The 254,128-nt window shown below is 45.7% G+C and overlaps 1 protein-coding gene across 5 annotated transcripts; it reads right to left on the bottom strand.

The window, feature by feature from the left end:
• Window positions 1-13,029: 13,029 nt before the first annotated feature.
• LOC311227043 (ATP-dependent 6-phosphofructokinase, platelet type-like) lies at window positions 13,030-247,295 on the bottom strand. 5 transcript variants are annotated; one of them, XM_084312558.1, is made up of 23 exons: window positions 247,077-247,295; window positions 231,364-231,437; window positions 102,965-103,042; window positions 99,726-99,915; window positions 95,833-95,998; window positions 90,330-90,374; window positions 89,605-89,713; window positions 87,462-87,557; window positions 85,313-85,405; window positions 74,582-74,707; window positions 73,640-73,704; window positions 65,341-65,410; window positions 62,233-62,379; window positions 49,501-49,571; window positions 48,523-48,610; window positions 46,653-46,805; window positions 43,986-44,138; window positions 40,974-41,138; window positions 33,989-34,050; window positions 33,244-33,355; window positions 29,986-30,085; window positions 28,555-28,660; window positions 13,030-14,284 (listed from the first exon to the last, which is right to left on the bottom strand). In XM_084312558.1, the coding sequence occupies exons 1-23, from the start codon at window positions 247,174-247,176 to the stop codon at window positions 14,131-14,133; spliced, it is 2,523 nt and encodes an 840-aa protein (XP_084168684.1). In that variant the 5' UTR covers window positions 247,177-247,295; the 3' UTR covers window positions 13,030-14,130. The 5 variants fall into 5 exon arrangements, with proteins under 5 accessions (XP_084168684.1, XP_084168682.1, XP_084168681.1 ...); XM_084312556.1 differs by lacking the exons at window positions 46,653-46,805; window positions 87,462-87,557 and adding an exon at window positions 88,006-88,101; XM_084312555.1 differs by lacking the exon at window positions 43,986-44,138.
• Between the last annotated feature and the right edge of the window lie 6,833 nt (window positions 247,296-254,128).

Raw genomic sequence — 254,128 nt, 5'->3', positions numbered from 1 at the left:
AATAGTTGGGTCAAGAACCAAAATTCCGTGACCATTCTCTGGCTAAGATGTTTTGATGATTGATTTGACTTCTATGGACCTTTTATAAAATATTTAGCCCTGTGTCCCTCCCAAAAATCCCGGAATTTCTTTGTCAGATGGCCAAATCCAAAATACCTGCTGACGCCATCTTGAAAAATTAACTTTTTATCCAGAGCACCTAGAATCATTTATGAATACACTTGTTGTTTAAGTCAACCATGACGATTACAATTCTGACATCAGTTTGACTCTATGACATCAATTTGACATTTGTAAATGTCCTAACGCAACCCCCTCCAATGTACAATAAATGTCCTATTAAACCCAATAATACACAAGACCCTCTTCTTGGGACCAAGTAAGGTTTAGTCGATAATCCAATGTACAGTTACCCCACCCCGCCTACCCAACCCCACCCCACCACCTCCAATGTACAGTTTCACCCCCACCCCACCTACCCAACTCCACCCCTCCTACCAACCTCCTCCAATGTACAGTTTCTTCGTCAAATGTATATACTCTTTTTTTAGACTCTTCTTGTATCAAAAACGACTATTTGTAAATCTGGTATGTCATAAATGTCTAGATGTAGCAGTACTGTCTATCTGTATGTCATATATGTTATGCTGAATTGAAAATGGGGGACCCTGATGTAAACAAGACGAAAGTGTATTGAGCTGTACTGTATTGTACCCATTCTGCAATCTGTTAATAAAGTTTTCAATCAATCAATCTCTATGGGATGGCAAATAGACTAAGGTGGTAGAGGAGCTGTTCGAGTGTACACGACATGTTATTTATGGCGACAAGAAGAGTAGCACCATGGCTGAGGCACATGCCACAAAGTGGAAGAGAATGAAGAACACATTTTCATCCATCTCCCTCCAGATGCAGATAGCCTACGCCTCTGTGCCAACTACTTGGCATATCTAGTGCGCCACCCCTCCCTGAAGCAACACTCTGACATGGCTGGGAGCTGGTGGGTGGTCGCTGTCGCCCTGTCCGCCACACACGACCTGCTCTCCCAACACATCTGCCTGCACCAGGGCCAGCTGAAGAAAGTGAGGAGAGTGAGGAGGATGATGATGAGAAGGGAGATGATAATGTATATGGAGGAGGAGGGGTGATTCATTGGAATCTTGATGATTCAGAATCTAGTGAGGCAGAATGCTCTGATTCGGACTGATCATGACATGTTTAAAGTGGTTTCATTGTTAACCTGTTGAAGTTACAGCTATTTAAGAGCGTATTTTGAAGTATAATTAATTATCTTGTCATACTGTTCATTCATCAATTATTTTGCTGAGATCCTTATGAAGGTAGTTTGTTTAAAGTACAGCAGTACCATGGTAAAATTGGTTTAGACATTTTCGCTCTACTGGATGGTGGCCATCTTGGATTTCTCGGTCAAATTGATGTCATAGAGTCAAACTGATGTCAGAATTGGAATAGTCATGGTTGACTTACACATAAAAAGTGTATTCATACATGATTCTAGGTTCTCTGGATCAAAAGTAAATTTTTCAAGATGGCGTCAGCAGGTATTTTGGATTTGGCCACCTGACAAAAAATGCCGGGATTTTTGGGAGGGACACGGGGGCTAAATATTTTATAAAAGGTCCATAGAAGTCAAATCGATCATCAAAACATCTTAGCCAGAGAATGGTCACGGAATTTTGGTTCTTGACTCAACTAAAATACATTTCATAAATGTACACACACACAAGAAAAAGAAGGGGGAAAGAAATTAAAAACGGGAGCAGCTTGTCTGGAGATGAGTGAATGACTTAAAGCGGAAAAAATAGTCATCAACCAGGTAGGAGACGTCTGGAGGTGATGCTGCTTCAGTCTATAGTGATGCTGCTTCAGTCTAGTCAAGTCAAGAGTTTTATTTGTCACGGCATACAAGTATACAATGAAATGCGGGGGGTATTGCCCGCAACGATTGTGCATAATACAATAATAATGATATAATAAGAATCCAATAGAACGACATTGTGCAATAATACAAGTAATCAAAGTAGGGCATATCGGTATATGTACATGAGTTTTTACAGAGCATGGTAGGACATGCTAGGTCCTGTGATAGTGCAATACACTGTTAGCTACGGATGAGGCACTGGGTCTTTATGTACACTGCTATACAATGCTATATTATACAATCTCAAGTTATACTATACTATTCTTAAAGTGACCTTTCCTTTTGTAAAGTGACCATAAGTGTGAGTGTGTGCAGCATGAGTGTGTGTGTGTGCTCATGTTAAAGTGGCTGCTAGTGTGTGAGCGTGTACAGTGTGTGTGCTCATGTGTGCTTGTGTGTGGAGAGTTCAGTGTTCATGGCTCTGATGGCCTGGGGGAAGAAGCTGAGCCGAAGTCTCTGTCCTAGTTGCTGGTGTTCGCAGGCGTTTGCCTGACCGCAGCAGCTTGAACAGGCTGTTGTTGGGGTGGTGAGGGTCTTTCATTATTCTGCAGGCTCTGGATTTTCCCCTCTTGTTATATAGGACCTGCAGGGGTGGTAGTGCAATACCCGTGGTACGCTCGGCTGTAGGGCCTTCTTGTCCTGTGCCGTGCTGTTTCCATACCAGGCAGTGATGTTTCCAGTCAAGATGCTCTCTACAGCTCCGGAGAAGGACTGGAGTATCTTCCCAGATACTCTGAACTTCCTTAACTGTCTCAGGTGGTAGAGGCGCTGCTTCGCCTTTTTTACGACTGAGTCTATGTGTTGTCCATGTCGGATCCTCTGAGATGTGGACCCCCAGGTACTTGAAGCTGCTCACCCTGTCCACGGTAGCCCCGTTTATCCTCAGTGGTGTGTGTGTCCCCTGCTGTCTTCTCCTAAAATCCACGATCAGCTCCTTGGTTTTACCAATGTTCAAGAGCAGGCTGTTGTCCTGGCACCAGCGTTCCAGTACCTCAACCTCCTCCCGGTAGGCCTTCTCGTCGTTGTCCGAGATCAGCCCCACCACCACTGTGTCGTCCGCAAACTTCACTATGGAGTTGGAGCTGAACTTGGCCACACAGTCATGTGTGTATAGTGAGTACAGCAGGGGGCTCAGAACACAGTCCAGTATACAGGCGCTCAGAGCGGAGCTCAGACCCAGCTCGATCAGCTTGTCCACCAGTCTGGTGGGGACTATGGTGTTGAACGCTGAGCTGTAGTCAATGAACAACAGTCTCACATAGCCCCCCTTCTGGCGGTCTAGGTGAGAGAGGGTGCTGTGCAGTACCTGGGAGACCGCATCATCAGTGGACCTGTTTGGCCTGTATGCAAATTGCATAGGGTCCATATCACTAGGGAGGGAGGCACAAATGTGATCCTTAACCAGCCTCTCAAAACATTTCATGGCCACAGAGGTGAGTGCCACCGGTCTGTAGTCAGGGCCGCCTGGGAGAAATGCGAGGCCCTGTGCGAGATTTAAACGCGAGCCCCCCCCCCCCCCATACAGTCAACATATTCTTAAATAATAGCGCTGCCCGAGGCGGGGCATGATACAGTCAACATATAGCAAGAGAGCGAGAGAGAGCTCCCGTTCTACAGTCAATATACAGTGTACAGAGAGAGAGAGAGACACACATTGGAAAGAAATTGAAATGCTATTTGGCCCTAAACAGAGAGTACACAGTGGCAGAATACCTGAGCACTGTGACTGAAGATCCTTGACTAGGTACAGACTCAGCGAGCACAGCCTAGCCATCGAGAAAGGCCGCCATAGGCAGACTGTGTGTGTTAGAAAGAGAGAGAGCGAGAGCATGTGTGTGTGTGTGTGTTAGAGAGAGAGCATGTATGAGAGATCCAAAAGGACAAAGATCAACACTTAAATCCAAAGAGAAGAGGGTCTATACCAGAGAAACCAAAGCAGCAAGGAGCCAATGGCCGACATCAGCTAAATAGGCTAGCCAGGTACTGTGACACCAGGCCACACACAGCTTTGGCCAATGGCCCAACGCTACCCAAGCTACACAAACGACCAAGACATTCACACACAGCACATGTCGTATCTCCAAATGTTGTGAAGTAGCATATGTTTTGCCTGGAAAAAAACATCGTTATTAACAAAACATTCGGGAGGGGAAGGAAGGAAGAGTGGGGTAATGTCATGACATTTTCATTAATCTTACCTGCACCAAGGAACGCAGGGCGAAAGGCCGCAACACAGGTCTCCACGTTGACGAAAGGCCTCTCGCTGTCGGGACAAAAATAAGCTATGGCCAGAGCCTTGTCATGGTGCAGGCCCGACTACATCTTCTGTCAAAGATGATGTCGTAGTCAGAGTGCCAGAACCCCCTGCTATTCTCACGGCTAATGTCAATGGTCGTAGCACAAGCTAACAGCTAACTCAAGGCTAACTGATAGCATCAAACGAACGTTCCCAAACGAACGTCGAAGCTAAACAGCTAACTGGCTAACAGTTAGCTCAACCAGGCTATCGCTAACCATTAGCTAACGCAGAAGCAAGCTATGCGGCTACATACAGCAGGTGCTGACACCAGGCACACACCGTTAGCTACTAGTAGTACTACAACAGCTAGTCGGCCAGTTTAGCTCCAGAGAGAGAGAGAGAGAGAGCGATGTCCACGGCGGGAATAGAATAGAGTTAATAGAATAGGTTAAAAACTCACCAAACGTCCAAGAGGATGGAGACAACCGCGTGGAGTTGACGAAGTTCATCTGCCAAACGACCATCCTCTTCATCTTGGCTGCATGTCTCTAGGTTAGCTAACGCTAGATAGCCTTTAGCTAAGCTAGCTACTAGCCGACATCATCATGGCTATATCCCGACTGCATCATGACAAGGCTCCGGCCATTTGTCCCGCCTTTCGTCAACGTTCCTTGGTGACCGACCGACTGATAATGACCGACCTCTTCGAGTTGGCTGGCATAACTAAGCATAATAGTCAAAAGCTGCACGCGCGAAATAGTCAAACGCAGCTGACTCACGCCGGTGTACTACACAAGTAAGTAACCACTCCACTCCCTTCGTTGAAACCAATAGTATGTCACTGCAGACCCAGGAACAAGTCAGACACATTCTACAAACGTGTCTAATGTGAAATATATAAGCATATAAGCAAAACTAGATTTTAGGTCTGTGATGAAAAAGGGCCTCGCGGGAATGGGGGCCTCGCAAAAAAAAAATAATAATAATATATATATTTCTTTTTTATTTTTTTTTTTTCCGAGGCCCCCCTTCCCGCGAGGCCCTGTGCGACCGCACTGCTCGCACACCCCCTGAGGCGGCCCTGTCTGTAGTTATTGAGACCTGTTGGGGAGGATTTCTTTGGTACTAGGATAATGGTAGACACCTTGAAGCAGGCAGGTACCACGGATTCCGCCAGGGATAGATTAAATATGGTGGTGAACACAGGGTTGATAGCACAGGACTTAAGTATGCGTCCTGTTATAGCATCTGGGCCAGCAGCCTTCCCGGTGTTCACCCGCATAAATGCTCTTCTCACACTGTGTTCCGTCAATGAGAGAGCGTCCCCGTCCCCGTCCCCCCACGACAGCCGGCACGCCAGTGACGTCACTAGCCGGTGAGCTAGCGTCACCACTTTTTACACCAAACCGTGCGTAGAAGGAGTTGAGCTGGTCCGCGAGAGAGGCGTCGTCGCTCCCCATTGAGGGGGCACTGACTTTGTAGTCAGTTATCATCCGCAGTCCCCGCCATAAGCCTCTTGTGTCATTCTGTGCCATTTGTGCCTCCATCTTGTCAAGTTTAACAGCCTTGCGCAGAGTATAGACTGTAGTCTTGTACTCCTCCATCCAGCATCTATAGGGATGCTGCTTCAGTCTATAGAGGTGATGATGCTTCAGTCTATAGTGATGCTGCTTCAGTCTATAGAGGTGATGCTGCTTCAGTCTATAGTGATGCTGCTTCAGTCTATAGAGGTGATGATCAGGGCCGGATTAACGACCGGGCCGTCCGGGCCGCGGCCCATGGGCCTCTAGTGATGAGGGGCCTCCAAAAAAAAAAAAAAAAAAAAAAAAATTTTTTTGGAGGCCCCTCGTCACTAGAGGCCCCAACATTTTTTTAATTGTTTTTTTACTTAAACTTTAAAAAATGTTGAAGGCCCCTCGTCACTAGAGGTCTTTTGGAGGCCCCTTGTCACAAGAGGCCCCAAATTATTATAATTTTTTTTTTAACTTTAATTTAAATTTTTTTGGAGGCCCCCGTCACTAGAGGCCCCACATTTTTATTTATTTTTTTTCTTATTTTTTAGATCGATGTCATACTGTGACACTGAAATGAATGACTAAAATATTTAGTCAACAAAAATATTTCATCAACTAAAATATACAGTACGTCTGCAAGTGGCTAATCTTGAGTATTTTTTCTCCTCTTCATAAGAGTTTGAGGTTTTCCGTTTGAGGTAAAAACAGCAATAAAAAGTCAAAACTTGCATCTCCACATCCCAGCCCCGACACCTGAATACTTTTACCAACGGATTTCCAGTTCCGCGTTCGCGTTCTGCGCTCTCTTTGGCCACTGACGTTTCTGGTAGCTCCAATCGTGTGACGCCTCTTTCTTTCACCGGTTAAGCTTAGGCACTCTTTCGAAGTTGGTTAAGGTTAGAGTTTGTCTTAGAGCAGGGCGATAGAACACCAGCCCTGATTCCATACTCTAACCTTAACCAACTTCGAAAGAGTCGCCTAAGAAACGTCAGTCAATATTCCGATTGTATTTTTTTTCTTTTATACATACATACATACATACATACATACATACATACATACAGCCCCACCCCCACCTAATAGACAGTCCCCTCCCCACCATATGTAATGTATATATTCTCTCGCCACCGTAAGTATATTTCTCTCCCACCCACCCACCCCCTCCTAATGTACAGTCCCCTCCCCATGATATGTATATACTCTCCGTCAGGATCTATGGGTAACGGTACTGTATATTTGCATATCATATATGTCACAAATGTAACAGTACTATATACCTGTATGTCATGTATGTCCCTATGCCATAAATGTCATGATGTCATATATGTTGTGCATGTCATACATGTCACTATGAATTGAAAATGGGGGACCCTGATGTAAACAAGACAAACGTCTTTCTCTGGTCTGCATCCCCTTAACAATTGTGTGTATTGAGCCGTACTGTATTATTTGTACCCATTCTGCAATCTGTTGCATACAATTTTCATTAATTCATTCATTCACAGACAGTAACACAGGACAACAACACATTTCAACCCCCTCCCTTCCCTAATTATAATTTAAATTGACATTCACGTAAAAGTAAGCTTACTATTCTAATATTATATTCTTGTCTCCAAAGTGTGTGCATGTTTTTTTTCTTCCTGAGGATGGCGCCATCCCCCCCCCATCTAAACATGATGTGTTTCTTTTCTCTTCTTGATTGATTGAAAACTTTATTAACAGATTGTAGAATGGGTACAGTACAGTACAGCTCAATAATTGTTAAGGGGATGCAGACCAGAGAGACTTTTGTCTTGTTTACATCAGGGTCCCCCATTTTCAATCCATCATAACATATATGACATACATGACATACAGATAGACAGTACTGCTACATCTATACATTTATGACATACCAGATTTGCAAATACAGTACTGTTTGTGATAGGAAATGAGTCCAGAAAAGAGAGTATATACATTTGACGTAGAAACTGTACATTGGAGGAGGTTGGGTAGGTGGGGGGGGGGGGGGTGGGGGGGACTGTACATTGGAGGTGGTTCGGTGGGTGGGGGGGGGGGGGGGGGGACACACTGTACAAGCAAAACTGTACATTGGAATATTGACAACCATACTTGGTCATTTACTGTACATTGGAGGGGGTTGTGTTAGGACATTTACAGGGGCCAGTTTCGAATTGCAGTCTCCCGTAGGTGTTCTTTGAGAGTGTTTTTGAAAGTGGGTAGTGATTCACATTCCTTTACAGCTTTGGGTAGGGCGTTCCACATTGATGTGGCATAATTGCGAAACGTGTTTAGTCCCTTGTTTGAGCTGAATCTGGGTTTAACATGATTTGTGGAGCTCCCTCTGGTGTTGTGATCGTGGTATTCACTGACCTTTGGGAAGTATTTTGACATGTACATGGGTACCTTGGTCGTGTAGTGTATCTTGTAGACGAGGCCCATTGCAAGTTGCTGTACTCTGTCGTCTACTCTAAGCCATCCTAGGTTGTCAAAGTGGGCAGGGGTGATCAAAGTCCTTTTAGCTTGGCCCTCAGAGCCCACCACTTCTAAATATTCTATATATTTTTTAAAGTGACATATAAAAACGCCACTGCGTGCACGTGTGTGGGGGGGCCTCCACAAGAATCTGGCCCAGGGGCCTCTGAAGTCTTAATCTGGCCTTGGTGATGATGCTTCAGTCTATAGTGATGCTGCTTCAGTCTATAGAGGTGATTCTGCTTCAGTCTATAGTGATGCTGCTTCAGTCTATAGAGGTGATGATGCTTCAGTCTAGTGATGCTGCTTCAGTCTATGGAGGTGATGCTGCTTCAGTCTATAGTGATGCTGCTTCAGTCTATAGAGGTGATGATGCTTCAGTCTATAGTGATGCTGCTTCAGTCTATAGTGATGATGCTTCAGTCTATAGTGATGCTGCTTCAGTCTATAGTGATGCTGCTTCAGTCTATAGTGATGCTGCTTCATCCTATAGTGATTATGCTGCTTCAGTCTATAGTGATTATGCTGCTTCAGTCTATAGTGATGCTGCTTCAGTCTATAGTGATGATGCTTCAGTCTATAGTGATGATGCTTCAGTCTAGTGATGCTGCTTCAGTCTATAGTGATGATGCTTCAGTCTATAGTGATGCTGCTTCAGTCTATAGTGATGATGCTTCAGTCTATAGTGATGCTGCTTCAGTTTGGGGAGGTTCTCCTGGTTACTGGTCACTTATTTGGGGCCTTAATCTCTAAATGTACTTCAACCTGCACTTTAGAACATCTACCTAAATAATTGTTGAATATTTCTAAACCTTAAATGTCCATAGAGGAACACGCCAACATGTTGGGAAATTAGCTTACTACAAGAAGATAAATGCCAGTTTCCTCTCTGTGTGCTACTGTATATACCTGTATGTCCCTATGTCATAAATGTCATGATGTCATGTATGTTGTGTATGTCATAAATGTCACTATGAATTGAAAATGGGGGACCCTGATGTAAACAAGACAAACGTCTTTCTCTGGTCTGCATCCCCTTAACAATTGTGTGTATTGAGCCGTACTGTATTGTACCCATTCTGCAATCTGTTAAATAAAGTTTTCATTCATTCATTCATTGCGTTCAGTAGAAAGCTATCTGGCTGCATGTTAGCCTAGCTTAGCACAATGAATGGAAGCGGACAGTGACGGGTAGCCTTCGGGAGAGGTGTTAGTTGGACAATGTCTTCTAGGCTACCCGTCACTGTCCGCTTCCATTCATTGTGCTAAGCTAGGCTAACATGCAGCCAGATAGCTTTCTACTGAACGCACAGAGAGGAAACTGATATCTATATTCTTGTCTCTCTCTGAAGCTAATTTCCCAAAATGTTGGCATGTTCCTTTAAGGTTTGTACTCATGGGACCTTTGAACTCATGGGAACATGCTCTGTAATAATTGTTTCTTGTGAACATGGCTCAATAGTCATGGTGCCGATACCTAAACTAAAACTATTTTTTATGTTGCATTACTTTGCTGAGATATTATATATAATATTATAGCATTGCATGTGCTAAATGAGCCAATCGGAGGCATTGTTACATTTGGATTGGTTGAACAGAAGAAACAGCCAATCACCAGCTGTATATCTTGGAACAAACATGCTTATAACGCAACAGTTTTCAATATTCGATAGTATTCAAGAAATTCAATCAATGTCAAAAAAGTATTGGATTTCAATACCCAGCCCTGCTTTATTTCTGACAAGGACATTTGTCTTCTCTTAGGATTCACTTTGCACCTCATACATGCAGTACCTTGGCCATGCCAGCAGGTGGCCTCCAGGGCTGACGTGCACATTAGAGACCTGGATGTCCAGGTTGCGTAAAGATTACCAACCCACTTTCAGTTCCGCGTTCGGGTTCCGCAATCTGATTGGCCACTGACGTTTCTCTCAGCGCCAATCACGTTACGCCTAGTTCTGCCTCTAACAGCCTGCTAGTATACTGGTTAAGCCTGGCGACTCTTTCGAAGTCGCTCTCTTTCGAAGTTGGTTAAGGTTAGAGTTTGTCTTTAGAGCAGGGCGATAGACCACCGACAAACTCTAACCTTAACACTTTGGCTGCCAGGAAACGCTTAAAAGCGTCATTCCCGGCCATGCTCAAGTTGCCGGAGGACGCTTTACAGCATCCTTATATCAATATTTCAAAAATCTGCGATCGGATTCATATGTCCCCTCCGCTGGCCTGAGATCCACTAGGAGGACCCACTGAGCTCTCTGGCGGTTCAGGAGCGCCATCTGGTGGCCGATCGGCGCAATCGCTTAACAGGAAGTGGCATAGAGGTTGTGCTGGACGGCCGTATTACTTTCGGGCACTCGCTATAGGTCCCGGCATTCTAGCTCGTCACAATACACAGTGATCGATTGCCAATAACTCGATAAACAACATGATTTGGACGTATATACCATTATACAAGCTGGAGATGGACCGGGTAAATCTACATCCCATAATGATAAAATGTCTACTCTACGATGATCGCCCAACGGCGCGCGGAGACTGGGGTGAGTTTTAGCGTGTAACGTTACCGTCTTCGATACTAACTGCTATTATCAACATTTGACCCACATTAGATGATTGGTATAACGCTGCCCACGGAATTATAAACGCCCCCTAGCCCATCCGGTCAACATCAGATGACGTGTAGTAACTTCTAGAAGTACGTCTAGTTGGAATTTTTTATATCGCGCTGATTGCCATAAAACTGTATTGCATCATCAATATAATGTATTTGGGGCTATAGATCACGTTCTGGAGAAAGCTGCAGAAAGAGATGAAAGCATACTTATACATTAGACCATACTTTACTATGAATATGTGAATGAAAAAGTTTAACGTTGCTACACAATGAACAATACATATAGGACTTTGAATGGGCCCTAATAATGGCAATGTAGCAATAGAATTTAAAAAGTTATAGCCATGCAAAGAAGGGGTACTTCTCCATAGACAAATAGAGCCGACAACCTATGGTATATCATGAATTTAACCCATGGCAACCAAAGTGTTAACCAACTTTGAAAGAGAGCGACTTCGAAAGAGTCGCCAAGCTTAACCAGTGATCTAGGCGTAACGCGATTGGCGCTGAGAGAAACGTCAGTGGCCAATCAGATTGCGGAACCCAAACACGTAACTGAAAGTGGGTTGGTAAAAATCTACACGCGTCCAGGTTGCGTAAATATTTTTACCAACGCACTTTCAGTTCCGTGTTCGGGTTCCGCGATCTGATTGGCCACTGACGTTTCTCTCAGCGCCAATCGCGTTACGCCTAGTTCTGCCTCTAACAGCCTGCTAGCTAGCTAACGCCTAGTTCTATCACTGGTTAAGCTTGGCGACTCATTCGGAGTTGGTTAAGGTTAGAGTTTGGAATCAGGGCTGGTGGTCTATCGCCCTGCTCTAAAGACGAACTCTAACCATAACCAACTTCAAAAGAGTCGCCAAGCTTAACCAGTGATAGAACTAGGCGTAACTAGGCGCTGAGAGAAACGTCAGTGGCCAATCAGATCGCGGAACGCGGAACTGAAAGTAGGTTGGTAAAAATCGACACGTGTCCAGGTTGGACGGCAAACGAGTAAAACATGAGACGTAGGGAAGAGGAACAATCAGTGATGGAATAAGTACAGTTCCTTTACTTAAGTAAAAGTACTGTAGAAATACTCAGATAAATGAGTACTCTGGTAAAAGTAAGTCCTCCATTCAAATTTTAATTAAGTAAAAGTAGCAAAGTATTTGCTATTGAATGTACTTAGTATCTAAAGTAAAAGTACACATTCTTTTTTTTTTGATCCACTTTTTCTCCCATTTTTCTATATTTTTCTCCCATCCCAATTTCGTATCATCCAATTCAACCCTCCCCTGTCACGAACGCTGTTTCTTGCCTCCCACAAGCCGGCTGCAATGTGGACTAAGTCATACATAGCACAAGTCCCCTCCGGTACTTGAGGTAACAGCAGTCGCATCTTTTCACCTGCGCAGCTCGATCTCTCAGTGTCGAGGAGTAACGCGTGGGAGGCTCACGCTGCCCCCGACACTTCCTGATTCTACTGCGCAGGCGCACCAACCGACTTGTAGGAGTCGCTTGTTCACAACGTTCGATCCCCACCCTTCAGTTTTCCCTCCCCGTAATACGGCCAATGTGTATTACTGCGGACGACCAGCTAAACTGAAAACAATGTGGAGAGCTGGATTCGAACACGCGAATCCTAGCGTCTCCACACTGGTGGCGAGTGCCTTGCCCACTACACCACCTAGCCGCCCCTGTAAAAGTACACATTCTATGTGACGTTTGTGTATCCATTGACCTCTATAGGTTGTTAAAGTGGTATGTGGTCCAGTTATGCTGCTCTGATTACGTCCTCTTGAAGTTGACAGGCTTCAAATGTGTAAGTATATAATCTTCATAAATGTTTAATTTTGTATATTATGTTTTCTATGCAAAATCCTTTTCTTCAAAGTAACTAGTAACTGATGGGTTCAGATACATGTAGTGGAGTAAAAAGTACAATATTTTCCTTGAAATGTTGTGGAGTTGTGAAAATACTCACATAAAGTACAAGTAGCTCGAAAATGTACTTCAGTGCAGTACTTCGACTAAAAATACTTAGTTACTTTCCACCACTGAGAACAATCAATAGTTTTAAATGTCAATACAATGTATCGATTTAATGTTTTTAGAATTCTCAATTCTGTGTTGAGATTGTTACTCTCCTATAGAAGTATAATGTATCCTCCCCTGTTTCAACCCTTTCTCCCTTCATCCCTTCCATAATTATCATGTCACAGGGAATCATCGCAGAGATAAGGACACATAATTTCTCATAACTGTCATCAACGCTTTAATACTTTGATAGGACACTCATCACACCGTCAACACTTTGAAACAAGGTTAATGACACATTGTCTCATATCAGACATCCGCCTCTTCACAGCCAAACTACAGAATACAATGGGACCTACTCGTATGATTTTGGGGGTTAATTACTCCCTTTTTTTAAGATGCCACACATAAAGCCAGTCGTGGACACATAGCAGAGGTGACGACACAACACACCGCACACACTAGCAGGTGACGAGGCCACATGGCCGGGACCCCCTAATGCCTTGAACAAAACAACTTGCAGTTCCAACCTTCTTGCAGTGTGTCGATGGATTCAAGTGTAAGGAAGATTGTAGGCTAGTCGCCTCCCTACACTGCAAAGAAATGTCCATCTTAACCATTCTTTTCTTTTTTAAACAAGCAAAACATTTGGTTTTACGTGTTTAAATGCAATTCAGCTCACTTTTAATTAGAAATTCGAAACACGCTGAACTGTATTTGAGACAAACGTGAAAGTGCACCCTGTTAACGGAGTTTCTTTCACTTGTTTTAAGGAGACTGCTGTTCTAAAGAATCAATATAAGATTGAATTACTATAGAATCAATAGGCTATAAGATTGAACTACTATAAAGACAGTCTATCCAATCCAAGGAACCTCAACTGTCCAGGTTTTCAGCAAAAACAAGGCCTCACATCTATGTAACGGGATCCTTCTGGCTCATGTAGCCTCTATATAAGCAGCTTTTGGGAATAAATTACGGGATTCAAAGTGCTGTTAAAAAATAATATGAGAACTAGACACAAAAGGCTCCATCGCTCAACCCCGTCTCTCTAGAATCACTAGTCTTTCTCCACACGGTGTTCATGTAGCATAAATAAGTTAGCCAGATAGCTTCACTAATAGATCCTATAGCTTGTTATTTTCTAACTTGTCGTTTCTAGTAAATCATCTAGATGATTGTCATCTAGGTAAATTATATCATTATTTGGGTGGGTGCGCTAGAAAATACAAAGTTGTATCAGAATATTTCGCTAAGTTAGCTGGCTAGCTCGGTGACGCCAAGCGACCATTTTGAGTGACGTGGGGCGGCAGCTCGGTGCGACTCAGATGGCTGAGGCGTCGGTGTCTTTGGGTCGGATGCGCGTCACATGCTCCAGCTGACCGGAGTCCGAGATGTCGTAGCTGGTCTTGTACTTGGCCAGGATCTTCATCAGGGGGCGGAGCTTCAGCCACCACTGCTCCTTGGGAATCCTGTGGCTGATGGGAAGGAAGGAAGGAACGAAGTCCAGATCAAGTTAGGATCAAGGATCAAGACCATAGACATATATAAAGGCTAGATGACTCACCCGCGCTGCTGGCCAATGGAGACAGACATTGCCACATGGCGGCCATCTTGCCACCAGCACACCCACTCATAACATGAATGTCTATGGTGCATGTCTGTCTGTCTATCTATCTATCTATCTATCTATCTATCTATCTATCTATCTATCTATCTATCTATCTATCTATCTATCTATCTATCTATCTATCTATCTATCTATCTATCTATCTATCTATCTAGGTCATCCTCGGACGGGCCCTCCATCGGTGCTTCCAGTCATCCCGATCCTCCATGCATCTGGCTAGCTCGCCAGTGCTTTCTGTTCCCTCATCTCTCCTGAGTATGTCCACGTAGGTGAGTGTGGGACGTCCTCGTGATCGATGCCCGTGTGTTGGCTCCCACTAGGGTTGCCACCCGTCCCGTTAAATACGGAATCGTCCCGTAATTGGAAACTAAAAGACTTGTTCCGTATTGAACTGATACGGGATGCACTTTGTCCCGTATTTTAAGGTTGCCAGTATTGTGAGAGAAATGAGCCAGCCGACCTACAAAAACAAGCCAAAAACAAGCAAAATTGTGTCCAAAAGTTGCGGAAAATAAACAGACTTGGCAACTCTGGTATGATGGGCGTGCACTCAGCAGCTCACGACCAATGAGAATTTGCGCTTTCACGTTGCTACAACGTTCTGTGCCGTTGTGCCAATCCTCAAGTTACTTCTGCTCAGCTCAGTCACTGCATCACCGGGCTGTTTGAAAATGTGTACAGCAGACACTCCACCGCATCCTAAAAAGACAAAACACCTCCAGAAGTACAGACCTGAGTGGGAACTGGCAAACCCCTGGCTTGATAGCGTCAGTGGAGATGTTTATAAAGCAAACTGCAAAGTGTGTAGGTGTGTGTTTTCTGTGGCGCATGGTGGACTGACTGACGTCAAACAGCATGCCTCAGGAGAACAAAAATATTCCAGAAATATAAGAACTCAGAGGACCCAAGCACAGGTTTCACAGTTCTTCATGACTGAAACATCTCCTGAGATTGATTCGGTATGGGATATTACATCTTATTTATCTGGTTGTGTTTTTAACTAGATGTCAGTATTTCTATTTACCTGCCCTGGCAGCCAGGAGCCTACATATTGGCTGCTGATGTGGGCATAGTCTAGGCCAGGGGTGGCCAACCCGCGGCTCGCGAGCCGCATGCGGCTCTTTGCCCGTCAATGTGCGGCTCTTCCATCCATAAAAAAAAATCTTTTTTACTTTTTTTTTTATGTCACTCATTCCATAAGGACGTAGAATAAACATTTACAAAAAAAATTAAATGATCCATTTGCATGTTCTTGGTATCTGAATCTAGGGACATATATGGATCAGTGTCAGAAATAGTGTGTCTGTTACTAGGCTTGAGTAAATTGTAATGAACCAAAGGAGAATATCAATTCTATTTAAAAAGTTTTTTATCTTTGACTGTGAATAACACCATGCTAAAATTTACAGACCTGAAAAATCTAAGCAAATTAATAAAGGGAAGATGATTAAACAGAAGGTTTTGTAGATACAGTACTGAATTCTGCCATCTTTTTTATAATGTAAATTTCTCCACCATTTTTTATCATATTGCAACACCGTTTTTTGCAAGACGTTCACAGAAAGATAGAGAAACTAACTGCGTTCTGTTTTATGGCAATAACGTTCAAGTTTGTGGGAGATGATCCCAAAAAATAAGAGAAATAAAAAAGTTAATCCAGAAGTCAGATGATTGACAGGGGCTGGTGTGAGCTGGGTAGGGTAGTTTTTCGAAATTTGAAAGCCCTGAGTCTCTTCCTTCAAAAGACTACACTCACTTTTGGATGTGCCACTTCCACGCCGGTTTCCGACTCAATGCCCTGAGATTTCTATAATCTTATATTTCACTAATAACAGTTAAAATAATTGGTAAACAAACGTAATGCTGAAAATATACACTTTTACTGTATATCTCGGGCTTAAGAGGTTAACCCTGTGAGGCCCGAATTAAAAAGACATTAGCAACTTCAGAGGCCAGAGGGTGGGACATATAAACACATTTACTATCAAATAGCATTGTGAGGCTGAACAACAGGACCAATTGACTATACATGTGCTTAAAGGGGAACTATCTCATAAATGGCCTTTTTCAGTGTTTACCATTGTTTCTTAGCTATGTGGACTTATATTAATAGGATCTATGTCTCTAATTCTCATATTGGCGCATTCTTCCAATTCTCCTCTCACAATATTCACCCTCACTGAACTTAGTCATCTGAAAATGTGCATATCTGTGATGTCAGAGATTTCTCAGCTGCATAATAATGTGGCAGTTGGCACCAGGCCACACAGTGGTTGAAGCCCAGCCTCAAAACGGCTTAAGATCTTGAGGTAGAAAAATGCGGTTTTTGAGTACTTGATTCGAAATATTTTTTTTTTTGAAAAAAACCTAGGTGTTCCATAGACTCACAGGAATTGTGTAAAAGTGCCCAAATAGTGAAAGAAATAGTAAAATAGTTCCCCTTTAACATTTTTTAAATGGCTAAAAGTGATTTTGTAATTTTGCAACCGTGGGTCTCACAGGGTACTTTTAACCCTGTGAGGCCCAAATAAAAAAGACATTAGCAACTTCAGAGGCCAGAGGGTGAGACCTATAAACACATGAAGGGTGCCGTGACTGAAAAAAAAAGGTTGAGAAACGCTGGTATATGGTGTGGCTCTTTGTGGTACCACAGTAATTTTTGTGGCTCTTAGTCTCTGACTGGTTGGCCACCCCTGGTCTAGGCTATTTCAGTTGACTAATATGGTTGATTGTTCATTAATGTTGAGTTTTTAAAGTCTAATAAATAAACATGTATTTATATTAAATTATTATTAATCAATATAATTAAATGGTGTGCCCATTTAAACTTGTATGTTGTTATGCTCATCTGGAAAACGGAATTATTCATAATGGATTAACAGTTAATAAATACATAAATAATAGAATTCATAAATACATAAATGCAAAAATACTTAAATAAATACTTAAACATAAATAAATAAATAGTGTTCAAACAACAATATAAAAGTCATACTGTTCAATTTCATTTCATTTAAATTGTATCATCCCACTCCTCCCCTCTAGTCATAGCTGTCAACATTGGCATTTGAAAAACCGGATATTTCGCCCCGCCCCCTTCCCCCCGGCCCGCCCCCTCCCAATGTAGTCTCCTCCCCCTCGTGTGTATATTATTATATTGTCTGCACTGCGCAGCCGTGGAATCGTGAGGCCATAGATTTAGAATAGATAGAAAGGGCACATTGTGGTGTATCATAATTAATTTGTTGAATACAATAGGATTTTTATAACGTTGACACAAATTAAAGAATATTTACACTAAGTTATTTTTTACCTCTTATTTAATTAATTAATTAATTTAATTGTAGGCACTGTTTATATTGTACATAGTCCTGTGTGTTGTATATTATGTCCTATGTTACTTTTGTGTTTATTGTCTCTTTTTATATACACCGTGGGAAGGGGGGCATGTAATTAAATTTTTCTGTATGTCTTGCACAAATTGGAAAATTACAAAGTTGACTTTTAACATGTGTCTATAGTGTCAGACACTAATTGTAATGTTAAAAACGGATACTGCTGTAATATAAAGTGAAATTCTACCATGCCTCAATGTATCAACTTTAAACATACACTAAATGTTAATGTTAATAATGTTAATTTCCATTATTTCCACCATGTGCAACATTTCCTAAGAACAGCAATGTCCATTCTATCAACTCTCCCGGTGCATGCAGAAGTAGAATTGCTGTCTTGTTTTGTATGAATGAGTAGAAATGAAAAACGGAAATCTTCTTTTATTAAAGTAGTTTTGACATGTGATATAGATAAAGATATTGTTTCATTGTGTATTGATTAACTTTACATTTTGCTCTTCATTCATATTACAAAAGTTATACTGGCACATCTAATACAGCGATGGATTATGGGTAAATGCAAACGTTAAAGCAGTGCCAATGTAAGACTGACTTTACATTAAACAAATGACAATAATATAGTATAAAGTAGGGTATTATTTGGACTAAAGAATGGTGTTGTCTCACCCTACTCGCATGTTGAGGGAGAGCACCATACATTATACACTGAGAAACCACGGCCGAGAGTGAGCTCTCCGGGAACAACCCCACTTTGCCAGTGCAGCGATGAGATGGAGGGTTCCCCCTCTTGGGGGGGCCCTCCAAGAGAGGAGATGATGTTTGTATTGTGATTGTATGACAAGAGGAGCAGAGAAGAAGGAGACAGAGACGATAGAAATGTGTTTTGAAGAAGAGGAGTGTAAACTTTCTCAAGTGTGGGCGAAGCAAGAATTGTGGAGGGCAGTAATACGCCACGATGCGTCTACACTGCCGGAAATTCAAATAAGAAGAAGAAGAAGAAGAAAGGATTGAGTGCAGAAAGGATGAAGAGGGGAGCAGAGAGGGCAGTGACGGAGACGGTAGTGATTAAGTTTGAGGGTGGGGCTGTTCCTAGGGAGGTGTTTGTAGGGCGTAGGATGTATAGGGTTAGGGAATTTGTTCAGGATCCTCTTAGGTGCTATAGGTGCCAGGAGTTTGGCCACATAGCTACCACGTGTAGGAAGGGGCTGAGGTGCGCTAGGTGTGGCGGGGAACATGAATATGGGAAGTGTGGAGAGGGAGTGAAGCCGATGTGCTGTAGTTGTGGTGGGGAGCATAGTGTAGCGTTTAGGGGGTGTGAGGTGATGAAGAAGGAGGTTGCGGATCGGAGAGTGAGAAGGGAGGGTAAGTTGTCGTATGCTGAGGCGGTTAGCAGGGTAGGACAGGGCAGCCAAGAAAGGGTGCAGGGGGTTGAAGGAGGGCATTTGACAGAGAGGGTAGAGCAGGAGGAAAGAGAGAGGGGAAGGGAGGAGAAATTAGGTATTGTGGCCTTCGTGGCAGGGGTAGTTACTGGTATGGCAGAGGCTAAGGGTAGAACAGAGATGGTGAAGATGATTGTTAGGATAGCGGTTCAACATCTGGGAGTGGAAGGTCTGGACTGGGAGGAGGTGGTTAGCGAATTGGCTGAGGGGGCTAAGAGGGATAAAGCAGCCCAGAATAAGATCGCAGGGGGCAAGGAGGGTCCCGCGGAGGGGGGCTCAGACAGGAAGTAGCAGCATTAGCTGCACTCCAATGGACAATGTAGTTGATGACGGGGTCCAGTAGAAGAAGAAGAAGAAGAAGAAGAAGAGCCCATAAAAAGAATTGCGGAGGGCAGTAATACGTCACGATGCGTCTACACTGCCGGAAATTCAAATAAGAAGAAGAAGATGCTTCTCTGAATGAAGCACCTTTGGATTTCAGACGGAAGCAAATAGCATTAATGTATTCTGTAAACTTAAAGGGCCATAAGGATAGTCACCCCACGCAAAAGGTATTATTATCATGTCAAGAAAAAGAAAAGAACGAGTTTAAGAGTTTTGGGTGGACAATAGGGAATGAAAGTAGCGAGATAGGGATAGGGGAGATGGAGATAAGCCCGACGGTACCATTGTCTGATGTTCCACCATGGCTGTTTGAGGAGGTGGAGGTAGATTTTCATTTATTGGAAAGAAGGAGGGAAAGAGGTGAGGAAGTGTTGGATAAGTATGAAGTCAATAGGTATATAGAAATGAAGTATGGAGAGCAGATTAAAGTGTACACAGACTCATCAAAGACAATCAGTAGCAAGGTGGGGGTTGCATTTGTAAGCCCAGAAGTAGATATCATGGTAAAGGAGAGGGTGAGTAATAAATTGTCGGTATACACGGGTGAGTTAATGGCTATTTTGTTAGCTATCAATTGGGTGGAAACAATTAAGCCAAGCAAGGTGTTAATAATACTTGTTAAAGGTGTTAAAAATACTTCCCAAAGGTCAGTGAATACCACGATCACAACACCAGAGGGAGCTCCACAAATCATGTAAAACCCAGATTCGGCTCAAACAAGGGACTAAACACGTTTCGCAATTATGCCACAACAATGTGGAACGCCCTACCCAAAGCTGTAAAGGAATGTGAATCACTACCCACCTTCAAAAACACTCTCAAAGAACACCTACGGGAGACTGCAATTCAAAACTGGCCCCTACAAATGTCCTAACCCAGTTGTACAATAAAGACCAAGCATGGCTTTGTCAGTATTCCAATGTACAGCCCCACCCAACCCCACCCCACCTACCCAACCTCCTCCAATGTACAGTTTCTATGTCAAATGTATGTCAGTATTCCAATGTACAGTGTCGTCCCCCCCCCTACCCAACCCCCCCCCCACCTCCAATGTACAGCCCCACCCCACCTACCCAACCTCCCCCAATGCACAGTTTCTATGTCAAATGTATATACACTATTTTTCTGGATTTTTTTAGTATCACAAACAGTACTGTATTTGAAAATCTGGTATGTCATAAATGTATAGATGTAGCAGTACTGTCTATCTGTATGTCGTGTGTGTCATATGATGAATTGAAAATGGGGGACCCTGATGGAAACAAGACGAAAGTCTCTCAGGTCTGCATCCTCTTAACAATTGTATGTATTGAGCTGTACTGTACTGTACCCATTCTGCAATCTGTTAATAAACTTTTCAATCAATCAATCAATCAAGCGTCAGACTCAAGCAGTGCATTAGTGAGTATAAAGAACACGCAGTCAGAATCAAGGCAGGACATTATTTTAGAAATAGCGCAGGCGATGTTTAGGGTAAGGAGGGTTCAAGTTCAAGTCAAGTTTCTTGAATAGTTGTCATACAGAAGTACAGAATACTTTTATACAAAATGCTTCTTACTGTTACGTTCCAGAGACTGTGCTAGACAAGATAAGTATGAAATAAAATAGTATAGCATGTAAAATAGAAGTAAAAATAGAAGTCAGTGTTCAGTATATACATATGTACAATGTTCGATGCAGAATAGAAGTAACTGAGTTACCATACAATATCCTATGCAATGTACTAATATACAATACTATATAGTGCAAAGCAGAAATGGGATGAGGTACAATTTAGGTACAATTTACATGGGTTGTAGTGCAAATCCTTTACCAATAAATATAAAGTGTGTTTAGGTGTTTTAAAGTGTGGAGAGTGGGTGCTGCAGTGTGTTGTTTGTTTAAAGTGAGTGTGTGCGTGTGGATGTGTGTGCTGTGCATTTGATGGTTGTTGCATAGTGTTATTGTTCGTTGAGCAGCCTGATGGCCTGGGGATAGAAGCTTCTTCTGAGTCTTTCTGTGCTTGCCATGAGACTCCGGTATTGCTTGCCTGACCGCAGCAGTTCAAAGAGGCAGTTGTTTGGGTGGCTGGAGTCCTTGATGATTCTCTTAGCCTTACCCATGCACCGCTTGTTGTAAATGTTCTGGAGGGTGGGAAGCCCCCCTCCACTTGTGCGTTCGGCTGAACGTGTCACTCTCTGTAGTCTGCTTCGGTCTTGTGCGGTGCTATTCCCAAACCAGGAGGTGATATTGCCAGTCAGGATGCTCTCTATTGTACATGAATAGAAGTTCTTAAGGATCTTCTGACTGACTTGGAACTTCCTTAGGCGCCTGAGGAAGTAGAGGCGTTGTCGTGCCTTCTTCACAACACTGTCAATGTGTGTGGTCCATGTCAAGTCCTCGGATATGTGGGCTCCGAGGTACTTAAAACTGTTCACTCTCTCAACCGGTGCCCCGTCGATGCTGAGGGGGCTGTAGTCCCTGACCCCCGACCTCCTAAAGTCCACAATCATCTCCTTTGTTTTGCTGACGTTCAGTGAGAGGCTGTTCTCCTGGCACCATCCCGTCAGGACCTCTTCCAGGTAGGCCCTCTCGTCGTTTGCAGAGATCAGGCCCACCACTACTGTGTCGTCAGCTAATTTGATGATTTTGTTGTTGTTCCGCTGTGCCACACAGTCATGTGTGTACAGGGAGTAGAGGAGGGGACTCAGAACACAGCCCTGGGGGGCCCCTATGTTGAGGGTGATGGATGAGGAGGTGCAGTTGCCTGCTCTCACCACCTGGGGTCTGCCCGTCAGGAAGTCCAAGACCCACTGGCAGAGGTCATAGTTCAAGCCCAGGTCCCTGAGCTTGGTTATGAGTTTGGAGGGGACTATGGTATTGAATGCTGAGCTGTAGTCGATAAATAGCATTCTCACATAGTTCCCCTGCCTCTTGTCCAGGTGTGATGCTGCTGTGTGCAGCACATGGGCTATGGCGTCCTCCGTGGACCAGTTGGTCGGCACAGACTTTTAGGACGCGGCCGGGGATGCCGTCCGGTCCTGCTGCCTTCCTGATTTTTTAAAGGTCCACCTCACCTCATGCTCTGTTACCCTGAACACTGAGTCTCCATCAGCAGACCCCCCCCCCCCCCCCATTTCCGTGGCTTGTAGGCTGGTGTTATTCCCAGCCTCAAACCTTGCATAGAATGTATTGAGATCATTTGCTAAGGAGATGTCACTGTTCAGTTTGAGGGAGGTGCCTTTGTAGTCTGCCATCGTTTTGAGGCCCTGCCACATAGCTCTGGAGTCAGCCTGTTCAAACTGAAGTTCAATTTTATTCCTGTAGCGCCGTTTTGCCTCTATTACTGTCCTCCTTACGTTGTATCGCGCCACCTTGTGGTCATTCATGTTGCCTGGCACCAGCCCGGTGTTGTATGCTGTGGTGCGCGCTTTCAGAGCCTCACGGACGGATTTGTCTACCCAGGGCTTTTGATTTGGGTAAACTAATTATGGTAGTGGGGATTGTTTCTTCCACCAAAGTACGAACAAAGTCCAGCACTGTCTCCGTGTAGTCATCAATGTTATCTGTGTTGTCACGGAACACGCTCCAGTCTGTACACTCAAGTGCAGCCTGTAGCGTCTCCTCTGACTCCACATCCCATTTCTGCACCTCTCGCGAGACTACCGGGGCGCTCTTGATCCTTTGTTTATATTTTGGTGAAAGAAAGATGGCCGCATGATCAGATTTTCCGAAGCCACTAGCAGAATGAGCCTTGTATCCACACTTGAATTGCGAGTAACAGTGGTCTAAAATGTTACCGCCTCTGGTGTTACAAGTCACATGCTGATAGAAGTCCGGCAATACCTTTCTCAGATTGGCGCTATTGAAATCACCCACAACCACAATAGCAGCATCAACGTTAGCTGCCTGGAGTTTGTTTACCTCGTCGTGGAGCTTCGAGAGTGCGTCACCAGTGTTTGCTTGTGGTGGAATATACACTCCGACCAGGATGATCGACGTTAACTCCCTCGGGAGGAAGAAAGGCCGACACTTGATGGATATATATTCCAGGTTGGGGGAGCAGTGGTTCGAAAGTTCCTTCACGTTGGTTGGATCGCTCCAATTGTTGTTCAACATGAAGGCTATTCCACCTCCACGCTGTTTTACGGATTCTGCTGTTCTATCCTTGCGGTGAATGAAGAAGTGATTGGCCGGTTGAATATCGTGGTCTGGGACGTCCGGCGTCAACCACGTCTCGATGAAGCAGAGAATGTTAATGTTCTTTAACGTCTCTTTGGAATTGAATCCTTGCTCTGATGTCATCAAGTTTATTGTCTATTGATTGTACATTGGCTAGCAATATACTGGGTAGTGGCGTTCGGTGTCGCCTGGTTCTCAATCTGTTACGGACACCCGCTCCTTCCTCGACGCCTGGTCCCTTTGTTCCGTGGGTCGAGGTATGGTCCTGATGTTCTCAAGATCTCAACAGGCCATTGTTGTGGTTCAGAGAGCTGATCCAGAGAGTAATCCAGTTGGTAAATTTCCCGTAATCCAATGTCTATGAGTGACTGACGGTCATACACATTAAATGCACCAACAGTTGGTACAAACAAAACTCTTAAAACTATAAATATTAACAAAAGTAAGCACAGTCTCGACGGAGCGCACAGACAGGCAGCCGGTTGTTGCGGCGCCATCTCAGGTAGGCGCAGATGTGTGTTTCATATGGGTGCCAGCACATATAGGGGTGGAGGGGAACGAACTGGCGGATACATTTGCTAAGGAAGCAGCTAGTAGAGTAGAAGTAAGTATGGAAGTGAGGTACAGCAAGGCAGAAGTTAAGAGTGTAGTTAAATATGAAATGAAAAAGAAGTGGCAGGAGGAGTGGGATAGAGGAAGTAAAGGTAGGCAGTTTTATAATATCCAGAGGGCAGTAGGGAAGTTGAGAAGTGGGGGTAGGGGTACGAGGGAAGAAGTGATTGTATCAAGAATGAGATTAGGACACACAGGGCTAAATAGTACACTTAGGATGCTGGATAATGGGCAAGCATGAGACGGGTAGGTGTGAGTATTGCAGTAGGCAGGAAACAGTGGAGCATGTGTTAGTGGAGTGTAGTAAGTATAGGGAAGAGAGACGGATCCTCAAAGAAAGGTTAGAGAGAGACCACATCAAGCTGGAGCTAAGAGAAGTGTTGCGACTGAGTTCAGGGAATGTGGGGTATAGGGCACTTTTTTATTTTCTAAATAGTACAGGTTTGAGTGGTAGGATATAGAGTAGTGTAGAATAGTGATTGTCATGTGCATAATCCATCTAGCTCCAAAATCAATTTCAGTAGGTGGCGGTAATGCACCAACACTTTAGTGCCAACCGCCAATAAGAAGAAGAAGAAGGAGGAGAAGAAGAAGAAGAAGAAGAAGAAGAAGAAGAAGAAGAAGAAGAAGAAGAAGAAGGAGGAGGAGGAGGAGGAGGAGGAGGAGGAGGAGGAGGAGGAGGAGGAGGAGGAGGAGGAGGAGGAGGAGGAGGAGGAGGAGGAGGAGGAGGAGGAGGAGGAGGAGGAGGAGGAGGAGGAGGAGGAGGAGGAGGAGGAGGAGGAGGAGGAGGAGGAGGAGGAGGAGGAGGAGGAGGAGGAGGAGGAGGAGGAGGAGGAGGAGGAGGAGGAGGAGGAGGAGGAGGAGGAGGAGAAACGTTCTAATCTACACTGCTGCCACCTCGTCACGGAGGGGAATTGCAGCTATTTGGTAAAAAGTTTAAAAAAAAAAAAAAAACGGGAACGTGATGACGGCGGGAAGGAAGGTTGAAATATGTGACAATCCCGGGAAAAACGGGTTGGTTGACAGCTATGCTCTAGGTTACTGCAGCTGAGGTGACACAGGCATACCACACGGTTAAACACAACCTCAGCTACAACAGTGCTGACTGTTTGTTTTCTATGCATTTCAGGAGTTTGGGGGGCTGGCTCCCCAAAATAATTAAATAACATAACCCTAACCCTAAAACCGAAATAAAGTAAAAGAAAAAAATAGCGCACGCTCTGTGAAAGGTGTCCCTTATTTCTATTAGTGAAAGGTGGCAACCTAGCTCCTACAGCACAAGTTTGCTGGTTGGCAGCTCATGGTGTCTCTGGCAGTGACCTGCCAGCCTCATTCTCCTGACTGCCACTTTCTCGCTCACCCTTAGCACCAGGGGCGCGGCTAGGGGGTGGCTACCTGGGCTCAAGCCCTGAATGTTTTCTGAAAAGCCCCGAATCTACTTAAAAATAAATAAAAAAATTGACAATTATTCATTGTTACATGAAAATATGTTTGCACCAGATTTAGCAGAAGCTAATTTCCATCTGTAGTCTATCCAGCTGCTAACTGTATTTGAGTGAGTTAAGTCTTGGTGTTATGGTAGACTCAGACCTAAGCTTTAAATCACAATCAACAAGTTGACAAAAACAATTCTTCCACCTTAGAAACATAGCTAAAGTACGGCCATTTATAAATCAAAAGGACGCTGAAAACCAGATCCATGCCTTTATCTCAAGCCGACTTGACTACTGTAATGCACTCCTTACCGGCCTCCCGAAAAAATACGATGATAACTATTTTATTGCAATGCACTATTGCATTATTTTATTCTATTTTACTAACTTTTTTTTGCACTGCACTATTTTACTTTGTATCAGTGATAATCAAACCGTAAACAGACGCCTATTAACACTTTCAGCGCCAGATGGCGGGTTACTGTTACTGTTGAAAGGCCAGCGCCTTTTAACATGGGGATACGTGGCTGTGTTTGCAGGCCTAAAGCTATATTATATATTATAGCTATGGATCTAATAATATAGTCGATTGTCATTGAGTTTCTTCCGGTCAAGATGCAAAAAACAGATAATTTTTCCATCCATACATTTCCGTTTTATACCGTCGTGAATATGAGTGTAGTTTCAGGGTGGTCTGGTGTCATTTCCAAAATGCTTCGTAATGGCCGGCAACGTGTATTCTAGTAAACGCGTTATCGTTTCTTCCCTGGACTAGCTACTGTTCTCAAATCAAATTTAGATTATCGGTATTATGTTTATGCTTTGATCGCCACACATACACCCTGATCAGCAAGAAGGAATTTTTGGATCAACGCAATATTGATACCATATAGTCCTTACCTTGACCAGGATCTGTCCCGAAAAGAATATTCCAATTATCTGATCACCATTCCAAGTATTGATGTCGATCAAGGTGCCAACGTAATCCAGCATTGATCATGAACCCGACCCTCGTCGATGCATGCGTTATAAGCGTTTGGCTTGACCGAGTAGTTAGACCCCGCCTGCAGGCCGCAGCTAGGCCCAGACACCAAGCCACATCGTTTCAAATGGAGTGCAATAGTGGCCGTTAGGCGGCGGTATTGGACTTTTGAGATCTCAGACCCATCCCCAGTGATAACACAGGCTGCCGGCATGTCTTTATGAATGGAAATATCGCATAAAAGAAACAACGATGAAAACCCGACTATACTCTGGTTTTCGGGGGTCCTGGCACTCAACGTTCGGCGAGTTAACCCTAGATCTTAGATCCTAATATGAAAAACGATGTGATTTAATGTTCTATGTCTTACCTTGACTTTGTCTATTTTGCTGCTATCTATTTTATGCTTTATGTCTCTGCACTTTATGCATTGCTCTTGATCTGCCAATGTTGTGCTCATTTTATGCCCGTCTTTTTTTTACTGCTGTGAAGCACTTTGAGCTGCAATTCTTGTATGAAAGGTGCTATACAAATACAGTTTATTATTATTATTATTATTATTATTATTGTTTGCTTCATTAATTAAAGGGTGTGAATTTAAGTGTTCTCTAGTGCCTTTTGTCCGCTTTAAGGTGGTGGTATACGCTAAAGGCTAAGCCCCGGATCTCCTACAATCCTAAATCCGCCCCTGCTTAGCACCCCCCCATACAAGTTTGCATTAGTGACATGCTCATCCCTGTTGATGTTGAGCACCACATGCATCATTCTGGTGTAGCACCCATCCAGGGACTTCTGCAGGGTGGGCTTCAGGGTCCAGCATTCACTGTCATACAAAAGGACAGACTCAACTGTTGCATGAAAGAAATTTAGCTTGATTTGACGGAGAGGTTGGATTTCCACACACTGGTCATGCCGTTCAGAGCCCTCCACGCAAGTGCCTTCCTCACTTTAAGGTCTTGCTCGGACGAGTTGACCCACGAGCCCAGGTATTTGAAATCACCGACTTCCTTTAGAGCAGTGCCTCCTGTTGTCGTTAGAGGTATTACTATTGAGATAACATTTGTAAATGGGTTGAAAATTGAGCAAGCTATGGTTATTTCAATAGTACATGCACCATAGACATTCATGTTATGAGTGGGCATGCTGCCTGTGACAAGATGGCCGCCGGTGAACTATGCTGGAGACTCCGCCTTGCACCATCTAGTTATATATATCTATGATCAAGCCGAGCGGTCAAGGCCGAGCCTCGTTCATAAACCTTTTGACAAATGAATATACAGGACTATGATGTCATACATGTATTGTCTTCTCAATCTATATTCTATTATACAATTTAGTCTATACTTAAACCCAGAATTGAAACGCAACACATGTTTAACTTTTCTCTCACGTAACATTCAATACGATTGAAGGAGCTTGACTAAAAAAATGGATGGAAATGCTATAGGGCTGTCAACCACTAAACAATTAGGTAGAATGACAATTCTGTAGACACATGATTTGCTTGTATTAATCGTGTTAACGCATGTATATATTTTTTTTATATATATACGGTATATATATATATATATAAATAAATACCTAAATCTGTTTAGGGGCTGCAGTCCCGTAATTAATTGCACAAATTGTTCTTAACGCCTTATGGTTTTCAAATGAATCTTAATAAATGTACACATTAATATTGACCGCCCTAAAATGTTATTTTCCCCATACATGTGCAAGCCCAATAGAATATTTTAGGACAGTCTTACACAAAATCAGTCTCGTCTCGCAGCTGCACCACTGGCTGGAAGACCATGGCTCTGCGACGCATTCCCAGCAAACACGCGGAGTCCTCTGTGTTCACAAACACTTTCCCTGTACAGAGGTAAAGGTCAATAGGTCACACACACGCACACTAGCATCCACGACTTACAGCACAGGCAAGACAGCACTCTAAAACAAGCACAGCACCCCCACCCTCATACAACTTCACTGGCTCCCTGTAAAATCTCGTGTCACCTTCAAGATCCTCCTGCTCACATATAAATCCCTACACACCACCGCCCCTCAATACCTATCCGACCTTCTCCACACCTACACCCCCTCCCAGAATCTCTACTCCTCTGACACAGGCTTACTTACCATCCCACAAGCCAGGTTGCGGACCTTCGGGACAGGGCTTATAGTGTGGTTGCCCCCACCCTTTGGAACTCCCTCCCCATGGACATCCGAAATGTCAATTATCTTAAAAACCTGCTGAAGACCTATCTTCACGCAGGCATATGGTCTCTGATGCTCCTGAGCATCCTATTCATTGTTTGTTCTGTTTGCTCTGTTCTGTTTTCGTATTTTGTTTCTTAGTTTAGGTCACCGTTATCCTCTCCCCTCCCCCTTTTTTTGTGTAAAGCGCCTTGGAAATGAAAGGCGCTATATAAATTGTATTCAAGTCATTATTATTATTATGCTAATGCAGTGACAAATAAACACAAACGTATAGAGAAGGTTCAAGGGGGAATAGTGTAATTTCACTATTTCATTCACTAGAGGTTAGGCCCAATGAGAGAATGTGTAAGAGTGACTGCAGTGGTGGAAGAGGTACACAGTTCCTTTACTTAACTAAGTAAAAGTAGAAATACCCAGATAAATGAGTACTCTTGTAAAAGTAAAAGTCCTCCATTCAAATTCTACTTGAGTAAAAGTAGAGATGTATTTGAATGTACTTAAGTATCTAAAGTAAAAGTATGCATTCTACATGATGTTTGTGTATTCCAGTGCTTGGAATTCAAACCTCGATCCATTGACCTCTAAAGGTGATGTTAAAGTGGTATGTGGTCCAGTTATGCTGCTCTGATTAAAGGTGATGGTAAAGTGGTATGTGGTCCAGTTATGCTGCTCTGATTAAAGGTTATCTTAAGTGGTATGTGGTCCAGTTATGCTGCTCTATGTCCTTTTGAAGTTGACAGGTTTCAAATGTGAAAGTATATAATCTTCATACAATCTTCAACTAGTAACTGATGGGTTCAGATAAATGTTGTGGGGTAAAAAGTACAATATTTCCTTTGAAAGTTCCCTAAAATGTAAATACTCAAGTAAAGTACAAGTAGCTCATATTTGTACTTAAGTACAGTACTTGAGAAAAAAACACTTGGTTACTCTCCACCACTGGGAACCTGGTAGTAAAAGCATGGAGAATGGATCACCTTCTTTGTATGACTCTTTGAGCTTGCGGGAAATCCACTGAATGGCTTTAGCAGCGACCTTAGTGCCAAAGTTCCTGTCGAACGGGGAGGGAGCCCCTCCCTGTAACAAGAAGGAGAGAGACATTCATCTTCTACTCATGCTTTCATCTGTTACTTTGAGGAGAAGCTATTAATATCCTTCAATGAATGAGTTAATAATTGTGTGTGTGTGCCAATACCTGAATAAATAAATAGCTTTCTTACTGTCTTTTACTATTATGTACTATTATGTAGAACTATTACCAGTAGATAAAAGAGTGAAACAACTTAAGCTAAACCACATGTATAACATTGTTAACGACAGGGCCCAGGGTAAGAGAGCTACACAATCATAACACTAGAGAGCTAGCATTATGTCTTGCAGTGTTCCTAAAGTTAAAAGTAAGATAGCAAGAAGCTCTTTTTTTTTTTTTTTTTTTTTTTTTTTTTTTTTTAACAAATGTGTTGTACTTTGGAATGAACTACCTCTGCCTACCAAACAAAGTCAAACCAAAAGCATTTTTAAAACAAAGGTAAAGGCTAAATTATGGGAAGAGCAAATATTTCAGCAGCCATAGGGCAGAAAATTACAGATTACAGGGCTAGAGTTGACATGTGTGCTGTGTTTTTATGTTTATATGTTTTTATGTCTTCCATCGAGGACCACCTTGGAACTAAGTGTTTTAATTAATGCTTTTAGGTGATATCCTCAGGAAAACAAAATCGGTCATGATAATTTGTTTTTATGATGTGTTTGTAATTTCCAAATAAAAATCAAATCAAACTAGACAATTCCGCGCGGGGGAAATTGTGAAAATGTGGGTGACGCCTGTGCACCGCCGGCCAACGGGAGAGGGTCTCTCGTGAGTCTCTATGACAAACGGTTCAAAAGATACAAAAGGGGGCGTGGCCTAATGATAGGGGGAGTGGTCAACATAGACCAATGAAAGAGGATATCCCTACTGAGTGCAATGACACAACCCGCAAGTCGCATAGCACACTATTACACTATTACACACTATTACACTATTACACACTTACACTATTACACACTATTAGACTATTACACTATTACACACTATTGCACACTATTACACACTTACACTATTACACACTATAACACTATTACACAATTACACACTATTACACTATTACACAATTACACACTATTACACTATTACACTATTACACACTATTACACTATTACACACTATTACACTATTACACACTATTACACTTACACTATTACACACTATTACACTAGCACACTATTACACTAGCACACTATTATACACTATTACACACTATTACACTAGCACACTTACACTAGCACACTTACACACTATTACACTTTTACACTATTACACTATTACACACTTACACTATTACACTAGCACACTATTACACAATATTACACTATTACACTAGGACACTATTACACACTATTACACTAGCACACTATTACACACTATTACACACTTACACTATTACAATATTACACACTATTACACTATTACACACTATTACACACTATTATGCACTATTACACACTATTACACTATTACACTATTACACACTTACACTATTACACACTATTACACTTACACACTATTACACACTATTACACTATTACACATTATTACACTAGCACACTATTACACACTATTACACTAGCACACTTACACACACTATTGTACTGAGTACAATGGCACAACCCGCAAGTCTCTACGACAAACGGTTCGAGAGATACACTAAGCGGGTGTGGCCTAAGGGGGTGTGGTCTAAGGATTGGGGGAGTGGTCAACATCGACCAATGAAAGAGGATATCCCTACTGAGTCCAATGGCACAACCCGCAAGTCTCTACGACAAGCGGTTCAAGAGATACACTAAGGGGGTGTGGCCTAAGGGGGTGTGGTCTAAGAATCGGGGGAGTGGTCAACGAAAGAGGATATCCCTACCGAGTACAATGGGTCAACATAGACCAATGAAAGAGGACATCCCTACTGAGTACAATGACACAACCCGCAAGACAGAGGGCGCTGTCAATCAATTCAGTACTGCTACACAGAGGGGTGATTAAGGGTTAACTCCATGAGAGGTCATTGGCAGGTCAGCTGTAGCCATGAGCCACACACCTGTTACCACTAATTAGGCACGAATTACTTGGACTTTCGACCCAATGTATTTAAATGAGGGCAGATGCATGACTGCATTCTCACGATGATTAAAAGCAAACGATAAGAGATGAAGCGTTGTGACTTTCAGATGAGCACTTGAAGGGATATGTGAAGGGTTGTGTGCGATATTGTGTCATTCCGTCGACAATTGTGGCCCCGGTGACGATCAGAACACAAGGGGAAAAGCGATAAAATCTGCCTTTTCTTAGAGTGGGAACACATTGGTGTCTATGGGGAGGAGAACCTTCAAACAAATGGTCATCAGTTGAGATAGAAATGTCCAATTCCATTTATTTTTCTTTTGTGAGCGAGGCCACAGCCGTGTCATCGTTTTGATGTGTTTTTCTACGTCCAAAATTGAGATCACTGTCGCAATTTACCCAAGGTGGTGGAAAAAAAATTATTTCACCTCCTCCACTCTAACTTGCCATTCATTCCCAATGGGACCCGAAATTTTCCCGTTTAAAGTCGATTCGTAGCCAAACGGTGCGGTGAAACTGTCCGAAAAGTAATAGACACTCGAGTTGGAGCACGCCGGTTGTTTTGATACCTTTCACATGTATCAATGCGAACGCTCATGGGAGGAGTTTTGTTGGCAAAATCGGCGGAATAAAGAATAAAGAAGAAGAATAAAAAGAGTATAGATTACTATAGTGTGGCAAGTGACCTGGCTAAAGCCAGGTCCCCCACACTAATCATAGTATGCTATTATGCTACTATGTCTATGCTACTATACTATGTCTATGCTACTATCTACTATGCACTATGTCTATGCTACTATCTTATGCTACTATGTCTATACTACTATCTACTATGTCTATATTAATACTTGCCATGCTAATATGTCTATACTACTACTTGCCATGCTACTATGCCTATACTACAGTACTTGCCATGCTAATATGTCTATACTACTACTGTATGCACTCAGAGTGTATCACTCAAGCTCTGCACTGCTAGACAAACAATACCACTGACCCTTAGCTGCCAGAGGTGAACCCCCCCTGCTGACTTGTTGTACACAGTCGCTTTGGATAAATGACACAAATGTAGAAGTCTTACCTGCTGCATGTGTCCCAGGACGTTCTTTCGACAGTCAAACACCCCTTTTCCTTCCTCCGAGTACAGCTGGTAGATGAAGTCGGTGGTGAAGTTTTCATTGCTGTTTTCATTCCTGCAGCACCATCGCGCGCACACACACACACACACCACGTCACCTACAGTATATGTACAGTATGTCCAAAATACTACATTTGTCCTACTTTCACACCGGTCCACTGAGGACGTCTTGAGTACGAAGATGTAAAAATAGCTGCAATGGATGACATTAAAAAGATTCCGTAAAGGTCATTCGGCACCACTGCAAGATGTATTTATAATAATGTAGCGTTTTTTATGGCCCATATGGTGGAACTCGATCACATGCAGTGCCAACACACACACACAAACACACACACACACATACACACACACACACATACACTAGACAGCAGGTAAAAGACATACTGTGCATTGCAAGGTAAGGTCAAGGAACCAGTCTAGGAAAGTACAAGGAAATAACATATTTCTTATACACTATATTCTCAAAGACGTGGTGCAGAATAGACCAGAAAAGACCACAATGAAAGAGACATTATCGTGTCATCCTGACCTTTGCCGTTTTCCTTACTGTATGACACTTTTCTAATAATAATAATAATTCATTACATTTATATAGCGCTTTTCTCATACTCCAAGCGCTTCTCTACTCCAGTTAGTAAAAAAAAAAGGGTAATATCCAAATCAATACAATTAATCAATCTCTCACCTCAGTACCAAGCCTCTCTGAATGCCGGTCTTCATCTTCTCTGTCAAGTGCTCCACGTTAGCCTGAAGCGGAGAGAGAGAGATCACCTTAGTCAGTGGGATGCTTTTTTCCATCTGCCTGTAACCTACATGAAGCTGTCCCAACCGCGAATGAGGCTCCTCGATCACAGGAGTGGAAGGCGTGTAAAAAAAAAAATTTTTAAATGCAATGTGCTGTTTAGGACACAAGGGGACGCCCCTTTCCCTACTTACTACTACTATCACATTGCACATTGGTTCCCACCACTCTAAAACAAGGTCGAGTCACACCGCTCATCAAAAAATAAACTCTGAACCCCACCGTCATAGATTCCTATCGCCATGATTATCTATTACAGAACGACCTAGACCCAAATAAGTCAGGCTTCAGGACTGGTCACTCTACAGAGACCGCCCTAATAGCAGTCACAGAGGCTCTTCAGTTAGCAAGAGCGAAAAAGGCCTCTCCTCTGTCCTGATTCTCAGTCAACCATCAGATCATCCTCGCATCCCTCGCAGGAATGGGAGTGGTAGGCTCTGCGCTGGCATTGATTGATTGAAAACTTTATTAACAGATTGCAGAATGGGTACAGTACAGTACAGCTCAATACATACAATTGTTAAGGGGATGCAGACCAGAGAAAGACTTTCGTCTTGTTTACATCAGGGTCCCCCATTTTCAATTCATCATAACATATATGACACACACGACATACAGATAGACAGGCATGGCTGTCATCCTACCTCGACGACGCTCCTACCAGGTATCATGGAGAGGCACCCTGTTGGCCCCCCACCTCTGGTCAATGGTCTCTAATTACACACCCTCAAGACCCCTACGCTCTGCATTTTCTAACTACACACCCTCAAGACACCTACGCTCTGCATCTTCTAACTACACACCCTCAAGACCCCTACGCTCTGCATCTTCTAACTACACACCCTCAAGACCCCTACGCTCTGCATCTTCTAACTACACACCCTCAAGACACCTACGCTCTGCATCTTCTAACTACACACCCTCAAGACCCCTACACTCTGCATCTTCTAACTACACACCCTCAAGACCCCTACGCTCTGCATCTTCTAACTACACACCCTCAAGTAGGGCTGGGCGATAAAACGATAACGATAACTATCGCGATAAATTATTTCCTTGAAATAAACATGAAACGTGGCCGCAAAGTTTCGATATATCTTAAGCTTGGATAAGCTTGGATATGAGCACACGCACTAACAACCAATCAGTGAAGGAGATGGCCGATAGCGGAAGGAGACCCGCGCTGCACCGCTGGGTAGAGAGGTAGCATTCAAGTAGTAAACAAGGCTGGCTAGGATAATTAGCTTGCACGGCGCTATTTTATAGTTTACGTGCCGAGTGGGTGTGTGGCGTGAATTCTGAGGGCACAGTTATAGTAGTGTGGGGTATAAGGTGGACGTTGTTGCAATGTATTGGGGCGAAAAGAGTATTTTAGGGTTATATTGAGTGCATTGGAAACAAGGCTGGCTAGGATAATTAGCTTGCACGGCGCTATTTTATAGTTTACGTGCCGAGTGGGTGTGTGGCGTGAATTCTGAGGGCACGGTTATAGTAGTGTGGGGTATACGGTGGACGTCGTTGCAATGTATTGGGGCGGAACAGAGTATTTTAGGGTTATATTGAGTGCATTGGAAACAAGGCTGGCTAGGATAATTAGCTTGCACGGCGCTATTTTATAGTTTACGCGCCGAGTGGGTGTGTGGCGTGAATTCTAAGGCCACGGTTATAGTAGTGTGGGGTATACGGTGGACGTTGTTGCAATGTATTGGGGCGAAGCGGAGTATTTTAGGGTCATATTTAGTACATTGTCATGGGATACACGGCTTGCTCTGGCTAACTGCTAACGTGCGTGGACTGATGACGACATCAACTCGAGACATTCGCAGCAGCAAAACAAGTCTATTAATAGCCCGTCCATTGGCGCCGGGCATAAGAAGTTAATTAAACTTGACAGACATTATATCGACGATAATTATCGATATCAAGTTATATGAAAATAATTTTATAATTTTATCGCGATAACGTTTTTGGCCATATCGCCCAGCCCTACCCTCAAGACCCCTATGCTCTGCATCTTCTAACTACACACCCTCAAGACCCCTACGCTCTGCATCTTCTAACTACACACCCTCAAGACCCCTACGCTCTGCACCTTCTAACTACACACCCTCAAGACCCCTACGCTCTGCATCTTCTAACTACACACCCTCAAGACCCCTACGCTCTGCACCTTCTAACTACACACCCTCAAGACCCCTACGCTCTGCATCTTCTAACTACACACCCTCAAGACCCCTACGCTCTGCATCTTCTAACTACACACCCTCAAGACCCCTACGCTCTGCATCTTCTAACTACACACCCTCAAGACCCCTACGCTCTGCATCTTCTAACTACACACCCTCAAGACCCCTACGCTCTGCACCTTCTAACTACACACCCTCAAGACCCCTACGCTCTGCATCTTCTAACTACACACCCTCAAGACCCCTACGCTCTGCATCTTCTAACTACACACCCTCAAGACCCCTACGCTCTGCATCTTATAACTACACACCCTCAAGACCCCTACGCTCTGCATCTTCTAACTACACACCCTCAATACCCCTACGCTCTGCATCTTCTAACTACACACCCTCAATACCCCTACGCTCTGCATCTTCTAACTACACACCCTCAAGACCCCTAGGCTCTGCATCTTCTAACTACACACCCTCAAGACCCCTAAGCTCTGCATCTTCTAACTACACACCCTCAAGACCCCTACGCTCTGCATCTTCTAACTACACACCCTCAAGACCCCTACGCTCTGCATATTCTAACTACACACCCTCAAGACCCCTACGCTCTGCATCTTCTAACTACACACCCTCAAGACCCCTACGCTCTGCATCTTCTAACTACACACCCTCAAGACCCCTACGCTCTGCATCTTCTAACTACACACCCTCAAGACCCCTACGCTCTGCATCTTCTAACTACACACCCTCAAGACCCCTACGCTCTGCATCTTCTAACTACACACCCTCAAGACCCCTACGCTCTGCATCTTCTAACTACACACCCTCAAGACCCCTACGCTCTGCATCTTCTAACTACACACCCTCAAGACCCCTACGCTCTGCATCTTCTAACTACACACCCTCAAGACCCCTACACTCTGCATCTTCTAACTACACACCCTCAAGACCCCTACGCTCTGCATCTTCTAACTATACACCCTCAAGACCCCTACGCTCTGCATCTTCTAACTACACACCCTCAAGACCCCTACGCTCTGCATCTTCTAACTACACACCCTCAAGACCCCTACACTCTGCATCTTCTAACTACACACCCTCAAGACCCCTATGCTCTGCATCTTCTAACTACACACCCTCAAGACCCCTACGCTCTGCATCTTCTAACTACACACCCTCAAGACCCCTACGCTCTGCATCTTCTAACTACACACCCTCAAGACCCCTACGCTCTGCATCTTCTAACTACACACCCTCAAGACCCCTACACTCTGCATCTTCTAACTACACACCCTCAAGACCCCTACGCTCTGCATCTTCTAACTACACACCCTCAAGACCCCTACGCTCTGCATCTTCTAACTACACACCCTCAAGACCCCTACGCTCTGCATCTTCTAACTACACACCCTCAAGACCCCTACACGCTGCATCTTCTAACTACACACCCTCAAGACCCCTACGCTCTGCATCTTCTGGCCGCCTCAGACCCACTCCTATAAAAGCCCCCGGGGGGGGGGGGGGGGGGGGGGCATCAAAGAGAAGCAGGCTATTATCGGTCCTCACTCCACAATGGTGGAACGAACTTCGCACCACAGTCAGGACAGCTGAAACCCGGCCAATCTTTTTTTATTTGTAAGTTGCTTTGGATAAAAACGTCAGCTAATTAACTAAATGTAAACGTAAATGAGTGGTATTCCTCTTTAATTAAGTTGACATTTTGTCTTTGTCTCGTTCATTTCAATCCGTCTGCCACAGTAGTGGATATATACCAACCAAAAAGGTCCTTAGAATGAGGACTGGATAGCTACGGGACCACAAGGCAATACGCTTATCACAGCCACAACCAGCGATTTACCAGCATTAAAGGAACACGCCAACCTTTGGGGAAATTAGCTTACTGTCTTCTCCAGAGATAGACAAAAAGATAGATACCAGTTTTCTCTCTGTGCGTTCAGTAGAAAGCTATCTGGCTGCATGTTAGCCTAGCTTAGCACGCGCCGTTGTACGAGAGGATCTGCGCTAGTAAGACTGGTCAGTCATGGAATGCAGCGCTTGCTGGGGTTCTCAATGGGGTGCTTCATCCTGGGTACATGATTGATTGATTGATTGATTGAAAACTTTAATTAACAGATTGCAGAATGGGTACAGTACAGCTCAATACACACAATTGTTAACACTTTAACTGCCGGAAGACGCTTTTAGGCGTCCTTCCCTGCCATGCTCAAGTTGCCGAAGACGCCGTAACTCGTCTTTGATATCAATATTTCAAAAATCTGTGATCGGAATCATATTTCCTTTCCGGGGCCCTGAGACACAAGTGTGATCTCCTCTCAATCCTCTAGCGGTTCAAGACCGCCATCCGGTGGCCGATCGGCAGATCGAAAAAACGGATGTTACCTTTAACCCGGCAGGACTCACTCCATATGTGGTCCGGGCACTCGCTAATGTTAGAGAGACTCAGTCTTCACACAGTGAACATCGATCGCTGCAAATAACTCGAAAAAACAACATGATTTGGACGTATATATTATTATACAACCTGGAAATGGACCGGATATTTCTATATCCCATAATAGGAAAATGTCTGTTCCACGCTCATCGCCCAACGGCGCGAGGAAGATACGGTAAGATTCAGCGTTATTTTTCAATGTGTACGATACTAACTGCTATGATGAACATTTGACCCACATTAGATGAATGGTATAACGCTGCCCACGGAATTATAAACGCCCCCTCGGCCATCCGGTCAACATCAGATGAGGTGTAGTAACTTCCAGAAGTCCGTCCAGTTGGATTTTTTTATATCGCGCCGATTGCTATCAAACTGTATTTGATCATCAATATAATGCATTTGGGGCTATAAATCACGTTCTGGAGAAAGCTGCAGAAAGAGATGAAAACATACTTATACTTTAGATCATATTTTAGTATGAATATGTGAATGAAAAAGTTTAACGTTCATACACCCTGAACAATACATATAGGACATTGAATGGGCCCTAATAATGGCAATTTAGCAATAGAATTTAAAAAGTTATAGCCCTGCAAAGAAGGGGAACTTCTACATAGACAAATAGAGCTGGCAACCTATGGTATATCATGAATTTAGCCTTAGGCAATCAAAGTGTTAAGGGGATGCAGACCAGAGAAAGACTTTCGTCTTGTTTACATCAGGGTCCCCCATTTTCAATTCATAATGACATTTATGACATACACAACATACAGATATTATACAGATATAAAAATATAATCTAATCATCTAATCTAATCATGACATTTATGACATACAGATATACAGTACTATTACATTTGTGACATACAAGATATGCAAATATACAGTACTGTTAAACAGAGATCCTAACAGTAAATATATACATACGAGGGGGAGGGAAATGTACATCCTACAGTAATCTGGGTCACTTGTGCCGTCCTAAAATAGACACACTGTCCTTTGCTGAGAAAGGCAGCTAGAGGCCACTGAGTCAAAGATAAATCATACTGATATCTGACACGTTCTCATCAGAAAAAAAAGTAAAACTTTTTACACGTCAATCTACCTATTTGTTTTTTGCAAACGTTAACGTTATGCACTGATTAAGAAGATAATTGATGACAACCGTGGTCAAGGAGCTGTGGCCAGGTTGTTTTCTCTAAGACTCATGTTCTGAAAACGAACAAATTTGTAATAAGTACACATTGTACATTGCTGATACAATACACAAATATATAAAATTTGCAAATATATTACTTATGGCTATAACATAACATTATGTACCTTTTTTCCTGTGTTCAATTAGTACTTTATTTACTCATATTTCAAGTGAGATTGGGCTGGTTTGCAACCTGTATTTACACATGTTCATGAGGCCCAAGGGGTGTGATCATCATGTACCAGTGTTAAGTTGCACATTTCACGTCGCATTTGACTGGAACTTGGTGGATAGTTGATAGTCTAGCAACAGTTCCACCGTTGCCTTTATGGAAGACATGGAGAACACCACTTTCCAACAGTGCCTTACCTGGGACCCTACCCATGTATCAATGCTGCTGGATCTTTCCCTGAAGACTGCATCATTCAAATCTCACTTCCTACAGACCCTGCCACAGCTGCCATGTTGACATTAATTATGGTCCTGCATCATTTAGGTATTCCAGAGCCACTCCAGTGAGCCAGCATGCACACAGTTCCAGGGCCCTGGTACACCTAAATGGACCAGAACCACAAGGTTATTAGGAACCGGAGGTTCCCGGTTCGATTCCCGCTCCTTCCGGGCAGTGTCGAAGTGTCCTTGAGCAAGACACTTAACCCCTAATTGCTCCCGATGTGCAGGTTGGCACCTTGCATGGTCGCCTCGGCCGTGAATGTGTGAGTGAATGGGTAAAATGTGAGGAACAAATTGTAAAGTGCTTTGGATAAAAGCACTATATAAATGCAGCCATTTACCATTTAGTTACCTGTGCTTACCGTGCTTTGACACGTCAAAATGACCACTGTTAAAAGGGCCTATACACACTATCATCGCAACACTTCTGCTCCCAGATTGTGATCACCGATGTTACATTGCATCACACCTGCTCACAATCTTTTAACAGGTTCACGTTGTAGCCAATCAGGAGTCGGCATTTGTGTGTGTGTGTGTGTGTGTGCGTGCGTGTGTGTGTGTGTGTGTTTCTCTCTCTCTCACCTGCAGGTCCCTGATGTCAAAGTGCTCCTCGTAGATGTAGACGGCGTCCGCCCCGGCCGCCAGCCCCCCCACGCTGGCCAGGTAGCCGCAGTAGCCCCCCATGGTCTCGATGATGAACACACGGCGCTTGGTGCCGCTGGCTGACTGCTTGATGCGGTCACACGTCTGACACACCGCGCACAGGTGCGCAAGCAAACACACAGCGGTACACACCACACACACATGTACTTTCATTAAACGAGACATTGGCAGGTTTGTACAGTATTCATAGAGTAGAAGGGGTGTAACAATCTCAATACAGAATCGAACGTTTGGGGGAAACCGTGTTCGAGCCAATCAGCGATACCAACTGAGTCACGACTGTCACGTGATTAAGTTGTCCCCTTACCTGCGCAAGCTGCTGCGCTAAAAAAGTAGGACAGGGCTCTATGGAGAAACCATGACACTCCCCTGAAAGTTGTTTCAAAGGAAAACGGCTGGATGTCATTTAGCCAAATGTGTGAGTCTTTCACCTTTTACATATCTAGCTTTGGCATGGATTGATTATATAGCTCGCTAGCATGGCTAACAAATGCAAATATATTGTAGTCTGCCCCGTTCTGACCAGGATTACGTTCCGTGGGAGGGGAGGGGAGGGTACTCCCTATTTTCCTGAGCCGAACCAAGCTGTCTAGTATATATACTGTATATATATATACTGAATATATATATTGAACTCTATAGTATGAATACATTTGAATGTATAAAGAATAGAAAATCGCATCAAAACGTGACCCCAAACTTGAGAATCTGAAAATGTACGTGTTGTTACACCCCTCCTCACGTAGCATGCACAAAGTGCAGAAATAACACTCGTCATTCACAAGTCATCAAGCATGCTGGTCCTCTGAACCATACATGCTCCAAGTCAAAATGGTACAGATACGTTTTCACAGAACATCTGGTTCTAAAATACTGAAGCGGAAAGCCACTAATACAACAACAAATAGCTTGCTGACACTCTGACATGCATGTGCGTAGCGGGCATGTGCGTAGCGGGCATGTGTGCGCGGTGTGTGTGTGTGAGTCATAATATGTACAGTATGTGTGTGCAGGGACATGCACAGACATTTAGGGGCTATTGCTCTAATCTGGAAAAAGGGCATCCCCCCCCTTATATATAAAAGTATATAAGTATTACAAAATAAATTGTGCCACTCAAAAGGGCACTTTAGCGTGAAATTTTCAACTGTGGGGGCACATGGTCAAGTTTAGACCATTGGAAGGGCACCAATGGGGCACGTCCTCTCGTTTTCGCCACTCAAAAGGGCACTTTAGCATGATGTTTTTCAACCGTGGGGCCACCAGGGGGCGCTGTGCCTTCTTGCCCCTCCCTGTATTTACAGCGGAGCTGCTTGTAAATGTTTTATGTAAAAAGGGCAACTCAGCCAATCAGAGTAAACAAGCAGTTGCCCGGGCAACAATAGCCCGTACCTGTGCACATCCCTGTGTGTGTGTGTGTGTGTGTGTGTGTGTGTGTGTGTGTGTGTGTGTGTGTGTGTGTGTGTGTGTGTGACTGTGTGTGTGTGTGTGTGACTGTGTGCATGGGGGAAAGGTGTGCCGTCTGTTGACAGTCAACATCCCTCGTGGCCTCTACTGTCTGAACACATTTATTTTCTACAATGGTTTCTGCAGGTCAACTAGGGGTCGTGCCACTGTGCAAATAGCATTCAAAAGTGCCTTGCTTCCTCATAGTCAGACCCCCCCCCCCATCTAAATACCAAGAGAAAAGACTTAAAAGAAAACATAAACCTTGTTTAAAGGCCAGTTGACTACAGAACACATTCTTAATGTTAATAACCTTTAATAGCCTTTGAGAGAAGGATGGTTTCCAGCAAAGTCTCCTACTGAACAGAATAACGTCTTATGGACGTGTTTCAATAGAACTGTGTTGCTAGAGGAACAGCTTAGGCCCACGTTTCACTGTTCCTACTGTACGTTTTGCACATAACTGCCCAATTGCACAGCCCTGCTAAATATCCCATCCCACTGTATTTTTATTTATTTTATTAGAATTAGTGTCTATACTTGACCACAGTCAAGTATAGACTTTTTTTTTTTTTTTTTTTAACTTATAATCTTCTATTGTGCTCCTAATTTAGTTTATATCCCATTTTATTTTATTCGACCTTTGTGGGGCGCGACCCCTGCGAAAAATGTATGAACTGACTGTCATGTGTTATTCTTTATACAGAGCACATTCAGAAGCCTAAATACGTTTTGCCACAAAAGGTGGGGAATTATTAGGCAAATGATTATTATTTGAATGAAAATAACATTTACATTTACATTTACATTTAGTCATTTAGCTGACGCTTTTATCCAAAGCGACTTACAAGTTCTGTACGACAAGCCATCAGGAAGGGCACAACTCTATCAGCTGAGCAACAATGTTCATCAAAGTGTTGAGTGCTACAGTGTAGGTTAGTTTATTAGGACAAGTGCATGACAGTACGGTTAGTTAGGGTTAGATTTTTTTTTTTTTATAGTTTTTTTTTTTTATTCAGATAATGGTTGAAGAAGTGCGTCTTTAGTCGACGGCGAAAGATTGGACGTGATTCGGCTGTCCTAACTGGGGTGGGTAGTTCATTCCACCATTGTGGGGCAAGGTAAATAAATCTCCTATCCTACTGTAGGCCCACAACTACATGTTTAATTAGGCCTAATTATTTCACAGTGGCACAGGATCATTTGCCAAGCTTTTGTTCATTTTCAAATAAAATATAAAACTATAATTGTGTCTTTGTGTCTTGTTATGTTAATCTTGTCTTGTTAGTAGTAGAGGAAATGGCATGTTTGTAGCCTCAAATTAATTCTAGCCTACATATAGGTGTATTTCCAACTACCCAAGTGGGGCCTGAATGAAAAGGTTTGGGAACCACTGATGTAACGTAACAAAACACTTTCATCACTCTCTTCCTTATTTCTCCCTATACTTCAGTGACGGGACACGTCCCGCGGATTCCACCTTACCTCCACGATGGTATTGAGAGAGGTGTCGGCGCCGATACTGAGGTCGGTGCCCGGCACATTGTTACTAATGGTGGCCGGCAGCATGCACAGCGGGATGCAGAGCTCCGGGTGGCCTGGCCGTGCCTCGTACAGCTGCAGCAGGCTCTCAAACGCCTGGTGGTGGTGGTGGTGGTAGTAATGGGTTAGACCACCAGGGGGCACACTAGATAAAGACCCTCACTTATTACTGTATATACCTGGGTGACGTGTGACTGTGTGTGGGAGACTACATGGTTAATAGCCGGGGCTGCTCCTTCCGAATCCAAAGTGGCGACCTTGACCTCGTCTCCTTGGTTACGGTGGTAATGAGACGGGTTGGATTTCAAAATGTGTTTCCCGTTTGTGTTTTTGTACCTCATTGTTACTTCATTGTACTTAGGTTGTACTTAGGTTGTATATTCTATATTGTATAGTGTTGGGACTTATTCCTCTTGGGAGGGAGGAGATTGGATACAACACAAGGAAGTATAGAAATTAAAGAGAGCACTTAAAGTGGAATGCCACCCATTTTAAGAATTCACATACTGTCTGTTCTTCCTGCGTCACCAGGACAGTGTTTGTGAACAGCTCTCTCCTGGAGCTGGAAGTCAGCGAGAGAACCTTCCGATCAGTGATGTCACAGGGATGTACAGTGGGGTGAGGGTTCTCTCTCTGATTTCGAGTGGTTCACAAATGCTGACTGAACTGTCCTGGTGGCGCAGGAAGAACCTAATGTGAATTCTTAAAATGGGTGGTATTCCCCTTTAAACAACAAGCATCTTCTAAGAGGGGCACTGAAAGATTGATGGATTTATGTCAATCAATATTTTTATATTGCCAAAGTGCATTAGCGTCTTACGAAATGTGTGTCATTAATAAATTACATTAAGTAAGCAAACCGTTGTTTTTTACCATATTTGTGAGTGCTACCTTTTTAAAACATTCTGTTGAATCAAAGAAACAATTTTGAAATCCAAAGCTAGCAGGACAGGAGCGGGCACAAAGACATCCACTAATGTCCCCCTTTTATGTCCTCAGAACCGGTGAGACAGTGCTGACAAAACAAGGGAAAGGACGACACTTTGAAACCAGTGGGATACAGTCCTGGTTACATAGCATGTAGTGTCTGCTGTGTGACTCCTACAGGGCGGCTCTTTCCGTGTGATAGGAGGAGGGGGCGGGGCTTGGCTTCCCATTGGCTGGGAGGAAACAGAAGGGGGCGGCGTGTAACGGCGTCGAGATAAGAAGCGGCAGCGTCGCCAGTAGCCGGAGGAGGAGACTCGTGATGCAGCCCCCCAAGGAGCAGGCTGGGTGAAGGGCCACGCGGCCATCTTTGTCCACGAGGTTGAGAGCATTAAATGTCAGGCACAATGCAGACGGGGTTCAGAAGCAATATGGCGGAGGCCAGGCCTGGGTCAAGACAACTATAATATAACTGCCGACTCTAGACGGTTGTAAAAATAAAATAATAATAATTCCCTTCCACCATGTTACTGATTACTGTTATTACACTTTAAGGAGAACGGGATTTGATTCTCAGGAAGCTCATACAGACTAACTTGGTAAGAATCTAGTCTAATTCCATGCAAAATCACAACAGAATCGCCTTTTGCGTTAAAAAAAAAAAGGATGTTAGTTTGATCAAAAGTGTGTGTGGGGGGGGGGGGGGGGGGGGATGCAGTGTTAGTAAAACCAGATAAGAAAGCATGCAAAAATAGGATAGTTTTCCATGCGGATGAGAGGGAAGGACGTGTGGTGAAAACAGTAATACCATGTTGTGTTGACCCGGACAGTGGCCTCCTCATCTGGTGTTTACCACACAAGCACAGGGCAGCGGGGGTGGGGGGGGGGGGGGGGGCAGGCGGTGTTGGCGCAGACCGAACACATGCCAGAGAACGTCACTGCACCACTGCATGCCTCGCAGCACTTACCTGGGACAGCCTCTGACCGCTTCACCTCTGACATTAACCAACACGTGTAGCATATCATACTGTATGATGCAAGTGTGATGGCCAGGCTCTAGTTAGTATGTACATTATTCATTTCTGGTACTACTGTGAGACACTTTGGATAAAGCATCCACAAAACTGTGAGTGAAAATAACAAATTTAACGTTCAATTCAACGTGTAAAAGTTTGGAGAATGTTTACACCTTTAGGGGTGTTTGTCACCCGCATTTGATGTTTAGTTAATATACGATATAGGTCTTGTCCAGCTGCAATATGTAGCTAGCGTAGTGTAGCATTGACCGGCAAAATGCGAGTCAGTGTATTCAATGTGTGGTTAATCCTTCTGGTGGCCAGTACTCACGATGGCTTGTCACAATTCTCGGGGTTCAATGGCCGCAGTGCTAGTTCTAGCTTACAGTGCATTTACCATCTAGTAATATGGATAATCACCTGCTTATACATTACAATTATTTGGCTATACAAACTGAATTTACTATAGTTTTGTTTACCATCAAGTCATCAATGCCCGCGTTTGCTCTGTTGGTTAATGCCAGGACGCCAGCCCTGATCAGGGATGTCCCCAAATGTCATTGGCCGTTACACACACACACACACACACACACACACACACACACACACACACACACACACACACAAGCACGCGCACACGCTCTGCTCTGCCTATCCCAGCCACACTTACATCAGTAATGGCGTTCAGAGCGGTGTCTGCGCCAATGCTGAGATCTGAGCCTGGTATATTGTTGGAGACGGTGGCGGGGACCATGACCATTGGAATACAGAGTTCACTATACTTCCCCCGCGCCGCGGAAAGTTCCATCAGTCCCAGGTAGGCCTACAGTAGTTAGGGCAAAGCCATGGTCGTAAAAGAGGGGTGTAGGTGTAGGAGTTACATGAATGGGAGGTTTAAATGTACGTGCCACCCTACTAAGGACACAGGGTTATTATGGAGAATACAGACAGAGGACACGGACAGGGAGTAGGGAGGTGTGTGTTAGTAGGAGGAGCCTACTGGAGGGGAGGAGCCATGGGTAGGGAGCTCGGCCTATCACAACGGACGGCGAGACGCACACAGGAACTAGCCACAGTAGTAGAGTTACACACAGAGACAGAGGGAATACACAGTAGGACAGAGCCTAGAGCCCTAGACTAGTATGTGATTTTAAATATGGAGAGAAATGGATACAAGTTTTGACAAAATCACGATGAAGTAATGTATGAAAATGTATACATACACTATTTTAAGTAATGTATACATAAATCATGTTTTGTGAAAGGGATGAGAAATTATTTAATCACAGTGAAAGACAACTACTAAATGATGAAAAAGATAGCACTTGAAGGCGTATTCCACAAAATGTGACTTTTAGGTCACTATTCTGCAAAAATGTAAGCCCAATGGTCCCACAACCCTATGTTCCCACATTTCTACGATTTTTTTTCACTCAAAATTAGGCCCTATATTCCACTAACCATATGTTCCCACATTTCTAAGATTTTTGTTCACTCAAAATTAGGCCCTATGTTCCCACATTTCTATGATTTCTCTCCAAATGAGGCCTTATGTTCCCACAGCCCTATGTTCCCACATTTCTAAGATTCTTCTCAAAATTAGGCCCTAATGTATTTTCCCACAGCCCAATGGTCCTGGACGAACCCTCTACTACCAGAGGACAATTGGATAATAGGTTGGGTGTAATTGGCTACCAAATTAAGAGAAAGGGGGATCAAATCAGATACAAATGTATGAAAAAAGGAAATGTGGGAACTTAGGGCTGTGGGAACATAGGGCTGTGGGAACATAGGGCTGTGGGAACATACAGTAGGGCTGCGGGAACATAAGGCTGTGGGAACATAAGGCACGTGAGAACATAAGGCTGTGGGAACATAAGGCTGTGGGAACATAGGGCTGTGGGAACATAGGCACTCTCCCCTAGCCACTACGCATCCTCTTCCATTAACTAGCTTGCAGCCGGATAGCTTTCTACTGAATGCACAGAGAGAAAATTGGCATCTATCTTCTTGTCTGACTCTGGAGAAGACGAAATGCGCATTTCCTATAATGTTGGCATATTCCCGCATCCGAAAGGGCAAAGGCACACACACCTGAGGCTAACTGCACCTGATTACGACATGCCCCCTTAAGCATAAAACAGTAGTTCTAGAAGGGTTCCCCCTCACATCCATTCATGGCACGCCGAATCTAAGATGCAACGTTCTATCTCTCTGTCTCCCGCCTCATCCCAATACATTGTAGGAAAATGGAGATTTTTGCAGAATAACCTAAAAGCAAATTTTGTTGTGGGAGGTTATAAGGCTGGTACAAAACAAGTAAACACATTTATCTAAAATATATATATATATATTTTCAAATTTACATTTTACAATTTCTCAAGCATTCTTACTGCACACATAACTTTTAAAGGTGATTAGACATGCTCAAAATATGTATTATTGCTGTTTAATATAATTCTGGTATAATACTGTAATTATGGTAAATAATTAGTGTAAGGATTCTGAACTGTATCCTAAACATACTGTACTCTACATACCTCAAATCCACCAATGACCAGTAAAGCATGGATGTTGTGTGTCGTTATCTGCTCAGCGATCTCATCGAGGTGCTTCGCTGGAAGAGTTCTAAAATAGAGAGAGTACATCCAGTCTGTCATTTATCAGTTGTTATTGCAAAAACTACAGTGAACAGAAGAGGGAGAACAAACTGGGATTATAACAGAGAAGGGATAACAACAAACTGGGATTAGAACGGAGGAGGGGGAACAACAAACTGGGATTAGAACGGAGGAGGGAGAACAACAAACTGGGATTAGAACGGAGGAGGGAGAACAACAAACTGAGATTAGAACAGAGGAGGGAGAAGCAACTGGGATTAGAACGGAGGAGGGAGAACAAACTGGGATTAGAACAGATGAGGGAGAACAACAAACTGGGATTAGAAAAGAGGAGGGAGAACAACAAACTGGGATTAGAACAGATGAGGGAGAACAACAAACTGGGATTAGAACAGATGAGGGAGAACAACAAACTGGGATTAGAACAGATGAGGGAGAACAACAAACTGGGATTAGAACAGATGAGGGAGAAGTGGAACAACGGTGTGAGCTGGGATTTGATCACACAGCGTCACACTGACACATATTTGATATCGATTCCTAGAAGTAAACTTTAAATGTATTGGCTAATACTGATTACTATCTGATCTATTATGCTGCTGCAATATAGACTAAGACTATTAGTTTGGGGTCACTGGGAAAAAATCAAATCACTGATCAAATCAACTATCCACACCAACAAAGCAGTCACTTTGCTTTAGTTTCGATATCAACACATATTAGTGTCTAGTCTAGTGTCTATTTTACTCTAGTATCAGCCCAACATCCAGTATTAGTATCCACATCTGTGCATCCCTAGTCACAAAAGGTATTCTCGACTCCTAGTACAAAATACTAGATACTAGAACGCTCAACTGCTAGGACACACAGTACTATGTTTGGGTATGACATACATACCTTTTTGTTCCTAGTAGGGACCCACCCTGGCCAGTCCAGCCACCAACATCTCCCCATTTTATCTCCTTGATCTGTGAAGACACAATGACAAACATACATCTAAAATATATTTCAAGTTCAATTTTTTTTTTTTTTTTTTTTTTAATTTTTTTTATTATTGCAAAACAAAACTTATTAAAAGTCAGTACTCAACACACAATGTATAATGAAACTTTCAGTAAAGGTGGTTAAAATATATGCAAGTACAGAAACAGGATAAAACAAAAATAGTCAATAATAACATTTTAACCGTATACCGTGTATATCCAGCGAAGTTACAATTATATAAATGTTAGTATATAATATACCCCTAATACCTATTTTCTAAAACCCTACACACATATGCTCCAGCTCAAATCCCCCCCTCCCGGACCCCCTCTTGGATAGTACCTCCATTATCCCTCACTCCTAACCAGACATCACCATTATAGGCTAGCTTTTATTCTCTCCACCACTTCTAACCACATTAACATTTTGGATTCATTGAGCCCCAGAATTCTTGCTGTTGATATTTCTTGATATATCACATCAAGATATGTAAGAAACCACACTTTCCGGCACATTTTTTCCGGTTGAAACCAACGTGATGCAATCAGTTTTTTAGCTACTGTGATACCCGATAAAACCAATCTTTTTAGTTGTGGGTTCACTGCAAACTCAAAAACATCATTCAATAGCAATACCGCGGGGTGTACAGGTATATTCCAAAATACGAGTATTGATAATTGTTGGGACACATCTTTCCAGAATGCCTTAACTGGTGGGCAGTCCCAATACATGTGCATAAATGTTCCTTCGTCCCCATTTGTACATTGGGAGCATTTGGAGTCTTGTATAAGCCCCATTTTGCACAGCCTTATAGGAGTCAAGTATGTCCTGTGAATATAGTTCAGATTGATTTGTTGATGATCCGGGTTCCTTGATGTAAGTCGGACATTTGCCCAGGCTCCTTGCCAATCAAAGTCATTTTCCAGGTCTGGTATATCCCTCCTCCAGACATTGTCTAGTTGAAGGGTTTCGTACGAGGACGTTAGTAATTGATAATAAAAACCTGATACAAAACCTCCCAATGTATCTCTTTCATAGAAAAATTTGTGGTATCTGTGGTGTTCAATTGGTATGTGTAATGGAACACCGTGAGATCTCATACAAAGTCGTAACTGTATGTAAAAAAGCCATGTGGACTCGGTGAGGTTAAACTTTATGCATATTTCGACATAACTACAGAGGCCCTTGTTATTAAAAATATCCCCTAATGAGTGTATACCTCTTTCTTCCCATACAGGGAATCTTATAGGTCGTTTTCCCATTAAGAGAGCATTGTTATTGAATATGGGAGTGTGATTATGCCATACTTGATTGTTAGGAAATTTCCTTTGTGTTTCCCGCCATGTCCTGATTGCATGGGTTATTATTGGGCCAAATTCTCGCTCACAATGCTTGATTGAAAGTTTAGTGTATGCTATGTCTTTCAATCTCTGTGGGGCTACTATGTTTTCTTCTAATTTTCTCCAAGATACCAAAGCCTCGGGGTCAAACCATATCTTCTTCAATGGTCTTAATGTGAAGGCATTAAAATATTGTAAAAAATCTGGGACTGCCATGCCACCGTCTGCTTTACTTCTCTGTGCGGTGGATCTTTTTATGCGAGGTGGTTTGTTATTCCAAATAAATTTGTATGTGGAGGTTTGTAATCTTTTCCAGTAGCCCTCTGGAGGAGGTAACGGAAGCATTGAGCTGAAGAAATTGATTCTTGGTAATACATCCATCTTAACTATTGATACCCTTGCCTGTACTGAGTTTTTAAGTTTTGCCCACCTGTCCAGGTCGTCCTTGATTTTGTTCTGTATTTTTGTGTAATTGTGCTTCACCGTTTGTCTTATGGTGGGGAATATTTCCACTCCCAAGCATCTGAAATGTTTTACCATCGGTATCGCACCTGGGAGGGTTATATCTTTTTTTGCAGGGGTGTTAAGTGGAAGGAAAGCCGACTTCGGCCAATTTATCTTAAATCCCGATAAATCACCAAAGTTCTCAATCAACTTGAGCAGATGAGGCAATGTGGTGTTGGGGTTTTGCATGAACAATATTACGTCGTCCGCATATAAACTAATTTTTTGTTGTGTGCCCTTGATTACGATTGGTTCTATGGATTGGGATTGTCTTATATATTGTGCTAAAGGCTCTAATGATAAATTGAATAGTCCGGGACTAAGAGGGCAACCCTGTCTGGCAGAGCGTGATACCGGAAAGATTTTGGAGATGATTGTGCCTGTTGTAATCATGGCCGATGGGTCCTTGTATAGTACTTTAATCATATCAATGAAACCTTTTCCTAACCCCATCCTTTCCAATACTGCCCATAGAAACGACCATTCCAACCTGTCAAATGCTTTCATAGCATCCAGGGATAGTATCGCCTTAGGTGTGATGTCCTCTTTGTCTGTATCTAGTACGTGCAGTATTCGCCTTATGTTATCATTGATCAGGCGACCTTTTATGAAGCCTGTTTGGTCCGTATGAACTAAAGACGTCATATGCTTTTGCAATCTGATGGCTAATATCTTAGAGTACAGTTTGACATCGGTTCCGAGGAGGCTTAAAGGACGGTAACTACCGCATTCAGTGGGGTCTTTGTCTTTTTTGTGAAGAACTGAAATGAGTGCGGTATTTTGGTGTTCAATGAAGCTTCCCTCTTTGACTGAGTATAAGATCATATTTAGTAATAAGGGTCCAAATATGTCCCAGCAAGAAATGTACATTTCTGATGGGATACCGTCAATTCCCGGAGCTTTGCCGTTTTTCATTCCGGATATGGCCTTCTTGAGTTCTTCTAATGTGATCGGTACTTCTAACTGTTTAGCTTCTTCATCCGTAAGTTTAGGGAGAGTAATTTGATTAAGATATGTGTCTAATTTGTCTTGATCAAAGGTCGTTTCTGAGTTATATAAATCGGAGTAGAATTCTTTGAATGTATCGTTTATTATTTTGGGTTCTGTTACTAGAGCTTGTTGTTTCCTAATGGCAGTTATATCTGCAAATTTTGCATTAATTCTTAGTCGCATGGCTAATAGGTGACTAGGTTTAGAACCTTGGAAGTACTGCTGTTGTCTAGTGCTGCGTATTTGCAATTCCGATTTTTGTCTGTACATTGCTTTGATCTCGGTCTTTAGAATGTTAACTTGGTTATCTAGTCTAGTAGAGTTGTTGTATTTTAAAGAATTAAAAAGCGTTGAGTAAAGCGTTTCCATTTCAGACAGTTTTGTGTTTTGATTTTTGCGCAATATGGAGGTAAATCTATCCGAGAAATCCTTGATCATATTCTTTACCGACATCCATAATATTCTGGGATCTTGCACCGAGTTAGCATTATCTTGTAGGAATACTGTGAGAGCTTCTTTAATTTGTGTAATGAATTCCTTGTTGTTAAGCAGCATCGAATTAAAACGCCATCTTGGGGCCCGGGTAGATAGTGTACCAAATGTTGCTTTCAGGATTAAGTAGCAGTGATCTGATAGCGCATTGGGTGTCATTTCCACTTCGTATTTATCAAATATTCTCGGGGATGCAAAGACGTAATCAATTCTGGATAGTGTGTTGTGTCTCGCCGAACGACAGGAGTACTTGCGGGTCATGGGGTTAAGTGAACGCCATAAATCAGTTACTCCTGTTGATTTCGACCAATCTTTTAATGCTTTAGATGAATTCTTTTGTTCGCTGGAGAAGGAAAGGTAAGTTTTGTCCATCCTTGGGTTCCAAATGGCATTAAAATCCGCACCTATTATATATGAGTACTCGGGATGGTTTAACATTTCTCCTGTTAGTGAAGTGAAGAAACCCACTTCATACAAATTCGGGGCATATACCGCTGCCAATGCAATTTTCCTGTTATTGTGTATAATCCTAGCTATAGTTATGCGCCCCTCAGCATCCGACCATACCCCTTTCAATTCGATATTTAATTTGCGTCTGACGACTATGGCTACCCCTCTAGTTCTCGTAGCAAAAGAAGAGTGACCAATATTATGGTATATGTTATCCGCTAACGTATTTATGTCTCCCTCTAAAATGTGCGTTTCGCTTAATAGTGCCACGTCCACATGTTCTTTTTTCATCAGTGTAAGCACGCTTTTGCGCTTGTGTTGTTTGTTTATCCCACCGGTGTTCCATACCATTATATTCAAACTAGCCATAGTCTATGCATGTTTTCGTGTAGTTTTTGGTAATGTTTCTGGAGTATGAAGCTACAATAGATGCACATCCAATTAATGAGGTCCCGTTGAGAGCTGAGCTTAAAAACATATATATATACAAATAAAAATCCCCTATTTTCCCCTCTCCCAGAAAGTCGAACATGCCTGTGTTCCAAGAACACATCCTCCGCGATTGACTTTCTCCCATGGTCCACCGGATTGCCCAACCTGAGCATTGTAATCCTAATTTTCCTATGCTCATTGCCATAGGATCTAACATTTCCATTCTATTGCAATAGAATGTCGCTTTTGGTCTTGCACCTTCCCTTACTGTAATGAAGTATTGTGATAAATAACCTAAAGATAAAAATAAAAATAAAATAAAAAGAGAATAAACCTTTATCGACATATTCCTTTGAACCCTCCACCAACGTGTGGGGGGAAAAAAAAGGAAAAGATTGTAGATCAATATTGACACCTTAATGTGAAGAACATTGGAAAAGTTCAATTTCTTTATTCTTTAAGTCAAATACACAACAATACAGGGGCATAATGAAATAGCTGTGTTTCGAGCTCAGACTCAACAGTGTACAATTAATATGAGAATATTATAGGAATAGGAATGTGAATCACTACCCACTTTCAAAACCACTCTCAAAGAGCACCTACGGGAGACTGCTATTTGAAACTGGCCCCTGTAAATGTCCTAACCCAACCCCCTCCAATGTACAGTTACCCCCCCCCCCCCCGCCTACCCAACAACCCCCCCCCACCCCACCCACCCAACCACCTCCAATGTACAGTCCCCCCCACCCCACCCACCCAACCTCCTCCAATGTACAGTTTATTCCCCCTCAAATGTATATACTCTCTTTTTTAGACCCTTTTTGTATCACAAACAGTACTGTATTTGTAGATCTGGTATGTCATAAATGTCTAGATGTAGCAGTACTGTCTATCTGTATGTCGTGTATGTCATATATGTTATGATGAATTGAAAATGGGGGACCCTGATGTAAACAAGACGGAAGTCTTTCTCTGGTCTGCATCCCCTTAACAATTGTGTGTATTGAGCTGCACTGTATTGTACCCATTCTGAAATCTGTTAATACAATTTTCAATCAATCAATCAATACAAAATTAAAATAAAGTTGTCTTTCTGCTATCTAAAATGATAATACATTTCCTTTTAATTTTCATAATAATCCATTGTTTTCTCTTCTCATATCTACTCTATGAGTTACATCACTTTGGGGCGAACACCAACCTTTTATTATTAAAAGCGCCCTCCAATGCACTTTAGGATGTCAAACGTCAAGACATCCCTGCCTGGTATGTAGAGTACTGGTATGTTAGTTTTAGTGTACTGTATGTAGAGTACTGGGTGTGTTAGTTTTAGTGTACTGGTATGTAGAGTACTGGGTGTGTTCGTTTTAGTGTACTGGTATGTAGAGTACTGGGTGTGTTAGCTTTAGTGTACTGGTATGTAGAATACTGGGTGTGTTAGTTTTAGTGTACTGTATGTAGAGTACTGGGTGTGTTAGTTTTAGTGTACAGGGTGTGTTAGTTTTAGTGTACTGGTATGTAGAGTACTGGGTGTGTTCGTTTTAGTGTACTGGTATGTAGAGTACTGGGTGTGTTAGTTTTAGTGTACTGGTATGTAGAGTACTGGGTGTGTTAGTTTTAGTGTACTGGTATGTAGAGTACTGGGTGTGTTAGTTTTAGTGTACTGGTATGTAGAATACTGGGTGTGTTAGTTTTAGTGTACAGGGTGTGTTAGTTTTAGTGTACTGGTATGTAGAGTACTGGGTGTGTTCGTTTTAGTGTACTGGTATGTAGAGTACTGGGTGTGTTAGTTTTAGTGTACTGGTATGTAGAGTACTGGGTGTGTTAGTTTTAGTGTACTGGTATGTAGAATACAGGGTGTGTTAGTTTTAGTGTACTGGTATGTAGAGTACTGGGTGTGTTAGTTTTAGTGTACTGGTATGTAGAGTACTGGGTGTGTTAGTTTTAGTGTACTGGGTGTGGAGGTAATTGGCTTACAGTAAGCAGGCCTGTTTATCACCCCACACTCAGTGTTATCACTTTAGCACCAGAGCGAGCGCGGCTGAGACCACAGGGCAGAGAGAAAGGTCACTCTACCACTATCCAGCCTTGGTATTCAAGCTATAATAAGGCGCCATCTGACATGCTAGTAAAAAATGTGTTATTCCAGCAATATTGTGCTTCCGTGATTTATATGGGTTTCCAAATCAAACGTAGCTATTGGGGAGGGAGGGGGGGGGGGGTTTGGCGCTAGGAGATTTGATTTGATTTGACTGACCAAAGATAAGGGTGACATTGATGATAACCTTCACTTCAGCAGGCCTGCCGATGGGAAGAACATGTTGCATGATAGGAGGGAAGTGGGGAAGTGTTGTATTTATCCTATTGGTGGAGTAAGCTGAACACAGGCTCTATTTCCATTAAAAAAACACTTGAACAGCAGGAATGCTGTGTCACAGACCAAGAAATAACTTAATTTAAAGGTGGAATCTCTAATGCCATCAAACAGCAACCTCTAGGTAAAAAAACCCGGCTTGGTATTGCACTTTGTTTACATTTCTTGCTTTGGTCAGATTTCTTTTACTTTTGGGTTGGAAATGTACAGTATAATGCGTTACTAAACTATTAAACTAAACACATCAGAATGTAAACGGTATAGAAAGTATAGTACCAAGTAGGGCTCTTTTACCTAGAGGTCGCTGATTGACAGCATTACAGATTCTAACCTTAACGTTAGGTTATGAATATAACCAAGTTCTGTTAATAGTGGTGACGCTCGGCGTCACTCATGCACTGTCCTCGCACACGTGCACGCGCACTGAATAAAATTCCACAATGTACCTTTATCCCAGTATTTGTCTGAACACACCCCTCATTAGCTTACCTTCATAAGCAGGTGTGTGGCCATCTGCTCTCCTCCTTCCCAAGCTTTCACCACAAGGTGAGATCAAGGGCTGCAGCGGCGTCGGACACCGAGCGTCACCACTATTAACAAAACTTGGTTATATTCATAACATAACGTTCTGCATCATAGTGGCTCTCGCTCGGCGTCACTCATGCACAAGGGAGGCCGAGCGAGAGCCATCGGCCGACAAATACACCCCGCTGAAGGCCCCCCACAACCATCAGAACAGGGAGGGCCGAGCCCCCCCGACCCCCCCTAATGGAGGGCACCCCCCCTATTGGAGGTTCCCGGGAGGGCGACAGACCCGACCGTGCGAAGAGGCACTCAAGCAACTCAACGCACAGGGTGAGCAGACCATGGCCTGACCCCACGACTACACACACGCACAACCCGCATGCCACCCGGGAACGAACGGAGGGAACAACCTCGTTACTGCCCCCAGAATCACGGGGTCAAGGGCAAACCCAACCCCGTGGCAAGGCCGTAGCAGCGGAGCGCGAAGGAAGGCCCAGACCCACCAAAGGGACTGGACCCCCTGGAACGGGGGCCCGGAGAAGTCCATGATGCCAGCATCAAGACCCCACCAGGTGGGCACTTAGTGACCCCGCCCCCCACATCGCCAGCGTATTCGGACAAAGGCCCCTCAGCCGAGCGGGCCCTGTCCCCCCAATAGTACACCGCCTGGCACACTGACCCTGCAGTACAGGCAGTCAGCACGGCCGTAATAACAAGGCTTACCACGGAAGCAGGCAGCGCACCGGGGAAAAAACCAGGCAACAGGCTGTTAACCCGAGCCTGGAGACTGCGGACGAGACAGGCGCCAGAGGGGTCAGCTGAACACAGCCGCCCCGGCGGAAGGGGCGTATGCTGGCGTTGTCGTCACCATGACAAACCTCCCTCAAAGCGAAGGCTGACACAATTGGCAGACGTCACGAACGTGCAGGGGCACACTCAACCGGGCAACCCGGGAGTTGACACTGCACCGACTCACCAGAGAACCAACCACCCAGTCATTACCCTATGCGGTGGTCGGTCCCATAACCCCTCAGGAAAAAAACTCCAAAACGTACCTGCGGCAGCACCGCAGTACCCGTGTTTCAGTTTCCAACAGGGTTATCCCGGGCCTACGGGTCAACAAAAACATTACTTCGGACCGGGCCCGGCGATACGGGGAGCACAGGGTCCCCCAAGGAGGTCAAAGACTACCCCAACAGGCCCCTCTTCGCCACGCGTAAGAGAAGAGCGAAAGAAATGGAGAACCAGCCCCAAGCACCCCGTACTTGGTATTCCCAGGAGGTCACCCAACCAAGTACTAACCAAGACCAACCTGCGTGGCGGCCGAGATCTGACGAGATCGGGCGTGTACAGGTTGGCACGGCCGTAAGCCATTACGACAGTGTAGAATACAATGTACCCAACAAGGGCTCCATAGCGCTTAACCCTGTGACACCCAGACTGACCTGGCATTTTTCCCCCTGAAAAAAGCCCAAGTCCCTCAGGGTACCAGAACAGCAGATCTGCATCCCCGGCGGACAACGGATGCAACTGATCCGGACCAGCGTGACCAGAACCAGTCCCGTGCCCTAACCACGCCGACATGCCAACTCCAGGAGAAGGGGCAGACATGCGTGTTGATCTTAAACATGAAAAGAAGGCGCCACCCAGACGTTCGGTGCGAACCGCGCCCGGCGGCCCACCCCCAGGGCGTGAGACCCTTCTACGTATGTTCAGATCCATTCCGTCATCATCCCCCGATATGAACGAGAATCCGTCGACAACCACACAGGTCGTTGGAAGAGGAAAAACCCCCATCCCAGTTGCTTTATAAAAACGCTGTTTTAACCCCAAGCAACCAAGGCGCGCGAGTCAGTTGCTTAATGTCCAACAGAACATCCCGAGCTAGCACTATGTGTGTGTCGGGTATATCCACATCAATAAATAGGCTATTTAGACCTTTCATTGAATCCCCAAGGCGCCCAGGGGAACGACAAGAGGGGTGAGATGCAACCAACTCCAACTCTTTATAATAATAAAGAAGAAGCATCAACAGTATAAACCCAAACTGCACAGCTGGGAGTAAAAACTGTTTACATTTTTACATCCAGTCACTCCTTTAGTCAGAGAGTATAGACCGAACTTTCCCAGAAGCCTTCCCACATGAGTCGTAGTAATGAAAAAGACATGTCAACTGTGAGTCATGTGACCAACCGACTCAAGTTTACACATAAAATCGAGCGTAGCAGACCCGCAAGCCCTACGCTCTAACCCGACACTTTAACACCACAAACCTTACGTAAATCTACGTAGATCTTAACTCACGGAAGCCGTCGCCATAGCAACGTATATGCTATGACGGGGGGAAACCCTGTACACGACTCCTGACTGGCTCAGCAGAATGAGAAAAAATCTCCTAAACCAATCAAGTGGGAAGGAGGGGTTTATTCGGCACCCCCTCACACAAACCCTTTTTTCCCTACACACCAAAAACAACTGTAGCATTTTGAGACCTTCGGTAGAATGCCAATGTATAGCAAAAGCTAATACAATGCCCGCTACCCACAGACTGTGAACAGGATTTATAACAAAACAAGTCATGTGTGTGTGAATCCTACACCCGCTTTCTATGTCGTACATAGCAAAAACACTGACAGAGTAACGGCCAGGCCGTGGAACGTGTGTGTACGAGTATTACTGCAACTAACACAACAGTGTCGTGGATCAACATTACTTTGCTCAAGCAACGGAACATACCACCAGCTTCTACCTGCATGTGGAGCGTCGGGCTAATAGAACCTTTCTATGAATGAGTGTATGCTTGCAGACCTTGCTTAATCTCGTAACACAACATGACTCATCTCCCAATGTAATAATGCAGATTCACATTTCGCAACCCCATCATATGTATTGTTGAAGAAACACAGTTTGTTTGGCCAATAATATAGTCCCCTTTTTAGGGAACTTTTTATTTATTTTTACGGCACAAAATCATGAGGGGGCCGGGGAGGGTGTAGAGGGGACCACAGGAGGAAAAGTCACTTTAGCGGCGTCTGCCGCCTCGAGCCGCTCAAGTTTTGCCACCCCGAGAAGCCCCGGAGGGACGGTAGTGGATCGGCTGCTGGTCACGTCGTTCCCTACCGTCTCCTCCGGTCGTGGATGGGCCGGCGGCAGCAGAATCGCCGTCTCTCCTCCTGGCCTTCTTGGAGGGGCCAGCAGTGGCGGCGGAGGCAGTGGTAGGCACGGCGGAGGGAGCTCGACGTCGTGGAAGCCTTCTGACTCCACCGGCAAGAACGGGAGGCGGAAAATGGGGCTGGAGCACGGACCGCTCCTCTGCCATCTCTCTGCACGTTGAGGTCATCAGCTGCAGGGCCTTCCCGAATAATCCAGCATCGGAGAGGTTGGCCGTCAGAAGAGGGGCTCTCTTCTTCTCTGGCACTCGAGCCTGCTCCAGCCAAAGGTGGCGCTGGGTCAGGGTGGCCAGGGCGCGCATCTTCCCCGAGGCTATGGCCTGCACCTGGGTAAGATGCAGGACAGCTCCTGCCGCCTGGGTGATCTGATCACATTTTACCTCGGTCAGACCCGTGCCGCCCGTCATTATCCCCGATACAAATCTAGCCAGCTGCGCGATGTTAGAAGCCGCAGCCAGCGACTGTGTACCAGCGATAAATGACTGGTCACCCCAATATGCCAATCGCCTAGCCGATCTTCCATGGAGAACCGGCTTGCATAATGGCTCCCACACCACATCCGGACAGAGGAGAGCGGCCATCGGCCTATCAAGCCGTGGCATGCCCTCTCTCATACCTTCGACCAACCCCGACACCCGCGTAACTGGTACGTAGGCGGGAGTAAGTCCCATGATGTGAGACACCGCCTGGCCCCAACGAACATAGGCCCCCATTGAAGGGAAAAATGGGTAGACAACGTCCACCCCTCTCACCGGGCGACGCTGCCAGAGATGACCTATGAGATCATCGGGGGCAGGAGCAGGCAATGGCTGCGGCAGAGGCACGCCGTTTGCAGCGGCAGCTACCGCCATGAGCTCGGGAAACAAAGCCTGCAGTTCCCCCTGCTGACTTTCCTCCACCGAACCCGCATCCCTCACATGCAGCAGGCTTCGACCGGTTGAGGAGCCACAGTCTGATGTGGCTGATAGCAGGGCATCCTGCCGAAGAGGCCGAGGTGGTTCCCCGACATCCTCGAACAAGGCGCCCCAAGGAGACATTTCTCCCCCCTCCGGTGTTTCCTGGACGGGAGGGATACTCGCCTCCACAGGGCCTTCAAACAAGAATCCGTCCGACTCTTCCATGAAATCCTCAGTTTCCATCGGACATGCAGAGACCGACGCATCCTCGCTGGTCTCCAGCAATTCCCCAAACCCAGGCCGTTCGCGTCTGCAGGCCACCATCTTGCGACGTGAGCGGGCAGACGCGAAAAGCTTGCGTCGCAAATCCTCCGGAACCAAAAGAACCGGCCGCTCAACAACGGACGATTCCCTGGAACCAGAGTCGAGATCAGGCCACCGCCGGGGCGACGGCACCGATGCACCGGCTCCTCGGAGAGGCAAACTATCCATCGACTGTCTCCTGGGCTGGGCTGGCAACCACGAAAGTGGCAGCAGCCCCGCACCAGCACGCACGACAGAGGCGGGAATGGAGAACCGCTGGTGAAGAGTGGGTCTACTCTCCGAGGTAGACATTATGACTTAGCTTTTTCTTTTTGAATAGTTATGAGAGAAGAAAAAACTAAGCACAATGTAAACACGTCTCAACTCTTTTCAACTAACAACACGTCAAGTGGGGATCTACCGAAGGCACTCCTTGTGGTGAAAGCGAGAAGGAGGAGAGCAGATGGCCACACACCTGCTTATGAAGGTAAGCTAATGAGGGGTGTGGTCAGACGAATACTAGGATAAAGGTACATTGTGGAATTTTATTCAGTGCGCGTGCACGTGTGCGAGGACAGTGCATGAGTGACGCCGAGCGAGAGCCACTATGATGCAGAACTTGCAGAACAGTGACAAATCAAGAACACAAGAGTCTTAGGCATCCGTTAATATGGTTATGATGGTGATTATCGGTTAAAATTAGGGATGTCCGATATTATCGGCCGACCGATATTATCGGCCGATATCGGCAGTAAAATGTGATATCGGAAAGTATCGGTATCGGTTTAAAAAAAATTAAAAACAATAACAATATTTGTTATATATATATCCAGTGAAATTATTAGTTACCTGAAATTATTCAGTTTTTTGGACGGGGAAACCCTGCATATATCGGTATCGGTTAATATCGGTTGATATCGGTATCGGAAATTAAGAGTTGGACAATATCGGAATATCGGTATCGGTAAAAAAGCCAATATCGAGCATCCCTAGTTAAAATAATATGTTATTCCAGTTAAAACAGTGATGTTTTGGTCACTAGGACCTTTATCGAACATCGATCGACTCTGAATCAAGTAAAAATGTCAACATCGACCAATAGTTAATGCGAAGGCTTTTCTTTCCACACAGCAGGAGAAACATGGACACCCTAGCAACCCCTGTACCTGTCCCTTGTAGAATCCCTCGAACCCGTCGTTGACCGCAAACATCTTGTGGCCCTCAGTGATGCCAACCCGGACGGCCGCGCGGACGGCGGCATTCATGCCCGCCGCTGGAGCCCCGACGTTCAGCACCGCCACATTGAAATTGCTCTGAGGGAACAGAAGGGAACGCAAGGATGCCCGTCACAGGCGAACAGAGAGATGTACACAACAACAACAACAACAACAAGAAGCTAACCCTCAGTAAATGACCTCTTGTAACAGCAAAATGAATGCAGTCTCCTCTTGAATCAGGCCTTCTCATTAGGGGTGTAACAGCCGTTTCGGTACGGGAACTTCTTCAGTACGCGTTGTGTACCGAACGAATGCAACGTTACTTTAACCACCAACAGAACGCACGTGCTGAACTTTAAAAAAAAATATATAACTTGCACAAAGGGCCGGATGTTGTTCATTCAGCCCATGCACACCACTGAGAGATTACCCGTAATTTAGCATAGCCTCATAGTGTGCCGAACGCAAACGATACGCTTTTTTTCACAATCTAATATAAATTTTACAATTGAATGTATGTTTCTTTTTTTTATTATTATTAATTTGAATATAGAATATTCCTTGACAGCCCTACTTAACAGTAACTGCACACTACATCACCCCCAAGTGGAATATGGAAAGCCACGTTCTTCAAACTTCTGTACCGAAATTAACCATGACTTCAAAACCGAGGTACGTACCGAACCGTGTTTTTTTGTGTATCGTTACACCCCTACTTCCCATATATCTCCATACCTGGCTGTATGTTCAACAGCCACAAACCTTAGCATTTGGCTTGAATCTGTCGTCAGTAGCCGCAGCAGCAGCATGGTACCTTTCATTGATTCTGACGTCAGTGACACATGGGCAACTTCCTGAGGTGACTTTTTTTTATCAATCAATGTGAATGTCACATTGTAAAGGACAAAGCATGAAAAAATGTATTATTGTCAGGACAGTTGTGGAGGAATATACCCGGATCAATGAAGGTACTTAGTCAAATATAGTTAAACACAGGTTTATTATACCCAAACAGGTACAAGTAGATCAGAGTTATAGCGGATGACTCAAAGTGGATACTGGCCGGACGTATTCTCAGAGAGCTCCCAGAATCCAGTCATAGGTCTTTATAGTGGGGAGAAAGGGATTTTTAGAAAGGGGGGGGGGGGTATCAGGTGAGAGACAAAGGTGTATGAATGGGGGAGGGTTGGAACATGACTGGGAGATTGAGGGGGGGAGGGGATCATTATTCCATGCAGTCCATCTCAAAAGGTGGCCCATGTGTCGTTGTTGTAGCAGCATGCGAAGATGACCTTCCGTGCAAAAAGCCACATGCTGCTGCACATGGCTGGAAAAGACTGCAGCCAAACAGCAACTGCAGCCAACGGCACCATTTGACAGAAATATTGAAGATCCTGACAGTCAAACGTAACTGATGTATCAATAGATTCCATGCCAGTCATACTGAGATCTCCCATGCTGTTGTGACCTACTGTAGAATTATACTAAGAGGATGGGACACAGTTCATACATAGACAGTATTCAGCACTGGGAAACCTTTTTCCAGCATGATTTGTCTCCCTGTGGTAACGGGGAAGCCGTTTTCAAATGTTGCTGACCCATTATCTCATAATAATTGAAACTCCAAGTCCTACAGTATTTGAATAAACATGGTATATCAATGAGCACAGTGACTTTTAGCTGTGGTGTGAAAGACTTGGCGTTGTCTATACTGTAAAGAGTCAATACTTCAGTTTGACTTGCAGCAGATGACTTGGAGAAATGCTTGGTGATGAACTAGTCCTCTGCAGCTGAACCAGTGGTGGAGCGACTAGTTAGCAAAGCGTCAGTAGAGCAGCTTCTCCTACCAAGCAGAGTTATGGATGAAGCAGCAATGAGAGACGTTTCATACTGATCCTGTCGTTTTGTGGCACTCTCACCGTAAGATCACGGTCATTTGCATTGAAAAGCAATGGGTCTAGTTACCGATTCCTATCAAAACTGCAATACTGACGCTTCCCTTGATTAGAGCAAATATCAAGTAATATAACAAGATACAATGGCATTATAGGATAGACTGATATGACCCCTCGCCGAAAAGTGAGCAAAATCCTGAACTGAAAACAAATCTGTTTAGGGCTGTCCTCCTTGACTAAAGACTCAACTAATAGTCATAGGATTTGTTAACTAATCAATTAGTAGATTTTATCGACAAATCTGTCAAATTGCAATAATGCAGAGGGACCTCTTTAACGTTTTTACCGGAGATGTGCTCATCATTCTAAATCTAGTATTTACCAGATATGTGCTCATCATTCTAAATCTAGTATTTACCAGATATGTGCTCATCATTCTAAATCTAGTATTTACCAGATATGTGCTCATCATTCTAAATCTAGTATTTACCAGATAATGTGCTCATCATTCTAAATCTAGTATTTACCAGATATGTGCTTATCATTTGAAGTCTAGTATTTACCAGAGATGTGCTCATCATTTAAAATCTAGTATTTACCAGATATGTGCTCATAATAAAAAATCTAGTACTTACTATCTTTAAAATCTTGGCCAACTAAGACCAAGCTGACAAATTAATCGACTAATGGACTATGAGGGAGCAGTCCATAGATCTGTTTTTATCGTAATTCCTTTGTCAATCTGACGAGAAGGACACAGACTAGTGCAATCAACGCAGGAAAGCATATCCGCTGTGTATTCTAGGCCTTTAGCAGCAGTTAAAGCTGACCTAGTGCGTTTTTAGCTGCGGTGACATCGTATCGTACGTGATGTACATCACAGCACTCTTCCTCCTCCGCCCTCTCCTCGCCCTCCAAACAAAGAGACAGTTCACAGAAACACACATTCCTGTTAGTGTCACAGAAATACATCAGCATCATCACCCACAATGCACCTGACCTGGAAGTACCTTATCCTAATGCACAAATCTAAGAATTGCTGGGTGAAAAAGACACAAGTGTTAGAAAATGTGAAACATTATAATCGTCTTTTTCTGTGATGTGTGTGTGTGTCTGTGTGTGTGTGTGTGTGTGTGTGTGTGTGAGAGGGTACTGTACTTACAGTTGGAAGTTCGGAGTCTGGCTTCCGGTAGGAGAGGAGCTTATAAGTGTTCAGGTTGTTTTCAAAACTCCTAGAAAAGGATGGATGTGAAAAATAATGTCATGTAGCAAACAAACAAACAAACAAACAAACTCTTGAAAACCTTTTTTTTACCTTCTGCCAAACATGTGACTATTATTGTGATGCCAATGATGTGCTTATTTTACAGGAAAATACAACATAATGACATAATTAAATCTTAGTTGACTAAGATCGTAATGACATAATTAAATCTTAGTAGACTAAGATCATAATGAAGTATTAGATAACTAAGATAATTTATTTCCGGTGGCATGCTGTGACACGTTTGGTTGCTTCTCTCCGGCTGCTCCCATTAATCTAATATAAGTATTCCGATGGACTTTTGCTGCTAATTAATTATAACCTCTTTGTCCTGAGAAAGACTTTTATATTTTGCTGTGTGATACCTCGTTGAACTTGAACTATCAAAGCTTGTAAGAGCGCAAGACGACATAATCTGGATTGACTACACCTGTTGGTCTAACGAGCCACGTACAGGCGCACCTGCTGCTGTTCACCATGGCTCAAGGCACGCGCCACGGTAAATCTTTCACTGCTGAAATGGCTACGGTAATGCGTGAAATTGTGAGAGAAGAAATCACTTCAGCCTTGGATATTAAATTGGCTTCAGTTAACACAAGTCTGGATAAGCTAAAGACCCAGATGGGCTCCTGTATTGACAGAATGAATGACCACGACCAGGCCAGTGTGGAAGCTGATGTGAGAATCTCTGAGCTGGAGCGTCGCCAGAATGCGATAATGGAAGAAAATAAACGTCTGCGACAGAAGACAGAACAGCTCGAGAATCACAGCCGAAAGTTTAATATAAGAATTTTCGGGCTCTCTGCTGGTATTGAAGCTGGCAACCCCACTGCCTATACCACCAAGCTCCTGTATGAGATGTTTGGAGATGACTTTATTGGACCCGCTCCAGTAGTGTGTGTGGCGCACCGCACGGGCCCCGTGAAGAATGCTCCTCGTTGCATGATTGCGAGGCTATACAGTCTTGAGGTCAAAAGAAAGATTGTTCGACAAGCAGCAGAATCAAAATCCATAAGCTACAATGGGGCAAAGATCAGCATTTTTCCCGATGTTAATCCCGAAATCCTAAAGCAAAGATCTGAATTTAAAGAGGTGAGATCTGAGCTGCGAAGGCTTGATATCAGATGTGGATTTATCAACCCATCGTCGTCAACACTCATCCTAACTTTCCAAGATGTGACACACAAGTTTCCTACGGCGGAGCTTGCTCAGGGCTTTTTTGACAACTACATAAAGCCCACGGATGTTGTTGAGGCGGAGGACAACGAGGATAATGCTTCTCAGAGCAAGGAGAGAGAAGAGGGGACGTCTCAGGAGGGAGACGTCTAGAGCAGCAAATGGTGAATTATCTATTAATCAGCGCAAGGACATTACAAGAAAGCAGGTATCAAAATGATCTATTGTCTATTATAACCTGCTGAGTAACCTCACGCTGATATTGGCTATTAAGTAATATCAGAAAACCCGACATGGTCTAATGGACTCTTTATTTTAATTTATTTTTCTCAAATGTTGTCCAATAGCCTCTCTGTTGCTTATAAGGTGGGGTTCCTTACTTCTTTTTCTCTTTTTTCCCCCCACTTGCTATTTGCTTGCAGTTCTCCTGTTTATATATACATATAAACAGGCTTTTTGTCATTTTTTTTGTCGTGTTAAAAAAGTAGCTTATTGGTGCTTTATGGCTCACTATTAATAGGCCTTATTGCAAATCCCCTCTCTTTTCGAGGCATCTACAGTTTATAGCCTACATATTTGGTTTTTATTTCCATCATAATTATTATTATTGGCTATTCGGCTTCTTTTTTTTTCTCCTTTTTTTATGATTACTATTAGGCATACAAATTTTCGTTAGTGCTATAACTATAGGTCATTAATATTTCTTGTTTTGGGGAGGGTTTTGGTATATTTACTATTTATAATTTTTTATCTAAAATTCAATAGGCTTTTTTTTGTTTTTTTGTTTTTTTGTTTCAATGTTTTTTATAATAATTAGGTTGGTAACACACTTGCATAGCTCCATATAAAGGTTTTCTATAGTCGTTTTTTTTTTTTTTTTTTATTACTTAGTTCTACCCTTGAGCACTCCTTTGAAATGAATGATTATTATTTTATGAATTTCGTTTAGTGTTAAATATTGGTTACTTAATAATGTTCTATTTTTTCCCCCTTTCTTTTGTTTACTTCCTTTGCATAGTATGTATATATATATATATATATATATATATATATATATATATATATATATATATATATATATATATGTATATATATATTTACATTTAATCGTTTTGTCATTTGAGTTTTCCAGCAAAAAAAAAAATAATTGAGTCTAGTGTGTAAATTACTACCTTCTTTGTTATTATTATTATTATTATTATTATTATTATTATTATTATTATTATTATTATTATTATTATTATTATTATTATTATTATTATTATTATTATTAATTACTTGTTTTCTTCCTGTTTTTTTCGATTCATTATTTGTTTTACCATTACTAAAATTCTCCTCAAACTAAATGTACTATAGTTTAGTATATAAACACTTGCAATAACAAAATACTTAACAGATGATAGACAATATCACACATTCATAGTCACCATATTTTGATGGTTAAATAAAATGCTACTAGGCGATATTATCAGTACTATTTATTATTGCTGTTTCTTATTTGTTTTTACTTTTACTCAAGAACACCAATTATTTAATGGTGATACCAACAAAGTAAAAGTAATTGTCATACTTTTGGCCAATACTCCTTTTATTTTTACCTGCTGCTCTTCATAGTTATTTTTTTTTCCCTTCAGTTATTCTTTTCTTTTTTTTCTTTTATCTTAACCACCATCTGCATAGTCCATCATAGGATTAATCTGGGTGGTGTAGTTCTGCGAGGTCTCTCTGTGCAGAGGGACATAGTTAAGCTATCTAAGATACTTATTAATTGGATAAACACAACGTTTTTTTTTGTTTTTTAACATTATTTTTATCAATTTGACAAATGTCATAAAGATATATTCCAACTGAATAGTTGCTTAGACACCTGTTAATCAATACTGTTTACTCCAATTGCACAGAGAGCCGACCAGCACACAGCCACCCACTGGGACATGAGGAGATGAGCTTCCTTTTGCAGCTATGTCACAACCCTGTGTTAGATATACAGGGTGGGGAGGATCTATGTGGGAGGGGCACCAATCACCTTTGTTTTTTCTTGTTTTTTTTGTTTTGTTTTTGAAGTTTTTGTACTGTTTTTTAAATTTCTTACAGATTTTTTTTGTTAAGATGGGGTGGGTTATATGGGCCTTTTTTCCCCTTATGTGCATACTTTGGGCATCTCGTCAACAAAGACCAAATTTGGGTTATCTATTAGTACAGATTCATATACTTTTGAATTATTTTATTTCATATTATAAATGTCGTCTTTAGCTATTTTTTCATGGAACGTTAAAGGTCTTAACAATTCCATTAAAAGGGCTAGCTGTCTTGATACTATATCAAGAAATCGAGTTGAAATATGCATGTTTCAAGAAACGCACTTGCTTGAAAGAGATATGCACAAATTAGAAAATCAGCGTTATAAAGTGGCTTCTTCTGCTTCAGCTTTGAATAAAACCAAAGGGGTTGCTATAATCATTGATAAAAAATGCAAAATTACCATCATAGGCAAAGGCAGTGATCAAGAAGGAAGAATAGCTTTTCTAAAATGTATTCATAATGGTAAAAAAATTGCGTTTATTAATGTCTATGCACCCAACTGTTATGAACCAGACTTTTTTCAATCATTGAATAAAATCCTAATGGAACTAGCTGATTTCCAGTTGATTATTGGGTCGGATATGAATTCTGTTTTGGATCATACCTGGGATAAATCAAAAGCAGTTAATCATAATGCTCGCTCGACAAACGCTTTAAAGCACTTGCTATCTGACTTTAATCTTATTGATATTTGGCGGGTTCATAATCCAGGCAACAGGGAGTATACTTTTTTCTCTAATAGACATCTATCATTTTCCCGTATTGATTTAGTTTTAATATCAGCATCCTTATTTTCAGACGTAAAAAAAATTGAAATCCGACCTATGAGTTTATCAGATCACCATGCCTATTTCTGTCAATTTCAATTCAGCCAGGCTAAGAAAAAGGCCACAAGATGGCGCTTTAACTGCTCTTTATTGGATAATCCAGTATTCTGTGAGCAATTTCAGTCTGAGCTAGCCCAATTTTTAATGTTTAATATTAACTCTGTGGATGATTTCAGGATACTTTGGGACGCTACTAAAGGCTTTGTCAGAAATAATGCTATTACTTTCTCTTCAAGTCTTAATAAATCTCAGCTAAAACGAATATCGGAATTAGAAACCATGCTGTCTACCTTGGACCTATCTCAACAGAGGCATTACTCTCATCAGACTGCCGCCACACTAGCCAATGTTAAGAGTGAACTAAACGATCTTATCAGGAAAAGAGCCGAATCCTCCATCCATAAAGGTCGAGTAAACCAATACTTTCATGGTAGTCGGCCGAGTCAAATATTGGCCAACAAACTACGCAATAGTGATCTTGTAGGAAATATTACTACTGTTACATCAGAAAATGGTGAGCTGCTTACAGATCCAAAATTAATCAATACAAGATTTGCAAAATTTTATAATGATTTATATACTACAGAAGGCGAGCGTCCCTCTGAAGAGATTGAATCCTTTTTAAGTGGCCTTAACCTCTCTGTTTTGTCACCAGTTGAATCAAGTTTAATGGGTGCTCCTATATCATTGCAAGAACTCAAAACATCTCTGGAAACTATGAATAAAGGCAAGTCTCCAGGGTGGGATGGCATTCCCCCAGAATTGTATTTGCGGTTCTGGGACGTCTTAGGCCCGCTACTACTTGAGATGATTAATATATCCATATCTAAAGGCTCCTTAGGGAGAGACGTGAATATGTCCCTAATCTCTCTTTTATTAAAAAAAGGTAAAGATCCAAACCAGTGTTCTAATTGGCGCCCTATTTCTTTAATTAATACAGATGCCAAACTATTTTCTAAAGTATTATCTTGCCGTCTTGAAAAGTTTTTACCTAAACTGATTCACCCAGATCAAAGTGGTTTTGTTAAAAAAAGGCTTTCGTCTGATAATTTGCGACGTCTCCTTCACATTGTCAACTCCGCCTCTCAAGCTAAAGTGTCGTCAGCTGTTCTCTCTGTTGACGCAGAGAAGGCCTTTGACCGTCTGGAGTGGACCTATCTTTGGGCTGTACTGAAACATATGGGACTAGGTCAAAATTTTATAAATATGGTAAAAATTATATTTTCTAATCCATCAGCCAGTGTCATAACCGGAGATATTAGTTCTCCTCCTTTCAAAATCACTCGTGGAAGTAGGCAAGGGGATCCGATCTCAGCAAGCTTGTTTATTTTATCCCTTGAACCTTTAGCCCAAGCTATACGGCAATCAGAAAACATTAAGCCAATCTCTGTAAATTCTACTGATCATCATATTTCGCTTTATGCGGATGACATCTTGTTATATATGGAGAATGTATCTCAGTCTCTCTCAAGCCTCCTGAAAATCTTTGAAAAATTCAGTTCAATTTCAAGTTATAAAATAAACTGGACCAAATCAGCACTAATGTACCTAAGAACCACTCCTAACTCTGTGCTTGACCATGAGATCCCGGTTGTAACACAATTTAAATATCTTGGTATTGATATATTTCCTTCAATTGAAAAAATTTTGTCCGTAAACTACAATAGAACCATTAGGTCAATCATAAATGATCTCAATCGATGGTGTAATATACCTGTCTCCCTTTCCGGAAGAGTCTCTATTATCAAAATGAACATATTACCTCGAGTAAACTTCTGTAGTTCCATGATTCCTATTGCCCCACCTGTTGCTCATTGGGAAAATTTACATAGAGCAGTCTCAACATTTATATGGCGAGGCAAGCGAGCTCGGGTTAAACTTACTACCTTACAAAATGAGCGGCAATCTGGTGGTTTAACTGTGCCAAATTTTAAGTTATATTTTCAAGCGTTATCATTTCGTCCTCTGTTGAGTTGGTTTAATTTAAATTCTGAGGCCCCCTGGCTTAATATTGAAAAACATATTGTGGCGCCGATTCGTTTACAAGACATTGTCTTTACAGATATTTCACTAAAGCAATGTAAATTACGTTATGGTCCGATAATAGCACATGCCATATCTTTATGGCGCTAATATGAAAAGTTACTTAATTGGGATACTAAGTGGCATGAACAGACTCCCTTATTTCATAACCCGTTTTTGCTTAGCGGAGGCCGCAGTTTTGTAGCTCAATCATGGTCCAACTGTGGCATTCATGTACTTGGCGATGTTATGGAGGACAATGGTCTAAGAACATTCTCAGATCTGAAAGAGTCATATAACTTACCTGGCACCTAATTTTTTTTATATTTACAGCTCCGCTCGGCTATGCGAGCCTATGGAGTTCCATGGACCAAACCAACTACTCACCCGTTAATTACTTTCTCTAAAAAAACTGCAGGTCTCTCCAAAGGACAAGTCTCTATAATTTATAAAGATCTATCACAAAGATGTACTTCGTTAATACCTGTTATCCAATCGTGGAGCACAGAATTGGGATTAGAACACCATCACTCTATCAATTGGACCAGAGTTTGGGGAAATGTTACTATGGCATCACGAAACCCAAATCATCAGCAGATTCATTTCAATTTTGTCCATAAAACATATTTAACCCTCCAGAAAGCGTATAGAATGAGACGTGCTATGTCACCAAACTGTACACTTTGTTCTCTAAATACTACTGGTACTTTTACACATATGATGTGGGAATGCCCCACAGTTAAAAGTTTCTGGGAACAGATAACTAATTATCTATCTAAAGTATTACAAAAACATATTCCCTGTTGTCCCAAATTACTTCTCCTTAATGATGATGATTCTTTAGCTTTAAGTATTGTTCAGAGACGATTTTGGCTGGCAGGAAGTACTGCTGCAAAAAAAAATTTGGCGCTGCGATGGCAAGCTCCACACTCTCTGCCCTTTAATCACTGGAAACAGTTATTAGCTGATGTTGTAACAATGGAGCTTTCTACAGCTAGATTAAATGGGGCAAGATATCAAACAATAGATAGCTGGAACCATATTCTCTATCAAGTTAGGACCTTCAATATATAGCTAGCAGGACATAACTAATTATATCTGTATAATTCCTTTTAGTTTTTTTTATTTTCTTGGTCTTTGTTGAAATTTTTGTTCAATAAATTTTCTTCTCAGGCCTATGACGGGGTGGGTTGGGGGGGGGGGTTACTATTATTATTATTATTATTATTATTATTATTATTATTATTATTATTATTATTATTATTATTATTATTATTATTATTATTATTATTATTATTATTATTATTATTATTATTATTATTATTATTATTATTATTATTATTATTATTTTTTATTTATTTTTTGTCAACGGTGGTTGGTGCAGGGGTTAGGGGGTAGGAGTTATTTATTTTAAATGAGGCAAGGGGCAAGCCAATGCATGTAATTGGCAAATAATTTAAATGTATGTTTTTATGTGCATTATATGTGCATTGTATGTGCATTATATATCCTGCCTTTTCTTCCAAAAAATGAAATAAAAATATATAAAAAAAAAAAAGATAACTAAGATAATAATGACATATGGAAGTCATTGTAGACTAAGATCATAATGAAGACTTAGGGCTAAATCCACAAAGAATGGATTGCACGGAGCAAGTTGCACCCTTACTTACAATGCATTATGAATTGAAAATGGGGGACCCTGATGTAAACAAGACGAAAGTCTTTCTCTTGTCTGCATCCCCTTAACAATTGTGTGTATTGAGCCGTACTGTATTGTACCCATTCTGCAATCTGTTAATAAAACTTTCATTCAATCAATCAATCTGCACGGTGATTGATTGAATGAAAATTTTATTAACAGATTGCAGAATGGGTACAATACAACTTTGATCGACAATACAAACTAAGATCATAATGACATAATGAAGTCAGAGTAGACTAAGACCATAATGACATAATGAAGTCATAGTAGACTAAGATCATAAGGAAGTCTTAGTGCACTAAGATCATAATGACATAAAGAAGTATTAGTCAATGTAGCAGCCTTGGCTGCATAATATTCCAGTATCATGCAGGTAAAACCACACCTGCCACGCAGTCTCACAGCCTCCTCGAACTTCTTCTCATCCATGGCCTTCTGCACCTCTTGTGTCTGAGAAACATACATAGATTAACGACTAAACCCAATCCAAGCAAACACTAAACAAAATCGAACACAACTATGTTTTCAATGTAACTATTTTGACATTCATATGACAAGATATAGAAGCACTCGATGTGTAGCGTAATCACAAAAAGCCTAGTGCTATAATAAGCCTAGTGCTAGAATAAGATAACGCTAGGCCCTCTTGTCAAGAGCAGTAATCTCTCTTGTCCTGGGCAGGCGGCCAACGCCTTCTGTACTGAACGGTACATGACCTGTAGAGTCTGCATACATGTTCACATACACACACAAGCGAGCATGCACACACACACACACACACACACACACACACACACACACACACACACACACACACACACACACACACACACACACACACACACACACACACACACACACACACACACACACACACACACACACACACACACACACACACACGTTTGTTTATGTGAAATATGGGGACATTACATAGACTTACATGCATTCTGTAACTAACCCTAACCTTATCCCTAACCATAACCTAACCATAACCATAACCTAACCCTAACCTAATCATAACCGTAACCATAACCATAACCTAACCCTAAACATAACCTAATCATAACCATAACCTAATTTGTGTTATGGGGACACCTACATGTGTCCCCATACACACACACACACACACACACACACACACACACACACACACACACACACACACTCCTCTCTTTAAAACACAAAAAAACATATAAAACACATCTACTGCGCTCTCTAACAAACTCTCTCTCTCTCTCTCTCTCTCTCTCTCTCTCTCTCTCTCTCTCTCTCTCTCTCTCTCTCTCTCTCTCTCTCTCTCTCTCTCTCTCTCTCACACACTCACCATCTGAACACACTCCATGAGAGGCAGGCGTACGGCCTGGTTGCCCACCAGAGACACCACGCAGGCCGGGGTGCTGGGAGAGGCCTCCAGCAGGGCCAGCACCGCCTCCACGCCCATACGGCTGGCCTGCGGGAGCGCCAAGGTCACACAGGTCGTTGTTGTTATGAGCCACTAGAGGGGTGTGGTGGTGTGGTGTCTTTATGAGCCACTAGAGGGGTGTGGTGGTGTGGTGTCTTTATGAGCCACTAGAGGTGTGTGGTGGTGTCTTTATGAGCCACTAGAGGGGTGTGGTGGTGTGGTGTCTTTATGAGCCACTAGAAGTGTGTGGTGGTATCTTTATGAGCCACTAGAGGGGTGTGGTGGTGTGGTGTCTTTATGAGCCAGTAGAAGTGTGTGGTGGTGTCTTTATGAGCCACTAGAGGGGTGTGGTGGTGTGGTGTCTTTATGAGCCACTAGAGGTGTGTGGTGGTGTGGTGTCTTTATGAGCCACTAGAGGTGTGTGGTGGTGTCTTTATGAGCCACTAGAAGTGTGTGGTGGTGTCTTTATGACCCACTAGAAGTGTGTGGTGGTGTCTTTATGACCCACTAGAAGTGTGTGGTGGTGTGGTGTCTTTATGAGCCACTAGAAGTGTGTGGTGGTGTGGTGTCTTTATGAGCCACTAGAGGTGTGTGGTGGTGTCTTTATTAGCCACTAAAAGTGTGTGGTGGTGTCTTTATGACCCACTAGAAGTGGGTGGTGGTGTCTTTATGACCCACTAGAGGTGTGTGGTGGTGTCTTTATGACCCACTAGAAGTGTGTGGTGGTGTCTTTATTAGCCACTAAAAGTGTGTGGTGGTGTCTTTATGAGCCACTAGAGGTGTGTGGTGGTGTCTTTATGACCCACTAGAAGTGGGTGGTGGTGTCTTTATGACCCACTAGAAGTGGGTGGTGGTGTCTTTATGACCCACTAGAAGTGTGTGGTGGTGTCTGTATCTGTAGAGACCCTTTCCTGTATTTTATTATGTTGCTGTGTTTGTTTGGGTTGTTTCTAGGCACCAACCTTTGGGCAGTGGGTGTGACGACTGTGACGTTAATGCGTTTCGACTTCCGCAATTGTGTGGTCCTTGATTTGTGTGTGCTCATAAACGTTCTCTTTTTCCACCCAAATGGTTTGCTAAAATACATTTGTAACAATTCTTATGTCTTATTCTTATGTCTGCAATTTATGCATTGTTTTTATTCCGTCAACTGTGTGCTGATTTTATGTTTATACGAATTGCTGTCGGGCACTCTGGACTGCGGTCCATGTGTGAAAAGTGCTATATAGATATTAATATGTATTATTATTGTTGTGAAGGGCCAGATTAAACCGAATATATATATTTATTATATATATATATTTAATTGTATTTGTATATTCTCTAATATTCCTTGATATCCCTTGTATATTCCTTGTACAATATGCATTGAATATCCATTCTAGCCTACTGAACATCCCATAATAGTCTCCATTCTACTATTGGTCGAGACCTTGGTGCCAGGCTGCCATACCCCCCAGACCCAGTTCAAACGTACCGCTCAACATGTACGAACAAGTCCTAGTTCCGCGTAGGAATCTGGCTACTGCACCACTAACGGTACTATTTGTTCATAGTGCGTATATATACTGCGCTACTAAAGTAGGACTTCCTTTTTAGTCCAGTTTCTTACCCTCCAATAGAGTGACAGACGTAAAGCCTCCCCGCGACGCCACGTGTGGGAGTAAGGCCAAGTTCGGCCTACCAGCGGTATTGAGACATCGTGTATATTAATATTTGAATAGTCATATTTGGCACTATATCGTCGAGTTGGACGTAGTCTATTAAGCTAATAATAGTCTATTCATATGTAGTGCTTCGTGCGGTGAGAATACTATCGTAGTCAGTACCCCATCGTTTCGGGCAGAGAACTGGCTGCTTATCCAGGGTGGCCGACCCCATGTGAGGCTGCACCCGAGGAGCCCCAGAGCCGACGAGCGAGTGGACCTGCATACCGGATTATTCTACCGACGACAGCCCGCCTTCCCAGGCACGGATTATGCTTTGTATACAGTGATTATTCTATGGATAAAGACCAACACTGCCGTGTGTTGGAAACCCCCCCCCCGGAGAGGACGACAGGTGAGGAGACGCTCTACACGACGAGGTCGCTTCACGTCTCTCCATCGTGGACCGGAGGAAGCCGGCCCACAGAGAGTCCAACTGCTTTCATCTGTGGATCGAGGATCGCTGAGGCACCGAGCCGCACAACCGTGGGTTCTCCCAGGATACCCTCGGCCAGACGGATACAGCCAGACTCTACCCCCCCCCCCTTCTCCAGTTGTCTTACAAGCGACCGGAATTCCCCCCTAGTGTATCCAGTTCTATAATCATTAAAGTATCATTGCTATTATTCCTTAAATATTCCAGGTTGTATATTTACCGCCTGCGCCTTCAGAGATTGGACATTCTCTATTGATATACCGACGAATACTCTTGCCATAAAAGTGCATACTAATTCCCATTCATAAATGTGATTGATTTGATTAAGTGCTTGCTCTACACACCATCGCTGTGTAGAAATAAAGACCTATTTCTAATTCGTACATTTGTGTTGGATCCGTTTCATCTACGTGACAGTGTTCATCATAATATATTTATGCCGAGTACTGGGTGGCCGAATATTAAGTACAAAGGTAGTGGTAGTAAGTATCATATCTAACAATACAGTCAGGGAATTGTACCCCTCAGTTACAATTGGTCCTTCGAGCCGGAGGGTAATTAGTGTAATATTAATATAGTGTTATTAATATTGAAATGGCCTATGATGAACACTCCACGAAACGATCCTCCTAACCAACGCCCGCAGCGCGAACGACGGCTCCCTCAGTACTTAGAGGCTTACGCTGTCAGTCAACAACCTAGTCTTCTACTAACAGTAAACGCGGTAAAACTAGAAAGTAAAAGTATGTCTAACCCCAACGCCCAGACTACCCCGACCATAGAGGCCCCTACGGGTTCTAATGTAACTGACCAAGTTCACGGTGGGGACCAGTGGGAACCAGACATGACTTCACACCCCGCCAGTACTGAAGAAGTAGTCCCCGATGAGTCCCGGGAGGAATACAACGCTACCGAGAGAGAACTCGGCACGGAAGAAGACGGGGAGAGCACCGTGGAGATAGAGCTCCAAGGCTCCGCAAGGAGTACCCCGAGGGAAGGCTCCCCTATACAACCGCCTTCTCCCAGCGAGGCAGAGAGGACCCTACAGCAGGCCTTCCTCATCAGCCTGAACGCCGCTGCTGAACGCGACCGACTGCAGATCCAGCAGCGGAGCGAAGAAGAGCATATACGTCTAGAAATAAGACGCATTCAGAGGGAAGAGAATGTGGCCCGAGACCGAGCAGACAGCCAGCGAGCAGCTGCTGGTGCTCTACGGGACGCAGAGCGCGACAGACAGCAAGCGCAACTAATAGAACAGCTGATCAGACGGACAACACCCTCTCCCTCCGCCAGAGGCTCCAGGAACTCGTCTAGACACACCTCCAGGGCGGCATCCCCTAGCCGAGTAAACAACCCTGAACTTGACCAACAGACGAGGTCTATACCCCCCACAGACCACCTCCCCCCACCGGTCCAAGCGAGACCTAGCAACCGGGAAGGAGCAGCATATCCTGTGGAGAGGCTAAACCAGAGACTACAAGCACTGGATGACCTAACTGAAGACGAAGAGGAAGAGGAGGAGAACCACGCCCGACGACAGCACAGTACTCTACCGGACCAGGAGGTCCGGTACAGCCCAGGCTATACTCCCGCGGAGCTGCGCTACAGACCCCCGACTCTATACCCGGGTGAGCACGACGCACGACCCGCACCGAGGAACAGCACCTGGACAAGCGGGCCATGGTACACTGCCGGTACCAGCCCATACCAAGGAGCGGGAGGAGACTCGCCTAGGAGGCCTCTCCCCCAACGCTCGCCGATGTATCCACAGTCAGCGTCATACATTGGCCCGCCTATGGTACCCGACTTCACCCAAGAGAACCGGGCCCAGTATACAGAACTCCGCATGTGTCTGGAGACCATGTTGGTGGATGTATTGGATGAACGCCATAAATACGCCATCCTACTGAAGCACTTAAAGGTACCCCGCGCACATAATATAGCGCTCGCCTACGCGACTTCCACCACCCCATACACAGCAGCGCTGGTAGCATTGGACCAGAGGTATGGGCGCATATGGGATTACGTGATCCAGGAGATCCGACACATCGACCGCTTACCCCCAGCAATAGACAATCGAGCACTGGACGACCTGTCCATCAGAGTGCAGTCCCTGGTAGGGATGTTGGGAGCGCAGAGAGAGAAGGGGAGGCATGAACTTTACGCCAACTCAAATGTGGAAAGGATCTTGGAGAAGCTGCCGCCCGCTCGACAGGAGCGTTTTAGGCGGCAGAGAGACCACCGAGACCCGAATGGCCCCGAACCGAACCTCCTCGATCTAGCAGACTTCCTGGCGAGAGAAGTCAGCAGCCTACGGCTAGATACATTCGGACGGAGCACCCCTGGCTCCAGAGAAGGAACCAGACGACTAAATGATGGAAGAAGATCGGTGACTGTGATGCACCAATCGGAGTCAGTACCGAGCAGCAGGAGCCACAGCACCCCCTCCAGAACGGAGAAGTGGAAGATAGTGTGCCCCTACTGTGAGAAAGAACACTGGCTAGCGCAATGTGACTCCTTCCCCAAGCTGAACGCGGAGGAAGCAAGTCAATGGATAAAGTCCAACAAGCGCTGTTTTCGCTGTGCGCGCTCACACATGGCAGCCGAATGCCGCTTAAAGAAAAGGTGCACCAAGTGCGATGGAGCCCATCTGGACATACTTCACGACAGTAACAGACGGCGCCCTTCACCCGCACCATCCAGCAGCAAAGCGAGCGTCATGTACATCGATCCCGCCAGCAGCAGTGGAGCCCGAGTACTCCTAAAAGTAGTGCGTGTGACACTAAGCTACCAGAATAAAGTCCTGGACACTTACGCCGTCCTCGATGACGGGTCAGAGAAGACCCTTCTGCTCGCCTCCGCTGCGGCCCAGCTAGGGCTGCGGGGAAGCGAAACCCAAATGACAATTCGGACAATAAGACGAGATTTGAAGACGATAAAGGGCGAGAATGTCTCATTCTCTATCGCAGCAAGCGGCCAGCCTGAGCGACGGTACCAGATTACAGACGCTTTCACCAGCCAAGAAATAGGACTGTCGCGGTACACATACCCCGTCGCCAAGCTGATGGAGAAATATGCACATCTGCGCAAGTTACCGATCCCGCTCATAGACAATGCTATGCCGACCCTGTTGATAGGCTCCGACCATGCAGACCTCATTGTCCCGATAGACCGGGTTCATACCGGACCCCGAGGCTGTCCTGCTGCAGTCGAGACCCGTTTGGGATGGACTCTCCAAGGCCCGCTCGCCAAATCTCTCAACCGAAGTACAGCCACTAGATGTCTCCACTCCCGAGTCACAGAGGGAGAAACCGCACTCCTGCAACACGTAGAGCGGTTATGGACCTTGGAACAAATGCCCTTTAAGAACGGAAAGAAAGACATTCGCTCTAAAGATGACATTTACGCCATTCACCTCCTCGAGACAGGGACCAAGAGAGTCCCGGTCAACGGCGTGTTGAGATACGCCACGCCACTCCTGCGGCGAGAAGGAATGCCTACTTTCCACGCCAAGACAGACGCCACAGAACGGTACCTGCTGAACACGGAGCGGCGCTTAGCCAAGAACCCCGCCCAAGAGAGTGTATACCGCGCTGAGATTGAGAAGCTCATCACAGCGGGACACGTCACAAAGATGGACATTAAAGAGGCTGACCAGACCACTGAATCGTGGTACGTGCCTCACCACAAGGTCCATCACAACGGTAAAGACCGCATAGTATTTAACTGCAGCTACCAGATCGGATCCCAAAATCTGAATAAAGAGTTACTGCCCGGTCCCACACTCGGCCCCTCCCTACTCGGCGTTCTACTCCACTTCCGCCAGGAAAAGGTGGCCATCAGCGGGGACATTAAAGGAATGTTCCTGCAGGTGAGATTAGTAGAGGAGGACAAGCCCCTGTTACGGTTCCTATGGAGAGAGAAGCCAGGAGATGAGCACCCAGCCATCTACCAATGGGAAGTCCTTCCCTTCGGAACGACGTGCAGCCCCTGCTGTGCTACATTTGCACTACAGAAACATGTAGCAGAGGACCCAGCAGCGGACGAAGAGGTCCGACACAGCGTAAAGAACAGCTTCTACGTAGACAACTGTCTACAAAGCCTTTCAACCCAGGAAGAAGCCGAGGCTCTCCTGATTAAACTCTGCGCCTCATTGATCAAAGGCGGCTTTGATCTCAGGCAGTGGGCCAGCAGCGATCCGCAAGTACTGCGCAGCCTCTCCTCCGAGGACAAGGCAGCCAGCAGCGAGACCTGGATGGCTACAATCCCGGGAGAAGCCCAGGAGATGACCCTGGGATTGGTGTGGCGATTCAAAACAGATTCGCTTCACTACAGACACAAGCCCCTGACTACGGAGCAGGGAAGGCCGGCGGCGGCGCCGACCACCAGACGGAGTGTGTACACAACACTCGCCCGACAATATGACCCGCTAGGATGTATTCTACCGTACACCACCAGGGCAAAAATGATTGTACGAGCATTGTGGGACAAGGACCAGGGCTGGGACGACCCCATTCCCGCACACCTTGCATCCACCTGGAGAGAGTGGGAGATGGAGCTCCACTCACTCCCCGGCGTTAATATGCGCCGAAGCTACTTCCCACCCACGGTGAGGCCAGAGACATGTAAAATGGACTTACACGTCTTCAGTGACGCCTCAGAGGTCGCATACGGATCAGTAGCCTACTTGCGGGCCCAAGAAGAGGGGGGAGAGATCTACACAGCATTTGTCCTCGCCCGCTCGAGAATAGCCCCACGCAAGCAACAATCTATCCCACGCCTAGAGCTCTGCGCAGCCCTAGCCGGAGCGCACCTAGCCACGCTCATCCAACGTGAGCTCACCATACCGGTGTCTAGAACAATCCTGTGGTCAGATTCCACGACAGTACTCGCCTGGATCAAATCGGACTCATGCAAGTACAAAGTCTTCGTGGGAGTCAGAGTCACCGAGATTCAAGACTTAACCGAAGAGTTAACCGGAGAAACAGAGTGGCGCTACGTTGATACAAAACAGAACCCAGCTGACGTCATCACCCGGGGAATGCCCCTAGATGACCTCACCCGTCGCAATGTCTACAGTGACGGCCCAGCATTCCTAAAGCTCCCGGAAGGAGAGTGGCCCACACCTATCCCGAGGGAAGCCAGTCAGGAGGAGGCTGAGAATAAGAAGCCTGTGTTCTGTGGATTGAGCACTGTTATCTCCGCAGACCCCAACATAGATGATTGCACTACCATAGAGAGTGCACAACAAAGGACATTCCTGCGGCACCACCCGTAGTGTAAGTCCCCCGCTGAAATGTCAGCAGCTAACTACGAGGAAGCAGAATTGCTTCTACTGCAGCGAGCCCAGAGAGACTCGTTCCCCGATGAATTGGCCTGTCTACAGGGAGGAAAGCCCGTCCCATCCGACAGCAGATTAATTCATCTGGCCCCCGAGAGCGACGCTCATACCCTCATCAGAGTGGGTGGTCGCCTACGCAGAGCCCCCAATCTACCGGATGACATTAAATACCCGATCGTATTGGACAGCCGACACAAGGTCACAGAGCTGATTATAAAGAAATACGATGAGGATGTACATCACGCAGGAGCAGAAAGAGTCTTCGCGGAGATCAGACGTCGTTACTGGATCCTACAAGGAAGAGAGGCGGTACGACGCTTCCAGCGAACATGTCTAGACTGCCGCAAGTGGCGCGCGCAGCCCAGCATACCAAGGATGGCTGACCTTCCTCCATGTCGCCTCCGAATCGGTGACAAGCCATTCCACTCAACGGGTATGGACTGCTTTGGCCCGCTGCACATAAAGAAAGGAAGAGGAACCGAGAAGCGGTGGGGTATTGTATTCAAATGCATGACCACCAGAGCGATACACATCGAGCTTCTCCCGACCATGAGCACAGACTCATTCCTTATGGCCTTCCGTAGATTCACATCACGGAAAGGAAGACCGTCTACACTATTGTCCGATCATGGGACAAACTTCAAAGGCGGCGAAAGAGAGCTGAGAGAGAGCTTCCAAGCTATGGGCCCAGAACTTAAGACCCACCTCGCTCCAGCACAGATTGACTTCCAATTCAACCCCCCAAACGCACCCCACTTCGGTGGTACTTGGGAACGGGAAGTGCGTTCCATAAAGACAGCCCTGTACGCAGTACTTGGGGCCCAGACTGTGGCGGAAGAAGTCCTAATGACAGTCCTCACGGAGATTGAGGGAGTATTGAACTCTAAGCCCCTCGGCTACGTCTCCAGCGATGTGGCGGATATCGACCCAGTTACCCCCAACACACTCCTGATGGGGCGGCTAGATCCCGCGTTACCCCAGACAATGTACCGGCCTGAAGAAGCGAATGGCCGACGAATGTGGAGGTACAGCCAAGTATTAGCCAACAAGTTTTGGAGCAGTTTCCTACTGCACTACCTACCGTCTCTACAGACCCGCCAGAAGTGGGTAAAGGAGAGAGACAATTTGACAGAAGGAACGGTCGTCATGATTATTGATCAATCACTGCCCAGAGCTATGTGGCCGGCCGGCCGCGTAAGCAAAGTGATCACCGGTGCCGACGGCAAGGTCCGAGCAGCTGAAGTGCTTGTCCAGGGTCGCACTTACACCCGTCCCGTGGCGAGGCTCATAGAACTGCCCCGACTCCCAGACACAATCGATGATGACCATGACCCTATAACCCTATGACTTTGTGAAGTTGACTGACCCCTACAGCAAACCCTTATGTGTAAATAGACAACGCGATTAATCTGTCTCTGCTTAACTGATTAGGTCTGGGACCAATCAGGGGGTGGCTGTTGTGAAGGGCCAGATTAAACCGAATATATATATATTTATTATATATATATATTTAATTGTATTTGTATATTCTCTAATATTCCTTGATATCCCTTGTATATTCCTTGTACAATATGCATTGAATATCCATTCTAGCCTACTGAACATCCCATAATAGTCTCCATTCTACTATTGGTCGAGACCTTGGTGCCAGGCTGCCATACCCCCCAGACCCAGTTCAAACGTACCGCTCAACATGTACGAACAAGTCCTAGTTCCGCGTAGGAATCTGGCTACCGCACCACTAACGGTACTATTTGTTCATAGTGCGTATATATACTGCGCTACTAAAGTAGGACTTCCTTTTTAGTCCAGTTTCTTACCCTCCAATAGAGTGACAGACGTAAAGCCTCCCCGCGACGCCACGTGTGGGAGTAAGGCCAAGTTCGGCCTACCAGCGGTATTGAGACATCGTGTATATTAATATTTGAATAGTCATATTTGGCACTATATCGTCGAGTTGGACGTAGTCTATTAAGCTAATAATAGTCTATTCATATGTAGTGCTTCGTGCGGTGAGAATACTATCGTAGTCAGTACCCCATCGTTTCGGGCAGAGAACTGGCTGCTTATCCAGGGTGGCCGACCCCATGTGAGGCTGCACCCGAGGAGCCCCAGAGCCGACGAGCGAGTGGACCTGCATACCGGATTATTCTACCGACGACAGCCCGCCTTCCCAGGCACGGATTATGCTTTGTATACAGTGATTATTCTATGGATAAAGACCAACACTGCCGTGTGTTGGAAACCCCCCCCCCGGAGAGGACGACAGGTGAGGAGACGCTCTACACGACGAGGTCGCTTCACGTCTCTCCATCGTGGACCGGAGGAAGCCGGCCCACAGAGAGTCCAACTGCTTTCATCTGTGGATCGAGGATCGCTGAGGCACCGAGCCGCACAACCGTGGGTTCTCCCAGGATACCCTCGGCCAGACGGATACAGCCAGACTCTACCCCCCCCCCCCTTCTCCAGTTGTCTTACAAGCGACCGGAATTCCCCCCTAGTGTATCCAGTTCTATAATCATTAAAGTATCATTGCTATTATTCCTTAAATATTCCAGGTTGTATATTTACCGCCTGCACCTTCAGAGATTGGACATTCTCTATTGATATACCGACGAATACTCTTGCCATAAAAGTGCATACTAATTCCCATTCATAAATGTGATTGATTTGATTAAGTGCTTGCTCTACACACCATCGCTGTGTAGAAATAAAGACCTATTTCTAATTCGTACATTTGTGTTGGATCCGTTTCATCTACGTGACAGTGTTCATCATAATATATTTATGCCGAGTACTGGGTGGCCGAATATTAAGTACAAAGGTAGTGGTAGTAAGTATCATATCTAACAATACAGTCAGGGAATTGTACCCCTCAGTTACAATTATTATTATTATTATTATTATTATTATTATTATTATTATTATTATTATTATTATTATTATTATTATTATTATTATTATTATTATTATTATTATTATTATTATTATTATTATTATTATTATTATTATATTGTAAAACAAAATATGCATTGACTTGTTTGTAAATTCACGATGACATTGAAAATGAGGGTGACCTCAATTGTCCTTTTCGAGCATAAATAAAGATTTGAATTATAAGTCAAGGTCCTGACCATTTTGTTGGAATAGTGAGCGATAGTGAGACTCACCAAGATCCGGTCGAAGGCGGAGGGGGTTCCGCCTCGCTGCACGTGGCCCAGGATGGTGACCCGGGTGTCCAGAGCCAGACACTTCACCACCAGCTGGAGAGGGAGGGCATGTTGGCAGATAACAAGCTCACACGTCAGCTGACACTTCACACACATATGGTACGATGACAATAGGTTATTGTCATAGATATAAATTAACCCGTTCACTGCCGCACTACCAAACGGTTAACCCTTTCACTGCGACAATACACAGAAGGTTAACCCTTTCACTGCCACACGACAGAAGGTTAACCGTCGCCGTCGGTTGTGTGATAGTAAAGGGTTAACCTTCTGTCGTGTGGCAGTGAAAGGAGTTTTCTCATCAACAGCTTTTGTTTCTATTCACATTTCCACCCAAATAGACCGTTTTCTATTGTTGTTCTATGGTCAACATGCTGAATACATTTGCTACCTCATATAACCTTCATTACTTTTCAACGTCGTCTTCGCTCCTGCAATGTTTATATCCTCTAAGTTTCACTTTCGGTTTGTTTTTGATTGACAGGTTAGTTAGTTGGCTTGTTAGATCTTGAGGAAGATCATTTAAACCAATCGATTTGAAGCACAAGGGCATGTTTTCACGCCTCCAGTGCACTCTTTTTCTATTCTACGTCACCCCCCATGCTACTGGTGTGTTGGAAGAAATTCTCGTACTGTGCGCTATAGCACCTATTTCATCAACTAGTGGTCAAAAACCACATTGGATGCCTTTAACCATAATGTAATATCATAATTAGTATCCTAACATACTGTGCGTAAAATAGCTCGTAATAATCTATATCAAAACAGAAACTAGCTAGCTGTCCATAGCACCACAAGAGCATCATACTGTAGGACTGCACTATGTTCAAGTACTATATCGAAACAATATCAAAACAAAGGTTCCATGAAATACACATATGACACCAATGGGGGGGGGGGGACAAAGACAAGCAATACAATGACAGGAGGGGAAGCACATGCAAAACATTTCCTAACAGCAACATTCTTATAAACAACGGGCCATCTTCAACCTCTCCAGTGCATTTCCAGACAACATACGTTACTACAAACCGTATGGAGCACTTATCCAAAGACAGGAGTTCACACACAGTGTTTCACAGAGAATTACCACAAGTGATAATAGTAAAACACAATAAAAAACTAAAAGTAGTTAATAAGGGAAAACTATTTAATAAAAGGCAGGCAAATTGAAAAACATCACATAAAAGCAAATCTGTAAAAATATTAAAGTGATTTAAAAGATTATACTGAGCTAGCTAGCCTAAGTTAGCCTAACTGTGGTGTTGAAAAGTAGGACAAGGTGTATGTTAGGGCTGTCACATTATTTTCTAATTTCTAATTTAATTTCGAATTTACATAAAAACACGAGATTCGAACTTGAAGGGAGAAATTCGAATTAGATACTTTTTTTTGTATATATATAATTTTTTTTAATAATATTATTATTATAAAAGAAAAAGGTGAGGTCATATGAGACTGTGCTGAAAAGAATGATACCAAACATACCATGGTAAAGAAAAGTAGCCAAAACTTTGAAAATAGCTTAGACTTTCTTTAGGGTTAGGTTTTTTTTATTAAAACATTTTTTTACACTGAAATTCGAATTCGAACTTGTCTACAATTCTGCAACAAATTTCTAATTCGATTTTTTGTTAAAGTGACAGCCCTAGTGTATGTTGTCCCAAGCTACACCCATGAAGGAATGTTGAAAATGCCACATTGTCTGTTGAGTGTTGGTGTCAAAACAGTTACGACTACGGAGGCGTCGTGTTCTTCCGCGTGCCAGACACTTACCGGAAGGTTCTCATGGATGCTAACAGCGAGCGAGGGTGAGACATGCAGAGGGTCACGTGACGTGTACAGGGAAGTGGAGGGAGCACGGGGAATTGTGGAAAAACTACTCAAAATGGTGAAAGGTTGATGGTGTCAATAAGGAGTTTGAGGATTTTAGTATAGTAAGTAAAAATTTTTAAATGGGAGTGGAAGGGACACAAACGTGAAGGGTGTTGTTACTGTTAACGGTGGGGCAACGACTAGTCACGAAAACGACAACACAAAGGAGCAGCGGCCGTTCCGTGGGTCGACCCGCTAGCTCTGGAGTACTTACGTCCTTGATATAATCAGTGGTAATGGACTTGTTGTGAGAATCTATGGCGCCCTCGGCCACTATAATAATATTCAGCCTTTTCTTATCAGCGCGGTTCTAGAGGGACATAAGCAAAGCAGAGACATTTTTGATATGCGACAGAAAACGGTTTGCATTGCCAAAAGGTGGTCATTGGTAATGGGGGGGATGACTGCATGTTATGAGAATCTGGCAACATTTTCCCTTAAAGGGAGACTTTGACATTTTGAGTCTGGAGCGTTCTTTTTGGAGTTTGTTCTTAGGACTAAACCCAATGGGAAATGCCACCTGCAGTATAACCATTGTATTGAATGGTAACACCGCTAACACACTGGTTTTCAGGTAGATTAACCTCCAAAATAAAGAAACGCTTTCTCTCACTCCACGTAATAATAAAATACAAGGACACGGTCAAATTCTCTACTCACTTGTTTGCTTTAATTTCTCGGGCACACGGCCATTCCATTACCAACGAGACCATCTTCCTGGCTCCCCTCTGTCGCAGGTAAGCCTGCACAGTACTCACTTCCTTGATACAGTTAGAGGTAATGGCGTTTCCTTGTCTGTCCATGGCTCCTTCCGCGGCTATGATAATGCTCAGTCTGCAGCCCCGGGAGCGGTTCTGGGCAACGACACACACACTGGCCACATCGATCCAGTCCACTGCTTTTACTCAACAGCACTGACTTACACCAGTTTCAGTTTGGAGTCATAGACGAACATGACGGAGATATGATCCCTTCTTCTCTGTTAGAGAGATCTAGATAAGAGATATGATCCATTCTTCTCTGTTAGAGAGATCTAGATAAGAAATATGATCCATTCTTCTCTGTTAGAGAGATCTAGATAAGAGATATGATTCATGCTTCTATGTGTCAAAAACGCTAGTCAGTTTGCTTTGATTTCTGACATGTTACACATTAATATCGGACAGGTTGTGTGTGCACTGTGTGTACATGACTGTGTGTGCAGTATGTGATGTTTGTATATGTGCAGTATGTGATACTTGTATACGTGCAGTATGAAATGTTTGTGTGTGTGCAGTATGTAATATTTGTGTGTGTGTGCAGTATGTGATATTTGTATATGTGCAGTATGTGATATTTGTGTGTGTGCATTTTGTGATATTTGTATATGTACAGTGTGTGATATTTGTGTGTGCAGTAGCAGGGAACTACTGTACGCCCATTTTCACAATTCAAACATGTTATTCGTGTGGTCTAAGACAAGAATATTAGTGAACAACTCTCTCCCAAATTCTAAAACTAACATCATGAGTTGGGAGAGATGGTAAAGATGAGACAGGAGTATATGGGTTCATTTTCAGCTTCAGAAAACAAAGCTCATTTAACAAATCTGGGTCTACACAATCTGTGAACAGAGCAGCTCCAGACTTTATACCTGAATACATCACAGGTTTGAGTCTTTCTTCTCTGGTTTCTAGCTTTATGAGAGAGCAGCTCATGTTCACAAATATTGATTGAACTTTCTTTTTCATATAAATAACATACTGGAATTCTTGATTTGTATAGTGGTCCCCTTATAGAATAAATTAATAATTCATTACATTGATATAGCGCTTTTCTCAGACTCAAAGCGCTCCCCACAATGTAGGGTGGAAATTGCCTCCTTCATCACCACTGTTTAGCACCCAAACTTGGCAGGCTCAATGACTACCATACACTGGCACCAGGCACACATCACACTACACAATGGCTGAACGGCTCAGGAGACAGGGATTGATGTCAGCCAATTAAGGGGAAGGGATGATTAGGTGGCCTCGATGTCAGAGACCTGATTGGGAATTTGGCCAAGAATGTCGGGGGAACCCCCTACTCTTTGCCATAGATGCCCTGGGTTCTTTAACGACAAATTCAGTCAGGACCTCGGTTTAGCGTCTCATCCGAAGGACGGGACTCGCAGCTGTACGGTGTCCCTATCACCATAACAGGGGCATTGTTACTGACAAGTCCAGAGGACAGAGTGCCCCCTGCTGGACAACAACACAACTTTCAACAACGGCCTTGACCGGGGCTCGAACCGCTGATCTTCCGATCATGAGTCCGGAGCTCTACTCATGTAGCCACGCTGCCGGATAAAGCCTTTCTAGTGTGTGTTCCTGTACCTCAGACAGTTTCTGGCACATCTGTTCCTCCCAGCCATCCTCTGGAGGCATCTCAGGTATGAAGACCCAGTCCGCACCGCACGCCAGAGCGCTCACCAGGGCCAGGTAGCTGGGCGAACACATACAACAGAGTACCGCACAAATTAACGTCGGGGTAAAGTGAAAATGAATGTGTTCTGAGTTTGTCACACCACAGAGCAACGTGGCGATAACCACATTAAAAAGCAAAAGGAGGGCGGCTAAGTGGCGCAGTGGGCAAGGCGCTCGCCACTAACGCAGGAGATGCTGGGTTCGAGCCTCGGCGTTGCTTCCGGCTTGGCTGGTCGTTCATACTAATACAATTTGGCAGTATTAGGGGGTGGGAAAGCCGGTGGGTGGGGATCGGACGTTGTGGACAGCGACTCCTACAGGTCGGTTGGTGCGCCTGCGCAGCAGAATCAGCAAGTATCGGGGGCAGCGTGAGCCTCCCACGTGTTACTCCTCGCCACTGAGAGACCGCGCTGTGCAGGTGAAAAGATGCGACGGCTGCCTCCTCGTGTACCGGAGGGGACACGTGATGCAAGGCTTCGTCCACATTACAGCCGGCCAGTGGGAGGCATGGTCTAGCAACGTTCGAGACAGGGGAGGGGAGAATTGGATAATACGAAATTGGGATGGGAGAAAAAATAGAAAATGGGGAGAAAAAAGTACATAAAAAAAAAAAAGGTAAAGGAAAATGTTCGTACCCACAGTGTCGACCCATGACCTCCAGGACGAATGTCCTCTGGTGGCTGAAAGACACAGAGCAGCAACAAAAAGGAATCAGCAGATAAAATACATGGAAAACCAATTAACTGGAACTGTCCTGTTCAAAAAAAAATGGCAAATGACACAAATGGCATTCATGTGTATTCAAATACCATTCTTTATTCCTGGAGAATTACAAAATATTACCCCTGACCCTTGTGGGTGTACATAAAAATTCCAACCAATGAAACACGATCACTGATTTTAAAGGACCATATATATTTTTGACATGTGAGTTCCAAGTCCTTCTTGATACAAAAGTCAAGGACCCATTCTTTTATTTATTTATTTTTTAAACTTTTTCTCCTCCTGTTTTTCTGTGTTTTTCTCCCATCCCAATTTAGTCGTTATGCCAATTCCCCCCTCCCCTTCCTGGTTGTTGCTCACATGTGCCCCCCACTGGTCGTCTAGGGAGCCCTGAAGTCTATCAGATGCTTCCTCCAAGACATAGGAGACAGCCAGCAGCCTCTTTTCACCTGACATAGCGCGGACTCTCATTGGTGAGGTGTAACGTGTGGGAGGTCACACTACCCTCACCATCTCCCTCCCTCGCTGTGCAGGCGCCCTGACCGACCTGTAGGAGTCGCTGTTTACAACGACCAGAATACCACCCCACCGGCTTCCCTCCCGCTGACTCTGCCAATTGAGCCAGTATGACGGCCGGCCAAGCCGGAGGCAACGCTGACAGCCGGATTCGATACCAGTGTCTCTCGCGTTGGTGACGAGCGCTTAGTCAGCTGCGCCACCCAGCCGCCCGACCCATTATTTTTTCATAATATTTTTACTGTTACTGAAAAAGTTATTTTCTGCTATTGGCTTAGAGTGTATCTGAAATTGTATAATCAATAATACACGTAAATAAAAAAAGATTAACATATGAACATCACTACATCTGACTAAAATGCCAATGGTGAATTTATTTTCCTGATAGTTTTAGTTTTTTCCCTTGGAAAGCCAAGCGTCAAAAGAGGAGTTCTTCCTCAGCAGCAGGGCCGCCTGGGAGAAATGCGAGGCCCTGTGCGAGATTTAAACACGAGATTTAAACAGTCAATATACAGTGTTATCGCTGCACAGTTGTGTGTGTTAGAAAGAGAGAGATAGAGAGAGAGCATGTCTGTTTGTGTGTGTGTGTTAGAGAGAGAGCATGTATATGTGTGTTAGAAAGAGAGAGAAATATATAGAGAGAGCATGTCATTTTGTGTGTTAGAGAGAGATATAGAGCATGTCTGTGTGTTAGAGAGAGAGAGAGAGAGCATGTGTGTTTGTGTGTTAGAGAGAGAGAGCATGTCTGTGTGTGTGTGTGTTAGAGAGAGAGCATGTATGAGAGAGATAAGCAAAGATGAGCCCCTAAATGATATTCAACTTTTAATGGAAGAACAAAACAGAAGGAAAAGATAACTTCACAAAGGCAACATGAATATACATAGATCCAAAAGGACAAAGATCAACACTTAAATCCAAAGAGAAGAGGGTCTATACCAGAGAAAACAAAGTAGCAAGGAGCCAATGGCCGACATCAGCTAAATAGGCTAACTGCAAATAGAGTAATAATAATAATAATAATGACTTGGATTTATATAGCGCTCTTCATGAGACCCAGAGCGCTTCACAGAGTCCATTATTCGTTCATACACAGTCATACCGGTGGTGGTAAGCTACAATTGCAGCCAGAGCTGCCCTGAGGCAGACTCACGGAAGCGTAGCCAGGTACTGACACCAGGCCACACACAGCTTTGGCCAACGCTACCCAAGCTACACAAACGACCAAGACAATTCACACACAGCACATGTCGTATCTCCAAATGTTGTGAAGTAACATATGTTTTGCCTGGAAAAAAACATTGTTATTAACAAAACATTCGGGAGGGGAAGGAAGGAAGAGTGGGGTAATGTCCAATGGACATCTTACCTGCACCAAGGAACGCAGGGCGAAAGGCCGCAACACAGGTATCCACGTTGACGAAAGGCCTCTCGCTGGCGGGACAAAAAGAAGCTATGGCCGGAGCCTTGTCATGGTGCAGGCCCGACTACATCTTCTGTCAAAGATGATGTCGTAGTCAGAGTGCCAGGGCCTGCTATTCTCACGGCTAATGTCAATGGTCGTAGCACAAGCTAACAGCTAACTCTAGGCTAACTGATAGCATCAAGCTAACGTTCCCAGCCGAGCGAAAACGAGCAGCTAACGTCGTAGCTAAACAGCTAACTGGCTAACAGTTAGCTCAACCCGGCTATCGCTAACCACTAGCTAACGCAGAAGCAAGCTATGCGGCTACCACTGAAAAACTGTACAACGTGAGAAAAGCAATACAGGCCAACACTTCAGACAGCCGCTGTGTTTTCCTCTTCTCATACGAAGAGAGAAGGGAAAAAGAAGGCAATACACGTCCCACTACAGAGTGGTGTTTACCATAGCGGTGCCGGCAACAAGTCCCTCGTGGACTATAGCCGACTTGAGCATGGAGATATTCTCATAATGAAACACCAAGCTCACCTCCCTCGCACCAGGTGCTGACACCAGGCCACACACCGTTAGCTACTACAACAGCTAGTTGGCCCGTTTGGCTCCCGAGAGAGAGAGATATCCACGGCGGGAATAGAATAGAGTGCATTAAAAACTCACCAAACGTCCAAGAGGATGGAGACAACCGCGTGGAGTTGACGAAGTTCATCTGCCGAACAACCGTCCTCTTCATCTTGGCATAACAATGCTGAACGCGCTCTCTCTAGGTTAGCTAACGCTAGTTATCCTTTAGCTAAGCTAGCTACTAGCCGACATCATCATGGCTATCCCGACATTAGCACTCAATATTATAACGTAGCTAAAGCTAACTAGCTGTCCCTGCCTTTAGCCGGGATGCGTGAATATTTTCGGCAACCAACTTGTGTTTAGCGTTTCTCTGATTGGCCACTACGCCCATGTGACCGCGGCAGCGCGAGAGAGCTGCAGCGCGGAAATAGGCTGTCTATTGCCTCGCGCTGCAGCGCGGAAATAGGCTGTCTATTGCCATTCTCTAAGACAAACTCTAACCTTAACCAGCTCCTTAACAGCGCCTAAACTTAACCCTTCTAACCTTAACCAACTCCGAAACAATGCCTAACCTTAACCTTAACCATAACCAACTCCGAAAGAATATTGCCATTCTCTAAGACAAACTCTAACCTTAACCAGCTCCTTAACAGCGCCTAAACTTAACCCTTCTAACCTTAACCAACTCCGAAATAATGCCTAACCTTAACCTTAACCAACTCCGAAACAATGCTTAAAGTTAACATGCCTAAACTTAACCGGCGAAAGAATGCACGTAAAAAAATAAATAAAAAAAAATTGAAGGGAATCGAACTTGTCACCAACGGACCGCAGGATCCACAGCAAGGCAGCGCTGCCAGTTGAGCTAGTTGTTGATGGTAAAAAAGGGGGGATTACTGCTACATAATGCTGCCGCGACGGAGCTGCCGCTCCGCTCTGCTGCTGCCGCGTCGCCGTGGCTAGCCGCAAGTTGGCCGTGGCTAGACACAAGTTGGTTGCCTTTAATATTTAGGCAGCCGGGATGGCTAGCCTGACTGAACTGTCTAACATGCAACAACTTTCATCTTCAGTCCATCTGCCGAATGACCGCCCTCTTCGTTTTGGCTGGCATAACTAAGCATAACCTCCAAAGCTGCATGTGCGAAATAGTCAAACGCAGCTGACGCACGCCGGCGTACACATGATGTAACCCCTCCCTTAGTTGAAACCAATAGTATGTGCAGAGCCCCAGAGCTCCAATAGTGAGTATGTCTGCAGAGCCGCAGAGCCAGGAACATTCTACAAACGTGTCTAATGTGAAATATATAAGCATATAAGCAAAACTAGATTTTAGGTCTGTGATGAAAAAGGGCCTCGCGGGAAGGGGGGCCTTGCAAAAAAAATAAAAAAATAAAATAATAATAATTTTTTTTTTTTTTTTTTTGTGCAAGGCCCCCCTTCCCGCGAGGCCCTGTGCGACCGCACTGCTCGCACACCCCCTGAGGCGTCCCTGCTCAGCAGATACTGTATTATATCACAATGGCAAAACCTTTCAGAAAACAAGTGACACATAAGATGTTACCATTGCATTTTAGAAATGTGGTGACTTTCTCCAGTTTATGTGATGTTTATTCATTTATTTACTTATTTATTTGGTGCATTATTACAGTATTCAGATACACTGAAAGCCAATGGCAGTGGTTAATCACCTGAAAATAACTACCAGATTTTTCAGTCACAGTAAAAAAAAAAAAAAATTCAAACCACATGTCAAAAAGACTGGAAATGTCTTTTAAAATAATCCCCTTCCTCCTTCCCACCATTTCACGTTTCTTTCAGTCAGCAAACAACGGGAGGTCAGCTAACGTCACTATCACTCTCTGTTTGGCCATTACCTAAATAGTCTATATTTGTCTCATCCTAACATGAAAGAATGTCCCTGTCTGTGTGTCAGCTGAGGCAAACAGCTTCCTGCAGCCCATATATGGGCAGCTTCCTGTAATCAACTGATTCCACTCACCTGCTCAGCAACCACACCTGCCGGCCGTTTACTCATCAGCCCTGCAGCATATCTACCCCGGTTCTTCAGTCACTCTTCGTCAGATCGTTAACTCAGCTACTTCGTAGTGACGTTTCAGGCCTCTCTTTGCAAATAATTCCTCTACAGCTTTTTGTCAGTTTTTTCTATGTTTTTTGTGCTTCGCTCATTCTGTGTTTCTTTTGCCTCAGGATCACCATTGCCTGTCTGCCTGCCTGCCTGTCTGCCTGTCTGCCTGTCTGCCTACCTGCCTGCCTGCCAGCCTTCTCTGCTACATCACCACCTCCAACCTTCCCCGTTCTTGAAATAAAATATCTTCTATATCACTATAGTGTCCGCCTGCATCTTGGGTCCCCCAGTTCTGGTCGCGTCTATACTTCCCACAAGCAAGTTGTCCTTCCGCGTTCCCGTTTTGCGCTCTGATTGGCCACGCACGTTTCTGGTCATGTGACATGTGCGCCCAATCGCATGACGAGCAGTGTCTTAGCCCATTTCCGCGTCGAACAGCCTGCAAACGACCTAACGCCTAGTTTATCACTGGTTAAGCTTAGGCGACTCTTTCGCAGTTAGTTAAGGTTAGAGTTTGGAATCAGGGCTGGCGTTCTATCGCCATGCTCTAAGACAAACTCTAACCTTAACCAACTTCGAAAGAGCGCTAAGCTTAACCATCCAAAAAACTTGCCGTCACACGATTGGGCGCACATGTCACATGACCAGAAACGTCAGTGGCCAATCAGATCGTGCAAAAGGACAACTTTCTTGCGTAAAGTATTCACGCGTCCTGGTCCTGACACATCAAACTACAGACACTCTAAATACTATTTTGTGGGGTCTTTAAGTGGGGCGGTACTAAGGCCATTATGGGGGGGGGGGGGGGGGGGGGGGGGTACTGGTTCACCTCTGTGCGGTGGTCATGATGGCGTCCACCACCTCGATGATCCGGTGCAGGGCAGAGTCCGTGCCGATGGTCATGTCCGTGCCGCAGAAGTCGTTGTCGATGGAGCCGACCATGCCCACGATGTGCAGCTCAGAGTTACTCTTGGCTGCCTCCTCGTCAACCAGGCCTGGAGGGGAGGGAGGGGTGGATGGGTGGAAGGAAGGAAGGAAGGAAGGGTGGATGATGGGTGGACAGGCAGATAGATTATTAGGTGGGAATTGTTACCTTTTCACAATTCCATTTGTGGTTTGGTTTCAGTAATTACTGTACATTTCAGTCAAGCAACTCATGTACACATAGCCGTTCACGCTAACAGGGTTTAGCTTCATAGACACTTACTGTGAGAGAAGAACGATGTCTTACATGCATACGGCTGCTGTCAGATGACAACTTTTACATGCATGGCTGTAATAATAATGAATGTAATGTCTGGTGTAGTGCTGTCCCGGACTAAAGAAAGTTGATTTCAGTTTTCCACATGCAGTCATGCAGAATGACCTCTTTAAATCTAGTGCTGACCTAGGGCTGGGCGATATGGAAAAAAATCATATCGCGATAACGATATGATAATGTTATCATATTTCTCGATATCGATAATTATCGAATTGTTATAAGTATTACATTTTTTTTTTTTTAACAACAGCTGTATGTTTATTTTGCAGCAATTCTTTGTCATTGCCGCCATCTTTAGTGTTACATCCCCTCACACTCCAGTTCTCAGGCTGCAGCTGGTTTAAAAGCGAAAGTAAGCAGGCTTCTCTGCTGGCTGTGGCTCCAGGGGAGTTGAACTAGCTCTGCTAGTTTATTTTCGATCTTTTGGCGCTTTTTTGGTGGACAAACCACCTCACATGTGCACCGTGACTCGTGACTGGAGTCTAGTTCTGCTAGCACACATAGCCTACTGTGTACAGACGGTTTCAAACTGTATTTTAAATTAGAAAGCAAACAAAATAAATGGACAAGAGAAAAATAAATCTCAATTTGGTCAGTATTGTCATTTGGACAAGCAAAGCCATTACTTTAAGTTGCAGGCAAAAAAGACAAGTCTGTCCACTGTCTCTGGTTTTAAAACTGCCCTGTTGCAGGTCCAAAAAAAAAAGAAAAAAAAAACGATTTTTCGATTTTTTTTAATTTCGATATTCGATATCGATTATTAAAATATATCGCAATATTTATCGTTATCGTTATATCGCCCAGCCCTATGCTGACCAGAGATGTCAATTTTTCTGAATATTACTCACAAAGTCTTGGTCGACTAAGACCTAATGGACTATGAGAGGGCAGCCCTAGTCTGATGTGAACACTAGCTAATAGACTATGAGAGGGCAGCCCTAGTCTGGTGTGAACACTAGCTAATGGACTATAAGCAGCGCTAGTCTGGAGTGAACACTAGCTAATGGACTATAAGCAGCCCTAGTCTGGTGTGAACACTAGCTAATGGTCTATGAGAGGACAGCCCTAGTCTGATGTGAACACTAGCAACATCAACTTTGAGCGACATTGTACTATTGTACTTATTGTATGCCTATTCTTAAGTCTGCACGTTTACATTGCACTACTTTTATTGTCTTTTATACCTATTCTTATGTCTGCAATTTATGCCAGTGGGTCTTGGACTTCCTGACGGGTAGACCCCAGGTGGTGAGAGCAGGCAACTGCACCTCCTCATCCATCACCCTCAACATAGGGCCCCCCCAGGGCTGTGTTCTGAGTCCCCTCCTCTACTCCCTGTACACACATGACTGTGTGGCTCAGCGGAACAACAACACTATCATCAAATTTGCTGACGACACAGTAGTGGTGGGCCTGATCTCTGCAAACGACGAGAGGGCCTACCTGGAAGAGGTCAAGGTCCTGGCGGGATGGTGCCAAGATAACTGCCTCTCCCTGAACGTCAGCAAAACAAAGGAGATGATTGTGGACTTTAGGAGGTCAGGGGTCAGGGACTACAGCCCCCTCAGCATCGACGGGGCACCGGTTGAGAGAGTGAACAGTTTTAAGTACCTCAGAGCCCACATATCCGAAGACTTGACATGGACCACACACATTGACAGTGTTGTGAAGAAGGCACGGCAACGCCTCTACTTCCTCAGGCGCCTAAGGAAGTTCCAAGTCAGTCAGAAGATCCTTAAGAACTTCTACTCATGTACAATAGAGAGCATCCTGACTGGCAATATCACCTCCTGGTTTGGGAATAGCACCGCACAAGACCGTAGCAGACTACAGAGAGTGGCCCGTTCAGCCGAGCGCACAATTGGAGGGGGGCTTCCCACTCTCCAGAACATTTACAACAAGCGGTGCAGGGGTAAGGCTAAGAGAATTATCAAGGACTCCAGCCACCCAAACAACTGCCTCTTTGAACTGCTGCGGTCAGGCAAGCGATACCGGAGTCTCATGGCAAGCACAGAAAGACTCAGAAGAAGCTTCTATCCCCAGGCCATCAGGTTGCTCAACGAACAATAACACTATGCAACAACCATCAAATGCACTCACAGCACACACATCCGCACTAGGGCTGCAACTAATGACTATTTTGGTAGTCGACTAATCTGTCGATTATTTTTTCGATTAGTCGACTAATCGAAAAACAATTATATAAAAAACAAAATTAAAATTAAAAAATTAAATTAGATTTTTATTTTATTTTGCACTACCTATCTTTGTGAAAGTGGCTTCTCAGCTCTGGTCCAGCTGAAGACAGAGCAGAGGAACAGATTGGACATTGAGCATGACCTCAGAGTTGCTTTGAGACTCTTGTCAGGACCAAACAACATCCCCAGTTATCCCATTAGTTCCCCCAAACTTACTGTCGTCTGTTATGTTAAGCTAAGAAGTCTTCAGCTGGCTGGACCAGAGCTGAGAATCCATTTTCACAAAGATAGGTAGTGCAAAAAATAAAAATAAAGATTATAATATATATATATATATATATTTTTTTTTTTTAATGACTAATCGACGCAACAATTTCTCGTCGACGATTTTTCATAATCAACGTCGTCGATTATGTCGACTAATCGTTGCAGCCCTAATCCGCACACACTCACTTTAAACAATCAACCCACTGCAGCACCCACTCTACACACTTTAGAACACCTAGACACACTTTATATTTATTGGCAAAGAATTTGCACTGTCTACAACCCATACCTCAGGACACCTTACTGTAAATTGTAAATTGTACCTAAATTGTACCTCATCCCATTTCTGCTCTGCACTATATAGTATATTGCATTATTGTATGGTAACTCAGTTACTGCTATCCTGCATTGAACATTGTACATATGTACATACTGAACACTTGTGTCTACGTACGTGACTTCTATTTTTAACTTTTACTTGCTATACTTATTTTATTTCATACTTATCTTTTGTCTAGCACAGTCTCTGGAGCCTAACAGAAAGAAGTATTTTGTATAAAAGTATGACAACTATTAAAGAAACTTGAAACTTGAAACTATGCATAGTTTTTTATTCTGTCAATTGTGTGCTGATTTTAGGCCTATGTAAATTGTATGCTAATTGCTGTGGGGAACTCTGGACTGCGGTCCATGTGTGAAAAGTACTATATAGATAGTTATTAATATTTATTATTGTTATATTGTAGAAATGTGTGCATTGAAATGTCTGTAAAGTCTCGACGACATTGAAAATGAGGGTGACCTCAATTCACTTTTCGAGAATAAATAATGGTTTGAATGAATTATCAGTGAACATAGGCACACACACACACAAAGGTACACGTGCACAGTAACATCCCTCGCAATTTACCGCTCCATGATCATCTCTAAAACACATTGGACCAAGATGCATTATTACATCATCCCTCTCAGACATTTATGAGCTCTCGCGGTCACCTTGCTGCACCAGCTCCTCCAATAGGCCGCTCCACTCCTCTCTGAAGAGATTGGCTCCCGTCAGGCTACCATCCCCACCAATCACGCAGAGGTTGGTGATGCCGCGTAGGACCAGGTTGCGGGCCGCCTTCAGACGCCCCTCGTGGGTACGGAACTCCTTGCAGCGGGCGCTGCCGATGACTGTACCGCCCTGCCGGTCAACATGGACACTGTGAGAGACTCCTGACAGTGATATCACGCTGACTCAGTGATAACTGAAAAATGGCCACTTTTCTGGGTGCCTGTTAAGAGGTTAACACCTCCCCCACCTTTCCTTTGTATCAATCAATCAATCAGATTTATTTATAGAGCACATTGCATGACACATGTCAACCAAAGTGCTGTACAGAGGGTAGATAAATACACATAGATACATCTAGACAACATATAGACAACAATCACATCTCAGTTTTACGGGAGGACACACAAGCAAACACACAGGAAAACAGGGCACGAGTCAGTGAACATCGGGAAAAGCTAATAGGTAGTATGTATTGTTGTATGTCGAATACCCATTTGTGTCTCCCCCTCCTCCTCCCTTCCTGGCTCATCTTGACATCTTGTCTCACCCCTCCTCCCTCCAACCCCTTCTCCAGCCCTCCCCGCCCCCATATCCTTCATGCCTGGTCACCTGACCACACCCCTTTTGTAACTATAAATGTCTACGTACACCTCTATTCTGGGAGCCAGTTCCGGGGTCCCGGCCAGAACTTCCGGTCTGGTCTCTGAAGCCAATTCTCCTATTATTGATCTAATAAATCTAAAAAAGTATGGACCAGGCAAGTTATTCCTCCGGGGTATTTCCACCACAATAGTATACTATCAAAGAATAAATCCTCATCAAATGTATGATGTGTACTGTAAATGCATGGGTAAGTCAGGCAAGCACTACCGGAGTCTCATGGTCAGTACAGAGAGACTCAGAAGGAGCTTCTATCCCCAGGCCATCAGGATGCTCAATGACGCCATGTAACAACCCATCATCTACACTCATTGCACACACATCCACATGCACGCACTCACTTTTAAACAAACGCTCACATTAATACTCACTTTGGACACTTTAACACTACATTATATTTATCTATTATTAAAGAGATTTGCACTACATTCATACCTCATTGAAATTGCACCTTACCTCAAAGTTTTGTACCTCATGTTCTGCATTGTACCTCACTGTTTGCTCAATACTTTAGATTGTACATTGCACTGCATATTGTATATGTATATTCCTCTTTACTTACTTTTTTTTTTACTTACTTTTTACTTACTTTCTTACTTACTTTTTTTAATGTATGAAGCACACTCTCAGGGGCTCATACAGAACCAAGCCTTTCACCGTAAAGTACCTGTATTTAATGTGATATGTAATAAACAAACTTGAACTTGAAATGTCTCAGTTAAAATGTATTTCAGCTTGCTGTATTATATTTGGTATTATCATATGATTGGACATTCCATAATGAGATAATAAAGTCTAAACGATTTGACCCCAGTGAACTCTTGAAGGTCTAGTTCAAATACAGACCGGGTCACACAATGTATGCTTTTTAACATGTCACGGTCACCTAATGTATGTTTCGTTCTCGTCATTATGAATGTCATTTCCTTTTATTTCCTGCTAGCCAGTACCACGTCCGCGATGATCAAGTCCACTTAGCTCTTCCAGTGTGTTAGTGGTGACGGGTCCTAAACACAGCTGGGCAGATCACATCTCACACACACAGGCCTACAATATACAGTACAGTGTTAACCTCTTTCACTGCCACACTACAGAAGGTTAACCCTTTACTATCACACTACCGACGGTTACCGGCAGTGGAAGGGTTAACCTGCTGTTGTGTGACAGTGAAAGGGTTAACCTTCTGTGTATTGTCGCAGTGAAAGGGTTAAGCGTTTGGTAGTTTGTTTGTTTGTTTGTTTATTAACACAGTTAAACAGAAGTAAAAACAATACATAATAAGTTATAACGATTGTGAAGGAGAAGTTAGAAGCCTAGAGGCTTATCAAGAACTTCCCCTGTTTTATAAAATCAAACATACAAAAATACAAAAATATGCATATTATAAAATACCAGAATACATTAAAAAGATTTGTGTTAATACAAACATACTGTACATACACACAGTACATACATGCATATATACTGTGTACATAATAATATATAACAACCCACCCACCTGCCTACAAACCTACCCACCCACATAACCAAATGCATACCTACATGTATGACCTATTATCTATCTACTACTTTTGGATGAGAATTTTTTTGTAGTTTGCTTTAAAAATAAGCAGAGATGGAGATTTCCTCAGCATAGGATCAGCTGCATTCCAAAGATTGGACCCTCTATACCTCACTGAGAACTGCCTAAGTGAAGTACCACAATAAGGTATATGCAGGTCCCTGGTGCGGCAGTGAAAGGGTTAACCTCCACATTCATACTGCAGGGGGCCTGGCAATGAGAACGCTGACCTTAAAACAAACAGCAGCCTCAGGATAGTCAGGAATCCTGCAGAGTGAAACGCACCACATTATGCAACAGCTAGCTTGGGCCAAGCAACGTGATTTGGTTAAACGGGAAAGTTTAGTCCTCGTGTATTTCTGATGGTTTGGCTTCGAGAAACAAAATAGTTCCAAGATATCGCTGGCAGTCTGAGAGAATTTCAACAAATTTATTCAGGTTATTACATGTAACGGTGCAGGGGTCTTCTTTAATTTAAGCTATTATCCATGCTTCTGTGATGTTTACTTCTGGAGTTATAAAGCATTAAATAGAACAATACAAAACAGGGAAATAGCCCAGATTCAGCCATTTTGCTCTTTATGTCATGCAGTGGTTGGGATTTCTTTCTTTTTCATCCTGTTCTCCATCCAAGGTCTATAATTCAGGTGTATTCCTGGAAGGGCAGTGAGAGAGACCTTATTATGTATTGTCCCAGTGTACTCTACCCTCCCGTACTGAAACGGTTCGGTACGAATACGTGTACCGTTACACCCCTATTAGATAGTAATACCTAGAAGGTGATCACAGGTACTTCAGCAACACTAAAGATGCTCATAGCAGCACGTCGTCAAACCCATTCTCACAGTAAACAATACTATTAGGTATTATTACTATATTAACCTACAGCATAGTGATACAAATGCTAACCCCACAGAAAACTGCTGCAGCTAGCTTTAGTGTGGGTGCTCTCCTCACCACTTGGAGCATACTGGAGACACTCTCCCACGTGGCCTCCTTGATGTTGTCTCCACCGTCCACCATCCCCTGGTAGCCCTGAGAATAGAGAGCACATATAGAGAGATTTTAATAGAATGTACTGTAGATATTCAGTGAATCGTGGATATGTAAATAGTGAATGTCTTCTTCGTGGCTTCCTGCTTCTAACACAGATACCATTATTGGATTTGTTTACGAGCCTAGAAAAAACTATGGAATTTGACATGAACATTTATTATGGAATGTGACATTTACTGCCAACTTTTCAGAGACGTTTTTGGGAGCCATTGCACGCTGAAGACATTTATTTTTAGTCACTTTTGTACTTGAAGTAAAGAAACATGACTATTTACAGCCATCTTAATGCCATACAGCCACTTCCCCAAAGGCGTGATTTCTAAACCTAGACGCATTTCTGGCAGACGCTCTCTGATTGGCACTGACTGACGCTCTCTGATTGGCCACTGACGCGTTTGCCCAATCGCGTGACGAGCTGTGTCTTTGCCCATTTCCACGTCAACAGCCTGCAAACTACCTGCCGTTCTATCGCCATGCTCTAAGACAAACTCTAACTGTTACAAAGGATCAGATTAAACCGAATATATATATTTATTTATTGATATATATTGCATAGTATTTGTATATCGTTTGATATCCCTTGTATATTCCTTGTACATATACACGGAATATCCCTTTAGCCCAGACCATAATATTTCATTCTCCTATTGGACAGCGGTCCACAGGCGCCAGAGCCGTGCCTCCAGAGTCAGGTTCAAGGCCACCGACAAGACATGTCTGAACATGCCCGGCCTTGCCCAGGGCTACGAGACAGAAATGAGGCTGGCACTAGTTTGTTCACCGTGCATATAAATATGGCGCAGGTGAATACAGAAGCACTTAGTCAGAAGTCAAGAGTTACCCAATAAGTTGAAGCCTCACCCACGATACTCCGTGCGGTGAAGTATGGCCTGTTTGGCCCCAGAATAGAGCATTGAGACTGCGTGCGAATTAATAACTGAATTGTCAGAGTTTGGCGCTATACCGTCGAGTGCGACATATTTCTATTAAGTCAGTAATAGTCTATTTGTGTATAGTGTATCGTGCGGCTAAAGTTCTACAGTGACCAGCATCACCAACGCTTCCTCGTATTAGCTAGAGTTCTTATCCAGGCTGGGCTGCTTTCATGGCGCTTTCACCCGAGGAGACCTAGACGAGAACCGTGTGGACATGTACACTGGATTAATCTACCCGACGACTACATAGCCCTTTGCGGCTGGATTATATTTGTTTTGGTCCTGTGATTTATGGAGCGGAGAATCGCCGACGCTTACACGTGTTGGATTTACCCCGCGAGGAGCCAAGTCGAGTCGGCGCCTCAGAGAGCCTGAGGCCGGCTAGCTTTCTTCACTGTGGAGCTACAGTCTACGGAGAACAGCTGTATTCGTCTGTGGATCAAGAGGCTATTGCACCGTCTCCTGTACTTGGAGTCTCCTTAGTCATCGTTGACCAGACTCTCTACTACCGACAGATCCTCTACCCCTGCTGGCTTACAACCAGGGGGACCCTTCCAGTATCTCCCGCTATATATTACTAGTGTACCATAGATATAATTCCCTAAGATTCAGGTTGTATAATTACCTCCTGCGTAACCAGAGAATGGACATTCATTGTTGATTTGCCTACGCACATTCCTTTGCCTTACAAGTGCATTCAAAGTATAATAGAGAAGTATTATGTACCTTTTGCTGCAATAAATACTTAAAGACAACTTTGTGTAGAACCGGTTCATTGTGGGAAGTGTTCATTATATTTAGATATCATGTACTGTATGGCCAGTAATTAAAGTACATAAAGCGGTAGTGGTTTAATGATACCATACTTATCAATACAGTCAGGGAATTGTACCCCTCAGTTACAATTGGTCCTTCGAGCCGGAGGGTAACTAGTGTAATATTAATATAGTGGTATTAATATTGACATGGCCTATGATGAACACTCCACAAAACGGTTCTCCTAAAGTAGATCGCCCGCAGCGTAGACGGCAGACACCTCAGTACTTAGAGGATTACGTTGCCAATATACTACCTAGCCTTCTACAGACGGTAAACGCGGAAAAAGTAGATAGTAAAATTATGTCCGACCCTATCGACCAGGCTACCCCGCCAATAGAGGCCCTAGTGGTTTCTAACGTAACTGACCAAGCTCACGGTAGGGACCAGGAGGGACCCGACATGACTTTACCCCCCGCCAAGACCGAAGAAGTAGTCCCCGGAGAGCTCCAGGATAAAGACAGCTCTCCAGGGATGGAACTCTACCCGCTACAAGAAGAGGAGAGCACCCCGGAGATGGATCTCCAGGACTCGCCACAGGAGAACAGATCTCCAACGAGTACTGCCAGGAGCGGATCACCTCAACCAGCGTCTTCCCCCAGCGAGGCGGACAAGATGCTGGCACAGGCGTTCCTCGCCAGCCTAGCAGCCTCAACAGAGCGCGATCGACTCCAAGCACAGACGCTTAGTGAGCGCGAACATTCTTCCATGGAAAGAGAACGCCTTCAGGCGCAGTAACGGAGCGAAGAAGATCGTATACGTCTAGAGATTAGACGCCTTCAGACGGAAGAGAATATGGTAAGGGACCGGGCCGAAGCCCAGCGCGCCGCCGCCGGTGCCCAAAGAGAAGCAGAGCGCGACCTCGCTCTCACCAAGCGCGAAGCCGAGCGCGACCGATTACAAGCGCAGATAATGGAGCAGCTGATCACCAGGGCAACACCCCCTCCCTCCGCACGGGGTTCCAGGGCCTCGTCAAGACAAGGGTCAAGGGCACCCTCCCCTACCCGATCAAGCGACCCTGAGCCCGACCACCAGAGAGAGCCTATACCCCCCTCCGAACCCCTTCCCCGACCGGTCCAAGTGAGACCCAGCTACAAGGAAGAAACGGTCTACACCGCGGAGAGGCTAAATAAACGACTACAGGATCTAGAGGACCTGCCAGAGGAAGAAGAAGAGGGAAAGGAGGAGAGTCAAGCCAGACAGCAGCACAGTACTCCACAGGACCAGGAGGTCCAGTACAGCCCAGGCTCTACCCCCGCGGCTCTGCGCTACAGACCCCCGACTCAATTCACGGGTGAGCTTGACGCACGACCAGCCCCGAGGAATAGCACCTGGATACGCGGGCCATGGTACCCAGCAGGTACCAGCCCACCAAGAGGCGTAAGAGGAGACTCGCCTAGGAGGCCTCTCTTCCAACGCTCACCGATGTGCCAGCCATCCATGGCATCATACATTGGCACACCGACGTTTCCGGACTTCACCCACGAGAACAGAGCACAGTACACGGAGCTACGAATGTGCTTAGAGACAATGATGTCCGATGTAGCTGATGAACCGTACAAGTATGCTATCCTACTGAAGCACCTCAAGGTGCCCCGAGCGCACAATATAGCGCTGGCCTATGCCACCTCTACTACCCCATACACAGCGGCTCTAGCAGCACTCGACCAAAGATATGGACGCATATGGGACTACGTAATACAAGAGATAAGGCATATTGACCGCCTACCCCCAGCCACAGACAATCGCTCACTAGATGACCTGTCTATCAAGGTACAATCCCTGGTAGGGATGCTGGGGGCGCAAAGAGAAAAGGGTATGCACGAACTGTACGCGAACTCTAATGTCGAGAGGATTTTAGAGAAGCTTCCGCCCGCCCGACAAGAGCGCTTCAGGCGGCAAAGAGACCACCGTGATCCTAACGGTCCCGAGCCATCCCTCCTAGACCTAGCCGACTTCCTGGCGAGAGAAGTCAACAGCCTACGGTTGGATACGTTCATGCGGAGCACCCCAAGCTCCAGAGAGGGACCTAGGAGAGCAAACGATGGCCGAAGATTGGTGACCGTCATGCACCAATCAGAATCAGTACCGAGCAGCAAGAACCACAGTACCCCCTCGTAGAAAGAGAAGTGGAAGATGGTGTGCCCGTACTGCGAAAAGGAACACTGGTTGTCACAATGTGACACGTTCAAGAAGATGACCGCCGACGAGGTGAGTCAATGGATAAAGTCCAACCGACGCTGTTACCGATGTGCGCGCAGTCACATGGCAGCCGATTGCCGCTTAAAGAAGAGGTGTAATCGGTGTGACGGAGCCCACCTAGATGTCCTACACGACAGTAACAGAAGAAAGCCTGCACCCTCAAGCAGCACAAAGGCAAGTGTTATGTACATTGACCCCGCCAGCAGCGGGGGCGCCCGGGTGCTCTTAAAGGTGGTCCGCGTAACACTGAGTTACCAAGATAAGGTCATGGACACTTACGCTGTCCTTGACGACGGGTCAGAGAAGACCCTTCTCCTCGCGTCCGCTGCGGCCCAGCTGGGGCTGCGGGGGAGCGAAAACCAGATGACGATTCGGACAATAAGAAGAGATCTAAAGACGATAAAGGGCGAGAATGTCTCCTTCACTATCGCAGCAAGCGGGCAGCCAGAGAGACGGTATAGGATTACTAATGCTTTCACCAGCCAAGAAATAGGCCTGTCGCAGTACACCTACCCCATCGCCAAGCTGATGGATAAATATGTGCACCTGCGTCAACTACCTATACCGCTCATAGACGGTGCCACCCCGACCCTGCTGATAGGCTCCGACCATGCAGACCTCATCGTCCCGATTGACCGGGTCCACACAGGGCCCAGAGGCTGTCCTGCAGCAGTCGAGACCCGCCTAGGATGGACATTACAAGGCCCCCTCGCTAAGTCTCTTAACCGAACAGCAGCCACTAACTGCCTCCACTCCAGAGTGACAGAAGAAGACACCACCCTCCTACAGCATGTCGAGAGGCTATGGACACTAGAGACAATGCCCTTTAAGAACGAAAAGAAAGACATTCGTTCCAAGGAAGACATTTACGCTATAGCACTCCTCGAGCAGGGGACAAAGAGAGTCAAAGTCAACGGAGTGATGAGATACGCAACTCCACTCCTGAGGCGAGAGGGTATGCCTACCTTCCACGCCCCAAAAGAAGCGACGGAGCGGTATCTATTGAACACAGAGCGGCGCCTAGCCAGAGACCCCGCTCAAGAGACTGTGTACCGCGCTGAGATTAACAAGCGAATCACAGCGGGACACATAAAGAAAACTGACTGGCGACGTCGTGCGCTGCTCCGCGCCTCCCTGATCAAAGGCGGCTTTGATCTCCGGCAGCGGGCCAGCAGCGACCCCCCAGTATTGCGCAGCCTCTCCCCAGAGGACAAGCCCCTGCTGCGGTTCCTATGGAGAGAGAGGATCGGGGATGAGCAACCAGCCATCTATCAATGGGAAGTCCTCCCTTTCGGAACCACATGCAGCCCATGCTGTGCTACGTTTGCACTGCAAAAACACGTCGCAGAGGACCCAGCAGCTGATGAAGAGGTCCGACAAAGTGTAGGAAATAGTTTCTACGTGGACAACTGTCGGCAAAGCGTCTCGACGCCAGAAGAAGCCGAGGCCCTTCTACTCAAGCTCCGCGCCTCCCTGATCAAAGGCGGCTTTGATCTCAGGCAGTGGGCCAGCAGCGACCCGCAAGTATTGCGCAGCCTCTCCCCCGAGGACAAGGCAGCAAGCAGCGAGACCTGGATGGCGACCATCCCAGGAGAAGCCCAAGAAATGACATTAGGACTAGTCTGGCGCTTCAAAACAGACTCGCTCCATTATAAACACACACCCCTGACCAAGGAGCAGGGAAGGTCGACTGCACTACCGACCACCAGACGGAGTGTATACAGAACACTCGCCAGACAATATGACCCGTTGGGATGTATTCTACCTTACACCACCAGGGCAAAGATGATTGTAAGAGCGTTATGGGACAAGGACCAGGGCTGGGACGACCCCATACCCGAACACCTTGCATCCACATGGAGAGAGTGGGAGACGGAACTCAGCTCACTCCCAGGTGTCAACATACGCCGCAGCTACTTCCCACCCACAGTGAGGCCGGAGACGTGCCAGATGGACCTGCACGTCTTCAGCGACGCCTCCGAAGTAGCCTACGGTTCGGTGGCCTACTTGCGTGCCCGAGAGGAGGGAGGAGAAATACATACTGCTTTCATCCTGGCTCGCTCAAGAATAGCCCCACGAAAGCAACAATCTATCCCGCGTCTAGAGCTCTGCGCAGCCCTAGCAGGAGCGCAACTTGCCACGTTAATCCAACGTGAACTCACCATTCCGGTGCAAAGAACAATCTTGTGGTCAGACTCCACGACAGTACTCACATGGATCCGGTCTGATTCGTGCAGATACAAGGTCTTCGTGGGAGTCAGAGTCACAGAGATTCAAGATTTAACAGAAGTAGCAAGCTGGAGGTATGTGGACACAAAACACAACCCAGCTGACGTCATCACCCGGGGAATGTCCCTGGATGACCTCACCCGTCACAACCTATACAGTGACGGGCCAGAGTTCCTCAAGCTCCCGGAAGAAGAGTGGCCTACACCCACCCCACGGGAAGCGAGTAAAGAGGAGGCCGAAAACAAGAAATCTATGTTCTGTGGATTGAACACACTCGTCTCCACAGACCCCGACATAGACGATTGCCTCACCCTAGAGAGTGCGCAGCTAAAGACATTCCTGTGGCACCACCCAGAGGTTCAGCTCACTACTGACATTACTGCAGCTGACTACGAAGAAGCAGAACTTCTTCTACTACAACGAGCCCAGAGAGACTCGTTCCCCGATGAGCTAGACTGTCTACAGGGAGCAAAGCCTGTCCCATCAGACAGCAGACTGCTCCACCTAGCCCCCGAGAGCGACGCCCATGGTCTCATCAGAGTGGGTGGTCGTCTGCGGAGAGCTCCAGACTTACCGGATGACGTCAAGTACCCGATAGTCTTAAACAGCCGACACAAGGTCACAGAGCTGATCATAAAGAAATACGACGAGGATGTGCATCACGCCGGGGCAGAGAGAGTCTTCGCGGAGATCAGACGTCGTTATTGGATACTGCAAGGGAGAGAAGCAGTGCGGCGCTTCCAGCGAACCTGTCTAGACTGTCGTAAGTGGCGAGCGCAGCCCAGTATACCCCGGATGGCTGACCTACCTCCCTGTCGCCTCCGACTCGGCGACAAGCCTTTTCACTCCACCGGTATGGACTGTTTCGGCCCGCTGTATATAAAGAAAGGAAGAGGTACCGAGAAGCGGTGGGGTATTGTATTCAAATGCATGACCACCCGAGCGATGCATATAGAACTCCTTCCAACCATGAGCACAGACTCATTCCTTATGGCCTTCCGAAGATTCACATCGCGGAAAGGCAAACCGTCTATATTATTGTCTGATCACGGGACAAACTTCAAAGGCGGAGAAAGAGAGCTGAGAGAGAGCTTCCAAGCTATGGGCCCAGAACTTAAGACCCACCTCGCTCCATCCCAGATTGAATTCCAGTTTAATCCCCCGAACGCACCTCACTTCGGTGGAACTTGGGAACGAGAAGTACGTTCAATAAAGACAGCCCTGTACGCCGTGCTTGGGGCCCAGACCGTGGCGTAAGAAGTCCTAATGACAGTCCTCACGGAGATCGAGGGAGTATTGAACTCAAAGCCCCTCGGTTACGTCTCAAGTGATGTAGCAGATGTCGACCCAGTCACCCCCAACACACTCTTGATGGGGCGGCTGGACCCCGCGCTACCACAGACAATGTACAGGCCTGAAGAAGTGAACGGCCGAAGAATGTGGAGGTACAGTCAAGTATTGGCTGACAAGTTTTGGAACAGCTTCCTACTCCACTATCTACCGTCTCTACAGACCCGCCAGAAATGGGTGAAAGAGAGAGACAATTTGACAGAAGGAACAGTCGTCATGATTATCGACCAGTCACTACCCCGAGCTATGTGGCCGGCTGGCCGCGTAAGCAAAGTGATCACCGGTGCCGACGGAAAGGTCCGAGCAGCCGAAGTGCTCGTCCAAGGACGGATCTACACCCGACCCGTGGCGAGGCTAATAGAACTGCCAAGGCTCCCCGATACTATCGATGACGACCATGACCCCATGACTTTGTGAACTGACCGACCCCTCACAACAGACATTGAGTAGTGGACAGTGCGGTTAATCTGTCTCTGCTTAGCTAATTAGGTGGGACTAATTAGGGGGCGGCTGTTACAAAGGATCAGATTAAACCGAATATATATATTTATTTATTGATATATATTGCATAGTATTTGTATATCGTTTGATATCCCTTGTATATTCCTTGTACATATACACGGAATATCCCTTTAGCCCAGACCATAATATTTCATTCTCCTATTGGACAGCGGTCCACAGGCGCCAGAGCCGTGCCTCCAGAGTCAGGTTCAAGGCCACCGACAAGACATGTCTGAACATGCCCGGCCTTGCCCAGGGCTACGAGACAGAAATGAGGCTGGCACTAGTTTGTTCACTGTGCATATAAATATGGCGCAGGTGAATACAGAAGCACTTAGTCAGAAGTCAAGAGTTACCCAATAAGTTGAAGCCTCACCCACGATACTCCGTGCGGTGAAGTATGGCCTGTTTGGCCCCAGAATAGAGCATTGAGACCGCATGCGAATTAATAACTGAATTGTCAGAGTTTGGCGCTATACCGTCGAGTGCGACATATTTCTATTAAGTCAGTAATAGTCTATTTGTGTATAGTGTATCGTGCGGCTAAAGTTCTACAGTGACCAGCATCACCAACGCTTCCTCGTATTAGCTAGAGTTCTTATCCAGGCTGGGCTGCTTTCATGGCGCTTTCACCCGAGGAGACCTAGACGAGAACCGTGTGGACATGTACACTGGATTAATCTACCCGACGACTACATAGCCCTTTGCGGCTGGATTATATTTGTTTTGGTCCTGTGATTTATGGAGCGGAGAATCGCCGACGCTTACACGTGTTGGATTTACCCCGCGAGGAGCCAAGTCGAGTCGGCGCCTCAGAGAGCCTGAGGCCGGCTAGCTTTCTTCACTGTGGAGCTACAGTCTACGGAGAACAGCTGTATTCGTCTGTGGATCAAGAGGCTATTGCACCGTCTCCTGTACTTGGAGTCTCCTTAGTCATCGTTGACCAGACTCTCTACTACCGACAGATCCTCTACCCCTGCTGGCTTACAACCAGGGGGACCCTTCCAGTATCTCCCGCTATATATTACTAGTGTACCATAGATATAATTCCCTAAGATTCAGGTTGTATAATTACCTCCTGCGTAACCAGAGAATGGACATTCATTGTTGATTTGCCTACGCACATTCCTTTGCCTTACAAGTGCATTCAAAGTATAATAGAGAAGTATTATGTACCTTTTGCTGCAATAAATACTTAAAGACAACTTTGTGTAGAACCGGTTCATTGTGGGAAGTGTTCATTATATTTAGATATCATGTACTGTATGGCCAGTAATTAAAGTACATAAAGCGGTAGTGGTTTAATGATACCATACTTAGCAATACAGTCAGGGAATTGTACCCCTCAGTTACACTAACCTTAACCAACTTCGAAAGAGTGCCTAAGCTTAACCGTTGAAAGAACTTGCCGTCACGCTCTAAGACAAACTCTAACCTTAACCAACTTCGAAAGAGTGCCTAAGCTTAACCAGTGTAGAAACAGGCGTCGGCCAATCAGAGAGCGTCTTGCCAGAAATGCGGCTAGGTTTAGAAATAACGCTCCAAAGAGGACCCTGCATCCTCTTTAGAGGACATCCTGTGTCAAGTATAAGTCAAGTTTAAGTCAAGTCTAAGTCAAGTCTAGTCAAGTCTAGTCAAGTCAAGTCTATATCAAGTCTAGTCAAGTCTAGGTCTAGTCTAGTCGAGTCTAAATCAAGTCTAGTCAGGTCTAAGTCAAGTCTACTCAAGTCTAAGTCAAGTCTAATTCAAGTCTAGTAAAGTCGAATTCAAGTCTAAGTCAAGTCTAGTCTAGTCAAGTCAAGTCTAAGGCAAGTCTAAGTCAAGTCTAAATCAAGTCTATGTAAGTCTAAGTCAAGTCTAAATCAAGTTTAATCAAGTCTAATTCAAGTCTAGTCAAGTCTAAATCAAGTCTAATTCAAGTCTAGTCAAGTCTAAATCAAGTCTAATTCAAGTCTAGTCAAGTCTAATTCAAGTCTAGTCAAGTCTAGTCAAGTCTAATTCAAGTCTAGTCAAGTCTAGTCAAGTCTAATTCAAGTCTAAGTCAAGTCTAGTCAAGTCTAATTCAAGTCTAAGTCAAGTCAAGTCTAAGTCAAGTCAAGTCTAATTCAAGTCTAAGTCAAGTCTAGTCAAGTCTAGTCAAGTCTAAGTCAAGTCTAGTCAAGTCTAAGTCAAGTCTAGTCAAGTCTAGTCAAGTCTAAGTCAAGTCTAGTCAAGTATAAGTCAAGTCTAAGTCAAGTCTAGTCAAGTTTAAGTCAAGTGTGCAACATGGATATTTCTAAGGAATTCACTTTGTTGATTATCTCTAATTTATCTATTACCATTTCAGAAATCTGTTAAATACAATTATTTTATATATGATCTTGTATCTACATTAAAAGAATAATAATAATAACGTTATTTATATAGCACCTTTCATACATGGATTGCAGCTCAAAGTGCTTCACAGCAAATAGCATAATAAGGTTACCATACAGTTGACAGAATAAAAGCAATGCATAAAGTGCAGACATAAGAATAGGTATAAAAGACAATACAAGTAGTGCAATGTAGAAAGCAATGCTCGAAAGCATGTGAGCAACACTGCACTTGTAAAATAAGTACCATATCGAACTTAAGGTATTGATAAGTTCACTTTACAATATAACACAGCACTGCAATATGGGAGAAAGAGAGCTTTGCTTTTAAAGGTTATTCTGTAGCTGTAGCTATCTAGTGTTCCCTTGATATGGACATCAAGCCTACGAAACCACTTACTTTAATATGAATATTGCCCATTTCCACGTCAAACAGCCTGCAAACTACCTGCCGTTCTATCGCCATGCTCTAAGACAAACTCTAACCTTAACCAACTTCGAAAGAGTGCCTAAGCTTAACCGTCGAAAAAACTTGCCGTCACGCTCTAAGACAAACTCTAACCTTAACCAACTTCGAAAGAGTGCCTAAGCTTAACCAGTGTAGAAACAGGCGTCGGCCAATCAGAGAGCGTCTTGCCAGAAATGCGGCTAGGTTTAGAAATAACGCTCCCCAGAGGACCCTGCATCCTCTTTAGAGGACATCCTGTGTCAAGTATAAGTCAAGTTTAAGTCAAGTCTAAGTCAAGTCTAGTCAAGTCTAGTCAAGTCAAGTCTAAATCAAGTCTAGTCAAGTCTAGGTCTAGTCTAGTCAAGTCTAAATCAAGTCTAGTCAGGTCTAAGTCAAGTCTACTCAAGTCTAAGTCAAGTCTAATTCAAGTCTAGTAAAGTCGAATTCAAGTCTAAGTCAAGTCTAGTCTAGTCAAGTCAAGTCAAGTCTAAGGCAAGTCTAAGTCAAGTCTAAATCAAGTCTATGTAAGTCTAAGTCAAGTCCAAATCAAGTTTAATCAAGTCTAAGTCAAGTCTAGTCAAGTCTAAATCAAGTCTAATTCAAGTCTAGTCAAGTCTAAATCAAGTCTAATTCAAGTCTAGTCAAGTCTAGTCAAGTCTAGTCAAGTCTAATTCAAGTCTAGTCAAGTCTAGTCAAGTCTAATTCAAGTCTAGTCAAGTCTAGTCAAGTCTAATTCAAGTCTAAGTCAAGTCTAGTCAAGTATAGTCAAGTCTAATTCAAGTCTAAGTCAAGTCAAGTCTAAGTCAAGTCAAGTCTAATTCAAGTCTAAGTCAAGTCTAGTCAAGTCTAAGTCAAGTCTAGTCAAGTCTAGTCTAGTCAAGTCTAGTCAAGTCTAAGTCAAGTCTAGTCAAGTATAAGTCAAGTCTAAGTCAAGTCTAGTCAAGTTTAAGTCAAGTGTGCAACATGGATATTTCTAAGGAATTCACTTTGTTGATTATCTCTAATTTATCTATTACCATTTCAGAAATCTGTTAAATACAATTATTTTATATATGATCTTGTATCTACATTAATAATAATAATAATAATAATAATAATAATAATAATAATAATAATAATAATAATAATAATAATAATAATAATAATAATAATAACGTTATTTATATAGCACCTTTCATACATGGATTGCAGCTCTAAGTGCTTCACAGCAAATAGCATAATAAGGTTACCATATAGCTGACAGAATAAAAGCAATGCATAAAGTGCAGACATAAGAATAGGTATAAAAGACAATAAAAGTAGTGCAATGTAGAAAGCAATGCTCGAAAGCATGTGAGCAACACTGTACTTGTAAAATAAGTACCATATCGAACTTAAGGTATTGATAAGTTCACTTTACAATATAACACAGCACTGCAATATGGGAGAAAGAGAGCTTTGCTTTTAAAGGTTATTCTGTAGCTGTAGCTATCTAGTGTTCCCTTGATATGGACATCAAGCCTACGAAACCACTTACTTTAATATGAATATTGCTACATATGAATTGCGTTCTCCAATATGACTGATCTTGGACACCCCATACAATAGGATTATTCCTAAATCATCAATGAACACAATCTTAGAACACAAAATAAAGACTTGTTGGCGATAATACTGGGGCAGCACACTGTTGAATGAAGTTGGGTTCAGGTCGAGGGAGATGTCACACACGTAGCTCAACAGGACTGTTTTATCCACCCATATCTCCCTCATGCTTCTCAAAGAAGGTTATTTTCTAAATAAACAACAGGTAGCATGAGCCGCGTTTCGACCGAAATTACCCTGAACCCTCACCAGCACAAAAAAGAGTGAGCACATCACCCCAGTCCTGGCCTCACTCCACTGGCTCCCTCACCGTCCATCAACTTTTAACTGTTTTTAAAGGAACACGCCAACATTTTGGGAAATTAGCTTTCCGTCTTCTCCAGAGAGAGAGACAAGAAGGTAGATACCAGTTTCCTCCTCTCTGTGCGTTTAGTAGAAAGCTATCTGGCTGCGGACATGGCCGGTTAGCCTTCGGGAGAGGTGTTAGTTGGACAATGCCTAGGCTAATCCGCTTCCATTCATTGTGCTAAGCTAGGCTAACATGCAGCCAGATAGCTTTCTACTGAACGCAGAGAGAGGAAACTGGTATCTATCTTCTTGTCTCTCTCTGGAGAAGACGATAAGCTGATTTCCCCAAATATTGGCGTGTCCTTTTAAATCCCTAAATGGCCTAAAGTACCTGACCGAGCTCTTGCGTCTCCACACCCCATCCAGAGCCCTAAGGTCAGCCGACCAACTGGTGCTAAATATACCCAGGTCTAGGCTCAAAACCAGGGGGGACAGAGCCTTTTCCATAGCTGCCCCTAAACTGTGGAATAGCCTCCCCCTCCATATCAGGTCAGCCCAGACCCTGGGCCTGGAGGTCTTTAAGTCCCAGCTAAAGACTCATCTCTTCTCCCTGGCCTTTGACCGAAGCTGAGCCTGCCTCCTAGGTCGCTACTTCTAGTCCTTATTCTTTGTAATCTGCTGCACTTTTCTTTCTTTCTTTTATCTTTATCTTTATCTTTTTTTTTTTAATCTTTTCCCCCCTCCTTTTTCCTCCGTTTTTCTCCCATCCCAATGTTAGTCGTTATGCCAATTCCCAATCCCCTTCCTGGTCGCTGCGCACCTACCCCCTACAGTTGGTCTGGGAGAGTGGAGGCTATCGCATGCTTCCTCCGACACATGTGTAGCCAATCAAACGCTTCTTTTCACCTGGCAGTGCTGAGAGGGTGTAACGTGTGGAAGGATCACACTACCCCCCTTAGATCCTTTCCTCGCTGAGCAGGCGCCCCGACTGAACTGTAGGAGTCGCTGTTTACAACGACCAGGACCCACCCACCCACCGGCTTTCCCACCCTCTAACACTGCCAATTGTGTTAGTACGACGGCCGGCCAAGCCGGAAGCAACGCAGAGAGCTGGGCTCGATACCAGTATCTCCTGCATTGGTGGCGAGCGCCTTGCCCACTGCGCCACCCAGCCGCCCTCTTTCTTTTTTATTTCTATCTGAATGTGCACGTATTTGTATTTGCACTTTTTGCAGTATTATGTTTAGTATATGTGTACTGTGTATGTATTTTTTGCTCTATGCTTTTATCTGTGAAGTTGTGGTACAGTCACAACTGTTGTAGATGTGCTATATAAATAAAGTTGATTATGATTTATGATTATTAACTTTTAGTCCCAGGAACTACATTCCATAGTACCTTTTGCTCCTTCAGCCCGTCGTTGTCTGTGTTTCCACAAAGATTAGGCAAATTACTACAGTCCACTGACATCTGAAAAATGCCTCTACGCCTTCCAGTGTTTCACTAGAACATGGAAGGACAAATATCTGAGCTGATCAGATCTTCGTAATCATTATTTTTATTACTGCCTATTTTAAAATGGAATCAAACCGCAAACAGAGAGGCATAACCAATTGGTCTGTAACCAATGATGTTTTATATGCCTGCACTTTATGCAAATTGTATGCCTTCTTTTTTATTTAATCTTTTACAGCTGTGAAGCACTTTGAGCTGCAAGTTTTGTATGAAGTTATTATTATTATTATTATTATTATTATTATTATTATTATTATTATTATTATTATTATTATTATTATTATTATTATTATTATTATTATTATTATTATTATTATATCATGGTTAAATAATCACAGTTAAATTAACAGATTAATGTTCCCTGCATACTTTCTGCCATATATTGGTCCTTGCACTGAAAACACATGCAACAGACGCTCAATGCACTGAAAGCTCACAGGAGACCAGATTACTTGTATGTCCAAACAAGGCTTATTGTAGATTGTTGATATTTTCTGCACCCAAATTGCCTAATAGGCAATAGTGATCACTAAAAATTCCACCTGCAAACATTTCACCTAGTTCATACAATCGAATTGTAACTAAAAGGAAAGAATAATTGCTTTTGTCCTTAAATCACTAGATCCATCAGCTTATATACATATGCATTTCATGTTTGCATTTGCTGGTTGAAAGCGGATGACATTGGCAAAATGGACGTTAAATGTCTCATTAACACTTTCAGCGCCAGCCATTATCTCCATCCTTGTAGTCAATGGGCCACGCTTTCAGACCAGGCTGCAGAAACAAATTATTGGGGGGGCATAAAATGTTCTCGGGGGGGCACAATGGTTTTTAAACACAGGTTCCCTTTTATACGTTTCAGCTGGCACAGCGGCGCTGTGGCTTGCTTGGCGCTGCCCACGGTGCTGAACTAAACAGCAGAGAGGCAATTGAAAAATCTAATTTCTCTCTATCTTAAGAACTTTCACTTATACAAAAACAGACTGAACGTATATATATATAACAGACCTGCTGGGGCAGCGGACTGAGAGGAGGGGACACAAACAGGCTGGATAAGATGGTCAAGAAGGCCAGTAGCGTGGTTGGGGTGGAGCTGGACTCTAGCGAGGGTGGCGGAGAGGAGGAGCCTTGCTAAGCTCCAGGCCATCAGGGAAAACCCCTCCCACCCACTATACACAGACTTGGCTGACAGGAGGAGCATGTTATAGGCTCACACTACCTAAATGCAGCACTGAACGGCACAGGAAGTCCTTCATTCCGACAGCCATCAGACTTTACAATGCATCACTGTGCCTCACTGCATCACTGAGCACAGAGTGACAGTTACCATCTTCCTGGACTTTACTTTTTAAACAGCACTGTGCAATATTACACCTACTGTAGACTTCAGTATATTTTTACTGTATTTATTTACTGTATCTTTTATTCTATTTTTATTCTATTTAATTTTATTCTATTCTTAGGCCATTTGTTTTGTTATTCTTATTTGTGACTTGTTCTGTCTAAATGTTTAATGTTGAGTGATTTTCAGTGTCAAATTTCCCTCAGGATAATACATTTCTATTCTATTCTATTCTATTCTATATCTTTGAAAAGTCTCCATTTATTCAACACTTCTGAATTCACTGACAAACTGATCTGAACTGACAAAAATAAGGTGCATAAAAAAGCAAAAAAATTCCTCCACAGGCTACTCACTCATCATAAATAGAGCGGCAAGCGGCGTTTGGGGACAGAGTGAAATCTTCTTAAAACACTGCCCCTCCACTCATTCCTGAACTTTTTTGTTAAGTCCTTCTCAAATGCCAACTGAATTAAACTGGCCTTAGTTGCGTCGATGAAGCATACTAAGGCGATGTTCTGTAAAGACGTTCTTGAGGGTAGAAAACAAATTCTCACAGAGTGCCGTGCTAGCTTCAGTAGTGTTGTTGTTGACATCAGTGCCCACTAGGGCTGTCCCCGACTAAGGATTTGGATAGTTGACTTTGATTGAAAAAAAAAAAAAAAAAAAAACGTTTTTTTTTTTTTTTTTTTTTTTGCCAGGGTGGGCACAGCTGACTCAGTGGGCGGGCCCGGCCCCCTAATGCCCGCCCATGGCGCCGGGACTGCACGCTTTAAAAGATAGGGGTTTTCACTGTGCGTCATGATGTTTGCAGAGCTATATCTATATTCTTTATTATAGCTATGGAGACAATACTATGGCTCATTTGACAGTCACTATCTCTCGTCCAAAAAATAGTTAATTTGATCATGTATACGTCCACACGTTATCCCGCGTGAATATTGTATAGTTTCAGACTGATCCTGGCTAATTCCTGGAAGCTGCTTCATGGATATGTGAATTTTGCTACCCTCGCCTGGACACGTTACTATTTCCAAATCAAAGGTATATAATAGGTATTATGTTTCATCATGAATGCATCAAAGAGGCGGTCGTTTGTTGATGCTCTGATCGTCAGCAACGTCATACGTTTTGGAGTATGTGACATATGATCGTTGCGATCGATGTGAAATCATTGTTGGATCAAAGTAGGATTGATGTCATATAGTCCTTACCTTTACTAGGAGGTATCCCAAAAAGAATATTCCAATTGTCTGATCGCGATTTCCAGTATTGATGTCCATCGGGTCCCTGACATGAACTGGCACAAAATATGCATGAAATGTGCTGAACGCATTCCAAAGTGCTCGGATGAAGCGATTCACTTGGCTTGGTCTAAATTCTCCACCCGAACCATATACAATGTAACACACAGTGTGAAATAAGGTTTCAAAGGGTAGGCGATACTACCACCTAGCAGGAGTCGGCCGGTATTGCACTCTCAGGGTCTCAGAATGAGTTCCAATGGTAACACAGAGGTCCGTGAGACTGTATAGAATAAAAAAATCGAATAAAAGAAAAAACTATGAAAACTATCGAAAACCCGACTATAATCGGGTTTTGGCGCTCAACGCATGGCGAGATAACCCGTCTATAGTCGTGGTTGGCCGTGAATGAGTTAAATACTTAGGACTGTTCTGACAGCACAATATTTATATTGTGCTAAAAATATTCAAATGAAATGCTGTGAGTATTCAACTATTCAGAATGTTCAGCACCACAAGCACCACCCGCCAAAGTTCCTGGGCCCTCATTCATCAACGTGTTCTACGCACAGATCTGTGCTTACCCTGTGCGTACGATCATTTCTAAGCAAAGAGTGGGATTCATCAATTTCGATTTGAACTTGACTCCGTGCTTACATCTACGCACAGGTCAGACCAGGCGTACCTGGCGCCCAGTGGTAGAATATATTATTACAACAAGGAAATGAGCTTCTGTGCATAATAACACTGGCATGTTCTGTACGAACCGTAGTTCATTATAGTTCATTGTAAAATAGCAACAGTAGTGTAATTATGGTCAAAACCCTATAAATAGCATTTGGAATAATAGATCTTTCTCTCAGAATGAATGCAGCATGGTTTATATAGCGTTATCGGAATATACGGGTGTAGGCTACTGACTGACTGCGCTCCGCGTAGCTTGATTGATTGATTGATTGAAAAGTTTATTAACAGATTGCAGAATGGGTACAGTACAGTACAGCTCAGTACATACAATTGTTAATTGGGGATGCAGACCAGAGAAAGACTTTCGTCTTGTTTACATCAGGGTCCCCCATTTTCAATTCATCATAAATCATAAAGCTCAACTCGTTATTATTTTGCGCAGACCGCAGAAACACAGGAACGTTTTGATTATATTTAAAAGGCTTTACGTTAAACGAAACAAGTGGAATTTCGAAGCTGTAAGCAGAATACAAGTCATATGAATATAGTGTTCTTCCCCCTTTTTACTGTATAAGAAAGAATAGAAAACGCATTGCAATGACACCAGATAGTGGACAGACTATGTATATGATGGGATTCAAGTTCGCGTTTTTGTTGATCATAGGCATGCTGTCAGAGTATGATATCTTAATCAAACATTCTAGAACATTTGTCGTCACAGATCATGTCCTAATAGAACATAGGCTATGGCATGGATCGTGATATTGTGTGGACTGTTATTATTACTGTACCGGTACCACCCATTGTGACAACAGCCTTGTGAGTCCCGCACACAAACATGATGGAATTCAAGTTCATGTATTGAAAGGCAGGCTACATCATACATGCAGTGAGATTCATTGTTCTTGTATATGCTCTCGTATTATTGTTTATAGGCTACCCAATACTGACATCAAAATAGATTGTAGTATGCCTCTAGAAATCATATGCAGCAGGTAGAAAATTGACGGGAGATCCATCACGATTTGGAATAAAATTGAGGAGAACTTTAATCCCTGGGTATTAATCAAACAACACGGGAAAAGGCAGTCATATTCCAGCGCGGTATTTATTAGTGTTTGCGCTGCCCAGGCAGCAATGGTTAATAGATATCATATCCGACATCACCGTAAGTGTACACGTCTGTCAGCCTGTCTCATGACACGCTTCCCTCGGCTTAGTCCATTTTTCCACATTTCATGGGTGTATTCCATTACCGTATATGGTTAATCGGGGCGTTTCTGGTATGCAAATACGTGAAAGTGTGCACGAGCCTCGGCGCAGAGCCAAGGTGGGATTCATCATGACAGGTGTGCGTAGAGCCTGCGTACGAACGTGTGATGAATCCCGACTTCCCTGTGCGTACACTGGTTCTACATTCCGTGCTTACGTGTGGAAATAGAACATGTTCTACGCACACATTGATGAATGAGGGCCCTGAACTTTAGGAAAGTCCTACTCCCAGAGAAGGGACGTTTATGGGGGTCAAATAATCTCCTGGAACTACTGCTTAAACCCGAGTCAGTTCCTGGAAAGGTCCCTAGTTCTAGGGTTCCTAGAATGACTGCATTTATATAGTGCTTTTATCCAAATCGCTTTACAATTTGTCCCATTCACTCACACATTCACACACCGATGGCGGAGGCAACCATGCAAGGTGCCAACCTGCTCATCAAGGACACTTCGACACGCAGCCGGGAATGGAACCAGGAACCTTTCCGATTACCAAATGATCGCTCTACCTCCTGAGCCACTGTCTCACCTCAACCCCTCCCCCTATCTCCACTCAACTCCAACCCACACATCAGACCAAAACAAAACATGTAAACAAAGTTCAATACAAAGCAGGGCTCTTTTGCCTAGAAGTCGCCGTTTGACGGCATTAGGATTCTACATTTAAAACAAACTCTAAGCACTGCTACTTAATAACCGTGTTCATGAGACAATCTTATCTTTAATTACACATGTAGGCGTATAGAGCACCGTCGCCATGCACTAAGCCCTTATCCACACTAGCGGCTCGAACAAATTAACCCCACTAAAATACAAGCGCCGTGGCGTTCAGCTGCTATATCTCACAGCTATAATATAGCTCTCTCGCAGGCCTGTGTTTATTCAGGGCTCACGGGGGATCACGGTGCACTCGTGGAGGATGAAGCCTGCCCTGGGGGGTAATCCAATCATGTAGACACTAAAACGAGATATCCTGCATCCATCCCTTTCACTTGTACACACAATGGCACATGTTGCGGTACAGTAGGATTACTGGCCTACACATACAGTACAAGCGGTGGTGGAAGAGGTACACAGTTCCTTTACTTAAGAAAGAAATACCCAGATAAATGAGTACTCTGGTAAAGTAAAAGTCCTCCATTCAAATTCTACTTAAGTAAAAGTAGAGAAGTATTTGCAATTGAATGTACTAAAGTAAAAGTATGTATTCTACATGACGTTTGTGTATTCCAGTGCTTGGGAGCGTTCAAACCTCCATCCACTGATCTAAACTAAGGTTCATGTTAAAGTGGTCAATGACAAAACTGAGGAAAACAAAAACAAAACATGTGAACTTTGGAATTACTCAATAATCAACTAGGCTGCAGTAAAAAACTTAAAACCAGATTCTCAAACATAAACATAAAGACGGACAACACACTCATCACAGACAAGCTGGATGTAGCCAATTACTTAAACACTTTCTTCACAAACATAGCCACAACACTGGTAAACAAACTACCCTCCCACTCAGGGCATTATGGGGTAAAACACATAGTAGCATACTACAAGAACCTAGGGGTCCACAAAGACGACTTCAAACTGGAAATGGTAACAACAGATGAGGTACTCAAAAAACTGAGCGCCCTCCAACCGAACAAGGCCACTGGCCATGACAACATCCCCTCCAAATTCCTCAGAGACTCAGCAGCGGCCATCACCCCAGTCATCACACACATAATAAACCTCTCCATAAAACAGGGACACGTCCCCAAGGACTTCAAAATTGCGAGAGTAACACCCCTGCACAAAAAGGGCAGCAAATTAGACCCAGGCAACTACCGCCTTGTTTCTATCCTTACCTCCATCTCGAAAGTCATGGAAAAGATAGTATACGAACAGGTCGAAAAGTACCTCGCGGAAAAAAATCTAATCTACGAATTCCAATCTGGCTTCAGAACATCCCACTCCACTGACACATCCTTCTCTATTTGAACGACCACATCAAACAAGAGGTGGACGCGGGCAAATACTGCGGCATGGTCATGCTGGACCTACAAAAGGCCTTCGACACTGTCAATCACACCATTCTGATTGACAAGCTAAAAGCAATTGGTTTTGATAGTCTATCAGTGAGCTGGATACAATCCTACCTGGAGGGGAGAGAACAGATGGTGGAGGTAAACGGTACCCTATCCCCCCCCCCCTCCCAGTTAGGTTCCTAACTTACCGGTTCCTAACTTTTCAAAAAAAATTAAATCTCCTGCGAAATAAGCTGTGACCTGTTTTGACCTGCACATCAAATAATCGGAATCGAGAATCGTTTAGAACAGGAATCGATATGGAGAATCGGAATCGGAACCAGAATCGTTCAAATCTAAACGATGCCCAACCCTACTCCCAGTGAGCTGTGGTGTTCCACAAGGAAGCATACTAGGACCGCTACTGTTCCTAATTTATGCAAATTACATGTGGTCAGTGAATACCACAATCACAACACCAGAGGGAGCTCCACAAATCATGTTAAACCCAGATTCGGCTCAAACAAGGGACTAAACACGTTTCGCAATTATGCCACATCAATGTGGAATGCCCTACCCAAAGCTGTAAAGGAATGTGAATCACTACCCACTTTCAAAAACACTCTCAAAGAACACCTATGGGAGACTGCAATTCAAAACTGGCTCCTGCAAATGTCCTAACCGAACCCCCTCCAATGTACAGTAATGACCAAGTATGGCTTTGTCAATATTCCAATGTACAGTGTTCCCCACCCACCCCCTAACCAACCCCCCCCCACCCACCCAACACCACCCCACCCACCCAACCCCACCCCACCTACCCAACCTCCTCCAATGTACAGTTTCTATGTCAAATGTACACACTAAAAACAGATGGGCCAATTCTATAACCCAATTTCTTGGTTAATCGTGTTGGGTTAAAATTATGGGTTAATTCTCTGAGCATAACCATTATTTGGGTTATTGAGATACAATTTTTACCCAATTTGTGAGTTATAATAATTATGGGTAAATGTTCTGAGACATAACCCATGTGTTGGGTCAGAGAGCTGGGTGTTTCCGCCGGGATCTGCAAAGCTACACCCCTCCCCCACTTGGAACTATTGTACATGCCTTTTGTTCCAGTCAGTCAGAGGGTCATGTTCACGTTCACAGTCAACATGGTCCAACAAACCCTCTTCACGGAAAAGACTTCACTGACTCAAGGTAAGATCTCTTTTCGTTAGCACAGTATTTATATCTCAACCCATCCATTGTGCCTATTGCATCGTGTTAACCATGCACTGTGAACGTTGTGGAACTAAATTAACTAGTGGCTAGCTGGGACTCGTTACCTAGCTAGCTAGCTAGCTAGCCACCGCAAGTTGCAACTTAGCTACTCATTTCTATAATCGGTTCATCTCTAACCTTGTAAAAAGATGTGGTAACCTCTATTAATAAATAAGCCACACAACACGACATGACACATAAATCATTACCGTTCAAGCATGCTACCGAAAGTGACCAAGTCTATGAGTATTACAAAGGTTCTGGCTAGTAGCTAGGCCTAGTTAGCCAGTACTAGTAACGTTACTGTTATTGCTAATTTTACCGTGTTTTGGGTTGTAATGATACCAGATTAACTGGAGACTATCTATAGCTGTGTAACATTATATGATTGATATCTTTATTAACCATATGTGTGTAATAAAGCTGTTGTCCTCTCAATGCGGTGACATAGCTGGTTGGCTAGCTAGCTACATACTGTGATTTAGCGCCATTTTGAGGTCTACATTTTCCATCATCTCTCTAATGTCCCGCGATTCGGGCATCAATTTACAACATCCTATACTAAATTAAGCAGTAGACTGCGGAAGCCAGACATGTGGTGAGGCTTTTTACACCTGAATTCAGTGCTAAATATTATAGGCTGCTATGTCAGCTATACTTGGCCTATCGTTCACACGTGGCTGAGTACTTGGGCATGAGGCATTAATTAATTGCAGATGTGTTCATTTCCACATTGCTTTCTGTTTTGTTTCAGGCCAGTCTTGATGGACAGCTTTGTCACAGAAAAATTAATTGAGTGGCAATTGCCAGAGCTCACAGACAGTTTTAAAGGTGAGCATTTTTACTTTCTTGACCATGAAAATGTTTCCATGACTAAGCAGTATAGGGTTTCAACACACATGCACACACATTATTCTGTTCTTCATCTTGGTTCTCATCCTGTTCTTGTCCTGGTCTCTGGTCCTGTGTTGGAGTTTGCTGCCTGGACTGTAAAAGTCTTTCTTTGTTTTCTGTCTTTTGTCTTTCAGATAAAGATATCGATGAGGAGGCTTTTTACTTTTAGATGACGAAACAATCCGGAACCTCATCCCCAAAATAGGCCCCCAGCTCAAGTTCTCAAAACTTTACAGAGAATTTGTAAGTGATCACTAAGTTAAGAGTTCTAACATATCAAGGCAGATGGCGTATACATGCTTTAAATGCAAAAGGCTGATTCCTGGTGATGCCAAGTCTCTCTTTTCACATTTACGAGTAGCACACAATATAAAAGCTTCATCCACTTATATCCAATGTTGTGAGGGAGTTTGTAGCAGAACATTTTCTTTCATTCGGTCTTACAGAAAGCACTTGCAAGGAGAACATAACGACAACCAGGCCCTGGCTCAGCCACCTAATGTACCAAATCAGGCTGCTAATATTTTCAATGCTGAAGAGCTAGTACTTTCTTGACCATGAAAATGTTTCCATGACTAAGCAGTATTGTTCAGTAGGGTTTCAACACACATGCATGCACACACAAATTATTCTGTTCTTCATCTTGGTTCTCATCCTGTTCTTGTCCTGGTCTCTGGTCCTGGCAGCCTGGTTCTGTGTTGGAGTTTGCTGCCACTGGATGGCACTGAAATTACTGTAAAAGTCTTTCTTTGTTTTCTGTCTTTGTCTTTCAGATCAAGATATCGATGAGGAGGCACCACCAGTACCCCCCTCACCAGAACCAGCAGTACCTCCCCTCACCAGAACCAGCAGTACCTCCCCTCACCAGAACCAGCACCTCCCATCACCAGAACCAGCAGTACCTCCCCTCACCAGAACCAGCAGTACCTCCCCTCACCAGAACCACAGGTACCTCCCCTCACCAGAACCAGCAGTACCTCCCCTCACCAGAACCAGCAGTACCTCCCCTCACCAGAACCAGTACCTCCCCTCACCAGAACCACCAGTACCTCCCCTCACCAGAACCAGCAGTACCGCTTTTGGAGTTCGCAAAAGAGGGGTGGAGTTCTAGAGGAAGCAAGGTAAGCAAAAAAAGCCATATAATGCGCAGCTCCTCCCCCTCAGGGAATGCTACACCCATTTGCAAGGGGGCAGAACAGGAAGCACAGCCCCCCTCGTCCTTCGCATTGGCTTAGCGGGGCAGGCAAAGCTGAAAGCTTCAGAGAGCCTAACTGCTGCTTCAGAGAGCCTAACTGCTGCTTCAGAGAGCCTATCTGCTGCTTAAGAGAGCCTATCTGCTGCTTCAGAGAGACTATCTGCTGCTTCAGAGAGCCTATCTGCTGCTTCAGAGAGCCTATCTGCTGCTTCAGAGAGCATATCTGCTGCTTCAGAGAGCCTATCTGCTGCTTAAGAGAGCCTATCTGCTGCTTCAGAGAGACTATCTGCTGCTTCAGAGAGCCTATCTGCTGCTTCAGAGAGCCTATCTGCTTCAGAGAGCCTATCTGCTGCTTCAGAGAGCCTATCTGCTGCTTCAGAGAGCCTATCTGCTACAGAGAGCCTATCTGCTGCTTCAGAGAGCCTAACTGCTGCTTCAGAGAGCCTATCTGCTGCTTCAGATAGCCTAACTGCTGCTTCAGAGAGCCTATCTGCTGCTTCAGAGAGCCTAACTGCTGCTTCAGAGAGCCTATCTGCTGCTTCAGAGAGCATATCTGCTGCTTCAGAGAGCCTATCTGCTGCTTCAGAGAGCCTATCTGCTGCTTCAGAGAGCATATCTGCTGCTTCAGAGAGCCTATCTGCTGCTTCAGAGAGCCTATCTGCTGCTTCAGAGAGCCTATCTGCTTCAGAGAGCCTATCTGCTGCTTCAGAGAGCCTAACTACTGCTTCAGAGAGCCTATCTGCTGCTTCAGAGAGCCTAACTGCTGCTTCAGAGAGCCTAACTGCTGCTTCAGAGAGCCTATCTGCTGCTTCAGAGAGCCTATCTGCTGCTTCAGAGAGCCTATCTGCTGCTTCAGAGAGCCTAACTGCTGCTTCAGAGAGCCTAACTGCTGCTTCAGAGAGCCTATCTGCTGCTTCAGGGAGCCTAACTGCTGCTTCAGAGAGCCTATCTGCTGCTTCAGAGAGCCTATCTGCTTCAGATAGCCTATCTGCTGCTTCAGAGAGCCTATCTGCTGCTTCAGAGAGCCTATCTGTTTCAGAGAGCCTATCTGCTGCTTCAGAGAGCCTATCTGCTGCCAGAGAGCCTAACTGCTGCTTCAGAGAGCCTATCTGCTGCTTCAGAGAGCCTATCTGCTGCTTCAGAGAGCCTATCTGCTGCTTCAGAGAGCCTATCTGCTTCAGAGAGCCTATCTGCTGCTTCAGAGAGCCTAACTGCTGCTTCAGAGAGCCTATCTGCTGCTTCAGAGAGCATAACTGCTGCTTCAGAGAGCCGATCTGCTGCTTCAGAGAGCCTAACTGCTGCTTCAGAGAGCCTAACTGCTTCAGAGAGCCTAACTGCTGCTTCAGAGAGCCTATCTGCTGCTTCAGAGAGCCTATCTGCTGCTTCAGAGAGCCTAACTACTGCTTCAGAGAGCCTATCTGCTGCTTCAGAGAGCCTAACTGCTGCTTCAGAGAGCCTAACTGCTGCTTCAGAGAGCCTATCTGCTGCTTCAGAGAGCCTATCTGCTGCTTCAGAGAGCCTATCTGCTGCTTCAGAGAGCCTAACTGCTGCTTCAGAGAGCCTAACTGCTGCTTCAGAGAGCCTATCTGCTGCTTCAGGGAGCCTAACTGCTGCTTCAGAGAGCCTATCTGCTGCTTCAGAGAGCCTATCTGCTTCAGAGAGCCTATCTGCTGCTTCAGAGAGCCTATCTGCTGCTTCAGAGAGCCTATCTGCTGCTTCAGAGAGCCTATCTGTTTCAGAAAGCCTATCTGCTGCTTCAGAGAGCCTATCTGCTGCCAGAGAGCCTAACTGCTGCTTCAGAGAGCCTATCTGCTGCTTCAGAGAGCCTATCTGCTGCTTCAGAGAGCCTATCTGCTGCTTCAGAGAGCATATCTGCTTCAGAGAGCCTATCTGCTGCTTCAGAGAGCCTAACTGCTGCTTCAGAGAGCCTATCTGCTGCTTCAGAGAGCCTATCTGCTGCTTCAGAGAGCATAACTGCTGCTTCAGAGAGCCTATCTGCTGCTTCAGAGAGCCTAACTGCTGCTTCAGAGAGCCTAACTGCTTCAGAGAGCCTAACTGCTGCTTCAGAGAGCCTATCTGCTGCTTCAGAGAGCCTATCTGCTGCTTCAGAGAGCCTAACTGCTGCTTCAGAGAGCCTATCTGCTGCTTCAGAGAGCCTATCTGCTGCTTCAGAGAGCCTATCTGCTGCTTCAGAGAGCTTAGCTGCTGCTTCAGAGAGCCTATCTGCTGTAGAGAGCCTATCTGCTGCTTCAGAGAGCCTAACTGCTGCTTCAGAGAGCCTAACTGCTGCTTCAGAGAGCCTATCTGCTGTAGAGAGCCTAACTGCTGCTTCAGAGAGCCTATCTGCTGCTTCAGAGAGCCTAACTGCTGCTTCAGAGAGCCTGTCTGCTGCTTCAGAGAGCCTAACTGCTTCAGAGAGCCTAACTGCTTCAGAGAGCCTATCTGCTGCTTCAGAGAGCATATCTGCTGCTTCAGAGAGCCTATCTGCTGCTTCAGAGAGCCTAACTGCTGCTTCAGAGAGCCTATATTCTGCTTCAGGGAGCCTAACTGCTTCAGAGAGCTTATCTGCTGCTTCAGAGAGCCTATCTGCTGCTTCAGAGAGCCTAACTGCTGCTTCAGAGAGCCTATCTGCTGCTTCAGAGAGCCTAACTGCTGCTTCAGAGAGCCTATCTGCTGCTTCAGAGAGCCTATCTGCTGCTTCAGAGAGCCTAACTGCTGCTTCAGAGAGCCTATCTGCTGCTTCAGAGAGCCTAACTGCTGCTTCAGAGAGCCTATCTGCTGCTTCAGAGAGCCTAACTGCTGCTTCAGAGAGCCTATCTGCTGCTTCAGAGAGCCTAACTGCTGCTTCAGAGAGCCTATCTGCTGCTTCAGAGAGCCTATCTGCTGCTTCAGAGAGCCTAACTGCTGCTTCAGAGAGCCTATCTGCTGCTTCAGAGAGCCTATCTGCTGTAGAGAGCCTATCTGCTGCTTCAGAGAGCCTATCTGCTGCTTCAGAGAGCCTAACTACTGCTTCAGAGAGCATATCTGCTGCTTCAGAGAGCCTAACTGCTGCTTCAGAGAGCCTAACTGCTGCTTCAGAGAGCCTATCTGCTGCTTCAGAGAGCCTATCTGCTGCTTCAGAGAGCCTATCTGCTGCTTCAGAGAGCCTAACTGCTGCTTCAGAGAGCCTAACTGCTGCTTCAGAGAGCCTATCTGCTGCTTCAGGGAGCCTAACTGCTGCTTCAGAGAGCCTATCTGCTGCTTCAGAGAGCCTAACTGCTGCTTCAGAGAGCCTATCTGCTGCTTCAGAGAGCCTATCTGCTGCTTCAGAGAGCCTATCTGCTGCTTCAGAGAGCATAACTGCTGCTTCAGAGAGCCTATCTGCTGCTTCAGAGAGCCTAACTGCTGCTTCAGAGAGCCTAACTGCTTCATAGAGCCTAACTGCTGCTTCAGAGAGCCTATCTGCTGCTTCAGAGAGCCTATCTGCTGCTTCAGAGAGCCTAACTGCTGCTTCAGAGAGCCTATCTGCTGCTTCAGAGAGCCTATCTGCTGCTTCAGAGAGCCTATCTGCTGCTTCAGAGAGCTTAGCTGCTGCTTCAGAGAGCCTATCTGCTGTAGAGAGCCTATCTGCTGCTTCAGAGAGCCTAACTGCTGCTTCAGAGAGCCTAACTGCTGCTTCAGAGAGCCTATCTGCTGTAGAGAGCCTAACTGCTGCTTCAGAGAGCCTATCTGCTGCTTCAGAGAGCCTAACTGCTGCTTCAGAGAGCCTATCTGCTGCTTCAGAGAGCCTAACTGCTTCAGAGAGCCTAACTGCTTCAGAGAGCCTATCTGCTGCTTCAGAGAGCATATCTGCTGCTTCAGAGAGCCTATCTGCTGCTTCAGAGAGCCTAACCGCTGCTTCAGAGAGCCTATATTCTGCTTCAGGGAGCCTAACTGCTTCAGAGAGCTTATCTGCTGCTTCAGAGAGCCTATCCGCTGTAGATAGCCTAACTGCTGCTTCAGAGAGCCTAACTGCTGCTTCAGAGAGCCTATCTGCTGCTTCAGAGAGCCTATCCGCTGTAGATAGCCTAACTGCTGCTTCAGAGAGCCTATCTGCTGCTTCAGAGAGCCTAACGGCTGCTTCAGAGAGCCTATCTGCTGCTTCAGAGAGCCTAACTGCTTCAGAGAGCCTAACTGCTTCAGAGAGCCTATCTACTGCTTCAGAGAGCCTATCCGCTGCTTCAGAGAGCCTATCTGCTGCTTCAGAGAGCCTATCTGCTGCTTCAGAGAGCCTAACTGCTGCTTCAGAGAGCCTATCTGCTGCTTCAGAGAGCCTAACTGCTGCTTCAGAGAGCCTATCTGCTGCTTCAGAGAGCATATCTGCTTCAGAGAGCCTATCTGCTGCTTCAGAGAGCCTAACTGCTTCAGAGAACCTATCTGCTGCTTCAGAGAGCCTATCTGGGCTTCAGCTAACTGCTGCTTCAGAGAGCCTAACTGCTGCTTCAGAGAGCCTAACTGCTGCTTCAGAGAGCCTAACTGCTTCAGAGAGCCTATCTGCTGCTTCAGAGAGCCTAACTGCTTCAGAGAGCCTATCTGCTGCTTCAGAGAGCCTATCTGCTGCTTCAGAGAGCATATATGCTGCTTCAGAGAGCCTAACTGCTGCTTCAGAGAGCCTATCTGCTGTTTCAGAGAGCCTATCTGCTGCTTCAGAGAGCTTATCTGCTGCTTCAGAGAGCCTATCTGCTGTAGAGAGCCTATCTGCTGCTTCAGAGAGCCTAACTGCTGCTTCAGAGAGCCTAACTGCTGCTTCAGAGAGCCTATCTGCTGTAGAGAGCCTAACTGCTGCTTCAGAGAGCCTATCTGCTGCTTCAGAGAGCCTAACTGCTGCTTCAGAGAGCCTAACTGCTGCTTCAGAGAGCCTATCTGCTGCTTCAGAGAGCCTAACTGCTGCATCAGAGAGCCTATCTGCTGCTTCAGATAGCCTAACTGCTGCTTCAGAGAGCCTATCTGCTGCTTCAGAGAGCATATCTGCTTCAGAGAGCCTATCTGCTGCTTCAGAGAGCCTAACTGCTTCAGAGAACCTATCTGCTGCTTCAGAGAGCCTATCTGGGCTTCAGAGAGCCTAACTGCTGCTTCAGAGAGCCTAACTGCTGCTTCAGAGAGCCTATCTGCTGCTTCAGAGAGCCTATCTGCTGCTTCAGAGAGCCTAACTGCTTCAGAGAGCCTATCTGCTGCTTCAGAGAGCCTATCTGCTGCTTCAGAGAGCATATATGCTGCTTCAGAGAGCCTAACTGCTGCTTCAGAGAGCCTATCTGCTGCTTCAGAGAGCTTATCTGCTGCTTCAGAGAGCCTATCTGCTGTAGAGAGCCTATCTGCTGCTTCAGAGAGCCTAACTGCTGCTTCAGAGAGCCTAACTGCTGCTTCAGAGAGCCTATCTGCTGTAGAGAGCCTAACTGCTGCTTCAGAGAGCCTATCTGCTGCTTCAGAGAGCCTAACTGCTGCTTCAGAGAGCCTATCTGCTGCTTCAGAGAGCCTAACTGCTTCAGAGAGCCTAACTGCTTCAGAGAGCCTATCTGCTGCTTCAGAGAGCCTATCTGCTGCTTCAGAGAGCCTATCTGCTGCTTCAGAGAGCCTAACTGCTGCTTCAGAGAGCCTATCTGCTGCTTCAGGGAGCCTAACTGCTTCAGAGAGCCTATCTGCTGCTTCAGAGAGCCTATCTGCTGCTTCAGAGAGCCTATCTGCTGCTTCAGAGAGCCTAACTGCTGCTTCAGAGAGCCTATCTGCTGCTTCAGAGAGCCTATCCGCTGTAGAGAGCCTAACTGCTGCTTCAGATAGCCTATCTGCTGCTTCAGAGAGCCTAACTGCTGCTTCAGAGAGCCTATCTGCTGCTTCAGAGAGCCTAACTGCTGCTTCAGAGAGCCTATCTGCTGTAGAGAGCCTAACTGCTGCTTCAGAGAGCCTATCTGCTGCTTCAGAGAGCCTAACTTCTGCTTCAGAGAGCCTAACTGCTGCTTCAGAGAGCCTATCTGCTGTAGAGAGCCTAACTGCTGCTTCAGAGAGCCTATCTGCTGCTTCAGAGAGCCTAACTGCTGCTTTAGAGAGCCTATCTGCTGCTTCAGAGAGCCTAACTGCTTCAGAGAGCCTAACTGCTTCAGAGAGCCTATCTGCTGCTTCAGAGAGCCTATCTGCTGCTTCAGAGAGCCTATCTGCTGCTTCAGAGAGCCTAACTGCTTCAGAGAGCCTAACTGCTGCTTCAGAGAGCCTATCTGCTGCTTCAGAGAGCCTATCTGCTGCTTCAGAGAGCCTAACTGCTGCTTCAGAGAGCCTATCTGCTGCTTCAGAGAGCCTATCTGCTGCTTCAGAGAGCCTATCTGCTGCTTCAGAGAGCTTAGCTGCTGCTTCAGAGAGCCTATCTGCTGTAGAGAGCCTATCTGCTGCTTCAGAGAGCCTAACTGCTGCTTCAGAGAGCCTAACTGCTGCTTCAGAGAGCCTATCTGCTGCTTCAGAGAGCCTATCTGCTGTAGAGAGCCTATCTGCTGCTTCAGAGAGCCTAACTGCTGCTTCAGAGAGCCTAACTGCTGCTTCAGAGAGCCTATCTGCTGTAGAGAGCCTAACTGCTGCTTCAGAGAGCCTATCTGCTGCTTCAGAGAGCCTAACTGCTGCTTCAGAGAGCCTAACTGCTGCTTCAGAGAGCCTATCTGCTGCTTCAGAGAGCCTAACTGCTGCATCAGAGAGCCTATCTGCTGCTTCAGATAGCCTAACTGCTGCTTCAGAGAGCCTATCTGCTGCTTCAGAGAGCATATCTGCTTCAGAGAGCCTATCTGCTGCTTCAGAGAGCCTAACTGCTTCAGAGAACCTATCTGCTGCTTCAGAGAGCCTATCTGGGCTTCAGAGAGCCTAACTGCTGCTTCAGAGAGCCTAACTGCTGCTTCAGAGAGCCTATCTGCTGCTTCAGAGAGCCTATCTGCTGCTTCAGAGAGCCTAACTGCTTCAGAGAGCCTATCTGCTGCTTCAGAGAGCCTATCTGCTGCTTCAGAGAGCATATATGCTGCTTCAGAGAGCCTAACTGCTGCTTCAGAGAGCCTATCTGCTGCTTCAGAGAGCTTATCTGCTGCTTCAGAGAGCCTATCTGCTGTAGAGAGCCTATCTGCTGCTTCAGAGAGCCTAACTGCTGCTTCAGAGAGCCTAACTGCTGCTTCAGAGAGCCTATCTGCTGTAGAGAGCCTAACTGCTGCTTCAGAGAGCCTATCTGCTGCTTCAGAGAGCCTAACTGCTGCTTCAGAGAGCCTATCTGCTGCTTCAGAGAGCCTAACTGCTTCAGAGAGCCTAACTGCTTCAGAGAGCCTATCTGCTGCTTCAGAGAGCCTATCTGCTGCTTCAGAGAGCCTATCTGCTGCTTCAGAGAGCCTAACTGCTGCTTCAGAGAGCCTATCTGCTGCTTCAGGGAGCCTAACTGCTTCAGAGAGCCTATCTGCTGCTTCAGAGAGCCTATCTGCTGCTTCAGAGAGCCTAACTGCTGCTTCAGAGAGCCTATCTGCTGCTTCAGAGAGCCTATCCGCTGTAGAGAGCCTAACTGCTGCTTCAGATAGCCTATCTGCTGCTTCAGAGAGCCTAACTGCTGCTTCAGAGAGCCTATCTGCTGCTTCAGAGAGCCTAACTGCTGCTTCAGAGAGCCTATCTGCTGTAGAGAGCCTAACTGCTGCTTCAGAGAGCCTATCTGCTGCTTCAGAGAGCCTAACTTCTGCTTCAGAGAGCCTAACTGCTGCTTCAGAGAGCCTATCTGCTGTAGAGAGCCTAACTGCTGCTTCAGAGAGCCTATCTGCTGCTTCAGAGAGCCTAACTGCTGCTTTAGAGAGCCTATCTGCTGCTTCAGAGAGCCTAACTGCTTCAGAGAGCCTAACTGCTTCAGAGAGCCTAACTGCTGCTTCAGAGAGCCTATCTGCTGCTTCAGAGAGCCTATCTGCTGCTTCAGAGAGCCTAACTGCTGCTTCAGAGAGCCTATCTGCTGCTTCAGAGAGCCTAACTGCTGCTTCAGAGAGCCTATCTGCTGCTTCAGAGAGCCTAACTGCTGCTTCAGAGAGCCTATCTGCTGCTTCAGAGAGCCTAACTGCTGCTTCAGAGAGCCTATCTGCTGCTTCAGAGAGCCTATCTGCTGCTTCAGAGAGCCTAACTGCTGCTTCAGAGAGCCTATCTGCTGCTTCAGAGAGCCTATCTGCTGTAGAGAGCCTATCTGCTGCTTCAGAGAGCCTATCTGCTGCTTCAGAGAGCCTAACTACTGCTTCAGAGAGCATATCTGCTGCTTCAGAGAGCCTAACTGCTGCTTCAGAGAGCCTAACTGCTGCTTCAGAGAGCCTATCTGCTGCTTCAGAGAGCCTATCTGCTGCTTCAGAGAGCCTATCTGCTGCTTCAGAGAGCCTAACTGCTGCTTCAGAGAGCCTAACTGCTGCTTCAGAGAGCCTATCTGCTGCTTCAGGGAGCCTAACTGCTGCTTCAGAGAGCCTATCTGCTGCTTCAGAGAGCCTAACTGCTGCTTCAGAGAGCCTATCTGCTGCTTCAGAGAGCCTATCTGCTGCTTCAGAGAGCATAACTGCTGCTTCAGAGAGCCTATCTGCTGCTTCAGAGAGCCTAACTGCTGCTTCAGAGAGCCTAACTGCTTCATAGAGCCTAACTGCTGCTTCAGAGAGCCTATCTGCTGCTTCAGAGAGCCTATCTGCTGCTTCAGAGAGCCTAACTGCTGCTTCAGAGAGCCTATCTGCTGCTTCAGAGAGCCTATCTGCTGCTTCAGAGAGCCTATCTGCTGCTTCAGAGAGCTTAGCTGCTGCTTCAGAGAGCCTATCTGCTGTAGAGAGCCTATCTGCTGCTTCAGAGAGCCTAACTGCTGCTTCAGAGAGCCTAACTGCTGCTTCAGAGAGCCTATCTGCTGTAGAGAGCCTAACTGCTGCTTCAGAGAGCCTATCTGCTGCTTCAGAGAGCCTAACTGCTTCAGAGAGCCTAACTGCTTCAGAGAGCCTATCTGCTGCTTCAGAGAGCATATCTGCTGCTTCAGAGAGCCTATCTGCTGCTTCAGAGAGCCTAACCGCTGCTTCAGAGAGCCTATATTCTGCTTCAGGGAGCCTAACTGCTTCAGAGAGCTTATCTGCTGCTTCAGAGAGCCTATCCGCTGTAGATAGCCTAACTGCTGCTTCAGAGAGCCTAACTGCTGCTTCAGAGAGCCTATCTGCTGCTTCAGAGAGCCTATCCGCTGTAGATAGCCTAACTGCTGCTTCAGAGAGCCTATCTGCTGCTTCAGAGAGCCTAACGGCTGCTTCAGAGAGCCTATCTGCTGCTTCAGAGAGCCTAACTGCTTCAGAGAGCCTAACTGCTTCAGAGAGCCTATCTACTGCTTCAGAGAGCCTATCCGCTGCTTCAGAGAGCCTATCTGCTGCTTCAGAGAGCCTATCTGCTGCTTCAGAGAGCCTAACTGCTGCTTCAGAGAGCCTATCTGCTGCTTCAGATAGCCTAACTGCTGCTTCAGAGAGCCTATCTGCTGCTTCAGAGAGCATATCTGCTTCAGAGAGCCTATCTGCTGCTTCAGAGAGCCTAACTGCTTCAGAGAACCTATCTGCTGCTTCAGAGAGCCTATCTGGGCTTCAGCTAACTGCTGCTTCAGAGAGCCTAACTGCTGCTTCAGAGAGCCTAACTGCTGCTTCAGAGAGCCTAACTGCTTCAGAGAGCCTATCTGCTGCTTCAGAGAGCCTAACTGCTTCAGAGAGCCTATCTGCTGCTTCAGAGAGCCTATCTGCTGCTTCAGAGAGCATATATGCTGCTTCAGAGAGCCTAACTGCTGCTTCAGAGAGCCTATCTGCTGTTTCAGAGAGCCTATCTGCTGCTTCAGAGAGCTTATCTGCTGCTTCAGAGAGCCTATCTGCTGTAGAGAGCCTATCTGCTGCTTCAGAGAGCCTAACTGCTGCTTCAGAGAGCCTAACTGCTGCTTCAGAGAGCCTATCTGCTGTAGAGAGCCTAACTGCTGCTTCAGAGAGCCTATCTGCTGCTTCAGAGAGCCTAACTGCTGCTTCAGAGAGCCTAACTGCTGCTTCAGAGAGCCTATCTGCTGCTTCAGAGAGCCTAACTGCTGCATCAGAGAGCCTATCTGCTGCTTCAGATAGCCTAACTGCTGCTTCAGAGAGCCTATCTGCTGCTTCAGAGAGCATATCTGCTGCTTCAGAGAGCCTAACTGCTGCTTCAGAGAGCCTATCTGCTGCTTCAGAGAGCCTATCTGCTGCTTCAGAGAGCCTATCTGCTGCTTCAGAGAGCTTAGCTGCTGCTTCAGAGAGCCTATCTGCTGTAGAGAGCCTATCTGCTGCTTCAGAGAGCCTAACTGCTGCTTCAGAGAGCCTAACTGCTGCTTCAGAGAGCCTATCTGCTGTAGAGAGCCTAACTGCTGCTTCAGAGAGCCTATCTGCTGCTTCAGAGAGCCTAACTGCTGCTTCAGAGAGCCTATCTGCTGCTTCAGAGAGCCTAACTGCTTCAGAGAGCCTAACTGCTTCAGAGAGCCTATCTGCTGCTTCAGAGAGCATATCTGCTGCTTCAGAGAGCCTATCTGCTGCTTCAGAGAGCCTAACCGCTGCTTCAGAGAGCCTATATTCTGCTTCAGGGAGCCTAACTGCTTCAGAGAGCTTATCTGCTGCTTCAGAGAGCCTATCCGCTGTAGATAGCCTAACTGCTGCTTCAGAGAGCCTAACTGCTGCTTCAGAGAGCCTATCTGCTGCTTCAGAGAGCCTATCCGCTGTAGATAGCCTAACTGCTGCTTCAGAGAGCCTATCTGCTGCTTCAGAGAGCCTAACGGCTGCTTCAGAGAGCCTATCTGCTGCTTCAGAGAGCCTAACTGCTTCAGAGAGCCTAACTGCTTCAGAGAGCCTATCTACTGCTTCAGAGAGCCTATCCGCTGCTTCAGAGAGCCTATCTGCTGCTTCAGAGAGCCTATCTGCTGCTTCAGAGAGCCTAACTGCTGCTTCAGAGAGCCTATCTGCTGCTTCAGATAGCCTAACTGCTGCTTCAGAGAGCCTATCTGCTGCTTCAGAGAGCATATCTGCTTCAGAGAGCCTATCTGCTGCTTCAGAGAGCCTAACTGCTTCAGAGAACCTATCTGCTGCTTCAGAGAGCCTATCTGGGCTTCAGCTAACTGCTGCTTCAGAGAGCCTAACTGCTGCTTCAGAGAGCCTAACTGCTGCTTCAGAGAGCCTAACTGCTTCAGAGAGCCTATCTGCTGCTTCAGAGAGCCTAACTGCTTCAGAGAGCCTATCTGCTGCTTCAGAGAGCCTATCTGCTGCTTCAGAGAGCATATATGCTGCTTCAGAGAGCCTAACTGCTGCTTCAGAGAGCCTATCTGCTGTTTCAGAGAGCCTATCTGCTGCTTCAGAGAGCTTATCTGCTGCTTCAGAGAGCCTATCTGCTGTAGAGAGCCTATCTGCTGCTTCAGAGAGCCTAACTGCTGCTTCAGAGAGCCTAACTGCTGCTTCAGAGAGCCTATCTGCTGTAGAGAGCCTAACTGCTGCTTCAGAGAGCCTATCTGCTGCTTCAGAGAGCCTAACTGCTGCTTCAGAGAGCCTAACTGCTGCTTCAGAGAGCCTATCTGCTGCTTCAGAGAGCCTAACTGCTGCATCAGAGAGCCTATCTGCTGCTTCAGATAGCCTAACTGCTGCTTCAGAGAGCCTATCTGCTGCTTCAGAGAGCATATCTGCTTCAGAGAGCCTATCTGCTGCTTCAGAGAGCCTAACTGCTTCAGAGAACCTATCTGCTGCTTCAGAGAGCCTATCTGGGCTTCAGAGAGCCTAACTGCTGCTTCAGAGAGCCTAACTGCTGCTTCAGAGAGCCTATCTGCTGCTTCAGAGAGCCTATCTGCTGCTTCAGAGAGCCTAACTGCTTCAGAGAGCCTATCTGCTGCTTCAGAGAGCCTATCTGCTGCTTCAGAGAGCATATATGCTGCTTCAGAGAGCCTAACTGCTGCTTCAGAGAGCCTATCTGCTGCTTCAGAGAGCTTATCTGCTGCTTCAGAGAGCCTATCTGCTGTAGAGAGCCTATCTGCTGCTTCAGAGAGCCTAACTGCTGCTTCAGAGAGCCTAACTGCTGCTTCAGAGAGCCTATCTGCTGTAGAGAGCCTAACTGCTGCTTCAGAGAGCCTATCTGCTGCTTCAGAGAGCCTAACTGCTGCTTCAGAGAGCCTATCTGCTGCTTCAGAGAGCCTAACTGCTTCAGAGAGCCTAACTGCTTCAGAGAGCCTATCTGCTGCTTCAGAGAGCCTATCTGCTGCTTCAGAGAGCCTATCTGCTGCTTCAGAGAGCCTAACTGCTGCTTCAGAGAGCCTATCTGCTGCTTCAGGGAGCCTAACTGCTTCAGAGAGCCTATCTGCTGCTTCAGAGAGCCTATCTGCTGCTTCAGAGAGCCTAACTGCTGCTTCAGAGAGCCTATCTGCTGCTTCAGAGAGCCTATCCGCTGTAGAGAGCCTAACTGCTGCTTCAGATAGCCTATCTGCTGCTTCAGAGAGCCTAACTGCTGCTTCAGAGAGCCTATCTGCTGCTTCAGAGAGCCTAACTGCTGCTTCAGAGAGCCTATCTGCTGTAGAGAGCCTAACTGCTGCTTCAGAGAGCCTATCTGCTGCTTCAGAGAGCCTAACTTCTGCTTCAGAGAGCCTAACTGCTGCTTCAGAGAGCCTATCTGCTGTAGAGAGCCTAACTGCTGCTTCAGAGAGCCTATCTGCTGCTTCAGAGAGCCTAACTGCTGCTTTAGAGAGCCTATCTGCTGCTTCAGAGAGCCTAACTGCTTCAGAGAGCCTAACTGCTTCAGAGAGCCTATCTGCTGCTTCAGAGAGCCTATCTGCTGCTTCAGAGAGCCTATCTGCTGCTTCAGAGAGCCTAACTGCTGCTTCAGAGAGCCTATCTGCTGCTTCAGGGAGCCTAAGTGCTTCAGAGAGCCTATCTGCTGCTTCAGAGAGCCTATCTGCTGCTTCAGAGAGCCTAACTGCTGCTTCAGAGAGCCTATCTGCTGCTTCAGAGAGCCTATCTGCTGCTTCAGAGAGCTTATCTGCTGCTTCAGAGAGCCTATCTGCTGTAGAGAGCGTATCTGCTGCTTCAGAGAGCCTAACTGCTGCTTCAGAGAGCCTAACTGCTGCTTCAGAGAGCCTATCTGCTGTAGAGAGCCTAACTGCTGCTTCAGAGAGCCTATCTGCTGCTTCAGAGAGCCTAACTGCTGCTTTAGAGAGCCTATCTGCTGCTTCAGAGAGCCTAACTGCTTCAGAGAGCCTAACTGCTTCAGAGAGCCTATCTGCTGCTTCAGAGAGCCTATCTGCTGCTTCAGAGAGCCTAACTGCTGCTTCAGAGAGCCTATCTGCTGCTTCAGGGAGCCTAACTGCTTCAGAGAGCCTATCTGCTGCTTCAGAGAGCCTATCTGCTGCTTCAGAGAGCCTAACTGCTGCTTCAGAGAGCCTATCTGCTGCTTCAGAGAGCCTAACTGCTTCAGAGAGCCTAACTGCTTCAGAGAGCCTATCTGCTGCTTCAGAGAGCCTATCTGCTGCTTCAGAGAGCCTATCTGCTGCTTCAGAGAGCCTATCTGCTGCTTCAGAGAGCCTATCTGTTTCAGAGAGCCTATCTGCTGCTTCAGAGAGCCTATCTGCTGCCAGAGAGCCTAACTGCTGCTTCAGAGAGCCTATCTGCTGCTTCAGAGAGCCTATCTGCTGCTTCAGAGAGCCTATCTGCTGCTTCAGAGAGCCTATCTGCTGCTTCAGAGAGCCTATCTGCTGCTTCAGAGAGCCTAACTGCTGCTTCAGAGAGCCTATCTGCTGCTTCAGGGAGCCTAAGTGCTTCAGAGAGCCTATCTGCTGCTTCAGAGAGCCTATCTGCTGCTTCAGAGAGTCTAACTGCTGCTTCAGAGAGCCTATCTGCTGCTTCAGAGAGCCTATCTGCTGCTTCAGAGAGCTTATCTGCTGCTTCAGAGAGCCTATCTGCTGTAGAGAGCGTATCTGCTGCTTCAGAGAGCCTAACTGCTGCTTCAGAGAGCCTAACTGCTGCTTCAGAGAGCCTATCTGCTGTAGAGAGCCTAACTGCTGCTTCAGAGAGCCTATCTGCTGCTTCAGAGAGCCTAACTGCTGCTTTAGAGAGCCTATCTGCTGCTTCAGAGAGCCTAACTGCTTCAGAGAGCCTAACTGCTTCAGAGAGCCTATCTGCTGCTTCAGAGAGCCTATCTGCTGCTTCAGAGAGCCTATCTGCTGCTTCAGAGAGCCTATCTGCTGCTTCAGGGAGCCTAACTGCTTCAGAGAGCCTATCTGCTGCTTCAGAGAGCCTATCTGCTGCTTCAGAGAGCCTAACTGCTGCTTCAGAGAGCCTATCTGCTGCTTCAGAGAGCCTAACTGCTTCAGAGAGCCTAACTGCTTCAGAGAGCCTATCTGCTGCTTCAGAGAGCCTATCTGCTGCTTCAGAGAGCCTATCTGCTGCTTCAGAGAGCCTATCTGCTGCTTCAGAGAGCCTATCTGTTTCAGAGAGCCTATCTGCTGCTTCAGAGAGCCTATCTGCTGCCAGAGAGCCTAACTGCTGCTTCAGAGAGCCTATCTGCTGCTTCAGAGAGCCTATCTGCTGCTTCAGAGAGCCTATCTGCTGCTTCAGAGAGCCTATCTGCTTCAGAGAGCCTATCTGCTGCTTCAGAGAGCCTAACTGCTGCTTCAGAGAGCCTATCTGCTGCTTCAGAGAGCATAACTGCTGCTTCAGAGAGCCTATCTGCTGCTTCAGAGAGCCTAACTGCTGCTTCAGAGAGCCTAACTGCTTCAGAGAGCCTAACTGCTGCTACAGAGAGCCTATCTGCTGCTTCAGAGAGCCCTCTACATTGAACGACACTGATGACGAAGCAACAGAACCCTCTACATTGAACATGGAGAGCGAAGGAACACGGAACTCTGTACTGGGCTTCAGCTAACTGCTGCTTCAGATAGCCTAACTGCTGCTTCAGAGAGCCTAACTGCTGCTTCAGAGAGCCTAACTGCTTCAGAGAGCCTATCTGCTGCTTCAGAGAGCCTAACTGCTTCAGAGAGCCTATCTGCTGCTTCAGAAAGCCTATCTGCTGCTTCAGAGAGCATATCTGCTGCTTCAGAGAGCCTAACTGCTGCATCAGAGAGCCTATCTGCTGCTTCAGAGAGCTTATCTGCTGCTTCAGAGAGCTTATCTGCTGCTTCAGAGAGCCTATCTGCGGTAGAGAGCCTATCTGCTGCTTCAGAGAGCCTAACTGCTGCTTCAGAGAGCCTAACTGCTGCTTCAGAGAGCCTATCTGCTGTAGAGAGCCTAACTGCTGCTTCAGAGAGCCTATCTGCTGCTTCAGAGAGCCTAACTGTTGCTTCAGAGAGCCTGTCTGCTGCTTCAGAGAGCCTAACTGCTTCAGAGAGCCTAACTGCTTCAGAGAGCCTATCTGCTGCTTCAGAGAGCATATCTGCTGCTTCAGAGAGCCTATCTGCTGCTTCAGAGAGCCTAACTGCTGCTTCAGAGAGCCTATATTCTGCTTCAGGGAGCCTAACTGCTTCAGAGAGCTTATCTGCTGCTTCAGAGAGCCTATCTGCTGCTTCAGAGAGCCTAACTGCTGCTTCAGAGAGCCTATCTGCTGCTTCAGAGAGCCTAACTGCTGCTTCAGAGAGCCTATCTGCTGCTTCAGAGAGCCTATCTGCTGCTTCAGAGAGCCTAACTGCTGCTTCAGAGAGCCTATCTGCTGTTTCAGAGAGCCTAACTGCTGCTTCAGAGAGCCTATCTGCTGCTTCAGAGAGCCTAACTGCTGCTTCAGAGAGCCTATCTGCTGCTTCAGAGAGCCTAACTGCTGCTTCAGAGAGCCTATCTGCTGCTTCAGAGAGCCTATCTGCTGCTTCAGAGAGCCTAACTGCTGCTTCAGAGAGCCTATCTGCTGCTTCAGAGAGCCTATCTGCTGTAGAGAGCCTATCTGCTGCTTCAGAGAGCCTATCTGCTGCTTCAGAGAGCCTAACTACTGCTTCAGAGAGCCTATCTGCTGCTTCAGAGAGCCTAACTGCTGCTTCAGAGAGCCTAACTGCTGCTTCAGAGAGCCTATCTGCTGCTTCAGAGAGCCTATCTGCTGCTTCAGAGAGCCTATCTGCTGCTTCAGAGAGCCTAACTGCTGCTTCAGAGAGCCTAACTGCTGCTTCAGAGAGCCTATCTGCTGCTTCAGGGAGCCTAACTGCTGCTTCAGAGAGCCTATCTGCTGCTTCAGAGAGCCTAACTGCTGCTTCAGAGAGCCTATCTGCTGCTTCAGAGAGCCTATCTGCTGCTTCAGAGAGCATAACTGCTGCTTCAGAGAGCCTATCTGCTGCTTCAGAGAGCCTATCTGCTGCTTCAGAGAGCCTATCTGCTGCTTCAGAGAGCTTAGCTGCTGCTTCAGAGAGCCTATCTGCTGTAGAGAGCCTATCTGCTGCTTCAGAGAGCCTAACTGCTGCTTCAGAGAGCCTAACTGCTGCTTCAGAGAGCCTATCTGCTGTAGAGAGCCTAACTGCTGCTTCAGAGAGCCTATCTGCTGCTTCAGAGAGCCTAACTGCTGCTTCAGAGAGCCTATCTGCTGCTTCAGAGAGCCTAACTGCTTCAGAGAGCCTAACTGCTTCAGAGAGCCTATCTGCTGCTTCAGAGAGCATATCTGCTGCTTCAGAGAGCCTATCTGCTGCTTCAGAGAGCCTAACCGCTGCTTCAGAGAGCCTATATTCTGCTTCAGGGAGCCTAACTGCTTCAGAGAGCTTATCTGCTGCTTCAGAGAGCCTATCCGCTGTAGATAGCCTAACTGCTGCTTCAGAGAGCCTATCTGCTGCTTCAGAGAGCCTATCCGCTGTAGATAGCCTAACTGCTGCTTCAGAGAGCCTATCTGCTGCTTCAGAGAGCCTAACGGCTGCTTCAGAGAGCCTATCTGCTGCTTCAGAGAGCCTAACTGCTTCAGAGAGCCTAACTGCTTCAGAGAGCCTATCTACTGCTTCAGAGAGCCTATCCGCTGCTTCAGAGAGCCTATCTGCTGCTTCAGAGAGCCTATCTGCTGCTTCAGAGAGCCTAACTGCTGCTTCAGAGAGCCTATCTGCTGCTTCAGAGAGCCTAACTGCTGCTTCAGAGAGCCTATCTGCTGCTTCAGAGAGCATATCTGCTTCAGAGAGCCTATCTGCTGCTTCAGAGAGCCTAACTGCTTCAGAGAACCTATCTGCTGCTTCAGAGAGCCTATCTGGGCTTCAGCTAACTGCTGCTTCAGAGAGCCTAACTGCTGCTTCAGAGAGCCTAACTGCTGCTTCAGAGAGCCTAACTGCTTCAGAGAGCCTATCTGCTGCTTCAGAGAGCCTAACTGCTTCAGAGAGCCTATCTGCTGCTTCAGAGAGCCTATCTGCTGCTTCAGAGAGCATATATGCTGCTTCAGAGAGCCTAACTGCTGCTTCAGAGAGCCTATCTGCTGTTTCAGAGAGCCTATCTGCTGCTTCAGAGAGCTTATCTGCTGCTTCAGAGAGCCTATCTGCTGTAGAGAGCCTATCTGCTGCTTCAGAGAGCCTAACTGCTGCTTCAGAGAGCCTAACTGCTGCTTCAGAGAGCCTATCTGCTGTAGAGAGCCTAACTGCTGCTTCAGAGAGCCTATCTGCTGCTTCAGAGAGCCTAACTGCTGCTTCAGAGAGCCTAACTGCTGCTTCAGAGAGCCTATCTGCTGCTTCAGAGAGCCTAACTGCTGCATCAGAGAGCCTATCTGCTGCTTCAGATAGCCTAACTGCTGCTTCAGAGAGCCTATCTGCTGCTTCAGAGAGCATATCTGCTTCAGAGAGCCTATCTGCTGCTTCAGAGAGCCTAACTGCTTCAGAGAACCTATCTGCTGCTTCAGAGAGCCTATCTGGGCTTCAGAGAGCCTAACTGCTGCTTCAGAGAGCCTAACTGCTGCTTCAGAGAGCCTATCTGCTGCTTCAGAGAGCCTATCTGCTGCTTCAGAGAGCCTAACTGCTTCAGAGAGCCTATCTGCTGCTTCAGAGAGCCTATCTGCTGCTTCAGAGAGCATATATGCTGCTTCAGAGAGCCTAACTGCTGCTTCAGAGAGCCTATCTGCTGCTTCAGAGAGCTTATCTGCTGCTTCAGAGAGCCTATCTGCTGTAGAGAGCCTATCTGCTGCTTCAGAGAGCCTAACTGCTGCTTCAGAGAGCCTAACTGCTGCTTCAGAGAGCCTATCTGCTGTAGAGAGCCTAACTGCTGCTTCAGAGAGCCTATCTGCTGCTTCAGAGAGCCTAACTGCTGCTTCAGAGAGCCTATCTGCTGCTTCAGAGAGCCTAACTGCTTCAGAGAGCCTAACTGCTTCAGAGAGCCTATCTGCTGCTTCAGAGAGCCTATCTGCTGCTTCAGAGAGCCTATCTGCTGCTTCAGAGAGCCTAACTGCTGCTTCAGAGAGCCTATCTGCTGCTTCAGGGAGCCTAACTGCTTCAGAGAGCCTATCTGCTGCTTCAGAGAGCCTATCTGCTGCTTCAGAGAGCCTAACTGCTGCTTCAGAGAGCCTATCTGCTGCTTCAGAGAGCCTATCCGCTGTAGAGAGCCTAACTGCTGCTTCAGATAGCCTATCTGCTGCTTCAGATAGCCTAACTGCTGCTTCAGAGAGCCTATCTGCTGCTTCAGAGAGCCTAACTGCTGCTTCAGAGAGCCTATCTGCTGTAGAGAGCCTAACTGCTGCTTCAGAGAGCCTATCTGCTGCTTCAGAGAGCCTAACTTCTGCTTCAGAGAGCCTAACTGCTGCTTCAGAGAGCCTATCTGCTGTAGAGAGCCTAACTGCTGCTTCAGAGAGCCTATCTGCTGCTTCAGAGAGCCTAACTGCTGCTTTAGAGAGCCTATCTGCTGCTTCAGAGAGCCTAACTGCTTCAGAGAGCCTAACTGCTTCAGAGAGCCTATCTGCTGCTTCAGAGAGCCTATCTGCTGCTTCAGAGAGCCTATCTGCTGCTTCAGAGAGCCTAACTGCTGCTTCAGAGAGCCTATCTGCTGCTTCAGGGAGCCTAAGTGCTTCAGAGAGCCTATCTGCTGCTTCAGAGAGCCTATCTGCTGCTTCAGAGAGCCTAACTGCTGCTTCAGAGAGCCTATCTGCTGCTTCAGAGAGCCTATCTGCTGCTTCAGAGAGCTTATCTGCTGCTTCAGAGAGCCTATCTGCTGTAGAGAGCGTATCTGCTGCTTCAGAGAGCCTAACTGCTGCTTCAGAGAGCCTAACTGCTGCTTCAGAGAGCCTATCTGCTGTAGAGAGCCTAACTGCTGCTTCAGAGAGCCTATCTGCTGCTTCAGAGAGCCTAACTGCTGCTTTAGAGAGCCTATCTGCTGCTTCAGAGAGCCTAACTGCTTCAGAGAGCCTAACTGCTTCAGAGAGCCTATCTGCTGCTTCAGAGAGCCTATCTGCTGCTTCAGAGAGCCTATCTGCTGCTTCAGAGAGCCTAACTGCTGCTTCAGAGAGCCTATCTGCTGCTTCAGGGAGCCTAACTGCTTCAGAGAGCATATCTGCTGCTTCAGAGAGCCTATCTGCTGCTTCAGAGAGCCTAACTGCTGCTTCAGAGAGCCTATCTGCTGCTTCAGAGAGCCTAACTGCTTCAGAGAGCCTAACTGCTTCAGAGAGCCTATCTGCTGCTTCAGAGAGCCTATCTGCTGCTTCAGAGAGCCTATCTGCTGCTTCAGAGAGCCTATCTGCTGCTTCAGAGAGCCTATCTGTTTCAGAGAGCCTATCTGCTGCTTCAGAGAGCCTATCTGCTGCCAGAGAGCCTAACTGCTGCTTCAGAGAGCCTATCTGCTGCTTCAGAGAGCCTATCTGCTGCTTCAGAGAGCCTATCTGCTGCTTCAGAGAGCCTATCTGCTGCTTCAGAGAGCCTATCTGCTGCTTCAGAGAGCCTAACTGCTGCTTCAGAGAGCCTATCTGCTGCTTCAGGGAGCCTAAGTGCTTCAGAGAGCCTATCTGCTGCTTCAGAGAGCCTATCTGCTGCTTCAGAGAGCCTAACTGCTGCTTCAGAGAGCCTATCTGCTGCTTCAGAGAGCCTATCTGCTGCTTCAGAGAGCTTATCTGCTGCTTCAGAGAGCATATCTGCTGTAGAGAGCGTATCTGCTGCTTCAGAGAGCCTAACTGCTGCTTCAGAGAGCCTAACTGCTGCTTCAGAGAGCCTATCTGCTGTAGAGAGCCTAACTGCTGCTTCAGAGAGCCTATCTGCTGCTTCAGAGAGCCTAACTGCTGCTTTAGAGAGCCTATCTGCTGCTTCAGAGAGCCTAACTGCTTCAGAGAGCCTAACTGCTTCAGAGAGCCTATCTGCTGCTTCAGAGAGCCTATCTGCTGCTTCAGAGAGCCTATCTGCTGCTTCAGAGAGCCTAACTGCTGCTTCAGAGAGCCTATCTGCTGCTTCAGGGAGCCTAACTGCTTCAGAGAGCCTATCTGCTGCTTCAGAGAGCCTATCTGCTGCTTCAGAGAGCCTAACTGCTGCTTCAGAGAGCCTATCTGCTGCTTCAGAGAGCCTAACTGCTTCAGAGAGCCTAACTGCTTCAGAGAGCCTATCTGCTGCTTCAGAGAGCCTATCTGCTGCTTCAGAGAGCCTATCTGCTGCTTCAGAGAGCCTATCTGCTGCTTCAGAGAGCCTATCTGTTTCAGAGAGCCTATCTGCTGCTTCAGAGAGCCTATCTGCTGCCAGAGAGCCTAACTGCTGCTTCAGAGAGCCTATCTGCTGCTTCAGAGAGCCTATCTGCTGCTTCAGAGAGCCTATCTGCTGCTTCAGAGAGCCTATCTGCTTCAGAGAGCCTATCTGCTGCTTCAGAGAGCCTAACTGCTGCTTCAGAGAGCCTATCTGCTGCTTCAGAGAGCATAACTGCTGCTTCAGAGAGCCTATCTGCTGCTTCAGAGAGCCTAACTGCTGCTTCAGAGAGCCTAACTGCTTCAGAGAGCCTAACTGCTGCTACAGAGAGCCTATCTGCTGCTTCAGAGAGCCCTCTACATTGAACGACACTGATGACGAAGCAACAGAACCCTCTACATTGAACATGGAGAGCGAAGGAACACGGAACTCTGTACTGGGCTTCAGCTAACTGCTGCTTCAGATAGCCTAACTGCTGCTTCAGAGAGCCTAACTGCTGCTTCAGAGAGCCTAACTGCTTCAGAGAGCCTATCTGCTGCTTCAGAGAGCCTAACTGCTTCAGAGAGCCTATCTGCTGCTTCAGAGAGCCTATCTGCTGCTTCAGAGAGCATATCTGCTGCTTCAGAGAGCCTAACTGCTGCATCAGAGAGCCTATCTGCTGCTTCAGAGAGCTTATCTGCTGCTTCAGAGAGCTTATCTGCTGCTTCAGAGAGCCTATCTGCGGTAGAGAGCCTATCTGCTGCTTCAGAGAGCCTAACTGCTGCTTCAGAGAGCCTAACTGCTGCTTCAGAGAGCCTATCTGCTGTAGAGAGCCTAACTGCTGCTTCAGAGAGCCTATCTGCTGCTTCAGAGAGCCTAACTGCTGCTTTAGAGAGCCTATCTGCTGCTTCAGAGAGCCTAACTGCTTCAGAGAGCCTAACTGCTTCAGAGAGCCTATCTGCTGCTTCAGAGAGCCTATCTGCTGCTTCAGAGAGCCTATCTGCTGCTTCAGAGAGCCTAACTGCTGCTTCAGAGAGCCTATCTGCTGCTTCAGGGAGCCTAAGTGCTTCAGAGAGCCTATCTGCTGCTTCAGAGAGCCTATCTGCTGCTTCAGAGAGCCTAACTGCTGCTTCAGAGAGCCTAACTGCTTCAGAGAGCCTATCTGCTGCTTCAGAGAGCCTATCTGCTGCTTCAGAGAGCCTATCTGCTGTAGAGAGCCTATCTGCTGCTTCAGAGAGCCTAGCTGCTGTAGAGAGCCTATCTGCTGCTTCAGAGAGCCTAACTGCTGCTTCAGAGAGCCTAACTGCTGCTTCAGAGAGCCTATCTGCTGCTTCAGAGAGCCTAACTGCTGCTTCAGAGAGCCTATCTGCTGCTTCAGGGAGCCTAACTGCTTCAGAGAGCCTATCTGCTGCTTCAGAGAGCCTATCTGCTGCTTCAGAGAGCCTAACTGCTGCTTCAGAGAGCCTATCTGCTGCTTCAGAGAGCCTATCTGCTGCTTCAGAGAGCCTATCTGCTGTAGAGAGCCTATCTGCTGCTTCAGAGAGCCTAGCTGCTGCTTTAGAGAGCCTAACTGCTGCTTCAGATAGCCTATCCGCTGTAGAGAGCCTAACTGCTGCTTCAGAGAGCCTATATGCTGCTTCAGAGAGCCTAACTGCTGCTTCAGAGAGCCTATCTGCTGCTTCAGATAGCCTAACTGCTTCAGAGAGCCTAACTGCTTCAGAGAGCCTATCTGCTGCTTCAGAGAGCCTATCTGCTGCTTCAGAGAGCCTATCTGCTGCTTCAGAGAGCCTAACTGCTGCTTCAGAGAGCCTATCTGCTGCTTCAGAGAGCCTAACTGCTGCTTCAGAGAGCCTATCTGCTGCTTCAGAGAGCATATCTGCTTCAGAGAGCCTATCTGCTGCTTCAGAGAGCCTATCTGGGTGTTGAGATATATGTTCTCATATGTTGAAAATGGGATAATATGTTATGGTTGTTAATATGTTTTGTAGTGAGTAGCCTAGACGTTCATAGGCATGTGTTGTATTGGAAATGTGGTGCAACTCTATTCTAAGTATTGTGTTTTGTTCTTGTTGCAGTACGTAAAGACATGATGGCATGACGCAGTGGCGGGAAGCCGAGCACGTATATCTAGCTGTCAGCTGTCATCGGTCAGCTGTCAGTGCGCACAGGGGTGAAAGGGGTGTGTCACAGCTGGGAATGTTTGGGGTGTTTGTAATGGAGGAGAAGTTTGGTTCACTTATTGTAAATAAACTATTCACATAAAAGAAACAAAACGGATCAGGCGTTCTTTGTGTGGATAAATACATATGATAAGATATGAGCCATGGTGACAAAGAAACAGAACCCTCTACATTGAACGACACTGATGACGAAGCAACAGAACCCTCTACATTGAACATGGAGAGCGAAGGAACACGGAACTCTACACTGGGCTTCAGCTAACTGCTGCTTCAGAGAGCCTAACTGCTGCTTCAGAGAGCCTAACTGCTGCTTCAGAGAGCCTTACTGCTTCAGAGAGCCTATCTGCTGCTTCAGAGAGCCTAACTGCTTCAGAGAGCCTATCTGCTGCTTCAGAGAGCCTATCTGCTGCTTCAGAGAGCATATCTGCTGCTTCAGAGAGCCTAACTGCTGCTTCAGAGAGCCTATCTGCTGCTTCAGAGAGCCTATCTGCTGCTTCAGGGAGCCTAACTGCTGCTTCAGAGAGCCTATCTGCTGCTTCAGAGAGCCTAACTGCTGCTTCAGAGAGCCTATCTGCTGCTTCAGAGAGCCTATCTGCTGTAGAGAGCGTATCTGCTGCTTCAGAGAGCCTAACTGCTGCTTCAGAGAGCCTAACTGCTGCTTCAGAGAGCCTATCTGCTGTAGAGAGCCTAACTGCTGCTTCAGAGAGCCTATCTGCTGCTTCAGAGAGCCTAACTGCTGCTTTAGAGAGCCTATCTGCTGCTTCAGAGAGCCTAACTGCTTCAGAGAGCCTAACTGCTTCAGAGAGCCTATCTGCTGCTTCAGAGAGCCTATCTGCTGCTTCAGAGAGCCTATCTGCTGCTTCAGAGAGCCTAACTGCTGCTTCAGAGAGCCTATCTGCTGCTTCAGGGAGCCTAACTGCTTCAGAGAGCCTATCTGCTGCTTCAGAGAGCCTATCTGCTGCTTCAGAGAGCCTAACTGCTGCTTCAGAGAGCCTATCTGCTGCTTCAGAGAGCCTAACTGCTGCTTCAGAGAGCCTAACTGCTTCAGAGAGCCTATCTGCTGCTTCAGAGAGCCTATCTGCTGCTTCAGAGAGCCTATCTGCTGCTTCAGAGAGCCTATCTGTTTCAGAGAGCCTATCTGCTGCTTCAGAGAGCCTATCTGCTGCCAGAGAGCCTAACTGCTGCTTCAGAGAGCCTATCTGCTGCTTCAGAGAGCCTATCTGCTGCTTCAGAGAGCCTATCTGCTGCTTCAGAGAGCCTATCTGCTGCTTCAGAGAGCCTATCTGCTGCTTCAGAGAGCCTAACTGCTGCTTCAGAGAGCCTATCTGCTGCTTCAGGGAGCCTAAGTGCTTCAGAGAGCCTATCTGCTGCTTCAGAGAGCCTATCTGCTGCTTCAGAGAGCCTAACTGCTGCTTCAGAGAGCCTATCTGCTGCTTCAGAGAGCCTATCTGCTGCTTCAGAGAGCTTATCTGCTGCTTCAGAGAGCCTATCTGCTGTAGAGAGCGTATCTGCTGCTTCAGAGAGCCTAACTGCTGCTTCAGAGAGCCTAACTGCTGCTTCAGAGAGCCTATCTGCTGTAGAGAGCCTAACTGCTGCTTCAGAGAGCCTATCTGCTGCTTCAGAGAGCCTAACTGCTGCTTTAGAGAGCCTATCTGCTGCTTCAGAGAGCCTAACTGCTTCAGAGAGCCTAACTGCTTCAGAGAGCCTATCTGCTGCTTCAGAGAGCCTATCTGCTGCTTCAGAGAGCCTATCTGCTGCTTCAGAGAGCCTAACTGCTGCTTCAGAGAGCCTATCTGCTGCTTCAGGGAGCCTAACTGCTTCAGAGAGCCTATCTGCTGCTTCAGAGAGCCTATCTGCTGCTTCAGAGAGCCTAACTGCTGCTTCAGAGAGCCTATCTGCTGCTTCAGAGAGCCTAACTGCTTCAGAGAGCCTAACTGCTTCAGAGAGCCTATCTGCTGCTTCAGAGAGCCTATCTGCTGCTTCAGAGAGCCTATCTGCTGCTTCAGAGAGCCTATCTGCTGCTTCAGAGAGCCTATCTGTTTCAGAGAGCCTATCTGCTGCTTCAGAGAGCCTATCTGCTGCCAGAGAGCCTAACTGCTGCTTCAGAGAGCCTATCTGCTGCTTCAGAGAGCCTATCTGCTGCTTCAGAGAGCCTATCTGCTGCTTCAGAGAGCCTATCTGCTTCAGAGAGCCTATCTGCTGCTTCAGAGAGCCTAACTGCTGCTTCAGAGAGCCTATCTGCTGCTTCAGAGAGCATAACTGCTGCTTCAGAGAGCCTATCTGCTGCTTCAGAGAGCCTAACTGCTGCTTCAGAGAGCCTAACTGCTTCAGAGAGCCTAACTGCTGCTACAGAGAGCCTATCTGCTGCTTCAGAGAGCTCTCTACATTGAACGACACTGATGACGAAGCAACAGAACCCTCTACATTGAACATGGAGAGCGAAGGAACACGGAACTCTGTACTGGGCTTCAGCTAACTGCTGCTTCAGATAGCCTAACTGCTGCTTCAGAGAGCCTAACTGCTGCTTCAGAGAGCCTAACTGCTTCAGAGAGCCTATCTGCTGCTTCAGAGAGCCTAACTGCTTCAGAGAGCCTATCTGCTGCTTCAGAGAGCCTATCTGCTGCTTCAGAGAGCATATCTGCTGCTTCAGAGAGCCTAACTGCTGCATCAGAGAGCCTATCTGCTGCTTCAGAGAGCATATCTGCTTCAGAGAGCCTATCTGCTGCTTCAGAGAGCCTAGCTGCTGCTTTAGAGAGCCTAACTGCTGCTTCAGATAGCCTATCCGCTGTAGAGAGCCTAACTGCTGCTTCAGAGAGCCTATATGCTGCTTCAGAGAGCCTAACTGCTGCTTCAGAGAGCCTATCTGCTGCTTCAGATAGCCTAACTGCTTCAGAGAGCCTAACTGCTTCAGAGAGCCTATCTGCTGCTTCAGAGAGCCTATCTGCTGCTTCAGAGAGCCTATCTGCTGCTTCAGAGAGCCTATCTGCTGCTTCAGAGAGCCTATCTGCTGCTTCAGAGAGCATATCTGCTTCAGAGAGCCTATCTGCTGCTTCAGAGAGCCTATCTGGGTGTTGAGATATATGTTCTCATATGTTGAAAATGGGATAATATGTTATGGTTGTTAATATGTTTTGTAGTGAGTAGCCTAGACGTTCATAGGCATGTGTTGTATTGGAAATGTGGTGCAACTCTATTCTAAGTATTGTGTTTTGTTCTTGTTGCAGTACGTAAAGACATGATGGCATGACGCAGTGGCGGGAAGCCGAGCACGTATATCTAGCTGTCAGCTGTCATCGGTCAGCTGTCAGTGCGCACAGGGGTGAAAGGGGTGTGTCACAGCTGGGAATGTTTGGGGTGTTTGTAATGGAGGAGAAGTTTGGTTCACTTATTGTAAATAAACTATTCACATAAAAGAAACAAAACGGATCAGGCGTTCTTTGTGTGGATAAATACATATGATAAGATATGAGCCATGGTGACAAAGAAACAGAACCCTCTACATTGAACGACACTGATGACGAAGCAACAGAACCCTCTACATTGAACATGGAGAGCGAAGGAACACGGAACTCTACACTGGGCTTCAGCTAACTGCTGCTTCAGAGAGCCTAACTGCTGCTTCAGAGAGCCTAACTGCTGCTTCAGAGAGCCTTACTGCTTCAGAGAGCCTATCTGCTGCTTCAGAGAGCCTAACTGCTTCAGAGAGCCTATCTGCTGCTTCAGAGAGCCTATCTGCTGCTTCAGAGAGCATATCTGCTGCTTCAGAGAGCCTAACTGCTGCTTCAGAGAGCCTATCTGCTGCTTCAGAGAGCCTATCTGCTGCTTCAGGGAGCCTAACTGCTGCTTCAGAGAGCCTATCTGCTGCTTCAGAGAGCCTAACTGCTGCTTCAGAGAGCCTATCTGCTGCTTCAGAGAGCCTATCTGCTGTAGAGAGCGTATCTGCTGCTTCAGAGAGCCTAACTGCTGCTTCAGAGAGCCTAACTGCTGCTTCAGAGAGCCTATCTGCTGTAGAGAGCCTAACTGCTGCTTCAGAGAGCCTATCTGCTGCTTCAGAGAGCCTAACTGCTGCTTTAGAGAGCCTATCTGCTGCTTCAGAGAGCCTAACTGCTTCAGAGAGCCTAACTGCTTCAGAGAGCCTATCTGCTGCTTCAGAGAGCCTATCTGCTGCTTCAGAGAGCCTATCTGCTGCTTCAGAGAGCCTAACTGCTGCTTCAGAGAGCCTATCTGCTGCTTCAGGGAGCCTAACTGCTTCAGAGAGCCTATCTGCTGCTTCAGAGAGCCTATCTGCTGCTTCAGAGAGCCTAACTGCTGCTTCAGAGAGCCTATCTGCTGCTTCAGAGAGCCTAACTGCTGCTTCAGAGAGCCTAACTGCTTCAGAGAGCCTATCTGCTGCTTCAGAGAGCCTATCTGCTGCTTCAGAGAGCCTATCTGCTGCTTCAGAGAGCCTATCTGCTGCTTCAGAGAGCCTATCTGTTTCAGAGAGCCTATCTGCTGCTTCAGAGAGCCTATCTGCTGCCAGAGAGCCTAACTGCTGCTTCAGAGAGCCTATCTGCTGCTTCAGAGAGCCTATCTGCTGCTTCAGAGAGCCTATCTGCTGCTTCAGAGAGCCTATCTGCTGCTTCAGAGAGCCTATCTGCTGCTTCAGAGAGCCTAACTGCTGCTTCAGAGAGCCTATCTGCTGCTTCAGGGAGCCTAAGTGCTTCAGAGAGCCTATCTGCTGCTTCAGAGAGCCTATCTGCTGCTTCAGAGAGCCTAACTGCTGCTTCAGAGAGCCTATCTGCTGCTTCAGAGAGCCTATCTGCTGCTTCAGAGAGCTTATCTGCTGCTTCAGAGAGCCTATCTGCTGTAGAGAGCGTATCTGCTGCTTCAGAGAGCCTAACTGCTGCTTCAGAGAGCCTAACTGCTGCTTCAGAGAGCCTATCTGCTGTAGAGAGCCTAACTGCTGCTTCAGAGAGCCTATCTGCTGCTTCAGAGAGCCTAACTGCTGCTTTAGAGAGCCTATCTGCTGCTTCAGAGAGCCTAACTGCTTCAGAGAGCCTAACTGCTTCAGAGAGCCTATCTGCTGCTTCAGAGAGCCTATCTGCTGCTTCAGAGAGCCTATCTGCTGCTTCAGAGAGCCTAACTGCTGCTTCAGAGAGCCTATCTGCTGCTTCAGGGAGCCTAACTGCTTCAGAGAGCCTATCTGCTGCTTCAGAGAGCCTATCTGCTGCTTCAGAGAGCCTAACTGCTGCTTCAGAGAGCCTATCTGCTGCTTCAGAGAGCCTAACTGCTTCAGAGAGCCTAACTGCTTCAGAGAGCCTATCTGCTGCTTCAGAGAGCCTATCTGCTGCTTCAGAGAGCCTATCTGCTGCTTCAGAGAGCCTATCTGCTGCTTCAGAGAGCCTATCTGTTTCAGAGAGCCTATCTGCTGCTTCAGAGAGCCTATCTGCTGCCAGAGAGCCTAACTGCTGCTTCAGAGAGCCTATCTGCTGCTTCAGAGAGCCTATCTGCTGCTTCAGAGAGCCTATCTGCTGCTTCAGAGAGCCTATCTGCTTCAGAGAGCCTATCTGCTGCTTCAGAGAGCCTAACTGCTGCTTCAGAGAGCCTATCTGCTGCTTCAGAGAGCATAACTGCTGCTTCAGAGAGCCTATCTGCTGCTTCAGAGAGCCTAACTGCTGCTTCAGAGAGCCTAACTGCTTCAGAGAGCCTAACTGCTGCTACAGAGAGCCTATCTGCTGCTTCAGAGAGCTCTCTACATTGAACGACACTGATGACGAAGCAACAGAACCCTCTACATTGAACATGGAGAGCGAAGGAACACGGAACTCTGTACTGGGCTTCAGCTAACTGCTGCTTCAGATAGCCTAACTGCTGCTTCAGAGAGCCTAACTGCTGCTTCAGAGAGCCTAACTGCTTCAGAGAGCCTATCTGCTGCTTCAGAGAGCCTAACTGCTTCAGAGAGCCTATCTGCTGCTTCAGAGAGCCTATCTGCTGCTTCAGAGAGCATATCTGCTGCTTCAGAGAGCCTAACTGCTGCATCAGAGAGCCTATCTGCTGCTTCAGAGAGCATATCTGCTTCAGAGAGCCTATCTGCTGCTTCAGAGAGCCTAGCTGCTGCTTTAGAGAGCCTAACTGCTGCTTCAGATAGCCTATCCGCTGTAGAGAGCCTAACTGCTGCTTCAGAGAGCCTATATGCTGCTTCAGAGAGCCTAACTGCTGCTTCAGAGAGCCTATCTGCTGCTTCAGATAGCCTAACTGCTTCAGAGAGCCTAACTGCTTCAGAGAGCCTATCTGCTGCTTCAGAGAGCCTATCTGCTGCTTCAGAGAGCCTATCTGCTGCTTCAGAGAGCCTATCTGTTTCAGAGAGCCTATCTGCTGCTTCAGAGAGCCTATCTGCTGCCAGAGAGCCTAACTGCTGCTTCAGAGAGCCTATCTGCTGCTTCAGAGAGCCTATCTGCTGCTTCAGAGAGCCTATCTGCTGCTTCAGAGAGCCTATCTGCTTCAGAGAGCCTATCTGCTGCTTCAGAGAGCCTAACTGCTGCTTCAGAGAGCCTATCTGCTGCTTCAGAGAGCATAACTGCTGCTTCAGAGAGCCTATCTGCTGCTTCAGAGAGCCTAACTGCTGCTTCAGAGAGCCTAACTGCTTCAGAGAGCCTAACTGCTGCTACAGAGAGCCTATCTGCTGCTTCAGAGAGCTCTCTACATTGAACGACACTGATGACGAAGCAACAGAACCCTCTACATTGAACATGGAGAGCGAAGGAACACGGAACTCTGTACTGGGCTTCAGCTAACTGCTGCTTCAGATAGCCTAACTGCTGCTTCAGAGAGCCTAACTGCTGCTTCAGAGAGCCTAACTGCTTCAGAGAGCCTATCTGCTGCTTCAGAGAGCCTAACTGCTTCAGAGAGCCTATCTGCTGCTTCAGAGAGCCTATCTGCTGCTTCAGAGAGCATATCTGCTGCTTCAGAGAGCCTAACTGCTGCATCAGAGAGCCTATCTGCTGCTTCAGAGAGCATATCTGCTTCAGAGAGCCTATCTGCTGCTTCAGAGAGCCTAGCTGCTGCTTTAGAGAGCCTAACTGCTGCTTCAGATAGCCTATCCGCTGTAGAGAGCCTAACTGCTGCTTCAGAGAGCCTATATGCTGCTTCAGAGAGCCTAACTGCTGCTTCAGAGAGCCTATCTGCTGCTTCAGATAGCCTAACTGCTTCAGAGAGCCTAACTGCTTCAGAGAGCCTATCTGCTGCTTCAGAGAGCCTATCTGCTGCTTCAGAGAGCCTATCTGCTGCTTCAGAGAGCCTAACTGCTGCTTCAGAGAGCCTATCTGCTGCTTCAGAGAGCCTAACTGCTGCTTCAGAGAGCCTATCTGCTGCTTCAGAGAGCATATCTGCTTCAGAGAGCCTATCTGCTGCTTCAGAGAGCCTATCTGGGTGTTGAGATATATGTTCTCATATGTTGAAAATGGGATAATATGTTATGGTTGTTAATATGTTTTGTAGTGAGTAGCCTAGACGTTCATAGGCATGTGTTGTATTGGAAATGTGGTGCAACTCTATTCTAAGTATTGTGTTTTGTTCTTGTTGCAGTACGTAAAGACATGATGGCATGACGCAGTGGCGGGAAGCCGAGCACGTATATCTAGCTGTCAGCTGTCATCGGTCAGCTGTCAGTGCGCACAGGGGTGAAAGGGGTGTGTCACAGCTGGGAATGTTTGGGGTGTTTGTAATGGAGGAGAAGTTTGGTTCACTTATTGTAAATAAACTATTCACATAAAAGAAACAAAACGGATCAGGCGTTCTTTGTGTGGATAAATACATATGATAAGATATGAGCCATGGTGACAAAGAAACAGAACCCTCTACATTGAACGACACTGATGACGAAGCAACAGAACCCTCTACATTGAACATGGAGAGCGAAGGAACACGGAACTCTACACTGGGCTTCAGCTAACTGCTGCTTCAGAGAGCCTAACTGCTGCTTCAGAGAGCCTAACTGCTGCTTCAGAGAGCCTTACTGCTTCAGAGAGCCTATCTGCTGCTTCAGAGAGCCTAACTGCTTCAGAGAGCCTATCTGCTGCTTCAGAGAGCCTATCTGCTGCTTCAGAGAGCATATCTGCTGCTTCAGAGAGCCTAACTGCTGCTTCAGAGAGCCTATCTGCTGCTTCAGAGAGCCTATCTGCTGCTTCAGGGAGCCTAACTGCTGCTTCAGAGAGCCTATCTGCTGCTTCAGAGAGCCTAACTGCTGCTTCAGAGAGCCTATCTGCTGCTTCAGAGAGCCTATCTGCTGTAGAGAGCGTATCTGCTGCTTCAGAGAGCCTAACTGCTGCTTCAGAGAGCCTAACTGCTGCTTCAGAGAGCCTATCTGCTGTAGAGAGCCTAACTGCTGCTTCAGAGAGCCTATCTGCTGCTTCAGAGAGCCTAACTGCTGCTTTAGAGAGCCTATCTGCTGCTTCAGAGAGCCTAACTGCTTCAGAGAGCCTAACTGCTTCAGAGAGCCTATCTGCTGCTTCAGAGAGCCTATCTGCTGCTTCAGAGAGCCTATCTGCTGCTTCAGAGAGCCTAACTGCTGCTTCAGAGAGCCTATCTGCTGCTTCAGGGAGCCTAACTGCTTCAGAGAGCCTATCTGCTGCTTCAGAGAGCCTCACTGCTGACATCGACACATATCACAACCTCTTGTTAACATTCTCCAAAACCATTACTAATGCCAAAGCTTCTTTCTTTCACCATAGGATCGAGGCCTCTGCCAAGAATCTTCGCAAACTGCATGCTACCATGTCCTCCCTCCTCACTCCCCCCCCACCCCCTCCTCCCTCATCTTTTTCTGCCGAAGACTTTGCGATCTTCTTTGAGGAAAAAGTGGAGAACATCCGCAGCTCCTTCTCCCAACCCCCACCCATTCCAAACGCTGAATCGAGAACCTCATCCTTCACTCTGTCATCTTTCTCTCCCATTACAGAAGCCGAGACCCTGACACTGGTAACGTCGAACCGTCCGACTACATGCCAGCTGGACCGGCTACCCTCCCCACTCCTCCAGACCATAGCACCGGACATCCTCCCATTCCTAACTGCAACCATCAACTCCTCACTCAACTCGGGGGTGGTCCCCACCTCCCTAAAACAAGCCAGAGTCACGCCCCTCATAAAAAAACCAACCCTGAACCCCACCGTCATAGCCAACTATCGTCCTGTCTCTCTTCTCTCCTTTCTTTCTAAAACACTTGAACGTGCTGTATCCAACCAACTTACTGCTTATCTCTTACAGAATGACCTCCTAGACCCCAATCAGTCTGGCTTCCGGACTGGCCACTCCACAGAAACGGCCCTCATTGCGGTCACAGAGGCACTTCACTTAGCAAAAGCGAAAGGCCTCTCCTCTGTCCTGATTCTCCTAGATCTATCTGCAGCCTTCGACACAGTCAACCATCAGATCCTCCTCGCGGCCCTCGCAGGAATGGGAGTGGCTGGATCTGCGCTGACATGGCTGACATCATACCTCAACGACCGCTCCTACCAAGTGTCATGGAGAGGGACTCTGTCGGCCACCCGCCCCCTCCGGACGGGTGTCCCCCAGGGCTCGGTCCTAGGACCCCTTCTCTTCTCCCTCTACACTAAATCACTGGGTAACATTATCACGTCTCATGGCTTCTCATATCATTGTTATGCCGATGATACTCAACTCTTCCTCTCCTTCCCTCCCTCAGATATCCACGTCTCTGAGCGGATCTCGGCCTGTCTGTCCGACATCTCCGCCTGGATGATGACCAACCACCTCAAACTGAACCTAAGCAAAACAGAATTGCTCCACCTGCCGGCCAAATCCTCCCCCCTGACCGACCTCTCCATCACAGTCGAGAATGCAGCTGTGACCGCGTCCCCGACCGCCAAGAACCTTGGTGTTGTCCTCGACGACCAGTTGAACTTCTCTGCTCACATCGCAGCGACAACCAGAACCTGCAGATTCCTCCTGAGCAACGTCAGAAGGATACGCCCCTTCCTGACAAAAGAAGCCACCCAACTCCTCATCCAATCAACAGTCATCTCCCGCCTCGACTACTGCAACGCACTGCTAGCTGGCCTCCCGGCCACTGCCACCAAGCCTCTTCAACTCATTCAAAACGCAGCGGCCCGCCTGATATCAAACCTACCGAAGTCGGCCCATGTCACCCCACTTCTTAGGGACCTGCACTGGCTCCCCATTGCTGCACGTATCCGCTTCAAGGCCCTCGACCTAGCATACCGTGCAGCAAAGGGAACCGCTCCCGCCTACCTCCGGTCAATGGTCTCTAACTACACACCCTCAAGACCCCTACGCTCTGCATCTTCTGGCCGCCTCAGACCTACTCCTATCCAAGCTCCCGGAGGGTCATCAAAGAGAAGCCGCCTATTCTCAGTCCTTGCCCCACAATGGTGGAATGAACTACCCATCCCAGTTAGGACAGCCGAATCCCGTCCAATCTTTCGCCGTCGACTAAAGACTCACTTCTTCAACCATTATCTGAAATGATAAAAAAAAAAAAAAAAAAAATCTAACCCTGACTAACCTTACTGTCATGCACTTGTCCTAATAAACTAACCTACACTGTAACACGCAACACTTGATGAACATTGTTACTCAGCTGATAGAGTTGTACCCTTCTTGCTGTCTTGTCGTACAGAACTTGTAAGTCGCTTTGGATAAAAGCGTCAGCTAAATGACTAAATGTAAATGTAAATGTATCTGCTGCTTCAGAGAGCCTAACTGCTGCTTCAGAGAGCCTATCTGCTGCTTCAGAGAGCCTAACTGCTTCAGAGAGCCTAACTGCTTCAGAGAGCCTATCTGCTGCTTCAGAGAGCCTATCTGCTGCTTCAGAGAGCCTATCTGCTGCTTCAGAGAGCCTATCTGCTGCTTCAGAGAGCCTATCTGTTTCAGAGAGCCTATCTGCTGCTTCAGAGAGCCTATCTGCTGCCAGAGAGCCTAACTGCTGCTTCAGAGAGCCTATCTGCTGCTTCAGAGAGCCTATCTGCTGCTTCAGAGAGCCTATCTGCTGCTTCAGAGAGCCTATCTGCTGCTTCAGAGAGCCTATCTGCTGCTTCAGAGAGCCTAACTGCTGCTTCAGAGAGCCTATCTGCTGCTTCAGGGAGCCTAAGTGCTTCAGAGAGCCTATCTGCTGCTTCAGAGAGCCTATCTGCTGCTTCAGAGAGCCTAACTGCTGCTTCAGAGAGCCTATCTGCTGCTTCAGAGAGCCTATCTGCTGCTTCAGAGAGCTTATCTGCTGCTTCAGAGAGCCTATCTGCTGTAGAGAGCGTATCTGCTGCTTCAGAGAGCCTAACTGCTGCTTCAGAGAGCCTAACTGCTGCTTCAGAGAGCCTATCTGCTGTAGAGAGCCTAACTGCTGCTTCAGAGAGCCTATCTGCTGCTTCAGAGAGCCTAACTGCTGCTTTAGAGAGCCTATCTGCTGCTTCAGAGAGCCTAACTGCTTCAGAGAGCCTAACTGCTTCAGAGAGCCTATCTGCTGCTTCAGAGAGCCTATCTGCTGCTTCAGAGAGCCTATCTGCTGCTTCAGAGAGCCTAACTGCTGCTTCAGAGAGCCTATCTGCTGCTTCAGGGAGCCTAACTGCTTCAGAGAGCCTATCTGCTGCTTCAGAGAGCCTATCTGCTGCTTCAGAGAGCCTAACTGCTGCTTCAGAGAGCCTATCTGCTGCTTCAGAGAGCCTAACTGCTTCAGAGAGCCTAACTGCTTCAGAGAGCCTATCTGCTGCTTCAGAGAGCCTATCTGCTGCTTCAGAGAGCCTATCTGCTGCTTCAGAGAGCCTATCTGCTGCTTCAGAGAGCCTATCTGTTTCAGAGAGCCTATCTGCTGCTTCAGAGAGCCTATCTGCTGCCAGAGAGCCTAACTGCTGCTTCAGAGAGCCTATCTGCTGCTTCAGAGAGCCTATCTGCTGCTTCAGAGAGCCTATCTGCTGCTTCAGAGAGCCTATCTGCTTCAGAGAGCCTATCTGCTGCTTCAGAGAGCCTAACTGCTGCTTCAGAGAGCCTATCTGCTGCTTCAGAGAGCATAACTGCTGCTTCAGAGAGCCTATCTGCTGCTTCAGAGAGCCTAACTGCTGCTTCAGAGAGCCTAACTGCTTCAGAGAGCCTAACTGCTGCTACAGAGAGCCTATCTGCTGCTTCAGAGAGCTCTCTACATTGAACGACACTGATGACGAAGCAACAGAACCCTCTACATTGAACATGGAGAGCGAAGGAACACGGAACTCTGTACTGGGCTTCAGCTAACTGCTGCTTCAGATAGCCTAACTGCTGCTTCAGAGAGCCTAACTGCTGCTTCAGAGAGCCTAACTGCTTCAGAGAGCCTATCTGCTGCTTCAGAGAGCCTAACTGCTTCAGAGAGCCTATCTGCTGCTTCAGAGAGCCTATCTGCTGCTTCAGAGAGCATATCTGCTGCTTCAGAGAGCCTAACTGCTGCATCAGAGAGCCTATCTGCTGCTTCAGAGAGCTTATCTGCTGCTTCAGAGAGCTTATCTGCTGCTTCAGAGAGCCTATCTGCGGTAGAGAGCCTATCTGCTGCTTCAGAGAGCCTAACTGCTGCTTCAGAGAGCCTAACTGCTGCTTCAGAGAGCCTATCTGCTGTAGAGAGCCTAACTGCTGCTTCAGAGAGCCTATCTGCTGCTTCAGAGAGCCTAACTGCTGCTTTAGAGAGCCTATCTGCTGCTTCAGAGAGCCTAACTGCTTCAGAGAGCCTAACTGCTTCAGAGAGCCTATCTGCTGCTTCAGAGAGCCTATCTGCTGCTTCAGAGAGCCTATCTGCTGCTTCAGAGAGCCTAACTGCTGCTTCAGAGAGCCTATCTGCTGCTTCAGGGAGCCTAAGTGCTTCAGAGAGCCTATCTGCTGCTTCAGAGAGCCTATCTGCTGCTTCAGAGAGCCTAACTGCTGCTTCAGAGAGCCTAACTGCTTCAGAGAGCCTATCTGCTGCTTCAGAGAGCCTATCTGCTGCTTCAGAGAGCCTATCTGCTGTAGAGAGCCTATCTGCTGCTTCAGAGAGCCTAGCTGCTGTAGAGAGCCTATCTGCTGCTTCAGAGAGCCTAACTGCTGCTTCAGAGAGCCTAACTGCTGCTTCAGAGAGCCTATCTGCTGCTTCAGAGAGCCTAACTGCTGCTTCAGAGAGCCTATCTGCTGCTTCAGGGAGCCTAACTGCTTCAGAGAGCCTATCTGCTGCTTCAGAGAGCCTATCTGCTGCTTCAGAGAGCCTAACTGCTGCTTCAGAGAGCCTATCTGCTGCTTCAGAGAGCCTATCTGCTGCTTCAGAGAGCCTATCTGCTGTAGAGAGCCTATCTGCTGCTTCAGAGAGCCTAGCTGCTGCTTTAGAGAGCCTAACTGCTGCTTCAGATAGCCTATCCGCTGTAGAGAGCCTAACTGCTGCTTCAGAGAGCCTATCTGCTGCTTCAGAGAGCCTAACTGCTGCTTCAGAGAGCCTATCTGCTGCTTCAGATAGCCTAACTGCTTCAGAGAGCCTAACTGCTTCAGAGAGCCTATCTGCTGCTTCAGAGAGCCTATCTGCTGCTTCAGAGAGCCTATCTGCTGCTTCAGAGAGCCTAACTGCTGCTTCAGAGAGCCTATCTGCTGCTTCAGAGAGCCTAACTGCTGCTTCAGAGAGCCTATCTGCTGCTTCAGAGAGCATATCTGCTTCAGAGAGCCTATCTGCTGCTTCAGAGAGCCTATCTGGGTGTTGAGATATATGTTCTCATATGTTGAAAATGGGATAATATGTTATGGTTGTTAATATGTTTTGTAGTGAGTAGCCTAGACGTTCATAGGCATGTGTTGTATTGGAAATGTGGTGCAACTCTATTCTAAGTATTGTGTTTTGTTCTTGTTGCAGTACGTAAAGACATGATGGCATGACGCAGTGGCGGGAAGCCGAGCACGTATATCTAGCTGTCAGCTGTCATCGGTCAGCTGTCAGTGCGCACAGGGGTGAAAGGGGTGTGTCACAGCTGGGAATGTTTGGGGTGTTTGTAATGGAGGAGAAGTTTGGTTCACTTATTGTAAATAAACTATTCACATAAAAGAAACAAAACGGATCAGGCGTTCTTTGTGTGGATAAATACATATGATAAGATATGAGCCATGGTGACAAAGAAACAGAACCCTCTACATTGAACGACACTGATGACGAAGCAACAGAACCCTCTACATTGAACATGGAGAGCGAAGGAACACGGAACTCTACACTGGGCTTCAGCTAACTGCTGCTTCAGAGAGCCTAACTGCTGCTTCAGAGAGCCTAACTGCTGCTTCAGAGAGCCTTACTGCTTCAGAGAGCCTATCTGCTGCTTCAGAGAGCCTAACTGCTTCAGAGAGCCTATCTGCTGCTTCAGAGAGCCTATCTGCTGCTTCAGAGAGCCTATCTGCTGCTTCAGAGAGCCTAACTGCTTCAGAGAGCCTAACTGCTTCAGAGAGCCTATCTGCTGCTTCAGAGAGCCTATCTGCTGCTTCAGAGAGCCTATCTGCTGCTTCAGAGAGCCTAACTGCTGCTTCAGAGAGCCTATCTGCTGCTTCAGGGAGCCTAACTGCTTCAGAGAGCCTATCTGCTGCTTCAGAGAGCCTATCTGCTGCTTCAGAGAGCCTAACTGCTGCTTCAGAGAGCCTATCTGCTGCTTCAGAGAGCCTAACTGCTTCAGAGAGCCTAACTGCTTCAGAGAGCCTATCTGCTGCTTCAGAGAGCCTATCTGCTGCTTCAGAGAGCCTATCTGCTGCTTCAGAGAGCCTATCTGCTGCTTCAGAGAGCCTATCTGTTTCAGAGAGCCTATCTGCTGCTTCAGAGAGCCTATCTGCTGCCAGAGAGCCTAACTGCTGCTTCAGAGAGCCTATCTGCTGCTTCAGAGAGCCTATCTGCTGCTTCAGAGAGCCTATCTGCTGCTTCAGAGAGCCTATCTGCTTCAGAGAGCCTATCTGCTGCTTCAGAGAGCCTAACTGCTGCTTCAGAGAGCCTATCTGCTGCTTCAGAGAGCATAACTGCTGCTTCAGAGAGCCTATCTGCTGCTTCAGAGAGCCTAACTGCTGCTTCAGAGAGCCTAACTGCTTCAGAGAGCCTAACTGCTGCTACAGAGAGCCTATCTGCTGCTTCAGAGAGCCCTCTACATTGAACGACACTGATGACGAAGCAACAGAACCCTCTACATTGAACATGGAGAGCGAAGGAACACGGAACTCTGTACTGGGCTTCAGCTAACTGCTGCTTCAGATAGCCTAACTGCTGCTTCAGAGAGCCTAACTGCTGCTTCAGAGAGCCTAACTGCTTCAGAGAGCCTATCTGCTGCTTCAGAGAGCCTAACTGCTTCAGAGAGCCTATCTGCTGCTTCAGAGAGCCTATCTGCTGCTTCAGAGAGCATATCTGCTGCTTCAGAGAGCCTAACTGCTGCATCAGAGAGCCTATCTGCTGCTTCAGAGAGCTTATCTGCTGCTTCAGAGAGCTTATCTGCTGCTTCAGAGAGCCTATCTGCGGTAGAGAGCCTATCTGCTGCTTCAGAGAGCCTAACTGCTGCTTCAGAGAGCCTAACTGCTGCTTCAGAGAGCCTATCTGCTGTAGAGAGCCTAACTGCTGCTTCAGAGAGCCTATCTGCTGCTTCAGAGAGCCTAACTGCTGCTTTAGAGAGCCTATCTGCTGCTTCAGAGAGCCTAACTGCTTCAGAGAGCCTAACTGCTTCAGAGAGCCTATCTGCTGCTTCAGAGAGCCTATCTGCTGTTTCAGAGAGCCTATCTGCTGCTTCAGAGAGCCTATCTGCTGCCAGAGAGCCTAACTGCTGCTTCAGAGAGCCTATCTGCTGCTTCAGAGAGCCTATCTGCTGCTTCAGAGAGCCTATCTGCTGCTTCAGAGAGCCTATCTGCTTCAGAGAGCCTATCTGCTGCTTCAGAGAGCCTAACTGCTGCTTCAGAGAGCCTATCTGCTGCTTCAGAGAGCATAACTGCTGCTTCAGAGAGCCTATCTGCTGCTTCAGAGAGCCTAACTGCTGCTTCAGAGAGCCTAACTGCTTCAGAGAGCCTAACTGCTGCTACAGAGAGCCTATCTGCTGCTTCAGAGAGCCCTCTACATTGAACGACACTGATGACGAAGCAACAGAACCCTCTACATTGAACATGGAGAGCGAAGGAACACGGAACTCTGTACTGGGCTTCAGCTAACTGCTGCTTCAGATAGCCTAACTGCTGCTTCAGAGAGCCTAACTGCTGCTTCAGAGAGCCTAACTGCTTCAGAGAGCCTATCTGCTGCTTCAGAGAGCCTAACTGCTTCAGAGAGCCTATCTGCTGCTTCAGAGAGCCTATCTGCTGCTTCAGAGAGCATATCTGCTGCTTCAGAGAGCCTAACTGCTGCATCAGAGAGCCTATCTGCTGCTTCAGAGAGCTTATCTGCTGCTTCAGAGAGCTTATCTGCTGCTTCAGAGAGCCTATCTGCGGTAGAGAGCCTATCTGCTGCTTCAGAGAGCCTAACTGCTGCTTCAGAGAGCCTAACTGCTGCTTCAGAGAGCCTATCTGCTGTAGAGAGCCTAACTGCTGCTTCAGAGAGCCTATCTGCTGCTTCAGAGAGCCTAACTGCTGCTTTAGAGAGCCTATCTGCTGCTTCAGAGAGCCTAACTGCTTCAGAGAGCCTAACTGCTTCAGAGAGCCTATCTGCTGCTTCAGAGAGCCTATCTGCTGCTTCAGAGAGCCTATCTGCTGCTTCAGAGAGCCTAACTGCTGCTTCAGAGAGCCTATCTGCTGCTTCAGGGAGCCTAAGTGCTTCAGAGAGCCTATCTGCTGCTTCAGAGAGCCTATCTGCTGCTTCAGAGAGCCTAACTGCTGCTTCAGAGAGCCTAACTGCTTCAGAGAGCCTATCTGCTGCTTCAGAGAGCCTATCTGCTGCTTCAGAGAGCCTATCTGCTGTAGAGAGCCTATCTGCTGCTTCAGAGAGCCTAGCTGCTGTAGAGAGCCTATCTGCTGCTTCAGAGAGCCTAACTGCTGCTTCAGAGAGCCTAACTGCTGCTTCAGAGAGCCTATCTGCTGCTTCAGAGAGCCTAACTGCTGCTTCAGAGAGCCTATCTGCTGCTTCAGGGAGCCTAACTGCTTCAGAGAGCCTATCTGCTGCTTCAGAGAGCCTATCTGCTGCTTCAGAGAGCCTAACTGCTGCTTCAGAGAGCCTATCTGCTGCTTCAGAGAGCCTATCTGCTGCTTCAGAGAGCCTATCTGCTGTAGAGAGCCTATCTGCTGCTTCAGAGAGCCTAGCTGCTGCTTTAGAGAGCCTAACTGCTGCTTCAGATAGCCTATCCGCTGTAGAGAGCCTAACTGCTGCTTCAGAGAGCCTATCTGCTGCTTCAGAGAGCCTAACTGCTGCTTCAGAGAGCCTATCTGCTGCTTCAGATAGCCTAACTGCTTCAGAGAGCCTAACTGCTTCAGAGAGCCTATCTGCTGCTTCAGAGAGCCTATCTGCTGCTTCAGAGAGCCTATCTGCTGCTTCAGAGAGCCTAACTGCTGCTTCAGAGAGCCTATCTGCTGCTTCAGAGAGCCTAACTGCTGCTTCAGAGAGCCTATCTGCTGCTTCAGAGAGCATATCTGCTTCAGAGAGCCTATCTGCTGCTTCAGAGAGCCTATCTGGGTGTTGAGATATATGTTCTCATATGTTGAAAATGGGATAATATGTTATGGTTGTTAATATGTTTTGTAGTGAGTAGCCTAGACGTTCATAGGCATGTGTTGTATTGGAAATGTGGTGCAACTCTATTCTAAGTATTGTGTTTTGTTCTTGTTGCAGTACGTAAAGACATGATGGCATGACGCAGTGGCGGGAAGCCGAGCACGTATATCTAGCTGTCAGCTGTCATCGGTCAGCTGTCAGTGCGCACAGGGGTGAAAGGGGTGTGTCACAGCTGGGAATGTTTGGGGTGTTTGTAATGGAGGAGAAGTTTGGTTCACTTATTGTAAATAAACTATTCACATAAAAGAAACAAAACGGATCAGGCGTTCTTTGTGTGGATAAATACATATGATAAGATATGAGCCATGGTGACAAAGAAACAGAACCCTCTACATTGAACGACACTGATGACGAAGCAACAGAACCCTCTACATTGAACATGGAGAGCGAAGGAACACGGAACTCTACACTGGGCTTCAGCTAACTGCTGCTTCAGAGAGCCTAACTGCTGCTTCAGAGAGCCTAACTGCTGCTTCAGAGAGCCTTACTGCTTCAGAGAGCCTATCTGCTGCTTCAGAGAGCCTAACTGCTTCAGAGAGCCTATCTGCTGCTTCAGAGAGCCTATCTGCTGCTTCAGAGAGCATATCTGCTGCTTCAGAGAGCCTAACTGCTGCTTCAGAGAGCCTATCTGCTGCTTCAGAGAGCCTATCTGCTGCTTCAGAGAGCTTATCTGCTGCTTCAGAGAGCCTATCTGCGGTAGAGAGCCTATCTGCTGCTTCAGAGAGCCTAACTGCTGCTTCAGAGAGCCTAACTGCTGCTTCAGAGAGCCTATCTGCTGTAGAGAGCCTAACTGCTGCTTCAGAGAGCCTATCTGCTGCTTCAGAGAGCCTAACTGCTGCTTTAGAGAGCCTATCTGCTGCTTCAGAGAGCCTAACTGCTTCAGAGAGCCTAACTGCTTCAGAGAGCCTATCTGCTGCTTCAGAGAGCCTATCTGCTGCTTCAGAGAGCCTATCTGCTGCTTCAGAGAGCCTATCTGCTGTAGAGAGCCTATCTGCTGCTTCAGAGAGCCTAGCTGCTGTAGAGAGCCTATCTGCTGCTTCAGAGAGCCTAACTGCTGCTTCAGAGAGCCTAACTGCTGCTTCAGAGAGCCTATCTGCTGCTTCAGAGAGCCTAACTGCTGCTTCAGAGAGCCTATCTGCTGCTTCAGAGAGCCTAACTGCTTCAGAGAGCCTAACTGCTTCAGAGAGCCTATCTGCTGCTTCAGAGAGCCTATCTGCTGCTTCAGATAGCCTATCTGCTGCTTCAGAGAGCCTAACTGCTGCTTCAGAGAGCCTATCTGCTGCTTCAGGGAGCCTAACTGCTTCAGAGAGCCTATCTGCTGCTTCAGAGAGCCTATCTGCTGCTTCAGAGAGCCTAACTGCTGCTTCAGAGAGCCTATCTGCTGCTTCAGAGAGCCTATCTGCTACATCCCATATCATAACAGAGGAAAACAAGTTCATAAGATTTGACGAGACATTTGACCCAAAGTCACACTACATGGAACTAGCTGACGGGACCAGGATGAACAATGTGGCAATGAAACGAGGCGACGCAGAGGTGTTCCTACAGGACTCCGATGGAAGATGCGTCGGAATCACACTGAGGAATGCGCTGTTCATCCCATCGTATCCACAGAGCATACTCTCCGTGCAAGCAGCCACAGCAGACGGAGACAAGGTGACATTCCAAGAAGGACAGAACCTGGTCACCAACAGAGATGGCGCTGTTTTCCGCATAGAGCAGCATGAGAGACTGTACTACCTGGAAACGGTAAATAATGAAACATGTGTTGATCATTCAATTAATGATATGATGTCAAGAGACAAAGTGAGCTTAACTTGTGATGTAAAAACTTGGCATGAGATCATGGGACATTGTAACGTAGATGATGTGTTGAAATTACCAAAGGTGGTAGAGGGTATGAAGATAACAGGTAACACTAAGATAGACTGTAGTGTCTGTACTGAAGGGAAATTGACCAACAACAGAAATAGGAAACCTGATGCAAAAGCTAGTGCCCCCCTAGAGTTAATTCACACTGACTTAGCAGGTCCCATTGACCCAACTACTCAAGATGGACATAGATATGCAATCGCATTCACAGATGATTTCTCAGGAGCAGTGTCTGTTTATTTCCTCAAAAACAAGGGTGAAACAACATTGGCAACTGAAAAATTCCTGGCAGATAGTGCACCATATGGTCAAGTCAAGACCATACGGTCAGATAACGGTACGGAATACACAAGCAACTCCTTTCAGTCACTGTTGAGAGATAGAGGGATAAGACATGAGACATCATGCCCCTATTCCCCCCATCAAAACGGCACAGCTGAGAGACAGTTTAGGACTTTATTTGAAATGGGAAGGTGCCAATTATTAGAAAAGAGATTACCAAAGACACTGTGGCTGTACAAAATGCAGCTCACATCCGAAATAGATGCTACAATGAAAGGACCAAAAATACCCCTTACTTCATGTTAACAGGAAAGAAACCAGACCTCTCAAAAATGTGGGTGTTCGGCTCAGAGTGTTATGCATATAAACACGATCATAAGAAACTCGACCCCAGATGTGAAAAGGGGATATTTGTGGGATACAGTAAAAACAGCCCGGCATACCTAGTATACAAACCGCATACAGGAAAGGTATCAAAACACAGGCTAGTAAAATTCATTAGAAAGAACAGTGTGGAACAACAGACTCAAACTGATGAGGATGATACAGAATTCCTGACACAAGGCAGAGAGTCTGGTAGTAAGAACAGCACTCATGTACCACAGTCACAGGTTGAGGAGAACACAGAGAGTCAGGTTCTAGAGGGGAGCGACGAGACTGTAAATACAGATACAGATCAACAGGATGAAAACGATGCAGATCCACAACCTAGTCCTAGTGAAAAATGCCTCTATCCAAAAAGAGAGAGGAGGAAACCACAATACTTACACGACTATGTATCAGATTTTACAGATGATGATGTAACCGATACATGTGTTGATTACTGTTACAGGGCGGTTTGTGGAGTCCCTCAAACCTATAGACAAGCTCTGAGGTCACCAGAGTCACCCAAATGGGAACAAGCGATGAACGATGAGATCAACTCACTGAAAGAAAATGACACTTTTGAACTGACCTTTTTTGCCTGAGGGCAGGAACACAGTGGGGGGTAGATGGGTCTATGCCATTAAAGAAAATGCTGAAAGAGGCCAAATATATAAAGCTAGATACGTTGCTAAGGGTTACAATCAAACAGAAGGCATAGACTACCATGAGACGTTTGCTCCAACAGCAAACCTTACGTCAGTAAGGGCATTGATGCAGGTCGCAGTACAAGATGACCTCATTGTCCATCAAATGGACGTCAAAACGGCATACTTACATGCTCCTATAGAGGAAGACATATTCCTAGAACAACCTGAGGGTTATGAAGAGGTATCAGAGACTGGGAAGAAGTTGGTATGTAAATTAAAGAAATCCCTTTATGGTCTGACACAGTCCGGAAGGAACTGGTACAAACTCCTAAATTATCATCTAGAGAAAGACAACTTTACAAGAAATCTATCTGATCACTGTGTATACAGAAAAGAGATGGGTGATGAAACTATTATCGTACTAATCTGGGTCGATGATTTAATCATCGCCGCTAGCAGTAACGAACTTCTGAACAGTTTCAAGGAAAACATGAAAGCCCAGTTTAACATGAAGGATCTGGGCAAAATATCATACTTCCTGGGCATTCAGTTTGAACAAAAGGGAGAAGAAATAAAAATGAATCAGAAAACATACATTCTAAAAATGCTTGATAGATTTGGAATGTCAAACTGTAAACCTAGATATACACCATGTGAATTAAAAGTGGAAGTTGATAGAATTGAGGAGAGTGACAACAACAATGTTAATCCCAAAGAATACCGTGAGATCATAGGCAGTTTGATCTATGCAATGACTTGTACCCGACCAGATATTAGCTGGATTGTTAGTAAATTATCACAAACACTGGCAAATCCAAAAACAGAGAACTTAGTAGCTGCTAAACATGTTTTGAGATACCTAAAGGGAACCAGTGACTACGAGTTGTGCTTCAAGAAATCAGATGAAGACTTAAGTCTTATAGCTTACAGTGATTCTGACTGGGCATCTTCTGTGGAAGATAGACGAAGTACGACATGATACTGTTTTAGCCTGACTAAACAAGGCCCTGCAATATCCTGGAAGTCAAAGAAACAACCAACAGTAGCACTCTCAACATGTGAGGCTGAATACATCAGTCTAGCTACTACTACTCAGGAAAGCATGTATCTAACTCAACTATTAAATGGCATGGATAAGAGAGTCTACCATTGTACAAAGATTCATGAAGACAACCAGGGGGCCATTGCACTCAGTAAGAACCCAGTGAACAGACAGAGGTCCAAACACATTGATGTAAAGTATCACTTTATTCGTGAGGCAGTCACCGAAGGGCGCACAGGGGTGAAAGGGGTGTGTCACAGCTGGGAATGTTTGGGGTGTTTGTAATGGAGGAGAAGTTTGGTTCACTTATTGTAAATAAACTATTCACATAAAAGAAACAAAACGGATCAGGCGTTCTTTGTGTGGATAAATACATATGATAAGATATGAGCCATGGTGACAAAGAAACAGAACCCTCTACATTGAACGACACTGATGACGAAGCAACAGAACCCTCTACATTGAACATGGAGAGCGAAGGAACACGGAACTCTACACTGGGCTTCAGCTAACTGCTGCTTCAGAGAGCCTAACTGCTGCTTCAGAGAGCCTAACTGCTGCTTCAGAGAGCCTAACTGCTTCAGAGAGCCTATCTGCTGCTTCAGAGAGCCTAACTGCTTCAGAGAGCCTATCTGCTGCTTCAGAGAGCCTATCTGCTGCTTCAGAGAGCATATCTGCTGCTTCAGAGAGCCTAACTGCTGCTTCAGAGAGCCTATCTGCTGCTTCAGAGAGCCTATCTGCTGCTTCAGAGAGCTTATCTGCTGCTTCAGAGAGCCTATCTGCGGTAGAGAGCCTATCTGCTGCTTCAGAGAGCCTAACTGCTGCTTCAGAGAGCCTAACTGCTGCTTCAGAGAGCCTATCTGCTGTAGAGAGCCTAACTGCTGCTTCAGAGAGCATATCTGCTGCTTCAGAGAGCCTAACTGCTTCAGAGAGCCTAACTGCTTCAGAGAGCCTGTCTGCTGCTTCAGAGAGCCTATCTGCTGCTTCAGAGAGCCTATCTGCTGCTTCAGAGAGCCTAACTGCTGCTTCAGAGAGCCTATCTGCTGCTTCAGGGAGCCTAAGTGCTTCAGAGAGCCTATCTGCTGCTTCAGAGAGCCTATCTGCTGCTTCAGAGAGCCTAACTGCTGCTTCAGAGAGCCTAACTGCTTCAGAGAGCCTATCTGCTGCTTCAGAGAGCCTATCTGCTGCTTCAGAGAGCCTATCTGCTGTAGAGAGCCTATCTGCTGCTTCAGAGAGCCTATCTGCTGCTTCAGAGAGCCTAACTGCTGCTTCAGAGAGCCTATCTGCTGCTTCAGAGAGCCTATCTGCTTCAGAGAGCCTAACTGCTGCTTCAGAGAGCCTAACTGCTTCAGAGAGCCTATCTGCTGCTTCAGAGAGCCTATCTGCTGCTTCAGAGAGCCTAACTGCTGCTTCAGAGAGCCTATCTGCTGCTTCAGAGAGCCTATCTGCTGCTTTAGAGAGCCTATCTGCTGTAGAGAGCCTATCTGCTGCTTCAGAGAGCCTAACTGCTGCTTCAGAGAGCCTAACTGCTGCTTCAGAGAGCCTATCTACTGTAGAGAGCCTAACTGCTGCTTCAGAGAGCCTATCTGCTGCTTCAGAGAGCCTAACTGCTGCTTCAGAGAGCCTATCTGCTGCTTCAGAGAGCCTAACTGCTTCAGAGAGCCTATCTGCTGCTTCAGAGAGCCTAACTGCTGCTTCAGAGAGCCTATCTGCTAGGGGTGGACGGTATGGTCTAAAATGTATATCACGGTATAATTTGAAGCATAGACGGTAACGGTATATATCACGGTATCAGTGTTTCCGTTAGAATAATTTGTTTTGCCTGATAGGCAGGCTATATAAAGAATGACATCCTCAAGGCATGTAGATTTATAATATTTTAACTTAAAACTAGGCTACTTTTGCGTATAAAGTCATTATATTCCAAATAAAATAAGTCCCGAGTCCGTGCTGCTCCCATTGCAAACAGCCGGGCTGGATGCTGGATTTTGCTAGAAGGATATGTAGCTGCAGAGCCGCAGAGCCAGCGGCGCTTTCAGGTCTGGTCACAGCTTTCAGCCGTTGGGTGGGGGGGTGCTGTTGAGCGGACCTGACCTGAAAGCGCCGCTGGCTCTGCGGCTCTGCAGCTGCATGCTATTCGCAAATCCACTGCTGCAGCCGTCCTCCCGGCTCCCGCTGCAGCCGTCGTTATCATAACACTACACGCATATCATAATGTTTACAGCAAACTGTAGTTGATCACCTGGTATGTTTTATTAACGTAGAATAATTCATATAAGAAAAACGATAGGGACATCTCTTACCTTTCTCCACTGGTTAAAAATGCCAGGAACTGAAATTGAAACTTGCTGTGCGCCGCGGTGATATATGTTTATTATGAAATGACAATTGCGTGTTGACACGCCCACTGCGCGAAGCCTCCTAAATAACTTTTTCCAGTTTGCACATATCTATTATCTATGACTAATTCTATCTATTTTTAGGGGCAAATGCGATTGAAATAGTCGCGCTGTGGTTACATGACGTCATTGCTATTTTAGAGCTGCTCTACCGGTTACACGGTATAGTCAAAATCCATACCGTAGAGCAAATTAATACCGTTTATACCGTATACCGTTTATACCGTCCACCCCTACTATCTGCTGCTTCAGGGAGCCTAACTGCTTCAGAGAGCATATCTGCTGCTTCAGAGAGCCTATCTGCTGCTTCAGAGAGCCTAACTGCTGCTTCAGTGAGCCTATCTGCTGCTTCAGAGAGCCTATCTGCTGCTTCAGAGAGCCTATCTGCTGCTTCAGAGAGCCTATCTGCTGTAGAGAGCCTATCTGCTGCTTCAGAGAGCCAAATTGCTGCTTCAGAGAGCCTAACTGCTGCTTCAGAGAGCCTATCCGCTGTAGAGAGCCTAACTGCTGCTTCAGAGAGCCTATCTGCTGCTTCAGAGAGCCTAACTGCTGCTTCAGAGAGCCTAACTGCTTCAGAGAGCCTAACTGCTTCAGAGAGCCTATCTGCTGCTTCAGAGAGCCTATCTGCTGCTTCAGAGAGCCTATCTGCTGTAGAGAGCCTAACTTCTGCTTCAGAGAGCCTATCTGCTGCTTCAGAGAGCCTAACTGCTGCTTCAGAGAGCCCATCTGCTGCTTCAGAGAGCTTATCTGCTGCTTCAGAGAGCCTATCTGCTGTAGAGAGCCTATCTGCTGCTTCAGAGAGCCTAACTGCTGCTTCAGAGAGCCTAACTCCTGCTTCAGAGAGCCTATCTGCTGTAGAGAGCCTAACTGCTGCTTCAGATAGCCTATCTGCTGCTTCAGAGAGCCTATCTGCTGCTTCAGAGAGCCTAACTGCTTCAGAGAGCCTATCTGCTGCTTCAGAGAGCCTATCTGCTGCTTCAGAGAGCCTATCTGCTGTAGAGAGCCTATCTGCTCCTTCAGAGAGCCTATCTGCTGCTTCAGAGAGCCTAACTGCTGCTTCAGAGAGCCTATCTGCTGCTTCAGAGAGCCTATCTGCTTCAGAGAGCCTAACTGCTTCAGAGAGCCTACCTGCTGCTTCAGAGAGCCTAACTGCTTCAGAGAGCCTATCTGCTGCTTCAGAGAGCCTATCTGCTGCTTCAGAGAGCCTAACTGCTGCTTCAGAGAGCCTATCTGCTGTAGAGAGCCTAACTGCTGCTTCAGAGAGCCTATCTGCTGATTCAGAGAGCCTAACTGCTTCAGAGAGCCTAACTGCTTCAGAGAGCCTAACTGCTTCAGAGAGCCTAACTGCTTCAGAGAGCCTATCTGCTGCTTCAGAGAGCCTATCTGCTGCTTCAGAGAGCCTAACTGCTGCTTCAGAGAGCCTATCTGCTGCTTCAGGGAGCCTAACTGCTTCAGAGAGCCTATCTGCTGCTTCAGAGAGCCTATCTGCTGCTTCAGAGAGCCTAACTGCTGCTTCAGAGAGCCTATCTGCTGCTTCAGAGAGCCTATCTGCTGTAGAGAGCCTATCTGCTGCTTCAGAGAGCCTATCTGCTGTAGAGAGCCTATCTGCTGCTTCAGAGAGCCTAGCTGCTGCTTCAGAGAGCCTAACTGCTGCTTCAGAGAGCCTATCCGCTGTAGAGAGCCTAACTGCTGCTTCAGAGAGCCTATCTGCTGCTTCAGAGAGCCTAACTGCTGCTTCAGAGAGCCTATCTGCTGCTTCAGAGAGCCTAACTGCTTCAGAGAGCCTAACTGCTTCAGAGAGCCTATCTGCTGCTTCAGAGAGCCTATCTGCTGCTTCAGAGAGCCTATCTGCTGCTTCAGAGAGCCTAACTGCTGCTTCAGAGAGCCTATCTGCTGCTTCAGAGAGCCTATCTGCTGCTTCAGAGAGCCTATCTGGGCTTCAGCTAACTGCTGCTTCAGAGAGCCTAACTGCTGCTTCAGAGAGCCTAACTGCTGCTTCAGAGAGCCTAACTGCTTCAGAGAGCCTATCTGCTGCTTCAGAGAGCCTAACTGCTTCAGAAAGCCTATCTGCTGCTTCAGAGAGCCTATCTGCTGCTTCAGAGAGCATATCTGCTGCCTCAGAGAGCCTAACTGCTGCTTCAGAGAGCCTATCTGCTGCTTCAGAGAGCCTATCTGCTGCTTCAGAGAGCTTATCTGCTGCTTCAGAGAGCCTATCTGCTGTAGAGAGCCTATCTGCTGCTTCAGAGAGCCTAACTGCTGCTTCAGAGAGCCTAACTGCTGCTTCAGAGAGCCTATCTGCTGTAGAGAGCCTAACTGCTGCTTCAGAGAGCCTATCTGCTGCTTCAGAGAGCCTAACTGCTGCTTTAGAGAGCCTATCTGCTGCTTCAGAGAGCCTAACTGCTTCAGAGAGCCTAACTGCTTCAGAGAGCCTATCTGCTGCTTCAGAGAGCCTATCTGCTGCTTCAGAGAGCCTATCTGCTGCTTCAGAGAGCCTAACTGCTGCTTCAGAGAGCCTATCTGCTGCTTCAGGGAGCCTAACTGCTTCAGAGAGCCTATCTGCTGCTTCAGAGAGCCTATCTGCTGCTTCAGAGAGCCTAACTGCTGCTTCAGAGAGCCTATCTGCTGCTTCAGAGAGCCTATCTGCTGCTTCAGAGAGCCTATCTGCTGCTTCAGAGAGCCTATCTGCTGTAGAGAGCCTATCTGCTGCTTCAGAGAGCCTAACTGCTGCTTCAGAGAGCCTAACTGCTGCTTCAGATAGCCTATCTGCTGCTTCAGAGAGCCTATCTGCTTCAGAGAGCCTAACTGCTTCAGAGAGCCTAACTGCTGCTTCAGAGAGCCTAACTGCTTCAGAGAGCCTATCTGCTGCTTCAGAGAGCCTATCTGCTGCTTCAGAGAGCCTAACTGCTGCTTCAGAGAGCCTATCTGCTGCTTCAGAGAGCCTATCTGCTGCTTCAGAGAGCCTATCTGCTGTAGAGAGCCTAACTGCTGCTTCAGAGAGCCTATCTGCTGCTTCAGAGAGCCTAACTGCTGCTTCAGAGAGCCTAACTGCTGCTTCAGAGAGCCTAACTGCTTCAGAGAGCCTATCTGCTGCTTCAGAGAGCCTAACTGCTTCAGAGAGCCTATCTGCTGCTTCAGAGAGCCTATCTGCTGCTTCAGAGAGCATATCTGCTGCTTCAGAGAGCCTAACTGCTGCTTCAGAGAGCCTATCTGCGGTAGAGAGCCTATCTGCTGCTTCAGAGAGCCTAACTGCTGCTTCAGAGAGCCTAACTGCTGCTTCAGAGAGCCTATCTGCTGTAGAGAGCCTAACTGCTGCTTCAGAGAGCATATCTGCTGCTTCAGAGAGCCTAACTGCTGCTTTAGAGAGCCTATCTGCTGCTTCAGAGAGCCTAACTGCTTCAGAGAGCCTAACTGCTTCAGAGAGCCTATCTGCTGCTTCAGAGAGCCTATCTGCTGCTTCAGAGAGCCTATCTGCTGCTTCAGAGAGCCTGACTGCTGCTTCAGAGAGCCTATCTGCTGCTTCAGGGAGCCTAACTGCTTCAGAGAGCCTATCTGCTGCTTCAGAGAGCCTATCTGCTGCTTCAGAGAGCCTAACTGCTGCTTCAGAGAGCCTATCTGCTGCTTCAGAGAGCCTATCTGCTGCTTCAGAGAGCCTATCTGCTGCTTCAGAGAGCCTATCTGCTGTAGAGATCCTATCTGCTGCTTCAGAGAGCCTAACTGCTGCTTCAGAGAGCCTAACTGCTGCTTCAGAGAGCCTATCCGCTGTAGAGAGCCTAACTGCTGCTTCAGAGAGCCTATCTGCTGCTTCAGAGAGCATAACTGCTGCTTCAGAGAGCCTATCTGCTGCTTCAGAGAGCCTAACTGCTTCAGAGAGCCTAACTGCTTCAGAGAGCCTATCTGCTGCTTCAGAGAGCCTATCTGCTGCTTCAGTGAGCCTATCTGCTGCTTCAGAGAGCTTATCTGCTGCTTCAGAGAGCCTATCTGCTGTAGAGAGCCTATCTGCTGCTTCAGAGAGCCTAACTGCTGCTTCAGAGAGCCTAACTGCTGCTTCAGAGAGCCTATCTGCTGTAGAGAGCCTAACTGCTGCTTCAGAGAGCCTATCTGCTGCTTCAGAGAGCCTAACTGCTGCTTCAGAGAGCCTATCTGCTGCTTCAGAGAGCCTAACTGCTTCAGAGAGCCTAACTGCTTCAGAGAGCCTATCTGCTGCTTCAGAGAGCCTAACTGCTGCTTCAGAGAGCCTATCTGCTGCTTCAGGGAGCCTAACTGCTTCAGAGAGCCTATCTGCTGCTTCAGAGAGCCTATCTGCTGCTTCAGAGAGCCTATCTGCTGTAGAGAGCCTATCTGCTGCTTCAGAGAGCCTATCTGCTGCTTCAGAGAGCCTAACTGCTGCTTCGGAGAGCCTATCTGCTGCTTCAGAGAGCCTATCTGCTTCAGAGAGCCTAACTGCTGCTTCAGAGAGCCTAACTGCTTCAGAGAGCCTATCTGCTGCTTCAGAGAGCCTATCTGCTGCTTCAGAGAGCCTAACTGCTGCTTCAGAGAGCCTATCTGCTGCTTCAGAGAGCCTATCTGCTGCTTCAGAGAGCCTATCTGCTGTAGAGAGCCTAACTGCTGCTTCAGAGAGCCTAACTGCTGCTTCAGAGAGCCTAACTGCTGCTTCAGAGAGCCTAACTGCTTCAGAGAGCCTATCTGCTGCTTCAGAGAGCCTATCTTCTGCTTCAGAGAGCCTATCTGCTGCTTCAGAGAGCCTAACTGCTTCAGAGAGCCTAACTGCTTCAGAGAGCCTATCTGCTGCTTCAGAGAGCCTATCTGCTGCTTCAGAGAGCCTATCTGCTGCTTCAGAGAGCCTATCTGCTGCTTCAGAGAGCCTAACTGCTGCTTCAGAGAGCCTATCTGCTGCTTCAGAGAGCCTATCTGCTGCTTCAGAGAGCCTAACTGCTGCTTCAGAGAGCCTATCTGCTGCTTCAGAGAGCCTATCTGCTGCTTCAGAGAGCCTATCTGCTGTAGAGAGCCTATCTGCTGCTTCAGAGAGCCTATCTGCTGCTTCAGAGAGCCTAACTGCTGCTTCAGAGAGCCTATCTGCTGCTTCAGAGAGCCTAACTGCTTCAGAGAGCCTAACTGCTGCTTCAGAGAGCCTAACTGCTTCAGAGAGCCTATCTGCTGCTTCAGAGAGCCTATCTGCTGCTTCAGAGAGCCTAACTGCTGCTTCAGAGCCTATCTGCTGCTTCAGAGAGCCTATCTGCTGCTTCAGAGAGCCTATCTGCTGTAGAGAGCCTATCTGCTGCTTCAGAGAGCCTAACTGCTGCTTCAGAGAGCCTAACTGCTGCTTCAGAGAGCCTATCTGCTGTAGAGAGCCTAACTGCTGCTTCAGAGAGCCTATCTGCTGCTTCAGAGAGCCTAACTGCTGCTTCAGAGAGCCTATCTGCTGCTTCAGAGAGCCTAACTGCTGCTTCAGAGAGCCTAACTGCTGCTTCAGAGAGCCTATCCGCTGTAGAGAGCCTAACTGCTGCTTCAGAGAGCCTATCTGCTGCTTCAGAGAGCCTAACTGCTGCTTCAGAGAGCCTATCTGCTGCTTCAGAGAGCCTAACTGCTTCAGAGAGCCTAACTGCAGAGCCTATCTGCTGCTTCAGAGAGCCTATCTGCTGCTTCAGAGAGCTTATCTGCTGCTTCAGAGAGCCTATCTGCTGTAGAGAGCCTATCTGCTGCTTCAGAGAGCCTAACTGCTGCTTCAGAGAGCCTAACTGCTGCTTCAGAGAGCCTATCTGCTGTAGAGAGCCTAACTGCTGCTTCAGAGAGCCTATCTGCTGCTTCAGAGAGCCTATCTGCTGCTTCAGAGAGCCTAACTGCTGCTTCAGAGAGCCTATCTGCTGCTTCAGAGAGCCTAACTGCTTCAGAGAGCCTATCTGCTGCTTCAGAGAGCCTAACTGCTGCTTCAGAGAGCCTATCTGCTAGGGGTGGACGGTATGGTCTAAAATTTATATCACAGTATAATTTGAAGCATAGACGGTAACGGTATATATCACGGTATCAGTGTTTCCGTTAGAATAATTTGTTTTGCCTGATAGGCAGGCTATATAAAGAATGACATCCTCAAGGCATGTAGATTTATAATATTTTAACTTAAAACTAGGCTACTTTTGCGTATAAAGTCATTATATTCCAAATAAAATAAGTCCCGAGTCCGTGCTGCTCCCATTGCAAACAGCTGGGCTGGATGCTGGATTTTGCTAGAAGGATATGTAGCTGCAGAGCCGCAGAGCCAGCGGCGCTTTCAGGTCTGGTCACAGCTTTCAGCCGTTGGGTGGGGGGGTGCTGTTGAGCGGACCTGACCTGAAAGCGCCGCTGGCTCTGCGGCTCTGCAGCTGCATGCTATTCGCAAATCCACTGCTGCAGCCGTCCTCCCGGCTCCCGCTGCAGCCGTCGTTATCATAACACTACACGCATATCATAATGTTTACAGCAAACTGTAGTTGATCACCTGGTATGTTTTATTAAAACCCCCTGAAGTCTAAAGTTTCTAGCTCCACCTTCTCAGAATATTCTCTTTTTTTTTGTTACATAATGTAAAATTACAGATTCATACCTTCAAAATAAGCCATCAATTGTCAAATTTGAGACGATAGTTTTCAATCAATGTCCTATCAAACATTCTGGTAAAATCCTTTTTTACCAGAACAACTTTTCAGTATAGGACTTGAACTAGATCCAAGTTCATTCAGCTATCTGATGAGAGAACTACACTCCCAGAATTCAATGTGATCATTGTCACTAGAACCATTTCACACCTGGAGCAAAGGCCCAGTCATTCCTTTGTTATTCCAGTGAATGGACCCAGCAGGAGGCCTAGCCTAGCGACAAGCGGCCACTACATAGTTGGGTATTGAAAAAATGCTCATATACACATAGAGAATAATAATCAACAAGAAACATCAACTGTATCAATTGTATTGTACAATGAACAACCCTATATATCGCTTTTGGATTACAATAGTAATACAAGGTAATGTACTGATTTCTTTTGATTTCTCTGTTTGAGAGAGAGAGAGAGAGAGAGTGTGTGTGTGTGTGTGTGTGCAGGGGAGTAGCTGGGGGGGGGGGGGTTAGGATGATTCCAAGGGCCCAGCAAATGCCCCAATTTTTTTTATAGATTGGGGGCCCCACATTTTTTTAATAGATTGGGGGCCCACAAATTGATTCTTTTCATGGGGCCCAGAATCTCCAGCTACGCCCCTGTGAGCGCGCCACCTTTCTCTAGAGAGCTGTCATCACCGTGATGCGCGCTTGAATGAACTGTGAGATAACTCATAACTCGTACACACACGCACTCTGTCTCTGCCAGTTATGTTGATGAAAAGCATGTTAGACTACTTTTAATACATAAATTAATGTTCCGTCGGGTCCCGTGTATTCTAGAGAATGATAATAATAATAATAATAATAATAATAATGCAGGGCGCGCTGAAGAAGCATACATAGAAGCAGACTCGACATTAACGTTCCGTCGGGTCCCGTGTATTCTAGAGAATGATAATAATAATAATAATAATAATAATAATAATAATGCAGGACGCGCTGAAGAAGCATACATAGAAGCAGACTCGACACAAGTTTCGTCTCGACGCTGCGTCTCAGCGCACACACACACATACACGCACACCACATTATTCTGCGAAGCAGCTCAGTGTCCCGTGGATATTATTGCAAGAGATAATTCATACATATTATGAAAAGCCGATGCCGATCTGTTGTTTAGAATTTGGATGGGGGGTAGCGAGTCTCTGATACCTCTCACCTCTGCGCGGGGGTCTAACACCTATTCACAGCGCACACGCTTCTCTTGTGTGTGTGCGCGCGTGCGTGTATGTGTGTTTCGTGACGCGCTGTAGTTCTCTCGCAAACGGGAATAATTACAAGCATACCATCTAGCAAGAATTAAACGTATTTACAAGTCGTATTAGGTTTAGCAAGTTGGGGGACCTATACCTTACATGTCAAAGCACTAGAAATGGCAATTTTTCTATTTTTATCGATTTCTGAAAAGATGTCCTTTTTGAGCATTTAAGAGGGATTCTAATTTCTTTTGTTGTCCGCCGACGGAAGCAATACGCCCCGTTGACTCCTAAGGGTTAACGTAGAATAATTCATATAAGAAAAACGATAGGGACATCTCTTACCTTTCTCCACTGGTTAAAAATGCCAGGAACTGAAATTGAAACTTGCTGTGCGCCGCGGTGATGTATGTTTATTATGAAATGACAATTGCGTGTTGACACGGCCACTGCGCGAAGCCTCCTAAATAACTTTTTCCAGTTTGCACATATCTATTATCTATGACTAATTCTATCTATTTTTAGGGGCAAATGCGATTGAAATAGTCGCGCTGTGGTTACATGACGTCATTGCTATTTTAGAGCTGCTCTACCGGTTACACGGTATAGTCAAAATCCATACCGTAGAGCAAATTAATACCGTTTATACCGTATACCGTTTATACCGTCCACCCCTACTATCTGCTGCTTCAGGGAGCCTAACTGCTTCAGAGAGCCTATCTGCTGCTTCAGAGAGCCTATCTGCTGCTTCAGAGAGCCTATCTGCTGCTTCAGAGAGCCTATCTGCTGTAGAGAGCCTATCTGCTGCTTCAGAGAGCCTATCTGCTGCTTCAGAGAGCCTATCTGCTGCTTCAGAGAGCCTATCTGCTGCTTCAGAGAGCATATCTGCTTCAGAGAGCCTATCTGCTGCTTCAGAGAGCCTAACTGCTTCAGAGAGCCTATCTGCTGCTTCAGAGAGCCTATCTGCTGCTTCAGCTAACTGCTGCTTCAGAGAGCCTAACTGCTGCTTCAGAGAGCCTAACTGCTTCAGAGAGCCTAACTGCTTCAGAGAGCCTATCTGCTGCTTCAGAGAGCCTATCTGCTGCTTCAGAGAGCCTATCTGCTGCTTCAGAGAGCCTAACTGCTGCTTCAGAGAGCCTATCTGCTGCTTCAGGGAGCCTAACTGCTTCAGAGAGCCTATCTGCTGCTTCAGAGAGCCTATCTGCTGCTTCAGAGAGCCTATCTGCTGCTTCAGAGAGCCTATCTGCTGTAGAGAGCCTATCTGCTGCTTCAGAGAGACTAACTGCTGCTTCAGAGAGCCTATCTGCTGCTTCAGAGAGCCTATCTGCTGCTTCAGAGAGCCTATCTGCTGCTTCAGAGAGCCTAACTGCTGCTTCAGAGAGCATATCTGCTTCAGAGAGCCTATCTGCTGCTTCAGAGAGCCTAACTGCTTCAGAGAGCCTATCTGCTGCTTCAGAGAGCCTATCTGCTGCTTCAGCTAACTGCTGCTTCAGAGAGCCTAACTGCTGCTTCAGAGAGCCTAACTGCTGCTTCAGAGAGCCTAACTGCTGCTTCAGAGAGCCTAACTGCTTCAGAGAGCCTATCTGCTGCTTCAGAGAGCCTATCTGCTGCTTCAGAGAGCCTATCTGCTGCTTCAGAGAGCCTATCTGCTGCTTCAGAGAGCCTATAGATTGCACCCACAGAGTTTGGTTGCACCACCACCAAGCCAAGGTCTGACAACCAAAGTCCCCCAGGCCCCCATAACCTCTATTTAAACTCGAAAAGGCATTGAGGTTTCCCTCCTTTACAAAGACGAGTTAAAACCACTGTTTTGAGCACTCCAAAATGTCATTGCACGTTCCATTGGCATGAGAAAAAAAAACTTGATTTAATTTAGCTCCCTTGTATAGTTGGTATAAATCTGTTATCTTGCTTATGATTTGCTGTCAACCCAAGATTCACCTGTATTTAACATTCTTTCTTTGCTTATGTGCTTGTTTTAGGTTGGGACAAATATGGTGGAGTACCTCCAGCAGGCAAGACCCTCTCCCTCGGTTTTGGTGCTGGGAGAACCACACACATGTTGTGCTCAGGCATTCGTGATCTATGCAGGTCGGGCACACCCTGAAAGCACAATGCTTGGGGCAGTTGATACGTGTTTTAAAGCATTTTATGTATTTGACATAAAGTACCCCAGGCAGTGTGTTCATGCATGGGAGTTTCTCCAGCACGTTATATATAATATTGAGGGACCAGAGTCCAAGCATGTAGCATTCTTAAGGACAGCCGTACATAACGCAAAACTTACAAATGAGGAAGAGGTGGAATAGGTGAAGTAGCAGGAGGGAAGGTGGAGGAAAGGAGGAGGAGGAGTATAAGGAGAGGAGGTGGTGTAGTGAGGAGGTGAAGTAGGAGGAGGGAAGGTAGGGGAAGAGATGGAGGAGGAGGGAGATGGGTAGACGCTAAGTCCCGTATTTATATATCTATATATTAGTGCTGTCAATCGATTAAAATATTTAACACGATTAATCGCATGATTGTCCATAGTTAACTCGCGATTAATCACAAATGAATCGCATTTTTTTCTACCTTTTTTTCTACCTTAAACGGATCTTTTTCAAGTTCCAAGTTTTAATACTCTCTTATCAACATGCGAGTCAACAAATGCTTTCGTTATGCAGCCATTTAACACAAAAGGATGACCCTCATGCATTGCTAATTTGCATCAAATTCAAAACAGAGTGATGCACAAAATAACTTAAAAGAAAGAAAATTCATTAAAACAATGAATAAAGTGTACATGAAATAATAGGGGAAAGAAAACGTTGTTACATTCACCCACACAAGGGCTGAGTAATCACACACACCCCCTCTCTCTCTCACACACACTCTCCCAGCTCTCTTTCTTTCTTGCCCCTTCCCTTCTCTCTCACCCCCCTCTCTCTCTATATATCTCACACACACACACACACACACACACACACACACACACACACACACACACACACACACACACACACACACACACACACACACACACACACACACACACACACACACACACACACACTTCAGAAACAAACATAGTATCAATGAGAGCATCAATAATACACCTGAGTATAGTATAGTAAAAAAAAATCTTAAAAGTTAATCGTGAGTTAAAAAAAATAGTGGCGTTAATAGAATCGGGCGATAACGTGTTAATACTGCGTTAACTTTGACAGCCTTAGTATATATGTGTTTTGATCTATCAATATCTGGGGGAGTGTTCCAACAGGGCAGTAAAGCAGTACAAAACCATACCGATATGTATTATTTATTATTTAAACAGGAAATCAGTTTGACATGATGTGTTTCATGGGCACTATAGCAGCACAAGCACTTTTTGATGTCCACACGCCGTGACATGCAACAAGTGTAATACATTTTGAAGTTAAATGTATTCTACGCCTTGGTCTGTTATTTTCATTGATTTCAGCACATTTAGACTGTTATACCTTTCAATCAAGCATCTGTGCCAACCTAATGTAGTGTACTAACTATAGCAGTTGTGTTAATAGGCCCTTTTCACAGCAGCCATCTTGACACAGCAGGGAAAACCTACATCCTGTGAACCAGACTGACACATGTGTAACTAATCATGTTGCTGTGTCCATCTGTTGGTCAATCGTTGTCAATCTGGCTCACAAGATGGCTGCTGTGAATAGGGTCTATTTGACCCTTTTGATGTAACCCAAGATTCAGTCAAAGCAACTATTTTGACCCTTAAAATGGGTCGTTTGTATAACCCAATACGGGGTAAAATCAACTAGGAGGTTGGGTTATTTTGACCCTTAAAATGGGTCGTTGGTATAACCCAATAATGGGTCAAATCAACTTGGAAGTTGGGTTATTTTAACCCTTAAAATGGGTTTTTGGTATAACCCAATATGGGGTCAAATCAACTTGGAGGTTGGGTTATTTTGACCCTTAAAATGGGTCGTTGGTATAACCCAATATGGGGTCAAATCAACTTGGAGGTTGGGTTATTTTGACCCTTAAAATGGGTCGTTGGTATAACCCAATATGGGGTCAAATCAACTTGGAGGTTGGGTTATTTTGACCCTTAAAATGGGTCGTTAGTATTCGTTTATTTGACCCAAGTTATGGGTCAAATTAAATAATCAATAATAATGGGTCAAATTAACCCACACACTGGTCGGGCCCTTTTTGACCAGTGAATTGGGTCAAAAATAACCCAAATTGGGTCAAATTTGACCAATCTGTTTTTAGTGTGTATATACTCTCTTTTCTGGACTCTTTTTGTATCACAAACAGTACTGTATTTGCAAATCTGGTATGTCATAAATGTATAGATGTAGCAGTACTGTCTATCTGTATGTCGTGTGTGTCATATATGTTATGATGAATTGAAAAGAAGAAAGTCTTTCTCTGGTCTGCATCCCCTTAACATTTGTATGTATTGAGCTGTACTGTACTGTACCCATTCTGCAATCTGTTAATAAAGTTTTCAATCAATCAATCAAATCTATGGTTTGCATTAAGTAAAGTATTACTCAAATACACCATTGGATATTTGGATTAGCTTATGCAGTGAGCAGGAAATAAGTATGACTTGGCTCAGGAGGTAGAGCGGTTGTCTGGTAATGCAAAGGTTCCCGGATCGATTCTGTTGCATGTTGAAGAAGTGTCCTTGAGCAAGACGCTTAACTGTCAGTGTGTGAGTGAATGTGAGGCTTAAGTTACAAAGCTGTAACTTAAGCTGTGCTCTATAAATGCAGTAAATTTACCATTCATTTGGGGGATAGGAGGAGGGGACTAACTCAACTGGAACCTAATCTCATTACCATGTGATATGATGAAGTCGTGGCAACGTTCCAAGCAAGCTCCTGTTCAACAATGGAAGATTAGCAAGCAATAGGTTGGCTAAATGAGAAGCATGACATTGACATTGACATTGCTTTTATTACACTGTAAAACACAAGTCCGGATGTCATTTCTGTATGGAAAAAGCAATGTCACTCAATGCTTTCCTGCAACTATGTATTCTATTTCTGCTGGCGCACCTCCCAATACTTAGTTAGTATACATTTACATTTAGTCATTTAGCTGGCGCTTTTATCCAAAGCGACTTACAAGTTCTGTGCGACAAGTCAGCAGGAAGGGTACAACTCTTACAGCTGAGTAACAATAATCATCAAACAGTACTGAAACGTAGGTGCTACAGTGTTGAGTGCATAGTAGTAAAGACATATTAGTATAGTAGGAAGAGTGCATGGTAGTAGAAGAAGGTTAGTGTTTTTTTTTTCTTTCATTTTGATTGAAAAAGTGTGTTTTTAGTCGACAGCGAAAAAAAATTCGGTTTCAGCTGTCCTGACTGTGGTGGGAAGTTCGTTCCACCACTGTAGAGCGAGTACTGGAAATAGGCGGCTTCTCCTTGATGATGTATGACTAGTATGACTGCTTTATTAGCATTATGTGTATGATTGCACGTGCAGAAACCACAGCATCCCCTGATCTGTGGCCCCCAACACGAGGCAGCTGTACTGCCAGAACACTGAGGAGACAAAACAAACGGGTGGAGCTCAAGGTCAACACAAACAGACAGAAGCTCCACTCTGCACACTGCAGGTGCTAGAAGACCATGTTTGAACTTGTGTAGGAAGTAACTCTTTTAAATGTATTTATTCATCGTATTAGTAATCTTATATGTACATGTGTAATTTTTTTTACGTCTACAATCTTATCTGATGTAGGATTCTGCAGCTTTTTAGTATTACTCTACTGCAAGCATGAATTAATAAAGTCAAAGTAAATTAATTTCTTTCAATATATATTTTTTTCCTGTCAAATTAATGTTTGCCGTTAAACTTACTATGAAATTCACTCTTGCTAAATTAGCCTTTTACATCTTAAAGGGGAACTATCTTACTATTTCTTTCACTATTTGGGCAATTTTACACAATTCCTGTGAGTCTATGGAACACATCTGTAAGGTTAAAAAAAATGCATTGTTTTGTATTTCTAATCAAGTACTGTAGAGCAGCATTTTCTACCCTTCAAGATTCTGCCCTGTTTTGGCTGGGCTCCGCCCATACTCGCAATGCGCTTTGAGTGACAGACAGTCACCCACCTGCACTGGCAGATACACAGTAAAATTCGCAGTGTCAAATTAACACTTAAAGAGTCGAATTTAACACTATTCCAGAGTGTATATGACTCCAACTACGAATAGTGTTAAATCGACTCTTGCTCCTGTGTTACATTTTTTGAGTTAAATTAACTCTAAATAGAGTACAAATTTAACACTCGCTTACACTGTATGGTGTTATTTAAATCGACTCTTGCTCCCGTGTTAAATTTTTTGAGTTAAATTAACTCTAATAGAGTACAAATTTAACACTCGCTTACACTGTATGGTGTTATTTAAACTTAACACTATAGGTTTAATAACACTTGAGAGTGTAATTATTATTCTCAGAAGTGTTGATAATTTACTCTTATGTGATAACAAATTAACTCTGATTGAGTTGAATTCCAATGCTCATTAACACTGCATTGAGTTATTAAAAGTTAACACTGAGGTCAAATAACTCTGCTGAAGTGTTGCCATTACACAGTACTGTGTTGATAATTTACTCACTAGTAGTGAAAAAACAGCTCTGCAAATAACACCCATTAACACTGCACAGTGTCAATGAAACCGGACACTATATTGGTGAAAATAAACCTCACTGGTGTTAATTTTACACTTAATTTACTCTTGTGAAATTGCATTTACATACAATATACATTAAAAAATCACAAGTTACCACAAAATGATTTCAACAATTTTATTGTTGGTCAGGTCAGGCAGGGTCAGGCAGGCTTATAAAAAAATAAAACATAAATATACATTGACCTCAGCAGGTCTGCATAAAGTGCAATATGGAACAATATACTTCACAGCTGATTTATACAACACCTTTACAACTATATAGGGTTGGGCATCGTTTGGATTTGAACGATTCCGGTTCAGATTTTTTTTGAAAATGTGTACATTTTTTCATACTATTCACATTTTCAGTTGACTTGATACAGTTTAATTTGGTTGCTGTACTGCAACTATGGTATTAATTAACAAAGTAAAAAAAAATAAAAAATTAAGAATCGAAATGCAAATATGTTACTTCCGGTTCCAGAACCGGATGTTAGGAACCGGTTGCTATTAGAACCGGTTTTCGGTACCCAACCCTATTTACAACTCCGTCTGGATGCAGTAATAAAACAATCACATTAGCAGGTCTGCATAAAGTGGCAATATGGAACAATATACTTTGAGCAATCTGTCGTTCGATAATTCATTTGAATATCAAATGGTTTAAAGTAACACAGCTGATTTATATCCAAGACCTTTACAACTCCGTCTGGATGCAGTCTGACCTTAAAGGCATGGTAATGGTCATCAAAACACATGGTTTCCATCAGTTTTCCACAGAGCAATACACTGTCATCTTTCACAGCAATAGTCTTGATCTTACAAAACACAGGCATCTCAAATGCTACCTCAGTACAGATAATCAAGTCACAGCGGTACTCTGTACCATGATGTTTTATCCACTTGGCAGAAAAAACACTGGTTACATCTCCAAATAAGGAAGCAATCTCTGGACCTTCTTTGAGCTCAACAAGTGCCACCATCTTTCCTGGACCTATGGTTAATCTTTCTTTGGTAAAGGACTCCCGATACATTGCCATACAACTTTGGTGCTTTTGGGCTAATGTCTTTGTAATGTTTTTAAAGCTTTTTAATTGTCTCTTAAAGAAGTTATGTTTAGCTTCATAACGCATGCACCACATGTGCAGAATTGGGCCAATGTTCCTTATATTACGAGGGTAATGTATCATGAAGTGATGCTTTGGCAATAGGTTGCTTCTAGGAAATAACTGCTTGAAGAGCCGATGATGATCAGTGATTACATGTTTGAGATAAATGGTCATGCCATATGACAGGACTGGTGAAAATACAATGTTAACAATCTGTAGAAGCAAAAGCAGAAGATGCCAGTACTTATCATCAGTCTGTATTAAATCACCAAATATCAGAGGCATATTGCGCAACAAGCACCAAGACTGTGTGGCATTCAACCCCAAATCCTTACTTTCATCCAACAACTTGACTCTTGGCGGACGGTTTCGCTGCTGATTGTAACCATAGTCAAAAGCATGTATTCTGCCAGCCAGTTGTTCAGCATTTAGAAGTTTCTCCTGAAGAATGTACTTGAGAATAAGTTTCACCTCAAACTGAGCAACCCCCTCTAAAATATCATGCATGATATCTACAGAGAAGTTTGTGGCTGTGTTGAAATACTCAAGTGAATTCAACAGACAACTGCGTTTCACGCCATATATATGAGGTAGCGTTGGATCTGTCTGTATAGTTTGACAGTGTTGTGCGTGCATCTCAACAGTTCTTAGTACAACAGCCGGATCATCTTCACAGAATACAGTCTGAAAACGAGCTTTCTCAAGGAGACAGAAACGACAGCAATACCGAGCCCCAAATGACTCCACAAACCCAAACAGACCATGCAAGCCAAGGTTATCCCCAGTGACCTGAACTATGGTACCACGAATTACGTGTCTAAACATGGGAATTTTAAGTCCCTCTGTCTCCAGTACTTTCAGATCATTGACAAGTGGCTCAAGTATCAAATTGAAATCATAACGCTTAATGTCCTGTGCATGGAAAAGAGCACACAAATGAATATTAATCAAAGAGGAATTATAGATTGGGGGGAAATTTCTTAATGTAAAGTATACACCACCTAATTTATGTATACCCTTTTTAGAGCCCAATGGATTTGCAGTTTCAAAGTCATCATAAAAAAGTTGAATTTGAAAGGAATCTTTTTCTACTGAAAACAGGGGACTTTCTTTCAAATAGGTGGCATCTCTCAAGTCTGCATACACACCTTCCTTAGTCATGTGCCTGGGCTTTAACATGTCTGCAAGTTCTGGGTTTTTAAAAATGCTCTTCAGCGTTTCCAAAATGGGAACATATGCAAACTTATCAGTTACAATGACCTGGTCATATGTCCCAGTAGTTTTGTTTCTTCTGCTGTCAAATCTTGTGCCAAGCACCTTTTCAACGGGTTCAACTTTTCCCCATTTCTCTTTGAAGTGTTTGTTTATTTTTGCCTCAGAATTTAAGTGTGTGAATGGGTTTTCCAACTTTTGGAATGACTGTTCTAAGCTGTTCTTATTTTCTGTGTCCTGTGGAGATAAGCACTGTAGAGCTGCATCTTTAGCGTGACTATGAATCTCAGAAATCACTTCTTCCATGGTTGAGACAAAACTTTTTACAGTAGACTGACTGGTTCCAGCAGCCTTGAGTTGTGCAACAGCAGTTGCACACATATCGAGAGTGCTCCTATTAGAGTTTCTGAACAGTCCACATGTGGCCGTCGCATCGACATCAGATGTTGTGGCGGTCTCATCTACATTAGCGATCACCGCCTCTCCTACACTGTTTACATTAACATCAGTGTCAACCTCTTGGTCAATATACTCAGTGTGTTTGTTGTCTAAATGTTTCCTAAAACCTGAAAACGTACCAAACCTATAGCCACATCCAGTCTGAGCACATTTAAGGCGAAGCTTTTTTCCTTGAACGTAACCGTGAACTATTCGCAAATGCCTAACAAGCCTATTTGTACAACCTAACTCCTTCCGACAATCAAAACACTTCATGGCGGAGGAGAAGCCTCATGCACTAATGAAGCAACCTCGCCCTAACTTCAGCAACACGAGGACTCTCCTTGACTTTCCCAACATCAATACTATACACAGTGGTCTGGAGGAACGTGTACATGTTGCGCAGCATGGTGTTGTATGCTGTGCCAAACACATAATGTGCCTTAAAGAGTTCATCTAAAGCACCAAGAGAAGAGATTGACTTGCAAGGTATGGCCTTCTTGTCAAGAATGATGTAGAACCGGTGGATCGCATTCTTCTTCACTCCAACAGCCAGGAGATAGGGTTGATTGCTGGTAGTGATGGCATCAAGATGCTCTTGGATGCTTGTTCCAGTCTGAGAAGACAAACACACATGGAGAAACAATTAGAATTACATGATTGTGGCGGCTGGGTGGCGCAGCAGTCACGAAAGGGGCTAAGAATTGGCATAACGACTAACATTGGAATGGGAGAAAAACAGAGAAAAAGGAGGGGGGGAATATAAAAAATAATAATAATTACATGATTGTAGCATTATAATTATAAATTTGTACATTAGGAGAAAATACCAACCTTCTTGAAGATCACAAGATGCTGCTCCGCGTTGGACGCCGACACCTTCCCTGGTCTCTTCCGCCCCTGAGCAGAGGGTGGGATCAAGTGCAACAGCAGTAGAATCGATGAGAGGTCACTGTCCCAACCTGTAACGATACAAGTTGGATGTTAAGACACTTGAATTATGTAGACCATAAACAAAATTCAGTCCATCTGCAATGTTAGCAGTATTTTTACAAAATAAGATAAAAGACAGCAGTTCATCACAAGAAGCTCTGCCACTCAAAATATGAATATACAGTACCAGTAAAAAGCTTGGATGCACTCATTCAAGTGAATGGGAAGACACTTTTGACTGGTTGATAATACAAAATGCCTCGTACATTTTTCACAGAAGTTCAGTGAAAAACAACAAGAATGGTTTGCTCAAAAGCAGCTTACCAACGTCAGCATCCACTTCAGTGTCATCCTCAGGAGGATCAGCTATCAGCAGGAGCTCTTGAAGCTCACTGGTGGATGGAAGCCGTCTGCATTGTTGGATGATCTTTTTCTTGTATGTGGTCGGCCACTTTTCCAGAAGCTTGCCCGATACACCTTCTCCAAACATCAGAACGAAATCCTGTTCAACCTGTAGAGGGGTGATTGGGGGACAATTTCAGGATTTCACAGCCAACCAAAGTTAGTGGGTGCTAGTTGAGGTACAATACATCTACAGTCTATCATTCAAGTGTCACAAAATGGTCAAAATAATGGCAGATAATTACCACAGGCCGAAACGTTGTGTTCAAGTATATTAAAACTTGGGAACACTACAGACGGTGTGCAGACTTTTTTTCCACAACATTACAGATCTATTTTGAGTCTAGCACCTGTGACTATACACTTGGGATGTGCGTGAGTCTTTTCTACTAACTATAGATAATTACCAAGCCCTTGACGTCTTGGAAACGTGGAAAGTCAGACAGTATGTTGCTTGACTGCTGGGGGTCGAGGACCTTGTTGTGCCTATAGTCAAATGTCAGTTTCATCTTGTTCTTCACTGTGTCCTCATCAGCTGAATGTTTCATTAGTGAGATCGCTTCCTTGCACTCCTCTTCGCTCAGGGCAGTCTCTGCAACAACATGGGAATCTCGTCTGGCAGTTGGTCCTCCTCCACAAGATGGTTCTCCACAGGATTCTACAGAATATGGGGAAAAACACAAAAAAAAAGAATCTACCAAAGGCCTGATTGATGGAGTTCTGCAGGTACACAGTCATGGCCGTAGCCAGCTATGAGGCCACCGAGGTCAAACTCCCCAACCAAACAAGCACACCATTGATTTAATTGACATATAAATCACACATAAAGATCTAACTATTACTCCTCTCTGAGCATGAATATAAAACAGGTGATCTATTTACTGTGTAAACCTTATGCAATATTCATCATGGATATTTGGATACTTGAAATCTGTATGAACTGAGTAGTTAGTATCAAATGAAATAAGATGGAACAGCTCCATGCATTAATTGCGCATATTTGCTCATTACCAGTATGGTATTGTTTAAATTGTACAGCTTTTTGTGTCTCTGTCTTTGTCTGTCCTTATTTTGTGTACTTTCAGTGAGCCAAGAAGTGGAGAAATATATTAATACTTCAGTAAAATTATTTTTTTTACCAACAACAGGTGACTTTATTATAGATAATGCATTTTGAATGAATAGGTTGGGTTGTATAACTCATTTTGGTATGCATTTAGCCCATTCACCAAATTATAAATGCATAAGAGACCACAGGGCTTTGGTGCACTCTTTAGGCCACTCACCTGTAAGTGCCCCCACGTCCTGTAAATTACTTTGTGAGTGACTGACCTTAAGTTGATCTCTAGATAATAAAGTTTGTATAAAAAAAAAATTACCTCCCTACTTTCTAAACCCTGGCTACGGCCCTGTATACAGTAATCAATAATGCTGCTTGTTTTGTTAATCAACTCGTTGTACTCAAGATATGCATTATTAGTGTTACCTCCAAATGATGATCGTTTGTCTTTAGCAGCGGTTCTCTGAATAGTTTTAATCCTCCAGGCCAAGTATCCACTGCCACTCTGGCCATCATAATAATGCTCCTTGGAGGGTGGAATAAAAACAGACACTTCACATTTAAAAGTGAAAAACAGCATGCTCTGGTAGGATTAAAAATGTATCAATATTGCCACAACCATTACTGTGTGCAACTCACATAGCCATTCTTAGAGTGTGGGTCACTGAGGTAGGGGAATAAGGTCACGATCCCTCTGGCATACTTTTCCTTCAGATGTCTGGGTGGTGAAGTACTGGAAGATTAAGATTAAAGAAGAATGTATTTCTCAGTCATATTCCCTGGATTTCATTTAGATTTCAAATTAATCGGAAAGCTAGATTGAGAACAAACTAAAAACAAGGAGCTAATTACCCATTCTTCTCTGTCAAGTCAGCTGCCAATAGGTTCACCATTTTCCTTCTGTTGTCATCGTGCAAGGACTTGGTTCGATTGTATTCATTTATTATGCGTTCTCCACCAGATTTCTCACGAAGAATGGATTCCACCAACTTGAAGCACAAAAGCACATGCACAAAAAACAATTCAGTGTTAGGAATATACTGTAGACTGCAATTCAAAGTTAAGGTAAAGGATAAGTATCCTTAATATCAGTTTTAACCCTATCTGAGGTCTGTCTAGCATGCTTCTGACTCGTGGAGATGATAATTTGAGAGATCCATCCAATCTCAAGTGAGCTACAATATTCTTACAGGCACGCGACCAGTACAATGGAAAAGATGGGGGCATAACATTGACAGTAAAAAACATGCATTTCTGAGTTGTGAATCACAGGGTGATGCATACATATTACATGTGTGTCAACTCTTACTTGCTTGGCCTCTGTATCCAGCCTATGGCGTTTTCGTGAAGGGTCCTCTGAAATGATGACAGTATCCTGTGATCCTGACGAATCCAGGGATGATGGCTGTGACCCTGACGAATCCAGGGATGATGGTTGGGACCACTCAGATGAGGCTAGCGTGGAGACAGACTGCTCAGATGAGGCTAGCGTGGAGACAGGATAAATAAATAAAAAGATTATACACAGTTTCCTCATAAAGATGTCCCTTATCTAATCGAATGTAAGCTTCACATGACAAATAACTTATTCATTAAATATATATTACAAATGTAATCAAACCTGTGTCATATTTGATGATTAGCACCCCAGTGGATGCATCTCTTGCTACCTCCTCAAAAACATCGTCATCCAATTCGGTCCCCGAACTGTCAAAAACTTTCACACCTTCCGTTACAGCTGGGACACCAAACTTTGCAAATGCTAGAAACGGGCACAAAAGCATAAACAGAAATGTCATTGGATGTATCCAGTGATTTCTAAATCTACTCACTAAATATTCACTTAATCTTGAATAATTGCTGTCTGCAATACAATAGATGAAGCCACAGATCCACCCAGTGGATAACCATTGAGTATCACATTGAGGACAATTTCCCAATGATCCCAATTTCTTACCTGCACTCAGAAACTCGATCAGATTTATTTCTGTAATCCGAACAAACTTTTGGACATCTCCCAGTTGGACTTTCAACAGCATGCTTGCAGCAAGCCTGCAAGAGAGTTACCAACGAGTGGGCAACTTGAACACAGGGAAGTGTGGGAAATTAGTGTCAGGCTGGAATATTCAGTGACTTTGTACTTATTATTTACCTTATTGGGGACATTGATCTAAGTTAAGTTATTATTAAATGTTTTACTTAGATCAATGTCCCCAATAAGGTAAATAATAAGTACAAAGTCACTGAATATTCAAGCCTGACACTAATTTCCCACAGATGCAAACAGACAAAAAAAGGAGAGCTATATAACCCAGGGTTTTTTCCTTGCATTTTCCCTGTGTTTCTTCCATTAAACTCAATCAACCATATTGTATGCATTCTAATGCACTCACTCTCATAACACACCATTTCACAGTACAGATTACTTATATCATTCAAGGGTATTTCCCCGCATTAACATTAGCAAGACACATTTGAAAAAACTCACGAAGGGTATAGGCTGGCTCACGTTCAAGGCCTCCCTCAACGTGAAATGGCGCACGTGCAGTCTTCTTGGCTGTCGCCGAAATCTGTGGACTTAACAAAATAATAACATTGGTCAAATGCCAAATAACTGTTACTTGATTTCATACTGTAGGACACATTTACCTCAGAACATGGCATGCAAATGTTTGTTACTAAGCCAATGTTAGCAGCTTGGTAACAGGGCCTTCCTTGCATTTTCCCTGTGTTTCTTCCATTAAACTCAATCAACCATATTGTATGCATTCTAATGCACTCACTCTCATAACACACCATTTCATAGTACAGATTACTTATATCATTCAAGGGTATTTCCCCGCATTAACATTAGCTAGCAAGACACATTTGAAAAAACTCACGAAGAGCTGGCTCACGTTCAAGGCCTCACTCAATGTGAAATGGCGCACGTGCGTGCACTCTTCTTGGCTGTCGCCGAAATCTGTGGACTTAACAAAATAATAATGTTGGTCAAATGCCAAATAACTGTTAATTGATTTCATACTGTACACACATTTACCTCAGAACATGGCGTGCAAATGTTTGTTAAGCCAATGTATCGCCCTGTGTTTCTTCCAATAAACTCAATCAACCATATTGTATGCATTCTAATGCACTCACTCTCATAACACACCATTTCATAGTACAGATTACTTATATCATTCAAGGGTATTTCCCCGCATTAACATTAGCTAGCAAGACACATTTGAAAAAACTCACGAAGGGCTGGCTCACGTTCAAGGCCTCACTCAATGTGAAATGGCGCACGTGCGTGCACTCTTCTTGGCTGTCGCCGAAATCTGTGGACTTAACAAAATAATAATGTTGGTCAAATGCCAAATAACTGTTAATTGATTTCATACTGTACACACATTTACCTCAGAACATGGCGTGCAAATGTTTGTTAAGCCAATGTATCGCCCTGTGTTTCTTCCAATAAACTCAATCAACCATATTGTATGCATTCTAATGCACTCACTCTCATAACACACCATTTCATAGTACAGATTACTTATATCATTCAAGGGTATTTCCCCGCATTAACATTAGCTAGCAAGACACATTTGAAAAAACTCACTAAGGGCTGGCTCACGTTCAAGGCCTCACTCAATGTGAAATGGCGCACGTGCGTGCACTCTTCTTGGCTGTCGCCGAAATCTGTGGACTTAACAAAATAATAATGTTGGTCAAATGCCAAATAACTGTTAATTGATTTCATACTGTACACACATTTACCTCAGAACATGGCGTGCAAATGTTTGTTACTATAAGCCAATGTATCGCCATGTGTTTTTATCGATCTTTTTTTCCAAACGATACAATTCACAATCACCCCTCCACATTGTATTTAACAACATTAACATTACCTCTTGCAAGTTGCTGGAAGCCAATAGCTACCGAATTAATTAATTAATATGTGATTAGGAGAAACTTACCTGCCGAGTTACCTCTGCCGCGACGTGAAGAAAATGGCGTGTCTTGGACGTTCTTCAAGAGAAGGAGATGGGCGGAGCTTCCCAGAGTAGTGATGACACCAGCCAATTAACTACGAAATATTTCACCAACACTGTCTGCATTTTACTCAAACTGTTGTTGTAATAACTCTGAAAGAGTCAATGTACTTTGACACTGCATATTTGACACTGCGAATTTTACTGTGTACCTTTCTTTGGGGGAGAGAGAGAGAGAGAGAGAGAGAGAGAGAGAGTTAGAGAGGGATTAATTAATTTCGCCGCGGGGGGGGGGGGGGGGGTGCATAATCCCACTGGACAATGCATTGGTAACTTGTTTCAAATGACAATATATACTCCAGTGAATATTATTGCACGGATCAGAATACGCGTGGGAGCGTGCACTATGATATTTTGCAACAGGTTGACGGTGATACAGCAGTGCTGATACGAGAGGGAGCGAGAGAGAGAACGAGCGAGCGAGCGAGAGAGCGAGATAGACAGAGAGAGACAGAGAGAGCTAGAGAGAAAGAGCCTCCTCCCAGTCCCATTACCTCTGAGTCCCACCCGTTTTATATAGTTCTCTGGTTGATTCACGATGTGTGTGTGTGTGAACAGCTGAAGGTTTCTGCTAAATAACCAATTCCGCATTATTTCCACTCGTTGCTCATATAAACGTATCACAGTTGATTGTGGGCGGGCGGTGGCAGATCAGAATTCTTACACGTCAGAGGTACACGTAAATTCAGAATGGATTAGTTCAGTGGGGAGGATCTCGTGAAATCTGAACTGGAGGAATGCGCCAAAATGAGAATTAGAGACATAGACAGTAGGGGTGGAACGGTATGCATTCGAACCGTACACGGTTCGATACGACCTCCACGGTTCGGGGCATGTGTGTATTGTTCGGTTATATAATGGTAGCCTCGAGCTAGGCTAACGTTACGTTAGCTACGAGCTAACTAACTTTAGCCACGTGCTAGCGAGTTAACTAACGTTAGCCGCAAGCTAACCGTGGAAACGATCACAGTGAAGTGACTCCACGACACCAGTTCGATTACTGGGGAAGGGGGGTATATTGACGAGGCTTGACAACAGAGGTTCAAATATAACTGTTTGTGTTCAATAACGAGCCAGGAGACTAGAGCGTGTGTGTCAACTGCCTCTGTATTGCCAACCCATAACACCCTGGTCCCTGCTGCTGGGACGTACCAACTCCACACACCACTGTGGCAGTGGCGAATATTCATGGAAGCCAAGGGAAGCCAAGCTTCCCCAAAAATATGAACAGTGAACATTTAAAAAAAAAAAAAAAAAATATATATATATATATATATATTCTTTTATTTTTTTATAGTTTACAATAATAGAAAAATCATAATTTTTCATCTCTATGTTATAATAATTTTCTCCCTAACACTCACTGTCTGTGGCCCATATTCACTGACTCAGTCTGCAGTCTTCTGCCAGCCTGGAGGCTCACGAGGTAAAGCTGGGAAGAAGGTCAGGACGCTAGGCCGTTTTTTTTGGGTTTATTCATCGCAAACATAGGCTACGGAAAAAAATCACGCGCCCAGCTTGGTTAGAACTAGGTAGCCTATGTGTGCGAGGACGCTTCGCGCCTGGCCATCACGTGACCAAACGTCTTGGCCTCGCGGTATCTCACGAGATGAAGCTGGGAACTTTTAGCCTCACGGTCCACTTTGGCATATGCAATGAATAGCACTTTATTAGCAACTTATTTTGCAGCCAGCACAGCACACCACTGTGGATATTATGATTTAACAAATCTATCTGTCCAGGAGGAGGACCACATTATTGGCCAGGTAAGCAGCCTAAGCAGTTTCTAACTAACGTTATCAGGCTAGCTTGGATGCTAACTACTAACGTCATCAGGCTAGCTTGGATGCTAACTACTAACGTTATCAGGCTAGCTTGGATGCTAATTAACGTAACCAAGCTAGCTTGGTTGTAGCCACTTTCGTGACTGCGATGCAAGCCAGTCACTTATAGCTCCCTAGTAGCCAGGTTAATTTGCACCACTGCTTAAAAGCTAGCGGTGGGTCCAAAATATATCAGATATAAATTTCAAAGGTACCCAGCGTTCCATTAGGGTTTCACACACATAAGCGGCAGGGTTTGAAAGCTCAGCGTTGCTAATAAACATTTTAAATCATTTTTATAAATGAGTAAAACTGAGGCTGAGCTAGCCTTCGCTAAAATGGCTGCTTCCGCATTTTACAGTAGGAGCGCTGTGATGGCTGGACTCACCACCAGACACGTGAATGAATGAATGAATGAATGAATGAAAACTTTATTTAACAGATTGCAGAATGGGTACAATACAGTACGGCTCAATACACACAATTGTTAACACTTTGGCTGCCTAAGGTTAAATTCATGATATACCATAGATTGCCAGCGCTATTTGTCTATGGAGAAAGTCCCCTTCTTTGCAGGGCTATAACTTTTTAAATTCTATTGCTACATTGCCATTATTAGGGCCCATTCAAAGTCCTATATGTATTGTTCATTGTGTAGCAACGTTAAACTTTTTCATTCACATATTCATAGTAAAGTATGGTCTAATGTATAAGTATGTTTTCATCTCTTTCTGCAGCTTTCTCCAGAACGTGATATATAGCCCCAAATGCATTATATTGATGATGAAATACAGTTTGTATGGCAATCAGCGCGATATAAAAAATTCCAACTAGACGTACTTCTAGAAGTTACTACACGTCATCTGATGTGGGTCAAATGTTGATAATAGCAGTTAGTATCGAAGACGGTAACGTTACACGCTCAAACTCACCCCAGTCTCCGCGCGTCTTTGGGCGATCATCGTAGAGTAGAAATCTTATCATTATGGGATATATTTTTACCCGGTCCATCTCCAGCTTGTATAATGGTATATACGTCCAAATCATGTTGTTTATCGAGTTATTGCCAATCGATCACTGTGTAGCGTGACGAGCCAGAGTCCCATGACCTATAGCGAGCGCCCGGAAGTACTACGGACGTCTAGCACAACCTCTATGGCACATCCTGTTTGGCGATTGCGCCGATCGGCCACCAGATGGCGCTCCTGAACCGCCAGAGAGCTCAGTGGGTCCTGCTGGTGGATCTCAGGCCAGCGGAGGGGACATATGAATCCGATCGCAGATTTTTGAAATATTGATATAAGGACGACGTAACGCGTCCTCCGGCAACTTTAGCATGGCCAGCAAAGACGTCTAAAGATGGCTCCCGGCACCCAAAGTGTTAAGGGGATGCAGACCAGAGAAAGACGTTTGTCTTGTCTTGTTTGTCTAGACGTTTGTCTAATATACAGTCTCCTCCCCACCGCATGTATATAATCTCTCCCCGCTGTATGTATATTTCTCTCCCACCCACCCACCCCCTCCTAATGTACAGTCCCCTCCCCATCATATGTATATACTCTGTCAGGATCTATGGGTAACAGTACTGTATATTTGAATATTGTATATGTCACAAATGTAACAGTACTAAATACCTGTATGTCATGTATGTCCCTATGTCATAAATGTCACTATGAATTGAAAATGGGGGACCCTGATGTAAACAAGACAAACGTCTTTCTCTGGTCTGCATCCCCTTATAAAATTGTGTGTATTGAGCCGTACTGTATTGTACCCATTCTGCAATCTGTTAAATAAAGTTTTCATTCATTCATTCATTGTTTACATCAGGGTCCCCCATTTTCAATTCATAGTGACAAAGCAGCCAGCTATCACAGCACGTAAGTTTCACCACGGACATATGGACCTGTGATGTTTGTTTGGTTTATTAAATTCTTTTTGAGGCGTGCTGTCCTATAAATGCCAAGTAATAGTTGTTTCATGGACCAAGACCACAACAGTCTCCTCTCCTATAGCGTCAAATGTTTTATCTGCTGACAAAGCACAATACCTGTTGGTTTTTAGTTCACTCATTGTTCAGGGAAACACATTGTTAATGACATTGACGGATTGTGAATTTTGTGATTGACTCAAATTATATTTATTTGGAAAAATAAATATAGTCACTTTATTTGAAGAGTCAAAACTGGTCTCTTGGCTTTGTTTTGTTCATAGTAGTAACGCTCATGTCATGATAAATCTGGTTAGGTCAAAACTACAGGAATATACATACCGCTGCTGGCGGGACAAAACCTCCTAACTCCATATATATATTTTTTTTATCAACTCAGTAGATGATCCTCCATGTGTGTGTGGTTTTACAAAGTCTACACAATGGGAAAGCATTAAACCAATCATCTGTCTAAACCTCGTAACTCTATTCGCCCTCAAATCTGTGTTCGTTTTTTTCATCTGCTGAAAAGTTGGGTTTTTGGAGTTATGAGGTTTTGTCCCGCCAGCAGCGATACCAAAAAAAAGGGTAGTAGTTGTTATGATTACAGTGCATCGCAGTCACGAAAGGGGCTAGGTGACTGCTTGGTTTGACTGGCCGCCGAGCCATACTGTACATGTTGACTGCTTGGTTTGACTGGCCGCCGAGCCATACTGTACATGTTGACTGCTTGGTTTGACTGGCCGCAGAGCCATACTGTACATGGTGACTGCTTGGTTTGACTGGCCAGCGAGCCATACTGTACATGTTGACTGCTTGGTTTGACTGGCCGCCGAGCCATACTGTACATGGTGACTGCTTGGCTTAAATATAAAAAAAAATAAAAAAATAAAAAATAAAAATATTAATAAAAATGTTTAATACTTTTTTTTTAATACATTTATTTTTTGGCATCCTCTGTTATTTTACCCATGCGACGCCACTGCACTGTGGGGGGGTTTATATTCCCCATTCCCTTTGTAACATCTCCTTTTTTTATGATAACAACAGTTACAACATTCCTTAGTGCAATGTGAGGGCTGGAGGAATTCTGCATGCTGCCCAACGAGGGGGCGTGCCGTTTTTCTGCCTCACGCACCTGAGATTGATCCACAATCAGCTCGTCGGGAGGATTCATATACGCTGACTCTCCTCCACTCCGGGTCGGTCGTTCTTGTTACTACCATCTACTGCCGCGTCTCCGGCGTGAGACGTCGTGCCACCCCTGTACATCACCACCTGTCGCCGTTTCCTGGAGTAGGACACCGTCTTCGCTCTCTATTACTCCACGGGAGGATCCCAGTGTTCCCACTCCAGATGTCGTGCCGGCTACTTCCCTTCTCCCTCTACATGGACGTCGTTCGCTCTCTATTACTCCACGGGAGGATGCCCGTGTTCTCACCCTGTTCCGCTCGGACCCCCTGTTTGCTGCGTTGCCCGTCGGCAGCGTTCTGGTCGGGAGGAGGAAGATACCTGTTTACCTTTTGCCCGTGAGGAAGAAGATTCCTGGGCAGTGCTGCAGAGCCGCAGAGCCCTACTCGGCTAAAGGACGATGAAGATTCCTGGGTACTGTTTGCCCATGTTCCAGAAGATTCCTGTTACTTTTTTCCTGCCTGTTCGCCCGTTAAAGGCACAGTGCCGCCTTTTTGTGTTATTGGACTTTAGTGTTTTTCCCCCCTTAACACTTTGACTGCCCATCACGAGTTTTCTCGGGTTTACCCCCCCCCCCCCCGTTGGTTGAAGGCCCATCACGAGAATTCTCGTATTTCTAGTTTTTTTTTATTAGCGATCTAAAATCATATTTCATCAACCAAGTCTACCGTTGGAAAATCAACCACTCCAGGCGCTCAGATGTGAAAAAAGCGCCCCCTATCGTCTCCCAGATGGTAATTCACCCTTTTGGATTGAACTCAATGAAAATGAATGAGAAAAAAAAACCCGGAATCCATGTTTTACTTCTCACTCATGCAACCGCCGTCGACCAGTTTCACTCTGGAGCTTCAGAGCAGCAGGGATTATGTGTTTTTACACTATACTCTGTGGATCAATAAAATGATTGATTTTTTCGAATGGCGATCAGGAATTGGAATAATCCATTTGGATACCATCTGATCTCAGGTAAGGAATCTATGTTACCAGGCTTAGGATAATCAGATCCGTTTTCACTGAGATATAAGCTTTTATGTGATTACGTGATATGGCTGTTTGGCTGTGCGAGCAGTCAGTAACTAGGAGAATCGATTTTCAGCTCGCGGCACGAGCGTGCATGCGCACACATATACTATCGATAATCTAGCATTTATTTTAAAACGATTCATAAATAGGCCGAAAAATGACCGTTCTAGAATATTCCAGTAAAGGGCGATTATCATGGAATGTCTTATTTTTTCAGCTTTTCAAAATGCTAGAAAACGGAAATGAAGCGATAAAAAAACAATCTGCTACGACAATGTTGACTGGAAAATGAGTCTTTGATAAGCAACGGGCAGATTAGACACATAGCCATAATTTAAAACATAGATTAGGCGATATTAACGTTAACATTGAAGTGGTGCTGGGCATTCAAGGGGGTAAAAGGGAATTAAGCTTGGGCAGTGAAAGTGTTAAAGGCTCAGTGCCACTTTTTCTGTCTAATAAATCATGCCCTTGTTTTGGCTAACTCTGATTACCTGTCTGTGTCGTGCAATTGGGGTCGCTATACAAACCATAACAGTGCAAATTATTATTAATACAAGAAACCCCATAAACGTCCTTATTTAAAACCCTATTCATCTTTTCTGTGACTTTTACTTTTTGATAAGAACGTCTAGTGCTGGTTGAGCATTATGCATACTTTATGTTGGCCTTTGTCTATAATGTGGCCACAAAAATGGAAAGGTTTAATTATTTTGTTTGTTTGTACTAAGTTAATACTTTGACAAATGTTGCCTATATTTTTCAGTCAGTTCGGTCTTTGTGTGCCAAACATTATTAACACTTTCTCCGCCATTCACGTCGTATGATGGGTTTCAAGTTCATGCGAATTCTGCCAATAACGGCGTACGACGTGTTTCATGTTCATATTTCATATTTTCGTCATGGTATTCATATTTCACTCACGGAGCCTTGTCATATGCTGGGGGAGCCATCACAACTCTGCAACGCTTCAATACTGCCACCTGGTGGCTGATCGGCGAGTTCCGGAAGTGGATCTCTTGTGATACCGGTGCGTCTCCCTATTCCATCCGGCCACTCGTTTATCGTCCCTGGACTCAAGACACACAACGTGGATATGAATCTTTGGAATTATAAACGACCCCCCCCCCCTCCGTTCACCCGCGGATGATCAGTCATAACGCTTAGGACCATGTACAGTTGAAATTTTTTATATAACGTTGATCGGTATAAAACGGCATTTGATAATCTAATATGCATTTATGTCTACAGTATATCTCACGTTCTAGGAAATACTGCAGAAAACGATAAAAACATATACTCTAGACCAGGGGTGGCCAACCAGTCAGAGACTAAGAGCCACAAAAAAATGACTGTGGTACCACAAAGAGCCACACCATATACCAGCGTTTCTCAACCTTTTTTTTCAGTCACGGCACCCTTCATGTGTTTATAGGTCTCACCCTCTGGCCTCTGAAGTTGCTAATGTCTTTTTTATTTGGGCCTCACAGGGTTAAAAGTACCCTGTGAGACCCACGGTTGCAAAATTACAAAATCACTTTTAGCCATTAGCATTTTTCTACCTCAAGATCTTAAGCCGTTTTGAGGCTGGGCTCCAACCACTGTGTGGCCTGGTGCCAACTGCCACATTATTATGCAGCTGAGAAATCTCTGACATCACAGATATGCACATTTTCAGATCACTCAGTTCAGTGAGGGTGAATATTGTGAGAGGAGAATTGGAAGAATTCGCCAATATGAGAATTCGAGACATATATCCTATTAATATAAGTCCACATAGCTAAGAAACAATGGTAAACACTGAAAAAAGCCATTTATAAGATAGTTCCCCTTTAAGCACATGTATAGTCAATTGGTCCTGTTGTTCAGCCTCACAATGCTATTTGATAGTAAATGTGTTTATATGTCCCACCCTCTGGCCTCTGAAGTTGCTAATTTCTTTTTAATTTGGGCCTCACAGGGTTAACCTCTTAAGCCCGAGATATACAGTAAAAGTGTATATTTTCAGCATTATGTTTGTTTACCAATTATTTTAACTGTTATTAGTGAAATATAAGATTATAGAAATCTCAGGGCATTGAGTCGGAAACCGGCGCATATTGACAGGAGGAAGTGGCACAGCCAAAAGTGAGTGTAGTCTTTTGAAGGAAGAGACTCAGGGCTTTCAAATTTCGAAAAACTACCCTACCCAGCTCACACCAGCCCCTGTCAATCATCTGACTTCTGGATTTACTTTTTAATTTCTCTTATTTTTTGGGATTATCTCCCACAAACCTGAACGTTATTGCCATAAAACAGAACGCAGTTAGTTTCTCTACCTTTCTGTGAAAGTCTTGCAAAAAACGGTGTTGCAATATGATGAAGAATGGTGGAGAAATTTACATTATAAAAAAGATGGCAGAATTCAGTACTGTATCTACAAAACCTTCTGTTTAATCATCTTCCCTTTATTCATTTGCTTAGATTTTTCAGGTCTGGTCAATTTTAGCATGGTGTTATTTACAGTCAAAGATAATTATTTTTTTAAATAGAATTGATATTCTCCTTTGGTTCATTACAATTTACTCAAGCCTAGTAACAGACACACTATTTCTGACACTGATCCATATATGTCCCTAGATTCAGATACCAAGAACATGCAAATGGACCATTTAAAAAAAAATTGTAAATGTTTATTCTACGTCCTTATGGAATGAGTGACATAAAAAAAAAAAAGTAAAAAAAAAAAAAAGTAATTTTTTTTTTTTTTTCTTTTTTTATTATTATTTTTTTTTCTTTTTTTTATGGATGGAAGAGCCGCACATTGACGGGCAAAGAGCCGCATGCGGCTCGCGAGCCGCGGGTTGGCCACCCCTGCTCTAGACGGTATTTTCGTATGAATGTGTGAATGAAAAAGTTAAACGTTCCTACATCCTGAACGATAGCTAATCGATGTTGAATGGGCCATAGTAATGTCAATACAATACAATACAATACAATACAATTTAAAAAGTTATAGCCCTGCAAAGAAGGTGAACATCTCCATAGACTTACAGTACTGGCAGAGAATGGTTTAGGATGATCAAAGTGGTGGCAGAGAATGTGTTAAAGGTAAACCTTTTTTTTTACCAAATAAATGAGAAGCATGTTTAAAATTACCAATGCCTCCCCTCTTGCTGTACCAAAATCTCTCCTAGCTCTAACTGTCACTGTCAAAATAATGTGCCTGATGTCAAATAGCCTCATTCTTTCAGTTTTTGCATGACTACGTCCTTGAGAATAACTCAAAAGTTGGATTATTTTTAGGCTATATATTCTATGTTGATGTATGGTATTTTTTGGAGTGTTACATTTTTTTTTAAACGAAAAAACAACATAAACCGAACCGAACCGAAAACCGTAAACCGAACCGAACCGTCCATTTTGTGAACCGTTCCACCCCTAGACAGTGTTGGTACACCACATTGCTAGAAAACAATGCAAACCCCTAGAAAAGGCCATTTATAAGATAGTTCCCCTTTAAAGTGTATAGTGTGATTTTGTGTCTTTAACCCTTTGACTACCACACTACAGACGGTTAACCTTTCACTACCACACTACAGACGGTTAACCCTTTCACTACCACACTACAGATGGTTAACCTTTCACTACCACTACAGAAGGTTCTATTTCATTATGGCTTTCGCTCAGCATCATCTGCACTATACTTCACTTCGTGCACATGCACTGAATAAAAAATTCCACCATGTACCTTTACATCCCAACATTCGTCTGGCCACACCTCCATCTGCTTACCTTCATAAGCGGGTGTGTGGTCACCTACTCGCCTCCTTCTTCACTTTCACCACAAGGAAGTGCCTTCGGTAGATCCCCACTTGACGAGGTTGTTAGTAGAAGAAAGTTGGAAAACAAGAGAACGGGAAGATACGTTGACATCATATCTTTATTTTCTCTCTCACTATTTCGAGAAAATACGGCGATATTGTCTTCGTTACTGGAGTGTGTGGAAGATGATGATCATTCTGACCTTCAACGGCTTTTTTGTATTAGGAGCTCACGCCGCTGACATGCTCCCCAGCTACAGTCCTCCTTGCTGCGGCTGGATGGGGTTGCCCTCCGGCCATACAGCTGGACTGTGGGAAGCACCGACTGTTGTGAGAAGCGGTTGTTTCCAGGGTGGGGTACGTACTGTTTTGCTTGCAAGCTCTGGTTGTTGTTGATGCTGTGGGGGTTAGCTGACAATTTTACGAAACGCCGACTCCAGACTGGGGTCCTCTGCTCAGCTTAAACGGCGGTCGGAGGATCTTGGTCTGACGCCCATGATGGTCAATCTAGTGGGCCGCGACCAGGTCCTGGTGAACCCAGGATTCTCGAGCGGATGCTTCTCTGTCCCGTGCAGGCCCCACCTTTCACATAAAAATGAAAGTACACCCTAACGAGGAAATGTGGGCATAGGATCTTCTTTATCGGGAGTTCCATGCTCAAAGTCGGCTGCAGCCCGAAATGGGAATTGTGCTGGCCCCGCTGTATGTCTGGATCACCGTTGAAAACTGTGTTTGACATTCTTTTTCTTTTCCCTCTTAGGGGAGGGACTTGGACAGCGGCCTGTCTGAAGTGTGGCTTGTTATGTCGTTGTGTACAGTTCAGGTGATAGCTGCTTAGCTGGCGTGCTAGTTTGTGGCCTACTGTGTTAGCCAGTCAGCTGTTAGCTGCGGCGCTAGCTCGCTGTGTTTACCAGGCTAGTAAACGTTAGCTTGTTGCTATCAGTCGGATAGCTGCTTAGCTGGCGTGCTAGTTGTGGCCTACTGTGTTAGCCAGTCAGCTGTTAGCTGCGGCGCTAGCTCGCTGCGTTTACCAGGCTAGTAAACGTTAGCTTGTTGCTATCAGTCGGACGGCTGTTAGCACTGTTGAAATGATACTGTGACTATAACATGCCTTAAAAACACTCTGACTACGACGTCATCTTTGACAGAGGATGTTAGTCGAACCTACACCGGGAGCCCTGCCAGCGAGGACTGCGTCAACATGGAGAAAACGTAGCGGCTGGGTGGCGCAGCGACGTTACCCTCGTCGCCAACACAGGAGATCCTGTGTTCAATTCCGGTGTCCCGTTAGCCAGATTTCAGTTCTCTTGGTCTGCGCTCAGGGTAGGAAGGTCCCGACCGGACTTTAAACACTTCTTCTTTCCTTCCCTTCTAAATGTTTTGTAATAACGATGTCTTCCAAAACGTGTGTTGCTGCAATACATTGAGGATACGACGCGTGTTGTGTGTGAATTGTCTTGTCACTGGTATAGCTTCTCTCTCCATAGAAATCGGGTTGTTGTTTACATGTGTAAAAATGATCTGGTTAGTTGTGATGAGAACATGTGTGTTCATGTAACGTGAACTCACAACTAAGGGGGTTAATTAACCTATGAAGCTATGCTTAGTGACATGTGATTGAGGAATGAATTATTTTCTCAGCCTGTAATGACAATGAACAGTGTTCACATATTAACAGGGTTACCTGTTCAACTTGGTCGTATCAAGGGTAAGGAAGGAGGGGTGATCCCCCCGGTTTCCCTGGGGCTTCCCCACCCTCCTCTCAGACATGTTGTTTACAATATATTGTGTCACTGTGTTTGTGGGGATACGATGTAACCCTCAGCTTAATTGCTGGGGTTGTGCTTGTGCTTAAAGAAAAGATTGTTTGGTCACTTATCATGTGTGCTTAGCAAGGCCTGTGGCCAATACATAATCGAGGATTCTGTATTCTCTCGTTATGAAAAATGGCGTTCCTCTGTAGCAAGAGTGTACTTTTGCCATTTTTTGTTGTGATGAAGGGTTGTGTGTGTCTTGTGATCTACAACTGGGTTAGGTTTGGCCCACAGAAGCACATGTGTAAGTCAGGTACCGGGGCTCTTAAAGGGGGCCCTCTCTGTTCTGTGTTTTTTCCTTAGTAAAAATCAGATAGCAGGTTAGCACATGAGCTATGTGAGGCTGTTCGATGCTTCATGTAGCAGGCTATGACTGTGTCATGCTCTACTTGTCATTACATCGTATCATGGGTGTGGGGTCGTAAAGGGGTGAACTGGTAATCCTTCCTCCCCTTTTCTGATTGGTCAGGGGTTAAAACCTCCTGTCCTTCAAGGTTCCTGTCACGTTGCTGTTTGGCACGTTACAGGGTAAGAGGGGGGGGGGAGTTTCCTGGTCCCACGCCCTGGAAGATTGGGCGTGTGCACCGCGGAAATTCCCCCGCCATAGAGTACGTCACTGAACGCGTCTTTGTTGGTAAGACTTCCGTGGGTTGTTCAGGTCCATGTTATGGATCTGTTTCAGGGAGTTGTCAGAGCTCCTCCTCACGAAGCTCCTCCTCGGGGAGAAGTGCCTTCTGTGAGTTCGGACTCTCCTTCCCTGTGAGGGAGCCTCCTCAGAGTTTCAGAGCCTCCTCCTCAGATTGTCAAGGTGAGTAGAACTTCAAAAAGGAGTTCTGCTCTATTGTGTGTGTATTCGATTCAATTCGATTATTGAGTGTGTATTGGTTCAGTGCCTCCTCCTCAGAGAGCCCTAACCCAAGTGTTACATAGCTCAATGTTGCAATATATTCTTTTCAATCTATACAGCTCGCGTGGGAAGTCTCTCTGGGGATTTCCGTCTCCTCCCTGTGGCGAGGGTGGTGGGATGTAAAAATGTAAAAAAAAATTACCCTCAGCTGCGTCACGTGGGATTCATGTCAGTCTGTGTTTCTTTCTTTTTTAAATAAAAAGAGGAAGGAACATGAAGCACGACGGCTCCATGTCGTTCTCCCAGGCGACTTGGAGGAACAATGTTTGGTGTCTTGCTAGACTATCCATTGATGTGTTTGGGTCTCGACGCGTACATAGTGCTGGCTCGGGGTGTTTCTGTTAAGAATCACGCAGGGGCTAAGTGCGCCTTGGTTGCTCGTTATTAAAACAGCGTTTTTATAGGGCAACTGGGATGGAGTTTTGTCTCTTCCGAGCGCCAGTTTACTAGGTTGTCTCGATGAATTCTCGTTCATATCTGGGGGATGTTAACGGAATAGATCAGAACATAGGTAGAAGGGTCTCACGCCCTTGGGGTGGGCCACGGAGCGCGGTACAAATGGGACCGTCTGGGTGGCGCCCTCTTTTCAGATCGACACGCATACCTACCCCCTCTTCTGGAGTGGGCATGTCGGCGTGGTTAGGGCACGGGACTGGTCTGGTCGCGCTGGTCCAGGTCAGTTAACCCGTTGTCCGCCGGGGATGCAGATCTGCTGTTTTGGTACCCTGAGGGACTTGTGCTTTTTTCGGGGGGAAAAATGCCGGGTCGGCCCGGGTGTCACAGGGTTAGGCGTTATGGAGACCCTTTGTTGGGTACATGTTGTACTCTGCACTATCGTAATGGCTTACGGCCATACCAACCTGTACACGCCCGATCTCGTCCGATCTCGGAAGCTAAGCAGGTTCGGTCCTGGTTAGTACTTGGTTGGGAGACCACCTGGGAATACCAAGTGCGGTGTGCTTAGGGCTGGTTCTCCATTCCTTTCGCTCCTCTCTCACGCGTGGCGAAGAGGGGGCTGTTGGGGTGGTCTTTGGACCTCCTCTGGTAACCCTGTGCTTCCCGAGCCGCCGGGCCCGGTCCGAAGTAATGTTTCGTCAACCCATAGGCCTGGAATAACCCCTTTTTGAAAACTGAAACACTTGTACTGCGGTATAGCCAGTGTATACCCGCAGGTGTGTTTTGGAGTTTTTTCTTGAGGGGTTATAGGAACAACCACCGTCTGTACCGAGAGGGTAGTTGATTCCCTGGTATGTTGGAGCAGAGTCAACTCCCGGGTTGCCCGGTTGAGTGTGCCCCTGCACGTTCATGACGTCTGCCAATCATGTCAGCCTTCTCTGCCTCGACCCCTCTGGGTGGTTTTTTTTTAATGGAGGCTTTGTCATGGTGATCAACAATGCCAGCATACGCCCCTTCCGCTGGGGGGGCTGTTTTCAGTTGACTCCTTTGGCGCCTGTCTTGTCTGCAGTGCTCCAGGCTCAGGTTACAGCCTGCTGCCTGGTTTCCCCGGTGCGCTGCCTGCTTCCGTTGGTTAACCTTTTTTGAGTGCTTACGGCCATGCTGACTGCCTGTTCTGCAGGGTCAGTGTGCCAGGCGGTGTGCTATTGGGGGGAAAGGGCCCGCTCTTGGAGGGGCCTTATCCGAATACGCTGGCGATGTGGGGGGCGTCATTGACCTCTCCGGGCCCCCTTTTTCCAGGGGATCCAGTCCCTTCAGTGGGTCTGGGTCTTCCTTCGCGCTCCGCTGCTACAGCCTTGCCACGGGGTTGGGTTTTCTCTTGACCCCGTGATTTTGGGGGCAGTAACGAGGTTGTTCCTTCCGTTTGTTCCCTGGTGGCATGCGGGTTGTGCGTGTGTGTAGTCGTGGGGTCAAGCCACGGTCTGCTCACCCTGTGCGTTGAGTTGCTTGAGTTCCTCTTCGCACGGTCGGATCCATCTCCCTCCCATAAGCCTCCAATAGGGGGGGTATCCTCCATTAGGGAGGGTCGGGGGGCTCGGTCCTCCCCGGTCTGATGGTTGTGGGGGGCCTCAGCGGGGTACATTTGTTGGGCTATGGCTCCCGCTCAGCCTCTCTTGTGCAGATGATGCTGAGCGAAAGCCATAATGAAATAGAACGTAAGGTTATGTATATAACCAAGTTCTATGAATTATGGCGACGCTCAGCATCAGACGCCGCTGCGGCCCTTGATCTCGCCTTGTGGTGAAAGTTTGGGAAGGAGGCAAGTAGGTGACCACACACCCGCTTATGAAGGTAAGCGGATGGGGGTGTGGCCAGACGAATGTTGGGATGTAAAGGTACATGGTGGAATTTTTTATTCAGTGCACGTGCACGAAGTGAAGTATAGTGCAGATGATGCTGAGCGTCGCCATAATAATATATACATAACCTTACGTTAACCATTTCACTACCACACTAGACGGTTAACACTTTCACTACCACACTACATAAGGTTAACCCTTGCTCTACCACACTACATACGGTTAACCCTTTCACTACCACACTACATAAGGTTAACCCTTGCACTACCACACTACAGACGGTTAACCCTTTCACTACCACACTACAGAAGGTTAACCGTTCACTACCACACTACAGACTGTTAACCCTTTCACTACCACACTACAGAAGGTTAACCCTTTCACTACCACACTAGACGGTTAACACTTTCACTACCACACTACATAAGGTTAACCCTTGCACTACCACACTACATACGGTTAACCCTTTCACTACCACACTACATAAGGTTAACCCTTGCACTACCACTCTACAGACGGTTAACCATTTCACTACCACACTACAGAAGGTTAACCTTTCACTACCACACTACAGACGGTTAACCCTTTCACTACCACACTACAGACGGTTAACCTTTCACTACCACACTACGTCTTTCAGCTGAGTAACAATGTTAATCAAACAGTGCTGAAACTTGGGTGCTGCAGTGTTGAGTACATAGTATAGTAAAGACATATTAGTATTAGTACATGATAGTAGAAGACAGTAAGAAGGTTAATGTATTATTATATAATATATATATATATATATATATATATATATATATATATATATATATATATATATATATATATATATATATATATATATATATATATATATATATATACTATATTATATATTTATATTTATTATATCAAGATATATATTTATCTTTACTTTATTAAATTTTTTGTAGAATCCTCAAATCCTTTGACTATTAGTTGAATAAAATAGAGGTCTTCCAGAACAAGGCCATCCAGGACAGGATGGCCCATGGGGACCCAGCTGGCAGACTGGAGGGGAGGGGCTACTCAGCAGCAGTTTAGCTCCCTGTCACGTCTGCTCCCCTGACCTCCACTGAGGCCTTGTCTGAGTCAAAGCAGTGCTGGAACAATCATGTACACAAGTTCAGTACTAATACCCTAGTAGAATAAGGTAAGGAGTAGTAATACCGTGATAGAACAGTACTCTAGTAAAGGTAGAGGTAACAAGATAGAATAAGGTAAGAGTAGTAATACCCTGGTATAATAGTACTCTAATAAAGGTAGAAGTAACCTGATAGAATAAGGTAAGAGTAGTAATACCCTGATAGAATAGTAGTAAAAGTAGAGGTAACAAGGGGCTGCAGAGCTGGTGCGCGACTGAGGCTAGTTCGGGCTCCTCATAGCGCTGCTCTTCCCAGCCTCCTTCTTGCCAATGTACGGTCGCTGGCACACACAATGGACGAGCTACGTTTATGGATTACAAATAACAAAAGGATTTCAGATGCAAACATGCTAATCTTCACTGAATCCTGGCTACACGATGGCCTTCCAGATAGCGCGATTGAACTACAAGGACGTCATTGTATCCGCTCGGACAGAACAGCTGATTCCGGTAAGAAGTGTGGGGGAGGAGTGTGCGTGTATGTAAACAACTTGTGGAGTACAGATAACGTCACCATCGTTAAGCACTGTTCTGCTCAGCTTGAGTTTGTCATGATTAAAAATAGGCCATTCCATCTGCCCAGAGAAACTACATGCATCATTACAGTTGCAGTATACACACCACCAGATGCTAATGCAAAGCTAGCCATGAAAGAACTGCATGTAGCCATTAGCAAACAACAGACACGCCACCCGGAGGCTGCCTTCATTATTGCAGGAGATTTCAACCACTCCAATTTAAAGTCTGTACTACCTAAATTTGTCCAACACGTTTCTTGTCCAACAAGAGGAGACAATACATTAGATCACGTCTATACTAACACCAAAGCTGCTTACAAGGCCCTCCCTCATGCCCACCTGGGCCAGTCGGACCACATCTCACTGTTCCTCCTACCAAAATACCAACCACTCATCAAGCGAGTCAAGACCATAGTTAAATCCGTGAAGATCTGGCCCGAGGGAGCAGACCTGGCACTTCAGCATCAGCTTCAAAACACCAACTGGAGTAACTTTGCTGCGGAGGCCACAGTGGACTTTCACACAAACATTGATACCTTCACCTCCTCCAACCTGGACTGCATCAGCACCAACATCAACAAGGTCACCACCACCAAGCTGATCACAATCTTCCCTAACCAGAAGCTATGGCTGGACGGGCAGGTCCGCCAGCTGCTGAAGGCACGTGACATCGCCTTCAGATCAGGTGACCCACAAGCCTACAGTCTAGCCCGGGCCGATCTGAAGAGGGGCATCAAACGGGCCAAGCACGACCACAAGCTCAAGGTCGAGGGGCATCTAAATGGCTCTGACCCCCGGCGCATGTGGCAGGGCTTGCAGGCCGTTACAGACTACAAACCCAAACATGCCACCCCCCCGACCACTGACCCCTCCCTCCCAGACGACCTAGACTACTTTTACGCCCGTTTTGACAGGGACAACCATGAGAGGGCCATCAAGACCCCCACCCCTGCCAACCACCTGACCCTCACACTCTCCCCCACTGATGTGTTTGCGGAACTGTGCAAAACCAATGCACGAAAAGCTGCCGGACCCGATGGGATCCCCGGGCGGGTACTCAGTGTCTGTGCTGGGCAGCTGACGGGGGTCCTGACTGAGATTTTCAATCTGTCCCTGGCCCAGGCAAAAGTTCCCACATGCTTCAAAGTCACCTCCATCATTCCTGTCCCTAAACACGCCTCCCCAGAGAGCCTCAATGACTACCGACCCGTAGCACTCACCTCCACCATCATGAAGTGCTTTGAGAGGCTAGTCCTGGCTCACCTTAAATCCTGCCTACCACCCTCACTTGACCCCTACCAGTTTGCCTACCGCCAGAACAGGAGTACGTACGACGCCATCTCCACAGCACTACACCCTGCCCTCCTCCATCTGGACCAGAAGGACAGGTACATGCGACTTCTGTTCATTGATTTCAGCTCGGCGTTTAACACCATCATCCCCTCCAAGCTGATCACCAAGCTCCATGACCTTGGCATTGACCACTCCCTCTACAACTGGTCTGGATACTGGACTTCCTGACCGACAGACCTCATCATGTCAGAATGGACAGCCTCAAGTCCTCCACTCTCATCCTGAACACTGGTGTACTGCAGGGCTGCGTGCTGAGCCCTCTTCTCTACTCCCTCTTCACCCGCGACTGCAAACCGGTGCATGGCTCAAACACCATTGTCAAGTTTGCAGACGACACCACCGTGGTGGGACTAGTCAGCAACAATGAGGAGTCGGCGAACAGAGAGGAGGTCCAGTACCTAGCTCTGTGGTGTGCTAATAACAACCTGGCCCTCAACACCATAAAAACGAAGGAGATAGTGGTGGACTTCAGGAAAAATAAAACAAGCACGCATAGCCCCATCCACATCAATGGAGAGGAGGTTGAGCGGGTCTGTAGTTTCAAATTCCTGGGAGTCCACATCTCTGAGGACCTGTCCTGGACCACCAACACCTCAACCCTGGTCAGTGGTCAAGAAGGCCCACAAGCGCCTCTTTTTCCTGAGGAAGTTGGCCAAACTCCACCTACCCCCTCCTGTGCTAGCAAACTTTTATCGCTTTACGATTGAGTAGGGCTGGGCGTTAAAACGATAACGATAATCATCGCGATAAATTATTTCCTCGAAATAAACATGAAACGTGGTCGCAAAGTTTCGACATATCGATTTTCCAAGCTTGGACCAAACAACATGCATATGATCCAGTGGCGGTAGGTTGCCCCCTGGTGGAATATAATAATCTATGCACTGGGCCGTGATTACTGCGTAGAAGAATGTGCGCGGACTGATGACGACATCAACTCGAGACATTCAGTTGTTTTGGTGGTTTGAAATCACGCGGCATAATAACAAGAAACATTCATTCAGACTGTGTTGGATATAACAAAATGGATTTATATGGATTATGGACTTGGACACATTCATGGAGAATTCAAGCCGGGACCACAACGCTTCTCAAAGGGTTGGCTCGACACGCGACGGCTCCAACTCGTCTCGTAATGACGTCTTCGACTCTTCGTTGGTTCTATCGCAGCAAAACAAGTGAGTCTATGAATAGCCCGTCGGCGCCGGCCATAAGAAGTTAAATAAACCTGACAGAAATGTATATCGACGATAATTATCGATATCGAGTTATATGAAAATTATTTTATTATTTTATCACGATAAGGTTTTTGGCCATATCGCCCAGCCCTACGATTGAGAGCATCCTTACCTCCTGCATCTCAGTCTGGCACGGCAACTGCACCGTTAAAGACCGGAAATCACTGCAGAGGGTAGTAAAAATAGCCCAACGCATCACCAAGACCCCACTCCCCACATCTCATCAATCTATGAGAAGCGGTGCTCACGGATAGCACGGAACATCATCAAAGACGCTTCTCACCCCAACCATGGACTGTTCACCCGCCTGTGGGGTACTCGCTCTGGGGCACGCTACCGCAGCCTCCCAGGCAGAACCAACAGGACCACGACTAGTTTCTTCCCCTCAGCTGTCAGACTTCTGAATCAAAACTCTACGTAGCCCACTGCACCTCACTGTATACCTGTGTATATAGTCATAGTTTATGTAGACTTTATTTTAATGATTATTATTATTAATTTTTTTTATTCTCACCATTGCACATTGTGCTAACCATTGCACTTTACTGTACAGTTTTATTTATATGTGTCTTATATTGCAACTGACTGTTGATTGTCACATCCTGGTTGGACGTACACAATCTCGTTGCACTGTCTTGTAGGCCTACTGTGTAATGACAATAAAGTGAATCTAATCTAATCTAAGAGTAGTAATACCCTGATAGAATAGTACTCTAATAAAGGTGGAGGTAACCTGGTAGAATAAGGTAAGAGTAGTAATACCCTGATATAATAGTACTCTAGTAAAGGTAGAAGTAGCAAGATAGAATAAGGTAAGAGTAGTAATAGATAGAAGTAACCCGATAGAATAATACTATGGTAAAAGGTAAAAATCATCCGTTCATAATCCTATTCATGTATTCAACTATTAAAGGGGCACTTCACCAAAAAGCAATGCTGATTTATTTTGCACATAATCTCCAAAGATGTATTGAACTGTAACTAACACAACACAAGGAGTCAAGGTCCCAGATAACATCATTGGTGGCAATATTCAAACTAATTTACTCTCAATACCTAAATCAATGTGTACAACACTGGGGGCGGGATCCACAAAGGGTTTGCATGGCTTTTTCGGACGTAAAGCCGGTGCATATTGCTCTGAAACTCAGTTTGCTATCCACAGAGGACGTGCAACGGGTGAAATGAGGTGGCAACTGCGTTCCGTCAGCATTGCGTCCGGTGCAATTGGCGCATATTTAAATGAGGTAATATGGGCGGAACTATGCAAATGAGCCTCATCCAAACATTCTCCCAATCCACAAAGCCCGGCGTCAATTGCACCGAGCAGTTAATGCTACGCAACTACGGTCTTCACAGACAAGGTGGTAACTAAGTGGAGCATGGTGCGGTTTGCTGTTGGTGTGAACGCAATCGAACACATGCTCGAGAGAGAGAGAGAGAGAGAGAGAGAGAGAGAGAGAGAGAGAGAGAGAGAGAGAGAGAGAGAGAGAGAGAGAGAGAGAGAGAGAGAGAGAGAGAGCATGTGTGTGTGTGAGCATGAGAGAGAGTGTGCGAGCGAGCGTGTGCTGTTCAGGCAGGATTTTCCCGAAGATTATCTGTCCAATAGAATGAATGACCTGGGCGACTGCATGTCCTTTGTTTACAAATTAAGTTCGCTCAAAAAAGGGCAGTGTGAACGCAAACCAAAATCAAACAATGTATCATTCTCACATTTGGTCCACCAGAAAGTTTATACAGTTTGTTTAAACAAGTGAACGTCCTCCGAGCTCTCTCTCTCTCTGCCTCTCTCAGCGCTGTCAGGTGCAGACTGCTCCACGAGCCAACTGCGCTGCCTGGAGCAGATCAGGGAAAAACTCCACACATAATGGGCGTGTCTGCGCTGGTATCTCATCCGCGCAATGTCCTTAGTGGATAGCTCGCAAAGACGGAGCAGTTAAGGGTGCAATTAGCACCGTGCAATCCATTCTTAGTGGATCCCGCCCCGAGTCTTTGGATGTGTGTGAGATTATGTGCAAAATAAATCTGCATTGTTTTTTGTTTAAGTGTCCCTTTAACACTTTGAGTGCCAGCGACGTGTATTGTCGTCTTATCATGCCCCCCGTTGAGTGCCGACGACGCAAATTTTTTTATTTTATTTTTAATAGCGATCTGAATTCATATTTTAACAACCGAGTCTCCCGTTGGTACAGCAGACCTTCTAGGAGCTCAGATGGGAAAATACCGCCCCCTATCGTCTATCCCTGTGTAACTGCAGGCCATTCGATTATACTGCTGGATCCCTGTGGGGGGAGCCAACTGGCTCCATTATGCTGGCGAGGGATCTGATGATGAGGGAAGTGATCGCGAGTTGGAAAGCAGCGTGGAATATATATTTACAGCAGCCAATAATCAATCAATAAACGCGATCGATATTTGGAATGGCAATCAGGAATTGGAATAATCTTTTTGGAGAACATCTGATCTAAGGTAAGGAGTCTATGTAACCAGTTTTATGATAATCAGAGCTGTATTCACTGAGATATCAGCATGTGCCGTGTGTGTGTGTGTGTGTGTGATGTTGAGGAAATGAGAGAATAGATTTTTCAGCCCGCTTCTATAGCGTGCATAAGTACACATATACTATCGATAATCTAGCGTTTATTTGAAAACGATTCATAAATAGGGCGACAAATGACAACGTGTCTAGTGTATTCGAGAATATTCCAATAAATGCCGTTTATGGGGGAATCTTTCTATTTTCCGGAAATTAACGATAGCTTTTCGAAATGCTATAAAAAGGATATGAACCGATTAAAAAAACAATCCGTTTCGACAATGTTGACTGCAAACAAGTCATTGATAAGCGACGGGCAGATTAGACACATAGCCATCATTTGTCATAATCACAGCACGGGCCTACTTCACTCCCCCTCCTTTTCCCCTCACGTCCTCCACACGCTCCTCTTCATCCCCCTCTCTATCCACTGCGCACTCCTCATCATCCTCTCTTTCTTCAGTCACCCCTTCCTTCACCCTCATTCACCCAGCTGTATTCCATCCCCCTAATTCACACACGGGCAAACACCCCACTCTCCCCAGCTGCACCCTATCCTCCCCTGATGAGGGGACTATATCTGCACCTCGACGCTGACCAGAAGCTGTCGTGGTATTAATTACCACTGCCCAGGTACGACGTCTCTGCCACAAGCTCTACTGCAAGATACCCTCCGTGTATTGGCTTACTCTAACCCGTTTCTCTCCTGTGCCCCAAAGGACCACCGTCCCTGTCTGGACGTCACCTGTTCCCGAAGAGGAACACCTAATCTCCCGCTGCCAGCCAGCAGCTCCAGCGTCCCTGTCTGGACGTCACCTGTTCCCGAAGAGGAACACCTAATCTCCCGCTGCCACCCAGCAGCTCCAGCGTCCCTGTCTGGACGTCACCTGTTCCCGAGGAGGAACACCTATTCACCCGCTGCCACCCAGCAGCTCCCCCGACAAGCACCAGGACCGCTTGCTCGCTCACTGCCGCCGTGGCAGCCACAGGACAGAACATTAACCCTGTTCTATTTCCCCCCAATTCCTGTGTTGCTCAATTTCCATTAAACACCCTTGAAACCGCTCCTTTCTCTTCTTGTGTATTCAGCAATTGGGCTGTGCTCCAGACTCCAGTTCTCACAGTATACCACGACCACGATGACAGCACCAGCTGTACACGAGACCGAGGAATGGAGGAAGTTTCAGAAGCAGTCTGTGAGTATCATTAACGGCCAGACCGCCCGGGTAGACCAACTCGCCCACTCTCTAGACGCCGTCACGGCACAGCTGGCCACTCTCGCCCTCGACTCCGTTGAGCGAGAAAAACAGTATCTACTTGTCGAGGCACACTTGGCACAGCAGGGCTCATCAGCCGCTACCCCCGCTGCACCAAGCCCCCCGCATAGGGAACCCCCTGTCCCCGCACCAGAACGTTATGACGGAAGCGTCTCCAAATGCCGTGCGTTTTTATTCCAGTGCTCATTAGTGTTCGAACAACAACCCCACACGTTTCACAGCGATAGGTCTAAAGTGGCTTACCTGTCGGCACTGCTCACAGGCGCGGCGTTGAGATGGGCCACCGCTCTCCACTTCAACAATTCCTTCCTCTGCAATTCGTACTCACAATACGTCGACGACATGCGTAAGGTGTTTGACCACCCTCCAGATGACTCAGAGGGGGCCTCCGGCTTGTTTTCTATCCGCCAGGGAAGCCGCAGCGTAAGCGAATACGCTATCGATTTCCACATCCTCGCCGCCGGCTCCGACTGGGGGGACACACCGTTGCGAGGCGCCTTTCGCCAGGGCTTGAACGACGCTATTAAAGACGAGCTTGCGTCCAAAGAAAGACCCACCTCCCTGGGCGAATTAATCCATTTGGCCAGAGAACTGGACCTGCGTTTTCGGGAACGTCGTCGAGAGAAAGCTAGCACCACTCGTCCGCCTGTACCCGGTCCGCCTCGTCGCGCTGCCCGCGCCGAAGAAAATAGGTCCTCCGAGCCCATGGATCTCGACCGCTCACGTCTCCCTCCCAGCGAACGCCGACACAGGCTCGCTACTGGAGCATGCCTGTACTGCGGTCAAACGGGTCACTCAGTTGCCTCTTGCTCGCTTCGCCCAAACGACGGGGCTCGACAGTAGCGCTGGGCGTCTGTTCGAGTTTAGATATCGCTCCCAGCTCTGGCCCAAACATGCTATTCCGCGCCACACTGTGTCTGAATAACCAAACACTCCCGTTATCTGCCCTGGTTGACTCAGGGGCCGACGAGAACCTCATCGACGCCGGAGTAGTCTCCCGTTACAACATCGCTACTAACGCCCTGCCGATACCCCGCGATGCCCGGGGGTTAAACGGGAAACTACTCACGCGGATTACTCGCCACACGTACCCCTTCGCCTTCTGCTATCCGGGAATCACAGCGAGAGTATTCGGTTTCACGTTACCAACTCTCCCCACAATCCCATCGTCCTTGGCATGCCTTGGCTCAAGTTACACAATCCCGTTATCAATTGGCCTACCGGCCTGGTGACCAGCTGGAGCGCCCACTGTCACGTTGCTTGTCTACAGTCGGCTCGGCCGCCACTAGAGGGCACCGGTTCGTACCCCCCCAAAGAGAACATAGATCTGTCTGCTATTCCGCCGGCCTACCACGATTTGAAGGCAGTTTTCAGCAAACAACAGGCTCTCTCCCTGCCTCCCCATCGCCAATACGACTGCGCCATTGATTTACTCCCCGGGGCGCCACTCCCCGCTAGTCGCCTGTTCAACCTCTCGCGCCCAGAGAGAGAATCAATTGAGAAGTACGTTCACGAATCCCTGGCCTCGGGCATAATCACCCCCTCTTCTTCTCTTGTCGGCGCAGGATTCTTCTTCGTTTCCAAGAAGGATCGTTCCCTTCGCCCCTGTATCGATTACCGGGGTCTCAACAACATCACGGTAAAGAACAAATACCCCCTACCTTTAATCGACTCTGCTTTTGAGCCCCTGCAAGGTGCCACCATCTTCACAAGACTGGACCTCAGGAACGCCTACCACCTTGTCCGCATGCGGGAAGAAGACGAGTGGAAGACGGCCTTCAAGACACCACTCGGCCACTTCGAGTACAAGGTAATGCCTTTCGGTCTGACCAACGCCCCTGCTGTCTTCCAGGCCCTCGTCAATGACGTTCTCCATGACGTACTCCACCGCTCCGTATTCGTCTACCTAGATGACATCCTGATCTTCTCCCGCTCCATGGAGGAGCATGTCCAGCACGTCCGCCGGGTCCTCCAGCGTCTTCTAGAGAACAAGCTGTTTGTCAAGGCGGAGAAGTGTGAGTTCCACGTCTCCTCCATCGGCTTCCTTGGCTACATCATAGAGGGCGGCAAGATCCGTGCGGACCCCGAGAAGATCAGAGCGGTGTCCGACTGGCCCCGTCCCACCAACGTTAAACAGCTCCAACGCTTCCTGGGATTCGCCAACTTTTATCGGCGCTTCATCAGGGACTACAGCCTGGTCGCGGCGCCTCTCACCCAACTCACCTCGCCTTCTGTGCCCTTCGTCTGGTCCGACGCAGTGGACTCCGCCTTCGCCGAGCTGCGCCGGCGCTTCACCACCGCTCCCATCCTCGTCCAGCCGGACACGTCCCGCCAGTTCGTGGTGGAGGTGGACGCCTCCTGCACTGGAGTAGGGGCGGTTCTTTCCCAGCGCTCCGCCACCGACCAGAAGCTGCACCCCTGCGCCTTTTTCTCACGCCGCCTAACCCCAGCCGAGGTCAACTATGACATCGGGAACCTGGAGCTCCTGGCGGTCAAGCTAGCCCTGGAGGAATGGAGGCACTGGCTGGAGGGATCGGAGGTCCCCTTCCTGGTTTGGACGGACCACAAGAACCTCACCTACGTCTCAACGGCCAAGCGCCTGAACTCTCGCCAGGCTCGCTGGGCGCTGTTCTTCGCTAGGTTTAACTTCACCCTGACCTACCGGCCTGGTTCCAAGAACACCAAGCCAGACGCCCTCTCCCGGCAGTTCGTCCCTGAGGAGGGGTCCACACACCCCGACACCATCCTTTCCACCTCCTGTCTGGTGGCCACCGCCACCTGGGAGATCCAGTCCGTCGTCAGGGAGGCACAGCGTGCCCAGCCGGACCCAGGTAACGGTCCACCTAACCGGCTTTTTGTCCCTGACCTCGTCCGCTCCCAGGTGCTCGAGTGGGTTCACGCTTCCCGGTTCGCGTGCCACCCGGGGATCGACCGGACACTATCTCTGCTGAAGAGGCACTTCTGGTGGGTCACCATGAGAGAGGACACCCGCGCTTTCGTCCTGGCGTGCACCGTGTGTGCTCGTGCGAAGGCCTCTCACCGGCCGCCCGCCGGACTCCTTCGTCCGCTCCCAGTCCCCGGTCGGCCCTGGTCGCACGTCGCCCTGGACTTCGTCACCGGCCTTCCCCTCTCACACGGTAACACTGCCATCCTCACCATTGTTGACCGTTTCTCAAAGGCTGTGCACTTCGTTGCTCTCCCCAAACTCCCCTCTGCTGCAGAGACTGCTGACCTGATGGTACTCCACGTCTTCCGGCTCCATGGGATCCCGGCTGACATCGTCTCCAACAGAGGCCCTCAGTTCATATCCCAGGTCTGGAGGGCTTTCTGTCGGGCTCTGGGGGCCACGGTCAGCCTCTCCTCCGGGTTCCACCCTCAGACCAACGGCCAGTCGGAGCGGGCCAACCAGGACCTGGGATCCGCACTCCGCTGCGTGACAGCCCGGGACCCCTCCGGCTGGAGCGCCTTCCTGCCATGGGTGGAATACGCCCACAATTCCCTCTCTTCGGCGGCCACAGGTCAGTCACCCTTTGAGTCATCTTTGGGCTACCAACGCCCGCTGTTCCCTGCCCAGGAAGAGGAGATCGCCGTACCGTCGGTGCAGGACCATCTCCGTCGCTGCAGGACGATCTGGGAGGAGACGAGGGCTGCGCTGCTCCGGACTGCGGACCAGAACCGGCGCTTCGCCGACCGCCACCGGACCCCGGCTCCCGCCTATGTACCAGGTCAGATGGTGTGGCTCTCGTCTCGGGACCTGCCTCTCAAATCCGTCTCACGAAAGCTAACCCCCCGTTTTGTGGGGCCCTACAAGGTCCTGTCCCTCATTAATCCCTCTGTTGTCAAGCTCCAGCTCCCCCCCCATATGCGCATTCACCATTCCTTCCATGTCTCCCAGCTCAAACCGGTGGTCTCCAGTCCCCTGTCTCCCCCTGCTCCAGAGCCCCCTCCTCCGCTGGTGATAGACGACCACCCGGCCTACGTGGTCTGGGAGTTGCTGGGCGTGCGGCGACGTGGCCGCGGCTTCCAGTACCTGGTCGACTGGGAGGGCTACGGCCCGGTGGAGCGGAGCTGGATCTCCCGGCCAATGATCCTGGACCCAGCTCTCGTCCAGGACTTTCATCGGGCTCACCCTGACAAGCCTGGGCCGCCGGGAGGCGCCCGTCGAGGGGGGGGTCCTGTCATAATCACAGCACGGGCCTACTTCACTCCCCCTCCTTTTCCCCTCACGTCCTCCACACGCTCCTCTTCATCCCCCTCTCTATCCACTGTGCACTCCTCATCATCCTCTCTTTCTTCAGTCAGTTGGATTTATTGGTTTTATGTGACTTTTTACTGGACGTGACCTAAGCTATCGGAGCTTGTTGTTGCCATAGCTACAGCTACATGCTACAGTACTCACAGTGCTAAACTCCCCAGAGGAAATGGCTCCAACGTCAGATGTCGCAGAAATGCGAACGGAACTGAAGACCATCGAGATACTAGTAATGGATCTTCTCAAGCGTCAAACGGAGCTCATGTCCAGGCTGGCTAGCATGGAACAAGCGGACGCAGGATGCACCAGTAGTCCCTCCTGGGCGACAGTGGTGAGGGGCCGAAGGAAGCTCTCCCTTCCTCTATATGATCCCATTGATTCACCTCAACTATCAAACCGATTCAATCCTCTTTGTAATGATCCCAGCCTCCTAGGCTCTCCCTCGTTTCCGTCTCCTGCTGCTAGTACTGTAGCTTTGCTCAAAGACTATCCGATGATAGCTACTAGCCTAGCTACTAGCCAGGCTCCAAGCGAAGCTGCCAGGACGGCGGCCCTCTCCAGCTCACGACTCAACCATGGAAATATAGCTGCAACCCGGAGCAGAAAGCGATCTGCCCTGTTTGCTCTCGCATCGCCAAATTCCCCAGACTCACGCGATGGGTCCAACTCCCCAAAGTTTAAACGTCCTCGTCTGCGGTGCTCTGCAGCCCATGCCAGTACGATCATTCAAACGGCGAGTGTTATCGATAGAAATGCCGCTGTGAACGAGCCCCTCCACACGGCGCTGCTGCCCGACCAACCGTCTAACCCCGCCAACAATGCAGACGCTACTCCTGCGGCTTTTCACCATAGAAACCTGGCCATCTACGACGGGGAATGCATCCATGAACAGCCAGAGATCCTACTCATCGGAGATTCCATCACCAGGTTTTTGCAAATACCACACGGCATTACATATTGTTTTTCCGGTTTAAAAGTTACTGACTTACTTGAGTGTACTCCCGAAATCATCGACAGATATCCGTCCGCCCACACCGTTATCATTCATATCGGAGCAAATGACGTAATGGCTAGACAATCCGCTAAACTCCAATCTGACTTTGAATCACTAATACTCACTATTGAAAGCCTGGGTAAAATATGCATTGTGTCTGGCCCCATTCCATCCATAGGTCGTGGATCTGAGCGATTTAGCCGTCTGTTCTGGTTGCACAAATGGCTACAGACCTACTGTACTACTATAGGACTTTGCTATATAAATAACTTTGATCTGCTCTGGTCCAGGAAAGACCATTACAGACCCGATGGCATCCATCCAAACATATCAGGGGTAAATGTGCTAATACATAATGTCATACAAAGTGTAGCATCACTGGCCTGACAACCAACCATATCTAGCTCTGTAGACTATATACAGAAGCAGCCTAAGCTACAAAGAAACACGTTGAGTGTCATCCCGATTCTGATCATCAAAAGACTAATCAATTACTCATTATCATGTCCCATATGTAAATCGAACCTTATCAATATCAGTGTTCAACCACAGACTATCTCACGCCCCACTACAGAACCCGTACAGCTAAAACTAGCACTGTTCAATGTTAGAGCGCTGAAACAAAAATCATTTCTGATAAATGAACTCATAGTAAAACATGGTGTACATTGTATGTTTTAGTAGAAACATGGCTAGACAACATCACTGGTGTAGCAACACTGATTGAGACCTGCCCTTCCAATTTTAAATTCTATCAATCAAACAGACAGAGTGGGAGGGGAGGCGGAATAGCAGCAATCATCTCCACTCAATTTGTGTGCAGTGATATTGACCTGGGAACATTTTTATCATTTGAATACCTTGCTATTGTATTGAAAACAGAAATGCCAGTAGTATGTGTGACATTGTATCGACCACCAAGGTACTCGCCACTCTTCATACAGGAATTTTCAGAACTCATATCGATCTGCATTACCAGGTATGATAGAATCATTCTTAATGGAGATCTAAACATTCATATCAACAAAAAGGATGACTCCAGGGGTTGTGAGTTTCTGAACCTACTGGACAGTTTTGGACTGATGCAACATGTTCACGAGGCCACCCACCAACATGGCAACACTCTGGACCTACTAATAACAACAGGGCTAAACATTGAGAATGTATCAGTAAAACAAATTCCAATTTCTGACCATTATTGTGTGTTCTATGGTACAAGTCTAATATTACATAAGACCAGAAGCGAATTCCTAGTTCACAGAAGGCTTCTGGACGCTAGAGCTGAAGCAAAATTCTCTAGTATGATGAAATCATATGACCAATGCAGTGAATCCTCCTTAAATCAGAAAGTGCAAAACTTCCACAGCACCTTGTCAACAGTGTTAGATACTGTTGCCCCTCTGAAGGTTAAAAAGGTAAAAAGTGATAGAATCTCTCCATGGTTAAATAAAACCAATGTTAAAGATAACAAGAGAAAATGTAGGATAGCCGAGCGAAAATGGAGGAAATTCAAACTCACAGCTCACTTTAATTTATACAAAGACGCCATGGGCGCATACAATAAGGCAATACAACTTGCGAGAAAGGAATATTTTTCCAAAATGATCTCAGAAATATGGGTAACTCCAGGGTACTTTTTTCCACCATCGACCGGCTGATTAACATACCACCCCCCCATATACCGCAGCAATCAGCCACAAAATGTGAAGAGTTCGCAGTTTTCTTTAATGAAAAAATATCATTGATTAGAGCAAGCATTACCTCTGATATAGATCTGGCTGTGAGTGAAAACACACCTGAGATAACTATGGGGGAATTCACATGTATTACATTACCTGACCTCTGTAAGATTGTCTCTGAGTGTAATTCCGCCACCTCCTGACTCGATCCTATACCAACAGCATTTCTCAAGAGGGTGTTCGATAGTGTCTCAAATCATGTCCTTGAAATCATAAATATGTCGCTTCAAACAGGCACTTTTCCAGATGCATTTAAAACGGCTGTAGTAAAACCACTACTAAAGAAAACAAACTTAGATGTAAACGAACTAAAAAGCTATAGGCCAATATCGAACCTTCCATTTATCAGCAAGATATTAGAAAAGATAGTCTCAGTACAAATAAACTCCTTTCTCAAAGATAATAACATCATGGAGGAATTACAATCAGGTTTCAGAACAAATCACAGCACTGAAACTGCCCTTACTAAAATAGTTAGCGACCTCAGGCTAAACTCCGATGCTGGCAAAGTCTCAATTCTTGTCCTATTGGACCTTAGTGCAGCGTTCGATACGATTGACCATAATATCTTGATCAGTCGTCTTGAAAGACTGGTTGGCTTTTCCGATCATGTACTAAATTGGCTCATAACATACATTAAGGGGAGAAGGTTCTATGTTAAGCTTGGAGACAATGTATCCGAGGAACATGACAGCAGCTTTGGAGTTGCACAAGGAAGCTGCCTTGGTCCATTACTCTTCTCACTATATATGCTGCCCCTCGGGGACATCATTCGAGACCACAATGTATGCTTCCATAGTTATGCTGATGATACACAACTATATATCTCCGCAGAACCAAATAACACTACAGCCATACAGTCCATTACAAATTGTATGTTAGCAATAAACAAGTGGATGAACAATAACTTCCTAAAATTAAACGAAAGCAAGACCGAAATCCTATTGATTGGCCCAAAAGCGAAAAGGGAAGTGCTGTGTGAAAACCTGGGGAGTCTGTCATCCTATGTAAAGACTGAGGTTACAAGCCTAGGTGTCATCTTGGACTCAGACCTGACCTTTAAGTCTCATATAAATAAGGCCATGAAAACGTCATTCTTCCACCTAAGAAACATAGCGAAAGTAAGACATTTCGTAAATAAAAAGGATGCAGAGACACTTATTCATGCTTTTGTATCAAGTCGGCTTGACTATTGTAATGCACTGTTCACTGGTCTTCCCAAAGCAACCATTGGGAAGCTTCAGCTTATCCAAAACTCTGCAGCTCGATTACTAACTCATACAAGGAGAAGAGAACATATCACTCCAGTCCTAGCCACTCTGCACTTGCTTCCAATAACTCATAGAATTGATTTTAAGGTCCTTTTCCTAACATATAAAGCTCTTAATGAGCAAGGCCCAAAATACATAGCAAATTCCCTAGTTAGTTATCTGCCCTCAAGAACGCTACGGTCATCCACTACAGGTTTACTAGACACGCCCAGAAACCAAAAGAGGATAGGAAGTATGGCATTTGCCAACTATGCCCCAAAACTATGGAACACACTACCAACACACATCAGAAACGCCAGCTCCATACACATTTTTAAAGGAAAATTAAAAACGTACCTATACAGTCTAGCTTACAAATAGTTATGGCTTGGAAAAACCTGATGGATCCATGAGGCTAGGATAAGCCTTGTGGACCCAACTTTTTAGATGAAGGAACGGGTACATACGCACACAATACACGACCACTGATGGATCCGTAAGGCTTGGATAAGTCTTATGGACCCAACTCTTTAGATGAGGGAACGGGTACATACGCACACAATACGCGGCCACTGATGGATCCATGGGGCTTGGATAAGTCCTGTGGACCCAACTCTGACCACTGACCACATGAGGGAACGGGTACATACGCACACAATACACGGCCACTGATGGATCCATGGGGCTTGGATAAGTCCTGTGGACCCAACTCTGACCACTAATAAAAACGTAACTACACTAGCGTTATAAGAGCTAACATTGCTACCTACCGTACAAGTGCATTGGTTTAGTGCATTTCCTACTTCCGGTTGCTACTGAGCGGACATGTTTGTGCGGACCTGTTCTCCCAAACTGGTAAGCAAATGACTGTTTTCATGTTTTCATTTTTACGTTATTTTCATTTTTACGTTATTATTATTATTATTATTATTATTATTATTATTATTATTATTATTATTATTATTATTATTATTATTATTATTATTATTATTTTTTTTTTTTTTTTTTTTTTTTTTTTTTTTTTAAACATTGATCTTAACTGATCACTGTGACTTTTTTGCTTTTATCGTTATATATGCCTATGTTTGTGTACAGCACTTTGAGCTACATGACATGTATGAAAGGTGCTTTATAAATACTTACTTACTTACTTACTTACTTACTTACTTACTTACTTACTTACTTACTTACCCCTTCCTTCACCCTCATTCACCCAGCTGTATTCCATCCCCCTAATTCACACACGGGCAAACACCCCACTCTCCCCAGCTGCACCCTATCCTCCCCTGATGAGGGGACTATATCTGCACCTCGACGCTGACCAGAAGCTGTCGTGGTATTAATTACCACTGCCCAGGTACGACGTCTCTGCCACAAGCTCTACTGCAAGATACCCTCCGTGTATTGGCTTACTCTAACCCGTTTCTCTCCTGTGCCCCAAAGGACCGCCGTCCCTGTCTGGACGTCACCTGTTCCCGAAGAGGAACACCTAATCTCCCGCTGCCACCCAGCAGCTCCAGCGTCCCTGTCTGGACGTCACCTGTTCCCGAAGAAGAACACCTAATCTCCCGCTGCCACCCAGCAGCTCCAGCGTCCCTGTCTGGACGTCACCTGTTCCCGAAGAGGAACACCTAATCTCCCGCTGCCACCCAGCAGCTCCAGCGTCCCTGTCTGGACGTCACCTGTTCCCGAGGAGGAACACCTATTCACCCGCTGCCACCCAGCAGCTCCCCCGACAAGCACCAGGACCGCTTGCTCGCTCACTGCCGCCGTGGCAGCCACAGGACAGAACATTAACCCCGTTCTATTTCCCCCCCAATTCCTGTGTTGCTCAATTTCCATTAAACACCCTTGAAACCGCTCCTTTCTCTTCTCGTGTATTCAGCAATTGGGCTGTGCTCCAGACTCCAGTTCTCACATAATTTAAAACATAGATTATGCGTTTTTAACGCTATCATTGAAGTGGATGCTGGCACTCAACAGGGTTTTCAATGTTAAATGGCCGGCACTAATCTAATTATGGTACTTGATGTTATGTGTGCTCAACCATCGCAATTACTTGCAATTACTTACTTACAACATCTCATCCTTATACTTTGGTACAAAAATAAAGCTAAACGGGTGTTGCTGCTCCAATGGCTGCCCTGGCGGCTTCCAGCGTAAGTTAAAACTTGATTGCATGTCTTGTTGTATGGAAACAACTTTTTTATAATAAGGAACTACTATTTGCAGGTGTTACAGATGAATGTACTGGAGTAAAAAGTTGCAATGTTTGCTTTGTTTATTAAGTGCAGTCAAAGTCCCTTACAATGTAAATAAAAAGGGTCAAGTGCAAAGAGATTAAAGTAGCATTTGGAGCAGAGAGCAGAGTAAACCACTGAGTCCCGCTGCCCTTGGCTCTCACCTCGTGGATGAAGTAGACCTTCGCTCCCACGTAGATGCCCATCCGGACCACCGCCCGCACCGCTGCGTTCATACCTGGAGGAGGCCGGGGGTAGGGGGGGACAGGGTATGGATGGAGAGAGAGTAAGATCAAAACAGAGAGGGGTAGATAGAAAGAGAGTGAGAGAGACACAGAGGTAAAGATGAAAAGGGACATACAAGGAGAGAGAGAGCGAGAGAGAGAGAGAGAGAGAGAGAGAGAGAGAGAGAGAGAGAGAGAGAGAGAGAGAGAGAGAGAGAGAGAGAGAGAGAGAGAGAGAGAGAGAGAGAGAGAGAGAGAGAGAGAGAGAGGAAGACAGTGAGACAGACAGAGAGAGAGAGAGAGGTATTAGTGGTAGTCGTGACAGAGAATTATTTTGACCTCAAGAATGCTAATAATAGAACACAAATAGGCTGGAGGAGCACTTAGCAGATATTAAACCAGGACGAGCTCAGACAGATCAGACACAGGCCATGAATCTGAGACTAATGAATCAGATACAAGAGCAGACTAGAGATAAATGGCTGTATTCCTTCCTTGATGTTTTTCCTTCATTGTATTTCTTTCTATCCAGAAGTGCCTCTTGAGTGCACACCGTTGTGTTCAAGACCCCTCCAATCTGTGATGTCACCCGGATGTAGAATCCAGGGCCCTCATTCATCAACATTGCGTACGCACAGATATGTACGACCATTTCTAAGCAAAGTGTGGGATTTATCAATTTGAACGTGAACTTGACTTTGTGCGTATGTCTACGCACAGCCCAGAGCATGCATAGCTGGCGCCCCTTGGTAGAATATATTATTACAACAAGGAAATAAGCTTCTGTGCATTAGTTTCAACACTGGCGTGTTCTGTATGAACCGTAATTCATTATAGTTCATTGTAAAATAGCAACAGTAGTGTAATTATGGTCAAAACCCTATAAATAGCATTTGGAATAATAGGTCTTTATCTCCGAATGAATGCAGCATGATTTATATAGCGTTATGCTGTTATCGGAATATACAGGGTGTACTGACTGACTGCGCTCCGCGTACCTCAACTCGTTATTATTTTGCGCACAGACCGCAGAAACACGGAAACGTTTTCATTATATTTAAAAGGCTTTACGTTAAACGAAACAAGTGGAATTTCGAAGCTGTAAGCAGAATACAAGTCATATGAACACCCACGATATAGTGTTCTTCCCCCTTCCTACTGTATAATAAAGAATAAAAAACGCATTGCAATGAGAACAGGGTGTATGTGTATTACAAAACCCTTGCAATAATGTGTCTTAAATGAATGAAAAGCATACATGCTCTGGACACAGAGCATATATCGTGTGGGTGATATGACTTGTATTATGCTTACAGAATTCCACGTATTTAGTTTTACAATGTCAAAGCCTTTTAATATAAATCAAAACGTTACCGTATTTCTGCAATCTATGCACAAAATAATAAGGAGTTGAGGTAGATACACACTCAGAACGTATTACATGCTGGTATGCTGATAGAGTAAACTATTATATGAATATGAATATGATATGATATAAGGTATACACTGGTCCGTCGCGAGGATAGAGACGAGGAGTTGGATAGCCATTAAATGCCATTTGAGAATATAGGCTATTAATGCAATGAAAACATACACACACACACACACACACACACACACACACACACACACACACACACACACACACACACACACACACACACACACACACACACACACACACACACACACACACACACACACACACACACACACACACACACACACACACACACACACACACACACACACACACACACACACACACACACACACACACACACACACACACACACACACACACACACACACACACACACACACACACACACACACACACACACACACACACACACACACACACACACACACACACACACACACACACACACACACACACACACACACACACACACACACACTCTGGTAGAAGAAATAATCCCCTCCACCACAATTAGCGTTTTCCCAAACCAAAAGCCTTGGGTAGACAAATCCATCCATGAGGCTCTGAATGAATGAATGATGAATGTGTGCACCTCAGCCTACAATGCCGGACTCGTCACTGGCAACATTAACGAGCACAAGGCGGCGCACTACAATTTAAGGAGAACAGTAATAGAGGCAAAAAGGCGATACAGGGATAAGGTGGCTGATTCCAGAGGCATGTGGCAGGGCCTCAGAACGATGACAGACAGATATAAAGGCACCACCCCCATGCTGAATAATGATGTCTCCCTGGCAAACAAACTCAATACCCTTTTTTTTTTTTAAACTTAAATTTTTATTAACATTTATAGACAAACAACACTTACACAAAAATGGAACCCATAATACAACATTGTTAAACAGACATAAATAATAAAGTACAAAAAATATAATACAATTGTAATACCCAAGAAAATTAAAATTAAAATCAGAAAATGCTAACTAAGTCAAAAGTGTGTGACATGGGTTCAGAGACCCTCCTTGAACCTCTTTCCTCCTTTACCCTTCGCCCTCTTGTGATGCATTTGGTTCTTCCTCTGTGATGTCGTTTTCGTTCCCCTTGTAATCCTCCCACTTTCCCCATCTTTCTCCAAATTTCTCTTCCTGTAACCTCAGCATGTGTGTTATCCTCTCCATATCCTGTATCTCCTCCACTATTCCTACCCATTGTGCTATTGTCAGTGGGTCTTCTTTGTACCACAGTCTTGTTATTGCTTTTCTGGCCGCTATCAACATTATCTTTATTAAATATTTGTCCCCCCCCCTTGTATTCCCTCGTGTGTCAGGTCTCCTAAGTAAAGCACCAGTCCTGTTTGTGGTAACCCGTATCCTAATATTCTGATCATTGCCTCCCCTATCTCCTCCCAATACCCCTTCAGCTTCTGACATCCCCAGAATATGTGTGTGTGATTTGCCCCCTCCTTCCCACACATCCTCCAGCATGCTCTTTGTGTTGGTGCATATTTTCCCTTCAGCTCTGGGGTTATAAAGAATCTGATTATGTTTTTCCATCCAAACTCTTTCCATATCCTCGATCCTGTTGTTGAATGTTGCACCTCGCATATGTTCCCCCATTCCTTCCCTGTTATTCCTATCTCTAGTTCTCTCTCCCATTTCTCCCTTATATAATCGGTCGTGTGTCCCTTGCTGGTCATTATAGCCCGGTACAGTGCTGATATTACCCTTCCTTTCCCTCCTTCGTATGCCCTTACTATCATCCTAATTATTCCATTCTGTTCTTCTTCCTTGTCCCCTCTTATTTCTTTATTATAGTAATCTCTAATCTGTAGATATCTGAAGTGGTCCCTGTTTTCTAGTCCAAAGTTCTCCTTTAATTTTTGTAGTGTTTGCATTTCCCCCTTCTCTATCATTTTGCATATCGCTGTTGCCCCCCCCCCCCCCCCCCCCCCCCCCCCCCCCCCACCTCCTGAATCCATGGTCCAGCCTCCCTGGTTTGAATCTCTTGTCATGTGCTATCCATCTCAGAACCCCTGACTGCTTCTCTAATTTGTGTGTTTTTACTACTCTGTTCCATATGGTCAAGGTGCATTTGGTGATAGGATCTAACAGTCCCTCTTTTTCTTTGAACAGTTCCCTATCTCCCACCAGAGCTTGTACCTTGTATCCCTCCCCTTCTTTTTCAATGTCTTTCCATCTTGCCTCATATTTGTCGTTACACCAGCACGTCACTGCTCTCAGTTGCGCTGCATAATAATAATCTTGTAGGCTGGGTACTGCCATCCCTCCCTCTTCCTTTGGTAGTTGTAGTGTTTTATATCTGACCCGTGGTCTTCTCCCAGCCCATATGAACCTCGATATCAGTCTGTCCCACTCCCTGAATTGATTCTGTGGTATTTGTATCGGTAGTGATTGGAACAGGTACAGTAACCTTGCTAGTATGTTCATTTTAATGACCTCTATTCTTGAATTGAAGTCCAAGGGCATTACTGTCCATCTCTCAAAGTCTCTCTTGATGTTCTGATTTATCTGTGTATAGTTCGCCTCAAACAGTTTCCCCACCCCTCTCGTGATGTTCACCCCTAAGTATTTAATCTTGTCCATGTCCCATCTTATCCCGTACTGTTCCCTAATTTCCGTCGTTGGGGTATAGTTCCATGCTAAGGTCTGTGTCTTTGTCACGTTTAGTTTGTATCCTGAGTAGTGGCCATATTCCTTCAGTAGATCCATCAGTGCCGGGAAGCTCTTGTCTGGTTGCCTCATGTATACTATCACGTCGTCCGCAAATAGGCCTAGTTTATATTCCGTTCCCTTTATCCTTACTCCCTTAATGTCCTCGGTCTGTCTGATCAGTTGTGCCAGTGGTTCTATGAAAACGGCGAAGAGCGTTGGTGAGAGACAACATCCCTGTCTGGTAGCCCTCTCTAATCTGATTCTATCCGTCAGGCTGCCATTCACCTTAACCCTCGCTGTCGGTTCTTGATATAGCGCCTTGATCATCTTCATCGCCCTCCCGTTCAGTCCGAACCTCATCAATGTTTTATATAAAAATGTCCAGCTCACACTGTCGAATGCTTTTTCTGCATCTAGGCTAATCAGTACCGCGCTACCACCTTGTTTTTGTATCTCCTCTACTATGTGTAATGTTTTTCTCACGTTGTCCTGTGTCTGTCTCCCTTTAATAAATCCAGTTTGATCTTCATCTATAATGTCTGGCATAAACGTCTCAAATCTCTTTGATATTATCGATGTATACATCTTGTAATCCACGTTGAGTATGGACACAGGTCTGAAACTACTACATAATTCTCTATCCTTCCCTTCCTTCGGTATCGTGGTGATTATGGCTTCCTTCCACGAGGGGGGCATTTTGCCCTCTTCCATCGTGTGTCTGAACGCCGCCCCTAACATGGGTGCTAATTCCGTTCTAAATGTCTTGTAGAATTCCGATGGGAATCCATCGCTCCCCGGAGATTTGTTGTTTTTAGCTCTACTAATTGCCTCTTCCAGTTCTCGTTCCGTAATTATTTTATTTAATTCTTCATTCTGTTCTTTCCCTATCGATGGTAACTCTAGCTTCTCCAGATATGCTTCTATTTCCTCTTCTCCCGCTGCTTTTGGCTGTGTGTATAGTTTCTCATAGTATTCTCTAAATGTCCTCTCTATTTCAGCTGGGTCTCTCAATATTTCATTAGTCTTTGTATCCCTTATTGTGTGTATCGTGTTCAACTTCTGTTGCGTCCTAATTCTCCTAGCCAACAGTCTGGTCGCTTTTGGTCCCCCTTCATAGTACGTTTGTTTCATGAACCTCGCTTTCTTTTCTATTTCCGTCAATAATTCCCTATTTATCCTGGCCTTTACTTCTTTGATTTCTCAGAGCGTTTCCTGTTCTTTTGATATCTGGTGTCTCCTTTCTAGCTTCTTCAGCTTCCCTATCAGATTGTGATATGTCTCCGTTCTGGCCTTCTTCAGCATTGCTGTCTTCTCCATCAATTTCCCCCTTATCACCACCTTCAGTGTGTCCCATAGAATGTTCGGATCTACCGCCCCGTTGTCATTTTCTTCCTTATACCTGGCTATCTCCTCCTTGATCTGACTCACCACCCCCTTGTTATTTAATATTCCTACATTTAGTCTCCAGATCGTGTTCCTCCGTCTCCCTTCTAGATCTACTGTCAGATATATGGCACTGTGATCCGATATGTCCGCTACTCCTATTCTGCTCTCCCGTACCCTGTAACTGTCCCCCGTCGTCATCAAAAAGTAGTCTATTCTCGCATATGTCACGTGCGGGTGTGAGTAATGTGTGTATTCCCTGTCCATGGCGTGCATCCCCCTCCAAACATCTGTAATTCCCATTTCCGTCATCTGAATATTCATATATCTACTGATTGGTGCCCGTCCTTTTCTAGTACTCGTGGTGTCTAGGTCGTGATTCAGTACTACATTAAAATCTCCCGCGCATATCAATATCCCTTCTAGTTCCATCACTATCATATCAAAAATGGTCTCATATAAATCCCTCTCACTCTCTGGGGGTGCATAAACATTCACTAACGTAATCATTTGACCCTCCATTTTTCCCTTCACCAGAACAAACCTTCCCTCCTTGTCTCTTACTTCCTTGATCAATTCAAATTTGACTGTGTTTTTGATTAACGTGATTACTCCTCTCCTCAGGTTCTGTTTAAAGGAACTATAGTATGCATTTTCATATCCAAATCTCTTCAGTTTCTCATGATCATGTGCTACCAAATGTGTCTCCTGCAGAAAAATCACTTCCATCTCACTTTTTTTACATTTCAACATCACTTTGCCCATCTTTATCGCATTATTCATTCCATTAACGTTTAACGACATCATTTTTATACCTTTAACCATTGTCATCTTTCTTCTTCTTTTGTCTGTCAGTCCCCCCCAATGTCACATTCATTCCCCCCTCCGGTTGTAGCCTCCGCTCTCCTTCACTGAATACATATAATGATTAACATAAATAAAAAACATAAACTTTACATAAAGTGCTCCCAAGGCGTTCGGGGGGTCCCTGTGTCCCCCCCTGTCCCCTGCTGGTGGGTGAGGAGTAGTTGCTCTCCTAGTGAGAGGCCTCCTCCTGACGGCTTGGGGGTTTGAAAGCTTTACCCCCAACCGCTCGTCATATTTGTCCAGCCTTCTTACTGTTTTTATTGCTGTCGAGCTCCTGGTAAAAAGCGCTCTGTCCTTCATTCTGATCAAAGACCCCCATTTCCTAGGTCCCTCTCAATGTGGCTCATATGTTCCAATGTCCCTCCTTCCTCCCAAACCCGTGTGTGGTGTCTTCTGTGTACCCCTTCTTACTTTATTTTCCTCCCCTCTATTTTCTATGTGATGTCCATTCATCCCCTTAATCCCTTCCAACTGTGTTACTCGCAGCGTGTGTCTATGTATTTGTTTCAATATGTTCTGTGTTCCATCTATCATACCTAATTATATTTCCATTTATTTCCTCCATCAGCATGTGTATTATGTGTCCATGTATACGTTATGTTCGTTCCTATATCCTGCCTCTACCTGGGAATGTGTGTTTATGTATATGTTATTTCAGTTTCTATATTTTGTCTCTATTTGGATAGTTTTTTCAATCTCTTGTGCGTGTACTCATCCGTTCGTCTCCTCCCGCCTCCTCTCCCCTCCTTCTCCGTCTCTGGCCTCCTCGTCCGTCTCCGCCTTCGGTCTGTCACGTCTCACCTCGGCCTTCTCCTCTCTCCTCCCTCCTCTCCCGGGTTTCGATCTCCTACTCTGGTCCATCTGCATGCTTTCTCCAATCTCTGCTGCAGGCTCAGCGTCTGGCCCTCCTGTCCCCTTCCTTCTCCGTCCTCCGCCATCTGCATCCCCCGTCGCCTCATCTCCTCCGCCGCCTCCCGCGCCGTCGCGTACGTCACCGTCCCTTCCTTCCAGTGAATCCTTAGCGAGGTCATGGGTGATTGGAATTTCATTCTGTTTTCTTTCAGAATTCCCTTCAGTCCCGCGTAGGACCTGCGTGTTATTGCTACCGCTGTCGAGTAATCGTGATCAAACGACAGTCTTTTCCCCTCGATTTCTATCTTCTTGGTCCACGCGGTTCTGAGTATCAATTCCTTAATCTCAAATCTCAGAAAGTTAATAATCACCGCCCACGGAGGTCTGTCCGGTTTCGGTCTCGGAGCCAACGCCCTGTGGGCCCTCTGTATCTCCATTTTTTCCAGTCCCGTCTCCTCCAGTTGTTCCTTGATAAGCTTTTCCACATATTGGGTCACCGATTCCCCTTCGACTCCTTCTTTCAATCCCCATATTCTGATGTTATTTCTCCGTGACCTCCCCTCCATGTCCGATATCTTTGTCTCCATCTGTTCTTGTTTTTGAATCGCACACGTTAACACCTCGTGTATCTCTGTGTTCCATTCCTCCGTTTGCGCCGTTCTATTCTGTACCTCTGTTACGTTTCTGTCCTGTTCCGCCATCTTCTCATCCACCCTTTTGAGTTCTGTATTCACTTAGTCCTCCTGTTCCTTCCTCAATTCCTCCCGTAACTTCCCAATATAATTTCTTATCGTGTCCGAGTTCAGTTTTATGGTTGCCTGCATCGTGTCCGAGTTCAATTTTATGGTCGCCAATATCCCGGCCTGCATGAGCACGGCCCATCCTGGCATTCCCTTGTCCGTCTCAGCCGAAACTCCCCCTTCCTCCGCCTGCCCCTTCTCGGTCTCGCCTCGGGGGTTCTGCTCCATCGAACTCTCCTCTTCCTGTGAGTCCTCCATTTCTCTTTCCTTCATAATTGTTTTCTCCTCCTTCCTTCTCGTTTGCATCTTCATTTTTTATCACTTTTCGTCACTTTTCGGGTCTTTATTTCTCCGTTTTTCACTCTTTTGACCAGGAGCCTCACCGCATGCGTGTTACCCTTCCGCTCTCATACCGGAAGTCACTCAATACCTTCTATGCACGGTTTGAGGCTGTAAATAACAACATCAGCCTACAGGCCACTGCAATGGAGAGTAGAGCCACTGCCGATGGAGACTCAGTGTTCAGGATAACAGAACATGAGGTGAGGAGGACCTTTAAGAAAATGAATACCAGGAAGGCAGCAGGACCGGACGGCATCCCCGGTTGCATTCTAAAAGTCTGTGCTAACCAACTGGCCCCGGTATTCTAGGGCTGTCTTAAATACTTCGAAGCTTTGAAGCTTCGTTCGATGGCACGAGCTTCGAACATTAAAAAAAATCAAAGTTTAAAATTATTTTTTATTTTATTTTTATTTTATTTTGTTTTGCCTCCAAAATCTTGCGCCTCCATTCCAATGAAACGAAAGTAAGCGGCGCCTCGACTCCACCTCTCTACAACAAGCATGTGGAGATTATCTGTGTTGAAAACAACAAGGACATGTGCAGCAGACATGTCGACGAAGAAGTCATCAGACGTGTGGTTACACTTTAAAATATGCAAAGACAATGCCTCTACAACAACTTTGTCAAATCACCTAAAAAATGTAAGTATCGTTGTACACGACGGCGACACCACACAAAACATTAATAAGGCTATGCCTATGCTGCTATGACTAATGTGTTACCAAGTTGGCTAATTTAATTGTAATCATCTGCTTTTGTAGGTGCATTGTCTGATATAATTATAAATGATAAATTAAATATAATATAATTTGCTTGATAGACGAAGGTTGCAACATAATTATGTAATGTCATGTCGTTGGCTGTGAGAGCAGCCCCACTGCACCCAGGCAGCGCAGCCGAGTGAAACCTTGTTGGCTGCGTCACAGTCACGAAAGGGGCTACTTAATTAATTCAATCCACTTTATTTATAGAGCACATTTAAAAACAACAAAGTTTACCAAAGTGCTGTACAAGTCCCACAACATAAGATAAACAAATTTTCTTTTTTATATTATAATTAATAATATTATTATTTATTTATTATTTAATGTTTTCATAAGCGTAAAGATACAACAGCTAGATTAATGATCAAGTTAGTTTACTGCAGGTTTCGCAGGCTGTGCATTGTGCTATTATATATGCGCAAGTTACTGTTGCATAATGTAGGCTATGGCTGCTATTATATGTAATTCATATAGGCTACCTAATAGTATATGATTTTTAGAGGCATCTATTTTGTTGTCGGTATTAGGCTAATACCGACAACAACAGGGGGGGACCCTGATGTAAACAAGACAAACGTCTTTCTCTGGTCTGCATCCCCTTAACAATTGTGTGTATTGAGCCGTACTGTATTGTACCCATTCTGCAATCTGTTAAATAAAGTTTTCATTCATTCAAAATAGATGCTTCTAAAAATCATATTATAGCCAATCGAACACAACTAATAAAGGCATTCATATTACAGCACGGTTATAATGACACACCAACGCCAAACAGTGGTCAACGAACGGTCTTTATTAGTATTTTGAGCTGTCCAGGCAGAATTGCAGCAATGGTCTTAGGGAGCCGTTGATATCTGACATCACCGTGTACAAGTCAGCCTTTTATTTATCCCATAACACCGGTTGTGTCTTCTTGGTTCGACAGCGCCTCAGTGAACAATCTCTCGTGAAGTTTCTCAGAGTTCCGCTCGGGTCAGTCCATTATTTCACATCCGATGGGGGGGTGTTTCATGACCATATATGGATAATCATGCACAAGCATTGAAGGTAGAACAAAGAGGTATTTATCAACACGTAGGAGCGTATGACCTGTGTACGCACGGTTGATAAATCCCATTTTTTTTGTGCATGCACACATTCTAAATTCTGTGCTTACGTATGAAAATAGAATACTTTCTAAGAAAAAATTATAAATGAGGGCCCAGGACTGCTCTGTAGACTTTGTGGCCCCGTCAGATGTTATTATGTGAGCTCTCCGATCCATTGAGGTTTAAATTCTGGTTCAGACCAGTTAATAATGAGGCATTCATTCTCAATCAAATTTGGAAGAAAATGTACTTCCTGGATAATTATTGATTCAAATGAAAGTGAAACAAACACAAGCCAGTATGAATCTCTATACCCATTCTTTCCAATCGTGCCCGAGAGCAGCCTGGAGCTGTATACACAAGCTGCCCCCCCCGGTGCCAACATGGCTGTCTCACTCTCTCTACCGTAGTGGGAGAGCAGCCTGGAGCACAGTGCTGTATACACAAGCTGCCCCCTCGGTGCCAACATGGCTGTCTCAGTGTCTCACTCTCTACCATACTGGGCCAAGAAGTGTCCTCCCACATCACACACAAAACAATGCAGCCCATTCATTGGCCCTTTCCATACAATGTGGGAGGGACCTCGCGTTGCCTGGGATGCAATGTCACGCTTCGAGAGCCTCTCTCTGGGTGCCAACACGCTCGGTATTACCCAGACTGATTCAGTTATTGGGCGACCGGGCCGTCTGCTCAGCTGCTCCTCGGCTGTGGAATGCCCTCCCTGACCATCTGAGAGCACCACAGTCCGTTGAGGCTTTCAAAACATTTATTTTTAACAAGGCATTTGCCTAAATGGACCAACTGACCTTGTGTGTTTTAATTATTTATTTTGTATCTGAATGTTTCATTCATTTCATTGGTTGTTTTATTCATAATATTTTTTTAACATTTTTATCTCCTTTCATGTAGCACTTTGAGATTGTTACAAATATAAAGTGCGTTACAAATATAATTTATTGCGGTTAGGTGGCGTAGCGGAGATTGCGTTCGTCACCAACCCCGAAGCTGTGAGCTGGATTCGCTCCGGGGTTGTCACCAGCTTGGCTGGCCGTTCACACTAATACAATTGGCTGTATTAGAGGGTGGGAGAAGCTGGCGGGGTGGGTCCGGGTCGTTGTAAACAGCGACTCCTACAGTTCGGTCGGGGCGCCTGCTAAGCGCGGATAGGACCTGAGTGGGATAGTGTGATCCTTCCACACGCTACGCCCTCTCAGGGAGGATCCGCGCTGCCAGGTGAAAAGAAGCGGTTGATTGGCTGGACGTGTGTCAGAGGAAGCACGTGATAGCCTCCACTCTCCCAGATGATCTGACTGTGGGGGGTAAGTGCGCAGCGACCAGGAAGGGATTGGGAATTGGCATACGACTAACATTGGGATGGGAGAAAATCGGAGGAAAATGGAGGGGGAAAAAGATCAATAATAAAAAAATATATATATATAATTTATTATTATTATTACTTATTGAATTTCTGTGCCTCATTTTGCCTCATGCATAATGACCATAAATCACCCCTTTTGCTGTGATTTCTCTCAGGTATGGCTTAGCTTCACTGAAACAGACAATGACAACATTCATATGTTGCACCTTTTTACTGCGAGGTGTCAATTAATTTTCTTTAGGTCACACTGGTGTGATTTTCAAACCCAAAAAAATTACTTTCAAGATTTGTTCAAAAGGTACCACAACTGTACTGTCCATCCCAGTATCAACGTCTCTCTCTCTCTCTCTCTCTCTCTCTCTCGTTTAGGCTACACGCGTTGCTAGGAGACCCGGAGCCGTGCTCATTGGAGGGAACGAGGAGCTCTGTGTGTGCGTGTGAAATGGGCTTGAATTGTTGTTTAATGAGGATGAATACTTCAAAGTTAGTCACTGGAAGATTGAATCGGATGATGGCCAGCGGTCATATGATCTGCATATACTGTAGCTTGTTTTCATGAAATACTGTATCTTGACATTTTACATGAATGGGAGCGGACAGTGCCGGTTAGCCTTCGGGAGAGGTGTTAGTTGGACAATGCCTAGGCTAACCGGCACTGTCCGCTTCCATTCATTGTGCTAAGCTAGGCTAACGTGCAGCCAGAGAGGAAACTGGTATCTATCTTATTGTCTCTCTCTGGAGAAGACGGTAAGCTAATTTCCTAAAATGTTGGCGTGTTCCTTTAAAGTTATGGTTAGGGTTAGACTAATTACTCTAATCTAACCCTAACATTAGGATTACTCTAATGTTAGGTTGAGATTAGGGTTAAAGGAATGAATAAGAGTCGATGCAATGTCCTCACAAGTATATTAACTCATTCTGCACCATCGCTTAATGCGCCAGAGGACGCTAGTACGCCATCCCTTTAATCAATGGGGGGACTGCGAGATTTGCGAGTGCTTAAAATATATCTTATATTATAGCTATGGGTCTAATACACCCGTCGATTGTCAGTGAGTTGCTTCCAGTCAACATGTACAAAATAGATTGTTTTTTCATCCGTACATTTCCGTTTTAAACCGTTTTGAATACGAGTATAGTTTTGGTGATTCTTAGTAATCCCAGGAAAAGACGCGATAATAGCCCTTTAGTGGAATACACTAAACACGTTGTCATTTTTCGCCTGATTATCGAATCTTCCTGAAATCAATGCTAGATTATTATTATTATTATCCTTCCTCATGCAGGAATGAAATGGTCCTCATAGCGCGGCGCTCGCACCGCCACCTCCTGCACTCAACGGTAAACAGCCACACACACACACACACACAGACAGCCGCGATCGCGGTAGAAAGAAATATCAGATCAACGCAAGATTTTATATATAGAGTCCTTACCTGGTATCTGATGTAATGCAAAATAAATAATCCAATTATCTGATCGCCATTCCAAATGCTGCTCGTGGAGGTCCGTCCCACATTGCCCGGCATTGCATATGAAGGGGGGGGGGGGGGGGGGCAGCATAGCAGATGTAATGTTGTAAAGGCTAGTCCTGCCGGAGTATTTAAACCCCGTCCGCACGGCTCAGATCGGCCCTGAAAAGAAACTACACCATTTCTAATAGAGTGCAATACCGACTGGAAGGCATAGGCGCCGGTATTTGCCCTTTTGCGAGCTCAGACCCATTCCCAATGATAACAACAGGCTGGATGGATGAAAAATGAATGGATATAGCTAATAAAAGAAATAACAATAAAAACCTGACTTTTCTCGTGATTGGTGCTGAACGGTTGGCGAGTTAACCTGACTTTTTCCGTGATTGGCGCAGAATGAGTTGGTATCAATGTTTGTGTGTGTGTGTGTGTGTGTGTGTGTGTGTGTGTGTGTGTGTGTGTGTGTGTGTGCTCCTGGATGCAACTGTTTCATAACATAGGCGTTGGCCAAAGGCCCGGTTGCTCTAGTCCTAGCAGTGGCCACCAATCATTCATGATAGGGTCAGGTTACAGATTACAAAGGACCCTGGGTCATTTACATGGTCCACTGTTTCACGTCAAGGACCATTCAATCGATACTATAGGCATCTGGGCACAGTCCCCCATTTTGTCCCAGGGACCCCAATTGATGTTGTTCAATAATATGATTTGGTACATATGATTTGGTATTAATAAAATGATTTGGTATTAAATTAAACGACTACAGTACTTATTATAGCACTGAGGACCCCCTGAAATCCCCCGAAGGATCCCTGGTTGTGTGTGTGTGTTCTCCTGGATGCAACTGTTTCATAACAAAGGCGTTGGCCAAAGGCCCGGTTGCTGTAGTCCTAGCAGTGGCCACCAATCATTCATGATACATTTAGTCATTTAGCTGACGCTTTTATCCAAAGCGACTTACAAGTTCTGTACAACAAGTCATCAGGAAGGGCACAACTCTTATCAGCTGAGTAACAAGGACCTGGTTGTCCCCAGAACCTACTTTGGGAACCACTGGACTAAAAATAATTGAGGCCTTGTAGTAGGCCTATCATAATAATAATATCTTGTCTCAATGACTTACTGCTGTTATGAATGGAAGGGAAAGAACACATTCATAATGCATGACTTATGCATCATCTCAGTAGCATATACTACACTATACCATGTGACGTGGCATGGCTTAGTAAATCACCTACCAACGTTATATTTACATCATAAGAGCTGGCATGCATGACATGCCTTTCTTTGCATGAAATGCCAAATCGTGCAGTATAGGCTATAGTTTGTTGTTTCTGATATTGCGTCTCGCCTATAAGTCTAATAATAATAATAATTCATTACATTTTATATAGCACTTTTATCAGACTCAAAGCGCTTTACAGCGTAGGGTGGAAATTGCCTCCTTCAGCTTCTACATAAGCCTACTTCACATCTACAATGCAATGACACAGCCATATGTTGTTATGTAATAACCAACAAGTAAGGTTTCAAATAATGGACATCTGCGGGAAATGTTCATGTCAGCCTTGCACTAGTGCCAGCCGCCAGGGTCCGTGTACGTTTTGATACGTTTGACAGACACGTCATTTTGGAAGGAATAAGAAGCGCGTCGGCACTGAAGCGCTCTGAAACGACGCGCTCTGAAATGTTGGGAGGCTGGACTCTGCTGTTGTACTTGCTGGACCTCACGTAGGCTGCACACATCCCCCACTCACTCACTCACGACTCGCGCGTCTGCCCTATAACGGAATCCTCCGTGCTGCAAGTCACGTGCTCCTAGCCGACGCTCAAACCGGAGGCGACCGACAATAAATGGGCCGGGAAATCTATTTGACAACAATGCTATTTGTACAGACGTTCATATAGTCCCAGACAAGGCTATTCGCTAATGTTTTGGAGATCTGATCTGTGAATTAGGCTATATTTTGTATGCATTGTTGTTCCACAAATGTCTACAAATCTAGGTGGCATAATGTCAATATGATATTGATATGATGCGATGCGCGCGTCTGTCTGTCTGTCTGTCTGTCTGTCTGTCTGTCTGTCTGTCTGTCTGTCTGTCTGTCTGTGTGTCTGTGTGTGTGTGTGTGTGTGTGTGTGTGTGTGTGTGTGTGTGTGTGTGTGTGTGTGTGTGTGTGTGTGTGAAATCGAGTTAGTCGTTGGAAATAATAATTCCGCAATGCAGGCTGCAAGATTAAAAAGATGTATCGCTTGAGTCGTTCAATAATCATGAACGACATCACTTGTTGATATGGTTAACCATCTCACTTCCAAAAGCACCTTTCCAAACGTGGCTAAAAAACAATGCATTAATAATATACATGAATTGTTCCAACAATATACGTTCGTGGTATACCTATGTGTGGGAGAGGGGAACTTTATGATAATGCATGTGAATAGAGACGCATTATGTTGGTTGCATAACTGTCGATTAGCCTACAGAAAATGACCTCAGTCAAATACAGAGCTCTTGAGAACTACATGCAACACTGGCAATTAACTCGACCATTTGTTCTTTTGATCTCTCTGTAGCCTAGTAGCCCACTGGTCTGGTCTCTCCTGCTCCACTTAAAGGCACTTGTTACTCTCTGGCCTGGCTGTACTGGTACCTTGGGCATCTCCTCCACTTGTCAGAACAGCGATGGATTTCTCGGCGCCCGAGAAATTCTCGAACAATTTCTTGGTGTCTTGCCGCTTCGGCGCCGCCATGTCTCTCTCCTTTCGAGCCTTTATGGGAAATAAATCCTCAATTGAACAGTTAATAAAAACGGTTCTAAAAATGCATACGCTCCGGTTGAAAGTGAGCCAAGTGTCGGTATCTCAGAGGAGAGACGGTAACGGTGGCGTACTGCAGTGGTCACCGCCCCTTTCTCCTCCACTCCCCCCTAACCTCGTTCCCAGCTTTAACCCCCCCCCCCCCCCCCCCCCCCCCCCGCTATTCCCACCGACCTATGGCTGGTCATCAACGAGTCTGTAAGCTTTCGTGTGACGGACAGCTGAATCCTCCAATAGGCACGCAAATTATTGATAATGTGTTGTTTATATATTTTTACCTTACTGGCCTATCTCACATTATTCATTACGTGTTATGCAACCGTGTGCACTACTACTACTGTATCAATTATCATAATAATTTTTAGTATTACTAACTATGGTATCTCACACTGCAGTTGTCAAATTTCCCAACATCCAAAGCATGATGATTCATAAAACACAAAATGTGGCTGCTATGGGTGGCGCAGTGGACATTGTGCTTGTCACCAACGCAAGAGACACCGGGTTCGAATCCGGCTGTCGGCGTTGCCTCCGGCTTGGGCTGGCCGTCATACTAACTCAATTGGCAGAGTTAGCGAGTGGAAGTCGAAGGGTGGTAATCTGGACGTTGTGGACAGTGACTCCTACAGGTCGGTTGGGGGACGCCTGCACAGCAGAGACAGGAAATGGCGGGGGTAGTGTGAGCCTCCCACACGTTACACCTCGCCAATGAGAGTCCGCGCTAGCAGGTGAAAAGATGTGACAGGCTGCCTCCTCGTGTATCGGAGGGGACACGTGATGCAAGGCTTCTATCCTCCCTACAACCGGCCAGTGCATATGCGAGCAACATTCAAGACAGGGGAGGGGAGAATTGGCACAGCGAAATTTGGATGGGAGAAAAATAGAAAAGTAGGAGAAAAAGTGGATAAAAAAATATAAAAATGTGGCTGCTATCTGTTCCATGGCATAAGATTGTACAGTAAGGTAGATATCTTTAGGTAGAATAACAGGTATGGTGGCAGCTCTTCAAAGATACATTGTTTCTTATCTGGAAAATAGAAATGGGCAATCATCATGAGCAACATAAAAGACCAACATTATCATCAAAACAAGTGCAAATCTGCAATATGCATGCTTTCCTACACACACATTTTACCTCCATGCTACATTGAGGGTGTAAATTGCAGTGGTGGAAAGTAACTAAGTACTTTTACTCAAGTACTGTACTTATAAGCACACTTTCAAGCTACTTGTATTTTAGGTGAGTATTTTCATTTTAGGGAACTTACTTGTACTTTTACTCAACTACATTTCAAAGGAAGTGTAACTGAGGGGTACAATTCCCTGACTGTATTGATAAGTAAGGCGATTCTCCGCTCCATAAATCACAGGACCAAAACAAATATAATCCAGCCGCAAAGGGCTATGTAGTCGTCGGGTAGATTAATCCAGTGTACATGTCCACACGGTTCTCGTCTAGGTCTCCTCGGGTGAAAGCGCCATGAAAGCAGCCCAGCCTGGATAAGCACTCTAGCTGGTACGAGGAAGCGTTGGTGATGCTGGTCACTGTAGAACTTTAGCCGCACGATACACTATACACAAATAGACTATTACTGACTTAATAGAAATATGTCGCACTCGACGGTATAGCGCCAAACTCTGACAATTCAGTTATTAATTCGCACGCGGTCTCAATGCTCTATTTGGGGCCAAACAGGCCATACTTCACCGCACGGAGTATCGTGGGTGAGGCTTCAACTTATTGGGTAGCTCTACTTCTGTATTCACCTGCGCCATATTTATATGCACGGCGAACAATCTAGTGCCAACCTCATTTCTGTCTCGTATCCCTGGGCAAGGCCGGGCATGTACAGACATGTCTTGACGGTGGCCTTGAACCTGACTCTGGAGGCATGGCCCTGGCGCCTGTGGACCGCTGTCCAATAGGAGAACAAAACATCATGGTCCGTACTAGGCTAAAGGGATATTCCGTGTATATGTACAAGGAATATACAAGGGATATCAAACGATATACAAATACTATGCAATATATATCAATCAATAAATATATATATTCGGTTTAATCTGATCCTTTGTAACAGCCGCCTCCTAATTAGTCCCACCTAATTAGCTAAGCAGAGACAGATTAACCGCACTGTCCACTACTCAATGTCTGTTGTGAGGGGTCGGGCAGTTCACAAAGTCATGGGGTCATGGTCGTCATCGATAGTATCGGGGAGCCTTGGCAGTTCTATTAGCCTCGCCACGGGTCGGGTGTAGATCCGTCCTTGGACGAGCACTTCGGCTGCTCGGACCTTTCCGTCGGCACCGGTGATCACTTTGCTTACGCGGCCAGCCGGCCACATAGCTCGGGGTAGTGACTGGTCGATAATCATGACGACTGTTCCTTCTGTCAAATTGTCTCACTCTTTCACCCATTTCTGGCGGGTCTGTAGAGACGGTAGATAGTGGAGTAGGAAGCTGTTCCAAAACTTGTCAGCCAATACTTGACTGTACCTCCACATTCTTCGGCCGTTCGCTTCTTCAGGCCTGTACATTGTCTGTGGTAGCGTGGGGTCCAGCCGCACCATCAAGAGTGTGTTGGGGGTGACTGGGTCGACATCTGCTACATCACTTGAGACGTAACCGAGGGGCTTTGAGTTCAATACTCCCTCGATCTCCGTGAGGACTGTCATTAGGACTTCTTCCGCCACGGTCTGGGCCCCAAGCACGGCATACAGGGCTGTCTTTATTGAACGTACTTCTTGTTCCCAAGTTCCACCGAAGTGAGGTGCGTTCGGGGGATTAAACTGGAAGTCAATCTGGGATGGAGCGAGGTGGGTCTTAAGTGCTGGGCCCATAGCTTGGAAGCTCTCTCTCAGCTCTCTTTCTCCGCCTTTGAAGTTTGTCCCGTGATCAGACAATAATATAGACGGTTTGCCTTTCCGCGATGTGAATCTTCGGAAGGCCATAAGGAATGAGTCTGTGCTCATGGTTGGAAGGAGTTCTATATGCATCGCTCGGGTGGTCATGCATTTGAATACAATACCCCACCGCTTCTCGGTTCCTCTTCCTTTCTTTATATACAGCGGGCCGAAACAGTCCATACCGGTGGAGTGAAAAGGCTTGTCGCCGAGTCGGAGGCGACAAGGAGGTAGGTCAGCCATCCGGGGTATACTGGGCTGCGCTCGCCACTTACGACAGTCTAGACAGGTTCGCTGGAAGCGCCGCACTGCTTCTCTCCCTTGCAGTATCCAATAACGACGTCTGATCTCCGCGAAGACTCTCTCTGCCCCGGCGTGATGCACATCCTCGTCGTATTTCTTTATGATCAGCTCTGTGACCTTGTGTCGGCTGTTTAAGACTATCGGGTACTTGACGTCATCCGGTAAGTCTGGAGCTCTCCGCAGACGACCACCCACTCTGATGAGACCATGGGCGTCGCTCTCGGGGGCTAGGTGGAGCAGTCTGCTGTCTGATGGGACGGGCTTTGCTCCCTGTAGACAGTCTAGCTCATCGGGGAACGAGTCTCTCTGGGCTCGTTGTAGTAGAAGAAGTTCTGCTTCTTCGTAGTCAGCTGCTGTAATGTCAGTAGTGAGCTGAACCTCTGGGTGGTGCCACAGGAATGTCTTTAGCTGCGCACTCTCTAGGGTGAGGCAATCGTCTATGTCGGGGTCTGTGGAGACGAGTGTGTTCAATCCACAGAACATAGATTTCTTGTTTTCGGCCTCCTCTTTACTCGCTTCCCGTGGGGTGGGTGTAGGCCACTCTTCTTCCGGGAGCTTGAGGAACTCTGGCCCGTCACTGTATAGGTTGTGACGGGTGAGGTCATCCAGGGACATTCCCCGGGTGATGACGTCAGCTGGGTTGTGTTTTGTGTCCACATACCTCCAGCTTGCTACTTCTGTTAAATCTTGAATCTCTGTGACTCTGACTCCCACGAAGACCTTGTATCTGCACGAATCAGACCGGATCCATGTGAGTACTGTCGTGGAGTCTGACCACAAGATTGTTCTTTGCACCGGAATGGTGAGTTCACGTTGGATTAACGTGGCGAGTTGCGCTCCTGCTAGGGCTGTGCAGAGCTCTAGACGCGGGATAGATTGTTGCTTTCGTGGGGCTATTCTTGAGCGAGCCAGGATGAAAGCAGTATGTATTTCTCCTCCCTCCTCTCGGGCACGCAAGTAGGCCACCGAACCGTAGGCTACTTCGGAGGCGTCGCTGAAGACGTGCAGGTCCATCTGGCACGTCTCCGACCTCACTGTGGGTGGGAAGTAGCTGCGGCGTATGTTAACACCTGGGAGTGAGCTGAGTTCCGTCTCCCACTCTCTCCATGTGGATGCAAGGTGTTCGGGTATGGGGTCGTCCCAGCCCTGGTCCTTGTCCCATAACGCTCTTACAATCATCTTTGCCCTGGTGGTGTAAGGTAGAATACATCCCAACGGGTCATATTGTCTGGCGAGTGTTCTGTATACACTCCGTCTGGTGGTCGGTAGTGCAGTCGACCTTCCCTGCTCCTTGGTCAGGGGTGTGTGTTTATAATGGAGCGAGTCTGTTTTGAAGCGCCAGACTAGTCCTAATGTCATTTCTTGGGCTTCTCCTGGGATGGTCGCCATCCAGGTCTCGCTGCTTGCTGCCTTGTCCTCGGGGGAGAGGCTGCGCAATACTTGCGGGTCGCTGCTGGCCCACTGCCTGAGATCAAAGCCGCCTTTGATCAGGGAGGCGCGGAGCTTGAGTAGAAGGGCCTCGGCTTCTTCTGGCGTCGAGACGCTTTGCAGACAGTTGTCCACGTAGAAACTATTTCCTACACTTTGTCGGACCTCTTCATCAGCTGCTGGGTCCTCTGCGACGTGTTTTTGCAGTGCAAACGTAGCACAGCATGGGCTGCATGTGGTTCCGAAAGGGAGGACTTCCCATTGATAGATGGCTGGTTGCTCATCCCCGATCCTCTCTCTCCATAGGAACCGCAGCAGGGGCTTGTCCTCCTCCACTAGTCTCACCTGCAGGAACATCCCTTTGATGTCGCCGCTGATGGCCACCTTGTCTTGGCGGAAACGTAGTAACACGCCTAGTAGAGAGGGGCCGAGTGTTGGGCCGGGCAAGAGCTCTTTATTCAGATTTTGTGATCCGATCTGGTAGCTGCAGTTGAACACAATACGATCCTTGCCGTTGTGGTGGACTTTGTGGTGCGGCACGTACCATGATTCGGTCGTCTGATCGGCCTCTTTAATGTCAATTTTCTTTATGTGTCCCGCTGTGATTAGCTTGTTAATCTCAGCGCAGTACACAGTCTCTTGAGCGGGGTCTCTGGCTAGGCGCCGCTCTGTGTTCAATAGATACCTCTCCGTCGCTTCTTTTGGGGCGTGGAAGGTAGGCATACCCTCTCGCCTCAGGAGTGGAGTTGCGTATCTCATCACTCCGTTGACTTTGACTCTCTTTGTCCCCTGCTCGAGGAGGGCTATAGCGTAAATGTCTTCCTTGGAACGAATGTCTTTCTTTTCATTCTTAAAGGGCATTGTCTCTAGTGTCCATAGCCTCTCGACATGCTGTAGGAGGGTGGTGTCTTCTTCTGTCACTCTGGAGTGGAGGCAGTTAGTGGCTGCTGTTCGGTTAAGAGACTTAGCGAGGGGGCCTTGTAATGTCCATCCTAGGCGGGTCTCGACTGCTGCAGGACAGCCTCTGGGCCCTGTGTGGACCCGGTCTATCGGGACGATGAGGTCTGCATGGTCGGAGCCTATCAGCAGGGTCGGGGTGACACAGTCTATGAGCGGTATAGGTAGTTGACGCAGGTGCACATATTTATCCATCAGCTTGGCGATGGGGTAGGTGTACTGCGACAGGCCTATTTCTTGGCTGGTGAAAGCGTTAGTAATCCTATACCGTCTCTCTGGCTGCCCGCTTGCTGCGATAGTGAAGGAGACATTCTCGCCCTTTATCGTCTTTAGATCTCTTCTTATTGTCCGAATCGTCATCTGGTTTTCGCTCCCCCGCAGCCCCAGCTGGGCCGCAGCGGACGCAAGGAGAAGGGTCTTCTCTGACCCGTCGTCAAGGACGGCGTAAGTGTCCATGACCTTATCTTGGTAACTCAGTGTTACGCGGACCACCTTTAAGAGCACCCGGGCGCCCCCGCTGCTGGCGGGGTCAATGTACATAACACTTGCCTTTGTGCTGCTTGAGGGTGCAGGCTTTCTTCTGTTACTGTCGTGTAGGACATCTAGGTGGGCTCCGTCACACCGACTACACCTCTTCTTTAAGCGGCAATTGGCTGCCATGTGACTGCGCGCACATCGGTAACAGCGTCGGTTGGACTTTATCCATTGACTCACCTCGTCTGCGGTTATCTTCTTGAACGTGTCACATTGTGACAACCAGTGTTCCTTTTCGCAGTACGGGCACACCATCTTCCACTTCTCTTTCATCGAGGGGGTACTGTGGTTCTTGCTGCTCGGTACTGATTCTGATTGGTGCATGACGGTCACCAATCTTCGGCCATCGTTTGCTCTCCTAGGTCCCTCTCTGGAGCTTGGGGTGCTCCGCATGAACGTATCCAACCGTAGGCTGTTGACTTCTCTCGCCAGGAAGTCGGCTAGGTCTAGGAGGGATGGCTCGGGACTGTTAGGATCACAGTGGTCTCTTTGCCGCCTGAAGCGCTCTTGTCGGGCGGGCGGAAGCTTCTCTAAAATCCTCTCGACATTAGAGTTTGCGTACAGTTCGTGCATACCCTTTTCTCTTTGCGCCCCCAGCATCCCTACCAGGGATTGTACCTTGATAGACAGGTCATCTAGTGAGCGATTGTCTGTGGCTGGGGGTAGGCGGTCAATATGCCTTATCTCTTGTATTACGTAGTCCCATATGCGTCCATATCTTTGGTCGAGTGCTGCTAGAGCCGCTGTGTATGGGGTAGTAG

This window comes from Notolepis coatsorum, assembly GCF_963971535.1.
Source record: "Notolepis coatsorum genome assembly, chromosome: 4".
NCBI classification, from domain to species: Eukaryota; Metazoa; Chordata; class Actinopteri; order Aulopiformes; family Paralepididae; genus Notolepis; species Notolepis coatsorum.
This window is presented reverse-complemented; position numbering and strand designations above follow the sequence as displayed.

Coding starts and splice junctions, on each gene's coding strand:
- LOC311227043 (XM_084312558.1), bottom strand. CDS start 247,176: ATGGCGGCGCCGAAGCGGCAAGACACCAAGAAATTGTTCGAGAATTTC. Junction 65,411..73,639: donor GCTGTGAGACTGCGTGGCAG/GTGTGGTTTTAC, acceptor ATCCTTTTCTAG/GAGTTTTGAAAACAACCTGA. Junction 28,661..29,985: donor CAAAGAGTCATACAAAGAAG/GTGATCCATTCT, acceptor ACCTCTGTACAG/GGAAAGTGTTTGTGAACACA.